General features: G+C 44.3%; 4 protein-coding genes across 6 annotated transcripts; 2 read left to right on the top strand and 2 right to left on the bottom strand.

Moving 5' to 3' along the window:
• Positions 1–33,326: 33,326 nt before the first annotated feature.
• Positions 33,327–38,680, bottom strand: LOC310775779 (uncharacterized protein). Its single transcript, XM_083635913.1, has 6 exons — positions 38,617–38,680; positions 36,931–37,046; positions 36,679–36,823; positions 36,181–36,280; positions 34,925–35,053; positions 33,327–33,773 (listed from the first exon to the last, which is right to left on the bottom strand). Exons 4-6 carry the CDS (start codon positions 36,268–36,270, stop codon positions 33,435–33,437), a joined length of 558 nt encoding a protein of 185 aa, XP_083492039.1. The 5' UTR covers positions 36,271–36,280; positions 36,679–36,823; positions 36,931–37,046; positions 38,617–38,680; the 3' UTR covers positions 33,327–33,434.
• A 14,305-nt stretch (positions 38,681–52,985) lies between these two features.
• LOC310778718 (C-X-C chemokine receptor type 3-like) lies at positions 52,986–58,612 on the bottom strand. The gene is given in 4 exon segments (XM_083639186.1): positions 52,986–53,490; positions 53,492–54,079; positions 55,528–55,914; positions 58,568–58,612. Coding segments are annotated over 4 exon segments (1,128 nt in total). The 5' UTR covers positions 58,580–58,612; the 3' UTR covers positions 52,986–53,349.
• A 34,107-nt stretch (positions 58,613–92,719) lies between these two features.
• gbp (glycogen synthase kinase binding protein) lies at positions 92,720–95,068 on the top strand. The gene has a single exon (XM_083640681.1). The coding sequence runs from the start codon at positions 92,788–92,790 to the stop codon at positions 93,259–93,261; it is 474 nt and encodes a 157-aa protein (XP_083496807.1). The 5' UTR covers positions 92,720–92,787; the 3' UTR covers positions 93,262–95,068.
• Positions 95,069–121,959: 26,891 nt separating this feature from the next.
• On the top strand, positions 121,960–250,888 carry nagpa (N-acetylglucosamine-1-phosphodiester alpha-N-acetylglucosaminidase). Of its 3 annotated transcripts, XM_083636438.1 has the most exons (12): positions 121,960–122,115; positions 129,403–129,608; positions 135,534–135,801; positions 170,639–170,778; positions 185,278–185,386; positions 190,998–191,126; positions 214,345–214,547; positions 224,023–224,070; positions 226,818–226,946; positions 236,217–236,348; positions 244,527–244,605; positions 249,131–250,888. In XM_083636438.1, the coding sequence occupies exons 1-12, from the start codon at positions 122,033–122,035 to the stop codon at positions 249,387–249,389; spliced, it is 1,785 nt and encodes a 594-aa protein (XP_083492564.1). In that variant the 5' UTR covers positions 121,960–122,032; the 3' UTR covers positions 249,390–250,888. The 3 variants fall into 3 exon arrangements, with proteins under 3 accessions (XP_083492564.1, XP_083492565.1, XP_083492566.1); XM_083636439.1 differs by lacking the exon at positions 224,023–224,070; XM_083636440.1 differs by lacking the exon at positions 129,403–129,608 and having other exon boundaries at positions 121,981–122,115.
• The last annotated feature ends 37,470 nt before the right edge of the window (positions 250,889–288,358 follow it).

Raw genomic sequence — 288,358 nt, 5'->3', positions numbered from 1 at the left:
TGAGCCTTGGACTTGAGTCGCACTTAAGTCACACACACACAGTGACTTGAGACTTGACTTGAGACTTGTCCTCAAAGACTTGAGACTTGACTTGGACTTGAAGGTTTGGGACTTGTGAACAATCTTTATTTTTTATTTTTATTTTTTTGGTGCATTAACATTGAGGAAACATCTACTAATGATAATGTCAGTTAATCAATGCTGATACTGTGTATGTTAATAAAGGAGTGAGGATAATACAGTACATGCTTTGAATTCCTTAGTTTTAGCGACGCAGTGTTCTAAGCAGACCGGATGGCATGCAGCAGATGATGGCATGCTCATCCATAAGAGACTTGAGACTTGACTTGGACTCGTGAACAAAGACTTGAGACCTGACTTGGACTTCCCCCTCAAAGACTTGAGACTTGACTTGGACTTGAGCTCAAAGACTTGAGACTTGGACTTGTAAAAAATGACTTGTGAGCATCTCTGGTCTGCAGTCTTTTTTTCAGTGTCGTGGTGGTGCTGGTGTACCAGGAGCAGCAGGCATAATCGAAATTACATTGTACCAGGGCTCCTGCTAGAATTTTCAACGCTTATTTATAAATGTAGAAATTCTAGGAATTTAACTCTCTGATTTACCTTGGAAACTACTTTTTGAGCCATGCTAATGTGCTGTCTAGAACACAGCCCAAGTACCTCCTCCTTGGCTCAGACCTCCACGTCACCCACCATTACCCTGAACCCTGGGTCGGACGTTGGAGCCAAAGACGATGGCTTCGGTTTTCCCTAAATGAAGGGATAGTCTGTTGTCAACTAACCAGGAGCTGATCTTTAGGAGCTCCTGGCTGAGGGTTCTCTCATCCTCTCCCTTGTCTTGATGAGAGACCAGGAGAGCAGCATCGTCAGCAAAAAGAAACAAATTGCAGTCACAAGCTGACTTCATGTCATTAACATAATAAAAATAAAAGAGGCCCCAAAATACTTCCCTGAGGGACCCCACATGTTGCTGGAGTGAAGCGGACATAGAGCCATAGAGGTGAACAATGGGCAGACAGGGGCTTATACCCTGCTTGTCGACCTAAAGGTGCAATGCCTAAAGGGGGCGTGTCAGTGGTTGGTAGCACCATGTATGAAAAACGCTTCATTCTAACGCTGTCGCGTGGGGATATCTCCAGTAAAGTGAAGCGTAAAAAAGGGCGGAGCTAATTGAATATGAACATTTGTGTTTTTGAGTCAGATGGGAAATGCAAACAAGAGATTGGTGATAATCTCTATTTTTCCAAAATCATATATAGTCTTGGGATTCGTCATGTAGGGGTATAGATAGTGTTGGCGGACGCCCTTTTTCTCATGCATCTTTGTGTTCCGACTTTTGGGGGGGGGGGGTTTCTTTTGGGGAGGGGGAGGTGTAAATTGGGGTGGGGGGTTAATTTAGGGTTATATTTGTGAAGGTATTTTGGTAATATTCGTTTGGTATTCTGTTTGGCAGTGTCGATAGTTCTTCCTGTTTGTTTTGTGTGGTGATGTTTTGCCATCGCACTTCCACATTGGGGTTTCCTTATCTTGTTGGAGTCTTTGGTAACATGCTGTCATTCCTAGGCTCAGCAGCAGGTTGGGATTGGTTCATTGAGTAAAGTGATTCTACGGGGCTGCACTCTCGTACGGTTCTGCTCATTCAACAACCTACGCGTTTAATTTGGTTTATATTTGGTTTTGGGGTTGGTTTCTGTTAAGTTATGGTATTTTGTATCATTTGTTCTTGGTATGGTAAATGTCAATTCTCACTGTGCTAAAGAAAATAAGATGTAACAAATCTTTTAAATAACAAATTCAACTATTTTTGTAATTTATCTTGATTTCTGTGTGAACTTCCTTCCTTGTTACTTCCTAAACCCTAGACTTGGGTCGTACCAAATGCTATGAAATCGTATCATTGTATTGGAATCATAAGAGTTGTTATAAAATGAGGAAAATCTCCCGAAGTGAAGGAATTTCTCAGTTCTCACTTTATAGAAATTTTGGGGTTGGGGTTAGGATTGGGCTCAGGGTTGGAATAGGGTCTGGGTGAGGCTAGTGTAATGCACTAAAGTGGTTAGGGTTGAGAGGCTATCGTTTGGATGAATCATGTCTTATCCACATGTAAAGGAGCTGAAGAGGATAATTGTGTGTGTGAGTGAGAGAGCATTTAGAAAACATTACTCTATGTACACACCTGTTTGACTATGTCTGTGATATGATTACATATCTTCGCATATATGGCTGTGACTTTTGTGTGTGTGTGTGTGTGTGTGTGTGTGTGTGTCTATGTATGTGTGCCGTGCGGTTCACTGACATGCCACACATACTGTACATTCTCCTGCAGCTACCATGTCCAGCCACATCCCATGACTCTGCAGGCAGTGACACGCACGCACGCACGCACGCACGCACGCACGCACGCACGCACGCACGCACGTTCAGTTTCATCATCAGACCTTGTCAGATCTTCCTGCTGCTTATCACATGGGGCAAAATACATTAGTCTGCACATGAGCTCATTGACGATTGTGTATTTTTACGCATCATGAAACTCACTCATCAAAGCAGCCCCATCCTGGCAAGATCCCTTTTTAATCATTCCCCCTCTTGTTTTCTCCACAATTGTACTTAATTCCCCCCGCTGTTCCGGTCATTGCTCCACCCCCTCTGCTGTCCTGGGACGAGCACATGCACATGCTTAGTTTATTTTGGATCAGAAATACAAATACGTTACAGGATTACAATAATAGTACAGTCGCCTAGTACCATTTAAAATTGTACATGATGTAAATGGAAGCAAAAATGATCCAAGGATAGCCCTGTAAACTAGATAAAAGTTGAAAACTAAAAGCCTACTCATGCTTCCTCCGATACATGTGCAGTCGCCAGCCGCTTCATTTTCACCTGACAGTGAGGAGTTTCACCGGCAGGACTTATGGGCCCACTTATGGGCTATTCCTCCCAATTCCCCTCCCCAAGGATTTTGAGGATTTTTCAAAACTATGGAACATCCATGGAAAAATTTAGTGGATGAACAGTTTAAATGTGGAGAGCTTCTATTCAATAATCCAAACAGGCGGGCAGCTGGTGTCAGGCAGTCAGCCATGTCCTACCAGCATTCCTAGAAGGAAGAGGAGCGCAGACGGACTGAAATAGCACCAGAGCAAGGTCCACTCACTGTGTGGACGGGGGCCCAATCGATGGCTGCCGGTCAGTCTGTAAACAGGGCGAGGTATTTGTCTGTATAACGGCTTACAGAGCAGCTGGAGTTAAATATTATAAAGCCAGGCTTACAGAGCAGCTGGAGTTAAATATTATGAAGTCAGGCTTACTGAGCAGCTGGAGTTAAATATGATTAAGTCAGGCTTACTGAGCAGCTGGAGTTAAATATTATGAAGTCAGGCTTAGAGAGTAGCTGGAGTTAAATATTATAAAGCAAGGCTTACAGAGCAGCTGGAGTTAAATATTATGAAGTCAGGCTTAGAGAGTAGCTGGAGGTAAATATTATAAAGCCAGGCTTACTGAGCAGCTGGAGTTAAATATGATTAAGTCAGGCTTACTGAGCAGCTGGAGTTAAATATTATAAAGCCAGGCTTACTGAGCAGCTGGAGTTAAATATTATAAAGCCAGGCTTACTGAGCAGCTGGTGTTAAATATTATGAAGTCAGGCTTACTGAGCAGCTGGAGTTAAATATTATGGAGTCAGACTTGAGCAGCTGGAGTTAAATATTATAAAGCCAGGCTTACTGAGCAGCTGGAGTTAAATATTATAAAGCCAGGCTTACTGAGCAGCTGGAGTTAAATATTATGAGGTCAGGCTTACTGAGCAGCTGGAGTTAAATATTATGAAGTCAGGCTTACTGAGCAGCTGGAGTTAAATATTATGAAGTCAGACTTGAGCAGCTGGAGTTATACAGTATGTTATAGCCAGGCTTACTGAGCAGCTGGAGTTAAATATTATGAAGTCAGACTTGAGCAGCTGGAGTTAAATATTATGAAGTCAGGCTTGAGCAGCTGGAGTTAAATATTATGAAGTCAGACTTGAGCAGCTGGAGTTAAATATTATGAAGTCAGACTTGAGCAGCTGGAGTTATACAGTATGTTATAGCCAGGCTTACTGAGCAGCTGGAGTTAAATATTATGAAGTCAGACTTGAGCAGCTGGAGTTAAATATTATGAAGTCAGGCTTGAGCAGCTGGAGTTAAATATTATGAAGTCAGACTTGAGCAGCTGGAGTTATACAGTATGTTATAGCCAGGCTTACTGAGCAGCTGGAGTTAAATATTATGAAGTCAGGCTTGAGCAGCTGGAGTTATACAGTATGTTATAGCCAGGCTTACTGAGCAGCTGGAGTTAAATATTATGAAGTCAGGCTTACTGAGCAGCTGGAGTTAAATATGAAGTCAGGCTTGAGCAGCTGGAGTTAAATGTTATAACCAGGCTTACTGAGCAGCTGGAGTTAAATATTATATTCAGGCTTACTGAGCAGCTGTAGTTAAATATTATAGTCAGGCTTACTGAGTGGCTGGAGTTAAATATTATGAGGTTAGGCTTACTGAGCAGCTGCAGTTAAATATTATGAATTCAGGCTTACTGAGCAACTGTAGTTAAATATTATAGTCAGGCTTACTGAGTGGCTGGAGTTAAATATTATGAGGTTAGGCTTACTGAGCAGCTGCAGTTAAATATTATGAATTCAGGCTTACTGAGCAGCTGGAGTTAAATAGCCTCTGAGGCTATTTAACTCTCACTGCTCAGTAATAATAGTAAGAATACCATAAGGTTTATTTTCAGATGTGGAGGATAGTCCGATTTAAGCTCAAATCCATGGCCACCATTTCCCAGAGTCTAATGTTCAAATGTGGTTGTAACAATTGTGCACTTTTTCAAAGATGCACCTTCATGATGCGTTAGGCTTTTTTTGGCTAGGTAGGTTTGGAGAGGGGGTATAGCCATTTCAGTGGTCTGTACAGACCATTGGTCTGTACCACTAGGGGGGCTAAAGCGAATGGTCCGGACCAGTTGGTGTGGTCCGTCACTGTACCACGGACCACTGGTGTGTGGTCGGTCAGGTGGTCAGTGTGGTCTGTCACGTGGTCCGTCAGTGTTCCTTCTCATTTTAATGCATGGTCAGTCAGCACAGACGCTCTGACCATGGTCCGGACCACTTAGTGTGTGGTCGGTCAGGTGGTCAGTGTGGTCTGTCACGTGGTCCGTCAGTGTTCCTTCTCCTCTTAATGCATCAGTCAGCGTATAGACGCTCTGACCATGGTCCGGACCACTTAGTGTGTGGTCGTTCAGCTGGTCAGTGTGGTCTGTCACGTGGTCCGTCAGTGTTCCTTCTCGTCAAAATGCATCAGTCAGTGTACAGACGCTCTGACCATGGTCCGGACCACTTAGTGTGTGGTCGGTCAGGTGGTCAGTGTGGTCCGTCAGTGTTCATTCTCCTCGCATCGTCAGTCAGCGTACAGACGCTCTGACCATGGTCCGGACCATTTAGTGTGTGGTCGGTCAGGTGGTCAGTCACGTAGGCTACGTGGTCCGTCAGTGTTTCTTCTCCTCTTAATGCATCACAGTCAGCGTACAGACGCACTGACCATGGTCCGGACCATTTAGTGTGTGGTCGGTCAGGTGGTCAGTGTGGTCTGTCACGTGGTCCGTCAGTGTTCCTTCTCGTCAAAATGCATCAGTCAGCGTACAGACGCTCTGACCATGGTCCGGACCATTTAGTGTGTGGTCGGTCAGGTGGTCAGTCACGTAGGCTACGTGGTCCGTCAGTGTTCCTTCTCCTCTTAATGCATCGCAGTCAGCATACAGACGCACTGACCATGGTCACGACCACTTCAGTGTGTGGTCGGTCATGTGGTCTGTCACATACGTGGTCCGTCAGTGTTCCTTCTCGTCAAAATGCATCAGTCAGTGTACAGACGCTCTGACCATGGTCCGGACCACTTAGTGTGTGGTCGGTCAGGTGGTCAGTGTGGTCCGTCAGTGTTCATTCTCCTCGCATCGTCAGTCAGCGTACAGACGCTCTGACCATGGTCCGGACCACTTCAGTGTGTGGTCAGTCATGTGATCTGTCACATACGTGGTCCGTCAGTGTTCCTCCTCGTCTTATGATCAGTGCTTGTGTTGCCCTCGGCTGCACCATGGGAAAATGATGCACATAAAGGAGACATGGGAAAATTCCAGTGAAGAGAATAAAAGAATTAACAGGAATAAGTCTGTGTGATTACATGGATGTGCCACAACAAAGCCAACAAAATACAATGTAAGTTAATCTAGGGCACCCTGAACGAACGACAGGAGGAAAGAGCTAGAACTTAGACACATTAATTTTTAGATATGCATGGGAGATAAATAATTTTGAATAGAGTTTTTTAAATTGATTTAACACATTTCCTCAGTCAGCTCAGCCATGAAGACAAACTCATTCTGCCAGGCCGCTCAGCTCAGTTGGAAAATAATGCCATGACAGCTTTGTAGAAACCTCGCATCGCAGTCAGCGTACAGACGCACCGACCATGGTCCGGACCCCGTGTGTGGTCGGTCAGGTGGTCAGGACCCACGGCAGCTCAGAACAGCCCCCATCCCCCTGAACACTAAATCACAACTAGACAATACTGGCCTACACCTAGTTTTAACATAATACTCGATCATTTATATTTATTGCTGTCATCAATAATTACTGCGATCATGCCTTTTCATCGCTGGAGCCTTGCTTGTCGAATCAGCTCCCAGGAACAATTAGGGCCTCGCACCCTCACAGGTGAGGGAGGGTATGCCACACCAAATGGTTCATTAAAGTGTTCCAAAGTATAGGATGTTGTAGACAGACTGTTCTTCACAAGATACAACACACCTCTAAACAGTCGGTGTCAAGTAGCTCTGAGATGCTAACTCCTCTTGCACACCTAGAAAGTGATGTGTTTTGTTCCCAGCTGTTTCACAGCAGTTTCTTTGGAGAAGAAGAATTGCATAGCCTAGAACTGAGTAACCTAGTTGGCATGAGCAGCGATAGCCACCATGGAAGAACAGACAAAGGAAATATTAACAAAAGAAAATGAAACGTCATCGACAGAAAAAAAAACATGGAAAAGATGCAGAGCAAAATCATCACAGCAATGGCTGAGCACCAAAGGTGCAACCAAATTGAGTGAGGAATCGGATCTTGCAGACATCTATTGAAATAATGTGTAGCAAATAAAAGACAATAATAAAGAACAATATTGTGCTTGTTATTGAGCGGAAGATGAAATGATGCCCTTAGCAATAACTTATTGGCAAGAGGAAATTATTGCTCCCTGTGGCTCTATTTCACCAGAGGAAACCGATTGTAGGAGAAAACAAGCACAGATCCCATAAGTTACAGGCCCACGCTCTGTGTGCTTCACCCAGAGGGCATTCTGACGATGTGCATCACTTCACTGACTGACTGACTCACATGAATTTGGCTCGTGTTGCCCTCGGCTGCACCATGGGAAAATGATGCACATAAAGGAGACATGGGAAAATTCCAGTGAAGAGAATAAAAGAATTAACAGGAATAAGTCTGTGTGATTACATGGATGCAAGAATTCCCCTGTGCCACAACAAAGCCAACAAAATACCATGTAAGTTAATCTAGGGCACCCTGAACGAACGACAGGAGGAAAGAGCTAGAACTTAGACACATTATTTTTTAGATATGCATGGGAGATAAATAATTTTGAATAGAGTTTTTTAAATTGATTTAACACATTTCCTCAGTCAGCTCAGCCATGAAGACAAACTCATTCTGCCAGGCCGCTCAGCTCAGTTGAAAAATAATGCCATGACAGCTTTGTAGAAACCTCGCATCGCAGTCAGCGTACAGACGCACTGACCATGGTCACGACCACTTCAGTGTGTGGTCCGTCATGTGGTCTGTCACATACGTGGTCCGTCAGTGTTCCTCCTCGTCTTATGATCAGTGTACAGACGCACCGACCATGGTCCGGACCCCGTGTGTGGTCGGTCAGGTGGTCAGGTCAGTGTGGTCTGTCACGTACGTTACGTGGTCCTCCGCCTTGTGTGGTCAGTGTTCCCTCTATAGCTTATCTTCCTGCAGTGCTCTTTAGTAACTGCCCAACAATGATGGTCATTGACATGCATTAAGACGAGAAGGAACACGGACCACGTAGGCTACGTGACAGACCACAGGCACACATGACCGACCACACATCAAGGCAAGTGGTCGTGACCATGGTCACGACCACTGTACACTGACTGACGATGCCTTAAGATGACAAGGAACACGGACGGACCACGTAGCCTACGTGACAGACCACACTGACCAGCTGACCGACCACACACTAAATCGACCGGACCATGGTCAGAGCGTCTGTACGCTGACTGATGCATTTTGACGAGAAGGAACACTGACGGACCACGTGACAGACCACACTGACCACCTGACCGACCACACACTAAGTGGTCCGGACCATGGTCTGAGCGTCTGTACGCTGACTGATGCATTTTGATGAGAAGGAACACTGACGGACCACGTGACAGACCACACTGACCACCTGATCGACCACACAGTAAGTGGTCCGGACCATGGTCAGAGCGTCTGTACGCTGACTGATGCATTTTGATGAGAAGGAACACTGACGGACCACGTGACAGACCACACTGACCAGCTGACCGACCACACACTAAGTGGTCCGGACCATGGTCAGAGTGTCTGTGCTGACTGACCATGCATTAAAATGAGAAGGAACACTGACGGACCACGTGACAGACCACACTGACCACCTGACCGACCACACACCAGTGGTCCGTGGTACAGTGACGGACCACACCAACTGGTCCGGACCATTCGCTTTAGCGCCCCCTAGTGGTACAGACCAATGGTCTGTACAGACCACTGAAATGAGATACATCTAATTGCAGCGCTGGACGGCCAGCTGGCTACGCCCCTTGACACAGTCTGGCTACGCCTCTTGACACGGTCTGGCTACGCCCCTTGACACGGTCTGGAAGTTACGCAAATACGCACGCGCTAAACTGAAGACGAACCAAGAACCTTTGGAAATAACAGATAACATCTACGGTAAAATATGTATAATACTTGTTTTTCTCTTGCAGTCTATTTTGAAATGCCACCAAATATATATAAACATTAAGTCACGTCTGCCTGTCGGTGGCTAATGTTAATTCTACTAACGGTGTTGTTTGTGTCATTCAGTGTCAAGTCAAGTCAAGTCAAGTTTATTTATATAGCCCTAATTCACAAGCATGTCTCAGAGGGCTTCACAGAAAGTATGTCTAGCTGATTCTAGCTAACACACAGTAACAAGAATATACAGAATAAAGATAACATTTGAACATTTGAAGAAAGCAGGAGAGTGGAGGAGGGAGGGAGAGGGAGGAGGGAGGAGAGGGGGGAGGTGGGGAGAAAATAGGAAATGTGGAGGAGGAGAGAACAGAGGAGGAGAGATGAGGGTGCAGGGGAGGGAGAGCCAGGGTAGGGGTAGGGTCTAGGGTTGGGGGAGGGGAGGGAGTAGGATACGGGCCCGGATTAGGGCGAGGGTGGGGAGAAATGGGAAGTGTGGAGGAGGAGAGAACAGAGAAGGAGAGGGTGCAGGGGAGGGAGAGCAGGGGGAATGTGAGAGGGAGGAGAGGGCAGAGAGGAGGAGAGAACAGAGAAGGAGAGGTGGGAGGGCTCAGGGGAAGGAGAGCAGCGGGAATGTGAGAGAGGGGAGAGGACAGAGAGGAGGAGAGAACAGAGAAGGAGAGGTGGAAGGGTACAGGGGAGGTAGAGTAGAGGTAGGGTCTAGGGTGGAGGGAGGGAGTAGGATACGGGCCCGGATTAGGGCGAGGGTGGGGAGAAAATGGGAAATGTGGAGGAGGAGAGAACAGAGAAGGAGAGGTGGGAGGGTGCAGGGGAAGGAGAGCAGGGGGAATGTGAGAGAGGGGGGAGGACAGAGAGTAGAGGTAGGGTCTAGGGTGGAGGGAGGGAGTAGGATACGGGCCCGGATTAGGGCGAGGGTGGGGAGAAAATGGGAAGTGTGGAGGAGGAGAGAACAGAGAAGGAGAGGTGGGAGGGTGCAGGGGAAGGAGAGCAGGGGGAATGTGAGAGAGGGGGGAGGACAGAGAGGCAGAGAAGGAGAGGTGGGAGGGTGCAGGGGAAGGAGAGCAGGGGGAATGTGAGAGAAGGGAGAGCAGGAAGTGGCAGGGATTCAGGAAAATAGGGGAGAAGAGGAGAAGGAGCAGAGGGGGGGAGAATGAGGAGAGAGCAGGAGAAGGGAGGGGGGGGCGGTGGGATGTGGGGGAGGAAAGAGCATGGAAAGAGAGGAGAACAAGAAGGGGGAAGAAGGGAAGAAGCGGGGGAAGGGGGAAAGAGAGGGGGGGGGAGAAGATCAGACAACTGACTACTCTAAGCATTAACCAGAGCTAACTGGGACATAGTATCTAGCTAATCTACAGCCTAATCTGGCCTATCCTACCCTGCTCTAGTCTGATTTTAGCCTGAACACTAACAGGTCAGCCTTAGGCTGTAGCTAATCTATCGCCTACCTAAGCTGTTCTAAACCAACCGGCAGCCCTCGACCAGTGATGAAGAGCACCGATGCCCCCCGACCCGGCCCCCGCCCACATAAGGCGTGGGAGGGAAGGCCAGGCCGGGACACAGCGGCACCCCCTCACCCCCAGTGAATGCAAGAAAACCTGTCCACCATATGGTGGCAATCCACACATGGATCGCCACATGGATTGCCCCAGTGACTTGGCTGAGGAGGAACCTTGTGAGGTCGTTGTGCTAGGGGCCAATTGCTGCGGCCCGGGCGGACCCAGCCCCCACGCGACCCGCCCCCCCAGCCCCCAGCCACCAGCATAGTGACTGAGGGCGTGAGAGCAGGCCACGCGGGGGACGGGCCCACCCAGGCCACAGCAGCGGACCCCCATCTGGGGACTCCCCTCCGAGACAGGCCGAGAGATGCCGGGCTAAAACATGCACAGAGTTTCCGATAATGAAACTCTGTGAATGGTTTATTATGGAAATAAAATGTACAAGAGAACAGAAAATTGAAAATGTAAAAAAAGAGTCCAACAGAAGGGATATAAAAATGTAATTTTTAAATTATCCTAAGATCAGGGAAGGGAGTTGAAAATCTAAAAAGTAGAGTCCAAAAAGAAATAGAAAATGCAGTCTTTAAGTGTTCGTAGGTTTAGAGAATACTAGTTAATTAGCTAGGTGAAAAAAGGGGTAACAAGATTGGGAGTTCCATGAGGATGATCTGAGGAATCCATGAGTCCGCGTTGGTGACATGGATTAAGAGGAGGGGAGGGGAGGATAGGAGTCGGAGGTGATGATTAAGAGGAGGGGAGGATAGGAGTTGGAGGTGATGATGAGGCGGCGGGGGGGGGGGCTGGGGGGGCGCCCCCCCCTTCCCTTAGGCAAGCAGGTGACCAGGATGATGAGGATAGGGGTCGGTGATGGTGATGAGCCCGGGGTGTCAGACAGTAGAAGGAGTAGTGGGTAGATGGCCTAGAGTGACGACAGGTGGCTAGGGCGATGACGGCCGGACCTAGGGCTGCAGCGGTGGGGTGTACGTCAGGCCAATGAAGGACACCTGAGGGGGAGAGAGAGAAGAGAGCGGGGGAATCTGCGCAGAGGTGGAACTAACTCTATAGACAACAATAAAATTAGGTCAAATCAAAATTTATTAGGATTATTTAGGATGACTAATATTATACTGCTAATTCAGGTCTAGGTAGTCTAGGTCTAAGTTTATACTGATACTGCTGGCTTGAGATAGCCCGCTCAGCAGTTCAGGACTAAGTTTATTCACCAGCTATTTGATTTTATATCTGAGCTACTGGGTCGGCTGATGCCGTATTATTAAATTAGGTCAAGTCTAAGTTTATACTGATACTGCTGGCTTGAGATAGCCCGCTCAGCAGTTCAGGACTAAGTTTATTCATCAGCTATTTGATTTTATATCCGAGCTACTGGATCGGCTGATGCCATATTATTAAATTAGGTCAAGTCTAAGTTTATATTGATACTGCTGGCTTGTGATAGCCCGCTCAGCAGTTCAGGACTAAGTTTATTCACCAGCTATTTGAATTTATATCTGAGCTATTGGATCGGCTGATGCCATATTATTAAATTAAATTAGGTCAAGTCTAAGTTTATACTGATACTGCTGGCTTGAGATAGCCCGCTCAGCAGTTCAGGACTAAGTTTATTCACCAGCTATTTGATTTTATATCTGAGCTACTGGATCGGCTGATGCCATATTATTAAATTAGGTCCAGTCTAAATTTATACTGATACTGCTGGCTTGAGATAGCCCGCTCAGCAGTTCAGGACTAAGTTTATTCACCAACTATTTGATTTTCTATCTAGGCTACTGGGTCGACTGATGCCATATTATTTAAATTAGGTCAAGTCTAAGTTTATACTGATATTGCTGGCTTGAGACAGCCCGCTCAGCAATTCAGGATTGTATGTACTCAAGAGCTAATAAATATTTCTAGAGAATGACATCATCAAACATAACCATCAAGCACAACCAAATGATTGGGAGAATAAATGAGTTTTGAGTCTAGTTTTGAAGATTTCAATGGAGCCAGCTTCCCTAACTGACAGAGGAAGCTGGTTCCAGAGATGTGGAGCACGGTAAGAAAATGCTCTGCTACCTGCTGATTTTTTCTTAATTTTAGGGACGGTAAGATAATTACCGTCCTGTGAGCGGAGAGTACGCGTGGGAACATAAGGAATGATTAGCTCAGATAAGTACGGAGGTGCGAGCCCGTGCAAAGATTTATAGGTTAACAGAAGCACCTTAAAGTCTGATCTGGCCTGAATTGGGAGCCAGTGGAGGGAGATTAAGACCGGAGTTATATGATCAAACTTCTTAGTTCTAGTTAGAATTCTAGCAGCGGCGTTTTGCACGAGTTGTAATTTATTTGTGCTACAAAGTGGAAGGCCAGAGAATAAGACATTACAGTAATCGAGTCTAGATGAAACAAAGGCGTGTATTAAGGTTTCGGCATCCGTTGCATTTAGCAAGGGACGGATCTTTGAGATATTGCGAAGATGAAAGAAAGCTATTTTAGTGATGTCCTTAATGTGAGCATCGAATGACAGAGTAGGATCAAAGGTAACACCTAGGTTTTTCACCTTTGAGTTTGGAGTAATTACGCAGTTCTCAATGTTCAGACTAAGATCAGTGAGAAATGGAAGTTGGGTTTTTGGGCCAACAACTAGTAGTTCAGTTTTGTTGGCGTTTAGTCGTAAGAAATTATTTGACATCCAATCTGTAACAGCGATTAAGCAGGATTCAAGATTAGCGAGTTTAGAGCGATCGTCTGGTCTAATTGGTATATAAATTTGGGTATCGTCGGCATAACAGTGGAAGTTAATGCCATATCTACGGAAAATTTCGCCACGAGGCAGTAAGTAAACTCCAAAGAGTAAGGGACCCAGGACTGATCCCTGCGGTACACCAAACTTCACTGAGGAGAATGTGGACATAATATTTTTATATGAGACACAGTGTGTCCTATCAGACAAATATGACTTTAGCCAGGATAGGGCAGTGCCCCGGATACCTACGTAGTTAGATAAGCGGTCTAGGAGGATCTTATGATCGATTGTATCGAAGGCTGCGCTTAAGTCTAATAAAATGAGAAGAGAGGAGAAATTAGAGTCGGACGCGAGGAGAAGGTCATTGGTTACTTTTGTAAGAGCAGTTTCAGTACTATGGAGTGATCTAAAACCAGATTGAAAGGGATCGAGAAGTTTATTATGCGAGAGGTAGTCAGTTAATTGTGTCGAGACTACTTTTTCAAGAACTTTAGAGAGGAAGGGGAGATTTGAGATTGGCCTGAAGTTGTTAAGAACCTCAGAATCAAGGTTTGGCTTTTTAAGTAGAGGTTTGATTACAGCAGATTTGAAGGAGGCAGGGACAATGCCAGAGGAGAGGGAGCTATTGATAATGTTAAGTAAGGGGGGGCCTAGTATTGGAAGGAGTTCCTTAATCAACTTTGCAGGGAGAGGGTCGAATAAACAGGTTGTGGATTTAGATGAAAGTACAATTTTTGAAAGTGCATTTAGGGAGATAGTCTCAAAATTCGAGAGTATAGTACTCTCGTCTAAGGTTCTAAGGACAGGGCTAGGAGAGGGGTTAGCACCCTTTGTGAGTAATAGAGAGTTGCTAATTTCATCTCTAATACAGATAATTTTACGGTTAAAGAAGTCAAGGAAGTCATTAGCTGTAAATGGAGAGTTTGTATTGGGGGATGGTTTGCGAGTAAGATTTGCGACCGTGTCAAATAAAAATTTAGGATTATTTTTATTAGTGTTAATAAGATCTGATAGGTAGGAGGCTCTTGCAGCGGAGAGCATACATTTGTATTTTAATAGGCTATCACTCCAAGCTAGTCGATAGACTTCAAGCTTGGATGATCGCCATTTACGTTCTAGTTTTCTGCATATTAGTTTTTGTGCGCGTGTATCGTCAGTATACCAAGGCGAGGGTTTTTTAGGGCGACGGATTTTAGTATTAGCTAGTAGCTACGTTAGCTAAGCACTAACGTGAGTTAAGGGTTAGGGATGTTGTTTGGTGTAATGCAATTGTTATAGTAATCTCAATGAAATCTTCCGTGGACCTTCCACATATTTTCTGTAGCTGTTGAGGTAAATCCAGTATAAAGAGGTATGTGTAATATGTAGTAATACATTATATTATAAATCCTGTATCGTAGCGTATGTGTTGTAATATGTTTAAGTAGTTGTCACATTAAGATGAAATCCATGTTTACAAGTGAGTCCTAGCTAAGACGGTCAGATAGCAGCATCAAAACACATGACATCAAGTCACAACAACACTGTATATTTTAGAAATACTTTATTAGATGATCACTTTTAGATGACTACATTATGTTAACCATCTACAGACTATCAGTAGACCATCAGTAACTAACAGATGTAAGATTCTGTATGCCGTTCTGTTGACAGTCACTGCCTTAGCTTTTTACTGTGCAACACTTTAAAATTAATCTTGTTATTGTTTGAAAGGCATGGTCAGAGGTTTGCCTTCTGGACTGATGAGGCCAGATGTTTGCTCCAAGGAACACTTCTGCCAGTCTACAGAGTTCCATGACAGCAAGGCATCACAGACGAAGTCCCAGACCACCTGCAGGTTGAAATTGACCGCACTTCAGATGAGAAAACACTGGTGGACTTCATTCTGCAGTCACAGGGAGCTAAGCAGCATTTGGTGGTATGTTGAGAATCTTCTCACTTTTCTCATCATTACAGACTAACTCACAGAAAAGATTTGTTAGGAATATCATCAAAAGATGTATCATTTAGCAATGCGGCTCATTTATGTATTTGTATCTTGCATGGATGGAATGCAATTCCATCCATGCAATCCATGTTAATTTTTAAATTAACCATTTAAATTAACTGTTTTCTTTTGGTAGGCCATCATATACGGCCTGGCTGAGCTGCGGAATGTGTCCTTGCTGGAGGCTGGGGAGGTTTTCCTTCGTGGTCAGGATATTCATCACAGGTAAGAGTAGAGAATGTATTTATTTTTCCTGTTTCTTTTACACAAATCGCAAAAAGTCTATCTACTATTTACTTGCTTGTATTAGTTAATAATACCTTAAAGGGATAGTTCACATTTTTAAGGTGTAGCCCTATTTGCTACTAAGCAATGACGATGTTGATTGGAAAGGCTCTTCCTCATAGTAGCTCTGGAAGGTTGGGCAAGAACCCATGCAAGGTCAATGAGGTCACGCTCCCGTATGTACAAGCTGAGGCTTTCTCAAATGTAATTCACAGTGCACACAAAGTCAATTTGAGTGAGCTTCAGTCAGCTTGTAGTACATACGGGAGTGTGACCCCATTGACCTATTCTTTTTTTGTCCAACTTTCCAGAGCTACTGAGGAACAGGATTGTTTATGCTGAGAAAGAATTCAATCAACATCATCATTCGGAAGTACAAAATAGGGCTTGACTTTGAGAAATGTGGACTATCCTTGTAGTTAAGAATAGTCAAGTTAATTAATATGCCTTTTTTGTGTTACCCACATTTATCTTAGCCCAGCAGTGACTGTCTGTGATTATGTCCGTTTACTATTTCAGTGAAGTGGAGGAATTTGACAGAAAGATTGCCAAGGACTCGAAAGAAGGGAGACTATTCAATTGGTAGGTAGTTATGTACTTCACATTCTGGCGGTTGAATATTGAAGGGTCAGGAGATGTCAAATGTCAATAGCATGTTACTTACAGTTCGTTTTCTTGCCTTTCTCTCTCTCTCCCCCTCTCTCAGGGGCATTGAGACCTTTACGGAGAGACGGAGGAATCTGCTCCTGCACAGGATGGCTCTGACGGACAACCACCAATGACTGCAGTCCAGGGCCGTGCAGAGACATGCAGTACCACAATAGTGTAACGCAGTGGTTCTCAACTGGTCTAGGCTCACGACCCACATTTTTCATAGTCATTAAGTCGTGACCATCACCCTGAGGGTGGAGCTGTGGCCTTGTGTCAAGAATGAAGGTAATATTGTAAAACTGTTTGAAACCTATTGGCTACATTTGAAATGACAGGAATTACATTTTCGACACACACAAAAAATGTGTAAAGAATATACTGATAATATTTTGATTTGTTTAACAGGAACAGGAACCAACTACAATTGTATTTTGTTTGCATAAGCTGCATAATTTTACGGTCTTAAATACAAAAGTTCAAAAAGCTCTATAGCCTTAAATAGCCTATTGCTTCTGCATTGTTGTGTTAAGAGTTTGTACTAAATTGTGACCCATGTTGAACCTGTCTGCTGACTTGAGTTCTGCTGTAAAAAAATAAATATCAGTTATCTGTCGTTGCAAATGATGATAATGTGTTTGCTGTCATTGTCAACCACTATTAGGCCTATCTGTCTTAAGGCTCTTTCATACACAGATCGCGCAAAAATTGCCGTTTAGGAGTCCCGTAAAGCCAGCCGCCTCGCCACAGAAATTGCTTTCACACAGAGCCAAGCAGCACGGCCACATTACCGTGCTGCGTGTACTTTCAGGTGAAATCCCCTGATCCCGGATTGAAAGGCGAGCGGAGGGATTCCCTGCTCCTCCTAGCCCAAATTAATATTTTCATAGGTTAGTGTAGCCTAGGCTACTGTATGATGAACGAATTCATTCAACAAGACTTCCCTCCTAGTCCGTTGAGCAGGGAGGATAGGTGCACTCGCATGGTGGGCGGGCAGATCGATATGGTGTCCTACTAAAATTGGAACGATACACGACCGCCCGCATATCAAACAGCTGCAGTCTGCATAACGTTCGTCGGGGGGAATAGTATAGGCTATAAATGCACATGACTACTTACCGTTAGTAGTTTTTGTAAGGGAATGCACAGAGCTGATTTTGAGAGGGAATAACCTCAGACCAACTCGCCACAGACAGCTATAGCCCTCTTTCACTGTCGGAGACTGTGAAACGCTGTGGGCGGTTCCAGCGGCAGGGGGCGCGAGGTAAATGGACCAATCAGACACGGAAATAGAGCAAGACAGCCTATCAAGATGCAGCGTCAAAGCGGCTTTCACAGGAGGCAAGCCGCCGAGCGTTTCATGATGTGCACGTACCGCAAGGCCAAAATTCGGGGTGTGCACGGCCAGGCGAAAATCGTCCGCACAAGAGCCTAGGGGAGTGTATGCTGATTTGACGTCACTTTTCCGCATGGAGCTATTTTCGCTCTGTAACTCTGTCAGGGGGGCGTGATTTCTAACCCCACATAGGATAAGCAATAACCACGCCCTGTGGCGCTGGGATTGGCCAGGAGCATTGAAGCTTGGGACTAAAGCACCTGGGGTTTTTCATCTTTTAAAATAAAGATGTTTAAAAAACTATTGCTTGTTACATTTTCAGTGCTGTACCTTTTCTCTGGGTAAGAATTGAGCTTGAAATTAACGATACATTATGAGCTATGAACGTGAACACAACACCGTTTATATTATTGCATGTTTTTGTAGATTGTGTACATTGTGTAGATTACAATTATTATGCTTATTATTATTATTACTATGCTAAGGAAGGTAGGTGACCATAATTCATTTCAATGTCCGCTCTCAATATCGCTGTCTGTTCTCAAGAGCTATTCAGTTGGTTCATGAAATCGCTGGGCTGCGTGCCCTCCAGTATTGCTCCTGGCCAATCCCGGCGCCACAGGGAGTGGTTATTGCTTATCCTATGTGGGGTTAGAAATCATGCGTCAGGGGGAGGCTGCAGAGTGAAGAGTGAAATTTGAGCCGTGAGAGAAAGGGAGAGGGGAGAGGGGAAAGGGGAGGGCGCGGGGCCGAGCCGGGAGCACGCTCACACACACACGGACACGCGGTCCTCGCCGATGCGGGAAGCATACAAATTACAGCTTCAGGGGAGAGGGAGAGGACCCGTCCTATAATCCAGTGGGGGCTCTGGGGCAGGTGGGGGGTGACGATGCCTCATCGTTCACCGAGAGGATGAGATATTCTCCCGGGAGTGAGTTTCCTCATTGCAGCCGATCGACCCTTCTCACAGCCACCATTTTGTGTCTAAAAGGCAGGAAGTTTCACAGGTGCACCAAAACCTTAATTAGGGTGTCCAACTTCCAGTCCATTTAGGTGTTCCAGTGCTGGGGCCCTAATTAGTGAGTTGGTTGCACCTGCGTTTCCCCTGCCTTTTAGACACAAAATGGCAGCTGTGAAAAGGGCTAATTGCAGCTGGGCCGGCTTCATCAATGGAGCCCCAGCTCCTCCTTTCTGGAGCTAAAACCCCTCCCCTCTGGAGCTCCAGGGGCGGCCATACTGCATTGAGCGCCCCGGGGCAATGCAATGCTGGACAACATTGGTTCACAGGCAGGGCCGGCCCTATCCATCTGGGGGCCCAAGCAGGATATAGATTAGGGGCCCCCTCCCAGGGGGCGGGGGATTTGGGGGGGGCAAAACAAACAAACGTGACGATGATGAGGGCCATTTTGTGTTGAAAAGGCAGGGTAAACAGTTGTAAGCAATTTAGCAAAAAGAAAAAGGGGGAAAAAAACTACACCTGATTTGCGTGAAGGCCAAAAATGGTCACTTGCTTGCCCAGAAAGGACTCTCCTAAGTGACCAAAAATGGTCAACGAGAGGGTCTAACGCAGGGGCACTCAATTAAAATTCTAAGAGGTCCAGATAGAGAAAATGTCCTCAAGCGAAGGTCCGGAACATTGAGCTTGCATTATGATTCAGTGGCATTGAACTTAGGCTACTTCAATAATTGCAGTAGCCTAATGGTACAATGTCTGTATGTAGTCAACGACTGACTGTTAAATCAAAACAAACATCAACAATGTTTATTTAGTTTTCTGATTTAACTGGATTAATTATAAATAACTAGCCTACACTAATAATAAATACATGTTCTTTTCTCATTTCAAGTAAAATAATGGCTGCATTTAGAAATAACACAACAGAGTGCTTTGGAATGTGCATCTTAAAATAAAGTGCTTTAATTTTAGAAAAATAAGTTCCCCCTTTTCTTTCTTTTCTCTTGATAGAAGTGAGCTCCCACTCTGTCTGTCTGATTGTCTGTCTGTCTGTCTGTCTGTCTGTCTGATTGTCTGTCTGTCTGTCTGTCTGCCTGTATGTCTGTCTGTCTTTCTATCTATCTATTGGTTGCTCGCAATGCAAACTTCGCATGTCGTTAGGCAGTGAATGTGTGTGTGCCCTCAGTCTGGATTTGAGTGTGTGTGTGTTTGCTCATGTGTGGCGCTTCCATATAGACAGCTGGTCAGGATCGCATCACACTTCACGAGACAGACTGGTTTTGAACTGCTCGTCAGACCAATGAATGAACATGAGTCTGCCTGCTCTGGATTAAAACTTAAGCTTTGTTTTCGCGGTCTACTCATTTCTTTTGAGCACGCGATGTGAAAGTACTTCTATCTCTCGCATTTCTCCGAATCTCGCCTCTCCTCCGTCCGTCCGTGTGTCAACTCTCCCGCAGCAGCAGCTGCAGCAGGCAGAATCGATTCGCTTGTTGATTGGCTGAGTAGCATCACGTGTGATGATTTACAATGCATGCATTGGTCTGTGAGCTTCCTGACAGATAAACCAGTAGTACCGTAAAGGCTAGAAAAGCATGTGCCGGCTAAAATAGAAACGCTCCGTGAAAATGTAACTATTCAATGATTTGTAGGTTATAGGGCTCGGTCCGGGTAGGACGGCGTCTGGGTCCGGATGCGGACCGGAGTCCGGACTTTGAGGATCGCTGGTCTAACGCAATTGAGGTGTCGTTTTTTTTTTTTATTGACACTGCGTCAAAAATAAAAGAGGAACAAACACAATGTTGGTGCCAAACTTTTACATATACCCTTGAGTGTTAATCCCACCCAAAAACTTTGGGTGGGAATTGTATTTTGTGGGAAATTGTGTAAAGCTGAAACAAATAGAAAGCATTTTTTTTAATAATCAAAACAAACTGGCTTATAAAGGGTTAAAATTCTGAAAATGAATAAACATTTGGGTATGTATGATGTCATCTGAGGGTATAAGGTTTGGCAAACACAAAAAAAAACAAAGAAAATGCACCAATCTGTTCTTAACATATTGAGTGACCAAAAATGGTCACTCAATTAACTATCGCAATAATGTTCTAGTATTAATTCATGCTTCATGATTAATACCATAAGGTTTATTGTCATGTGGAGGGAAGTCAGATTTGACCTCAAATCCAAGGTGGCTGCCATTCCCATGCCATGCTTCCCACGCCATGCCATTCCCACGCCCATTCAGGCGTCAATAATGAATGATTCTGGAGTGAGACCGGCCCTCTAACCAATCAACGTTGGTCCACGTGGGTCTGGGCCGGCCGTCAGCGGCCCATTCAGGCGTCAATCATGAATGACTCTGGTCTCTGGAGTGAGACCGGCCCTCTAACCAATCAACGTTGGTCCACGACGTGCAATTGGGCCAGCCCATTGCAACTGTCTGTCACTTCAATCACAGTGTTTGAAAAGTAGCGCTGCATCATGGCACCACGTCCACCTAAACGGCCAGGTGGAGCCGAAAAGATTTGGTTGCAAAAGAAGAGACGCCTGAAAGAAGATGCTGCCAAATGTTTTAAAATCACTGACTTCACATCGACGTCGTCGTCTGCGTCTCACTCGTTTGAGGTAAGTGTGGCAGCTATTTGAATTTGACCAAGCGATAGGATTCTGGCTTGTAGCCTTGACGCGGTACACGCCAAACTCTATTAGAAAATGTGGCAATTTAACACACTGCCTTCCTTGATATCGGCAATCGCACCTACCTGGTAGAAAACTACCTAAAGGCCTTCACAAATTGGTAGAGCCTGGTGGTAAATTTGGCGTACATATGATCGACCAAGCACTACTTAATTTCAACAAAATGACAACTTTTAGGATTGGTGCACACTGCTAAGTAATCGATGAGTGAGCTAGCTAACGTAACGTTATTCATGGTGGTAGCCAGGTGGGTTAAACGGCAACAACGACGTTATGATTTTCACGTTTTTATAACGTTTAGATTAATATCTAAACTGTGCTTATTAGAGTAACTTATAAACAATATTTCATTTCCAATTACTTGCTTGCTTGCTCCATCAAACACAGGCATATAATGAGTTGAGTTGTAACAGACTATGGGGAAAGATAGCCTACATCAGACATACATAATGGGAAATGTTTGTGTGGCTATATTATGTCCAAAGTAATGGGCAAACTATGGCCCGCGGGGCGGACGCGGCCCGTGGGCGCCACCTGTGTGGCCCGCGATGGAATTGCATTTTTTTTTTTTTTTTTTTTTTTTTTTTACACACAGTGCACCTGAACGCAACATGCAAGATACCCACTGAATAAGTGTCCAAATGTTCATGTCATTCTGGCCAATACTCCACTTCTGTTATAGCATTTCAGTCTGGAATATGGAATATCTTTCAATAATCTTTATGACTAAAAGGCTACATTGAATTAGAAATTTAAATAATTTACTCATTGGTTTTGGATTTATTTAGCTTCAAGACTGCATTTTTGTTCGTGTGACCCTCAACACAGGCTTTGATCATCCCAGGCCACTTACTGATACTTATGCTTAAATTAACCCACTCATATTCTGATTTATTTCAAGAAAAACATTTTGGCTAGTGGAAATTCTAATTGGCTGGTAACTTTAAAATCTAGCAGCCATATTGGCAGGTGGTCAAAAAAGTGAATTTTAAGCCCTGAAAGCAGGTGGTGACATAGGAGTGAATGAGAAAAGGATGAAATATTGGTGGTTAAGACTGAATAATGACATCACAACTGTTCATTTAAAATGAGTTATTCCTCTAAACGTGGCTTCAAATGCACCAAATTTTTCACGCTGGCGCCGTTCGGCCCTCAGCAAAACCTGGTAGCGAGGACATTTTTTGTGGCCCTCTCTATCATCAAAGTTACCCATCCATGGGTTACGGCATGACAATATTTGTTCGGCCCCCGGCAACAATCTGGGTTTCTCATGTGGCCCCCCATGAAAAATAATTGCCCACCCCTGATCTACTCTCTATATTTTTTGGTTTTGATTATCTAAGTTTTAGTTAAGTTTAGTTTTAGAGTTTCACCTATAACAATACTGATTCCTAGTGGTAGGGATGCCAACATGACAACAATCAATACACTTGTATTTGCGTTTAAAAAAAAATCAGTGTTGTTATGTTTAGTACTGTACTTATGTCTATTTAAACTAAGTAAACGTTGAGTTCTCACTGGGCACGTTTATTCAATGCTGCAACATCATTACACCTAAAACCCCTAGACCGGGTCATAACATGTGGCTTTATAAGTAAATCCCCAACCCATGCGAGTGCGAGCGAAGCGAGCGCGAGCTCGAAAAATTGGGCCGATTCAAAATTGTGGGCCTGTTTGGGTCACATGGCAGGTAGCTTTTTTGGTCCCAGTCCAGCCCTGTTTATAACACGTGCACTTCTTCGAAAAAGCATGACCAGAGAGGCGCTGTTGAGCGCTGTGACGGCTAGGAGCTCTAAACCGGAAAAAATAATATCACCAGCACAGACTTCGGATGAAAAGAGGCATTTATGAGCAGCGTCGAGCTTTCTAACCCCGTCTATGTAAGTCTATGTAAGGATACGGGACTCTTGTAGGGTAGACGATATACCTGGAAGAGTCATAGCGGGGCTAAGGGCACCTTAGACTCCCACCAAGAAACACTTTCAGATTTGTGAAACTTTTATCCTATCTGTGAAAATGGAAAAATCTAATATTTCATTGTTTTTGCCCCATCTAGACCACATAAAACCAGGTCCAGTTCAAGACCATTACACTTAGACCTTTCAAATGTGGGCTAGATTACCAAGGGGACCCTAGACTAGTCTCACCAAGAAACACTTTCAGATTTGTGAAACATTTATCATGTCATGAGCACATTTGAACATTATACCAGGGAAGAATGCCGGCGATCTTGGAATTTTGTTCAAATCTGCCTTTCCTCCACATCTGAAAATAAACCTTATGGTATTCAATCACTATGTGAGAAATGTTATGTTTCTTTCAAAAAGTGCACAATTCTTGTATTAATGAGAGCTTATGTACTATTATGCTTGTGTATTTCTTTGAGTTTCACCTTCACCACCTATCCCATAACCGGTCGTTGGCTATCTGTTGGCTTAAAATCACTGCACGCCTTGAAGCCAAAGGATTAAGTTAAAAATCTTGCTGTTATTATTAATTCCGATCTCAACTTTAACTCCCACATTTAGTCTATCAGAAAATCAACTTTTTATCATCTTAAAAATAACTCCAGCTCATTCAGAATGCTGCTGCTAGAGTTCTAACAAAGACTAAGAAAGATGATCATATTACTCCAGTTCTTAGGTCCTTACACTGGTTGCCAGTGTGTCATAGAATAGATTTTAAAATACTGTTACTAGTCTACAAATCACTTAACAGCCTAGGCCCAAAATACATAGCTGAATTGCTCCCACTACGAACCATCTAGACCTCTCAGGTCAGCAGGGTCCGGCTTACTAACTGTCCCTAGGATCAAATCAAATCATGGCAGTTGATGTGTTGATGTAGCCACTCATGATATACATGAATAAAACTGCAGTATAAAGATAAACATCGTATCCAGGCCTGGGTTTTGCGAAAGGAGGTAAAAAATTACAATTACAAGAAAACAAAGCCATTTGGTAGAAAGGTCTTTCTTCTTTACATAGCCATGATTTCGGGTGATTTAATATAGAAAAATGTATTTATTCTACCTGTAAGGAAGCTTATGTGCTTGCCTTGGGTGAAGTGTGAAAGGTGCTGGATCTTAGGTAAGGGCTCACGGGCAGTGATCGGTTAGAACCACAGAGATGTCTTTTCAGGCTATCTTTATTGAATATCAGGCAGAAGCAGTATACATATACAGAAAGCGAAGCAGGACCAAGAATACATATCATAACAGAACAACACCTTGTTATATACCCCCCCCACATTTGGTGTATGACATCATTGGTGATGTCACAACGTCCGAGGAGGTATGACATCATCGGTGACCTCATAAAGTCCCGTCTGCCATCACAGTCAGCCTAGACCGTCTGACATCGCTGATGACCTCACAGGTGAACTCTGACATCATCATTGATGATGTCACGGCAGTGTCATCATCATTACGTCGTTGGCGCGTTGGTTCGTGGGCATCAATTGCCCCAAGAACAGGCCTGATGGTGGGCCATTACAGACCGTTTTCTACAGCCTCCCTCAGATTCCTGTGGGGAATCTGTATTCTTCCAGAAATGGCAGAAATGGCCCTCCAGTCCCACCTGGTATTGGCAGGGCTCGGGTGATTAGTCTGGCAGTGAGGGGGGCTGTGGTCTGCTTGGCCACCGGCCGGGTGTAGGTACGGGTCTACACGTTGTTGTCCAGTCCAGGGGAAAATTTGGGGACTGTCCCCATTGGCCAAAATGTGTGCAGGAGCTGGGGGTCTACCCAGCAACTGCTGTAGTGAGCTGTAATGGCCTCTGGTGGCTTGAGTTTCCAGTTGAGGAAACTCAGCAGCGTAGGGTCAGCGAGGGAGTGAGGGCCCTCAGGTGGCTTGAGTTTCCAGTTGAGGAAACTCAGCGGCGTAAGGTCGGCGAGGAAGCAGTTTGTCTGCCCTCGTTGGAGGGAAGCCTCGGCCTTACTATAGTCCTCGGCCCTTAGTGCCTCGTTGGCCGCCCCGTGGAACGCCAGTGTGGGATCCTCGATGAGGGCACTGAAGGTCGTACACTCCTCCGGCATGGGGGGAGCCGACCTGAGGCCACCGTAACTTGGCTTCCTCAACTCCTCGCTATGATCCGAGGCCGTGGGGAGCTGGGGCGTCTCCACTGGGCTGAGAAGAAGGAAGGGGGGTCCGCAACCCCAACGGCTGGTGGTGAGTGCGGGAAGGGGCCTTCCCCGCGTAATGTCGACCAGAACAGCTACCTGCGGTTGCGGTAGCTCGTCCTCCCACTCTTCCCAGGCCTGCAGCAGTGTCTCGGGTAGGACTGGGTCATCCCAGCCCGGTCTCCTTTTCCATAGGTGCTGTATGAGCAGGACAAGATGGATCCTCCCGAACTGATGGAGGGGCGGATTCCGCGGGCGGAATTTCTGCTGCAGGGCCGTGATGGGGTAAGTTTGCTCGCCTAGACCAAGGTTCGGTTCCGTAAAGGCTCTCTTGGTGCGATAGGTCTGGTCTGGGCAAATTGCTGGCAAGACGATGAGGGAGACGGCCGCCCTGTGAAGCATCTGGGGCTCCTGCCTCACCATCCGCAAAGGCGTGTCCTCTGGCTGGCCGGTAAGGGCCAGCTGCTGTGCTGCTGAGTGTAGGAGCACGGTCCACTCTGAGCCATCGTCCATTATGGCGTATGTGTCCAGCCTCCCGTCCCCATGTTGGGTCACCACTTTGCAGACTTTACGGAGGGCATGACGGTTTCCCCATGGAGGTTTCCCAGTGTAGTACGCCCCCCCCCTGTTCCCTCTGGGGCAGCAGGGTGGCTTGATCCGTCTGGGGGAGCCGGGTGGCCTCTTCCTTCTGGGGGAACGGGCTGGGGGCCCGTTCTTGGCTTCCTCTGCTCTGACTTCTTGGCATCCCTAGGGGCCTTGGCGGGAGTTGTCTCCATGAGCTCGGGCAGGGCCAGGAGGTGAATTCCGGGAATAGGTAATCGTGATGGCTGGTCCCGCCCTCTGGGGGTGGTCCCAGCTGTCGTGTCCGGCTATCTTGTGGGAATGATTGATGCCGGCCGGCTGACTGTGCCCCGTGCTGTTGGTCCCAACATTCGCCATGCCTACCTGAGTGTGGGGTATCCCAGTGGCGAGCTCGGCCGCCCCGTTGCATTCTATTGCCTGCTCAGGGTCGGCGACCTTTGTCGGCGGATGTGTCCTGGGTGCGGGTGTTGGTGGCATTGGAACAGGGGGTTCCATAGTTTGGGTCGTTGGCTCTGGAGCCGCCGTGCTGACCTGACCCTGGTCGTGGGAGGTGCGAGGCACGGGTGAAATGTTGAGCTGGGGTGCGGCCACCGGTGAAGTGGGTGGCGCCCTCCGGGGTGCTGTCCCTGAAGCCGGTACCTACGCCTGCCTCTGGTCTTGGGAGGCGAGAGGCACAGGTGGAACTGCCGGGTCCCCGGCAAGCAGACGGGCGCGAGGCCGGGCCGCTACGTGCTTCTGCTCGACTTGCAGCCGGGCACGAACCCGGGCCTTGTCCAGCTCCAGCTCAGCTTGCCACAGGCGTCGGCTTCTATCCAGGCGGCGGGTGATCCGCTCTCTAGCTTGGAGGGCCTCTGCCTGGATCTGCTGGGCTTCCTCTTGGGCCTGTTCTTGGGCCCTGGTTCGCTCGGTCAGCCGGTTGTACTCATCAGCTTCCTGGCGGAATTTCTGGTAAGCTGCCGCTCGGGCTGAGGAGGAGGAGTGGGCGGAGGCGTATGAACGTATGGTTGACCATGAGCTGGCGCTAGAGTGTCGCGATGCGCTATGGTGACTGCGGAGACCAGACGACCGGCTAGCGCTATGATGGTGAGAGTGATGATGATACATAGGCGTCTCTGTCGTCATAGGTCAAACCTCCATGACCTGACCTGTCCAGACTTGACTGGTGGCCAACTTGATGGGACCTACCAGTGCGTTGGAATTCCTCGAAGTATTCAATGATGTCCCGGTTGGTGTCCCTTTGGCGCGCAATCTTATGGTCAAACTCAGCCCTTGTCTGGGCTAAATCGGCCCTTGCCTGGGCTACCTGAGCAGGGAGTCGGTTTTCCTGGTGGCTGCGGGTGAGCTCGTGCCCCGGTCGGATCGTCTGGGAGTGTAGGGGCACTGGCCTCTGACTACTACTCGTGGTGTATCCAGATGTTTCGGACTGCTGGGGAAGGAATTGCTCCTCTGGTCGGTGGGGTGCCGTGGCCAGAGCGAGCTCACCTGACTCCTGTTCCATCTCTGAGCGTCGCAAGTCCTCGGATCCGGCTCGAAGGACCAGTTTGTAAGGAAGCTTATGTGCTTGCCTTGGGTGAAGTGTGAAGGGTGCTGGATCTTAGGTAAGGGCTCACGGGCAGTGATCGGTTAGAACCACAGAGATGTCTTTTCAGGCTATCTTTATTGAATATCAGGCAGAAGCAGTATACATCGTATACAGAAAGGGAAGCAGGACCAATACATATCATAACAGAACAACACCTTGTTATATACCCCCCCACATTTGGTGTATGACATCGTTGGTGATGTCACAACGTCCGGGGAGGTATGACATCATCGGTGACCTCATAAAGTCCCGTCTGCCATCAGTCAGCCTAGACCGTCTGACATCGCTGATGACCTCACAGGTGAACTCTGACATCATCATTGATGATGTCATGGCGGTGTCATCATCATTACGTCGTTGGCGCGTTGGTTCGTGGGCATCAATTGCCCCAAGAACAGGCCTGATGGTGGGCCATTACAGACCGTTTTCTACACTACCAATTGAGCAAATATGATCTGATTTTATGCAAACCCAATGATGTCTCAAGTGTGATGCTTTTAAATGTCTATTTTACCCTCTTCTTCTATTCTTTTATTTTTTTGTGCCGAATTTGTAAATACAGGAAGATCAATAAGCTTTCACGTTAACGGTTCTCTTACCAGTACTGGAGAAACTAAGAAAATAGATTTGCTATTTATAAGGACATAATCTTGCACATTTTATCTCACCAACTCCGTAAGGCATGCCTATGATGTGTTTTTTTGTGATTTCCCTCTCTCTCAGACGAGAGTAGACACAGCAGCTGCTGCTGCCAGCGAGGAGCCTGAGAGGAGAGGAGGGCCTGGCCGTGGCAGCACACACGCTGAAGGGATTAGGGAAGGCAGGCAGGCAGACACATGCAGCAGAGCCGAGAGACCGCAGCACGTTAAGAGAAATGGCAGAAAGAACGAAGCGATCAAATGTCTGGTTGTACTTCATTCGAGTTGATGCTGGCAATTCACGTTGTCACAAGTGCAATTGCTCGCTGGTAAATGTGGAAACAAGCAATTTGTCTAAACACTTACGGAGAAATGCACAAACGGAGAAATGCACAGTTTTCAACAAGCTAGCTCGCACTCCATCATCTGTCAATAATGCCCCGGTGCGGGTTACCCCGTCCACCTCATCAGGTAACTATGTGAACATGGTAATGATTAAGACAAGAGTAGTAAACATTCCGCAGCTGTTTGGGTGTGTCAATCATCATAAAAAGTTGTCCTTCAGAAATGTTACTTCCAGAGCAGGGGGGATATTTAATTGTTGTGTATGTGGCCTAACTACACAACTAGACATTAATCAAAAGACTTGAGAAGGGCTCTCAGTTTAACGATGTTTTAATGGTCGATACTCAGGGTGAACAGGCAGAGAGAGATCCATCCGCACCTCATTGCGCATACAACAGGATGTTACTACACAACATAAAGTAGTCCCTATTATGTAGGCTAGACACTACACTCCTCCCTCCTTATTTTAACAGTGCATCAACCTCCTTTTTTTTCTTTTTTTTTAACATAGAACACCTCACAGTTTTCCTTAGTGAGTCAACAAATTATCACATTAACACATTCACTGCCATGGACGAGTTAACTCGTCAAAAAAAAACTACGGTTGACTGCCGTCGACGAGTTAACTCGTCAAAAAAAATAAAAAATGTTTTGACCGTGGGACGTTGATCAAAGCCCCCTACATCTCCTATAAAAATATGGGAGCCACCGAACGTGTACAACCCATTCCACCGACCCACTAAGTGGCGACAGTGCTCTCCAGACTAGAGAAAGCCGAGCAAAAACAGCAGGAAAAAGCGTGAGGAAACCATTCTCATGGCGAAAACGCTTTCGCGCTGGGAACTGGCGCACAACGGTGGGGGATTCCAAAAATAGACTCTGGGTGCAACACACTTTGAAACACATAGCAGAAAGCCCAGAATCGCACGCAGCTTCATCAAAGCTCACAACCGAAACCCCAGAAACGAACGAGCCTGATCCAGACTCGCCCGACGAGCGGCCGCCAGGCAGCACAGACAGGCAGCAGAGACTCGCCTGTGACACACGCTGCAGAGCCACACCCACGGAGGGAGGAGTTTGAAGGAGAGGGGGGTGGGGGTGCTGTTATATTGGAGGAAATTACTGTTCAGAACTATTGTTTAGATGTCTGATGTCTCACTGATGCCAAAAATAAATGGTTAAAGTGACTGTTCTGCCTGTTCTATCGAATTTCACAAAAAGGCATTTATCTCAGCTTTCCTTCTCAGACGCTGAAACCATGCTGTATTCAACTGCTAATGCCTACATAACAGAACATGATAAAAACTAACTCTTTTAGACAGAGAAAGCACACATTCTATTATTTCTTTTGAGATATTTTGTGTTCACAAAGTCCTAGCAGAAAATAATCCTCGGCTCTTGAAAGATGAGCCAGAATCCTCAAAAAAAGCCTTGGCAGAAGCTACCTACTGTATTGGATAAACTGTTGGCAGTGAATGTGTTAACAAGGCCCCTTTTTTTTTTTTTTTTTTTAGTTTAGTTTAAGGCCCGTTTAGATGTCAAGTCTCTGGGGAGGTTTCCTTTCCCTCACCGGATAACGTCTGTCCTGAAACATTTGCTTTGGGGAACGAGTCTCTACATGTACATCAAGTGGGTCGTCAACATTGATGACAGGCACATCTGTAGATGAGACTGGTGTGGCCACACCAGGAGTGCTTGGTTCTGCGTCAGGCGAGTCCGGGCAGGGTGCCGTCGGTGCGGTCATGCTTTTCACCTGAGCATCCAGGATTTGGTCCACATGACGTCTCCACACATTTTCTCCCACCTCCACCCTATACATCAGCGGCCCGTCTATGGTGGAGATTGTACCTGGCTGCCACTTGTCAGTCCGGTAATCCCGTGCAAGAACTGACTGTCCGAGACTGAAGCTCCGTGTTGACTTGCCATTCACGTGTTTGAACTGTCTGTTCTCCACATCACGTCGCACATCTGGTTTGAGAAGATCCATGTGGGACCTCAGGTTCCTGTTTAGAAACATCATTGCTGGAGTTTGATTAGTGGTTGCATGTACTGCATTACGATAGGCAAGGAGGAAGTTGTCTATCTTGTGTTGTATTGGTCGTTTTTCATCGTCCATTGCTTTAATGGCCTTCTTGAATGTCTGCACAAATCTTTCCGCCAAGCCATTTGTGGATGGATGTTAGGGGGCAGATGTAAAGTGCTTAATTCCATTGCTCTTCACAAAAAAAATTAAAACTCTTCCGAGACAAATTGTCGTCCATTATCTGTGCAGATTTGTTCTGGTATGCCATTCCTGGCAAACATGGTCTTCAGGACTGTAATGGTCTTTTCAGATGTAGTCGTTTTCATCTTGATGACCTCCGGCCATTTGGAGTGTGCATCGACGGCGATTAGAAACATTGCGTCCATGAATGGTCCCGCAAAGTCAATGTGCACTCGTTGCCATGGAGATGAGGGCCACTCCCATGGATGAAGCGGGGCTTGCGGTGGTGCATTCTGGATCCTTTGACATCCAGAGCAGGTTTTGGTCAAGTCCTCAATCTGTTTATCGATTCCAGGCCACCACATATAAGCACGTGCCAGACTTTTCATCTTCACAGTACCCAGGTGCCCTTTGTGCAGTTCTTCCAGCACTCATGGTGCGTAGCTTGGGAGGAATCACTACTCGTGAACCACACATTAGTGTTCCCCGACACACTGACAGCTGCTCCCTCCTTGCTGAGAAAGCTGGAAACAGCCTGTCACCATATGCAGGCCATCCCTTTATCGTGAGATCATACACTTTTGACAACATGGGGTCATTGCGTGTTTCTCTTTCAATGAGGCTGTTTGTCACTGGTAGTTGTTCAACTATTGCTGCGTGAAACACCTCTGCTGAATCCATCTTTGTTGTTATCTCTGCAGTCGGCAGTGGTAAGCGTGACAAACCATCTGCGTTGTGTAGAGAGAATTTAGATGTTGTTATACTCCTCCTAGCCATAGGGGGGCGCTAAGTGCATAAAGCTACTCTTTGTTGTGGAACTTCAGAAGAAGTCCATAAAAGGAAGTGGCTAACAGGAAGAAGAGGTCATTCCCCAGGAGCAGACAGAGAGAGGGGGGTGAACCACAGTGCTGTGAGACTTTGTATTTGTAAATAAACCTTTTGTAATACTTTTACCTTCTAGTTGCATTGGTTTTCTAAACTTAGAGTTATAGTCCTCACGACAGTTTGGTGTCCGAAACCCGGTTCGAGGAGGGATACTTAGAGATTTTCGTAGCTGGCGAGATGTCTTTTTCTTGTGGAAGTGCACACGCAGGATGGACACCGCAGCAAAGCAGCAGAATTCAACAGAAGGCGAGTATTGTTTTGATTGTGTTTACAGAAGCAAAGTCTATCAAAACTAGTTTGTAAATATATAAAATATTCCTTAAGATGAGAGATTTTGTACAGGACTGTACACAGTAAAATTTGCAGTGTTAAATCAACACTTAAAGAGTTATTTTTAACACTGGCTCGGATAACATATGGTCCCACACCACAGGGTGTTAAAGTTACTCTTGACATAGTGTTGATATTTCAGAGTTAATTCAACTCTAGAAAGAGTCCAAATTTAACACTGCATCACCCTGCACAACACTGAACAGTGTTAATAAAATATTACACTATGAGGTAATTAACACCCATAGTGTTACTTTTAGTTCACTCCGAGAGTTAATCTTAATTTAACTCTCCATCAATGTTAGAAGTGGTTAACACTGAGTGTTAATTTAAAGCTTACTCTCACCAGTGTGAATACAAATTAACTCTTATTGTATTTACTCCTTGTGGGAGTTATTCCAAGTGTTGATTTTTAATTAACTCCTGTCAGTGTATATCTAAATCTACTACTATACTTTAAAATTTGCATGTAATGTGAAAAAACAAACAAACACAATTCATTATGTCAATGTCTTCATTTATTGAAAAGCAAAAGTAGAAGATACCAACTTATCATCTGTCTGAATCAAATAACAAAGGCATATTGCGCAATAAGCACCAAGACTGTATGGCATTCATTTCCAAATCATTACTTCCATCCAACAACTTTACTCTTGGTGGACGGTTTGGCTGCTGGTTGTAAACAGTCAAAAGCATGTATTCTACCAGCCAGTTGTTCAGCATTTAGGAAGTTGCCCTGAATGTACTGCAGAAAAAGTTTCAGCTCAAACGGAGGGACCCCCTCTAAAACAGCATGCATTATGTCTACAGAAAAACTGTTGGCTGTGTGGAATTACTAAAGTGAATTTAACAGACAAGTGTGTTTCACACAATATACATAGTGTAGGATCTGTTTGCATAGTTTGACAGTGCTGTGTGTGCATATCGATAGTTCTTAGTACAACTTCCGGATCATCTTCAAACAATGCTTCTCAAGGAGACAGAAACGACAGCAACATCGAGCCCCAAATGACTCCACAAAGCCAAACAGACCATGCAAACCTATATTTTCCACAGTGACCTGAATAATAGTAGCACAAATCATGTGTTTAAACATGGGAATTTGAAGTCCCGCTCTTGAGCGAGTACTTTCAAATCATTAACAAGTGGCCTTAAGTATCAAATTAAACCATAACACTCTATGTCCTGTGCATGGAATAGAGCACACAAATGAATATTCGTCTTTGACAACAGTCCAGATGTTATGGCTGTCTCATCTACATTAGCAGTCACCACCTCTCCTAGATCATCTAGGTCTACACTGCTTAAATTAACATCAGTGTCAATCTGTTGGTCAACAGTCTGTATGTTTGGTGTTTAAATGTTTCCTAAAACCAGAAAAAGTACCAAACAGTCACACGGCCGCATCCAGTCTGAACACATTGAAGGCAAAGATTTCTTCCATCCAAATAACCATGAACTAACCGGAAATGCCTAACAAGCGCATTTGAACTAGTTAACTCAGCATGACAAACAGAACACTTCATTCCTAAGCAGCCTTGCCCGGACTTCAGCAACACGGGAACTCTGCTTGACTTCGCAAACATCAACATTGTACACTGTGGTCTGGATGAATGTGAACATGTTGTGGAGCATGGTGTTGTCTGTTGTGCCAAAGACAAAATGTGCCTCAAACAGTTCATCCACAGCAGCAAGGGAAGAGGTTGACCTGTAAGGTGTGTCATTCTTGTCAAGGATGATGAAGAACTGGCGGATTGCATTCTTCTGAGGTCCAACAGCCAGGAGATAGGGTTGAGCACTAGTGATGGCATCAAGATGCTCTTGGATGTTTGTTCCGGTCTGAGAAGACAAACAACACAAACAGACGATTAGAATTACATGGTTGTAATATCAGTGTTATGCCGTGGAGTGCCGTCTCTCACCAGGGACAGCGCGCCCCTTAACCAGCAGACCTTGCTGTCACTGCTCCTTGGCCAGGGCTGTGGACTGGCCTGACTGGCTCCCAGGTTGAAAGCTGTAACAGAAGCTCACGCTTCAGCCTGGGAGGCAGCAGAGCGTAGCCAGCTTTCTGGGTCCCACCACGACGGGGACGGACTGTCTACAGTGCAGCTGCGGTCAGAGAGAGAGACATGTATGGCGATTTGTCTGGGATGCATGTTGTGGCGAGCCGATTGCATATTCCTTTGCATCTTCATTAAGTTTGCATGTTATTAGCGCAGAGCCCAGACATTAAATGGAAAAAAACAAAATGCTGATTTATTTTGAACCTGATCTCACACATACCTGAAAACTGTAAACAGTTTAGCAGCCATTCATTTTCTTGGACAGTTATTGAGTTGATTTGAGTTAAAGTTGCTGCTTGTGTTGTCATTTGTGCATGAATGAAATCACTGGCATCAACTTTGACCTCAAATCAACTAAATAACTGTAAAAGTAAATGAAAGCCTGCAAAATGGTTTACGTTTTTCAGATGTGTGAGACCATGTGCAAAATAAATCAGCATTGTCTTTCGTTTAAGTTCTCCTTTCCTATAAGAACCATCCTAACATAATGTCCACGTGATCTCACATCTTGTTTCGCTCTAGGTATAGTCACATATAGGATACACAGAGATTTCCTAAAATTCCAATGCAACTCAGGGTCTCTGCTGGCCAAACAGTATGGTTTCTGGAAGCAATGAGCATTAACAATAGTAAGGGTAAACACAGCCATAAGTGTAGTTAAGGCTGAAATGGACTCAATAACAATTAACCAACAAGAGTGTGCACCAGGGGAGTTTCTCAGTGGAAAATACATTTTCGCCGTTCGACTTGATTTGGTAACGCTGATTGGCTGAAGGAGTTGTCTGTCAAGGCAAGTACTCCCTCCCACTGAAATCACTGAGTGGCTGGAAGTCCAGACTGATACGTAAGCGAAACAGAATTTGAGGTCACGTGATCAGGATGTTTTTTTTTTTACCAGGCTATCATAAATTAGGGAAAAGTACAAACCTTCTTGAAGAGCACAAGATGTTTCTCTGCTTGGGATGCCGACACCTTTCCTGGTCTCTTCTGACCCTGGGCAGTGGGTGGAATCATCAGGTGTAACAGCAGTAAAACTGATGAGGTCACTGTCCCAACCTGTAACAACACAAGTTTGAAACACTTGAATTAATTTCTGTGGCCCTTCAACAAAATTCAGTGCATGTGCAATGTCAGCAGCATTTTTACAAAATACAGAAGATGTAGCAGTTCTATATCATCACAAGAAGGTCTTCCACTATTTTTTTATACAATATCTCAATCCAGCTTTAACACATTCACTGCCAACAGTTTTTTTTTTACTGTAGGTAGCTTCTGCCAAGGAGTTTTTTGAGGATTCTCGCTCATCTTTCAAGAGCCGAGGATTATTTTCTGCTAGGAGTTTGTGAACACAAAATATCTCAAAAGAACTAATAGAATGTGTGCTTTCTCTGTCTAAAAGAGTTAGTTTGTAGAGTTAGTAGTTATGTAGGCATTAGCAGTTGAATACAGCATGGTTTCAGCGTCTGAAAAGGAAAGCTCAGATAATTGCATTTTTGTGAAATTCGATAGAACAGGCAGAACAGTCACTTTAACCATTTATTTTTTTTATCCGCCATCCGAAAAAAAAATCATCGCACACAGAAAACCTTGCACACTGGTCCGATGCCTTTTATTATTATGTTCGTTGTTCTATTAGCAATACGAAAAAATAGTCCTCTCCTGTATCCACGTTACAATGTGACTGACAGATAGCAGCAGCAGCTGATCTGCAGCAGGCAGCAGTGACATGGACTGCAGCTGGTCAGGGAAGAGGGGCCAGTGAGGTGAAGCGAGCCGCTCAGACTGGAGTGGACTCCAGCTGAGCGGGACTCTGCAACGTACCCTGCCCCTCCGTGTGTGACAAACTAAAATTTCCACAATGAGGAGGACATGCTGGCGTGTGTTTCCTTTTGGCTGCTTGGGGTGCGCACACGTCACGTGAATGCGTGCATCGTGCAGCTGCAGGTAATTAACCAAACAAAAAAAGGGGAAAGCCGAACGGCGCACAGTATGTGGACTGACCGGCGCCGGTCACCGGTCGAGGCCGATTAGCTGAAAATCGGCCATTTCCGGTCACGTGCTGATTGATCGGTGCATCCCTATTTTCAGTTACTTGGATTAGACCAACTTTTTAGAAGAAACTCAGTAAATTATCTCGTCACCGTTTCGTTCCATACATGTTTCTACTATTATTACAGTGTTACCTCCAAATGCTGTTTGTCTGTCTTTAGTCCTGCATCTCTGAATCGTTTTAATCCTCCAAGCAAGGTACCCAACGCCACTCTCGCCATCATAGAAATGCTCCTTGGAGGGTGAAAGGACAACACAGACACTTCATTAAAGAGACAGCTCACCCTTAAATCCAAAATACATATTTTTCATGAAATCTGTAGTGCTATTTATGCATTGTTTTGTGTTAGATGTATGAGTTTGGGAGATATTGGCCGTAGAGATGTCTGCCTTCTCTCCAATGCAAGAACTGGATGGTACTCGGCTTGTGGTGTTCAAAGCACCAAAAAATAAACAAAACCTCTTGTGTGTCTTTCCAGAAATCATGACCCCAAGATAATCCACAGTCCTCATTGTGAGCAGTTTCATGAGTATCCGGGTCATGATTTCTGGAAAGAGATATTGCTGCTAAAACAATGGTGCAATTTTTACTGGGGTCCGTCCGTACAAAACAAGCATGTTTGTCAACTTACTTGCTTGGCTTCTGTATCCAGCCTCTGGCGTTTTCTGGAAGGGCTCTCTGAAAGGTTGACTATCCGGGAGTCCAACGAATCAAGGGGTGATCGCTGGGACGCTCAGGAGAGGCTACCCTGGAGACAGATTATACCGTGGAGACAGCTAACCATGATTGGAGAAAAAAACATTATGTACAGTTCCTTCATAAACCCACCCCTTATCTAATGAACATAAGCTTCACATGACAAATAACTGCAAAAGAAACAAACCTGTTTCATATTTGATGTTTAGCACCCCAGTTGATATTCATCATCCAACTCAGTCCCCGAAGTGTGGAAAACTTTGACACCCTCTGTTACAGCTGGGACACCAAACTTTGCAAATGCTGAAAACAGGCACAAAAGCTTGTGTAAACAGAAAGGTCATTGATATATCTAATGAGTCCACATTAGTCTACTAACTAATATTCAATGAAACTGGAATTACCGTAAAAGGCTCAAACAAACACTATAAGAGAAATAAAATTACTGCATTTTAAGTAATGCATGCAGCCAAAAACCTCATCGCCAAGTTTCACTTTAAGCAACATGCTCCCTGCAGAGAGGAATGTGATCAGCACAACATTCCTCATGTTAAAAACTGCATTAATTTGCAATATAACAAGCTCATACATTTCAACAGAACAGCCCTGGTCAACTTTTAGGTGACTTATGTTCATTTTATTAGAGAATAAGGTTGTTTAAAGCCACCAAACAGCTGACAAAGTATCAGCTATTTTGCAGAAATGACCAGTAAGGTTGAATTCTACTTCATGTTTAACCATGCAATCTTGCTGAAGGTGCCACATCATGTTTCTCTACCTGCGTTGACAATGCTTGTGATTCCATCAGACTTTTCACAGCACGATTCAGAAGCTAAAATAGTGTAACGTCCTCTTGGGAGCTGCGTGTTTACGTCTCAAAGCATCGTGGATGACTGAACACCACTCGTTCTGGCTCTGATTGTGACCAGCCTGCTAACGTTAGCGTTGATCAGTGTCAAGCTACATGGAGTTAACTACAGACACAGTCAGATTTGCCCCGAGCAATTTTCAAAGTAAGGCACCAATTTAAGTGGACTCCCCGACGAATCTGATAGTTTATCACATCAGTAACGTTACATCAGCGTCATGACGGTGAATATAAAGCAGCAATATCACACAGCCTGTCGCAGCCTCGCTGGCCTGAATGTATAGATTACCCCAGCAGTGCATACGAGACTCCAGTCCTCCGTCGAGGCAAACAACAAGCGCCCAGCAGCCGCGGAACGCCAACAGGTGCTTCTTATTCACCTAATCACAGACTCTTCTCCGGCTGGATCAGCCCACCCGCTACGTCAGTGACCACACTAGTGGTGTATCCCTACGTCACCCCACTAGGCTACAATATAGACACGAAAATAAATATAGGCAGGCTGCCTTGGATGCAAAATCATTTTAATCCTTGAAATAATGTGATTGCTGACTCATAACGTTGAGGAAACATGTAGAATACGACTCAGCAATTTTCAAAGTAAAAGACTACTGCTGCTAGCGCTAGTCAGCCAGGTAGCCTAATGCTAGGCCGGGGTGGAAAAAAAAGGTCCATTTTGCACCCTATAACATTACTGGACTCAGTGGACGTTACATAAATAATACAATAACTCAGCCAACAACATTTACATTAGGTTACCTCTTGCTGATATTGTCCAGTTTGATGTTAGTGTTAAGGTTAGCTGACGCTAATTAGCTAACACTAGCGTTAGCTTGCTGCCCGCGCACATTTAAGCTGCACAACTCATACTAGTTAGTTAGCCCGTTGAAATTCGGAATTTTAAGATACAAAACCAACTGAAGTATGGTGAGCAACAACATTAAGTTATTCTAACATGCTGCTTCTGTTGAAATGACAAATAATGTGTTTAGGGAATGAACTTACCGAGGTCTTCCTGGGCTTTTGCGTGGAAGAAAATGGCGGTCCTGCAATGTGGAGAGTAGCAGAAGGTGGGCAGGGCTTCCCAGTGTAATTAAAAGCTGACTATGGAAATGTACTCCAACACTAGGCGGTATTTTACTCCACTGTTGTTAAAATAACTCCCAAAGTGTCTAACAATTTTGACACAGCACTTTTAACACTAGGGATTTTGCTGTGTAGGCCGGAACAAAGGGCCAGTTTGCAGAGAGGGGGGGAGGTGAAAGGTGTGAAGGCCTCTCCTGTCTGTGTGAAAGGTGTGAAGGCCTTGTGTGAAGGCTCTCTGTGACCAGGCCTGGGTTTCGTAAATCAGAAACATTTGGGAAAACAAGTTAATTTAAAGTCTACGTTGTGTTCAAAAGTCAAATCTCTCAGCTTAATGTGTTTGGTTAAGTTTGTATTTTGTTAAATGTTGCTATGTTTTATAGGAAGGTGGTTTGGAAAAGTTAGACTGTATCTCTCTAGCAGCATGGCTGACAAAAGCGGAACTGTAGTCAGGCCGGTAGAGGCAGAGAGAGATAGGCTGTTGGGTTATAGGTTTTTCAGAGAACAATTTGTGTGTTATTGTTTTGTGTAATGTTGTGGTTTGTGGTTTGTGTGTTTAAATCGTCACTTGAGGAATTGATCAAAGTTTAGTGGTAACAACAGGGCAGATAGCTGTATGGAAGTGTGTGTGTGTGAGAGAGAGCCTAGAGAACAAAAGGGACTCCCCACAGAGACAGAGAGAGGGGGGGGTTGAAAGAGTTGAATGATGAACTTTTGGCTCACTACACCAAAGATAATTGTAATATTTTCTAAAAGCGTAATTAAATGTAATTTGATTTTGTTTAGGTTCTACTTTTTAATTCAATGTTTGGGTTAACTATTTCCAGTTAACTTGGTTGGGTTGTGTGGTTAGCTGTGAGCGAATGGAGAGTGGAGCAGAACAGGACTATTGTTCTCAATGTTCACATGTGGCTGCTATTGTTATGCCTGTAGGGGGTGATGGGACCTGAGGGCAGTTCCCTAGTTCAGATGATTTGGGAGTGAAATGGTTGGCTGCTTTTGTGTTGTGATTCAGAAGACACCACTACGTTAGTAAGCATTTATAATGCAATGTCGACATAAAATCATTAGATGATAAATTAAAATCATTAGATGATAAATTAAATGCATTTAGAATGTAAGGCGCGTCAGATAAATTCCAGTTAGACTGATGGAAAAATAAAACCTCACTAGGTGAGGCGTTTAGAACGTACCGTTAGACGAGACCATTAGATGGGCGGGTTTTTATCAAAAGCAGAATTGTTCACTGTGTGCGAATGAGGCCTTAGAGGCTGGTACTGTTTATGCTCTAGTTAAAGACCTGAGACATTAGATGTTAGTAGAAAACCATTAGATGGAAATTAAAATAGTTTAGAACTAAACAGATTTAGAATCTATAGTAACTAGGTTACCTAACTAGACAGATTTATAATCTGCACGGATTTAGAATCGGACGTAACTAGGTTACTTATAACTCATAATTAATAATTAAAAAGCCGGCGGTGGAAGTTGATGAGTCACTTATCACAGGTGGAGAAAAGAGCCAAGTCATTGTTCCATATATGAAATGCAGTCATTGTGGGGTCCTGTGTGGGGATAGCTTGCATTTTTGGTTGAGTAGCTGTTTCTGTGTGAGTGAGTTGGGAAGAAAAGCACAATAGCTATGGAGTTAACATAAGGGGAAAATGTCTTAATTATTGAGTGTGTAATTCTGTTTGGCGCTGTGTCTATATACTGTACATGTAATGGATGAAGGCCTATGTGAGTGTGAGAAGTCAGTTATAATGCATATCTGATAAATTTATAGTAAATAGTAACTTACATCATGGTGGTTGTTAAATGGGGAGACAGTCATTTTATCTAGGAGAAGTGTCAATGTGAGAAGTAATTAGCATTGGGGTAAAAGTAGGCCACTGCAAGACAGAGTAGCTTAGAACATGAAACCAAAAGTAAAGTGAGCTTTAAAAGTGGGACTTGATAGGAAGGAAGCGGTATTAAGTAGGATAAATGATAATAGCCCAACTTACTAAATATAATAGGAAAAATAAGAATGAAATGGCAGAGAGAAAGAGTTCAGAGAGCCATTAAAATAACAAAGGAGAAGCCAGAGGGCGGAATTCAAGGTGGTAAGAACAAACAATTTACATTCTATTCATTGAGAAGCCTTGTAGTGTCAGGAGTGAACAAATCTACTATTTAGTTTAAATCAACATATAGAAGAGAAAATATTTCTAATTTAGGAAAGATGTGTTCTGATGGAAATTGATAAAGCAATGGCATGTCTGACATTAACCTGAATTTTGTTTTTCGGTTTAAGCAGCAGGTCCTTGTGTTATGAGGAGAAGAGGAAGGTACAATAAAAGAAATATTAGAAGTCATGTCGGATGAATGTCATAATGGGCACGAGATGAATGCAGTGATTGGAAGTGAATCCCACTTACAAACATATGAAATGGGTTCTTATTAAATAATATCTGTGTATGGAATCTCTATTTGCAGAATGAAGAGAGTGAAACTCTAGATATAGATCTGTAGAAGTTTCAGAAGGGGGGATTTATAGGATTTATAGAAGGTATGATTTATTTCATTGTGATTTGTTGCAAGAAAATATTGTTGCAGATTGGAGAGACTTGAAGAGACTGGTGATACAGGGAAGTGAATGGTCAGAGGGAGGTATTCTGACTTAAGACTGCTGACTGGACTTGTTGGTTGACTTGACCGAAATGAGCTCATGTAAATATGTACAATAATTATGAAAATGTTTGTTGGGTGAGGCAAACTTTAAATTCAAGTGTGTTTGGGGGCATGTGGTGATGACAAACTAATCACTAACTAATTAACATACTAATCATGTAATTACTGGGCCTATTGAATTGTGCATGAGAAAATAGTTGTGTTGTGGGAAACCTTTATATTTGAAACAGATTGACATGGAAGAGACGGAGATCAAGCGGGATCAGGTTTCAGCGGCTGATTGACTAAATGGATGGGGATTTGGCAATATGTGAACATTTGGTTAAAATAGCGATAGATGGAATATATCTGAAATGTAGAAATTGATATGGAGGTACTGGGAAAAGTAATAAACTATTAGCATAGTATTTGGTTAATGCATGAATCCAAATTCAATTGTAATACGGAAATTAAATTGAGATATTGCCAACTCTCCCATACCAAAGTCCATATGAATCAGGCAAGTTGATTTAATAAGTTGATTACAAAGTGACACAATTGTATAATGTTTCTTGTTGCATAAATATTCATTTATTTGGAAATGAAGTTTGAATGTTAGTGTTTTATTTGAATGAGAAAATGTGTTATCTAAAATGGCGTATCAGTGTACAGGGTGATTTTATAGCCCATATGATGTTGGAGCAAGGCATTTTCAGAATGGGATTTAATTTAAAAGACAAATGATGTGGAACTTAAGGATAGATCATAGAAGTCAATCAGATTGTAAATGAACATTGATATTTGGTTTGTTTGCATTGCAGAAATGCGGACTAAGATGGCGGAATGACATCTTTAGAGTGCTATTGAAGAAATGGAGGAAGAAGACCTGTGGAGAAGAATGGAAGATTAAGCAGGTGTATCGCTATTTACTACTAAAAGTACATTTAGCCTTTTCAACCAAAAGATCCTTAGGCGGGAAAGATAAAAGGCAAAAGTATGATATAAATGATCAGTGTGGGAGCAGCTTTGAATGACGCACTAGTATGATTTATTGTGGACAAGATAGACTTCAAATTGAAAGTTGTGTCGGGGCCTACGGCTATAACGCGACATCCATATATTGGACATTAGACCCTTGGGGTTACTTTTGATATCACTCAGAATAGTGGACTGTGGGCTACAATGGCTGAGAGCTTGACGGTTGTTTAGCCTAACTCATACTAAATAACTATAGTGGTTCTGCATTCCCTGGGAGGTTCTGATGGTACAATGATTCATCCTACAAGTTAAGTTATCCAAATTAAATAGTCAATACAATTTAGAGTTCATCCCAAAGTAATTTGAATATAACCAGAGTTCTTGAAATCCCCTGAATATATCCTTTGTGTTAATAGCTAAAATAAATAATTGTCTATCTGGAAGTATGTGGCATTGATGATTTTTACATGTAAGGGGTTATATAGAGTGAAAAATATTAAAACATATTGCTATAGAATAGAATACCACACTCAGATTATATGTCATTCACAGAGAGGAGACGGTGAACGAAGAGGGAAGATCGGAAGACCGGAGCAGAGGGGATGACAACGACTTGGAACATGGATTCAAGACTCCAGGAATGTCAAAATATGATTAGGAATATGAATGAATGAGTATCGACAGGATGTGAGGGTTTAAGATGGATGAGTGTGTGAACGAATGTGAGTGTGCAAGATGGAGGCGAGATACTGGAAGCCATCAAGAGGACACTTCACTAGCATCTGACCTGGGGAGGAGCCAATGGGAAAGCCATGATGACATCATTTGAATAGTGTCTGAATTTAATATCTGTTATAAATAAATGATAGAGCAAACTTGTATGGATGGAGCCAATGGAGACGACAAGATGACATCAATCACGTCAAATATTTGAACTGCTAATGAAATTATGTTGTATTGTATGTACTTTGTATATAATGTTGAAAAGTGAAGTGTATGATTGTAGTGCAATGTTTCATATGTTATAAGTCATGTATAGTGTCTAAGCTTAGCAATGATAGCATGCTATAGTTGTAATGAGATCCAACAACTTTAAACTGGTAGATTAGGCCAATCTATCAGAAGTATATTATGTAAATAACTTGGATTAGTAAGGAGTCCATCATTACATGGAGTGATATAGCAGCAAGGCACATTTCAAATACAGGCTTTATTAAGTGATGTCCCAAAAGCAAAGAGAGGGGGTCGCAGAGGACTTCTCTAGACTGTACACAGACAGAGTTTATAATCTGCATGTATTTGAAATATTTATAAGCCACTACATTCTAAAGAGGAGTACACAGTTGGATTCGGAATATGGCAAAGTAAAGTGTACTTCTTTTAACAAGAATGTATATATCAGCATGGTATGAGGAATACAACTAAGAGTAAGTTGAAATGCAATATAACAACTTCTAAATAAAATAGTTTTACTATTAATAAGTAAAAAGAGGAGGGAAACTGTAGAGAGAATTTAGATGTTGTTATACCCCTCCTAGCCATAGGGGAGCGCTAAGTGCATAAAGCTACTCTTTGTTGTGGAACTTCAGAAGAAGTCCATAAAAGGAAGTGGCTAACAGGAAGAAGAGGTCATTCCCCAGGAGCAGACAGAGAGAGGGGGGTGAACCACAGTGCTGTGAGACTTTGTATTTGTAAATAAACCTTTTGTAATACTTTTACCTTCTAGTTGCATTGGTTTTCTAAACTTAGAGTTATAGTCCTCACGACAGTTGCCATGCTGCTTGGTCCCCTTGTGTTCAATGACATACATGTGACCTCCTAAGAAGAGAGACCACCGCTGCAGCCTTTGTGCTGACATCACTGGAACACCTTTTCTTGGGTTGAAGATTGACACAAGAGGCTGGTGGTCAGTTAACAATGTGAATTTTTGACCATATAGATAGTGATTGAATTTCTTGACCCCCCACACGAGGCTTAGGGCCTCTCTGTCAATCTGTGCATAGTTGCGTTCAGCTGGAGCCAGTGTTCGTGAGGCAAAAGCTATTGGTCTTTCTGAGCCATCTGGAAATTTGTGTGATAACACCGCTCCAATTCCATGGGGTGAGGCATCTCATGCCAATCGGATCGGTAAAGATGGGTCAAAGTGTGTGAGCACTTCTTCTGAAGTTATGAGCCTTTTACTTTCTTGAAATGTTGTCTCGCAGCTCTCCGTCCACTCCCATTCTGTCCCTGTCCTTTGCAGCTCATGTAGTGGGTGAAGGACTGTTGACAGGTTAGGCAAGAACTTGTGGTAATAGTTCACCAATCCAAGATATGCCTTCAACTGAGGCACATTTTCAGGTGGTGGTGCCTTAAGCACTGCGTCTATCTTGTCTTGAGACATGTGTAAGCCATCTTTGTTGATCACATGTCCACAGTATGAGATTTCGTTTTTTTTTTTTTTTTTATAACTCAAAGTTTATTCATTTTTTCTTTCAAACAGACATATAAACAAAAACAAAACGGGTGTCACAGTACATAAAACATATTACACAGTCTTAACAATAATCAAACCAAGTGGAAAAATACAGGGGAGAGAGGGTCGGTGGGCATATTTTGTTAAAACTTCAGGGGGGAGAGAAACCATCCACATTCCTCATTCCGATACATATAATAACCACTTTGTCCATCTTGCGATGTACAGGTCATATTTCAATCTCAACAGAAAGGTCAGTCTCTCCATTTCATGAATTTCTTTAATGATTTCAAGCCAGTTGTCTGCTGTGGGAGAGTCGGTCTGCAACCATCTGCGAGTAATCGCTTTCTTTGCAGCCACAGTTACAATTTTAAGAAGGTATTTATCATTTCCTGATATTTCTTCTGGTATATCACCCATATACAGTGATTTACATGTTAGTGTGACTTGCCATCCAAGAATTTGGTTAGTGGTTTCCCAGACACTCTCCCAAAACGGCTTTAACTTTGGGCAACCCCAAAAGATGTGGAAATGGTTTGCCTCATCAGACCCACAGTTTCTCCAGCATGTCTGGCTTACTGGTGACATATATGGTTTCATTTTAGGTGTAATAAAAAACCTTACAAGGTTCTTCCAACTAAATTCACGCCACTGCAAGGAGCAGGAAGTAGAAAAGACTGTTTCACACATATTCTCCCATTCACGTTCAGTTATTGTATCGTTTAGTTCTTTTTCCCATCTTTTTTTTATATAATTTGTAGTATTTCCCCTCCCCATTAGAATTCCCTGGTACAATTTTGAGACTATTGATTTAGAATTATTTTTGTATGCCGTTACCATTAATTGTATTAGACCACTAGGTTCCCGAGTTATTTCCCCAATCTTAATTTCTTTTAATAAATAGTGTCGTGCCTGTAAGTATCCAAAAAAATCGTCCTTCTCCAAGTCATACTTTTTACTTAGTGTTTGAAAGCTCTCTAATGTATCCCCATCCATTATATTACAATAGGCAGTAATACCTCTATCAGCACAGGATTTAAATCTGGAACTCATGCAGTTTGCAGGGCCGTAACCAGGGTTCCGAAATAGGGGAGATCCAGCAAGGGGAGGCGGAAAAAAATTTGAGTTTTCCCCCCCCCCTTTTTTAGCCATATTTAGAGTAATATATAATTTTAAATCAACATTAGGATTATACTGTTGTGATGTCATTATTCAGTATATTCTCTTTCATGTCACCACCTGCTCAGCTCTCCTGTCAACATAATTGTAACTAACAAACACAAACTGTTTTAGCCAAATTCATATCAAAATGACACCTACAAACACAGGTACACAACCCAAGCCGTACACAACACACAAAGTCATCATCGATAATAAAAAAAACATACAGAGGGACATTTATTTATTCCTGATAGGAACGATTGAAAAATAAAATAAAATATATTATGTTGTTTTTAACTTTACACCACCTCTTTTTGTTACTTATTGGGTCATGAAACTGAAACCATGCATATAGCCACCTGCATACCTGACTTCGGGAGCTTGGCAATTGGCATCATGCATGATTACAATGAGATGCACCCACTTTAAACCTGAATAAAGTAATAAAACCACTAGTAAACCAGTAGGCGGCGCCTGGCCTGCTGTTCAGTGAGTGGCCTGGCCTGGCCTGGCCTGCAAAAAAAAAAAAAAAAAAAATTTTTTTTTTTTTTTTTTTTTTTGCAGGCTGAAATATTAGGGGAGGTCCGGACCTCCCCGTCCTCATAGCTAGTTACGGCCATGGCAGTTTGGCTTAAAATCTGTGTCATATGCAATCCATCTGAGTTGTTTCATCTGTGACTTCAATTTCAGTTGTTTTATGACATCAAACCAAGTACACAAAGTAAACAATGTAAAGGGACTCAGGTCATCCTGATGAGATAATGTGAGCTTATGGTCTCCAATCATTGCTTGTTTGGAATCCCCCTGCATTCAGTCTCAATCTCTTTCCATCTTGCCACATACTTATCATCACACCAAAGAGCTATGTTTTTTAATTGGGCAGAGTGGTAATAATCTTTAAGGTTAGGTAGAGACATACCGCCTCCGTCTTTCCTAATGATCAATGTTTTGTATTTAACCCTTGGTTTTTTTCCATTCCAAACAAAACGTGAAATCTGCTTGTCCCACTCCTGAAATTGGATATTTGGGACTTTAACAGGCAGTGACATAAATAAATAGAGCAGTCTAGGAAGAGCAGTTATTTTAACAGTTTCAATTCGCGAACTAAAACTTAGTATAGACAATGACCAATTATTGAGATCTTCTTTAATCTTCTTACTTACTACATCATAGTTCTTTTTATACAGATCACCAGGACAATATGTCAACCATACCCCTAGATATTTGATTGCTTTTCGTGACCAGTCAATGGGGAGTCTTAGTTTGATTTCAGTTGTTGGGTCATAATTAAACGTTAATAGTTGTGTTTTTTTAATATTGAGTTTATACCCCGAGTATGTGCCATATGTATCAAGGAGGTCCAACAGGCCAGAGAGACAGGTCTCTGGGTTATTTATATACAATAGTATATCGTCAGCGTACAACGCTATCTTATGTTCTCTACTATTGACCACAATTCCTTGTATATTACAGTCCTCCCTAATAGCTTGTGCCAACGGTTCAATATAAAGAGCGAAGAGAGTCGGTGAAAGAGGACAACCTTGACGGGTAGACCTTTCCAGTCTTATGCGGTCAGTAAGACGACCATTTACCTTGATTCTTGCTGTAGGGGCAGAGTATAAGGCCCTAATGCTATTAATTGATCTTTCATCAAAGCCGAGATTTCGTTTTTAAAGAACTCACATTTCTGTTGGTTAGCTCTGAGCCCATATTCTCGCAACCTGGTGAGCACTTGTTCAAGGTTAGAAAGATGTTCGTTGTCATCTTTGCCAGTGACAATGATGTCATCGAGGTAACACTGAGGCCCTGGAATCCCCTGCAGGACCTGGTCCATTGCTCTTTGCCAGATTGCAGGAGCTGACGCTATTCCAAACACCAACCTGTTGTACTGGTAAAGTCCTTGGTGTGTATTTATCGTCAGGTATTTCTTGGATGCTTCATCCATTTCCATTTGGAGATAAGCCTGAGCCAGATCGATTTTTGTGAAGTGTTCCCCTCCTGACAGGGAAGCAAAGATGTCCTCAATGCGAGGTAGAGGGTACTGTACTGTGTGGAGAACTGGGTTGACAGTCACTTTAAAGTCTCCACATATGGGCACCTTGTTGGGTTTTCCTGCTTTTGTGCTAGTGGTTTTCTTCATCACTGGGACGATGGGTGTGGCCCATTCACTCCAATCCACCTTTGACAGGACCCCCATCTGCTCCAGATTTTTCAGTTCTGCTTCTACTATGGGACGAATTGCATAAGACACTGGCCTGGCTTTGTGAAATTTTGGACGTGCATCTTTTTCAAGTATAATATTTGCCTTTATGCCCTTAAGTGTTCCTATTCCTTTCATGAACACTTCCTCAGCACTAGCAAGTATTTTTGACAGTCTCTCAGGTCTGGCCTCGCCGTCCTCCTTTGTTGACACAAACAGCTTCTTGATGGTGTGCCAATCCAAGTGGATTTTTCTGAGCCACTCACGCCCCAGCAACGGTGGTCCTCCATTTTTCAGCACATAGCGGTTCAATTGCTTTGTTTCGTCTTTGTAAGTCACCGTCACCTTAATTTTACCTTTGGGACGCACTCTCTGTCCTGTGGAGGTCCTCAGTAGTACCGTAAATTCCGGACTATAAGCCGCGGCTTTTTTCCCGTTTTTTGGCCTTTTTTGGCCCTTGCGGCTTATATAACGGTGCGGCTTATCTATGGATTAGAAAAAAAAAAAAAAAAAAAAAATCTTTTTTAGCACTCTTTCTAACTATAAATCCACTTCTGTTTTAATTTCCTCTCTTGCCCTCTTTTAACAACATAACATAACATAACATAACACAACACAGGTGGTGTTGTGTTATGTTGTTTTGTTGAAATGTTAATAAATGGGAGCTTCCTCAAACAGCCATCTCTTTCCCGACAATCCCCTCTGTGCATGAACCCTTACATATGGTAATTAAACATAAAAAAAAAAAAAAAAAAAAAAAAAAAACCATTAAAACACCCGCGGCTTATAGTCCGGTGCGGCTTATATATGTAAAAAACAGTCAACTTTGCAGGTGCGGCTTATACTCCGGTGCGGCTTATAGTCCGGAATTTACGGTAGTTTAGTTCTTTTCAGAGGTATGTGTGAAAACAGTTGTTTGTAGTCATGTGCAGAGATCACTGTTAAGGCTGAGCCTGTGTCCAGCTCCATTTGTAGTCTTATGCCTGCCACTTGTGGAGTGATCCATATTGCTCTGCGATCATCTGTCTCTTTTACACTGTGCAGTTGCAGACAAGACAATTCACTTTTGTCCGAGTCCTCATCATCATCCTCATCAGAACTGCTTTCTTTCATTTTGTGTACACTGCTGTATTTTCCTTTCGGTTGTTTCTTGTTTTTCTGTATTTTGTCCTTTTTCTGTTTGTCTGTATCTTTTTCACCTTTCTGTTGCTTACCGGCTCTGCACACTCTTCCAATGTGGCCCTGTTTGCCACAGTTTCTGCATTCTTTGTCTTTAAACCAACAGTCATCAGGGTGATGTGACATACCACAACGGTAACATTTCTTTCCTTCATCTCTTTTCAGTGACATTTTATTTGTAGCATATTCCAGAGATTTGTGTTGGATCTCTGAAGCACCCGTGCTGCTGTTTCTGTTGATATTGCAATGTTCAGAGCCTTTTCGAATGTCAGGTCTTTTTCACAAAGGAGCTTCCTCTGTGTGGTTTCACAGTGCATGCCACACACTAGCCTGTCCCTCAAGGCGTCAGACAGACCAGCTCTAAATCAGTAGCGTAGCCAGACTCGGCTCATTGGGTGTGCCACAGAAAGCCAGGGTGTGCCAGGGGGCGGACCATTTGGTGGCGGCCGCCAGGCCGCCGCCAAAAAAAAAATTGGTCTTTTCAAACCAGATTTAGAGGAATATTTGTGTGTTGTTTGCTCCTTTTCGCACTCATTATTAGCAGGTAGAAGCAGTCAATTAAATTGTATTTTTTGGCAACATGTAAAACCACTTTGTTTAGTATCTCAAAAAAGTCTCACCTACTTTTTCCAATGAGTGTTCTAGTCGGGAAAGAACGCAAATTTGGTTGGCATGTTCGTCTACTGCAGAGAGATCTGTCTGGCCACAAACCTCCGGTGTGTTGTTGGCTGCGTTCCCCGCTGTTAACGTCATTGTTTCGGCTGCATCATCTTCTTCATCATCATCGTCTGTCTGTTCTCCACTGTACACCACCAATACAGGTGCGGGAACGGGTGCACTTACAATCCGCACTTGTTGAGGGGGAGGGTGACGACGAGTCATCTTCTTCCTCGTCGTTTCTTGCCTTTGCCGAAAAAGCTTAAAAGCGAGCTTTGTTTCATGTCTTCCTGATTTGGCGCTGCTGCTGCTGCTACAGCTGTGCGTGCATTTGTTTACTTTACGTGGACGACAGCTTAACTAGTTTCCCATGATGCTCCGGGGCACATAGGGCAGCGGACAGTTGGACACAGTGCATGACAGCGTTGACATGTGTTTTGCAGACAAAACAAAACACTTTTTTTACCCCATTTTTTTGGGTGCGCCAGTGGCCTGTCTGGGTGGCATTTGCACACCCTAGCGCACCCATGGCTACGCGCATGCTCTAAATTGGCAATGCTCTGACAATTTGCGCAATTCAGCACAATATTCAGAGATGCTTTCATCTTTGCTCTGATTCCGTTTGTGAAATTTAAATCTTTCAGCAATCACTAGTGGTCTGGGGTGTAGATGATGTTGGAGAGTGTCTACTATTTGCTTGAAAGTCTTGCTGGCTTTTCAGGGGTTAATAAACACCGTAGCAGTCCGTATGTTTTTGCTCCCATAACACTCAGCAAGACACTGGCTTTCTTCTCATCCCCAACATCATTAGCAACACAATACAACTCCACTCTTTCAATGTAAGTTGCCCAGTCTTCAATACCACCATCAAATGCTGTAATGGCCCCGATCATCGCCATCTTTGTTATGTTAATTTAGTCCCGTTTCTCTTTGTTTTGACTTGACTCACTTAGCATCTGCTGTTCCAAGTCTCCCAGGACAAAAAAAAACACAGCGATCAGAATCTCTCGACGTAGGTCCTTAATTCTCGTCGCCAATTGTTGTGTATGTGGCCTAAGGAGAGAGCAGGGAAGGAGAAGTGTAGTCCTGCAGGCAGGGCGGACGTATCTCTGTAACCGTAACTCGTAGAGACTCAAGGATGGCAGCGTTGGATTCGGGGCGGAAAAATACCCATCCAGCCAGGGTGTTTTCTCTTAAAAATAACAAAAAGTACCGATAAGAGTACCATTAAAGCAGAGGTTCTCAAATGTTTTTCAGCCAAGGACCCCTTACAAGATAGAAAATATCCCGGGGACCCCCTCGTTCTGATTAGTGATTTTGGGCTAAGCTTAATTGTTTCCACGGCGCGTTCCTGACTTTTAAATTGATAGGTTTGTTAGATTAGAATGTAATCCATGAACCATTTTTGATTTAAAGTATAACATATTTTCGTTGAACTATGAAGCTTTTGCACACAAAAAATAAAGTTTTTATTTTTATTTTCCTGTAAACTTTTCGCGGACCCCCTGGCAAAGTGCCACGGACCCCTGGTATATAGTATATTCTAATAACAAGAGTATATCAATGTGTCATACCCAATTTATGCAATTCCAAATAGTTTAGGGACCCCAGTATGCAAAAATATTTAAATATAATAGGGGGGGGGGGGGGGGGGGCTGTTATAGCCTGTTTGACGAGTGTACTCGGTGCGACAGATCTTCTGTGGGCATCCGAATGAAACCAAAGGTATTTGGGTGAGTAAAACATCATATTTTAAGCTGGAAATGAGGACCGTGGTGTAAAAAACCGAAATTCTCCTTTAACAACGTTAACTGACGTTATCCTGGAATGCGACTTTAACGAGCCAGTTACATTTCTTTGCATTCTTAGACATTACCGTTTGCTTTATTTTGTATGTTACATACAATTGGCCAAGTTAGTAGTTAGTTTATGGGCTATAGACGGTTTTCACCAGAGCGCAAACCCCACAGCACTTCCTTTTTCTCAGCATTCCGCAAACTGCAGAAATATTCACTCGACATCGTTACTTTTGTTTTCGTTGCTCAGCTGTATAGACGGTTTTCACGGAATGGTCAGTCCTGCACTTGAATGTTTTTTTTTCTTTTATGTCCATAGCAAACACTGCAACAGGAAGTGAGCGGGGGTTCAATTTAGAATGTTTTTGTTGTCAAGTTAAAACCGTCTATAGAAATTCTGCCAGATTACAGACACTAGATGCCATTTTCTCCTTCATTTGGAGGAGAAAATTATCCTGAAATAAAGATTGATTGACAGCTGCCATGTCGTGATCGTGATATGATTGGTTGAAATGGGGTAGAAATTGTATAGTACTATGTGACGTTAGCAAACTGTAGATTACTGTTATGAATGAAATCTTGAAAAATGAACTTTTGGTGTGAAAAAGTGTGAAAAACTAAAGCAATTTTATTTTTGTGAATACCCAGGTATTTTAACTAAAATGGGGAAAAAAATCATTTTTGGGTTCAGCTCGACTTTAAAGTCTCGTGATTGGATGGGCCTAGGCAAGAAGTTGGTGGGCCTAGGCCCAGCCAGGCCCAGCCATAGCTACGCCCCTGGCCACAACATTCAACCATTGTCTATTTCATATCCATCTGGTTGCTTTTATATCGTTTTAGCTAAATGTGCAGGGAAAATTGAAATTCTGAGCAAGTCAATGTGTCTTTCCTATTTGATATAACCAATAAAGATATATATTGTGAGTCAAAATTAAATTGCCTCAGTGTCCATACAAAAGTCCATAAACAAAGCTTAAAACTGTTTATTGAATCTCCTTGGTTTACACAAATACAAATATGCTAATGCTATACTGTACATGCTGCGTACTATAATATAACTAATGCTATACATGCTGCATATATATATATATATATATATATATATATATATATATATATATATATATATATATATATATATATATATATATAATATGTAATTATGCATAATGTAATTATTTCAAAAGATTAACTTGTATGTTACTGTGTAAAATATTTTATACAGTCTATGGTAAAATAGCATCATATCAATTACTCATTGCAATATGTACACCTGATATTGCTCGACAAACTAACAATTTCACCACAAGGGAAACCTTGTTTGTAGCCAGAGAAACAACACAGGCCTTGTGTTTATGCTCATTTTCAGCTAGACAGGAGCAATGCATACCCAATATAAACATGACAGAAAGCCTAGCCTGTGAGGACAGGATAAACAGCAAATATAACAAATTAATTATACAGTGAAAACATGACAGAGGCCTAGCCAGGTTGGTGTGTCTGTCTCCCCGCCCCCCAATTTGCTGCAAGAGTTGGTCAGATATTTGTGTACCTGCTCGTCGATCTTTCTCTCTCTATCAGATAGCAATGGAGTTGGCGGTGTCTGCAGACTCAGACCAAGTGGAGCTTCTCCTGGACTGGAATCGGACACCCATCTTCTCCTTGCACCCGAGAGACCTCAGGATTTCCATGAACTGACGGCGGAACTTCACGCGGCACGCCCACGAAAGCGTAAAGCACAGGATTGAGGCTGCAGTGGAGGTAACCCAGAGAGGAGGTGACTACCATGGCTTTGTCCAGATGCGTTCTGGTCGCACAGGCCTGACTGGTGGCGTTGGAGTGAAGCGTGTCCACCATGAGGGTGATGTTGTACGGCGTCCAGCAGACGAAGAAGACCACCACCAGGGCCAGGATCACCCTGACGGCCCTCTGCTTCGGGAGGCCCTGAGAGCCGCGGAGCAGACGGAGCAGGATGCAGGAGTAGCAGTAGAGCAGGACGACTGAAGGCAGGACAAAGCCCACGATGTGGTACAGCAGGCGCGATGCCAGCCGCCACTCAGATACCGACTGAGAGAAGAGCAGGTAGTTGTGAGCGCACTCCGTTTTGCCTCGTCTCTCGTCCCGCACAGCCTCCAGGAAGACCCAGTCGGGGATGGTGAGGAGCAGGGAGAAGAGCCAGACCGACAGGCAGCTGACGTGGACCAACCACGGCTTCCTGCGAGAGTACATCTGGGCAGCGTGGACGATGGACAGGTAGCGGTCAAGACTGATGCAGGCCAACAGGAAGATCCCACAGTAGAAGTTGATCTGGCGGGCACAAAGATATCAGCGCAGAGAGGTGAAATTTGATTGTATAATTATCGAAAGCATTGTAGATGGTAACATCAGAAGCAGGGCCGGCGCCAGGATGAAATGACTGAGGGGGCGGTTATAACTGGGGAGGGGGCTGATTTTTTTTTTTTTTTAATATGATATTTTTATATCGTTTGCCTGATGAAGACCCCTGTGAGGGTCGAAAGCTTGCTGTAGCTGTTTAAATTAAATATATTGGAGCTGCTCCAGTGTGCGGGTATTTTTCTATTTTTTCTATATTGTGACTCTGTACCCAGCACCTGGCCTAACAAAAGGTTGGATGTGCACACAAACCTTCTATTGAACTGTATTTTTATATCGTAAAACATAGGTTATATACCCGCTATGCCAATTTCTGGACTTTTTAACCATAATAACCTCTGAAAAGCGCAATAACAACACAAGAAAGACTACTATTCAAAATCAAATAAAACATTTATTTCACAGCAGCAGATTAAGGCATTAATAGAGCTGAGCTTTGCGTGAAATGCGGGACCTGTCTGGAGCACTCTGAACATATATGTCTATATGCAGTGATGGGCAAGCTACTTGGAAAATGTAGTAAGCTAAGCTATCAGTTACTCTCGATTAAATATAGCTAAACTACATTGAAGCTATCCCCAGAGAAATGTAGCAAGCTAAGCTACGAGCAACATGGCAAAAGCAGCTTGCTACATCAAAGCTAGCCTACTTTTTTTTCTCACATTGAATCAACTTCATGTCAAAGAACAACTTTCCACCAAACAAATAGGCACTTGTTGTCCATCATAATGGAACTGGAAGTGCTTTATTGGCTACACAGGCACACTTGACATGCAATGTCTCCTCCTGTTTAATCCAAACCCCAGCAGAAATCTACACTGCGTGCTTTGCTCATGGATTTTCTCTGGCAAGTAGCTTGTAGCTTTTGCGGGAAGCTACAAGCTACTTGGGTCTATAAATACCTTAGCTACTGAAAAAGCTACTTGGTTCAAAAGTAGTGAAGCTACCACCAAGCTACTGAGAAATGTAGTTAAGCTATGTAGCTTCGCTACTTGTAGCAAGCTACTGCCCAACACTGTCTATATGAAAAGTCATAGAATAAACAATTGCTGCAAAAATCGACAAAAAAATAAACAAAATAATAGCCAGTCAGTGCCAGGTTCATTAAATTAAAGAAATAAAGTGATCAGATGCGTTGTCTCCATCTTTCTGCTCATGGCATGCTGTGTGCTTGGGTGCAGCTGATTTCTCTCTCTCTCTCTCTCTCTCTTTTTTTTAAGTGAGGGGGCAGAAAATTGAACTGAGGGGGCAAAGCCCCCCATCGCCCCCTCGTGGCGCCGGGCCCGTATTCAGAAGTTTAACAAGCCTTGCTTGGGTCCGTTTTTGTGCCTCTTTCCTGCTGTACGCCAGCAGGTTCTTACCGTGAACATGGCTCCGGTGATCTTGCAGAGGGGCGTCCCGAAGCTCCAGCCGTCAGCCTGAGCGGCCTGTGCAGCCCAGAAGGGCAGTGTGCACAGCAGCAGGCAATCCGCCACGCCCAGGTGGAGGATGAAGGTATCTGTCACACTCCAGGTCCGCCTCCTCTGAGCCAGAACGCCCAGGAGCAGCCCGTTTCCCAGAACACCCACGACCAGTGCCACGGAGTAGAGAACCGGGATGAACACTGCCTCAAACTGCATGCCCTCATTCAGGTCGCAGTCTCCATCAGTTTCAGTTTCATATTCATATGAATCACCAGTGTAGTTATAAAGGTCAGCCAAATCTATAAAGAAGTCTGGGTCGTCTTCTATTGAAATCTTCATAGAACCCTGAATATGATACAAACAACCAAGAAAATCAAAGCTGCACATTTTCTTTGAGCATATATACACACACACACACACACACACACACACACACACACACACACACACACACACACACACGTCTCTCTGTGTGTGTGTATATATATATATATATATATATACATTTCAGTCAGGACCACTTTAGTCAAAAACACAACACCACTTAGATCAATGAGTTATGCATGAGGGTGCCCTGTTTGAGTTGAGCCAATTGAATGCATCAGCTAAGCAGTCAGCTGATGTGGGCTGGGTTTGAGATCAGCTCCTAATCAGCTGTGGGCTGGGTTTAAACTGGGCTTGACATCCGTGGCCTGCCTGAACTACCGCTGTGCTCAATATATATATATACACACACACACACACACACACACACACACACACACACACACACACACACACACACACACACACACTAACACACACACACATATATACACACACACACACACACACACACACACACACACACACACACACACATATATACACACACACACACACACATATATACACACACACACACACACACACACAGGCAAATATATTAATTATTTATAATTTGCACAAGAGATTATATTGATTGATTGATTGATTGATTGATTGATTGATTGATTGATTGATTGATTGATTGATTTTCTTTATTTACGTGTCATGCTTCGAATGAAGCCCAGCCCACATGGGCTTACAGGACACTTTTACTGTTCATCATTTAAACAAACAATGATCAAAACATAAAACCAACAGAAACACCCAAAATACATACAGTGAAGTTGTACAGCATGAAACCCACAGCCTGAACCTACTTAAAGAGCTGTGATTGCCTTCTATTCCAGGCCCTAGAAATAAAGTTAGCAGTCTTAAATACCTCAGTCTTAAACAACCACTCCAACTTCTGACCATCATCTGCCCAGAAGAGCTCAGGTCTTTGCTTTTGCATTTCATCAAATAAGGAAATCCTAAATCATCATATAAAGTACAATAAAACATGAAATGAAACTAGTTTTCAACATCTTTTAGATCACAGACACATTGCATATCCTGTTCTCTTCTGGTATAGCTGTGAACCGCCCTACTTCAATGACAAGAGGCAGGATACCAATTCTCAGCTGAGCACATAAAGACCTCTGGTCCGTCTGGGCTTACAAGACACAAATCATTCAAGTTCAACAATACAAACAAATCAACAAACAAGCTACAAAAAGCTCAAACATAAACAAGACAAGACAGAGTTGTATATTCAGATGAACAACTTCTCCATTCTGAGTTTCCAACCACTCCCAATAAACCTGGCCAAACTGAAGACTTGAATAGCCATTCCAACTTAGCATCATCTCCTGACCAAAATAGTTCAGGTTTCTTATTTTGCATTAAAGACTCAACACTGCTGAAAATCAAAATATATATTGGAAATTAGCTGTGTTCTTGAGGAATCCAGGTCAAAGTCCTGACATTTACTGTAAATCTGAGTTATTCCTGATCTCTTCTCACATACCCTGAAATAGAGACAATCTTGGTTCCTCATATAGCGTACAATGAAACAAAAAATGAAATTAATCTCCCACAACACCCAATTCACATACAGTACAAAGTCTCTACTCCTCAGCAATAGAATTGAACCTGCCAACCTCAATAGCCAAAGGGAGCGTACCCGTTCTCAACTGGGCACATAAAGATCTTCTGGATCTATCCAGGGGTAAAGTAACATAGGGTTCTGGAGTAAACATATTTTTAATTTGAACATATGTTCTGAGTTTTGGTTTGAGCCAACATATTAACGTTACATATAAATACATATAGATATGGTAACGTGCAGTATAGTACACACACATACACACACACGCGCACATGCACACACACACACACACACACACACACACAGAAGTCCACATACAGTGGACTCCTCTTATAGTGATCACCTTTGAACGGGTCAAATTGATCACTATAAGCAGGGGATCATTATAATAGATTTTTTTATTTTTCTTTATTTCTCATGCAGATTACCATCTAATTGATCACTATTAAAAACAGCATGTGTAGGAATGATTCGGGACCAAGCTTTTTGATCAATATAAGCAGTCGATCACTATGACCGTGATCACTATAAGCAGATTCCACTTTGTATATATACATATAGATATCTATGACTATGAATATGTATGTAACATAAAGAAAAGAAGTCGCACACTCAAAATCTCCTCTGCTGTGTTTTAATGGTTACACCAACATGTTTCGGCGAAAGTGCCTTCGCCAGGGTGCAGTGAACATATGAATATGGATGACTAAACTAGCCGAGAAGGGGTAGGAATTAAATGACTGTATACTTCTTCCTACTCCTTTTCGAACAAGTAATGTTTAATTTCTGTTTTTTTTTTATGAGAAATTTGTTTATTAAGACATGTTGTATAGGTTTTTTGTTTATTTTATTTTATTCTTGTTTTGATCTTTTTTCTATCTATCAACCAATCAATCAATCAATCAATCAATCAAACAAACCAAATCAATTAAACCAAATCAATTGAAATCTAATCAGAATTTATTTAATTCTGATATACAGTATAATCCTCGTAGTGATGGATGATATACATCAGATGCACAACATCCTAAATGAATCACTCACCAAATGCGCCATTGCCTTCTCAATTGTGACTTTCTACAGTCTATAAGAGACGAGCTGTAGCTTGCCATCCGGTGCGCTGTAGATATATAGAGAGCCATACTTCCTACTTCCTGTGTTAGCAGACGATAATTTATTACCAGTGCTCACCAACTCTGCCACCGCCGTACTGGCTGTCGCCTCACAGCTAGAAGGTCCTGAGATCGATTCTCGCCTGGGACGCTGTGGGCGCTGGAGTTGTGACCCCCCCATATCTTCAGTGCCTACTGCCCAGGTGGGATATCTCGTCGAAAGGGCCTTTCTGTGTGGAGTTTGCATGTTCTCCCTGTGCCCCCAAGGGGGTTCTTCCGTACATAACCCCCCACTAAAAACATGCAGAAGATCGTCATCCGACCAGTGACGACAACATCTGAAGTTGGTCCCCGGGCGCTGGAAAGAAAAAGCGACCACTGCTCCTGGCCTGCCCCCTGGAGGAAAGGACAAGCCTGTTAGGATGATGTCATCATTCCTACTATGATGTCATAGATAACTGATGATGTCACAGACGGCGATGATGTCATGATTCATAAGTGTCTTAAATCATGCCTCTCTGATGGTCTCACTGATGATGTCATAACACAAGGTGATGTCATATTCGGCACCTATAAAGGTTTGCTCTGCAAGTCCTCTGCAGTTGTTCATAGACTAACCTCACGACAACCTTCTGCACAGTTTCCACCTTCGAACCTTGCAGACTCAGCTTTCAAGTGCTACAGCGTTCCTAGTTATCGAGACTTCAGTTACCAAGTGTGTCTTGGACATTAAGTATCTGCACCTAAATCCACATGTCTCACAGCAACCCTAACAGTATGAACAACTCAGAAATGGATTTAGCGGATAGAGAGCGCTCGTTCCAAACTCCGTGGCCCGGGTCGCCGGGCCAATTCAGGTGACCCGCCAGGCCGATCAACGACTGTGCAAAGGGACAAGGTCCTTCGGGCTCTGCTTGACAGCTACAAGGAAACACAACTGGCGCTAGCGCACTACACAGACATGCTTCGGGACCTGCAGGACAGCCAGAGGGAAGCAGCTTCCAGGGCCAATGATCGGCTCGCCCTCCTGATTAGCCGGCTAGATCGTCTCGACGGACTAAACCCCCCTGGGGGTGTCATTCCGCAGTCTTCCGCTCCTCCTGCCCCAGCTCCTGAGCAGGTTGTCACCCCAGAGCAAGGGCAGCCACATTTGAGTTCCAGCAGCCATCTGTACCATGATCAGACCGGCAGGGTTCGCATCACACCAGAGGAGAGGCAGCGCCGTTTGGACACCCGGAGCTGCCTGTACTGTGGTCGAGCCGGGCATAACCTCTCCTCCTGCTTCCGGCGTTCAGTAAGTGGGCCCACCACTCGCCGGCCCGTGAGACTCTCAGCGGGGCAAGGCTCTAAGAGTGCAGCCCCGAAGCCCATACGGGTGGGCAGCGTTCACGTGACCCAGGAGTGGCAGTGTGTCTCCAAGAGGGTTAAGGAGTTGGAGAGGACTGTCGATCATCTCGTCACTGCCTACTGCCTGCAGGTCAGCCCCGTCCCCCCGCAGGGGCCCTCCCAGTCTGCTGGCCTTGAGGCTCAACCTGTGGGTGTCCTACCTGAACTCCAGGTCGGGAGGGTAGGCCTTTCCCTCGCCGAGTCTGAACCCGGATCTCAGCAGCAGTCTGTTCGCAGGCCTAAGGGTCGGCAGCCAGTTCCAGTTCTTGACCCATGCGTGGGTTCCCGTCTGGCGCTGGGAGGTCCCCGTAGTGTCGCCAGCCTTCGGTCAGGAGCAGCTACCAAGAAAGGGCGCAGGTTCCATCGGCAGCCTAGCTCTGAGCAGCTTGGCTATCAACAATCTCCGTTGGCTGAGCCTTTGGGAACAGCAGCATTGGTTGAAGCTCAGCCTTTAGATTATGCGGAGCCTTCTGATGCTCCGCTCTCTGAGCTTGCGGCGCCCCCTTTGGCTCCGTCTTCCGTTAAAGGCTGTGGAGCCCAGCCTTCAACTGCCACTTTGGCCTCCAGCACTACAGGTCCCACAACCTCAGTGTCCGTTCCCGACACTCCACCAGAGGTCGCACCCACAGACGCAGAGCCAGAGGAGAGGCACCCGTCAACTGCTGACCCAGCTTCAGCCCCTATCGGAACCTGTGAAGGCTCAACAAACACTAAGTTAGTCGATGAAGAAATTTCAGCTGTGGTTTCCTCACAAAGTTCCACAGGTGAGAACCCTCTGAGCTTCTTAAGAAACCAGGCTCAGTTCCACACGATGAGACAGATGATCCAACAGAACTCAGCGCTGCTCCCTGCCCTGCTGCAGGAGATCGGCAGGCAGGACCCTGGGCTCCTGCAAGAGATTAGTAACCACCAGGAGCAGTTCATCCAGATGCTGAATGAGCCCCCTTTGGCTCCGTCTTCCAAGTTTGGATCGTACGCTGTGTACCCGACTCCTGAGTCTCCACCAGAGTCTGCAGCATTTCTGTTCTCCAGATGTCATCTTTGATGGTCTCATTGGACGCCAGGTGGCATCCGTAGAGGGGAGGGTACTGTTAGGATGATGTCATCATTCCTACTATGATGTCATAGATCACTGATGATGTCACAGACGGCGATGATGTCATGATTCACAAGTGTCTTAAATCATGCCTCTCTGATGGTCTCACTGATGATGTCATAACACAAGGTGATGTCATATTCGGGACCTATAAAGGTTTGCTCTGCAAGTCCTCTGCAGTTGTTCATAGACTAACCTCACGACAACCTTCTGCACAGTTTCCACCTTCAAACCTTGCAGACTCAGCTTTCAAGTGCTACAGCGTTCCTAGTTATCGAGACTTCAGTTACCAAGTGTGTCTTGGACAGTAAGTATCCGCACCTAAATCCACATGTCTCACAGCAACCCTAACAAAGCCTGGATGGGTCAAATGCAGAGGACAAATTTCACCGGCCACCGTCAGCATGAGTGTGTGTTGTGGCCGCATGCATGTGTTGAAGTGTTCGTGTGACAATAAAAGACGGGCTTGTCCGTCTGAAATCGTGTTTTTTTTTACACCCCCGCCCCTGCAGCCCTGGATCCGGTCGTCATCGTCCGTACTGGCTCTCCCCCCCTCTTCTCTCTCTCCTCAGGTGTCCTTCATTGGCCTGACGTACACCCCCGCCACCACAGCCCTCGATCCGGTCGTCATCGTCCCAGCCACCTGTCGTCACTCTGGGCCATCTACCCACTACTCCTTCGCCTGCCTGACACCCTTCCCCGGCCTCATCATCACCACCGACCCCCAGCCTCATCATCCTGGTTACCTGTCGTCACTCTCAGAGATGGGCGAAAATATATCATAAAGTATTTTGATACAAATTACAAATACTTGCTCAAAAAATGTATCACAATACAAATACAAAATACTCGTCTGAAAAATGTATTTGAGATACAAATACGTATTTTGTATTTTGAAAATACATAAAAATACATTTTATAAAAACTGATAAAGAGCTGCAACAATTAGTCAATCCATCAATTAATTGCCAAATATTACATTAACTCATTCATGGCCAGTTTAGGACTGCCAATATTTAGCACAGGCCAAAGATTTTCATAATTGTTGGTCATCTTTCAAGACCCACAGTAAATTATCTATTAGCACCAAAGTGATTTGCAATACCTCAAAATGAAGATGTACGTCTCTGGGTTCACCAGGGGGAAAAAAGTATGCTTTTAGCATGTTCTGTACTCTACTTATAGCCATTTATATACACCCTGTTTTCACCCAAAAGGTCTCCCTGAGAAGATAAATTGCAGAAAATGGCATTTTTCTAAATCACACAATCTCAGGCAGAACTCACTCTCAATTCTTTTATTTTGAACTCTATTGACATCAGACATGTAAATATTATTCGTTATGACACAAATGAAAAATATATATATATATATATATATATATATACATGATGTGCTTTTTTTTTACATTCAACAATACAGTTTACTCAGTGTGAGTGAGTGTGATCATAGAATAGAATGCAGAGATCAGTGTAGTCTCTCTCACACACACTCACACACACACACACACACACACACACACACACACTCCTTACCGCGAGATCATCCGGGTCCTGTCGCATTGGAGTCAGTCCAGTCTTCCTCGCCCCCGACAGGAAAGTGGCCGTGCTGCTTCGCTCTGTGTGAAAGCCATTTCTGTGGCGAGGCTGCAGCTGTTCTCCTCCTGCTCACACAGTTGTGACTCCGTCTCGTCTCTTTCGGGCTGGGACACAGGAACGGGGTCGAGGTACCAGGATCGATCATGTTGGTCACGGGTTTGACTACCGCGGTTTCGATGTCCGCTGCCCTGCAACAAGCCGATCAGCTCGTGCAGCGCGCCGAGGGGTGTTTCAATGGCGTTTCTCCTCTGCAACAAGGAAGCGCGTTTCTCTGTTCTCTGTTTTTGCTCCTGCTCATTTCAAAACAACAGCTGCGGTATGTGTTTGATAACGTGTTGTCGGCTTGCCTTTGTGGCTAGGGACCTGAAAACATGTCACAGGCTGGGGAAGTGTTTGAACTACGCGCTGTACTAATAAAAACAAAAACACGTCAAACACGTCTTTGGCGTGGATGGCTATTTCTGATAACACGTCAAAGACGTCTTTGGCGGTGAATGAGTTAATTGCCTATTTTGATCATCTGTTCATCATTTTGAGCCATTTCTGTAAGGAAAATGTTCTAATTCTCTGGTTCCAGCTTATCAAATGTGAAATTTTCTGGTTTCCTTAGATGGTAAATCATGTTTTAGTCCTCTGTGACAATATTCTCCTTTGTGTACTAGGGTTGGCACCATGGACGATGGCATCGACTATCATCGATGGGCCGACCCCCATCGACCTCTGACACTTCTACATCGGACCATCGTGATTATCTGTTCGAATTAAAAATTTGGCAGATTTAATAATAAAAAAGGCTAACTCCACTCAACCGCGACACACGGGGGACGCACAGGCGGCATTAAACAAGCGGCAAAGCGTACCTTATCTCCAGTTCAGAGAAGTGGTAAAGCGGAGAGGAAGATAAGATAAGCAGAAGTCGGTTGTGTTGTGAAAATGTTAAGAAAGAAGAAACTTCACGTTCTTTCCTGTTTGCAACCCAATGTGAGTAATGTTGTCTTCAACTGTGAATTCAACTCGTCTGTTATGGTAAATGGCCTGCATTTATATAGCGCTTTTATCCAAAGCGCTTTACAATCAGTAGATAGTCTACATTCACCCATTCATACACCAATGGCGGCAGGCTGCCACGCAGGGTGCCTACACACCATCGGGAGCAAGGAGGGTTAAGTGTCTTGCCCAAGGACACAAAGACAGCAGCTGGGAGGGAGCGGGGATCGAACCGCCAACCCTTGCGTCATTGGCTGACCCGCTCTACCTCCTGAGCTAAAGCCGCCCGTCTGTTTCCAGGAACTCGCTCCATTACATACTGTGTAGGCTGCCTGCTGCTGTGTTTCTATCTCTCCTTAACGTAACCTAATGTTAGGTTCAAAACTGAGCCCACACAAATCTAACGTTAGCCGCCAGTAATTCTGCCCCTTTTCTGCCAGCTAGTTAAATTAAACACACACACACGTTGTTGGTCACGATCTGTAACGTTAACGTTTGATTGTTTTGCGCCTTTCAATATTGCTGGTAGTGATAGCCTACTGTTTGAATTGCCTGGCTGTGTGCTGTAGTAGTAGCCTATCCAAGCCCGCTGGTCTCTCATGACATGTAGAGCTCAGCTGTCCTGTTGTAAACGTGAACGTATTGCAGTGGCGCAGCCAAACGGCACCACATGGACTTCATAAATCATTAATTAACCCCACCTCCCGTCAACGACGATGCCAACGTCCATCGCGATGTTTCACTGTGGAACCATCGCGATGGTTATTTAGGTGACATCGCACAACCCTATTGTGAAAACGACCGACCTACATTCAAGTGTCGATAACTAGAAAGGAAGAAGGCAGAAACAAACTTTTTTCCCTTGAAAGTAGAGACTTTGTTCTGTCTTTTGGGATATTCGATGTTTACATAGTCATAGAAGAAATATTCTGTGGGTCTCGGAAAATCAGTGAAAAAGGTCAGAAACCTTGGTGGGGAATGAGTTAATAATCATCCAGTTATTCAGTGATGCCAATGTACCAAAGAATTGTATAGAATGAAACTCTTGGACCCAGTGGTGTAGTGGAGGGTAGACGCAGCTAGACGGAGTCTACTCACTTATTTTTCAGATGGTTTTGCGTCTACCCACTTCTAGTGTAGGACCTTTTTGAGAACATGTTTGAGCAATATAGAGAAGAATGAGTTCTAAAACCCGGAAATGCGGTAGCATGGGTTCCAGTTTCGTCATTAGGCCTGGGCTTTCGGGTCCACGGATAGCCCCGGATCTTTTATGAAAAGCCCCGGATCTCAAATATGGGCTATATTGGTGATTAGAAATGCATGCAACATACAACCTTTATTTTGAAAATACTGTTAGGTCTAGAGGAAGTCACTCATCTCCAGAGACCACCAGCGAGCCTAGCCTGGGTAAACCCAGCCGCCACGTGACCTGCTCTCAGACCTGCTCTCAGTCACTACCTTGTGACTGTAAGCAGGGTAAGCCTGAGAGCAGGTCACTGGGGGCTGGGTTTACCCAGGCTACAGCGAGCCAAGGTAGATGAAGTCTCTTTTTATGCCTCCGCCGGCAATAGCTAGGCCGGAGGCATTATGGATCCGGGTTGTCCGTCCGTACGTACATGTATGTACGTACGTCCGTACGTCCGTCCGATGTTTGTTAACGCGATATCTGAGGAACGCCTTGATGGAATTTCATCAAATTTGCCTCAAACATTGACTTAGACTCAAGGATGATCTGATTAGATTTTGGTGGTCAAAGGTCAAAGGTCAAAGGCCAAGGTCACTGTGACCTCTCGAACGCCATTTTCAAGCTTGTTAGCGCAACATCTCAGAAATGCCTTGACGGAGTTTCATCAAATTTGCCTCAAACATTAATTTGGACTCAAGGATGAACTGATTCGATTTTCGTGTTCAAAGGTCAAGGTCACTGTGACCTCACGAATGCCATTCCCAAGTTCGTTAAAGCGATATCTCAAGAACGGCTTGATGGAATTTCTGCCAATTTGGCTCAAACGTCGACTTGGTCGCAAGGATGAAAGGATTACATTTTGGTGATCAAAGGTCAAGGTCACTGTGACCTCTCCAATGCCATTTTCAAGCTTGTTAACGCCATATCTCACGAATGCCTTGACGGAATTTCAGCAAATTTGCCTCAAACATTAACACATTCACTGCCAGCCGTTTTTTTTTTTAACTGTAGGTAGCTTCTGCCAACGGGTTTTTTTGAGGATTCTGGCTCATCTTTCAACAGCCGAGGATTATTTTCTGCTAAGATTTTGTGAACACAAAATATCTCAAAAGAACTAATAGAATGTGTGCTTTCTCTGTCTAAAAGAGTTAGTTTGTAGAGTTAGTAGTTATGTAGGCATTAGCACTTGAATACAGCATGGTTTCAGCGTCTGAAAATTTAAGCTGAGAAAAATGCCTTTTTGTGAAATTCAATAGAACAGTCACTTTAACCATTCATTTTTGGCATCAGTAAGATGTCAGACATCTAAACAATAGTTTTGAACAGTAATTTCCTCCATAACAGCAGGAAACCCCCCTCTCCTTAAAAACTCCTCCCTCCGTGTGTGTTCTCCTCCTGCCTCCCTGGCTCTGCAGCGGGCGTGTCACAAGCGAGTTGCTGCTGCTGCTGTGCCTGTCTGCTGGCGGCCGCTCTTTGGGCGAGTCTGGATGGGCTCGCTCGTTTCTTGGGGTTTCGGTTGAGAGCTTTGATGAAGCTTTTGCGATTCTGGTCTTATTTATGCTGCGTGTTTCAAAGTGTGTTCCACCCGTAATCTATTATGCAAATTTGCAATCCCCCACCGCCAGCTGCCTGCGCGAAAGCGAAAGCGTTTTCGCCAATCCATTTTCATGAGAATGGCTTCCTCACGCGGCTGTTTTTGCTTGGCTTTCTCTCGTCTGGAGAGCACTGTCGCCACTTAGTGGGTCGGTAAAATAGATTATACACATTCAATACCTCCCATATTTTAATATGAGATGTAAAAGGGGTTGATCGACGTCCCACCGTCAAAAAAAAAAAAAAAAATTTAAGACGAGATATCTCGTCAACGGCAGTCAACCGGTTTTTTTTTTAAGACGAGATATCTCGTCAACGGCAGTGAACGTGTTAACTTGGCATCAAGGATGAACTGATTACATTTTGGTGGTCAAACCTCAAGGTCACTGTAACCTCCCGAACGCCATTCCCAAGTTGGTTAACGCAATATCTCAAGAACGGCTTGATAGAATTTCTTCTGATTTGGCTCAAACATCAACTTGGACGCAAGGATGAACTGATTCCATTTTGGTTATCAAAGGTCAAGGTCACTGTGACCTCACACACCCAATTTCCAAGCTCTGTAACGCAACATCACAGGAGCGCCTTGACGGAATTTCTTCCAATTTGCCTCAAATGGCGATTTGGACTCAATAATGGACTAATGGCGGAGGCATAAGTCTGCGTTGCCGTCGTTCTAGTCTATAGTGACTAAGGTGTTAAACACCATGATCATTGAGTTGGTTGAAAAATTAAGTCTTTATTTTAAGTTATATTTTGTAAATTAACTTCTTCATTAGTCAACCAGAGTTTACTATGGAAGTGAATGGGGGCAACATCATGTGCCCTGCATCTATGTATTGGGTACCTGTGATCATCATAGTAGGGGGATACTGAGCTGAGGTGTACTAGTGCTAAGCTATTTGTTAATGGGTCTGTTGATATTTAAATGCACACTAGCATAATGCTAAGTGGCCAGCCATTTAGGTAATGTGTTAAATGGTAGCCTATATGTTTAGAATAGCCACTGATATGCCTGTTGCAGTGTTGCTTGCTATGTGTGAAGAAGGTTATAGCTTTATTTATGGTTGCCATACAGTTTATGAAGTTAATTCTTTTAACTTATTTGGTACCTCATTAGCCTCAAGTCACTCTTAGATTATTGTTTTTTTTATTTTGTGTGGTGGAGAAGCAACTGTGAGAAGAACCTGTATCTGCTAAGAAGTACACACACACACACACACACACACACACACACACACACACACACACACACACACACACACACACACACACACACACACACACACACACACACACACAGAGAGAGAGAGAGAGAGAGAGAGAGAAGAAGAGGAAGAGTGAATCTGACAAATTGATTAAGCTAATAAAAGTGTTTTTTTCCCAACAGGTCCCTCAGTATTTAATTATAATTTAGATGAGTTTGTGTGTAGTGTATAGTTTGTGTTGTGTTTGTAGGCATCATTTTGCCCTGAAATTTGCTCGCCGGCTCCACGGCATGTCAGGGCCCCTGGGCTAAGCCCCCAATGTCTTCAGACCCTAGAAACACCCCTCATCTCAATACTTAGAGGTTGTGTCCAGCAAGATAAACTGCACAAATGAACTTTTATGATTTTTGAAGCGATTTCTGACGATCGCATTTAGGCTTCAAAAAGAAATGTTCCATTTCTGAGTTAGAGACCAAGGACAGACTGGTGATTACCATGCCAAGCCCTCGTCTAAATTTACCCTTTTGTCATGAAAAGGATGTCTGAATTCAATATTTTTTACCATGATGCCGTTTATCAGCACAGAGCCGAGGTCAAAACAGGTGAATTCAAGTAAAATTCAACTTCTCTATAGCTGCTATCAGACTACATCAGTTTACAGTCTGAGGAAATAATTTATACAAGCCATCCGACCACTACAGCTCATTCAGAACGCTGCAGCCCGTCTGGTGTTCAACCAACCTAAAGACACTGGTACTGGCCTATACATGGCAGTGCACCTGACAGCTCCTCTGTATCTGCAATCTATGGTCAGGTACCAAACCTCGCATTGCTCCCTCTGCTGCTCCACCCGTCCAGATCGCCTCGCCCCTCCACCGGCTCAAAAGTCACTCATTCTGATTGCGACTCTTCTCGTCCCTGGCGCCACAATGGTCTTGTGAGAGAATGTCCAAAACTCATCTCTCCATTTTTATGCAGATGACACGGTTATTTATTGTTGTGCATCAACCATCAAGAAGGCATTAGAGTATCTGAAAAATGCTTTGCAAAAAACACTGTGCAAGCTCAGCTTTTACAATTTAAGCTTGTCTTGAATGCTGAAGAAACAAACTTATTGTCTTTTATAACTCTAAGGAGATAGAGTTAAATCAGAGTGTTGTTACTACTCAAGCTCAACAAATTGAGGCAGTCTCCACCTACAAATACTTGGGTTTTTTAATTGATGACCGCCTCATATACAGCATCTGGTGAAAAAGTTGAAATTGAAGTTAGATTTTTATTTTAGGAACAAATCATGTTTCTCTCTTGATCTCAGACGGAGACTGGTTGAAGCAACATTTCTGCCTGTTCTTGATGATGGTGATGTGTTGTACATGAATGCCTCAGCTCATTGTCTTCATATGTTGGATACTGTGTATCATGGTGCTTTGAGGTTCATTACAAACTGTAGAGCCCTCACTCATCAATGTATATTGTATATTGTCCTCCTGTATATTGTATTCCAATGTCTATTGGCCTGCTCTGTCGACACGCCGGCTTAGTCACTGGTATGTTTTGATCTATAAGGCCATTCTAGGTGGACTCCCTGAGTATGTATCTGTCTTTCTGTCCCAAAAGCACTGTACTTATGGGTTACAGTCTCAGGACACTTTGCTCATGACTGTCCCTAAAGCTCGGACTGAGTTGGGCAAGAAGGCCTTTATGTTTTCTGCACCATCTGCTTGCCTGTAGAATGGACTTAAACTACAGGACCTAGTTACTCTCAATGAATTTAAAGGCATTGTAAAGTCCATGGAATCTGAGTCTATTAACAATTGTAAAAGTTATTAATTGATAATTTGTTTGCTTTTCCCCCTACACCCTTATTGTTGTAGGGTGTAGGGGGTTGTATTGTTGTTGTATAATTTTATAATTTGTTGTATAATTTTGTAACTGTAACTGACTTGAAACTGACCTGTCTTGGCCAGGTCTCCCTCGGAAAAGAGATTTCAATCTCAAGGGACTTCCTGGTTAAATAAAGGTTAAATAAAATAAAAAAATAAAAATTGTATTGCACTCTTGAGCTCGATTGTTGTCTTGTTGTAAGTTTTACTGTTTGTTGTGTACTGTGGCCATTCTTGGCCAGGTCTCTCTTGTAAAAGAGATTTGAATCTCAATGGGACAAGCCTGGTTAAATAAAACAAATAAATAAATGGTGGAATGAGCTCCCCCCTTCAGTCAGAACGCCCCAATCGCTGCCCATCTTTCGGCGCAGTCTAAAAGCTCACCTTTTCAGGCTCCACCTGGGCCCTTCTTGAACTAACATCTTTTCATTTAGAAAAACGACTGTTACTTATTCTTTCTCAAACTACTTACTAATGTTACATGCTACTTATTGCTTCTCAAACTACTTTCTACAAAGTGTTACTCTAGTCCATCAAAATGTCTTAGCTGTCATTGATTATGTTGCATAGTTGTGTTCTGTACTGTTGACGAAATGTGATATTGGACAAAAGGGTCTGCTAAATGACATCATGTAATGTAATAAAAATTAGGCCTGTCAGCTCTTTATTGACTATTAATAACATGGGGTGCCAGTTAGCCAACATTATTGTGATGTAATATAAATCCTCATGCCTTAGCTATGAATTTCCAGTCATCTTGTTTGCATACAGACATGTCATAACCACAAATGCGCTGTGGGACTGGACAGTATTCAGTATCTTGAGCATTAGACAATTAGGATCAGTGCACAGTGGCACAGTGACGCTGTTGCCTCACAGCAAGAAGGTCCTGGGTTCGATTCCCGCCTGGGACGCTGTGGGCGCTGAGGGTGTGTCCCCATCCCCATGTCCTCAGTGCCTACTGCCCAGGTGGGCTCTTCAAAAAGGGCCTTTCTGTGTGGAGTTTGCATGTTCTTCCCGTGCTCCCCTGGGATTTCCTCCAGATAGGAACCCCCCGCTAAAAACATGAAAAAAAAAAAAAAAATCAGTATAATACATGCATATTGATTTGCCTTAATAGGCAATACGGCCGAGTGGGAGTGGCTGCCAACACAAATTCCCAGTCAGCAATGTCATGCACAACAGGCCCTGCCCTCTGTACATGCATGCACACACGCACACACACACACACACACACGCACGCGCACACACACACACACACACACACACACACACACACACACCATGTGACTCAAACCACTGTTATGTAACTCCAGACAGCGTCCTTAGTTGATACAGCCCTCAGTATGTTTAGAGAACAGTAAAGTGAGGTAAAGCAATCAGGTCACCGCGCCCCCGAGGAGTTTTACAGGCTGTCATCCACTAATCTGTGTTTATCAATCCCACATGGAGGGGGAAGTGTCCACACAGCAATGTTCTCTGGCATAGGAAGCGTATGATTGGGGCTTTATGTTCTGCAATGCCAGACGTATGTATACCGCTAGAGATGAGAAGTAATATATATAATGTATATTCAAGTTTATTCATTTAGGAAGTAACTAAGTACAAAATACTTTACTGGATTTAAGTAGGATTTTCAGGTACTTTACTGTCAATGTGTATTCATTTTTCTGACAACTTTTACTCTCTATGTTTTAACACAAATATCTGTTCTTTCCAAAAGGGCCTTTCTGTGTGGAGTTTGCATGTTCTTCCCGTGCCTCCCGGGGGTTTCCTTCATATAGGAACCCCTTCACCAAAACATGCAATATCCTGGTTGCTAATGTGGTTCCTCCTCTGGTCATTAAGGGCGCCTGTTCGGAGGGAGGGGAACTGGTTGGAATAGCGTCAACCTCCCACGTGCTATGTCCTACCGGTGAAGCTTCCCCTGTCAGGTGAAAAGAAGCAGCTGGCTAACTGCCCATGTCTCGGAGGAAGCATGGAGCCAGTTTGGGCTCTCCCCAGATCGGCAGAGGGTGGAGTAGCAACCAGGATAAATACAATAAAATTAGCACTAATGGGGGATAAAAATGGGATAAAAGAATCTGGGGGGGGGGGGGGGATTATAATATATCTGTACTTTCTACTACTTATTTTGTTTTCTTTTTGCACATTAAAAAAAGAAACAGACAAAACGAAAACAACAAAACAATGTGCAGGTAGAGACATGAAACCACATCTGGGCTTATGCTTGGTCTCTACCTCAGAAGACCAGGGGTCCACCCGCTATGCCGACCACCCGCAGTGCCGACAGCCCAACACATTTCTCACACTGAAGTGCAAAATTGAAAACACAATCATAGAAATGGAACACACCATATGAATGACAATGACTCTGGAGAATGAGCCATTTCTCCTTTTGTAAAATGTCTCAGTCTAGGCCTACTTTTTTCATAGTCAAACATAAAACAGCACACAAATATGCAGCAAAAAAAGATTTATTTCGGTACACACAGGTTTACAGTACAGTACTGTAAACCGGCCTGCTCAACTCCCCCCCACCCACAAAACTGAATTACTGTAGGCATCACGCCTCCGGTTCTTGTCTGGCCTCATCCACATCACAGTGGTCAGCCAGGATCCTAGTTTGTATTTGTCGGAGTGTGATAGCGTTGTTTTCACAAACCATATTTACAATTTCCGTCTCCTGTTCGGCTGTGAAAGTGTGTGTTCTTCCTCCACGGTGTGGTTCTCTTTCAGTCCTGCAAAATACAAATACTGTGAGCACACTGTATTCTATTGATATGCAGTATTACAGTACACAAGGCAAATACATCTCACCTGTTCTCCTTCCTGAAGGTTCTAATGATGGCAGCAACTGTGAAGTGGCTGAGATTTGGTTGGACCCTCTGGCCAGCCTCCCTCTTGCTCAACAGTTTAGAGATTTGAATATTTGTGTGTTGTAGGTTGATGCTTTGTTATTTTACTTTAGAAGTGTGTGCAACAACTGAACATTGTGTGTAGTGTTTTGACAATAAGGTTCAGATTCAGATTCAGATTCAGATTCATTTATTTAAAGAATGGGACTTTACACATTAATGAACAGTACAGCCGTACAGTAAATATGCCAGGTTGTAGCCCAAGGGCTAGTTTCCACCTGTAGTCCCATGGCAGGTTGATGTAGTCATGAAGGTGAAAGAAAAATTAATAATACAACAAAGATTAAAAGTACAGAAAGTTAGTAAAACCAAAAATGATTAAAACACATAGTTAATAGTACCAGAAAAAAATTAATAGTATAAAAGGTGATGTGTAATTGACATCAGAGTGTAAAGAAGGAAAGTCAGAGTCTAATGCAGATAAGGGAGTGTGGAGTAGTGCCAAATTGGGTCGAGCGATTGGTACATGAAGTGAAGGTTGTGCAAATTGTGCCGAATTTTCGCTTTTTGTGTGTTAACTGTTTGTGAAAAACTGTAACAATAGGATTAGACTGTTGTGTGATGTCATTATTCAGTCTTACTCTTAACCATCAATATTTGTTCCTTTTCTCACTCACTTGCGATATATGCCATGGTATTTTACATCTGATAAAATACAACAATTAAATTTGACAAATGAGACAAAATTGCTGAACTTAAATAAACATTTATTTAACTCTGCACTTATTTATCTCTGCACTTAGAAATCAAAAACTAACAAAAAAATGAATGAAAAATAAATAGTTTTATGGCTCTTAAAGCAGCTACGAGCAAGATTTTCGATTGTTATTAAACAGTATAATTACAATATTGATGCATCACATCTTACCTATAATAGTAGCTGAGACCAAAGCCGTGTGAATCGGAGATTGCTCTCTTAAGTCTGTGTCTGTCTAAACTCGCGTCAACAGGGGGCTCTCTCTCTCTCTCTCCTTACCGCCGGACCGGATAAACCCGGAAGTGAAACGCAGCTGCCTGCCTTACCCCGTTCGCGCTGCCTAGCAACATACCATAAACAAGTAGAACGCCATGCATACTCTCGCGAACATCTCTCGTTATATTCTAACAGGTTTTTTGGAAGTTATTTTGTGGTTATGGCCGAAGTGGCTGCTGCAAACCGTTTCATTTCACTTCCTGATCTGCCCTGGCCACAGAGAGACTAACACTGGCCGATTCACTCGGGGTTCAAGCGAGACTACTCTGCGTTGGTCTCGTCTACTATTAGAGGTAAGATGTGATGCATTGATATTAAATTTAGACTGTTTAATAACAATCGAAAATCTTGCTCGTAGCTGCTTTAAAGCAGCTGGTCGCAGCCTGTCTAGTGAACGCCTGTGTCCACCAGAGGCGTCCCCGAAGCAGCTCTCCGCTCTGCTCCACTAAACAAATCGGCCAACAAATCAAGCAGCACAGAGCAGATCGAACTGGGCAGGGAAAACCTTTCTACATCCTTCATAAATGCCACACGTAACACCTGAGTCTGTGCCCCACCTGGGCCACCCAAGTCAAAATAATGGCTTGGACACGACACTGTTTTAGAGAGGTTTTAGAAAGTGAATTAGAGGGAACAGTCATTCAGTTTAGAAAGTGAATGAGAGGGAACAGTCATTCAGTGTAGAAAGTGAATGAGAGGTAACAGTTATTCAGTTTAGAAAGTGAATGAGAGGTAACAGTTATTCAGTTTAGAAAGTGAATGAGAGGTAACAGTTATTCAGTTTAGAAAGTGAATGAGAGGGAACAGTCATTCAGTGTAGAAAGTGAATGAGAGGTAACAGTTATTCAGTTTAGAAAGTGAATGAGAGGTAACAGTTATTCAGTTTAGAAAGTGAATGAGAGGTAACAGTTATTCAGTTTAGAAAGTGAATGAGAGGTAACAGTTATTCAGTTTAGAAAGTGAATGAGAGGTAACAGTTATTCAGTTTAGAAAGTGAATGAGAGGTAACAGTTATTCAGTTTAGAAAGTGAATGAGAGGTAACAGTTATTCAGTTTAGAAAGTGAATGAGAGGTAACAGTTATTCAGTGTAGTAAGAGAATGAGAGGGAACAGTCATTCGTTTTAGAAAGTGAATGAGAGGTAACAGTTATTCAGTTTAGAAAGTGAATGAGAGGTAACAGTCATTCAGTGTAGAAAGTGAATGAGAGGTAACAGTTATTCAGTTTAGAAAGTGAATGAGAGGAAACAGTCATTCAGTGTAGAAAGTGAATGAGAGGTAACAGTTATTCAGTTTAGAAAGTGAATGAGAGGAAACAGTCATTCAGTTTAGAAAGTGAATGAGAGGTAACAGTTATTCAGTTTAGAAAGTGAATGAGAGGTAACAGTCATTCAGTGTAGAAAGTGAATGAGAGGTAACAGTTATTCAGTTTAGAAAGTGAATGAGAGGAAACAGTCAGTCAGTTTAGAAAGCGAACAAGAGCTAACAGTTATTCAGTTTAGAAAGTGAATGAGAGGTAACAGTCATTCAGTCTAGAAAGTGAATGAGAGGTAACAGTTATTCAGTTTGGAAAGTGAATGAGAGTAAACAGTCATTCAGTTTAGAAAGTGAATGAGAGGTAACAGTTATTCAGTTTAGAAAGTGAATGAGAGGTAACAGTCATTCAGTGTAGAAAGTGAATGAGAGGTAACAGTCATTCAGTTTAGAAAGTGAATGAGAGGAAACAGTCAGTCAGTTTAGAAAGCGAACAAGAGGTAACAGTTATTCAGTTTAGAAAGTGAACTAGAGGAACAGTCATTCAGTTTAGAAAGTGAATGAGAGGTAACAGTCATTCAGTTTAGAAAGTGAATGAGAGGTAACAGTTATTCAGTTTAGAAAGTGAATGAGAGGTAACAGTCATTCAGTGTAGAAAGTGAATGAGAGGTAACAGTCATTCAGTTTAGAAAGTGAATGAGAGGTAACAGTTATTCAGTGTAGAAAGTGAATGAGAGGTAACAGTCATTCAGTTTAGAAAGTGAATGAGAGGTAACAGTTATTCAGTTTAGAAAGTGAATGAGAGGAAACAGTCATTCAGTTTAGAAAGTGAATGAGAGGTAACAGTTATTCAGTTTAGAAAGTGAATGAGAGGAAACAGTCAGTCAGTTTAGAAAGTGAATGAGAGGTAACAGTAATTCAGTGTAGAAAGTGAATGAGAGGTAACAGTCAGTCAGTTTAGAAAGTGAATGAGAGGTAACAGTCATTCAGTGTAGAAAGTGAATGAGAGGTAACAGTTATTCAATTTAGAAAGTGAATGAGAGGTAACAGTCATTCAGTTTAGAAAGTGAACAAGAGGTAACAGTTATTCAGTTTAGAAAGTGAATGAGAGGTAACAGTCATTCAGTGTAGAAAGTGAATGAGAGGTAACAGTTATTCAGTTTAGAAAGTGAATGAGAGGAAACAGTCAGTCAGTTTAGAAAGCGAACAAGAGGTAACAGTTATTCAGTTTAGAAAGTGAACTAGAGGGAACAGTCATTCAGTTTAGAAAGTGAATGAGAGGTAACAGTCATTCAGTTTAGAAAGTGAATGAGAGGTAACAGTTATTCAGTTTAGAAAGTGAATGAGAGGAAACAGTCAGTCAGTTAAGAAAGCGAACAAGAGGTAACAGTTATTCAGTTTAGAAAGTGAACTAGAGGGAACAGTCATTCAGTTTAGAAAGTGAATGAGAGGTAACAGTCATTCAGTTTAGAAAGTGAATGAGAGGTAACAGTTATTCAGTTTAGAAAGTGAATGAGAGGTAACAGTCATTCAGTGTAGAAAGTGAATGAGAGGGAACAGTCATTCAGTGTAGAAAGTGAATGAGAGGTAACAGTTATTCAGTTTAGAAAGTGAATGACAGGTAACAGTTATTCAATTTAGAAAGTGAATGAGAGGTAACAGTCATTCAGTGTAGAAAGTGAATGAGAGGTAACAGTCATTCAGTTTAGAAAGTGAATGAGAGGTAACAGTTATTCAGTGTAGAAAGTGAATGAGAGGTAACAGTCATTCATTTTAGAAAGTGAATGAGAGGTAACAGTTATTCAATTTAGAAAGTGAATGAGAGGTAACAGTCATTCAGTGTAGAAAGTGAATGAGAGGTAACAGTCATTCAGTTTAGAAAGTGAATGAGAGGTAACAGTTATTCAGTTTAGAAAGTGAATGAGAGGAAACAGTCAATTCAGTTTAGAAAGTGAACAAGAGCTAACAGTTATTCAGTTTAGAAAGTGAATGAGAGGTAACAGTCATTCAGTGTGGAAAGTGAATGAGAGGTAACAGTTATTCAGTTTAGAAAGTGAATGAGAGGAAACAGTCAATTCAGTTTAGAAAGGGAACAAGAGCTAACAGTTATTCAGTTTAGAAAGTGAATGAGAGGTAACAGTCATTCAGTTTAGAAAGTGAATGAGAGGTAACAGTTATTCAGTTTAGAAAGCGAACAAGAGGTAAGTTATTCAGTTTAGAAAGTGAATGAGAGGTAACAGTTATTCAGTTTAGAAAGTGAATGAGAGGTAACAGTCATTCAGTGTAGAAAGTGAATGAGAGGGAACAGTCATTCAGTGTAGAAAGTGAATGAGAGGTAACAGTTATTCAGTTTAGAAAGTGAATGAGAGGTAACAGTCATTCAGTTTAGTAAGTGAATGAGAGGTAACAGTCATTCACTTTAGAAAGTGAATGAGAGGTAACAGTTATTCAGTTTAGAAAGTGAATGAGAGGAAACAGTTATTCAATTTAGAAAGTGAATGAGAGGCAACAGTCATTCAGTTTAGAAAGTGAATGAGAGGTAACAGTCATTCAGTTTAGAAAGTGAATGAGAGGTAACAGTTATTCAGTTTAGAAAGTGAATGAGAGGAAACAGTCAATTCAGTTTAGAAAGTGAATGAGAGGAAACAGTTATTCAATTTAGAAAGTGAATGAGAGGTAACAGTTATTCAATTTAGAAAGTGAATGAGAGGTAACAGTCATTCAGTGTAGAAAGTGAATGAGAGGTAACAGTTATTCAGTTTAGAAAGTGAATGAGAGGAAACAGTCATTCAGTTTAGAAAGTGAATGAGAGGTAACAGTTATTCAGTTTAGAAAGTGAATGAGAGGTAACAGTCATTCAGTGTAGAAAGTGAATGAGAGGTAACAGTTATTCAGTTTAGAAAGTGAATGAGAGGAAACAGTCAGTCAGTTTAGAAAGCGAACAAGAGCTAACAGTTATTCAGTTTAGAAAGTGAATGAGAGGTAACAGTCATTCAGTGTAGAAAGTGAATGAGAGGTAACAGTTATTCAGTTTGGAAAGTGAATGAGAGGAAACAGTCATTCAGTTTAGAAAGTGAATGAGAGGTAACAGTTATTCAGTTTAGAAAGTGAATGAGAGGTAACAGTCATTCAGTGTAGAAAGTGAATGAGAGGTAACAGTCATTCAGTTTAGAAAGTGAATGAGAGGTAACAGTTATTCAGTTTAGAAAGTGAATGAGAGGAAACAGTCAATTCAGTTTAGAAAGTGAATGAGAGGTAACAGTTATTCAATTTAGAAAGTGAATGAGAGGTAACAGTCATTCAGTGTAGAAAGTGAATGAGAGGTAACAGTTATTCAGTTTAGAAAGTGAATGAGAGGAAACAGTCATTCAGTTTAGAAAGTGAATGAGAGGTAACAGTTATTCAAGTGAATGAGAGGTAACAGTCATTCAGCGTAGAAAGTGAATGAGAGGTAACAGTTATTCAGTTTAGAAAGTGAATGAGAGGAAACAGTCAGTCAGTTTAGAAAGCGAACAAGAGCTAACAGTTATTCAGTTTAGAAAGTGAATGAGAGGTAACAGTCATTCAGTGTAGAAAGTGAATGAGAGGTAACAGTTATTCAGTTTGGAAAGTGAATGAGAGGAAACAGTCATTCAGTTTAGAAAGTGAATGAGAGGTAACAGTTATTCAGTTTAGAAAGTGAATGAGAGGTAACAGTCATTCAGTGTAGAAAGTGAATGAGAGGTAACAGTCATTCAGTTTAGAAAGTGAATGAGAGGAAACAGTCAGTCAGTTTAGAAAGCGAACAAGAGGTAACAGTTATTCAGTTTAGAAAGTGAACTAGAGGAACAGTCATTCAGTTTAGAAAGTGAATGAGAGGTAACAGTCATTCAGTTTAGAAAGTGAATGAGAGGTAACAGTTATTCAGTTTAGAAAGTGAATGAGAGGTAACAGTCATTCAGTGTAGAAAGTGAATGAGAGGTAACAGTCATTCAGTTTAGAAAGTGAATGAGAGGTAACAGTTATTCAGTGTAGAAAGTGAATGAGAGGTAACAGTCATTCAGTTTAGAAAGTGAATGAGAGGTAACAGTTATTCAGTTTAGAAAGTGAATGAGAGGAAACAGTCATTCAGTTTAGAAAGTGAATGAGAGGTAACAGTTATTCAGTTTAGAAAGTGAATGAGAGGAAACAGTCAGTCAGTTTAGAAAGTGAATGAGAGGTAACAGTAATTCAGTGTAGAAAGTGAATGAGAGGTAACAGTCAGTCAGTTTAGAAAGTGAATGAGAGGTAACAGTCATTCAGTGTAGAAAGTGAATGAGAGGTAACAGTTATTCAATTTAGAAAGTGAATGAGAGGTAACAGTCATTCAGTTTAGAAAGTGAACAAGAGGTAACAGTTATTCAGTTTAGAAAGTGAATGAGAGGTAACAGTCATTCAGTGTAGAAAGTGAATGAGAGGTAACAGTTATTCAATTTAGAAAGTGAATGAGAGGAAACAGTCAGTCAGTTTAGAAAGCGAACAAGAGGTAACAGTTATTCAGTTTAGAAAGTGAACTAGAGGGAACAGTCATTCAGTTTAGAAAGTGAATGAGAGGTAACAGTCATTCAGTTTAGAAAGTGAATGAGAGGTAACAGTTATTCAGTTTAGAAAGTGAATGAGAGGAAACAGTCAGTCAGTTAAGAAAGCGAACAAGAGGTAACAGTTATTCAGTTTAGAAAGTGAACTAGAGGGAACAGTCATTCAGTTTAGAAAGTGAATGAGAGGTAACAGTCATTCAGTGTAGAAAGTGAATGAGAGGGAACAGTCATTCAGTGTAGAAAGTGAATGAGAGGTAACAGTTATTCAGTTTAGAAAGTGAATGAGAGGTAACAGTTATTCAATTTAGAAAGTGAATGAGAGGTAACAGTCATTCAGTGTAGAAAGTGAATGAGAGGTAACAGTCATTCAGTTTAGAAAGTGAATGAGAGGTAACAGTTATTCAGTGTAGAAAGTGAATGAGAGGTAACAGTCATTCAGTTTAGAAAGTGAATGAGAGGTAACAGTTATTCAATTTAGAAAGTGAATGAGAGGTAACAGTCATTCAGTGTAGAAAGTGAATGAGGTAACAGTCATTCAGTTTAGAAAGTGAATGAGAGGTAACAGTTATTCAGTTTAGAAAGTGAATGAGAGGAAACAGTCAATTCAGTTTAGAAAGTGAACAAGAGCTAACAGTTATTCAGTTTAGAAAGTGAATGAGAGGTAACAGTCATTCAGTGTAGAAAGTGAATGAGAGGTAACAGTTATTCAGTTTAGAAAGTGAATGAGAGGAAACAGTCAATTCAGTTTAGAAAGGGAACAAGAGCTAACAGTTATTCAGTTTAGAAAGTGAATGAGAGGTAACAGTCATTCAGTTTAGAAAGTGAATGAGAGGTAACAGTTATTCAGTTTAGAAAGTGAATGAGAGGTAACAGTCATTCAGTTTAGAAAGTGAATGAGAGGTAACAGTTATTCAGTTTAGAAAGTGAATGAGAGGAAACAGTCAGTCAGTTTAGAAAGCGAACAAGAGGTAAGTTATTCAGTTTAGAAAGTGAATGAGAGGTAAGAGTTATTCAGTTTAGAAAGTGAATGAGAGGTAACAGTCATTCAGTGTAGAAAGTGAATGAGAGGGAACAGTCATTCAGTGTAGAAAGTGAATGAGAGGTAACAGTTATTCAGTTTAGAAAGTGAATGAGAGGTAACAGTCATTCAGTTTAGAAAGTGAATGAGAGGTAACAGTCATTCACTTTAGAAAGTGAATGAGAGGTAACAGTTATTCAGTTTAGAAAGTGAATGAGAGGAAACAGTTATTCAATTTAGAAAGTGAATGAGAGGTAACAGTCATTCAGTTTAGAAAGTGAATGAGAGGTAACAGTCATTCAGTTTAGAAAGTGAATGAGAGGTAACAGTTATTCAGTTTAGAAAGTGAATGAGAGGAAACAGTCAATTCAGTTTAGAAAGTGAACAAGAGCTAACAGTTATTCAGTTTAGAAAGTGAATGAGAGGAAACAGTCAGTCAGTTTAGAAAGTGAATGAGAGGTAACAGTCATTCAGTGTAGAAAGTGAATGAGAGCTAACAGTCAGTCAGTTTAGAAAGTGAATGAGAGGTAACAGTCATTCAGTGTAGAAAGTGAATGAGAGGTAACAGTTAATCAATTTAGAAAGTGAATGAGAGGTAACAGTCATTCAGTTTAGAAAGTGAACAAGAGGTAACAGTCTGTCAGGAGACAGGTGGGTACTTGTATTGTTTGTCTCTCTCTCCCTGTGTCTCTCCTTCCTTGTGTGTTGTGGGCAGAGTGAACCTGGTACCTGGGTGCGGCTGCACGGCTGGGGGTGATCTTCCAATCAACCTGCTCACCTACATACTGTATACACCCTGGGCTGTCAGAGGATCATCGCCAGATTATTCTATCTACTTACCTGGTAGTTGTCCGTGCTGCTCCGGTGTCTCTCCTCGTCTCCTGTTTTACGGTACATTCCTCTGGTGTCTCTGGAAACTACTTTTTGACTCATGTTTTTTTCTCTGTGCCCAGGACTCGTGTTTTGCCGTGTGCATCCAGCTGTCTGCTGTGTCCAGGATTCCACTCAGACTTACCTGCCGCTCTGCTCTCTTCGTCGCCCGCCCTGGCCTCCGTCCATCCGGCTCCTCCGATCCTTGGTTCAATAAATATTTTTGTTACACCTTTTAAGAACTGCCTCTGTGTCTGCTTTGGGGTCCATTCAAACAAACGTTACGTTGTGACACAGTCATTCAGTTTAGAAAGTGAATGAGAGGGAACAGTCATTCAGTTTAGAAAGTGAATGAGAGGGAACAGTCATTCAGTTTAGAAAGTGAACGAGAGGGAACAGAACAGTCATTCAGTTCATGTTTGTTGAATAAACATGAGTTGTGTTCATGGACATTCGTTTTGGTTGTGTTGTGGTGCAACTCAGGCGTGCAGGCGCTCAACAATGTAACAAATAAATCCATTGACTCGCTTCCTGTCGAATGCAACCTCCTCACATTCCACTGGAGGAGGGAGAGAGAGAGATAGAGAACACGTGTGTGTGTGTGTGTGTGTGTGTGTGTGTGTGTGTGTGTGTGTGTGTGTGTGTGTGTGTGTGTGTGTGTGTGTGTGTGTGTGTGTGTGTGTGTGTGTGTGTGTGTGTGTGTTGGGGGGGCTGGGTGTAAACGTAGCGTCATCTCTCTCTGAATGGAGGGAACAAACTCTGTGAACTCAGCCGGCTGGCGTACCGCCAACTCCGATCAAAGTTGACGTCCCGGCTGAAAGGCGCATTGGCAACGTGTTCCCAGTTGTTCTTTTCTGGCTGCAAAAATAAGGTTATAATAACAGAAACAATCATGTTTATAGAAGGAAATGCATAGAGAATGGCAGCTAATAAAGTTAAATGATAATACAAATATTTTTTCCCCCACATGCTAATTCTCCATATCATAGCATAGACCTATTTAGGGCATCCTGTAGCACTAAACGCAGATGTGTAACCGAGTTGAATCAGCGCGGATTCCTCGTGAGTCCCGAGTGGTAGCGAGTGGATTGGTTAAACTCACTCCCCAGGTATAAAGGCATGTTAACCAGCTCGGTGTTGCGGTTAACATGCTGGACTCCCAAGCCGAGGGTCGGCAGTTCGAATCCACCCCTGGACAAGCCCTTAACATGGGTTGCTGCAAGTACCACCTACACAACGCCGTTACAGATGCCCCCCCCCCCCCACACACACACAGACACAATTTGTATTTTCTCGTATTTTATATCAGAATACAATCTTACTTCCTCCTGGCAAAGGCATATTTCAAATGGTTACTTCATGGTGTATCAGTAGGTGTACATACAAATTCCAACCAATAATAGTATCACAAAGCTTTATAAAGAGTTTTGAATGATGTCTCTGCTGAGGCGTCCTAAGGTGAGAATGTGTACATGGTGTCCTGGGTCATATACTGTACATTAAAAAACACAGCCAGTACATTCCAGTCCAACGAAAGGCTGTGCTCTGGCTGTCTGCCCCCACACAGACAGTGGAGCTGGTGTGTATTACTGATTGCCAGCATTGAATCAACAGAAGACGTTTATGTAACCTGCATTGTAGTCCCCCCGCAGCTAGAGATCCAACCGGTTACCTCCGGCATTGTCTCGCAGTGCACAACTCTTGAAAAGTGGTTAAGGACCGCCCCCTAAGACCAAAGCCAAATGCATGACAGGGATATGAATTGACCAACGGACTTCCATTATTTGCGTGACGCAACTCGTCGGCAGCACATTTTGAACGATGCACCGTGCCACGTGCAGGCACAGAGCCAGACCATGCAATGGATCCAACAGATACTGTAACGCTGCTGTAACACAACATGGTGTTAAACACCGTCAGGGCTGAACGCGCCCCGAGGGCTGCTTCTCTGTAGCTGAACCTGACCTCTGAACTTTGACCTCAATAGTATTTCCCTACAAGGAAGAACAGAGGAACACAAGATTATCATTATCAAATATTATTACTGTATCCCCTGTGGTTTAGCTGATGTCCTCGTCTGTATATCTCTCTCTCTCGCTCTATCACTCACACACACACGCACACACACAAACACAAACACACACACACACACACACACATACATACACACACACACACACACACACACACACACACACACACACACACAACACACACACACACACACACACACACACACACACACACACAACGGACTGAGTCACACACTACACACGATCCCAACAGGGTCGGTAGGCTACAGGGAAGTGTGAGAAAGCAGCTGCCGTTGCAGACAAACAGGAATTGTTTACCAAATCCAGAACGGAGGAATGAGGAAGTTGGTGACCCAATTTCCATGCTGCTCACTTCTCATCAAACACACAGAATTTCAACGGTGGAAGTACTGTGTGTGTGTGTGTGTGTGTGTGTGTGTGTGTGTGTGTGTGTGTGTGTGTGTGTGTGTGTGTGTCTGTGGACTGTGACTCAACTGCTCCAACCGCCCTGTTGAGCAGTTGAATGCAGATATCCTTATTTACAGGAATGCGGTATAAGTTGTTGCCGTTTCCGTTTCTAAGAATTACCTCATGAACTTCCGCCACACAGCATAAGTGTAACATGATATGGGCAGAGGTGGGTAGTATTCAAGTAAATTTACTCAGTTACATGTAGGCCTACTATGCGTTACTTTTTTTACTCTTATGGCCCATTTCCACCGCTGGTATCAACACGGCCCCGCCCAGCTCGTCTCGTTTTTTTGTCTCATTCCACCGATCAAAAACGTGGACAGCCCGGGTTGAGTCGTGCTGCTTTTGGTCATTTACACTGTAGGTCATTTAGAGGCACCAGTATTTCATCAACAGTTTAAAAGTTCTGTGTATGGATTTAATTTTAACGTTATATGTTATAGCCTACTTCGGTTATGGGCGGAGGGCAGATATGCGGTCGCTATGACGACCAGGTGTGGGCGGGGGCAGATCGAGCAGCGTTGGAAACAAAACATCCATCGGGTCGAAACAAACAGAGCTGTGCAGGGCTGTAAAATGTGGTGGAAATGAGCCATTACTCAAGTAATTATTTTTAAAAGTACTTTTTACTTCTACTTGAGTACAGCCAGTGTTAGCAATCAGGTGCTGGTCGGTCGCAGGAGCATCTTAGGCGAAGCTCAAAATTAACCACCGTTGGTCGCCCCTAATAAAGTCACAGTAAAAGCAGATTTATGCTTACACAAAGTCGCCAGCGGCGACTGCGCTGAGAGGTGCGCCGCAGCTGGCCGGCCTATCGGCGCAGCTCGGCGGAGGGGGACGTGCAGCTCCTCGAAAATGTGACTCCGCGGCGTCGACACAGAGGTGACGTGACCAGCACGAGAGCTGTGATTGGCCGTTGCCTTGGGCCGCGCACGTATCCGCTGACGTACTTGTTGTGAGGAATGAGGAAACGCCATTTCCTCATTTCACAGTTCTTGTCCCTCATCTAGCAAAGCCTTCTGCAGGCTCACCGGAATGAGTTTTGAAATGGAAGGACAATAAAATGTCCGCCCACCGACATGATTGCAAGTTCTTGGTAAACAACACTATAGCGTCATTATGTGATGGACATGAGTGCGCCACAAGGCACCTAGTGTTTTGCAGGTGTACTGCAGCCAACGCGCCGAGTTACGTTCAAGTATGTACAGTCTCTGACCCCCTTCTCACCAAACGCGATAAACTCGCATGCACTCGCAGTCGCCCTGTCAAGCCTTGCCCCACTGCTGCAGCTTGGTTGGCTGCCTTGCTGTATTTCCGTCTTCAATTGGTCCATTTTGGTTTTGGTCCCTCCTCTCGTCTTGTCGCTTGCGATGTCCTGACGCCAGGTATCCCAGCATGCTTTGCAAGCTGGTGAGCGACAGACGGCAGCGAGGGAAGGAGGGGCATTTCGAAATCAACCAATTGAAGACGGAAATACAGCAAGGCAGCCAACCACGCTGTAGCAGCGGGGCAGGGCTGACTGGGTGAGTGCGAGTACATGCGAGTTTATCGCGTTTGGTGTGTAGGGCCACTGTCACTGTTGCCGCTAGTCGGCGGCAAGGCTCCAAATCGAGGTTGCGCAGAACCCTGCAAGCAGCTTTAAGTCATGTCAGTGTGCTGTGGTTAATTTTGATCTATTATTAAAGGATGGCTTTTCCGTGGTGAATATGAAGTGTAAAATGTTAAATGTAACGCACCTATGGAGTTGGAATCCGTTTAAAAAAATTAATCGGTGGTTCCTAGCCAGAGAAATCAAAGAAAATCCACTCTGTGGGGTGGGGTGGGGGGGAGGGGTGGTTGCGGGAGGCAGAAATCCTCCACTTCCCACAATGCACTGGGCTTGTGGTTTTCTAATAAGTCCACGCCCAGTCCGCAGGCCCTGGGGGCGCTTGGCTAAAACATCCCACATGGAAAGAATCTATATGTACCCTATATGTTTTAATATAGGGCCACATATAGTTTTCCCATATATGGTGCATACATAAAATTGGCCGTTTTCCTATATTATATGTACATATATGTACCTATATGTATAGGTACATATATGTACATATAATATAGGAAATCGGCCAATTTTATGTATGCACCATATATGGGAAACCTATATGTACATATATGTACCTATATGTATGATAAAAAAAAAAAAATAGCAGCGCACACGGGATTCGAACCCCATTCTCCAAGGTTGAAGCCGTGCGCTCTAGTGCTGAGCTATACATTTTCTTATACTAACCAGAGAGCCGGGCACATTATATACTCTCTCGCACACAACGTAGACCACGATTGTCAGCGATCGGGAAGTTATTTTATGTGATGCGTACGATCGTAACAGACTAAAATGATGTTGTGTGTGTGTGTGCATCTATAGTCTGTAGGCTGTACGGCTTCAGAGGTTAACTTCATTTAACACCAGAGACTCAGGAGGTAGGCCTACACAGAGCCTCGTATAGTCTGTTACAATAACATAGTGTGCCCAGAGCACCTCGTTCCGCACTTGGTGCAGACCGGTGCAGACTTGCTTTGGTCTAGTCAGTCACAGCTAGTAAGTACTTGCGCATGCTCGTTGCTGCAGGAACTGAATTCATTATTTTATAGTATTGCGCTAAACTATTAACCATAGTTGTGTCCTGGAAGCTTTTTGCTGGCACCACATAGCCTATAGTCCCATATTTATGATATTTCATGTGACATAAAATGCGTTGAAATGTAGTTTTCGTGTAGATCAGATTTCAACTCTCAGTTACACAATAAAAGACAATAAAATGCCAATTCACACACTATCAATATTGTCTCTATTCCAAACTACAACAAATGTTTTAACAATATGATGAACCAAATTGTGTTTTTTTACACGTTTACGTTGTAACCGCATTTTAGCCGGTTGAAAAGAGGGTGAAATTAGGTCTTAGACGTTCAAACCCAATATCACCCAGATTTAAACTAAAAATCAACGTTGAAAAAAAGTTTTGTGCTCGCTGGGTATATATGGATTATGACACAGTGTATACAAACAGATTTGTAAATGACCTATATAGGAGGCATATACCTTGTATTGTGTACATATATGGCTTATATGTGGATATAAAGAAGTGAGACCTATATGACCTGTATTATGAACATATAGGGCCTTTATGTGTATATAACGAAGCTATATAGGAGACATATATGCCCTGTATGTGCACATATAGTACCTATATGTGGATATAAAGAAGCTATAGGAGACCTATATGCCCGGTATATGCACTTATATGCACCTGAATCTGGCCTATATGCAACCTATATGCGGCATAAATGTGGCCTATATGCGCATATATGCACCTAAATCTGGCCTATATGCAACCTATATGCGGCATATATATGGCCTATATGCTCCTATATGCGCATATATGCACCTAAATCTGGCCTATATGCAACCTATATGCGGCATATGGCCTATATGCTCCTATATGCGCATATATGCACCTAAATCTGGCCTATATGCAACCTATATGCGGCATATGGCCTATATGCTCCTATATGCGCATATATGCACCTAAATCTGGCCTATATGCAACCTATATGCGGCATATATATGGCCTATATGCTCATATATGCTGCATATAGGTTGCATATAGGTTGCATATAGTTGCATATATGTTCATATAGATTCTTTCCATGTGGGATTATTCGCGCAATCTTGCTATTACTCAACTTTACTTCGTTTGTTCATCAAACGATAATGGCAAGGGTTAAATGTGTAGTTAGCGCGTGCATGGCGAAGAAGAGGAGAGAAGCAGAGGAAACGGGCAAAGCATTTATTTCGCATTGTTTCCCAAAAGATTGAGCGCTACGGCTAGCCTAGGTAGCTAGCATTAGCATAGGGCTCCATTAGCTGGGACCTGGGAGTTTGCAGTAGTCATTTCAAAGAGGACTGTCAACGTTCTTTTCTAGCCAGGGAGACAGCTCAGAGTCGGAAAAGACTGAGGGAAGACGGCTTGCAATAAAAATCTACAGCTCTGTGTAGATAGCTGCAATGTACATATTTTAATCATTTTTATTTAGTTTTAAAATGCTTGATTTTACCTGTCTTGTTGTCTTCTCACCATCATCGCTGGCCAGCCTCCCCTCGCTACCACATTCACTTTCCAGGACTTGGCATATCATTAATTTCAATTTGTGAATTATAAAGTTATATATATATAGATATATCTTTTTTTACATCACTTACCACAGCAAGTCAAGGATTTGAAATCATTCAAATATGTTTTCATTCAGATGTGAATTCAATCAATAAGTAACACAATGACAGAATGTGGCTATTTTGGTCATGGGTTTCATACACGTTCTGTAATAAAACATCTAAAGCAAAAATCTTATCAGATGGGGTGCTCTCGGACATAATCTTATCAAATGAGGGTCAGTGGTCTAATTTGGCACCGTTTAGGGGTCCTTGACATGAAAATCTTGAGAACCACTGTCTTAGAAAATGCAGTAGGATTTCCTCAAGACGGCTACTATAATCCCGGTCCCTAAAAGCAATACCATCACAAGTCTCAATGACTACAGGCCCATCGCACTTACACCTGTGGTGGCTAAATGTTTTGAGAGACTGATGTTAGCCCACATCAAGGACTGCCTCGCCCCTGCCTTTGACCCCCATCAATCTGCATACAGGGAAAAGAGATCCACAGAAGATGCCATCTCCTTAGCTCTCCACACTGCTCTGAGACACTCTCCTTAGCTCTCCACACTGCTCTGAGACACTCTCCTTAGCTCTCCACACTGCTCTGAGCCACTCTCCTTGGCTCTCCACACTGCTCTGAGACACTCTCCTTAGCTCTCCACACTGCTCTGAGCCACTCTCCTTGGCTCTCCACACTGCTCTGAGCCACTCTCCTTAGCTCTCCACACTGCTCTGAGCCACTCTCCTTGGCTCTCCACACTGCTCTGAGCCACTCTCCTTAGCTCTCCACACTGCTCTGAGCCACTCTCCTTAGCTCTCCACACTGCTCTGAGCCACTCTCCATAGCTCTCCACACTGCTCTGAGCCACTCTCCTTAGCTCTCCACACTGCTCTGAGCCACTCTCCATAGCTCTCCACACTGCTCTGAGCCACTCTCCTTAGCTCTCCACACTGCTCTGAGCCACTCTCCATAGCTCTCCACACTGCTCTGAGCCACTCTCCATAGCTCTCCACACTGCTCTGAGCCACTCTCCTTAGCTCTCCACACTGCTCTGAGCCACTCTCCTTAGCTCTCCACACTGCTCTGAGCCACTCTCCTTAGCTCTCCACACTGCTCTGAGCCACTCTCCTTAGCTCTCCACACTGCTCTGAGCCACTCTCCTTAGCTCTCCACACTGCTCTGAGCCACTTGGAACATCCAGGGTCCTCCATCAGGATGCTCTTTGTCGACTACAGCTCGGCATTCAACACCATGCTTTCCTTCCTGACATCCTAGTGGACAAGCTGGTTGTCCTGGACTTCCCCTCATCCACCTGTGCCTGGATCAAAGACTTCCTCACAAACTGCCCACAATCTGTTAAAATCGGGACACACAGCTCCTCCACCCTGACGCTCAGCACTGGCTCCCCACAGGGCCGCGTGGCGAGCCCGCTCCTGTATGGCATCTACACCCATGACTGCACTCCCACCCACCCCACCAACACCATCATCAAATTCGCGGATGACACCACCCTGGTGGTGTTTCGGTGGAGGACATGTGTGCCGCGGCCTCATGGTCCTCTCATCACACTTTTGTTAGGTACTACAGTCTCGACGTGTCCGGTTCGCAATTCGCGCACGCGGTGCTGTCGGTGGCAAGAAAGTAGTATCGTTGCCACTCTAATATGTCAGACGGTCAGGCATGAACGTTGCCATATGGCCGTGGGTTCACTGGTGCCTTTCGGGTCGCCCTGTGGGGTGCTCCCGGCAGCAAGGTCGGTTGAATTAAGGCACTAGTGAGAGCTTGAGTTCGAAATGAAGTAAAACATTAGGGTTGTGCTACAACCCAGGTTTTACGAGTGAGAACGAGAGCTCTCACTACCCAGCCTTGCTGCGTCGATGCGTCACGGGGTGCGTCGGATCTCAGCTGGCTGGAAGAAATGAGTGGCGGACCCTGGGGCTTACAGGACGTGACGTAGTCACGTGGGTGAGGTGGGTGGCCATGTCAGCCCCAGGGGGGCACCACGCCACCTAAGGGTGGGTGGTCAGGTTTTAATGAAAAGTAATTTTGGAGCAAAATGACAGTCTTCCATAGGGCTGCTATGCAGCATACAACTCTCATATTTAAAATTAAACAATCGAGAACAGAGGTGCCCAAATTCTTCCCTATTAAGCGCCAAAAGTAATTGCATGGATGGGCCGTGGGCTAAAAATAAATGTTGAGTCTGTGGCTCGAATGCAAACTAAATTAGGGTACTCCTTGGTATGAAAAAGGTTGAGAATGACTGTATTACTAGATATGGCTTTTTTCTACATAGTTTTCCTACCTTATTCATACACTTTCTAATGCCCTCTTTATTTGGCTTTGACCAAAACATTGAATTTGACAAATGAAGCCTGCGTTAGTTCATTCAAGACATGATGTCATAGGCTACGCCCCAGCTGTACCAGCTGACAGCCTCTGTTTGGTTCACCGTTTAACCAATTCTCCAATCACAGTCATTCTCACAACAAGGCGGTCCGTTTAAATATGGCAGCCTCTCACTCACTAATCTGTTCCCCACCTTGCTGATCGTTGTGGCTGCTGGCAACACTTTGCCACCTCCACCCCAGCCTCCACCTTTTAGATCAAATACTATCATGTATTGTAGCTCTGGAGTCTGCATGGCTCAAAAAATGAACATGTTTCCATGTCTTGCTTTTAGGCTCCCTCTTTTACTTTCTATGGTTTAAATGTATCTGGAATATTTTATTCCCTTGGGGTATTCTGCTTGCTCTCCCTGCTCGGCGTAGCATGCTTGCTGAGCCGAGTTCAGGGAGAATTAATTAAATTTAATTAAATATTAAATTAAATATTAAATTAATTCTAAGAGCGGAGCCTTCAACGCCAAACATAATTGTATGCATTGTATTCATAATACAATAAATGGTTAATTCTATGACTTGAGTGTTCTTGAATGAAATGTATTGGAGGTTAGGATTACAGTTTTCATGTAGTTTAATCCCCCCCCCCCCCCCCCCCCCCCCATAGGCTCCTGTCTTTTCATATTATTTCAGTTTACTATAGGCTAATATTTGTTCATGCTTTTTAGTTTGAGTTCCAGTCTGACTTAACGTAGAGTGTTTTTTTTTAAACCATGTTCAACTTTAGTATCTTGTTTCTACTTCAATCTATTGTATTGTTCTATTTTGAATGGTTGTATGTGTGGTTTTGTTTTTAGGCCATTTGCATTTGTGAATGTAATATTTTCCATATAGGGAGGTTCTATAAAAAGGTTTTACAAATATCATTCATACTGTAAAAAATAGTTGAAACAGCCATCAATATTTTATATAATAATATCTAACCCAAATCATTTTTAGGCAATCATAAAATAAGTGACACCTGGTCTCAGTTTCATTATTGCAAAACACTTTCCATCAATCAACTGCAGTGACCTCTGGACCCAGTTGCACAAAGCACCTTAGGTTAAGATTTCCCTTAGAGTCAGAGTTAAGGTGTCCATAAAATAGAATCCGCTGCACAAAACACCCTTAAATGTTGTGCTTATGTTTTCCTTAAAATGCTTAACCTTATGGAGAAGATTTAAGGGTGTTTTGTGAAGCCGATTCTATTTTATGGACACCTTAACTAACTCTGACTCTAAGGGAAATCTTAACCTAAGGTACTTTGTGCATTGGGTTTTACTGTTTAATACTGCCGTTTGAATACATAGGAAGCTCAGCCAGGCCTTGTGATTGGCTCGACACCACGTGGCTGTGATAGTAGCTCCTTATTTGGTGATGAGGGCTAGGAGCATGCAGCATGTTTAGTGCGGGCTTCTGAGAAACAGAAATGTACACCGTGTTCCCACAGACAGCCCCCCTCCTCCCGAGCTATTGTCACTCTATAGATGCTGCTGCCGCTATTTTGAAGCCTACATGGGTGGCTCCATGCCTCAACATATTTATAGTAAGCTATATGCAGTTATGTGTTCATACATTGGGATATGTTGATATTACAAAGTAGCCTATAAATTAGGCTACAAATATATCAACCCGAGGTACCCCAATCACTATAAGATCCCAACAATTATGTATTAAACTGTAGATAAAATTGTATTGCACTTTATTGTATAGTGATCAAATGGGTTCATCAGTATCATATAACCTGGTCCTTGACTGCATTGGCAACACGTTTTGTTCATGCCTATAAAGCTCTTTGAATTGAATTGTACAGTATTTTGGAGTAGAGCAGAGATAGATAGGCGACTGCTGAACATGTCATTGGACAGATATTGAACAAAGCAGGATGGCGAGATTGTTTTGATGTGATTGTGAATAAGATTTGATAGTATCAGATTCGTGTTCTTTGACATGAGGTGAACCAACTGTCAGTAACAGATTCAACGTGATTTGTCAAACTGTGCATTGTTTATTTTGCCTGGATCGACAGACAGGCAGACAGTTACATGAGTTATTATGTAATGTTCATTTGGACGGAGCAGCCCAAATCACAGCGATTGCTTCAACAAAATACCCCCCCCCCCCGACACACGCGCACACACACACACGCGCGCGCGCGCACGCACGCACGCACACACACACACACACACACACACACACACACACACACACACACACACACACACACACACCACACACACAGGCGTCAAAATGCATAAACTAATTAACGATATAGCCTACTAGTTGATTGTATAAAGTAAAATAAAAAGTAATCGTGTTTATTTATTGTGTATATCACGTAGATGTTTTGTTTTATGAAATCGCGGCTCCCCCCTGCTCCAGTGGACATGGTACGGTCTGCTACACGTCACCCATTGTTTACAAATGAACTGGGCTTGTTGCTTACTGAGCAGCGTGGTGAGAGCAAGGAGCGGCCAGCCACACCGGGGCGACCACTCATTCAAACCCGCAGCAAGAACCTGAGAGGCTCGAATCAGGATGCCTTGTCGGAAGGAGAACTACATCTTCCTGGAGCAGTCCGTCACCGTCGACTCCAAAGAGGTGGACGCGCTGGTCACGAAGATCGGCGAGGCGCTGCAGCTCCACAACAATAGCCTGCTCGGCGGCGGCGAGGGCGGTGGTAAAGCGACCAGCGGCAGCGCGGGAGCCGCAGCGGCGCGGCAGAGCTGCTGTATGCGGCTACGGAGCCAGCGGGGACAGCGCGGCGGCAGCAGAGCCAGCCCCTATCCCCACATCCCCGCTAGAGCTCACAGCAGCAGCGAGGAGTGGAACCACATTAAGCCCTGGAGCAAGCAGAGGAGAAGCCGCGCGGAGGAGGACGACCCGCACAGGCTGCTCCAGGAGCTGATTCTGTCCGGGAATCTGATCAAGGAGGCGGTGAGGAGGCTGCAGTTTTCCGCCCCAGACTGTGGAGATTTCCCCAAGGCGACCACAGACAATGTACCGTGCTGATAGCCGTGTCACGTTATGGACACATCAAAACGTGACCCTCCTAGATAACATTTTTGGACACACGAAAACTGGGACAATTTACGCAAAAACTTCTAGATGCTTAACAATTAAACATCACACGATTTGGTTGCTATGTTTCCAAACTGTTTCTATGTTGGCAAGCAGTTGAGTGAGCTACTGTAGCACACCCGGCTAACATTAGTCAGCCATGTTTGTTTGGGCACACACAAGATGTGACAATGTGCAAAAATGCCTAAGTTACAGACAAAGCGGGGACTCAAATTAAAACGTCACCCCCGGCCTAGCCGAGATATCATTTTTGGACACACAAAACAGACAATTTACGCAAAAGATTTCTTAGAATAACAAGTAAACGTCACAGGACTGTATGTTTTCTAAATGCATCCATAACGTTGGCCACCCGGGTAGGCAGCCATGTTGTTTATGTTTGAACGTCTCCTTGTGGGGTCAAACGTTCAGGGATGTAGTGGAGGAGGGGGAAGCCAGACAGACTCGCATTTTCATTCACCTTTCTGAGTCCAATGTCAAGCCCCTGTGATGTGAATGGAGAGCATAGTAAGTGTGGTCCGTGTGTGTAATTATGTGAAGGTGGTGTCTATAATGGGGAAGCATGTGGAAATGCTTTTCTTAACCAGAATTGTTTTTTTTGTGGTTGTTGGGAGTTAATGATCTGTGACAGGTCAGTCATAGCTTACACTTTTTTTTAACCACTACATCCCTGTATTTTTTATCATGTTATTGATTAGGGATTAGTCGTGGCTTAAGTGTAAACTAGCCATTCCCTGCTTTGGCAGACCATTGTGTGTGTGTGTGTGTGGGGGGGGGGGGGCTTAGTGGTCTATTTTGACTTTGTTTACAATCTGTATTGCTGGATGTTTCAGAGGAACTTGCATTTCATGTCAGGTTGAATGTGTTCACCTCACACGGTCATGTGTTGGCAGGTTTCAGCACTGCATCGCCTCATGCCACTGGTAGAGCCGCAACGATTAGTTGATGGGCAGAAAATTAATATTGACTATTTTTTTATAACGATTAGACAAATTTTAAAGAAACAAATTATCTCGTTCCAGCATCTTAAATATGAATATGTTCTGGTTTTCATGGGGGGGGGATTTTTTTTCTTTTTCCCCATAGTTATTTTTTGTTCTCGCTTGAACCAAATGTTTTGTGGTCACTCAAGATTCTCTGGATCACATGTTGGCTTGGTTCCAAAACTCGTTATATTTGGATTTATCGAAATGTCTGGAGAAAATGGACGCGGAACTTTCGGGGCAAATTACATCACGAAAAGTCAAGTGCCTGTTGAGCTCTATTAATCGGAGTCTATAAATTAATTGACAATAAAACTAATCGTTAGTTGTAGCTCTTAGTCACCAGGTAGCCCAACCTCTGCCAGGTAACATGAGCCATTGTGGTGGTGTTCTGAAGTGAAAACCTGCACATTCTTGGCCTTAAGTGGAGTCCAACTTCCTCACAAGCCAACACACCAAAACTCTGGCAATGGCAGCTTGGCCAGTTTCTTCTTCTACGATCTGGGGAACATACAACTGTCTTACCTTGTGGTGGGGGCATCAAAACTGACTGATGTGTAATGTGGGAAAGGTCGGCCATCGCACAACTCTGTGGTGCTTCACCTGTTTGAATTCCAACAGGGAATTCTGTCCATTTTGTTTATTTTCTCTCTGTGTAAAGAAAATCACCATGACTGCTTCGTAACGAAGTCTTTTATAATGTGCCTGAGTTTTCAGGACTTTTTTTTGTGTCTTAATAAAACACTTATTGGTTTTTCAAATCTCTCTCTGTACTTTTACTGGTGGCGTATATGAGACATGACACAGGTTATATTACTGTACTCTAGCCTTTAAAGGCTGATATGGTTGAAATCAATATAAGGATTTTTCCTTATCAATATCACGATAAGGTTCATGTATGCAAAAGTCATAAATAATTATCAAAATAATCTAATTATTGTTGGTCATTGAACCGAACTGAAATATTGAAATAATATTCCTTCCTCATTTTATGGGAGTTTAAAAGTAAAAATGGCCATGTCATAATAAATTCAGACAGCAGAAATGTGTCACGATATCAAAATATCTTCATATTATATTATTCCACTGAAATACGATAATATTGAATGATCGCTTTAGCCTTACTATAAAGCAGATACCTCCAACCTTTTTAGACACAAACGTCTCTCCTCTGCAGGAAATGTGTGTTTTGCAGTATAGCTGGATGGTTTGTGTCTGCTAACTTGAAGTGTGGCCTTGAAGGACACATGGCCATTATCATGCTATAAATACTCTCATGCAGTGGCTCACAGCAGGCCAGCAGACATGACAGCAGCAGGGCAGCAAAACATGTTTTGCTCCAGTGGTCTGGGTCTGTGGCTGTGTGGATCTGTGGCTCCCTCTGCTGGCTCACAGCAGCAGGGACGCCAGTCAATAGACTACTTGCACAACTCCACTACTTCCTGAAATGAGTAGGGCATCTTGGTTTCCTGTCCTACACTATTGGATGAACTGATTAATGTCAGGTGTGCCTGATCACTGTTGTTGTGACTGCAGCAGTCAGGCACACCTGACATTAATCAGTTCATCCAATAGACCAAATCACCGTGACGTCACCATGTAAACAAATTTACTTCCGGGTACCACTTGGGGAAGGCGGCAGGTTTAAATGTGCGTGTTGTCAAATAAATGCTGTCAAACCCTCTCGTTGTTTTCGGCCGACTACTTTCAATTTAAATGGTTAAACGGTTGGTAAACATGCTTGTCCGACGTATCTAGCCTTTCTTCTGTGTTTGTTTTATGTAGTGTTAGCTAGCTAATAACGTTTGTTTGTCTGTCAAACTCGCTGTTTTTTTGCAGACTCATTAACGTTACAGACAGAGCTACCGACGCCACGTTAATTTAATTTAGCGTCAAGTCTACTCTGGTCTGGTCCAACAGGTAAATAAGCTAGTCTGGTCTCCACTAACGTTAGTGAAAGTGTTGTTATGAATGATATTAAACAACAACACAACACGGACGAACCATTTTTGTCTTCTTTGTCTGTTTTTGTCTTCAACACGTCAGTTTGTGCCATTCACCGCCATTATAATGTGTGGACCCAGGGGTACCCGGAAGTAAATGTAAACATCCCGCTGATTTGGTCTATAGTGTAGGACAGGAAACCAAGATGCCCTACTCATTTCAGGAAGTAGTGGAGTTGTGCAAGTAGTCAATTGACCTTTTCCACAGCAGTCATTTTGTGTCTAAAATGCAGGGCAAACACAGGTGCAACCAAAGCATTAATGAGGGTTTCCAAATTCCAATCCACTAAGGTGTTCCAGTGTCGGGGCTTTCATTAATGTTTTGGTTGCACCTGTGTTTACCCTGCCATTTAGACACAATGGATGCTGAGAAAAAGACCCATGGGTGACTGAGCTGAGCTGACAGGCCGGTTGCTTGGGCCTTTCCTTTGATGGGGGGGGGGGGGGGGGGGGGGGCCTGGGCTTGGGCGCATAAAATACCCCCTACCCCCCCTCACAGTGCACATACTACACAATTAAGCATTCCAGACATCTCGGATCTTTGGATTTTCTGACCTACTAGAAAAAGTGCACTGGAACGCCACTCAAAGTCGGAGCTCTAACTAGAAAATTCAGGAGGGGGGATGGATCTACCCCGAATAGGCGGGGAATCAGTTGTCTGACGTCACACAACAATGGACGCAACCATGGCTAACGTTAGGCTATGCTAGGCTAGGCCAGTGAATTAAATATTTAGATACGTTTCCAAAGTATGAAGTGCCATAGCAGGGCTTAAAATTCAGCACGGGATTGCGAGAATTGCGCATATTTTTGTCAATTCCCGCAGATTTGTAATTTATAATGCGAGAGAAGTCGCGCAATTGTTTGCGCGCCGATGTCTATTATGTTAAGCCGACGGTCGCCTCCCCACTCGGCAAGCAGCAAACCAATATCCTCGCATTCAAAGAACTTCATACTCCCAGAGCTGGCGTAATCCATATAAAAAACCTATGAAGGTTTTTTTACCCGAAATGAAACGTCCAGGTTTTGTGTCGGTTGGTGGCTCCATAAACAGCCGGTTAATGTTATGGTGGCTAACGTTGCGCTATTTCAATTATTAAATTATGGGAGCTTAACCGGTGTGCGGACATTCATTCTCTCCTACTGAATATCATGCCTTTTGCCCTGCACCTGGATGAAGGTGGGATGTGCACAGGCCTACTTTTGAAAGGCTAACGGGAGCTAACATTAAATTGCAGGGTAAGTCAGTCAGGGTAGTCCCTCTATAAACCATAATATCTGTATCCTTTCACTTTTGATTGAAAAATGCTTCCACTCAGTTAAAGAAAACATGTAATATTTTATGCAATACATAATAACATCAGTCAACATCACATAATGTCTTTTCTTTAATCAGGTGGGAACATTTTCAATAAAGTGGAACGACACATAATGGTTTATAGTGGGACAGACTTCCCATGCCTGCCCATTCACTTCAATAGAACTCTCCCCAATGCAAAATTTGAACAGCTTTGCCAGTAACATGACAGTAAGAAAGGCAGATGTAACCAAATCTAACTGACATCACTATTGTGAACACAAAACGAACACTTCTGATATAATATGATGTGAGTGTTTTAGTAGTGTATCACTCGTACAAAAAATAAAGGCTTTGATAGAATCGAAAGCCTATGACTGCTTAGTCTGCAGATAAAACACAATGACAAGAGCCATAGTAATTTAGACTCAGGTGTGCATAAACTACAGGTGAACTTCCTTTTTTAAATACAAAAATGTAAAATTATTATCGCTTATTGGACAGGAGAAGCAGATATTTGTCAGTTATAGTATCGGCTGAAAAATTCCCCCCCAAAGTCTATTCACCTTATTCTTTGCCCATACAAGGACGCTTATGACGTCATTTTGTAATCGTCTTTCCGTTTGAGACACGGAAGTAGATTACGCCTACCATAGTCATTTTTAGACTTGCCAAAAAGCTGTTTTCAAGCAAAAAACAGTTATAAAGTTTTAATATTTTTTTGGATGAGAACATTCCAAATATGTGACCAGTTTATCAGAATAACGCCTATTTGGAAATATTTAACGAGCAGCGAGGACTGGGAGCGCGCTGGCTGTGCTGGCCGGTCAGACTAGCTATCTGTTAAACCCTACTGTACGCTACTGTGAGAAAACACTGTCGACATGCTTTTGTAACTAACGTTAAATGCCGACCGGGTACAGCCATCGGCTCCTCGCAGCAGTAACGCTATGAACATGTAACTGAAGTTGGCCGCAGTGTAGCTTCTGAATGTTGCCAAACTTCATAGTGACGTTTTGTTTTGAAATTGGCCGCCAACTAGCGCTGAACCGGAAGAACAAATACAATTGCATCTAACTCGGAAGAGAGAAAAAGTGGGCGTGGTGAATAAGGTAAATAGATCCCCCCCAAAATCTATAAATCCCCCCTATCTGAAGAACAGAAGGGGGGAATTCCCCCCCAGTTTGCAAAGTGAATTTTAAGCCCTGCCGTAAAAAAAAAAAGTATAATGGAATCTGTTACCATATGCGTCATTGTCGCTCCTCATTTTCGGTAAAATATCAGCAGGGGTTGTAGCCATTTCAGTGGTCTGTACCACTAGGGGGCGCTAAAGCGAATGGTCCGGACCAGTTGGTGTGGTCCGTCACTGTACCACGGACCACTGGTGTGTGGTCGGTCAGGTGGTCAGTGTGGTCTGTCACGTGGTCCGTCAGTGTTCCTTCTCATTTTAATGCATGGTCAGTCAGCACAGACGCTCTGACCATGGTCCGGACCACTTAGTGTGTGGTCTGTCACGTGGTCCGTCAGTGTTCCTTCTCGTCACAATGCATCAGTCAGCGTACAGGTGCTCTGACCATGGTCCGGACCACTTAGTGTGTGGTCGGTCACCTGGTCAGTGTGGTCTGTCATGTAGGCTACGTGGTCTGTCAGTGTTCCTTCTTGTCACAATGCATCAGTCAGCCTACAGACGCTCTGACCATGGTCCGGACCACTTAGTGTGTGGTCGGTCAGGTGGTCAGTGTTGTCTGTCACGTGGTCCGTCAGTGTTCCTTCTCGTCAAAATGCATCAGTCAGCGTACAGACGCTCAGACCATGGTCCGGACCACTTAGTGTGTGGTCGGTCAGGTGGTCAGTGTGGTCTGTCACGTGGTCCGTCAGTGTTCCTTCTCGTCAAAATGCATCAGTCAGCGTACAGACGCTCAGACCATGGTCCGGACCACTTAGTGTGTGGTCGGTCAGCTGGTCAGTGTGGTCTGTCACGTAGCTACGTGGTCCGTCCGTGTTCCTTGTCATCTTAAGGCATCGTCAGTCAGTGTACAGCATCGTCAGTCAGTGTACAGTGGTCGTGACCACAACCACTTGCCTTGATGTGTGGTCGGTCATGTGAGCCTGTGGTCTGTCACGTAGCCTACGTGGTCCGTGTTCCTTCTCGTCTTAATGCATGTCAATGACCATCATTGTTGGGCAGTTACTAACGTTACTAAGTAACGTTACTAAATTAATAATATCAATATAATAATAATAATGTTGTAATGTTTACTATTCTATTGACATATAATTGTCTAAATAAACAGATATAAGTTTGACTGGTATGATGGCCTCAATGTAAACATACTGTAGCGTTGATCACACAACACGCTAGAGGCTTCTCTCTTTTACCGCTTTTTATTGAACTAAAAACACAACAACAGCAACACGATTTACAGCCCTACTTCCCACTCAACAACAGCAGAGAAAACCCACAACCACAAGACAAACAGGAAGTCCCACTTTAGAGTGCAGCCGTCGCTACACTGCCCCCATCAGTCCCACTTTGAGAGTGCAGCCCGTCGCTACAATACACTGGATATTACAAATGTAACCGAGCGTTGTGGGTTCTTTATATATTGTTTATGGTGAAGAAATAATGAGTCAGAGACCGCTTGTTGTTGGGAGCTGCTGCCACTCATTTACTTGGTCAGGGGCGAGAGAGATACAGAGAGTGAACCAACTGTCCACTTCCTCTTCCGGACTTCACAATAAGAGTACACAATAACATACAGAACAGTCTGTTACAATAATAATAATAAATATAGCCGCAAGCGGCGATGCGGGGTCCAAGCTTCCGGTGACTTGGGGGGTGTATGTCAGATGATATAGACACTGATTTGCACATTTAGTCAGAGTTGGTATGTGCACAAGTGCACAAAGTTTGGTTGAGATTTGGTGACCTGACCGGGTTCAAGCAGTAGTAGCAGTAGTAATAGTAGTGTTAGTGTATATGTGTGTAAGTGTGTATATGTGTGTGTGTATATATGTGTGTGTATATGTGTGAGTATATGTGTGTGTGTGTGTGTGTGTGTGTGTGTGTGTGTGTGTGTATGTGTATATGTGTGTGTGTGTGTGTGTGTGTGTGTGTGTGTGTGTGTGTGTGTGTGTGTGGCGTGTGTGTGTGTGTGTATAGGTGTATATGTGTGTGCATGTGTGTGTGTGTGTGTGTGTGTGTGCATGTGTGCATGTGTGCGTGTGTGTGTGTGTGTGTGTGCGCGATGTTATGTAGAGGAAGGATGACATCATAGATGACATCATAGATGACATCATAGATGACGTCATCAGTGATGTCACAAGACTGTCATCGGTGATGACATAGTGTCAAAGTTTAAACATTTATCATTTCAAGACGGTTTCACGTATCCAAATTCTTTGTAAGTCTTTAGATCAGGGAAGTCCAGAGATGACACAGAAAAAGTTTGGGCTCATTCGGGCAAATGGCCTAGGACGAGTTTGTTTATCAAAAGTTTAAACATTTATCATTTCAAGACGGTTTCACGTATCAAAATTCTTTCTAAGTTTTTAAATCAGGGAAGTCCAGAGATGACACACAAAAAGTTTGGGCTCATTCGGGCAAATGGCCTAGGACGAGTTCATTTTTTTTTTTTTTTAGAAAGTACAAGATGGCGGAAAATCTAGCAGACTTAAATGGGCGTGGTCTATATGGATAGATGCGCATTGATCCAGGGAATCCAGCAGATGTGGAATTTTGATTCTACGCCTCACGGTTCAACAGTTATGGGCCAATACGTGAAATGGTCTGTTATAGCGCCACCATCTGGTCAATATGGGTAATTTTTTGTCTCTGAGTAGTGGGGCACATTTCCAACCTATGTGCAAAGTCTGGCTACTGTACCCCTTACCGTTTTTGACGTGCATACTGTTTTAGCGGAGAATAATAATAAACGGAACAGATACAATAGGGATCCACGCACTTCGTGCTTGGACCCCTAATAATAATAATAATAATAATAATAATAATAATAATAATAATAATAATAATAATAATAATAAAGGTAATAATAATAATAATAATAATAATAATAAATAAAAATAGTGAATCATCAAATATAATTATATAGATTAGGCTATATGACCGCTGTGATATGACAATATTAAGCTTTGATGTTTGATTATTTAAGCTACATACAGAACTCGTTTGGACTTTTAAACTTCTGTAGGCTGCGTGCCAATTTTCTCTCTCTCTCTCTCTCTCTCTCTCTCTCTCTCTCTCTCTCTCTCTCTCTCTCTCTCTCCCTCTCTCTCAGATGCTGCTAAATGGGTTGCCTCGAATCCTCGAAATGATTGTGGAGCCCAGCAAAATTAAAATAAAGATGTGTTGTTCAAAGATGTTTGATGATGCCTTTTTTAATCAATTTTCATATTCTTGCTTCTTCATTTTCATATTATTTGTCCTTTGCATAATTCTTATTCGCCTTTACTTTACCATTAGACAACTGTTTTACTTAAAGCACAAGCAGAATTGTGCCACACTGTATACAGGTTAATTAAGTAGGCTACTAACTTTAAATAATGAAATAATGAAATAAATAATTTGCTATATGTCAATTGGGGTGAAGAAGCTCAACAGGATGTTCCTGTGGCAGAACCCTGGGCAGAACATTACAATGAAACATCCCAGGGATTAAAGTTCTCAGTCGCTATGACAGATTTCTGTCAAATCGAGTCACATAATATGTGAAAAGTACAATAATTAAAGGCCTTATGTACATTTTATTTCAATTTGTCTATTGCATTGAGTTTGAATGAAAGCTTTTATTTTGAAAAAATGTTTGACTGTATAAGAAACAACATATTAAAGGAGAATTTCGGTTTTTTTGAACCTGGAGCCATTTCCTGGCATTAATTATGAATTGGCCACTCACCTAGCGATGTCTGCAGCGTTTCTGGGCGTCCTAGCGTTGTTTTGAGATCAATATCGTCCAAGTCAGTGTAAAATGGAGTTGATTTGGGGCCAAGTGGTAGCCTGTATTTCCTGCATCTAAATAGCTATTTTTCTTCCCGTTTTCGCCACATATCGCCATAATCAGATCCGTCAACATCCAGCCGAGTGTTATTTCACCCCAGGCTGTTTCCTGGACTGCACACGGATCAAATTACCTCAAACGTGATCTAGGTCACCAAGTCTCGTGAAGTCCCGCGATACTTTCCTGTCGACTGGCCAAATACAGGCAGGACGCTTTGCGGTCGTGGTTTTAGCGTAACCTATGTGGGGTTTGGCGTAACCTATGTGGGATTCGAAATAACGAAGGTTATGCCAAACCCCACATAGGTTACGCCAAACCCCACATAGGTTACGCTAAAACCACGACCGCAAAGCGTCCTGCCTGTATTTGGCCAGTCGACAGGAAAGTATCGCGGGACTTCACGAGACTTGGTGACCTAGATCACGTTTGAGGTAATTTGATCCGTGTGCAGTCCAGGAAACAGCCTGGGGTGAAATAACACTCGGCTGGATGTTGACGGATCTGATTATGGCGATATGTGGCGAAAACGGGAAGAAAAATAGCTATTTAGATGCAGGAAATACAGGCTACCACTTGGCCCCAAATCAACTCCATTTTACACTGACTTGGACGATATTGATCTCAAAACAACGCTAGGACGCCCAGAAACGCTGCAGACATCGCTAGGTGAGTGGCCAATTCATAATTAATGCCAGGAAATGGCTCCAGGTTCAAAAAAACCGAAATTCTCCTTTAATTGGGATTTATTATAGCCACTAATTTGCATATGTCTGTTGGAACTTATAACACACTGATTCAACCTGGAACAAAATTCATGCATCATTCGGAATCCAAATCGCTTTAATTGCCACAATATGCAAGATAAGTTAAGTTAAGTTAAGTTAAGTTATCCTTTATTTATCCCCTTGGGGAAATTCATCCTCTGCATTTGACCCATCCTCTACTAGGAACCTTCCTAGAACTAGGAGCAGTGGGCAGCCACTGTGCAGCGCCCGGGGACCAACTCCAGTTCTTTTGCCAGTACCTTGGTCAGGGGCACTGACAGGAGTATTAACCCTAACATACATGTCTTTCTTGATGATTTGTGTCCGTATGCACCATGTAGGCCATGTCAACATTCAGAGACACAGTAGGAAAGACAAACAACATTGCAAGTGGAGTCCAATATATACACAAGTGGAGGAGTGTTTATTAGGCATAAATTCAGAGTTAAATGGGCTGGTAATTTTTATGAATTTACAGTGAGTTAAATCAGCATTAAAATAAGTATGAGTTACAGTCTAAGCAGTGCACAATGTAGTTGGCAAGAGCAATCCAGTTCTGGTAAGACGAGCACCCACAATACCTGGGTGTGTGGGAACTTTTTAGAGTGACATGAGTGTTTTACATGAAAACCTGTGGGAAGCGACTGCATGTCAGAGGAAAAGCGGACACTTTAAAAAGCCTGAAATGGTTAAAATAGACCTGGAAATATTCTGTGATATAGATGTTTTTTTAAAACCTCAATGGAAGACCATCTGCTTGTTGGTTAGACTGGTGTTCACCCTGCCTTGAGACACAATGGCTGCTGTGAAAAGGGTCTATTGTGTTAACAGTGACCATTGACAGACCACACACTGAGCATATACCACACACGTGTTATTCAATATTTTTTGGTGCAAGCAGAACACTAATGAGGGTTTCCAACTTCCATGATTGGAATTTGGAAAGCCTCATTAGTGTTTTGCTTGCACCTGTGTTTACCCTGCCTTTTCGACCCAAAATGGCCCCCGTGAGAAGGGTCTATAAAGCCTGTTTGGATTGACTTGACTGGTGCCATTCCATTAGCACCCCTAGTCAAAGGCGTTGGAAGCACGGTGCGGTGGGCGCTGCAGCACCCCCTGGTGGCAAGAGATGTAAAAAAAATTTTTTTTTTACAGTGCACCTGAACGCAACATGCAAAATACCCGCTGAATAAGTGTCCAAATGTTCATGTAATTCTGGCCAATACTCCACTTCTGTTATAACATTTCAGTCTGGAAGATATAATCTTTATGACTACCTTAAAAGGCTAAATGAATAGCTTAGAAAATGAATAGCACCGGGGGCCCATGGTACTATTAATCCGGCCCTGGATATAGGAGGAATAGCAGGAAGGCTATCACTGTCCCTGAGTCCTGAGGGTAAATTGAGTAATGCTGCAGAGAAGAGGAGAAGACACTGAATAATGACATCACAACAGTATAATCCTAATGTTAATTTAAAATTTAATATTCCTCTAAATATGGCTAAAAGTCCAAAAAGGGTGGGAGAGAGAATGAGGATTCCAACACAGCAGTGGGAGCAAGTGGTGACATGGAGGTGAGTGAGAAAAGGTGACTGAATAATGACACAACAGTCTAATCTTAATATTAATATTCCTCTAATCTGGCGACAAAGTGGCCAATTTTTTTTTGCCGCCGACCTTCGGTCGCCGCCAAATTTTCCGGCGCCCTCTGGGCGCCGGCAGCCGTCCCCCCCAATGTTGAATCGGTGGCAGCACCCCCTACCTAAAAGTACTTCCAACGCCCCTGCCCCTAGTGGTAGAAACCAATGGCCCGTGGTACACTTGACAGACCACGCTGAAGCTTTAGCGCCCCTAGTGGTAGAAACCAGTGGTCCGACGTACAGACCATGGTCTGTGGTACGACGGTACGACAGACCACACTAACAACACGGGGAATATCCGCGCTTCAGAGCACTATGCCAAAACGGTGCCTCTCAAAAAGGAATGAGTAACATAACATGAAAAAAGCAATTTGAGCATGTTGAGCAATTTAATATATGGGTGCAAATAGGCCAACGTTTAGACACAGAGTAGCCTATCTTCCTCAGAGTCAAACAGAGACGTGGCATAGATGACAGATTTAAATAGTAGCCTATTGCTCCTAGTGGGCTATTTAAACCTGCCATGATGTGCCATCTATGCCACGTCTGACTGAGGAAGACAATGACGAAACCACAATAAGTGGTCGGGACCGTGGCTGGTGTAAAGAGCACTGCAGGAAGATATAAGCTATAGAGGGAACACTGACCACACAAGGCGGAGGACCACGTAACGTAAGTGACAGACCACACTGACCTGACCACCTGACCGACCACACACGGGGTCCGGACCATGGTCGGTGCGTCTGTACACTGATCATAAGACGAGGAGGAACACTGATGGACCACGTATGTGACAGACCACATGACCGACCACACACTGAAGTGGTCGTTGTCATATACGGTAGTATTAATACACTGACGTTAGTCTAGTGTGCGTGCGCTGTACGTTGTTATTACGGCAATCTGCCTCTACCACAGGACGTGACGTTTCCCTGTATATATCCTGTATGTGGTTACTACTGCAAGCCTGAAAATAAACAAGCTCGAAGCTAAGCTAAAGAGAAGCATCCTTTTGCATACTTTACATGGTGTCAGAAGCGGGATACAGCGAGAAGTCATGGCAAAATTCAACCCGCCGATGAACTTTGCATTCGACAAGCCGAGCGAGTGGCCGGAATGGCGGCAGCGTTTTGTGCGGTACAGGACCGCCACAAAGTTGAACAAAGACGATGGCGCCGTTCAAGTAAGCTGCCTTATTTACGCTATGGGAAGTGAAGCGGAAAACATTTTCAAGTCGTTTGAGTACTTTGTGCCACGAAGAAATGTGATTCACGAGCGTGCGTGTTTCCATCTGCGCGTGCAGCGACCGGGAGAGAAAGCAGAGACTTTCATAAGGGCTTTGTACGAGTTGTCAGAGCATTGTGAATTCGGCAGGAGCAGAGATGAGAACATCCGTGACCGGATCGTTGTTGGCATACTCGACAAGGAGCTCTCCCGAAAATTGCAACTGATGAAGGACCTGACGCTGGCGCTGACCATAGAGACGGTCAGGCAGTCTGAAGAGGTTACTACGCAGATCAGCATGCAAGGTGAAGCAACGGGGGCAGTGCATGAAGTCACTCAACAGCGCAGCAAGTACACCAGCCGCCCTGGCTTCACGCCAAAAGGGGAAAATAAACAGGGACAATGTGGACAGTGTGGAAAAGTGAGGCATAACAAAGATGAAAATTGCCCAGCTAGAAGATCCACATGTAACACATGTAATAAAATTGGACACTGGGGTATAGTGTGCAGGAGCAGGAAAACAGTGAGGGAGGTCGTCACAGAGCCAATGGAGGAGGAGGACGAGCAGCAGCAGTCCTACTTCCTTGGGGCAGTGAATAAAGCAGATGGGACAGCGGAGCAATGGGCTGTCGAGATGCTGGTGGGCTCCACACCCGTCGAGTTCAAGATCGACACCGGGGCCGATGTAAGCATCATCTGCGAGCAGACATACCACTCACTCACTCCTTACAGACCACTGGAGCCTGCACACATCCCTCTGGACAGCCCAGGTGGCGAGCTACAGTGCCTAGGACGGATCCAGAGCACTGTCACCTACAAAGGCAAGTCCCACCCACTCACAGCATATGTCATCCGCGGGCGCTCTGTAAACAACCTACTGAGCAGGCCGATGTCCGTGAAGATGAATCTAGTGAAGAGAGTGGAGGAAACAGTGTGGAAAGGAGCACACACACAGGCATATGGCGAGCACGGGACATTAAAGACAGAGCCTGTGAGAATACAGCTCAAAGATAATGCTCAGCCATATGCTGTCTATGCAGCACGACGTGTACCCCTCCCCATGCTGCTAAAGGTAAAGGAAGAGCTCCAGAGGATGGAAAGAAACGGTGTCATTGAGAAGGTGACGCAGCCCACCGAGTGGTGCGCACCAATGGTGCCGGTTTTAAAGAAAGCCACCGGGAAAGCCCGCATCTGTGTGGACTTCAAAAGGCTGAATGAGGCTGTCGAGAGGGAACGGTTCATTCTGCCAACGACTGACGAGATCACGGCAAAGCTCAGTGGGGCCACTGTCTTTTCCTCACTGGATGCAGCCAGTGGGTTCTTCCAAATACCATTACACCCAGATAGCTGTAAACTCACCACCTTCATCACCCCATTCGGCAGGTTCAACTTTAAGCGGCTGCCATTTGGCATAACAAGCGCACCCGAAATCTTTCAGAGGAAGATGATGGAGACTCTGCAGGAGTTGGAGGGTGTTGAGGTGTTTATGGACGACATACTGGTGTATGGTGCCACGGAGGAGGAGCATGACAGCCGCCTGGAGAAGGTGATGCAACGCATAGAGACCGCTGGTCTCAAGCTGAACCGTGAAAAGTGCAACATTAAGCGGAGTGAGTTACGGTTCCTCGGGCACCTCATTGACCAGTCTGGGGTCCGGCCGGACCCAGACAAAGTGGAAGCTATACAGCAGCTCTCACCACCTGAAGACGTGCATGAGTTGAAGAGGATACTGGGGATGGTGACCTATCTCGGAAAGTACGTTCCCAACCTCTCAACTATAGAAGAGCCGCTGCATGAGCTGTTGAAACTGAAGAACACATGGACGTGGAGTCATGCACAACAAACAGCTTTTGAGCAGATCAAAGAGCTGCTAACAACTGCACCAGTCCTCGCTTATTACGACGTGACCAAGCCCACTGCTGTGTCGGCCGACGCAAGCAGTTATGGATTGGGGGGCGTGCTGCTTCAACTTCACGGTGAGATGTGGAAGCCGGTGGCGTACTGCTCCAGACGCCTGACTGAAGCAGAAAATCGCTATGCCCAAATTGAGAAGGAGGGGCTGGCTGGTGTTTGGGCGTGCGAGAAATTTGATAGATATCTCATTGGACTGGAGCAGTTTAAGCTGATAACTGACCACAAGCCACTTGTGCCGCTCATTAACAACCGCAGCCTGGACAATGTTCCCATACGCTGTCAGCGCCTTCTCATGAGGCTCATGAGATTCAATGCAGTAGCAGAGTATGCTCCTGGGAAAACTCTGCTGGTTGCAGACACGCTGTCACGCAGTCCTCTGGCACACAGCGCGTACAAAGTGAGTGACACAGAGAGCGACGTGGCCAGCGTCGTGGGGGGAATCCCTGCATCTACAAGCAAGATGGAGGAGATCAGAGCGGCGACAGCGGCCGACACCGAACTGCTATCTGTCTTGCAGCTCATTCAGAAAGGATGGCCTGAACACTCACAGACGGTGCCTAGAGATGCGAGGGAGTATTTCCAAGTCAGATCTGAGCTGTCAGAGTACAACGGCCTCGTCCTAAGAGGAGGCAGGATTGTGGTGCCGAGGGCTATGAGAGTCCAGATTCTTCAGAGGATTCACGAAGGGCATCAGAGCCTTGTTAAATGCAGGGAGAGAGCGTATTCATCCGTGTGGTGGCCCGGACTCACTGCAGAGATAAACAGGCTCGTGATGTCATGCCAAGTGTGCTGTGAACTGAAAAGAACACAACAGATGGAACCTCTCATTTCCACACCTCTCCCAGAGCGGCCCTGGAAGAGAGTCGCCATGGACCTCTGTGAGCTAAATCATCACAACTACCTGGTAATATCTGACTATTACTCAAGGTATTTAGAAATACTGCACCTTTCCTCCACAACGAGTGCACACGTGATCCAGAAGCTTAAAGCTGTCTTTGCCAGGTTCGGCATCCCAGACGAAGTGGTGAGCGATAACGGGCCTCAGTTTTCAAGCGCGGAATTCAGAGAGCTCGCCAAGCAGCTTGACGTCAAACACTGCACATCTAGCCCTCACCACCCACAAGGGAATGGCCACGCTGAAAGAGCCGTACAGACGGCGAAGAAAATTCTTAAGCAGGAGGATCCAGTGATGGCTCTGATGAGCTACAGATCCACACCCTGCTCCACAACAGGCTTCAGCCCAGCCGAGCTGTTGATGGGGAGAAAAATCCGCACCACACTCCCAACCCTGGAGAAGAATCTCCTGCCAAAGTGGCCCAGCAGAACGGCGGTGAAAGAAAAGGACAGGAGGGAGAAGACAAAACAGGCTCACTACTTCAACAGCCGCCTTGGAGCCAGGCCCCTGCCTGCCCTGCGACCAGGAGATGTCGTGTTCTCCAAGCTGGACCATGAAAAGTCGTGGTCCCTGCCAGCGGTGATCTCAAGAGAGAGCACCACCCCGAGATCCTTCATCATCAGGACACCGCACGGAGCGCAGCTGAGACAGAATCGCCGCCACCTCCAACCCATCCCAGCAGCGCCGGATGAGAACACAGGGACAGACACCCACTCTGACACAGTTCCCCCAGCCCCGTTAGAGACTGTTAAGTCAGTCAGAGCGCAGCTACGCCCACAACCCCTCCGCCCACAACCCCTCCGCCCAGTCAGACTGTGACCAGATCTGGACGGGTGTCCGTGCCAGTCAACAGGCTGGACCTGTAGACACTGCGGTGTCACACCCATGGCCTTTGGGAGTGGGAGGGTAAAGAGAAAAAAATGGGTACACACACACACTTCACACACAAAAAAAAAAAAAAAGTGTGAGAATAGGAATGTGTGTTGTTGACATAAATGTTGCATTGCCCATAATGTTGCTGACATTGAAGCGAATTGATGTTCACAAGTAATGGTGTTAAACTGTGAAAGTTATATAGCTGCACTTTGGTTTTGATTAAAAGAAGAGACGAATGCTAAAAGTAAAATGTCAATGTTATAATTTTGAGTTAGCCTATGTGTCGTTGAGTTCCTTGCAGGTTATTGAATAACACTCAGAAAAGGAGGGAGATGTCATATACGGTAGTATTAATACACTGACGTTAGTCTAGTGTGCGTGTGCTGTACGTTGTTATTACGGCAATCTGCCTCTACCAGAGGACGTGACGTTTCCCTGTATATATCCTGTATGTGGTTACTACTGCAAGCCTGAAAATAAACATGCTCGAAGCTAAGCTAAAGAGAAGCATCCTTTTGCATACTTTACAGTCGTGACCATGGTCAGTGCGTCTGTACGCTGACTGCAATGCGAGGTTTCTACAAAGCTGTCATGGCATTATTTTCCAACTGAGCTGAGCGGCCTGGCAGAATGAGTTTGTCTTCATGGCTGAGCTGACTGAGGAAATGTGTTAAATCAATTTAAAAAACTCTATTCAAAATTATTTATCTCCCATGCATATCTAAAAAATAATGTGTCTAAGTTCTAGCTCTTTCCTCCTGTCGTTCGTTCAGGGTGCCCTAGATTAACTTACATGGTATTTTGTTGGCTTTGTTGTGGCACAGGGGAATTCTTGCATCCATGTAATCACACAGACTTATTCCTGTTAATTCTTTTATTCTCTTCACTGGAATTTTCCCATGTCTCCTTTATGTGCATCATTTTCCCATGGTGCAGCCGAGGGCAACACGAGCCAAACTCATGTGAGTCAGTCAGTCAGTGAGGTGATGCACATCGTCAGAATGCCCTCTGGGTGAAGCACACAGAGCGTGGGCCTGTAACTTATGGGATCTGTGCTTGTTTTCTCCTACAATCGGTTTCCTCTGGTGAAATAGAGCCACAGGGAGCAATAATTTCCTCTTGCCAATAAGTTATTGCTAAGGGCATCATTTCATCTTCCGCTCAATAACAAGCACAATATTGTTCTTTATTATTGTCTTTTATTTGCTACACATTATTTCAATAGATGTCTGCAAGATCCGATTCCTCACTCAATTTGGTTGCACCTTTGGTGCTCAGCCATTGCTGTGATGATTTTGCTCTGCATCTTTTCCATGTTTTTTTTCTGTCGATGACGTTTCATTTTCTTTTGTTAATATTTCCTTTGTCTGTTCTTCCATGGTGGCTATCGCTGCTCATGCCAACTAGGTTACTCAGTTCTAGGCTACGCAATTCTTCTTCTCCAAAGAAACTGCTGTGAAACAGCTGGGAACAAAACACATCACTTTCTAGGTGTGCAAGAGGAGTTAGCATCTCAGAGCTACTTGACACCGACTGTTTAGAGGTGTGTTGTATCTTGTGAAGAACAGTCTGTCTACAACATCCTATACTTTGGAACACTTTAATGAACCATTTGGTGTGGCATACCCTCCCTCACCTGTGAGGGTGCGAGGCCCTAATTGTTCCTGGGAGCTGATTCGACAAGCAAGGCTCCAGCGATGAAAAGGCATGATCGCAGTAATTATTGATGACAGCAATAAATATAAATGATCGGGTATTATGTTAAAAATAGGCCAGTATTGTCTAGTTGTGATTTAGTGTTCAGGGGGATGGGGGCTGTTCTGAGCTGCCGTGGGTCCTGACCACCTGACCGACCACAGACGGGGTCCGGACCATGGTCAGTGCGTCTGTACACTGATCATAAGACGAGGAGGAACACTGATGGACCACGTATGTGACAGACCACATGACTGACCACACACTGAAGTGGTCGTGACCATGGTCAGTGCGTCTGTACGCTGACTGCGATGCATTAAGAGGAGAAGGAACACTGACGGACCACGTAGCCTACGTGACTGAGCACCTGACCGACCACACACAATGGTCCAGACCATGGTCAGAGCGTCTGTACGCTGACTGACGATGTGAGGAGAATGAACACTGACGGACCACACTGACCACCTGACGGACCACACACTAAGTGGTCCAGACCATGGTCAGAGCGTCTGTACACTGACTGATGCATTTTGACGAGAAGGAACACTGACGGACCACGTGACAGACCACACTGACCAGCTGACCGACCACACACTAAGTGGTCCGGACCATGGTCAGAGCGTCTGTACGCTGACTGATGCATTAAGAGGAGAAGGAACACTGACGGACCACGTGACAGACCACACTGACCACCTGACCGACCACACACTAAGTGGTCCGGACCATGGTCAGAGCGTCTGTGCTGACTGACCATGCATTAAAATGAGAAGGAACACTGACGGACCACGTGACAGACCACACTGAGCACCTGACCGACCACACACCAGTGGTCCGTGGTACAGTGACGGACCACACCAACTGGTCCGGACCATTCGCTTTAGCGCCCCCTAGTGGTACAGACCAATGGTCTGTACAGACCACTGAAATGGCTACAACCCCCTCTCTAAAATATGCAAGGAGGCTGCACTGCTCGCTGTTAAAGGGATATGGTGTGGCCAGGGATTTTGGGCCCCATGAAAGGATACCATATCGGGTCCACCGGAAAATCTTGGCCATTTGAAGCCCGATTTGGAGGAATATCTCATTTTAAATTAATATTCAGATTAGACTATTGTAATGTAATTATTTGCCCTTTCTCACTCACCTCCATATCATCTATACCAGCTCTCCTTGCCCTGTTGAATCATCATGCTCTCTGTTTCTCTCTCCCTCTTTGCTCTGAATACCCCAGAGTGAACAAATAAATACTATCAGTAAACTAATGACTTAGAAAGAATATTGATACACATATGCAGTCCAACAGGAGTCTGTTATTATAGACTGTTGTAGGCCAGGGACAACTGATTTAGTATGAATGGCTTGCAAAAAAAATAAAATCCCTGCATTGATTAAATATTGTTTAGAAGAAATGTAAGCACTCAGAAATGTCTGTGAAGTAACAGCCTATTTCACTATGGACTAACAGCTTAATTTCCAGTAGGATATACAAAAGTTGAATAACATTCACTAGAACAGTTCTATGGTTAGGACAAGACAAGAGTATCACTATAAACTCTCAGACCCTGTAAGTCCACTGAGTAGGAAATTATTATGTAGGACTAGTATAGTATAGCCATCACAGGAAAAAATAAAAAATAAAAGGCTTCTTGGAGATTTGGACAATATCACAGCATCATGTTCGATTTAACATACATTATCTTTATGTAAAAGGGGTCTCTTGCGCGTCAGCCCTTCCGCAGTGGGAGGTTGGTGCTCTCAGAACAGGACGGTATAATAAAGAAAGGAAGATCCTGGAGCACTCGATTCACTGGAAAGTGGTTTTAATAAGGTGCAGTGACTAACGTTTTGACGCACAGCGTCTTCATCAGAGTCAAACAATGATGGCACCAAAACAAGTGGTTTAAAAAGCCTCCCACTACACCCGACAGTCTGTCATTGGCTAATAGGGGTGGGAGGTGTATCACTCAATGAACCAATACATAGGCAGCACTCAAACAGGGGAAGGCACAAGAAATAACAGCCAACCCACAGCAAGCACAGTCGTTCTTGCGTATCAACCCACGCAAGGCGGCCGGCCCGGACGGCATCCCCGGGCGTGTCCTCAAGGCCTACGCCCACCAGCTGGCAGGCGTATTCACAGACATTTTCAACCAGTCCCTCTCCCTCCGACAAGTTCCCTCCTGCTTCAAAGCAGTGACAATCATCCCCATTCCCAAGCAGCAGAAAGTGACCAGCCTCAATGACAATTTGCATACCGCCCCAACAGGAGCACAGCGGATGCAGTAGCACACGTGCTCCACACCGCCCTCTCCCACCTGGAGGGGAAGGACACCTATGTGAGAATGCTGTTCTTGGACTACAGCTCAGCATTCCATACCATAGTACCCTCCAGGCTGGAGACAGATCGCCGCCTGGTGGTGAGAGTGGGCAACCTCACCTCCTCCCCACTGACCATCAGCATAGGAGCGCCCCAGGGGTGCGTCTCCAGCCCCTTCTGGTACGACCTCTACACCCACGACTGCGTGGCGACTCAATCTTCGAACACCATCGTGAAGTTTGCAGACGACACAGCAGTCGTGGGGCTGATCTCCAGGAGCGACGAGACGGCCTACAGAGAGGAGGTGGGGGCCCTGGAACAATGGTGCCAGGACAACCACCTCTCTCTGAACGTCTCCAAGACCAAGGAGATCATTGTAGACTACAGGGGGGGGGGGGGCGCACACCCCCCAATCACCATCAACGGGCACAGTGGTGGAAAGGGTGGACAGCTTCAAGTACCTGGGAGTCAACATCCACCAGGACCTGACATGGGCCGGTCACACCGCCACTGTTGTCAAAAAGGCCCAACAGCGACTACACGAACTCAGGCGCCTGAAGAAATTTGGGCTAAGGCCAGAAATCCTTAGGGACTTCTACAGAGGCACCATTGAAAGCCTGCTGACTGGCTGCTTCACCACCTGGTACGGGAACTGTACCACCATGGACCGCAGGGCGCTAAGAAGAGTGAGACACGCGGCCCAGCACGTAACAGGATGTGAGCTGCCAGAACTGCAGGAACTGTATAACCAGCGGTGCCTCAGGAGGTCCCTGAAGAGCATCAAAGACACAAACCATCCCCACAACAGCCTGTTCTCCCTGTTACCCTCAGGGAGGGGATACAGGGTCCCAAAAGCACGCACAAATCGAGGGACAGTTTCTTCCCACAGGCCACGAGACTCCTTAACACGTTCACTGCCATTGACGAGATATCTCGGCTTACAAAATCCAACGGTTGACTGCCAATGACGAGATATCTCGGCTTAAAAAAAAAAAAAAAAATTTGACGGTGGGACGTGGATCAACGCCCCCCACGTCTCCTATAAAAATATTGGAGCCACCGAACGTGTACAACCCATTCCACCGACCCACTAAGTGGCAACAGTGCTCTCCATTCTAGAAAAAGCCCAGCCAAAACTGCAGGGGAACGCGCAATGAAACCATTCTCATACAGTAAAATGGATTGGCGAAAACGCTTTCGCTTTCGCGCTGATTGCTGGCGGTGGGGGATTGCAAATTTGCATAATAGATTATGGGTGCAACACACTTTGAAACACGCAGCATAAATAAGACCAGAATCTCAAAAGAAACCCCGTTTCTTGGGGTTTCTCAACCGAAACCCCAAGAAACGAGCGAGCCCATCCAGACTTGCCCAGCAGCCGCCAGCAGACAGGAGCAGCAGCAGCAGCAACTCGCTTGTGACACGCCCGCTGCAGCCAAGAAGAACACACACGGAGGGAGGAGTTTGAAGTAGAGGGGTGTTTCCTGCTGTTATGGAGGAAATTACTGTTCAAAACTATTGTTTAGATGTCTGACGTCTTACTGATGCCAAAAATGAATGGTTAAAGTGACTGTTCTATCGAATTTCACAAAAAGCTATTTATCTCAGCTTAAATTTTCAGACGCTGAAACCATGCTGTATTCAAGTGCTAATGCCTACATAACTACTAACTCTACAAACTAACTCTTTTAGACAGAGAAAGCACACATTCTATTAGTTCTTTTGAGATATTTTGTGTTCACAAAATCTTAGCAGAAAAGAATCCTCGGGTCTTGAAAGATGAGCCAGAATCCTCAAAAAAACCCTCTGGCAGAAGCTACCTACAGTAAAAAAAAAATGGCTGGCAGTGAATGTGTTAACATACACAAATAGTGTAGTAGCTGTACTGTACCGCACTGTAGATGCTACCATTATGTATGTCTAATGTTTAATTGTATGTTTAATTAGGTATATGCTATTTGCACCTGTACGTCAAATACATCGAATTTAAAATGTTTAAGCACGTCTAAAGTATGCACATGACATGTGCACCTATGTGCAGTGAATATGCCACTGTCTCTGACTTGTCGTATCACTCTACTGCCTTTTTGCTTGTTGTGTCTCTTGTTGTTTTTGCACTCATATGCCCTGTTATATTTGTACTATGTTGTAAACGGAGTCCACAGCACAAGAATTTCACACATGATACTTGTACCACAGAGTGACAATAAAAATCTTGAATCTTGAAGCAAGAAGATAAGCAATATATAATAAGAAACACAATAAAATAACATCAGCAGATTCCTCCTAATTAGCAAGGTACAAGTTACAGAAAACATGAGAGGTGACTCTTCTCGTCCCTGGCACCTCAATGGTAGCCTGGGTAAACCCAGCCTCCACGTGACCTCTATGTGCTATCAGTCACAAGAGTCTGGAGGCTGGGCTATAGAGAGCCGCAGGGATTACGTATTTTTGGAGTCAGAACACGGAAGTCCCGGACTTCCTGGTTCTTCACTGTTTCTGTCTATGGGATTTTTGAATGGGTTTTTGCCGCGATGCTTCTAATAATCTCTCTGGGCAACGCTGGCTTAATGAAATGCGAACCAGAGTTCAGCCGGATAATCTTCACACATGAGGACCACTTTCATGAGTTTTGTAGCGTAAATGCGAGCCCTAGAAGTAAAAAGCTTGAGCTAAGCTAATCCAGAACTACACACTGTCGCATAGGCTTCCACGTCACGTCAGCGCTCAACCTGGACTGTTGTTGGATGTGTGCACTGATTACTCCGGGCTGAACGGGCTGAACCAGGTGAGGGAAAGAGAATTTCCGTGTTCGTCCTTTGAAGTGGTGACGTTATTGACGTATATATCCCCATCGACTCAACAGTGTAGTCTCATTTAGCCGTTTGCTAGCTATCCGCCCTTTTAACGGCACGTAAAAGCTTCAAAACTCATAAAAGTGGTCCTCGTGTGTGAAGATGATATTACTAAACACTGGATCGCATTTGATTAAGCCAGCGTTGCCCAGAGAGATTATTAGAAGCATCGCGCCAAAAACCCATTCAAAACTGCCATAGGCGAAAACAGTGAAGAACCAGGACTGTTAGCATCGATGATTTCCGGACTCATTCCTGCGGCTCTCTATTCAGAGCGATTTCTGGCGGACAGGGAGGGGCGGGTGTACCTCCCTTGATAGACCACTCCATCAGCCAACCAGCTTAGCACACAGAGCACATGCGCAGTGCAACAGATTTTCCATCACTCTGCGCCCTTTATTTTGAGCAAAGGAGCTAACATTAGACATTCAGTACTGCTAGCACGCGATGGCTAATGTGAATGATTTTTGCAGGTTTTGTAAGAAAAACCTTTGTTTTAAAGGCAAGTTAGGCAGCTGCAAACCACTCGAGAAGGGAGTTTTTCTACGCCTGGAGCAGGTTGGTGTGAAAGTGCACCAACAGGACAGCAAATCATGTCGGATTTGTTATTGAGTCAGTGACCTTGAACTTTGACCTTTGACCACCAAAATCAAATCAGTACATCCTTGACTCCAAGTGGACGTTTGAGGCAAATTTGAATAAAGTCTGTCAAGGCATTCCTGAGATATCCCGTTAACGAGCTAGAAAATGGCTTTCCTGAGGTCACAGTGACCTTGAACTTTGACCTTTGACAACCAAAATCTACATGGTACATGGTACAAGTTTGTGTTGATAGCAGGGACAATGGGATATTCTATTCCAAAGGATATGGTACAGTAAGAACATGGTAATTCCATGAAAAACAAACAAGGCTTCCTTTTACATTAGTACAGTTTAGCTTAGTAAGCTTACTTACTGGGTAACTTGTGAGGTTTTACTTGATAACGTTTTGGAATGGTACAAGTTATTGTATAGTATAATTACTGGGTAAATACCAGGTTAATATCTGGTAAATACCTGGTTATTACCGGGTAAATACCTGGCCATTTTCGGGTAAATACCTGGTAAATATCTGAGTTATTACCTAACATAGTCACATTTACACTAATTCATAGGTAATAGTGGAGGTTTATAATCTATAATGTATAATTACTGAGTAAATACCAGGTATTTACCGGGTAATTGCCAGGTAAATACCCAGTAAATACCTGGTAGTTACCAGGTAAATACCTGGTAATTACCGGACTGTAAAAGAAAGGGCTACCGAAAAAGATTCTGAAAAAGGCTGGACTGTCTCCCAGCACACACCATGGCTATAGTATAACTTGCCAGCTGTTACAGTATTGAAATTCTTATTAGGGGTCTGAGTGTAAAGTTCAGTTGACTAATGTTTATGCGTTCCATTCTGTATGCTCTGACTTTAGTGATGTCAGACTCAATCTTGTCTAAACTCCTAATCTTCAAAGAAACCTCAGTTTGTGTGAAGAGGTTGTTGCAGTGGGACACTTTGGACAGCAGGTGGTGGTGTTGAGCCCGGCTGGTCTTCTAATGCAGTGATTCTCAAACCTTTTCATATCAACCACCCTAACAGTCTACCAGTGATGGGCAAGCTACTTGGAAAATGTAGTAAGCTAAGCTATCAGTTACTCTCGATTAAATATAGCTAAACTACATTGAAGCTATCCTAGAAATGTAGCAAGCTAAGCTACGAGCAACATGGCAAAAGCAGCTTGCTACATCAAAGCTACTTTTTCTCTCACATTGAATCAACTGCCTGTCAAAGAACAACTTTCCACCAAACAAATAGGCAGGCAAAAAAAAATCTCATTTTGATTGTTTATTATATTATAAAACACACTGAAACTCTCACTGGCACAATATTCAAAAACAGACAATAAAACCTGAACGTCTTCTTCATCACTGCCAGTGGCTCCCTCTGGCTCTGCCATCTTTCAAAGTCCGTTGCTGATGTGACTTCGCCAGCACATGACATATTTTACCCTACCCTTCATTGCCTAAACCCAACCCAATCAGAGGCAGAGTAGTGCCAGGTCTTGCTGCAAGAGAGGCAAGGATGCTAAAAAGCAAGGATGAGACAACAACACTTGTTGTCTGTCATAATGGAACTGGAAGTGCTTTATTGGCTACACAGGCACACTTGACATATGCAATGTCTCCTCCTGTTTAATCCAAACCTCAGCAGAAATCTCCACTGCATGCTTTGCTCATGGATTTTCTCTGGCGAGTAGCTTGTAGCTTTTGTGGGAAGCTACAAGCTACTTGGGTCTATAAATAGCTTAGCTACTGAAAAAGCTACTTGGTTCAAAAGTAGTGAAGCTACCACCAACCTACTGAGCTCCCCCGCCTATAAATGAATTCATCCACAGAAACAGAACTAGTGGACTTGGCACCAGGTCTGACACTAGAGGTGACTGTAAGGTCCAGCGCAGACTGACCACGTTTGGGCAGAACGTCCTCTCAGTTAAAGGCAGCCAAACGTGGAACAGTCTGCCAGTCCCCATAAGGGAAAGCCCCACACTTGCCACTTTTAAGGGTTCACTGAATGAATGGCTGAAAACCCACCAGTCTTGTGGCCACAGGTAATAAGGTCAACTTCTGAACTTTTCTTTTTAAATGTATTTTTCTGTAGATGTTATACTGTTGTGTTTTTTGAGTGTATTACTGTTGCTTGTGTTTTGCTGTTTTGCACATGTATACTTGATTTACGGGTGTAAAGCTCTTTGATGCCTATGTTTTGCTATTTTATATATTCTGTTTTCATGTTTTTGTGTCTTATGTTTCGGGGACAACGGATGGAAACTAGCCTCGCGCTAAATCCGGCGATTTTTACACTTTTATTATGTTCCAGATGTTTTTATCTGTTCCATGGTTAATGTGTTCATCAATTTTGCATTGTCCCGTCTAAATAAAAAAAGAAAAAAAAAAAGAAAAAAAGAAAGAAAAGAAATGTAGTTAAGGTATGTAGCTTCGCTACTGCCCCACACTGCAGTCTACATTAGAGCCACGGACCCGATGACATTTTGTCTCTCGCATCAAAATCTGAGAAAACATTTTATTGTTGGGGGGTGAGTGTAGTGTCTAACGGGGTGGCCAGCGGGTAGTGCTGTGCAGCAATAAACCTCACTCTCAAAGACCTCAAGAAACGCTCTAGCGGCAGATGGTAGAGCCCATGGGTTTTGGCCTCCTTGCTAGAGGTTGCGAGTTTGATTCCCAGCTTCGGGGACTACACAACGCGGGTTACACTTAGTCACGGTTGCATAGGAAACAAATAGATCACAAATAATGCAGAAAAATCACCCATACTGTCTGCACTACACATCAAAAGAACAATGTAGCCTACAGCATTTTGGTAAAGTAGCTTCGTGGAATGTCTTTTTTCCAGCAATATATGGCAATATTGATCTTAGATAAAATAATTTAAGATAAACATCTGTAATTTTGAAATAATATTCCCTAAATTGTTTCAGATCATATTTTGAGACACTATTCACAATTTTATAATTTAGAACATAACTATCACAATAATTCAATTGATGTGATATGATTCTATTGAAAGAAAATAGTAATTTTATGTCAAGCATCAGTATATAAATGGGAGCTAGGGCTCTGACTGGCTGTTTCTCTGTCCCACTGTGATGTCATAAATCCCACTGTGACATCATCAGTGATGTCATAAATCCCACTGTGACATCATCAGGAATGTCATAAATCCCACTGTGACATCATCAGTGATGACATAAATCCCACTGTGACATCATCAGTGATGACATAAATCCCACTGTGACATCATCAGTGGTGTCATAAATCCCACTGATGACACAATTGATTGAACTTGAACTTGAACTTGAACTAGAACTTGAACTACATGGTTACATTCATGTGTGTGACTTCATGTGTGCCTCGAAGTCCTGTTTATAAGCAAAACTTTTACTACAGATTGAGCAACAAAATCGCTTCTCTCCTGTGTGGCGTCTCATATGCTGTCTCAAGTTTCCTTGTTGACCAAAACCTTTATCACAGAATGAGCAACTAAATGGCTTCTCTCCTGTGTGGACTCTCATGTGTATCTTCAAGTGTGCTTTATTATTAAAAAACCTTTTACCGCAGACTGAACAATTGAATAGTTTCTCCAGTGGCTCCTGTAACCCTGGTGCCCTGGCTAAAATTCCCCAAAACTTCCTTCAAATCATGGCCACCTAATCATCCCACGCCATCAATCAGCAACAACTGGGACAGCACGGGGAATTGGCCACGTACAATTGGGGAGAAAATGGGAGGGGAAAAAGGAGGGGGGACTGACGAAACAGTTACAAAAGCAGATAAAAGCCAGTATAAACTATTATAATAGATAAAAGCCCCATATAAATGATTACACACGTGCGTGTGTTCTATTTTGAAGGTATAACTGGAAGTTAGATGTTTCGAAAGTGGTGATTAAGGGACTAATCAAAAAGAGGTGGCAGAATGAATGGAATAAAGAAAGTAAAGGAAGGTATCTTTAAAAAAATAAACCATTAGTTGTGAGTGGAGAGTCTGGAGGTCGAAATAGGAAAGAGGAAATAGTTAGGACAAGAGTAAGGAATGGTCATACTGCTTTAAACAGTTCCCTATTTTTGATTGGGAAACATACTAATGGGAGATGTTAGTATTGTGGAGAGGAAGAGACAGTGGATCATGTGTTATTATATTGTCAGAAGTATGTGTCAGAAAGAGATGTGTTAAAGAACGCACTCAGAGAGATTGGACAGGATAGGAACATATTAGTAATAGTCTAAGCAAATCTTCATGGGATAAGTGTTGGATGCTCCTTCTGGAGTATTTAATATCAACACGATTAATAAATCGAATTTGAAGAAGTTATTATAGTTATTTGGTTCTTTATTGTTTAATTATGATTAGTGTGTTTGTTTGATAGGAATTGCACTCCAGATCAGTAGGTGGCGGTAATGCACCCGAAAGTTGTTTGCCAACCGCCATTAAACGCAAAAGAAGAAGAAGAAGAAGAAGAAGAAGAAGAAGAAGAAGTTAGATGTTTCGTTCTTTTAGCTTAGCTCGATAGTGCGACGTTAGCTTGATGAGTGGGAAACAGCGGGGGAAAGGGGAGTGTGGCAGGCAGGTCCACACTTTTGATCTGCGCATGCTGTAATCATTCTCCTCATATGGCAAAAGTCTCAGAGAAATGTCAGTTAGTGTGGCTACTGCTGTGCCTCTGGGTTTGGCTGTCAGACACCAAAAACACAAGGTAAGCTCGCTTTAACAAAATTATATTTTCGTTTGGTTAGCCGTTAGCGAGAGACAAACTTTGCTAGCAAGACCATTTTTCAACTTACCAGGCAGTCCTTTTCGTGCCGAACAGGGTTTTACGCTAGCTTGATAATACATGGAAAATAAAATGGTCATATTTGAGTAGTAGCTAGGCTGGCACTTCATGCTAAACTAATGTAAGATTCATAAGGTAAATAAGTGAATTAATCAATAAATTGACTCATACGTCAATTAATTCACAAGACATTAAGTTAATTACAATATTTGAGTTCATTTAGTAAAAGGAATATTTTATGTAATATGTTGTTATATTGAGCTTAAATAGCGCTACATGTTTATGTTACACTGCTGAATCGACCTATCTGTGGTTAACTCGTATTTACTTGAGTAGAAGTGCTTCTTCGTGGTTAGTCAGAACCAGAGTCGTATAGATAGAAGAGTCCCGACATCTCCATTCACTCCAATGGACCATTTTTTCCCCCCCAGGAAGTAAGGTCCTGGAACTCGTGAGTAAAAAAAGCAGCACTGTCGAGTTGCAGCAAAATAGACACTTTGTGTTGTACTTTGAAAGGGTTTTTCATCCCTTGAATCAAATTGTACATTATCAGCTTTATTTTAGCATGCCTAAGTAGCGCGAGACCCATTCCTGGCTGTTCATTGGCTAATGAGTCGCATTTTGGTCCTCCGCTGACGCCACTCTCTCTCTAGAGCAGTGGTTCCCAACCTTTTGTGTCTTATGTACCCGGGCCGTTGAGCTGTTTTTCCATGACAATAGTACCCCTCACTCATGCGTGTTGATGATTAGATACAAGTAAATCTTTACAAAATATATGTTTCACTGAATTGCCGGTGTTTGGGCTTTTTAGTTGTTGTTTTTTGCCATTATCAGTAGCAGAACAGTGTAGCAGTTGACACTTGCCAGCAGAACTAGTTGCGGCACACACATCACATTTTAACAATGGGCTTATGAAATGACTTGGAATATATATATATATTTATTTATCATTTAGGAGGTCAATTGTATTCCCCAATCATTCCAAGTACCCCCTGCAAGCTGCTCAAGTACCCTTAGGGGTACACGTACCCCTGGTTGGGAATCACTGCTCTAGAGGACACTAGTCAGAACGAGGAAGTGTGTTGTGTTAAAGCTGTGAAGAGTGTGGAGTCAAGTAATGTGCTGCCGAGCAGAATTATCCGTCTCCGTCTGGCTGTTTATTCTTATTTAAGAGTGATCTATTCAACCACCTATCGAACCCCCACATTACACTAACTGATTACACCTAACTTGCCAACTGTTAAAGTATTCGAATTCGTATCAGGGGTCACTCTGGATTGCAAAAAGTTCAGTTGACTAACGTTATCTCTTCCACACAGACGATTCACTCCCCTCATCTGACTGACCTCACGTAGAAAAATCTATTTAAGCCTTTTAAAACCCGTTACAGCATCAGCATTCAGTTCTTGATTTAATCTGTCCTGTGGCAAATTCCTGATAACAGTCACTGTTACTGGCACAGTTAGCTTTCAATTTTGTATGCTCTGACTTCGTGATATCAGACTCAGTCTTCACTAGTTTGACATTATATTTGACATAGTCTCCAAAGAAACCTGCCAGTTTCAGTGAAGAGGTCGCTGCAGTGAGACTCTTCGGCCAGCTGGTGGAGGTGTTGAGGCGGGCTGGTCTTAATTGCATGGTAGTTCGAGATTTTTTTATTTTTTATTTTTTAGCACACATTAAAACATACAGAACTACTGAAAGTTAGCAAGTTAAACAACAACAACAAAAATGCAAAGTAGAGGCAAGAGACCCGCCATGGCCTATACGAGGCCTCTACTTGTGAATAACAACATTTTCTATATAAGATAATTTATTTCAAGAGTGATTTCCTTTGTGGGGTATCTCAGGTGTGGAAGTTTATTCTTGTTTATTATTAATAAACAATAATAAACAAAGAATCCATGAACAACTGACACACTAATTCATAAAATGTACCAATCCCAAAAATGTGCCAACTGATTCAGAACGGACTGACTTTTGTACATCAGGTGCCAAAAAAAGTGTTAAAACTAAAAACTTGCAGCAGAAAGTGTTTCAGGAGAGTGTTGGGTGAGTGAGCGACTGAGCTTAGCAACATGTCAAACATAAAATCTGCAGACAACTAACAAATGACAACAACTGTGAGCAAAAACAATCAAAAATCACATAAAAGTATTTCTGTTGTCTGTTTTCAGTGGATTCTTGCCATGCTGTCATGTTACAGTGTTCCTGAGATTGCATAATAGTTGTATAAACCTGACCCTTGTGGTGACCCCGGCCTCCAGAAGCAGCCAGAGCTGAGTGTTAAATGGTTTCTGTCAGACCGAGTGCCAGTAGGCTACAAGTAAACATCCTCCCACACTTTATTTATGATTTTCTTTCAGCATACATTATCAACAACAACGCGAGAGTCAACGTATTCCCATTATGTAAGAAAAGATAAATAAATACATGAAAAAAGATACAACAACAATACGTACACTTAAACTAAAATGTCTTATTTTTGAACAGTTGAAGCAGACTCCAGGTTGTGCAGGATGTGTGTGCAACCTTCAGTATGGGATCCGTTGGCATCGACTGACTTCACCTGTAGTGTATTGAACAATAATATGTTGTTGGTTAAATTCACTTAGACATTGATTGGTTGTTATCTAATCATTTGATGACGTCACGTCCAAGTCAAACATCAGATCTACAGTATAGAAAATTGATCTCTAAAGATCAATGGGTCACATCATGGATTTTCTTCCGTTATATAGTGAATGGTGAAACTAATTTCTATCATCTCTCCTGGTATAAATGGTGTGACAGTAATTTGTTTTCATATTCTTTGAGCTCCTGCCTCCTGGTGTGCTGGAGGCAAAGAAAAAGCAGGTAAAGTTGATATAAAGTGGTTTAATCTGAAACTGCGGCTCTGCTGTGTGGAGAACACATTCCTTCATCTGACGCAATTTGACCATAAGTGACCTGCCGTGTGAGTGTGCGTGCGTGTGTTTGGAAGTCAACACAGCAAGTCCGACCTTGTTCAGGATTTATTTATGGCCTCACTCAACTGTTGAAAACATATTTTGCTTGTCTTGAATTCCCTTCAGTGGATTTGAGTCAGGTTTTTAATGCTGTTTGAGAGGAATGGGTCTTCTTTAGGGGTGCACCGATCGATCAGCAAGCAATCTGTATCGGCCGATTTTGACCTCAAATATGCGATCGGCTGATTGCCGATATTTTTTTATATTATTATTATTATTATTATTATTATTATTATTATTATTATTATTATTATAAAAAAAAAGCCCCATCACTAATCAGGCTTTCCAACGATATAAAATACAATGGCAATTGGTATTATTAAAGGGGAGAAATAATCGACCTAAAATAAAGTTTCCAAACTTTCTTTGAGGAGTTATGATGATCGGTTGGGCAGATATTTCCCATAGGCGATCGGCAATCGGTGATCGGTGGCAAAAAACGTGATCAGTGCACCCCTAGTCTTCTTTTATTTATTTTTATCCTTTCTTACTCGTTCATTGTCACTTTGGTTGAACCTGTGACATTTAAGTCTGTTTGCCACTTTTCCACAATAACATCTGTCTACAGTTGAATCTACAATAGAAGTAATAAGGAGTGAAGTCAAGTGACTTGTGTGAATACTATATACAATTCCGAAATACGTTTTCTTTCCATAACATCTTTCATGTAAAACTGCAGCCCAAATGTGTTTCACATAAATAATACATAAAACCATGAGTGAGTTAAGCATAAATACTTGACAAACAGTAAAATAGTTGATGCAAAATATAAATAAAATAATAAAACAGAAAAAAGGGTATGCATAAAAATAACTTGTTCTTAAAAATACCAAAAGAGGTTGCCGTCATTATGAGATCTGAGATTGTGAGATATTATACTATTTGATTTGGATTCACACACACACACACACACACAGACACGCGCGCGCGCACACACACACACACACACACACACACACACACACACACACACACACACACACACACACACACACACACACACACACACACACACACAAGCTTGTGGATCAGTACTTAAAGGGGCCATATTATGCATTTCTTAATTTTGTATCATATATATGTTGTTACAATCTTGGATGGTCATATTAAACATGGGCTAAGCTTCAAATAAATAGGTGAAGGTGTTTTAATGTTACCCCCATGGACCCCCCCTCCCCCCCATGAAGTCTCGTAGACGAGAGGACATGGATTTGTGCGTGAGCATAGTTCTAGTGACGTCAGGTAAGACTTGTTACCATGGTGATGCCAACTTTGCCAAACCTAGCCCGGGCCCACGGCGCGCGCGCCCTGCCCCTCCCTTCCCTGTTCTGACATTCCAGTAGACTGCCGCGACAATGTAATCACAAGGGATTTCTGCATTCTGGCCTCATTTCAATCTAGTATTAAACATACTATTGGTTCATGTTGGAATAAAAACACTGCTTGTATCGATAAATATGCACCATTACTACTAAAAAATGAAAACATAATTTTGAAAAAGACCGAAATAACAACTTAAATCGAGCTCTGTTTAGAGGGGGGAAATCAGCGTCAGGCTGCCTGGAGGAAAACGGCACACCAAAAAAATCGCCACTCCTTGCCTTTGAGAGTAAATCTCAAAGGCTGTGAGGATGCTGTGTTTGCTGCAGCCAAACACAGCATCCCCTCCCTCTCCCTCTCCCTCTCTGCACGATTGTGATTTGCAGTGGTTCTCAATGTGGGGTCCGGGTCCTCTGTCTGGGCAGAGGTTTGCAAACACAAACTTTCACTCCCTGCCCGCCTGGAGTATTTCGGAGGGTGGGGGTTCTTAAAGGAACAGGACCTAAAACAGAGCGTTTCAGACAGAGGGTGAACTGAAGGGGGCAGTGAGAGCCAGTACAAGATAAACAATTCGTTTTTTAAACTATGAATGATGCAATAAGTTACTCTACTGGAGGCCAACAATAAAATAATAATACATTATATTAGCAAAATATTGGCCCTTTAATGGCTGAAATGGTTGAAAATGGCAAGGACCAAGACCCCTCCCAGAATGTTGACAGTATTGCATCTTTCAAAAATATAATGTGGGCAGAAATAGCTTCAAAATTGGTGTTTAGTTACTCATAACGTAGTTCACGTTGGAGTACCTTCAGGAGCCTTTTGAAGCCTGCATTTTTCACAATGGAATACGGGCGTATATCCTTGCATACGAAAGTTGCTATAGCCTCGGTTATTTTTAGGGCACATGGAGAGTTGGCTGGTAATTCTAATGAATCCTTCAGTTGATTTTGTTTCAGTCCGGACAAATTGTCTTCAGATAGCAGGAGATCTGGCTCGCTGATGTCTCATCAGGTCACAGGTGGTTTCAGATATTTGTTGTATTCCTTCACACACGGACCCGGTCTGCTGATCTTGCAAATCGCTTTACTTTTGTCAAGCTCGTTTTTGTCTTTGAATCCGAAATTGTTCCAGACATATCTGCCTTTGGTTTTGCCTGCGTCCGCCATCTTGCAGGTTTCACTTCACCGAGAGAGATCGCTTTGCGCATGCACGAAGAATGAGAGGCAGAGGCTGGTGGTGCGTTCACGGGTGAAAAAAAGAAAGAAAAAAAAAGCGATCTCTGGACATATGAATTGATATCAAAGGATTAAAGTCAAAATCGGAGAATCAACTTTTTAAATCTAGCCCTATAGAGACACTGCGTAACGCGTCATCATTCAGAAACCATGCCCAAGACGGGGGAAAACAGAAAGCCCCCCTCCAATCCTGGCGTTCTCCTATGTCACGTGCATGGTTGCGTGTTGCACAAAAGATCGTATATACGGAAGATGAACACTCCAACTTACTTCCTTGACAGCTAGATCCACATGTTTCTTCTCGCCAATTAACAATGGCTTCCTTGTTTTGCTCAGGAGTACAAAAAAACTTTAACTGGCGATTTTTTTACATTTGTTGTCTGCGCAGCCCACCACACAACAGCTTTTAGCTATGTTTAATTCAAGGAAAATGACGCTGGTGTGTGGAAATGAACGGAGCCTTTCCCCCATGATGGGCGTGGCCTATTTCATGCAGTGTCTCTATTTGTGAACCTGTTTGTCTGGACTTGTCTGTACCCGTAGTCTCTCTGGACGATGACCTGTTTGTCTGGACTTGCCTTCTCTCTGTAGAGTTTCTTTGGACGATGACCTGTTTGCCTTGACTTGTCTTCTCTCTGTAGAGTCTCCCTGGACGATGACCTGTTTGCCTTGACTTGTCTTCTCTCTGTAGAGTCTCTCTGGACGATGACCTGTTTGTCTGGACTTGTCTTCTCTCTGTAGAGTCTCTCTGGACGATGACCTGTTTGCCTTAACTTGTCTTCTCTCTGTAGAGTCTCTCTGGACGATGACCTGTTTGTCTCGAGCTGTCTTCTCTCTGTAGAGTCTCTGTTTGTCTGGACCTGTCTTCTCTCTGTAGAGTCTCTGTTTGTCTGGACCTGTCTTCTCTCTGTAGAGTCTCTCTGGACGATGACCTGTTTGTCTGGACCTGTCTTCTCTCTGTAGAGTCTCTCTGGACGATGACCTGTTTGCCTTGACTTGTCTTCTCTCTGTAGAGTCTTTCTGGATGATGACCTGTTTGCCTTGACCTGTCTTCTCTCTGTAGAGTCTCTGTTTGTCTGGACCTGTCTTCTCTCTGTAGAGTCTCTCTGGACGATGACCTGTTTGTCTGGACCTGTCTTCTCTCTGTAGAGTCTCTCTGGACGATGACCTGTTTGCCTTGACTTGTCTTCTCTCTGTAGAGTCTTTCTGGGCGATGACCTGTTTGCCTTGACCTGTCTTCTCTCTGTAGAGTCTCTGTTTGTCTGGACCTGTCTTCTCTCTGTAGAGTCTCTCTGGACGATGACCTGTTTGTCTCGACCTGTCTTCTCTCTGTAGAGTCTCTCTGGACGATGACCTGTTTGTCTCGACCTGTCTTCTCTCTGTAGAGTCTCTGTTTGTCTGGACCTGTCTTCTCTCTGTAGAGTCTCTCTGGACGATGACCTGTTTGTCTCGACCTGTCTTCTCTCTGTAGAGTCTCTGTTTGTCTGGACCTGTCTTCTCTCTGTAGAGTCTCTCTGGACGATGACCTGTTTGTCTCGACCTGTCTTCTCTCTGTAGAGTCTCTGTTTGTCTGGACCTGTCTTCTCTCTGTAGAGTCTCTCTGGACGATGACCTGTTTGTCTCGACCTGTCTTCTCTCTGTAGAGTCTCTCTGGACGATGACCTGCTGCTGCCGTATGCGAGCGGCCATGGCCCCTCCCACTCCCACCGCCACATCAGGGAGTGCCAGCCCGTCGTCCACGGCAACGTCACCTACGAGACGTGGCCTTCCAGTCAGCACGCTGGGCTGCCGGTGGCCGAGTCCTCCGTCTTCGTGTCGGACATCCCGGGAAGCTCTAGATGGGTCTACGGTTAGTGAACTACACCAAAGCTCTAGATGAGTCTACGGTTAGTGAAGTAAGCTCCTTACACATCAAGAGCGATGCGAATATACGGCATGAAATTGCGATGCGAGTTTTGACCCACCTGTCAATCACAGCCACAGATGTGTACACGTTGGAAGCGAATTTCAGAAAAAATCGACCGTGGTTCGAAAAAATAAACACCGCAATAACGCTCAGCGAAACTTCACCGTTGGTATGCACGTTGCATTGACTGATATCGGTTCAGAAAATATTATTGACGTGCGAATTAATCGCACGAAAAAAACCGCTCCCGATGTGTAAGGACCTGTACACCAAAGCAGAGCTTCACACATCTGATACCTACTATTGAAATTGGATGGGATCCTGACAGGTTTGATGTATTGATAGTTGATACAGGTTGTTTGGTCGACCTCACATCCATTTACACAAATTGCCTTAAAGGGATACACCACTTTTTTTTTAAGTTGAGCTCATTTGCCACATCCCCCCCACATAGCCAAGGTACCCCCTGCCTTTACCGGCATTGTCCAAGCAGTATACAGTGAGATACAGTCGTGAAGTTAGTAATTATTGCCATAGAATGGAGGCCAATGGTATCGCTGTTAAAAATCTGCCAAAACACACATCTCACGACGCCAAAATACATGTTGTGCTTTGGGGACTCACCACAGGATGAAATATCAATCCAAAATGCACATAGCAGTGTTTTTAGAAGGAAAATAGACAGCCGGCATGCTCCACATCTACACCACCAGTCCATCCCGGGTTCGTTCTCTCCCCTCGGCCGCCCGGCTGTTCGGCTGCCTCAGCCTCTCGTCTTGCCCGCTCTGCTTCTAAAGCCTGTAGTTCTTCCTCAGTATATTCTGGTTCAAATAGATAAGGTTCGGGGTCTTGGTTTGTCCAGTAGTAATCGTCATCATCCTCTCTCACGAAGTCCGCCATGATCAGTAGTTATCGTAGTTGTCCTTTGTTTTGGTTAGATTGGTTTCCATGGTGCTTGAGGCGCTGTGTGAGAGCTGTGTGAGATCAGTGCACCCGGCGGCCATGTTTGGAAAGTAGTGCCGGCTGTCTATTTTCCTTCTAAAAACACTGCTATGTGCATTTTGGATTGATATTTCATCGTGTGGTGTGTCCCCAAAGCACAACATGTATTTCAGCGCCGTGAGATGTGTGTTTTAGCAAATTCTTTACAGCGATACCATTGGCCTCCATTCTATGGTGATAATTGCTAACTTCACAACTGTATCTCACTGTATACTGCTTGGACAATGCCGGTAAAGGCAGGGGGTATCTTGGCTATGTGGGGGGGATGTGGCAAATGAGCTAAACTTAAAAAAAAGTGGTGTATCCCTTTAAAAATGTACATAAACAAGTGTCGCCCACCGCTTTGAGAATCAACTGACATTAAAGGAACACTCCGCCCATTTTCAACCAGCTTTGTATCATTACAAAATCAGTAGTATATCAGAAAACTGTAAACCGTTTTGCAGACATTCATTTAGTTTGACAGTCACTGAGAGTTTATTTAAGTTGTGGACCAGTGACATGCACAAATTGACATAACACAACATTGCAAAAAGTGATTCAGCTGCTTCAGTGATTGGATTTCCCCATAGGGATCATTGAAGAATAGTAATAATAGTAATAGTATTTAAAAGGAAATCCACACACTAAAAGTATATATATTGATTAGGGATGCACCGATTGCCATTTTCTTGGCCGATTCTGATTTCCGATTTTTGAATAGTCTGACTTGCCGATACCGATTTTTGCCGATTCCGATTTTTCTTTCTAAAAACAACAATTGACAGCTTACACAAACGTTTTTGTAACTTTGTTTGAAAATTAAGATTCATAGAACAATTCTTACATCTAATGGGGATCCAAATAATCTTATCTTATCTTATCATTTGCATGAAGTAGGACCATCTCACTCAAACACATCTCAAAATAAAAGTGTTCCAGGTTAGGCTACTGGACAGAGCTTTTTTGTGCAAATACAATGAATACAAAAATTAAATTAAATCCAATAGCCTATATCCCACAGCTATCATGCATTTACTTTTCCAAAAGAAAACAGGTGCAACAGAACATCAAAATGATTCATGGACAAGGAGTTTATAGACCGGCTCCAGACCAGTCCTCTTGAGTAGAGGGGAAATGAGTTTATGAGTTACAGTAACGATCTTCAGTCTGAATATCAGGCGGAGTTTACACACAGTCCGAAGTTTGGTATGCGTATTTTTATCTGCCATCCGAAAAAATATCGTCACGCACAGAAATCCTTGCACACTTGTGAGTCCGATGCATTTTTATTATTATGTCCGTCGTTCTATTTGCAATACGAAACAAATAGTCTCTCCTGTATCTACGTTACAACATGACTGACAGGCTGAGGCACCAGCGCTGATGTGGAATCGAAAAGGCAGGTCGGGGAATGGTTATGCTGGACACAATGCTCGCGTTCACCTCGCCAAGTCGGCTGTGCACTGTGGCCGGGTGCAGCAGCACTGCTTCCCGGGTAGAGAGAGCAGAGAGAGGGGGGCCAGTGAGGTGAAGCGAGCCGCTCAGACTGGACTCCAGCCGAGCGGGACTCGGCCGCATCTCTGTCTCCACGGCTTATTTTCGACTTGCATGTGTGACAAACTGCGAGATTTGTCTACTTCACTGACGGTGAAAAAAATCCACAACGAGGAAGGTATGCTGGCGTGTGTGGTGTGGTGGCTGGGTGCCTGTCTCGGTGCTTTGGGGTGTGCGCACGTCATGTGAAAATCGGCTCACAGAATCGGCTACTTAGAGTGACCGGCGCAGATCACCGATCGAGGCCGATCACGTGAAAATCGGCCATTTCCGGTCACGTGCCGATCGATCGGTGCATCCCTAATATTGATTGATTGATTTTACACGTTTCAAATAAAAAATATGGATCTTCAACTCATCCCATCACTGAAGTGTGGCACAGCACCCACTAGGGGCAGTATTTACAAATCAAAACATATTCACATCTAGAACAACCAAACAGCACAGGCTTACATAAGCAAAGAAGAGATTTTTCTGTTAGTTACACCATTCTATAGGATTACTTTGACCATAGATATGCTGTTCATTTTTCAACCACATGCACTGTATGAAAAGCTATACAAATGGAAGTGACATCAACATAATCAGAACAGAATCCTGTATAATACCTTTGAGGTCGAGCAAAATCCTGAGAATAAACCAAGAAACCACAAGCAAAGGGTTGGGGTCAGTAAAGGCCAATTTCTGCTTCATCCCTCGACAATTTTGAAACTGTCTCAGGACAGATATGACGTCAGAGAAGAGACAGAAAAAAGTCTCCCCCTACACTTTTCTTTGCTGTCGCCTACCTGGAGAATGTTGTAATGTCGCAGACAGCGTCATATTTTGTCGTGCACTGTGATTGGCTAGAGGGAGAGTTCCGTCAGTGTAGCGGTCTCTGAAAGCCAACCTGCCCGGTCCAAGATTCAAGATTTTTTTTTTAATTGTCACTCCGTAGTACAAGTATCACGTGTGAAATTCTTGTGCTGTGGACTCCGTTTACAACATAGTACAAAATAACAGGGCATATGGGTGCAGGAAAACAAGAGACACAACAAGCAATAAGGCAGTAGAGTGATAAGACAAGTCAAAGACAGTGGCATATAGGGCTGGGCGATATGAACAAAATCTCATATCCCGATATACGTCATTTCATATCCCGATACCGATATATATCACGATATAGCATATTTTCTGTAAATTAAATTCTATTTATAGTTTATATAAAGTGACCACATGGCCATTTATTTATGTAGCAGTTAAACCAGTTAAAATGTTGTCAAACCTCACAAAGGATACATGCATTCAGAATACAGATAAGCATGGCTATTCTTTACAACACAAATAATAATAATTAGTTGCAGGGCAGTAGAATGAAACACAAACTGAACCACACACCACCAGTTCGATTTTCAAAGAGGACACTAGCATTCACTAGCATTTGCTATTGATGTGTTTGATTTAAGCACTAATCTGGAACTCCCTGTTCCTGAGGAGGGGGCGGGACTCGGGAGGGGCCGCTGTTACCATGGAGATGACTGAAACCTTTTGGCGAAGTATGAATTAAAAACGGCGTGCGGGTCTTTTATTTCTGTCGAGAGACACTTATCAAAAATGTTGAGCGTCCTACCATAAATTAACCTTTAGGTTCTGAAAAATCTAAATGTTTCTCTTGTAAATCTCTTTTTGTTACCTTTTTTCTTTCTTGAATTGCCTATTTGAAATGGATGCACCAGAGAAGCCTTAGCCCCCGTTCACACAGGACGCCCAAGCAATGCTCAACCTAAGCTCTACCTACGCTGAACCCACAAGTTTCATTTAGGCGTCCTTGTTAACGGGCGAAGCCGTTCACCCCACCCGCGCGCGTGCCACGCTCACGCCTTGCTCAAGCGATCGTTCAGGATTCACGCCTGTTCCGAGCGTGACGCGTGCTGAAGCCGAGCATTGATCTGACAAGCCAGGCATGAAGTCAATGGGAGTTGTGGGCGGGTTCAAGGTGCCGAGTAGGCGCTGAGAGGAAAAGAGAAGGCTTCTTGTGTGAACGGCTCAGCGTGAGCCTGCCTCAAGCTTCAGTTCTGCTTACGTTAGGCGTCCTGTGTGAACAAGGGCTTACATCAGGTGTGCATGTGTGTGTTAAATAAATCACATACAATTGTACTCTAAGGATTTTTAGTTCTGCCTACGTTGTTCCTACTTTGTGCTTGTCTACAAACTGTATGATAGTGCTGTCATCGTAGGTGAACGGAAAAAATGCAAAGTGAACTTGCTTGATTAATACTATTGGCTCATTTCCACCACATATAACAGCACAGTACAGCTCTACTCGACCTGGTCTTACTCGTCTCTACTTGATATAGACTCTGTTTCCATAGCAAGTTTACTCGCCTCCGCCCACACCTGGTCGTCATAGCAACCGCATATCTGCTCTCCGCCCATAGCCGAAGTAGGCTATAAGATATAACGTTAAAATTAAATCCATACAGAGAACTTTTAAACTGTTTATGAAATACTGGTGCCTCTAAATGACCTACAGTGTACATGGGCAAATGTGACAATCGGCCAGGAGAATGGATATCACTTTGTTGTTAGTCAAACTCACTTGCATGCGGTGCGCGGTGGTCGGGGGTTGCGCTACAGGGAGAAGTGAAGCCTCTACCCCGGCGGCCTCTCACCAGGCAGGACCGTGGCTTCAATAAACCCCCGCCTGCGGCCTAGCGGAGCCGATGCTGCACACAACTACAAGGGCTTCCTGAGGAGCAGACTTTTTCTCTCTCAAAACAATTGAAAACCACCGCCATGTTAAAGCTGAGTAAGGAGATCGATTTTATTTCACCAGATCCGAAGGCAGCAACACAAAAGACTGATGGAAATAACATAACAGAAGAGAAGGTAAGCCCCACTAAACTGGTATGCAGCATTGACAGTCAGTAGATAGAGTAAACACGATTCTGCCTGACCAATCAGTCGTCTGCAGTGTTTTCACGTCACCGTATGGTACTGGGTTCACAGCGCTGGAACCTCAACAAAGCAGGGACCAAAACTAGCACGACTCAACCCCGACTCAACCCGGGCTGTCCACGTTTTTGATCGGTGGAATGAGACAAAAAAGCGAGACGAGCTGGGTGGGGCCGCGCTGATACCAGCGGTGGAAATGGGCCATATGTGGACGGCCACATATAGTATATTTTGAGAGACAAGCCGAGGGCCACATAAAACCGAGCTGCAGGCCGCAATTGGCCCGCGGGCCAGACTTTGGAGATGCCTGCTTTATATCATGTACATTTTCTTAATACACAGCATGTGGACTTTCGCATTAAAGTCTCATTCCCTCTCCTTGCCGCATGTCCCCAGGTCACATGACGGTGGTCCACGACCCTGTGAACACGCTGTCTGTGTTGGAGCCGGGCGGGCCGGGCGGCTGTGGGATGAACCAGCGGGCGCTGGTGGAGGAGACGGCAGAGAGTGCGGGGTGTCTGTATGCCCAGAACGCCGGCTTCTTCAGCACCAAGACAGGCCAGTGTCTGGGCAATGTGGTCAGCCAAGGCAGGCTGGTCAGGGACAGCGGGGGCGTGCAGAACGCCCAGTTTGGCATCAGGAGGGACGGCACCCTGGTGTTTGGGTAAGACTAGATTCAATTTTCAATTCAAACTTTATTCAAGACACACACAGGGGGGTCCATAGTGAAGAACACATAAAACATATAAAAACAAGACAAAAACAAAACAATAAATCAACAGGGCATATACAAACAAGGCAGGACTTTCAGCCTTATCTCTGCACATACAGGCTAGAGCGCCAGTGTCTCCATAGCTTAGATGACAGCCTAACAGAGCTCTTGGCAGTGAAGACCCCACTTGTTTGTGTTAAACCATTTGTTAAAAGTAAGTCATCCTCTCCTCCGTTCCTCCTCTCTCTGGCTCTGTCTCGTGTGTGTGTATCGCGGCATACCGGTCTTATTACAAGGTATGAAGTGGTCAAATGTCCGCGATGACGGGGGCGCGATTATACCGGAAAACAACTTTCACACATGAAGGCATTACACCGCTTTCTGGTCATTTCCCGGTATAAAGCGCATGTGTGAAAACGGCTCTGTTGTCTGTATGGGCCGCAGCACGCTGGTTTCTCTGTGGGGGGCCTGGTGGTGGCTTTTTGGGCAGTGTGTGGCCTGTGGGCCGGTGGTTTCCGGGGTCCCCAGAAAGAAATTGTGATGATTTAGTTAGGATATAGTCTTATGTGAATAACATTTTGGGTGAAGCAATATTTAGCTATTTTTCAAGAAAAGTGGGAGCAGTGTAAGCTAGTGTAGAAGTTAAGCTAATAAAAACCATAACAGCACATATAATTGACAAAAAACTCTAAATAAATATACAGTATTTACTCTAATGAGAAAAGGAACAATTATTGATGGTTAAAACTGAATACTGAATAATGACATCACAACAGTCTAATCCTAAATTAAAATGAGATATTCCTCTAAATCTGGCTTCAAACGGCATATATATATATATATATATATATATATATATAAATAATATACATATTTGGAAAACAATAAAACACAAAAAAATGGTAGGCAGATGTGCTTGGTTGTGGTGGCTTTTGGTGTTTTGTGGTAAAAGTGGCTCTCCTATTGACTTTGACCTGCCAGTGCGGCTCTCATCGAAAGAAATAGTGAGGATCACTGCTCTGTTATTAAATATGCACTTCGTTTTATTAAGAGACAGGAAAATACAATGCAGGCCGATGCACTTGCTAAAAAATTACAAAATAATAGTGCCACTGATTTCTGGAAAGAAATCAGAACTATTAATAACTGTAAAACATCGTTACCGTCAAGTGTCGATGATGCAAGTGGCCCAGAGGACATATGCAATCTGTGGCAGAAAAGGTTCTATGAATTATTTAATTGTATCCCAAGTAAGCCCTTCCAAGTTGGCACAGTCGATAAAGATGAGGAGGTGGCTATCACCCCACAAGAAATACTTGAAGCTGTCCTGAAACTAGACAACAATAAGGCCTGTGGGTTGGATAACATTGCTGCTGAACACTTGAAAAATGCCAACAGGAAACTGCATATTTTACTTGCTATTTGTTTTACTGGGTTTTTGGTTCATGGTTCACTACCAAAATCCATTTTATCTGTTATTTTAGTGCCTGTCATTAAGGACAAGGTGGGTAAGCTGAATAGCTCTGAGAACTACAGGCCGATAGCTATAGCCAGCATTTTATCAAAAGTACTGGAAAGAGTTCTCCTCAGTAGGCTGGAGCAGTATTTACTGACAGCTGACAATCAGTTTGGTTTTAAACAGAAACATGGCACCGACATGTGTATCTTTGCACTCAAGGAGATATTGGACAAATACTCAAGTCAAAACACCACTGTATTTACTTGTTTTATCGATGCCTCCAAAGCTTTTGACAGAGTCAGTCACTGTAAACTTTTTAACAAATTATGTCTGCGAGGGGCTCCCAGATATTTGATAAGGATTCTGGTTTACTGGTATGCACACCAGACTATGCTGGTTAAATGGGGTAATTCTATCTCCGCCCCATTCCATGTAACCAATGGGGTAAGACAAGGCAGCATTTTATCTCCTTTCCTTTTTAATGTTTTTATGGATGATTTATCTGTACAATTGAATGCCTGTAAAACAGGGTGTATCATTGGTGACTGTATCATCAACCACCTCATGTTTGCAGATGATTTGGTGGTCCTATGTCCTAGTAGTGCTGGTCTCCAGCAGTTACTAAGAGTGTGCTCACAGTATGGAATTGATTTTGATATCAAGTACAACGCAAAAAAGAGCATAACTCTGATCGTGAGAAGTAAGGAAGACAGTAAGCTGGTATTTCCTGACTTCTATCTGTCTGGTATGACACTGAAAGAGTGCAAGGAGACCAAATATCTAGGTCATTTTATAACAAATGACCTATCTGATGACAGAGATGTTTTTAGACAGCGCCGTAAACTGTATGCCCAAGCCAACATGCTTGTTCGCAAATTCAATTTCTGCTCAGTACCAGTGAAAATCTCACTTTTTATAAAGCGTACTGCACTCCGCTATACACGGCCCACCTGTGGCGACACTACAAAAAGGGCAGTCTGCAAAAAGTGACAGTGGCCTATAACGACTGCATGAGGCTACTGCTCAAAGCCCCAAGATGCTGTAGTGCCAGTCAAATGTTTGTAGAAATAAATGTACCCACTTGCCCTGCTGTATTACGAAACCTGATGTATAGATTTATATACAGGTTAACAGACTCTGTGAACAGCATCATTGTATCACTCTCTAATGCAGCGGTTTCCGGTTTGAAGGTATACCCCGGTTTGAAAAAGTCACGGTATCAAAACCACTAAGATTTGTCGTCATACCTTCTCCACGGTATCAGCTGTTTCCCCAAAACAACGTGCCGGTTGCTTGCAGAGAGCAGCTTACGCGGCCCCTCCCACTTGCTGCATGCCTACCAAGACGCACAGTAGTGAGGAGCTGTCCCTGACTGTGTTTACAACCGTGTGTGTGATAAAGCAGGAGAACGCAAGGACCCCCCTGAACCTTCCCCCCCCATTTAAAAAGACGACGTCGGCTGTATGGGAATATTTCGGCTATTGTAAAATCACAGATGGCCATAGCCTCAACGCGAGACTCATCAGAATGAGTCTCGCGTTGAGGCTAGGATGGCCAGGGCTTAGATCTGCGTGAGCACGACCCGTCGTTATTTCTCAAATTCAAGGTACATTAAAAAGTTGTCTTGCTTCAACATACATTGCATTGTATTGTAGGAGTAGCTAACGAACGTCAGATAAATACTAGGCTAATGTTACCTACTGAGGCAGCTAACATGGCTAATTAGCTAGCTAACACCAGCTATCTTTCTCCACTAACTAACGTTAATGACACGTTAGTTGACTGAGCGAACGTCGCTGTACAGCAGGTCGTTATCAAAACGTATTGCACTGAAGAGAAGTAACATTAGATAATGACGAAAGACTCCTCCAACCTGTCAGTGGAAAATTATGCACAAACTTTGTGTGTGTGTGTGAGTGAGAGAGAGAGAGAGAGACAGAAACAGGGACAGAGGCAGAGGCTGTGTGTGTGAGGAAACAATCATTATTTGTGTCCAGTGTTCACTAGGGCTGGGACGGATCACGGATAATCCGTGACCCGTACGGATCAGCCCCCACGGTTCGGCACACGGTTCGGAACGACGTGGTCCGCGGACCCCCCCCCCCCCCCCCCCCCGTTTCATTTAACGTTTAACGTTAGTGTATGAGAATGCCTGCAGCGCAGCCAGACACAGACAGGCATCATCATGGCAAGCACAAGTGAGCTTCCTCATCCCTTCGCTGTAAAGTCTCTCTGAAGGCTGTGGCTAGTGGCTACTAAAGACAGCAAACTTATTTCAACACCTCTGAAAAAGCACAGGAATGCGAGCAGCATGTTGCGCGCTGCACAAGATAGCGAGAGCCACAACACGCACACACACACACACACACACACACACGCGCACACACGTTTCACGAACACATTATCACCGGACGGTGAAATGTTGCCTTGGACACATAACAACAAAACAACACGTGCGGCCACCGAGTAGGGATGGGCATCGAATTTCGAATTTTCGAATAATCGTTGTTATTATCAAGGTCGACTTTTATTATTGAAATTCGAAATTCGAAAAAAAAAAAAAAAAAAAAAAAAAAATTTTTTTTTTTTTTGAGTGAAATGTTGCATTGTCTCCCCTGATTCTAAGTATAGTCAAATCGCTATAAGCATTTTAAGCAAGGTTTATGGAAAAATGAATGGCGGATGAAATCCCATGAAGAGGGAGAGGGGGTGACTTTGGCACCCCTTTGGCACTCAGACCTGAGCCTACTAAATATTTAATGAACCACAACCACTCATGATTGTCAAAACTGTTTTTTATTTTCGAAAATGTCAATGTAAAAAAAATTAAAAATGTAAAAAAAAAAAAAAAAAATTTTTTTTTTTTTTTTTACATTTTTTTTTTTTTTTTCGAAATTCGAATTAAATTCGAATTTGGCCAGCGAATTTCGAATAGTGTTTTTGCTAGAAATGCCCATCCCTACCACCGAGTAGCTTAAAGGAGAACTTACCTCCAAAACACTTTTTTTCAGCTTTTAACCAATATATATGACTTTGGGGGTGATGTGTGAAGAATTCTGGTCAGAATTTCCACATTTGACACCAAACTGTTGCCATTTTACCATTTGTATCATTTTTCAGCAGAATAACTGGCATAAGCGCCCTCTAAGGGTCGAACACTGCTTTTTTTTTTTTTCTCAAATGAATGGGAGATTAGGGGCACACTGACGTCACAGTGCCCCCAAAGACTATGGGATTTCAAGATAATTACTCCCCTACCCCCCCTGTACCCTTTCGGCTCCTCAGAACTCCAAGCCTATATTCCTATTGAAGTTTGCTCTTAAAATACTGAACCAAACGTCGTCAAAGTTGGCACATGTCTTAATTATAGTTAGTTTCCCGCTGAATGTGTCACTATCTTACCTGGATAAGCTCGAATGATGATGTTTATATTATCAGTCCGAGTGGGAAGCACTGTCTCCAGCCCAGGCAGGCGGGAGCGGGCGGGAGAGAGTCGTACTGTAAACCTCATGCACTAGCGCCAAGCTCCGGCGGCGCGCGCAGCAGAAGCTGGGCTCTCTCGGTGTCTCTGTGTGTGTGTGTTTTGCTGTGCGGATTGGGTTTGACCGTTTGATCAAGCAAGTAGCTCCTGTGCTCTTAAAATACTGAACACCACGTTGTCATATTTGACATATGTCTTCATTGTAGACAGTTTATCGCTGAATGTGTCATTACATTATAAATATCTTACCTGGATAAGCTCTAATTATGTTGTTTATATTATCAGTCCGACTTGGAAGCACTTTCTCTCGACCAGTCAAACGGGAGAGTCTGCACTCTCATGCACCCGCGGGAGCGCGCACAGCAGACAGACTGTGAATGGGCGGAGGAGGAGGAGGAGAGATCCGACAGGCTACTCAGCTACTGTGCCCGTCTGTGAAAAGCGTCCTGTCCAGTCGCACCTTCGCAAAAAGATGCGGGATTCCCTCAATCGCACAAAGAAAAATCGCACACCAGCTATTTCTGTCTGTGTTTGTTTGTTGCTCCGTGAGGTTACAGAGCGCCCCATGCATGGAGGAGCCAGGCTGTTTCGCCAGCCAGGGCGCAGCCTGCAACTGCGCTGAGAGGAAAACTTTTGCACAACTTTTAACAAGAATCACGAAAAGCCCCAAAACGCAAATTAAAAACAGATTTCATTGCACGGTTTATCGCTAGTTGTACGAGGGAATGACGTGGAGAAATCTCGCATTGTGTTACCCCAGAGCGGGGGGTTTCTCCTATTGTGCGGTGATGCTGTAATGAGCCCATGTCACTTTGCTCTCGTAACGTAGTTTTGACACCTGCCATAGAGATACATGCAGAAAAATAATTAAATTTCTAGTTCGCCACTGAATTACCAAATTGATATAACTTTCAACCATTTTCAGATTTTCTGTTTCCATACAGACCAACAGCATTGGCTAGTTGTTGATATTTATAAAGATATTGCCCCTCTCAAATAAATTATTTTTGAGGCAGTAGGCAAACTGTAATGGCGTCGATTTCCGAAAAAGAATCTTGACTTGAACACAGCCAAAGAGTCCAGTATAGACAAGAGCATATGTAATTTCTTGGTTTTTTCCATAGGTATTTTCAAATCACTGTTCTAATACATATCTAGGGGGTAAGTCCTCCTTTAACGTAGCATCAACGTTATGTTTCCAGACTCACCCGGTCTGGTCTGTACCCGTGTCATGTGACTACGTTAGCAAGCAACAGGCAGGAAGTTAGGCGCAGTGCCACCTAAAACAGGAAGTTGGGTTGTTTTGCCTTCAGAGTAAAAGCATAAATTGTGTCATGAGAAAAACATATTTTTTGAGCTGTGCAGGGCAACAAATGGTTAGAGAAGTATAATAGTATTAAAAATTCTAATCGAAAATCTAATTTTGAGAGAAAAAACCTGATGTAGCCTATTTTTTTTTTTTTGCTGATCCGAAAAATCCGTGATCCGTGGCTCAAAATCCGTCACGCGATCCGATCCGTGGGTTTTCTGATCCGTCCCAGCCCTAGTGTTCACCCATTACAAAAGAGAAGTTGGTATTTGATATTATTATGTTTTAGTTTCACATCAAATTACACGTTTACATTTATAAGTAAGAATAGTACTATATTACCTAAGCACACACATACTTGCCAGTTAACTGTCATTACAGTTGGAGGTTACATTAACATTCATTCTCAGTCCACAATTCAGCAAACTGTTAAAAATAAAATACATTTTGTTCATTGGCATTTTTTATGCCACATTTGACAACACATAAAGGTGCGCAATACCGCGATACCGTGGTATTTTTGTCCAAGGTTATCATACCGTCAAAAACTCATACCGTTGCATCCCTAGTCTTCACAGTCCATGTGGAAGACGCGTGTTGAGACGCATGATAGTTGAAACACGGGGGGGGATCGATCTCTCAAAACACGGAGCAATTTAAAGTATCCGGACTCCGGAGAAAGCCTAAGCGAGAAATGCCGTTTCCCACTGCCTGCCTGCAGACAGCAGCATTCATTTGTATTGGATCGCGTTCGCGTCGCCATGTATCCCAAGCATATGTCTCTGTAGTCTGCACGGAGCGTCATCAGAGGAGAAATGTCTTGTTTTCCACGGCCTGGCACTCAAAGAGCAGCATCGCACAATTCACATCGTACTTTGTCGCCTTTCTGGACGAAATAGTCCCACAGCGGGCTGTTTTAAACATGCTTCCACATGTTCCTTTCTGTTTCTCCTCCTGTCCCATTCACTCGTCTCAAAGCAGAGAGGAGCAGAGGGGGGCGGGGGTGTGTGGAGTACATGCTGCATGGAGCTCGGTGTCCCCCACCCCGCCCCCCAAAATACAGCTTCTTTCACGGCTATTTTTACATGTGATCCCTCAGGTGTGAAGGGAAATTCCGGGAAATAGCCGTTATTGATTTACAGGCAATGTTCCTGTACGCATGTGTGAAAACGGCTCAGGTGTGCGCAGTTATGCGAGAGAGAGAGAGAGAGAGAGAGAGAGAGAGAGAGAGAGAGAGAGAGAGAGAGAGAGAGAGAGAGAGAGAGAGAGAGAGAGAGAGAGAGAGAGAGAGAGAGAGAAACTATCTCTAACTGAGCATTCACGTGAAAACACCCCGAGCCATTCACAGCCAGTCAGCAAAAGACCCGACGAACAAATCAATCAAAAACACTCGATTCCATTTCCAACACACATCTTCATTGCACTGCATGGAGGGAATAGCTACGCCAAACTCAATTTAAAATTGCGGCACTTTAAAGCCGCCCTGAAGGCCGTCCTGCAACAGCAAAGCAGCATGAAACAATAATTATAAAGCGCTGCTGACCTAACATAACCTGTCCTCAATTGACTGACTTACTTGAACATCCGTCTATGTCACCGTGCAGCCCCCAGCCATAACCTCGCGTCACCGTGCAGGCCCCAGCCATAACCTTGCGTCACCGTGCAGGCCCCAGCCATAACCTCATGTCACCGTGCAGGCCCCAGCCATAACCTCATGTCACCGTGCAGGCCCCAGCCATAACCTCATGTCACCGTGCAGCCCCCAGCCATAACCTCATGTCACCGTGCAGGCCCCAGCCATAACCTCATGTCACCGTGCAGCCCCCAGCCATAACCTCATGTCACCGTGCAGGCCCCAGCCATAACCTCATGTCACCGTGCAGCCCCCAGCCATAACCTCATGTCACCGTGCAGCCCCCAGCCATAACCTCATGTCACCGTGCAGCCCCCAGCCATAACCTCATGTCACCGTGCAGCCCCCAGCCATAACCTCATGTCACCGTGCAGCCCCCAGCCATAACCTCATGTCACCGTGCAGCCCCCAGCCATAACCTTGTGTCACCGTGCAGCCCCCAGCCATAACCTCATGTCACCGTGTAGCCCCCAGCCATAACCTCATGTCACCGTGCGGGCCCCAGCCATAACCTCATGTCACCGTGCGGGCCCCAGCCATAACCTCATGTCACCGTGCGGCCCCCAGCCATAACCTCATGTCACCGTGCAGCCCCCAGCCATAACCTCATGTCACCGTGCAGCCCCCAGCCATAACCTCATGTCACCGTGCAGCCCCCAGCCATAACCTCATGTCACCGTGCAGCCCCCAGCCATAACCTCATGTCACCGTGCAGCCCCCAGCCATAACCTCATGTCACCGTGCAGCCCCCAGCCATAACCTCATGTCACCGTGCAGCCCCCAGCCATAACCTCATGTCACCGTGCAGCCCCCAGCCATAACCTCATGTCATCGTGCAGCCCCCAGCCATAACCTCATGTCACCGTGCAGCCCCCAGCCATAACCTCATGTCACCGTGCAGCCCCCAGCCATAACCTCATGTCACCGTGCAGCCCCCAGCCATAACCTCATGTCACCGTGCAGCCCCCAGCCATAACCTCATGTCACCGTGCAGCCCCCAGCCATAACCTCATGTCACCGTGCAGCCCCCAGCCATAACCTCATGTCACCGTGCAGTAGTGTTGTCACGGTACTCGGTACTTCGGTACTTGGACGGTACTACATTGCTACGGTACTGAACGGGACCTGTTTTTCATGGTACCGAGGGTACCGAATTTACTATTTAGTTTGCCACCATGGCTTGGCTTCATGGACCCAGCCGCCAGCTAACGTTAGCCTGTCTGCCTGATCAACATACATACATATACTGCGCATACGCGTGATTTCTAACCCCACATAGGATAAGCAATAACCACGCCCTGTGGCGCCTGGATTGGCCAGGAGCAACACTGGAGGGCACGCACAGGCAGCGAAGATAATGGCTAAAAAACAGCTACAGCAGGAGCGGCTGCTCCTGTCCTATTCCAACAACTCAACTTGTTGAGAAGAAGAATGCAAAGAGTCGCATTTGGAAATATCAGTCCCCAAAGTCCCATCTGCAAAAAGTGTGAAAGGGAGTTCCAAACCAAACAGGATAACACATCCAATCTCGCCAAGCAGCTGAAAGACAGGCACCCAGACCTGTTCAAATGATTCAAGGTGGGTTACTTCTTTCAAACGGTGTAAAATAACATGTTTAACAACATATCAAACAGACCTTATCCTGTCACATTTGTTTTTGAGATAGCTGGCAATGCATTGTGTAACCAAAAAACGTTTGCGCTAACGTAACGTGTTTTGTAATGGAATCATTATGGGACCCGGCTAATACCTGGTACAGCGTTAGCTAGCATAGTGTAACACGTGTGCAATGCAATGTTTGTAATGGAAACATTATGGGACACGGCTAATAGCCGAACTTAGCCATAGTTCAACATGGCATCAAAATAAATACAAGCTTCTTTCGGGTGAAACATGTCCGTGAATTAAAACTAGCTACATAAAATTGCTTGCACTCTACATGTGTGTATGTGCAGTTCTCTTTATCATCTCTTTATTTTAGTAAATCTCACTGACGTTACTTTCCATTTAACAGTATGCGAGAGATGAAGATGAAGAGGAAGGCACAAGTCGCGGAGCCCAAAAGACCACCCAGCAGACAATTCCTGATGTTTTTGAAAAGCAGAGGAAATATGACAAGAACTCACATGAAGCAAGAAAGTGTGATAGGGCATTGGCAGAATTCCTATGCATCGATCAAATACCAATATACACCGTTGAGAAAAAAAAGGATTCCAGCAATTCTGTGAAATAAATTAAATTATAATATTTAATATAATAATACAATTAAATACTTGAGGGCTTCATGTGTTGCACTGTCTGTACTCACTGCCATACATAGTTGAATGTAAGAAGTAAGCAGAAGCACATTGTTTTGTTTTAAAGTTGAAGCCTACATGCCATTTGTTCATTGGAAATGGTTGCATACTTTAATAAAGGAGAATATGTTCAAGAAATATCAGTCTGTTTTTTTTACCGTGGTACCGAAATTGGTACCGAGTACCGTGGAAATTCACTAGTACCGGTACCGACTACTGAATTATTGGTACCGTGACAACACTACCGTGCAGCCCCCAGCCATAACCTCATGTCACCGTGCAGCCCCCAGCCATAACCTCATGTCACCGTGCAGGCCCCAGCCATAACCTCATGTCACCGTGCAGCCCCCAGCCATAACCTCATGTCACCGTGCAGCCCCCAGCCATAACCTCATGTCACCGTGCAGCCCCCAGCCATAACCTCATGTCACCGTGCAGCCCCCAGCCATAACCTCATGTCACCGTGCAGCCCCCAGCCATAACCTCATGTCACCGTGCAGCCCCCAGCCATAACCTCATGTCACCGTGCAGCCCCCAGCCATAACCTCATGTCACCGTGCAGCCCCCAGCCATAACCTCATGTCACAGTGCAGCCCCCAGCCATAACCTCATGTCACCGTGCAGCCCCCAGCCATAACCTCATGTCACCGTGCAGCCCCCAGCCATAACCTCATGTCACCGTGCAGGCCCCAGCCATAACCTCATGTCACCGTGCAGCCCCCAGCCATAACCTCATGTCACCGTGCAGCCCCCAGCCATAACCTCATGTCACCGTGCAGGCCCCAGCCATAACCTCATGTCACCGTGCAGCCCCCAGCCATAACCTCATGTCACCGTGCAGCCCCCAGCCATAACCTCATGTCACCGTGCAGGCCCCAGCCATAACCTCATGTCACCATGCAGGCCCCAGCCATAACCTCATGTCACCGTGCAGCCCCCAGCCATAACCTCATGTCACCGTGCAGCCCCCAGCCATAACCTCATGTCACCGTGCAGCCCCCAGCCATAACCTCATGTCACCGTGCAGCCCCCAGCCATAACCTCATGTCACCGTGCAGCCCCCAGCCATAACCTCATGTCACCGTGCAGCCCCCAGCCATAACCTCATGTCACCGTGCAGCCCCCAGCCATAACCTCATGTCACCGTGCAGCCCCCAGCCATAACCTCATGTCACCGTGCAGCCCCCAGCCATAACCTCATGTCACCGTGCAGCCCCCAGCCATAACCTTATGTCACCGTGCAGGCCCCAGCCATAACCTCATGTCACCGTGCAGCCCCCAGCCATAACCTCATGTCACCGTGCAGCCCCCAGCCATAACCTCATGTCACCGTGCAGCCCCCAGCCATAACCTCATGTCACCGTGCAGCCCCCAGCCATAACCTCATGTCACCGTGCAGCCCCCAGCCATAACCTCATGTCACAGCCTTTCTTTTAATACATCCAACGTCAAGCCCTGTGCCAGCGCCTGTGAATATCTGCGTCGTGTTGTGCCAAAAAGTGATTTGCTGCAGCTCCAAATCCGTTCATGTTATGTTTGTTAATGCAACTAGCTAACTTACTGCACATAAAAAAAAACGAATGGGAAAATGTCATGTGCTCTCTATCTACCTATCTGTCATCACAGTGCCAGTCAGGGGTCAATTCCACTTCCTTATTAGGTTCATGCTGGCGCGACAAATGCCTCAAGCTGAAACATTGACTTTCCACATGTGGAGCTTTGTTGTCACTATGTCACTATGTCACTCAGTGCACGTTGTACATCGGTATGTTCGGTATGTCTGGAATTCGTCCACAGAGAAATGTTTCGTGGTCTCTGGAGTCCAAAATAAAGTGAGATTAAAATGCGTAAATCTTTTTAAACGCGTTATTTTTTCTGTAATTAATTAATCGAAATTAACGCGTTAAAGTCCCAGCCCTAATATATATATTGTGAACCACTGGTCTAGAAGAAGTTTTGCCCATGGTGTAGTGTAATCGTTTTCAAACTTTTTGCAACTGAGGCACACCAAAGGGCAAGACAAAATCTCAATGCACACCTACTGTATATATCCGTGCAAAATAGCCTCATTAACACGTGTTATCACTCTAAACACTTTATTTACTAATGCCAAATCAAATTTGGCAAGCAACTGTTATTACTCAAGAAATATTAACAAAATAATTCAGGAATTAAGTTGAAACTTTATAAAATTACTACATCAAAGCAGCAACACACCCACTTTTGTATAGTTTTAGGCTATATTTGCAATAATAATGTATGCTTGTCACAAAATCCCAAGTCACACTTGCACTTACCTCAATGCGCACCAGTGTGCCTAGGCACACCATTTGGCACACCACTGGTCTAGTGTTTAAAAAAAGCAAACGTAAATCGTAATATCGAATCACAATACTTAAGAATCGCAATACATATCGAATCTGCACCAAAGTATCATGATAGTATGGAATCGGGAGATAAGCATATGGTCCCAGCCCTAAATTCAGCAGGGTTGCATTGTCTTTGAACAGTCAGGTGCGCTGTATACTTCATGTTGTATCAACACAAACCCCTATCACTCCTCTGTCTGCTTCCCTGCTCCTCTATCACTCTCTGTCTGCTTCCCTGCTCCTCTTATCACTCCTCTGTCTGCTTCCCTGCTCCTCTTATCACTCCTCTGTCTGCTTCCCTGCTCCTCTATCACTCCTCTGTCTGCTTCCCTGCTCCTCTATCACTCCTCTGTCTGCTTCCCTGCTCCTCTATCACTCCTCTGTCTGCTTCCTGCTCCTCTATCACTCTCTGTCTGCTTCCCTGCTCCTCTATCACTCTCTGTCTGCTTCCCTGCTCCTCTATCACTCCTCTGTCTGCTTCCCTGCTCCTCTATCACTCCTCTGTCTGCTTCCCTGCTCCTCTATCACTCTCTGTCTGCTTCCCTGCTCCTCTATCACTCTATGTCTGCTTCCCTGCTCCTCTATCACTCCTCTGTCTGCTTCCCTGCTCCTCTATCACTCCTCTGTCTGCTTCCCTGCTCCTCTATCACTCCTCTGTCTGCTTGCCTGCTCCTCTATCACTCTCTGTCTGCTTCCCTGCTCCTCTATCACTCTCTGTCTGCTTCCCTGCTCCTCTATCACTCCTCTGTCTGCTTCCCTGCCCCTCTATCACTCCTCTGTCTGCTTCCCTGCTCCTCTATCACTCCTCTGTCTGCTTCCCTGCTCCTCTCTCACTCCTCTGTCTGCTTCCCTGCTCCTCTCTCACTCCTCTGTCTGCTTCCCTGCTCCTCTATCACCCCTCTGTCTGCTTCCCTGCTCCTCTATCACTCCTCTGTCTGCTTCCCTGCTCCTCTATCACTCTCTGTCTGCTTCCTGCTCCTCTATCACTCCTCTGTCTGCTTCCTGCTCCTCTATCACTCCTCTGTCTGCTTCCCTGCTCCTCTATCACTCCTCTGTCTGCTTCCCTGCTCCTCTATCACTCCTCTGTCTGCTTCCCTGCTCCTCTATCACTCCTCTGTCTGCTTCCCTGCTCCTCTATCACTCCTCTGTCTGCTTCCCTGCTCCTCTATCACTCCTCTGTCTGCTTCCCTGCTCCTCTATCACTCCTCTGTCTGCTTCCCTGCTCCTCTATCACTCCTCTGTCTGCTTCCCTGCTCCTCTATCACTCCTCTGTCTGCTTCCCTGCTCCTCTATCACTCCTCTGTCTGCTTCCCTGCTCCTCTATCACTCCTCTGTCTGCTTCCCTGCTCCTCTATCACTCCTCTGTCTGCTTCCTGCTCCTCTATCACTCCTCTGTCTGCTTCCTGCTCCTCTATCACCCCTCTGTCTGCTTCCTGCTCCTCTTATCACTCCTCTGTCTGCTTCCTGCTCCTCTATCACTCCTCTGTCTGCTTCCCTGCTCCTCTATCACTCCTCTGTCTGCTTCCCTGCTCCTCTATCACTCCTCTGTCTGCTTCCTGCTCCTCTATCACTCCTCTGTCTGCTTCCTGCTCCTCTATCACTCCTCTGTCTGCTTCCTGCTCCTCTATCACTCCTCTGTCTGCTTCCTGCTCCTCTATCACCCCTCTGTCTGCTTCCCTGCTCCTCTATCACTCCTCTGTCTGCTTCCCTGCTCCTCTATCACTCCTCTGTCTGCTTCCCTGCTCCTCTATCACTCCTCTGTCTGCTTCCCTGCTCCTCTATCACTCCTCTGTCTGCTTCCCTGCTCCTGAACTTTCTGTTGTGTCAACTTTCTTCATGCTTCACTCTGGTTCCCCTGCCTGGCCTGACTCCTCGCACTGGAAAATGTTTTCCCATAGACTGCAGTACACTGCCAAGTGCCAACAGACTAACTTCTTGTTGGTGTGCACCAGTAAAAAATAATAATAAAAATGCTCTTTTTATTTATTTATAGAAAATTAAAACTTGCCCTGTTCTTTGCATCTGTGGAGTCAGTGTTTGTCTATGGCTCTGAAACATGGACCTTGAGTCAACAGAAGGAGCACAGACTAAACAGATGCCACACACGGATGCTTAAACATGCCCTCAACATCCTGGCAAGATCCTGGCACCCATATCACAACCGTAGATCTTTATTAAAGAGCTACCTAAGCTCAATGAGAAGATTTTCATCTCTGAAATACAGTCATCCGCCAATAACCCCAAAAAACTATTCTCTACATTCTCCTCTCTCCTCAACCCCCCCCCCCCTCCTCCTCCCTCCTCCCTCTCTGCAGATGACTTTTCTACATTTTTCACAATAAAGATTGACAACATACGCTCTTCCTTCCCCCCTCCACCCTCCAATATCAGTTCTCCTGTTTCCCACCCTGAGTATCTGCCATCCATTTCTAAACTCCCTTCCTTCTCTACCCTTTCCTCTGAAGAAGTCCTCAAACTGGTTCATTCTAACCCTGCTACCTCCTGCCCTCTTGATCCCATCCCCTCCTCTCTTCTCCAGTCCATCTCTTCCGATTTATCCCCCTTTCTCACATCCCTCATCAACTCCTCCCTGTCCACAGGCATCATGCCACATTCTTTAAAAACCGCTAGAGTGAAGCCCCTACTCAAAAAACCCTCTCTTGACCCCACTGACATTAATAATTACCGTCCTATCTCCCTCTTATCATTCATTTCCAAAACCCTTGAAAGAGCAGTCTCAGATCAACTTTCCCTCCACTTATCACAAAACAACCTATTTGATCCCCTCCAATCCGGTTTCCGATCTGCCCACTCCACCGAAACTGCTCTCCTTTCCGTCACTGAGGCCCTACACACTGCTAGGGCCTCATCCCTCTCTTCCGTCCTCATTTTACTAGATCTATCTGCTGCATTCGACACAGTCAATCACCAAATTCTTCTTTCCATTCTCTCTGATTTAGGCATTTCTGGTTCTGCACTTTCCTGGTTTTCATCATATCTTTCCAACCGCTCCTACCAGGTATTATGGCGAGGAGGTCTCTCAAAACCCTGCACTCTCACCACTGGTGTCCCCCAGGGCTCAGTCCTGGGCCCCCGACTGTTCCTGCTTTATATCAGATCTCTCGGCCATATCATCTCATCACACGGTTTTTCATATCACTGTTATGCCGACGACACACAGGTCTACCTCTCCTTCCCCCCCTCTGACACCCAAATCATGACTCGCATCTCCGCATGTCTCAAAGACATTAGTAAATGGATGTCCACTCACCACCTGAAATTGAACCTAAGCAAGACCGAGTTGCTCTTCCTCCCTGGAAAAGACTGCCCACTGACTGACCTCTTCATCTCAATAGACAACACCATTGTAATACCCTCCAAAACTGTCAAAAACCTGGGTGTGATCATAGACAACCAGCTCTCCTTCTCCGCCTACATTTCTGCAACAGCACGCTCCTGTAGATTCTCCCTATATAACATCCGCAAAATCCGTCCATTCCTCACAAGAGAAGCAACACAACTCCTGGTCCAGTCACTTATCACATCGAAACTTGACTACTGCAATGCCCTTCTAGCTGGCTTACCTACCTCTGCTATTCAACCACTCCAGCTTATCCAGAATGCTGCAGCTCGTCTGGTGTTCAATCAACCCAAATTTTCCCACGTCACCCCCCTCTTCCATGACCTCCATTGGCTTCCCATTTCCTCACGTATTAAATTCAAAACACTTACTCTAGCCTATAGAGCAGTACACCAGACAGCCCCTCCGTACCTACAATCTATGGTCAGATTCCAGCCCTCACACCGCTCCCTCCGCCCCTCCACTAGTGCTGGACGCCTCGCCCCTCCACCATTACATGTACTCAACAATCGCTCATCCCGTTCGAGACTTTTTTCATCCCTGGCGCCGAAATGGTGGAACGAACTCCCTCCCTTGGTCAGGACAGCCGAAACTTTTCCCATCTTTCGAAAAAGACTAAAAACTCACCTTTTCGGTATTCCTTCATGAACTGACCTTTGCTTTGATCCTGTCACTGCCTTGTTTTACTGTTTATATTGTTCTGTATTCTTGTTGGTTGTAAATAACTTGTTGTACGTCGCTTTGGATAAAGGCGTCTGCCAAATGAAATAAAGTAAAGTAAAGTAAAGATAAAGTACGACTCAGGCGGCTGAAGCTTGCTGGTCACTGCTATAGACATCTGGAGCTAGCAGCATAGAAGCTGGTACTGTGGGAGTCGACACACGGAACCAAAAGAAGAAGAAGACAACAACTAACACATGTCAACAATTTACGGCGAGATACCGGACTGACTGCAGGAGAAATTTGAATGTGTTTGCCAGCGAGGGAAGCATGGAGATCCACCATTCCCCGAGGAACCCACTCGACCTTATGATGAAATCCCCATACAGAAATCCGATTGCCTTTTCCCCTTCCCCCCACAGCAGCACAGGGACTGCTGGGGTAAGCCTACAAAAATACGTCGTCCCTGTGGTACTCTATAGCAGAGGTTCTCAAATGTTTTTTGAGCGAAGGACCCCTTAGAAAATATACCGGGGACCCCCTCATTCTGATTTGTGATTTTGGGCTAAGCTTAATTGTTTCCACGGGTAACGTGCTTGACTTTTTTCCTGAAAACCTTTCTCGGACCCCCTGGCAAAGTGCCACGGACCCCTGTGGGACCCCCATTTGAGAACCACTGCTATAGTTCTACCTCAGGTGAAGGATTACATGCTCCTCTCTGGGTTGAGAAAATTATACAAATCTTGAGTTTATGAAACTTTTTCAAAACCAAGTAGATAAACTCAAAAATGCATGGCTGACATGGTAAAGAGAAACATCCACCCCCCCCCCCCCCCCCGGCATCGCCACCACTCGCTTTATGTCCAGGAATACCGGTAGTACTCACCCAAGAAAAACTGCACATACACACATTAACACTGTCACTGACACACATGTACACCCTCCTCCATATACTCAGATAGCATAATCACAATAGTAAGTTGTGAAAAACAGTACACAGACAAGTACATGCATGCATGCACACACACACACACACACACACACAGACACACATAGTCAAGGACACTACAGTACTTGTGTAACACCTGTGCATATTCCCCACTACCCACCCCACACACATACACACGCACTCACACACAATTTAATTTGTTTGATACCTGAGGTCAGGAATATCAGGAATTTGACAACGTGCAGTGGTTGTTTGTTCTAAACTCATGTGGGCCAAACAGCCAGTGTGTGACACTTAAATATAAATACATATTATTTGCAATATAACTCTCACACACATCACACCACAAAACAAAGCGCTTACAGCTGTTGAACTGTTTGCCTTGAGCCTGACGGGCAAGCTGATGCAGTCCTACCTTGGAATTTAAACAGAGAATATTGCTGCTGTCAGGTGAAAACCTTGTATCACCAAAACGTCAACTTGTCCAAGATGACAAAATGGTGCCAGTTGTCTCAGGTGAATGACATAAGATTCAAGATTAAAATTCCCATTTGGGCATTCATTTCAAATTCACACATGCCGTGGGATGAGATTTTGTTGCACATATCCATGTTTCTCTGATGGGAAGTGGGAAAAGTGCAGCTTGTTGCTGTTGCTCCTGATTAGAAAAAAATATCTGAGTCACGTTAGGGAAAACACTTTCAGCTGCATTGTGAACGGATCCTTCATCTCCTTGAACAAGACACTTAACTTTCTCAGTCATTATAAATCACACCCTTGTACCCCCCTTATATTTTTTGCCTGTTGCACTTCATAGGGTCCAGCAGCTGGATATAGAGAGCCGCAGGGATGACGTATTTTTGTAGTCAGAACGCGGAAGTCCCGGACTTCCTGGTTCTTCACTGTTTCTGTCTATGGGATTTTTGAATGGGTTTTTGCTGCAATGCTTCAAATACGGTCTCTGGGCAACGCAAGATTAATCAAACGCGAACCAGAGTTCCGTCGGATAATCTTCACACATGAGGACCACTTTCATGAGTTTTGTAGCGTAAATGCGAGCCCTAGAAGTAAAAAGCTCGAGCTAAGCTAATCCAGAACTACACACTGTCGCATAGGCTTCCACGTCACGTCAGCACTCAACCTGGACTTTTGTTGATGTGTGCACTGATTACCCCGGGCTGAATGGGGCTGAACCAGGTGAGGGAAAGAGAATTTCCGTGTTCGTCCTTTGAAGTGGTGACGTTATAGAGAGCCCCAGGAACGATTCCACTGTTTTCGCCTATGGGAGTTTTGAATGGGTTTTTGGCGCGATGCTTCTAATAATCTCTCTGGGCAACGCTGGCTTAATCAAACGCAAACCAGTGTTTAGTAACATCATCTTCACACATGAAGACCACTTTTATGAGTTTTGAAGCTTTTATGTGCCGTTAACACATTCAGTGCCAAGGACGTCTGTGGACGTCCTAAAAAAAAGTAACGAGGAGTGCCAAGGACGTCTGTGGACGTCCTAAAATCATAATTCATATTATTCCATAATTCTGCTGTTTAAGGTCGTACCTAGCCAGTGAGCATGAATCCCTTCAAGGGATCACACGGCGCCACCTTAAACATCGTCACAGGAGCTGCTCCACCCACCTCAGATCCTTTACTTTGTACAGGAGACAGCGGAGAAAGTGGAAACCGATGCATGCTTTCTGCCAGCGCCGTATATATTGCTCTGCCTACAGCGGAGAGTGGGCTCGGCTGCATCCGCGCTCACAACTGAGCTCTATGCTTCTATCTATCTCCACACGATTTCCTAGAAAGGCAGCATCCGAAGCCGAACGGCCATGCCTTTTCGTTCAGTCGCGTTTGCCCATCAAGGAAATGATGCGCGCTGGGATCTGTCCGGGGCAAAAACGAGAAAACAAACTGTGCGTGTGGGAGGAGCCCGCAGCTCAGAGGTGGAGAGGGGAGAGGGGGGAGGGAGGGGGGAGAGGGGGGAGGGAGGGGGGGGGGGGGGGGGGGGAGAGGTGTGTGTGTCACACAGGCTTCACAGAAACCACACCACACGCCACCACATCAGAAAACACCAGCCAGAGTCAGTGAATGTGGTCGAAATTAGAGTGCAAAAGGTATTCATAAAAGGGCCTATAACTTGGAAAGTAAAAAAAAACGACAGAAAACCATTGAAAGTGCACTTTTTTGAGAGGCTGTAATTTCATAATGGAACTGTCTAGAAACAAAATTTCTTCTTTGGAAGAAGCAGGAGTGTTCAATCTTTCATTAAAGTCCAGCCCCGTTAATATAGCCATAATAGAAAAAATTCTATAGCTGTTTTCAACTGAATGGAAGTGAATCTGGCACAGGCTCCAGACAATTTTACTGAAGCGCTGTGGCACTGAATGTGTTAAAAGGGTGGCTAGCTAGCAAACGGCTAAATGAGACTACAATGTCGACGCGGATATTATACGTCATCACGAGTGAACGTGGAAATTCTTCTCTCGCGTCTTCAATCACAATCAATGCGTGGACGCCTATGCGACACTGTGTGTAGTTCTGGATTAGCTTAGCACGAGCTTTTTACCTCTAGGGCTCGCATTTATGCTTCAAAACTCATGAAAGTGGTCCTCATGTGTGAAGATTATCCCGCTGAACCTTGGTTCGTGTTTGATTAAACTTGCGTTGCCCACAGACATTATTTGAAGCATCGCGCCAAAAACCCATTCAAAAATCCCATAGACAGAAACAGTGAAGAACCAGAAAGTTCGGGACTTACGCATTCAGCCTACAAAAATACGTCATCCCTGGGGCTCTCTATTGACGTATATATCCCCATCGACTCAATAGTGTAGTCTCATTTAGCCGTTTGCTAGCTAGCCACCCTTTTAACGGCATGTAAAAGCTTCAAAACTCGTAAAAGTGGTCCTCGTGTGTGAAGATGATATTACTAAACACTGGTTCGTGTTTGATTAAGCCAGCGTTGCCCAGAGAGATTATTAGAAGCATCGCGCCAACAACCCATTCAAAACTCCCATAGGCGAAAACAGTGAAGAACCAGGACTGTTAGCATCGATGATTTCCGGACTCGTTTCTGCGGCTCTCTATTGATATTGATACTTATTTTTTATATTCATAATACAAATTATTACGATTTTTTATTGATTCTTATCCATTGGTAACTTCATCCCTCATATCAACATTTCATGCTTACTCAGAATCAGGACGCATACATTAAGAATGATAAAAATAAAGGAATTCTAAAATAAGTAACTCGAGGGCTGTCAAAGCCAGCAGAGGTCAATACAATAGATAAGTAAAATAGATAGCAGCGACAATACATACATAAAAAAAGTGCATACTTAAGAACCACGAGGAAACAAAATGCATACCTCAAAAAAAGTGTGTACTTTATGACCATGAGGAAACAAAGGCTGGTCGGCCAGCATAAACAAATAGCAGCAATACATAGTGTGATAGAGCCATGCCCATGACCGTATCGACTACTGTAACGCCCTTCTGGCAGGCTTCCCCGCATGTACTTTCAAACCCCTCTAGTTCATCCAAAATGCGGCAGCTCGAATTGTTTTCAACCAACGCAAAAGAGCACATATCACACCCCTGCTCATTTCCCTCCACTGGCTCCCCGTGGCTCCCCGCATCAAATTTAAAGCCTTGTCACTCGCCTTCAAAACTGCAACAAATGAAAACCGCTAATGAAAGACTCCTGGCACTACCTCCACCAACTAGTCCTATGTCACGGAGAGGTCTGTTCTCCTCTGTGGTCCCCCGGTGGTGGAACGACCTGCCACACTCCATCCGTTCCGCAGAATCGTTCTCCATCATCAAAAAGACACTCAAGACCCATCTCTTTTATGTACACTTTCAAATTGATGGTTAACTCATTGAGTGCCAATGACGTCTAAAGACGTCAATTCAAATAGTAACGTAGAGTGTCAATGACGTCTAAAGACGTCAATTGCGTTTTTTGACGGTGGGACGTGGATCAAAGCCTGATGCATCTCCTGTAAAAATATGGTGGATGTTGAAGGTGTATAAGCTATTTTACGGACCCATTAGGTGGCGACAGTGCTCTCCAGATTAGGGAAAGGTGAGGAAAAACAGCAGAAGAAGCCCCGTGATGAAACGGAAACCGATGCATGCTGGAGCCAGAGCCGTATAGATTGCTCTGGCTGGAGCTAACGTTAGCTGCGAACAGCAGCCAATCCGCTCCCACAACTGAGCCCCTCTGTCTCTGCTGCATAGTTTCTCCACACGATTAGCCGCCAGAAAAGCAGCACCCGACACCGAAAAGCCAAACCATTCTCAGCAGTCCGGTTTGGCTTTTCGGTGTCGCGCTGGGAGCCGGCGCACAAAAACGGCGGAGCGCTCCGAAAATAGACGCTGGGTGCGTGTTAGGCTGTGTGTTAGTGTGGGGATGAGTTTCTCCCAGCTCCGCCGGCATGCAGGCTGTGTGTTAGTGTGGGGGTGAGTTTCTCCCAGCTCCAGCATGCAAGCTGTGTGTTAGTGTGGGGATGAGTTTATCCCAGCTCCATGCAGAGATTCGTCGCCTGACGCAGGTAGCAGAGATTCGAGCAGAGCCACCAGAGACACTCCCACGGAGGAGGAGTTTGCAGTTGAGGGGGGTGGGGCACGCAGGGCACCACACAACTACACCACGTCACTACATCAGAAAATATTAGCTTCAGAGTCAGTGATGTGCTTGAAATGCTTCATTTCACAAAAGGCTCATTATCTCAGCTTCTAGTTTGAAACGTCTGTTTTTGGTGAAATCAACCTATTTCTACTGCTGAGAACTAAAGAACGGAAAATGATATCAATAAACTTTTTTTTGCTGATGATACAAGAGAGTCTCATCGTTCTTTGGGCGTGTTCGGTGTTTACATAGTAATATCACACAATATTCTGTGGGTCTTGAGAAATCACTGAAAACGCTCTGAAAGGGCTGGCACTGGGAGCATCCGTTTTCCAGAAATGGCTGGCACTCAATGAGTTAAGAAGGATGTGAATGGAAGTAATATTAGTTATGGTTGAATATTCTCTGCCGATCTCATCGAACAGAGCTTTGGGCAGCTGAGAGGAAATGGAGAAAAACTCAGAACCCCAGGGATCTCTCTGCTTACCACCTGATCCACTCTAACTTTACATCTGCTGTCTCAACGGCAAAAACCTCCTTCTTCATTTCTGAAATCCAGTCCTCTGCCTCCAACCCCAGCAAACTATTTTCCACATTTTCCTCTCTCCTCAACCCTCCCTCACCTCCCCCACCATCCTCCCTCTCTGCTGATGATTTTGTAACCTTCTTTGCTAAGAAGGTAGATGACATCAGCTCTTCCTTCCCCCCTCCAGTCAATAGCTGCAATACTCCCGACTCCAACTCTCTGACCCCTGCTACAGGACTTACCTCCTTCTCTCCCCTCTCCCCCGACGAGGTCCTTAAGCTTGTCATGTCAAACCGTGCCACCTCCTGCCCCCTTGATCCTACCCCTTCCTCTCTTCTCCTATCCATCTCCACTGATATATCTCCCTTCCTCACTACCCTTATCAACTCCTCTCTATCCTCTGGTCTTGTGCCAGCTCCTCTAAAGACTGCTAGAGTCAAGCCACTGCTTAAGAAACCCTCCCTTGACCCTACTGCCATCCAGAACTACCGTCCTGTCTCTCTTCTCTCATTCATTTCCAAAACCCTTGAACGGGCTGCTTCCGAACAACTTTCTCTCTATCTCTCCCAGAATGACCTACTGGATCCTCTACAATCTGGCTTCAAGGCTTCTCACTCTACTGGCAATCCATATTGGTGGAAAGGTTGGTGGAAAGGTTTTCTTGCGTTCACTGGGGGTGTGGGGACGCCGCTGTGTCCCAGCCCGGCCTTCTCTCCCACGCCTTATGTGGGGGGGGGGCCGGGGCGGGGGGCATCGGTGCTCTTGGTCGAGGGCTGGTCGAGGGCTGCCGGTTGGTTTAGAACAGTTTAGGTAGGCGATAGATTAGCTGCAGCCTAAGGCTGACCTGTTATAGTGTTCAGGCAAAGATCAGACTAGAGCAGAGTAGGATAAGCCAGATTAGGCTGTAGATTAGCTAGATACTATGTCCCAGTTAGCTCTGGTTAATGCTTAGAGTAGTCAGTTGTCTGATCTCCCCCCCCCCCCCCCCCCCCGCCTCCTCTCTTTCCATGCTCTTCCCTCCCCCGCCGCCTCTTCCCACGTTCCCCCTGCTCTCCCTCCCCTGCACCCTCCCACCTCTCCTTCTCTGTTCTCTCCTCCTCTCTGTCCTCTCCCCTCTCTCACATTCCCCCTGCACTCCTTCCCCTGCACCCTCCCACCTCTCCTTCTCTGCTCTCTCCTCCTCTCTGTCCTCTCTGGGGGGGGGGGAGGAGGGGGCGGAGAGGTCTGTTCCCTCCCCCGCCTCCTCCTCCCGCGTTCCCCCTGCTCTCCCTCCCCTGCACCCTCCCACCTCTCCTTCTCTGTTCTCTCCTCCTCTCCCCCTGCACTCCTTCCCCTGCACCCTCCCACCTCTCCTTCTCTGTTCTCTCCTCCTCTCTGTCCTCTCTGGGGGGGGGGGGGGGGGGGGGGGGGATGTCTGTTCCCTCCCCCGCCTCCTCCTCTCGCGTTCCCCCTGCTCTCCCTCCCCTGAACCCTCCCACCTCTCCTTCTCTGTTCTCTCCTCCTCTCTGTCCTCTCCCCTCTCTCACATTCCCCCTGCACTCCCTCCCCTGCACCCTCCCACCTCTCCTTCTCTGCTCTCTCCTCCTCCGCATTCCCCCCTGCGTCTCTCCTTCTCTGTTACCTCCTCCTCCGCGTCTCCCGTTTTCTCCCCGCCTCCTCCCTCCCTCACACTCCCCCTGCTTCTCTACCCTGGCTCTCCCTCCCCTGCACCCCCATCTCTCCTTCTCTCCTCCTCCACATTTCCTATTTTCTCCCCACCTCCCCCCTCTCCTCCGTCTATATTGCTCATTCTCTCCCCACCTCCTCCCTCCCCCTGCTCTCTTCTCCCCCACACCTCCCCTCCCTTCCCCTCTCCTGCTCTCTCCTCTTGCTCCTTCCCCACCTCCTATACCCTCCAACATCTCCCATTCCCTCCCCACCCCATCACTCTCTCACATTCCCCCTGCTATTCTCCCTTCTCCTGCGCTCTCCTCTGCTCTCCCCTCATTCCTATATTTTCTATATTATCAATTGTTCAAATGTTATCTTTATTCTGTATATTCTTGTTACTGTTGTGTCAGCTAGAATTAGCTAGACATACTTTCTGTGAAGCCCTCTGAGACATGCTTGTGAATTAGGGCTATATAAATAAACTTGACTTGAAACTTGACTACTGAGACGGCTCTCCTTTCAGTCACTGAGGCCCTACACACTGCTAAGGCCTCATCCCTCTCCTCTGTCCTTGTCCTTATTGACTTGTCTTCAGCTTTTGATACAGTGAATCACCAGATTATTCTCTCTACTCTCTCTGATCTAGGCATCTCAGGATCTGCACTCTCCTGGTTTGCCTCCTATCTCTCTAACCGCTCATACCAGGTTCAATGGCGAGGATCCCTATCCAGATCCTGTACTCTTAGCACAGGTGTGCCCCAGGGCTCAGTCCTGGGCCCCTTGCTATTCCTTCTCTATATCAGATCTCTGGGCCATGTGATCTCATCTCATGGCTTCTCTTACCACTGCTAGGCTGACGACACTCAGCTCTACCTCTCTTTCCCCCCTCAGACACCCAAATCGAGGCACGTATCGCTGTATGCCTCAAAGACATTGGTGCTTGGATGTCTGCCCACCATCTCAAGCTGAATCTTGGGAAAACAGAGCTACTCTTCTAACCTGACGCTGCCAGATGGACGGTATAGCTCCACATAGGTTTCACTAAACCAGTCGATCTGGGAATGAAGTCACCAGACCCGCTGACGGAGGCGGGGACTTTTTCCAAGCTACTTGGCAGGTGATTGGATGACCCATCTGTCTATCACCGCTGGTGGGTGGGTGTTAACTTCAACCAATCAGATCGCCGAAGGTGCCTGTGGATGATCTCCGTGGTATTCATTGATTGAGTCCTCACGGTCGTAAAGTCACCTTCAAAGCATTTAGTTAGATTATAACGAACTAGTTGTGTGGCTTAGCCTTCCCAAATGTTGAGGGTCGTTTTTTAGAATTTAATACATAGAATTGGGAACGTTACATTCAATTTCATTCAGACTGCCTGTCACTTCCGCGGCGGCAGCCATGTTGACGAGTGAAAAGAACTACAAAGACCATGTACCCACTACTTGCCCAGACGAGCCAGAGCCCGCCTACGGCCGCCGCTGATTCGTCGGGCCGGCATGGCTCGACCAATCATCTTAACTGCCTGTGCGGGTCCAGACCGTCACAGAGAACCAAATGAAATGTGAGTTCACGTGATGGGCGGTTTACCAGGCTACTACTCTTCCTCCCCGGGAAAGACTGTCCCCTCACTGAGGGGGACAGTCCTGCAGGTTCTCCCTGTACGACATCCGCAAAATCCGTCTGTTTCTCACAAGGGAAGCGACACAACTCCTGGTCCAGGCACTTGTCATCTCTCGCCTGGACTACTGCAATGCCTGCTGTAGCCATCCGACCGCTTCAGCTCATTCAGAACGCTGCAGCCCGTCTGGTATTCAACCAACCCAAATTTTCTCATGTCACTCCCCTCTTCCGGGACCTTCACTGGCTTCCCATCTTGGCACGCATTCAATTCAAAACCCTAGTTCTGGCCTACAGGGCAGTACACCAGACAGCCCCTCGGTACTTACAATCTATGGTTATGCTCCAAATCTCTCACCGTTCCCTTCGCTCCTCCACCAGTGCAGGACGCCTCGCCCCTCCTTCACTACGGGGGCTCAAAAGTCGCTCATCCCGTTCACGACTCTTCTTGTCCCTGGCACCTCAATGGTGGAATGAGCTTCCACCTTCGTAAAGTAAGTGCATTATCTCCTTTCGGCAGCATTTAAGGCCTTGATGAAAACCGGCACGAAGGAGAACTTATGCCTGTTTTTTGTGGCCAAGGGGACATTTAAACAAAGGCCGGATGGGAGCATCATGTACTCTGAGCTGAGAGGATGTGTGTCGTCCATACGAATGGACATAGTCTTCTTAAGCACCTGCTTGCTAAAGATGTGATCCAGCCTACTAAAATTTACACCGGCTATTTTTGAAGCCACTCTCACAATCCTCCCGAGGGAGTTCTTGTCCTTAATGCAAAGGTTTCCATACCAGCAAATGATGGAAAAGGAGATTACAGACTCAATAAAGGCAGTTTCATTAGAGTCTTATCGACCTGAAATTTGGCAGGCTTCCTTAGGCAAAAGAGCCGCTGCTGACCTTTTTTGCATAGCATTTCACGGTTTAAATCAAATCGTCTAAAATCAACACAGATCTCTTTTGTTTTAGAGACATTAAGTTGGAGGAAGGCTTCTTCTCACCAAGCTAGAAAATCATTAAGAACTTGGCCATGGCCAACGTCATCGTCGCCAAGCAAGCTGACAATGACAGAATCATCAGCGTACTTGTTTAGTTAGTTACTTGTTAGTTGTTTGTATATAAAATGTATAAGAAAGCAGACAAAACACAACCCTGAGGTGAGCCGGTAGAAGATGTTAGTAGGCTGGACAGTATTCCATTAACTCTTACTTGTCGGGATCTGTTTGTAAGAAAGTCAAGAATCCAGCCCACAAGACCTGCATCTAAACAAAAGCGCCTTACAAGTTTTTCAGCCAGAATGTGAGGCTGGATTGTGTTGAACGCTGATGAGAAATTGACAAAGAGCAGCCTGGCGTGATTCTTACTACCTTCTAAGTGTTTGCAGAGAAGGTTAAGTAAGGTAGTTGTAGCATCTTGCACGTCTCTCTTGGTTCTGTAGGCAAACTGAAAAGGGTCTAGCAAGTGCTCAGTTTTTGCTAGGAGCTCTGCTTTAACTAGCTTTTCATTACCAGAGAGGTTAAGGCAACAGGCCAGAAGTCATTTTGCGAATTGGGGCTGTTTGTCTTTGCAACTGGCACCACTATGGACTGCTTCCATAGAGATGGCACCCTCTGCTGGGAGAGAGACAAATTAAAAATAAATTTAAAAATGGGGCCAAGCTGGTCAGCACAGACTTTTAATAGGCGAACCATATTAACCATATTAGTATATTAGTATTAGTAACCATATTAGTAGGGTCATCTGTGGCACTTCCGTGACCGTGGAGAGCGAAGGTCCGTTTCTCAATGGATTTGTCATCTAGGAGGGTTAATAAACAAATTTAGCCGGGGTGTATTTTTAAAAAATGCGAGGAAAATATTTGAGAGACCAAAATCCAAAATGGCTGCTGTGGAAATGAACTTTTTAATGCTTTGACCTACAATGATGCACAATACATGGTTTCAGAGCTTATTCTGGTCAAGGAATACATCTTTGGTGTTTATATAATGATTTGACCTATTTTTGACCTTCAAATCCAAGATGGCTGCCAATTTTGAGGCTGTTTTTTCAAAATCGTCATAGAGCCTTCATATTAGGCTTGAATGACAGGTCTTCTCATGATGAGTTGAATAATATACAGTATAAGTACACAGAAGTAATCTCTGAGGTCAATAAAGTCAATGTTTGTGTGTAAACAACAGTTGCTGATTTGCGGTTTCCCATTAAATAGGGTAGGCTACTGAGAATATGGTGTCCAGTTCATCCCATCACATTTTCATAATGAACCAAAAACAACTTTGCACTATAGCCTAACATAAAATAGTATTCTGTATGCAAAGCTAGCAAGGTTAGTTGCTTGAGCTGAATTTAAAGGTCAACTCAAAACAAACAATGAAATTAACTTTGAAATTAAAACTGAATCCTAGGCTACTAAATTTCATCAGCACACAGTAAAGGAAACTTGTCTTTGAACTCAGCTGACTGTCTAGTCCTAATCCCTGTTGTGCAATGTCCCTTTTCAGTGAAGTTTTAGTTTTTGTTAAGAGTATGGACTTTTAATCTTGACCTTGTTGGTAGGCAACGGCCCTTTTTCAGTCAAGCATTTTCAGATTAGCTCAGTCAGTCTGTGAAGCAGTCAGTGTCAGCACTTGCGCGAGCTCGCTTTTTCGCCCCCCCCCCCCCGAATTTTTTATCCCATTTTTATCCCCCATTAGTGCTAACGTAATTTCTTTATCCTGGTTGCTACTCCACCCTCTGCCGATCTGGGGAGAGCCAAAACTGGCTCCATGCTTCCTCCGAGACATGGGCAGTTAGCCAGCCGCTTCTTTTCACCTGACAGGGGAAGCTTCACCGGTAGGACATAGCACGTGGGAGGTTCACACTATTCCAACCAGTTCCCCTCCCTCTGAACAGGCGCCCTTAACGACCAGAGGAGGAACCACATTAGCAACCAGGATATTGCATGTTTTTGGTGAAGGGGGTTCCTATATGAAGGCACGGGGAGAACATGCAAACTCCACACAGAAAGGCCCTTTTGACGACCCCACCCGGGCGGTGGGCACTCGAGGACATGCGGACGGGCACGCATTCCTTCAGCGTTCACATCGTCCCAGGTGGGAATCGAACCCACGACTTTCGAGCTGTGAGGCGATAGTGCTTACCACTACACCACCGTACCTCCTTTTATATCCTCAAACAAAGTGTCTTAAAGTGTGTAATGTTAACATTAGTTAGAGAAAAAGCGAGCTCGCGCAAGTGCTGACACTGACTGCTTCACAGACTGACTGAGCTAATCTGAAAATGCTTGACTGAAAAAGGGCCGTTGCCTACCAACAAGGTCAAGATTAAAAGTCCATACTCTTAACAAAAACTAAAACTTCACTGAAAAGGGACATTGCACAACAGGGATTAGGACTAGACAGTCAGCTGAGTTCAAAGACAAGTTTCCTTTACTGTGTGCTGATGAAATTTAGTAGCCTAGGATTCAGTTTTAATTTCAAAGTTAATTTCATTGTTTGTTTTGAGTTGACCTTTAAATTCAGCTCAAGCAACTAACCTTGCTAGCTTTGCATACAGAATATTATTTTATGTTAGGCTATAGTGCAAAATTGTTTTTGGTTCATTATGAAAATGTGATGGGATGAACTGGACACCATATTCTCAGTAGCCTACCCTATTTAATGGGAAACCGCAAATCAGCAACTGTTGTTTACACACAAACATTGACTTTAATGACCTCAGAGATTACTTCTGTGTACTTATACTGTATATTATTCAACTCATCATGAGAAGACCTGTCATTCAAGCCTAATATGAAGGCTCTATGACGATTTTGAAAAAACTGCCTTTTAGAGCTTAAAATTGGCAGCCATCTTGGATTTGAAGGTAAAAAATAAGTCAAATCATTATATAAACACCAAATATGTATTCCTTGACCAGAATAAGCCCTGAAACCATGTATTGTGCATCATTGTAGGTCAAACCATTAAAAAGTTCATTTCCACGGCAGACATTTTGGATTTTGGTCTCTCAAATATTTTCCCCGCCTTTTTTAAAAATACACCCCGGCTAAATTTGTTTATTAATCCTCCTAGATGACAAATCCATTGAGAAACGGACCTTCGCTCTCCACGGTCACGGAAGTGCCACAGATGACCCTACTATATTGCTGTTACAGTCAGAACAGAACCATATTGCTGTTACAGTCAGAACCATATTGCTGTTACAGTCAGAACAGAACCATATTGCTGTTAGTCAGAACCATATTGCTGTTACAGTCAGAACAGAACCATATTGCTGTTAGTCAGAACAGAACCATATTGCTGTTACAGTCAGAACCATATTGCTGTTAGTCAGAACAGAACCATATTGCTGTTACAGTCAGAACAGAACCATATTGCTGTTAGTCAGAACAGAACCATATTGCTGTTACAGTCAGAACCATATTGCTGTTAGTCAGAACAGAACCATATTGCTGTTACAGTCAGAACCATATTGCTGTTAGTCAGAACAGAACCATATTGCTGTTAGTCAGAACATAACCATATTGCTGTCAGTCTTAAAACACTTGCCTTTCTAAGACCGTGGTTCGCGTCCCAGCGTATTCAAAGTTGCATTAGTTGCTGGCTGCATTAAATTACTGTTAGTCAGAACCACATTGCTGTTACAGTCAGAACAGAACCATATTGCTGTTACAGCCCGTTCACACCATACGCCGAAGCAACGCTTGACCTACACTGAACCTACAAATTTCATTTTGGCGTCCTTGTTAACACATTCACTGCCAACAGTTTATCCAATACAGTAGGTAGCTTCTGCCAAGGGTTTTTTTGAGGATTCTGGCTCATCTTTCAAGAGCCGAGGATTATTTTCTGCTAGGACTTTGTGAACACAAAATATCTCAAAAGAACTAATAGAATGTGTGCTTTCTCTGTCTAAAAGAGTTAGTTTTTATCATGTTCTGTTATGTAGGCATTAGCAGTTGAATACAGCATGGTTTCAGCGTCTGAGAAGGAAAGCTGAGATAAATGCCTTTTTGTGAAATTCGATAGAACAGGCAGAACAGTCACTTTAACCAATTATTTTTGGCATCAGTGAGACATCAGACATCTAAACAATAGTTCTGAACAGTAATTTCCTCTAATATAACAGCACCCCCACCCCCCTCTCCTTCAAACTCCTCCCTCCGTGGGTGTGTCTCTGGTGGCTCTGCAGCGTGTGTCACAGGCGAGTCTCTGCTGCCTGTCTGTGCTGCCTGGCGGCCGCTCGTCGGGCAAATCTGGATCAGGGCTCGTTCGTTTCTGGGGTTTCGGTTGTGAGCTTTGATGAAGCTGCTTGCGATTCTGGGCTTTCTGCTGCGTGTTTCAAAGTGTGTTGCACCCAGAGTCTATTTTTGGAATCCCCCACCGTTGTGCGCCAGCTCCCAGCGCAAAAGCGTTTTCGCCATGAGAATGGTTTCCTCACGCTTTTTCCTGCTGTTTTTGCTCAGCTTTCTCTAGTCTGGAGAGCACTGTCGCCACTTAGTGGGTCGGTGGAATGGGTTGTACACGTTCGGTGGCTCCCATATTTTTATAGGAGATGTAGGGGGCTTTGATCAACGTCCCACCGCCAAAACATTTTTTTTTTGACGAGTTAACTCGTCGACGGCAGTCAACCGTTTTTTTTTTTGGACTAGTTAACACATCCACGGCAGTGAACGTGTTAACAGGCGAAGCCGTTCACACCAGCCGCGCGTGAGCCTTGCTCAAGGCATGCTCAAGCGATCGTCCAGGATTCAGTCCTATTTTCCAAGCGTGACGCGTGAAGCTGCCAGGCATGAAGTCAATGGGAGTTGTGGGCCGGTTCAAGGCTCGCCGGGCGAGGCGCTGAGGAAAAGAGAAGGCCGGTGTGACCGGTTAAGCGTCAGCTCAGGTTGAGCCTGCCTCACGCCTCAGTTCTGCTTATGTTAAGCGCCAGGTGTGAACAAAGGCTTATAGTCAGAACCATATTGCTGTCACAGTCTTAAAACACTTGCCTTTCTAAGACCGTGGTTCGCGTCCCAGCGTATTCAAAGTAATTTCAACTGTAACCCAAAGCATAACCCCAATGAAGGATAAATCTTACATCTTCATTAAGCTGACCTAACTGCATAGTATTTTATTTACTCAAAATATAAGGTGACTAAAAATGGCAACCATATTTTCAGGTTCGGCAAACAAAAGCTGATACCCGGTTGTCAGCTTGGCAGCCACATTTAAAAGTTAAGTGTTGAGCCCTGCTAGTTGCTGTGTACAAGTCTGTGACGCCAGGAAACTAATTAAACTAAACAAGTTTTTCCTCACGGTTCATACTGGCTGGTAGATTCCATAATTCACCACTATTTTACCAGATTTATAGTTTTTGGAAGAAAAACCTCTGAACAATGAGTGGTTAATCTGCTGAAGTATCTGCTAGAGAAGGTGAGTTAAGGTAAGGAAACCAGGTTATAAATAAGCAGAGCGGTCAGTGGGTCCGGTCAGCATTGTTGTGTAAGTGCAGGTGTGGCACTGTGCCAACTGGGTCAGGGTTAGACAACTGGAGCTGTCAACAACAGAGCGGGCATCTGCACGTGAGGCATGAACGTGCAAAGCATAGGATCTTTATCTTCATTGTTTATTTGACAGGGACAATGTACAATAAATATACTGCACCAGAAATGGCTAGTAGCTAATTTGCTGGATTGCAGGATGAGCAGTGGGATAAATGTAATGGTGTAAAAAATAGAGACTTGAACTTTGAACTGACTGCACAAACATATTGTTGTTTTATTGGAAGTTGCAGGGTGTTTTTTTCAGAGGCTGATTACGCTGACTGGTGCAGTCACATGTAATCTGGACACACAGTTTGCCTTTCTTCATTTGACCACAGACAGTCACTTCCCAAGCTCACTCCACACTCTCACTCTTCTCTCTTTTTCTGTCACTACCCGTCGTCATCGGAATGCAAATTGGGGGCGTGCACAAGTGCATGCCTGTTATAATTGTACTGGACATGCTTGGGGTAGGCGTGCCACATGCCAAACCAGGCGTTTTGGAGCCAAAATGTGGGGACAGATGGCATTCTCCTATCGTCAGATGGGCAGAATTGCTTTGCACTATGAGCTTTGAAAAGCACCTCTTATGCGCTAAATTACCCCGCTGCGCTTGAGCGCACCATAATCTCTGTGCAGTGCAGAGTAATTCCTTTTGGATATGTCATTACGCACGGACGTGCCACGCCAGGACATCACAGATGTTTTTAACAAGTATATGATGTGATGGTGTCCTTATGAAATAGGGATAATATATTTAAGCAATATATCACGAGAGCAAGTGTGTTGTGGTGAATATATCCCCCTGATCAGTTGTTATCCCACGAGGCCGCAGGCCGAGTGGGATAACAACTGAGCAGGGGGATATATTCCACAACACACGCTGCTCGAGTGCTATATTGCTTTTATAAAAGGGTTCCAAGTATAATAATATAATAATAATAACACTATAAGTCCGACTGGCATGGTATTCTGAGAGTCAGTTGAAACACTACTGTAAGGGGGGACCTCTAGCAAGAAGATAGACCTGCGGGTGATTTGATTGGATCGTTCTGGAGACTGAAGTCGACATTGGCCAATCCTGGCGCTTGCTGCGAACCTGAGAGCTTTTTGCAAAGTCCGACACCAGAGCTGTACCAAGTAACGTTACGTCTTATTTAGAGATGCGGGGTTAAGAGTGAGGGCGCGCGAGAGAGGGGTTAAGACATTAGCCCGCGTCTATTCTTGTACAAAACATCATTTTCTGCGAAGTATTAGTAAAGTTATAAGCGAAGATCGATTCACAAGGATCTGAAAGGTGTCTCCGCCATTTTGTTTTCAAAGCCTTTTAGTAAGAGAGTTGCGCCATCATGCGTCCATAATGACTCATTGTACAAAGACTTGAAGCATTCTCAGGGCTTGCCCGACACCAACTAACGTTACGGGGTTAAATGCGGGGTTAAATGCGGAGTTAACAGCCTTTCTTTTGCAAAGAAGACATTAGCCCGCATCTATTCTTGTACAAAACATCATTTTCTGCGAAGTATTAGTAAAGTTATAAGCGAAGATCGATTCACAAGGATCTGACAGCTGTCTCCGCCATTTTTTTTCTTCTACGTTGTCATTTGAGGTAAGCCTTATTATTACTCTCTTAGTAAGAGAGTTGCCATGGCAACCAATAACCCATGGCCATTGGTTATTGAACTCGGTTACTGGAATTATACAATGGCTGTGAACCAATCAGATTGCTTGATTTGAGAGAGCCATTTTATAAACAGTCAATAGAGATAGGCCTATATCCAAATTACGCATGGGGAGAATTACAGCATATATGCCTCACCCAAACTGTATTACAGGGACTGCAAGACAGGAATCTGATTGGTTTGATTGATGTAATGCCTAGGCATTGTCAGGCCACACCTGTGAATAATTCTGGTGGTTAACACCACCCAAATCCCGTTTGCGCCGTGCATAAATGATTTGGCACGCCTCTAATCTGCGCTTGCACCCGTTGCTGTGATGAGTTACGCTCATCCGCGAGTATTGCATCCCCACCATATTTTGGGGCTGCTTTAACTTAAAAACAGGGAGGTCACGTCTACCCAAACAATTACATAATTTTTAAACGGTTAAGTTTCTGTATAAATCATTACAATATGCTCCCGTGAGGTGGGAATGCGGCGGGGTGCAAAACTTGGCATAACACCTGGACACTTGTGCATGGCGGACTGCTATCGTCCTGCAGAGACGATAGTGTGTGGCAGGTGCAAACAGGTGTCAAAGCGCAAAAAGCGGATAGCGCCTGTACCAAGATAGAGCCCCTTGTGTCTGTGCCCCCAGGTATCTGTCAGAGGAGGATGTTCTGGAGCAGTCCAACCCGTTTGTCCAGCTGATCAGCGGGGTGGTCTGGCTGCTGAGGAACGGAGAGATCTACATCAACCAGAGTCTGCAGGCCGAGTGTGACCAGACACAGGAGACAGGTAGGCTCAGGCTGTGTCACCAGGGACAACTGAGACAGAGGGGTACGGGCAGTGAGTGTGTTTACATGTCCATTGATACACTGATCACAGTCCAGTACAAGAAACATGTACAGTATTGTATGTGTTGTGTACTGTATCATTTGATGTGTCGGACCCCAGTAAGAATAGCTGTAGCGTTTGCTGCAGCTAATGGGGATCCTAATAAACTAAACGGTTCAATTCCCTGATGATTCCAGTGGTCATGCAAACAGCAGAGTGTGATTTCCTTAATTGGATTGAGGCTGTTATCACATTATGAGAAACCCGAATAACACAGACAACGAGATGTTGAGCTGCGACCAGCAGTTCTATAGATCAGGGGTTCCCAACCTTTTTTGTGCCAAGGACGCGTTATTTGGAAACCCACATAGGTTAAGCCAAAACCACGCCCTGTGCCCGCCTACGCAGCAGTCAATCGCCGGGATTGGCCAGGAGCAAGTCTTTTGTCTTCTTTTGACAGCTCGAATCTCCCACACCACAAACACTGCACGGCACGCAGCCCAGCGATTTCATGAACCAACTGAATTGCTCTTGATAGCGGACATTGAAAATAAATGACTGTAATATATTAACGCTAATGAAAACGTAACACAAGCTTTTAACACGTTCACTGCCAATGACGTGTTGATACGTCAAAAAAAATCCAACGGTTGACTGCCAATGACGTGTTGATACGTCAAAAAAAAAAAAAAAAATTTGACGGTGGGACGTTGATCTAACCCTTTTACATCTCTTATATAAATATTGAAGCCACCGAACGTGTACAACCCATTCCACCGACCCACTAATAGGTGAATCAATCTATGAAAAAAAAGCACTTAACCCCAAAAAAATTGAAACAAAAGGTTTCTCAATGGATTCTGGTAGTATTGGGTCTCCTAAATAACATACTAAAAGTCTACCAAAATCTACCTCCCAGAAAGCCGCCGTTTCCAAGATGGCGGCCCAGATGGCAGCGAGGAGCTTAAAATGGCTATATCTCAAATTCAGAAAATGATGCAAAGGATTTTTCAACTGATTCTGTTACCCCTGGACATGCTTATGAACATACTAAAAATCCAGGAAAATACACTTAACAGAAAGGCTTAATTTTCAAGATGGCATCCAAAATGGTGTCCGACCAAGCTTAAAATGACTATATATCGCAATAGAAATGAATTATACGAATAATTTTTCACTTGATTCTGGTACCTCTAGTCATGCTTATGAACATAGTAAAAAACTAGGAAAGTACACCTTCCGGAAAGGCTTCATTTTCAAGATAGTGTCCAAAAAGGCGATCGGGGAGCTTAGAATGGCTATATCTCAAATAGAAAAAAATGTTACAAAGGATTGTTTTAACTTCTGGTACCTCTATACATTAAGAACAAGCAAACAATCTAGATAAATATATCTGCTAGAAATGTGTCATTTTCATCAGGGCCATCCATTAACTCATTGAGTGCCAGCCACTTTTGGAGAACGGACGCTCCCAGTGCCAGAGTTTCAGAGCGTTTTCAGTGATTTCTCGAGGCCCACACCGAAGGTAAACACCGAACATGCACAAAGAACGATGAGACTCTCTTCTATCATCTGCAAAAAAAAGTTTATTGATACCATTTTCCGTTCTTTAGTTATGAGCCGGAGAAGATAGGCTGTTTTGAGCAAAAAGACAGGTTTCAAATTATAAGCTGAGATATTCAGCCTTTTGTGAAATGAAGCATTTCAAGCACATTCACTGACTCTAGCTAATATTTTCTGATGTAGTGACGTGGTGTAGTTGTGTGGTGCCTGCGTGCCCCACCCCCCTCTCCCCCCCTCAGCTGCAAACTCCTCCCCACACTAACACACAGCCTACACGCACCCAGTCTATTTTCGGAGCGCTTCGTTTTTGTGCGCCGGGCGGCTCCCAGCGCGACAAGGAAATGGCAAACCGGACTGCAGGGAAAGGTTTGGCCCTTCGGCGTCGGGTGCTGCCTTTCTGGCGGGTAATCGTGTGGAGAAACTATATGCAGACAGACAGACAGAGGCAGAGGAGCTCAGTTGTGTGCGTGGATTGACTGCGGTTCGCAGACAACGTCAGCTGCAGACAGAGCAATCTATATGGCTCTGGCTGCAGCATGCATCGGTTTCTCTTTGATCACGGCTTTTTCCTCCTGTTTTCCGGACCTTTCTGTAATCTGGAGAGCACTGTCGCCACCTAATGAGTCCGTAAAATAGGTTATACACCTTCAATAGCTCCCATATTTGTACAGGAGATGCCTGAGGCTTTGATCCACGTCCCACCGTCAAAAAACGCAATTGACGAACATACTCGTCCTTGGCACTCTACGTTACTAAACGAAATGACGAACATACTCGTCCATGGCACTCAATGAGTTAAAGACAACACACATCAAAGAAGAGGAAACAATATTCATCCCATTGTCAACTTCACTGCTGAGACAGAGTTATCAGGTAAGAAAGAGGAGTTCCTGTCAAGAGATCTGAATAAACAGAGACTGATCAAAAGGATAAGTGATGAACTGAAAGAACGGAATTGCACTGTGGTCAATTCACTTGGAGATGCTGATGTAGACATAGTAAGGGCCGCAGTGGGATCATCTCTTCTTCACACCACTACGCTGATTGGAGAAGATACTGATCTCCTCGTCTTACTCCTTTACTATGCACAGAGAGATAGTAAGGGCCTTTATTTCAGATCAGACAAGTCGAAAGCTGATGGCAGTTTTAAAGTGTATGCCATAAACCATTTGAAAGAAGTACTCGGATATGAAGTGTGTTCTCAGTTGATGTTCATCCACGCTGTGACTGGCTGTGACACAACTTCTCGGATCTTCGGAGTTGGCAAAAAGACTGCGTTCCAGAAACTTGTAAAAGGTGATCCTGTCATTCGGGCTTGTGCCAATGCATTCACTGTACCAAACCAGACAACAGATGTGATCGATGACCTTGGGTGCCAAGCAATGGCTGTCCTCTTTGGTGGGAAGTGCACAGATTCGCTTGCGACAATGCGATATAACATTTTCAGCAAGAAGGTTGTCTCAGCTTCATCAACTGTAACGCCTGAACGTCTACCACCAACTGAATCGGCTACCATATTTCACTGTCGTAGAGCATACTACCAAGTCATGGTCTGGATGGGAACAGATGATGGTATGGATGCCCTAGACTGGGGGTGGAACCTGCAGGACAATAGATTTGTCCGACTCATGTCAACAATGAATGTTGCTCCAGACAGCCTCTTGAAGGTCATTCATTGTAACTGTACCACTGCCTGCAAGACACTCCGCTGCTCATGCAGGAAACATGGACTACCTTGTACAACTGTCTGTGGACCATGTCAACTTCAGGAATGTGACAATCCACATAACAAGTTTCACCCAGTGGATCTTGAAGATGATGATGAATAAAGACCACAATAAGTGTGCAATTTATTGTGTTCAACACCAAAACCAGCTTTTTAGGTTGAATAGTAACCATTTTTAAGATATATGCCAATGTAAGCTACTGGCAGCCATTTTGAAAATGACACATTTCTAGCAGATATATTTATCTAGATTGTTTGCTTGTTCTTAATGTATAGAGGTACCAGAAGTTAAAACAATCATTTGTAACATTTTTTTCTATTTGAGATATAGCCATTCTAAGCTCCCCGATCGCCTTTTTGGACACTATCTTGAAAATGAAGCCTTTTTGGAAGGTGCATTTTCCTAGTTCTTTAGTATGTTCCTAGGTATGTCTAGGGGTACCAGAATCAAGTGACAAAATTATTTGTATAATTCATTTCTATTGAGATATATAGCCATTTTAAGCTTGGTCGGACACCATTTTGGATGCCATCTTGAAAATTAAGCCTTTCTGTTAGGTGTATTTTCCTGGATTTTTAGTATGTTCGTAAGCATGTCCAGGGGTAACAGAATCAGTTGAAAAATCCTTTGCATCATTTTCTGAATTTGAGATATAGCCATTTTAAGCTCCTCGCCGCCATCTGGGCCGCCATCTTGGAAACGGCGGCTTTCTGGGAGGTAGATTTTGGTAGACTTTTAGTATGTTATTTAGGAGACCCAGTACTACTAGAATCCATTGAGAAACCTTTTGTTTCAATTTTTTTGGGGTTAAACCATATATTGACTCACCTATAAGTGGTGACAGTGCTCTCCAGACTAGAAAAAGCAGAGCCAAAACTGCAGGGGAACGCGCGATGAAACCATTCTCATACTGTAAAATGGATTGGCGAAAACGCTTTCGCTTTCGCGCTGATTGCTGGCGGTGGGGGATTGCAAATTTGCATAATAGATTATGGGTGCAACACACTTTGAAACACGCAGCATAAATAAGACCAGAATCGCAAAAGAAACCCCGTTTCTTGGGGTTTCTCAACCGAAACCCCAAGAAACGAGCGAGCCCATCCTCGCCCAGCGGCCGCCAGCAGACAGGAGCAGCAGCAGCAGCAGCAGCAGAAACGAGCTTGTGACACGCCCGCTGCAGCCAAGAAGAACACACACGGAGGGAGGAGTTTGAAGTAGAGGGGGGTTTCCTGCTGTTATGGAGGAAATTACTGTTCAAAACTATTGTTTAGATGTCTGACGTCTTACTGATGCCAAAAATGAATGGTTAAAGTGACTGTTCTATCGAATTTCACAAAAAGCTATTTATCTCAGCTTAAATTTTCAGACGCTGAAACCATGCTGTATTCAAGTGCTAATGCCTACATAACTACTAACTCTACAAACTAACTCTTTTAGACAGAGAAAGCACACATTCTATTACCGTAGTTCTTTTGAGATATTTTGTGTTCACAAAATCTTAGCAGAAAAGAATCCTCGGGTCTTGAAAGATGAGCCAGAATCCTCAAAAAAACCCTCTGGCAGAAGCTACCTACAGTAAAAAAAAATGGCTGGCAGTGAATGTGTTAACATACAATCGATTTTTAAACATATTTATTTCAAAACATCATTGTAAAATTCAGGGCTTTAGCCAAAGCTTCAATAACAGAGCTCAGCTGACAGTTTAACTTGCAAATGGAAAAAAATTGGCACAGCTATTCATATATACATATATATTTACTTGCCAGGTGGCGACAAAGGGTAAATAACAGCCTTTTGTGTTGTACTATATGTAGCCTATACAGTATTTATGTTTTTGTTTTAACTACAAACAGAAATAAACGTCAACTTGAAACTATGTTTCAACTACCACACACAGCCTATAATATTATAGCCTATGTTTATAAAAAAAAAAAAAAAAATTGGACCGGCTCGCGACCCGGTACCAAATGCGTTGCGGCCCGGTACCGGTCACCGGTCCGCGGCCCGGTGGTTGGGGACCACTGCTATAGATCACTCTGTGGGTTTGAGCTGCGACCAGGAGCTCTATAAATCACTCTGTGGGTCAGCAGCTCTATAGATCACTCTGAGTCAGCAGCTCTATAGATCACCCTGTGGGTCAGCAGCTGTATAGATCACTCTGTGGGTCAGCAGCTGTATAGATCACTCTGTGGGTCAGCAGCTGTATAGATCACTCTGTGGGTCAGCAGCTCTATAGATCACTCTGTGGGTCAGCAGCTGTATAGATCACTCTGTGGGTCAGCAGCTCTATAAATCACTCTGTGGGTCAGCAGCTCTATAGATCACTCTGTGGGTCAGCAGCTGTATAGATCACTCTGTGGGTCAGCAGCTCTATAGATCACTCTGTGGGTCAGCAGCTGTATAGATCACCCTGTGGGTCAGCAGCTGTATAGATCACTCTGTGAGTCAGCAGCTGTATAGATCACCCTGTGAGTCAGCAGCTCTATAGATCACCCTGTGGGTCAGCAGCTGTATAGATCACTCTGTGGGTCAGCAGCTCTATAGATCACTCTGTGGGTCAGCAGCTCTATAGATCACTCTGTGGGTCAGCAGCTCTATAGATCACTCTGTGGGTCAGCAGCTGTATAGATCACTCTGTGGGTCAGCAGCTCTATAGATCACTCTGTGAGTCAGCAGCTCTATAGATCACTCTGTGAGTCAGCAGCTCTATAGATCACCCTGTGAGTCAGCAGCTCTATAGATCACCCTGTGGGTCAGCAGCTCTATATATCACTCTGTGATCAATCTGTGGGTCAGCAGCTCTATAGATCACCCTGTGAGTCAGCAGCTCTATAGATCACTCTGTGAGTCAGCAGCTCTATAGATCACTCTGTGAGTCAGCAGCTCTATAGATCACCCTGTGGGTCAGCAGCTCTATAGATCACTCTGTGAGTCAGCAGCTCTATAGATCACTCTGTGATCAATCTGTGGGTCAGCAGCTCTATAGATCACCCTGTGAGTCAGCAGCTCTATAGATCACCCTGTGGGTCAGCAGCTCTATAGATCACTCTGTGGGTCAGCAGCTGTATAGATCACTCTGTGAGTCAGCAGCTGCATAGATCACTCTGTGGGTCAGCAGCTCTATAGATCACTCTGTGAGTCAGCAGCTGTATATATCACTCTGTGAGTCAGCAGCTCTATAGATCACTCTGTGGGTCAGCAGCTGTATAGATCACTCTGTGGGTCAGCAGCTGTATATATCACTCTGTGGGTCAGCAGCTCTATAGATCACTCTGTGGGTCAGCAGCTGTATAGATCACTCTGTGGGTCGACCAGCAGCTCTATAGATCACTCTATAGTGATCTAGACTCTATAGTAATCTCTATAGATCACTCTATAGTGATCTATAGATCACTCTGTGGGTCAGTCGCTCCACAAAAAGTTCACCACCCTTTGGCGGGCATAGTTTTCACCCTAGGAGGCTGGAATTTGGCATGGTGGTCAAGCGTTTCTGTGTTCATGCCTGCCAATTGACTAGAAGGAGGCGGGGGGCGAATTAGCCCATCCTGCATTTCGGAAATTTGCATTATGTGGTCTTTTTTGGGGGGGAATTTGCGCTTATTATCCAATATTTTGCATTATTCGGTTCATTGTTAGTTAACAATAAATAATGTTATTAGGAATAAATGTGCCTCCTGCGTAAACTGTGCAGCTGAATAGACGTTGGTCATATGGTGGTACTGTACATGGAGAGCCAACACATTTCTCAGGTGGTACTTGGTGTAAAAAGGTTGAGAACCACTTTATTATTTTGACAGTGTTTTCTATTAGATTTGGACATTTGCACATTCCAGGTTCACAGTTCTGTGAGAAACACACAAGATGTTACTTAAGAGTTTAATCTTATAATGGTGAAGCAGATTCATTATTGAGTTTCAGGCACTTAAAGTCCCTGGAAACCAGAAATATTTTATTATTATTTAGCATTTTGAGTTCATCACATCACAGGAACCTATGTTAATAAGCCACCGGCCAAATTTGAACGATGATGAACGTCGCAAAGTATATAAATTTAGGTTTGACAGTCATGGCAAAAGTCATGAGAATCAATTACATTTTAGAGTGTATTTTCTCCCGCGGACTGTGTGGGCGTGTCCGTCTGCAGCAGGTATTTTCCTCTCGCTCTCTCTCGGAGGAGACCTCTCTCTCCGTTAACGGAGAGCGAGAGAGAGAGAAGGAAAGAGAGATGGACTGTGTGTGTGTGTGTGTGTTCGCGCGTTGCTCGGCGAACACACTCGCCGCTGTGCGGCGAGTGCACAGCGCTACTGTGTGTGTGTGTGTGCGCGTGTGCGTGCATGCGTGTGTGTGATTCGATTAAATCTTATGACGTGATAAGCTCCTGCATTCTAGCACCGTGCGCTCCGCTCTCTTCAATGAGGAAATGGAAATCCAGACCTTGTAGAAAAGTGGCGATTTTAAGGCTTTGGGTTGAAAGTAATGTATCATAATTTCTGAGGCACACAATTACTAACATAAGACCCTAAATAACATAGTTTTTGTGGATTTTGGTTTCCAGGGACTTTAAGGTATAAATATGGGTCAAAAGTTACATATTAACTGAACATATACAGTAGTATACTTTTAGTACTTTAGTGTACTTTTCCATTGCTTCCTGAACACAAGAAAAGCACAGTGCAACCTGAAGCGAACCACGCCTAGCTGTTAGTGAATTGTACGATGCATGCATCTGCAAATCCCCAGAGTGGTTCAGATCCGGTTGTGGATGGGAACGGGTGTGTCATTTTTGTAAGCTTTATTTACTGTATGCAGCAAAGTCAACTGAGGTCATTCTCTCTTCCAGTACCGTGTTCCACTTATTCACACCTGTGTCCAGTTCAACTGCAGTTCAGCCACAGTCCTGCCACCTGCTGCTGGAAATAAAAACACAACTACCAGATCTGATGTAGTAGATACTAGGACTGGGCTATAGTTCCATGTTATGGTTTAGAAAACAGATAGTTCAGTTCAGTTACCGGTATTTGTATAGCCCCTTATCACACAAGCATGTCTCAAAGGGCTTTACATGGCATCATCACAGTTATTGTGTATCATATATCTACATACAACATAGGTTTACATACATCAACTACACATTTTTACTAGATTACCGTAAAACGGCCAATAAGAGCCCGGGCGCTTATTATGCTAAATCAACTTGGACCCCGGGCGGTAAAAGGAAGACAGGCGGCAATTAGAGTGAGGCGGTTATTTTCATTTTGACATAATTGAGCCAGGCGATTATTATTTTTTTAACAGAAATGCCTGCTCAGCAAAAACGGAAAGTATCAAATTGCTCATTTAAACCAGTGAGATAGTACTTAGTATACACAAGAGGGTAGGTACAGGCAGTTTTGAACATGCCTAGTATTGTACAACGGACTGGAATGAACGAAAACAACTGAGTGAAAGCCTTCATCTTCATCGTCATCATCATCATCATCCAACGTTACGGTATCAGTTCATTGCTCTCCTCGTCTCCCTCTGCCAAACAGCCATACCATATTTTAAACAAGTAACATTAGCCTACCGCTCACACATTCAGTTGTTTGTGTTTCATTGGAAAGAAACTCTCCCAGCAAAGCAATGTAGAAGGCACGCTAACGTAGCTACCAAGCTAACCAACCAGCACTGCAGTAGACAAAACAAGCAGACTTACCAAATACCGGTAGGTAGACGCCAAGTTTCCAATACATGTCCAGTATAATGGGTATAATCCATACTGCATTTATGACTTCCTCTCCTCACCCAGTTCACTTCCTTTACCTCACTTCTTTCCCTAGCTTTACAACAGCTTTTTTTTCTTTTGTGCTGGACAAATAAATTGGACCAAAGCTGTTTCTTGACACTTATTATATTTCTGCATCCTGACCGATGCCCCATGGTGACAAGTTTGTTTGTTTGTTTATTTGGATCCACCATTAGATACAGCAAATATGCAGTAGCTATTCTTCCTGGGGTCCTCATACCATACTTTTAAACAATTTTTTCATCTTAAACACAATACAGACAATACAACTTCCATAACATTCATACATACATACATACAGTAGCTCTATTATTTACTTCTTAGTTGAAGAAAACTTAATAAATAAATAAATAAAAACAATACAGAAAGAAAAGTGGAGAGACAAAAACATAACTCTCCTTACCTTTGGGATCATAAGATAGTTCAATTCACCAGTGAGAAGCACTTAATTGTTTTCAGAGTATCCCATATGTAAACAGATACATCTTTAATTTTTTGTTAAAGCAACTTCTGTTACTATTTGATACTAAAAAGCTTGGTAATGAATTCCATGCCACCATTGCTCTGTAGTGAACCGTTCCTTTTATTACATTTGTTCTGCATGGAGGCAGCCTAAATCCACCCTCTGATGCTGCCGAGTACATAGTGCTGATGTTCATCTGAAAAGAATGTTAGTTTATTATAGAGTACTTCTGGGATTTTATGTAAAATAATATTTTTAATGAAAGACACAAGTGAGTAATTTAACTTACTTTTGACATTTAACCAGGCGAGTTGATTATGCATTGCCGTGCCACCTGTTCTATATGGACAATTCAGAGCTATACGAGCTGCTTTGTTTTGGGCTACTTGTAGCTTGTTCAAATTACTTTGTGTTGTATTGGACCAGATGACTGCACCGTAATCTAGATGTGACAGAACTAGCGCCTGAGTTAATTGTTTGATCAGGTATCTGGGCATACATTTTTTACAGTGTCTTACTACTGCCATGCCTCTGCCCATTTTTTTCACCTTATGATCAATGTAGCTGTTCCACGACATTCTGTTATCAATAATTAATCCCAATAACTTCACCTCTGTCTTTTGTTCTATATGTTTATCTCCTATAATTAAGTTCAAAGCTGGTGCATATTTCAGCTTGTATTTTGACCCAAAACCCAAAACCATTGATTTAGTTTTCTCAATATTAAGAGCTAGTCTATTTCCTGTTACCCATTCCTTAATTAACTTTAATTCTTTATTTAACACCTCCTCCAGCTCTTCTACTGTGTTTGCTGAAGCATATACTGTGGAATCGTCAGCATACATAACCATGGTGGCAGAATTCAAAACCAACGGCAAGTCATTTGTGAAAATAGAAAATAAAAGTGGCCCAAGACAGCTTCCTTGCGGCACCCCAATATCCACAGCTCTCATCTCAGAGTAACTACCATTCAAATAAACATTAGGGTTGTGCTACAACCCAGGTTTTACGAGTGAGAACGAGAGCTCTCACTAGTGCCTACAACGCTGCGTACGCAGCCCTATGGAAGACTGTCATTTTGCTCCAAAATTACTTTTCATTAAAACCGACCACCCACCCGTAGGTGGCGTGGTGCCCCCCTGGGGCTGACACGGATCCACGTGACTACGTCACGTCCTGTCAGCCCAGGGATAACCACTCTACATTTCTTCCAGCCAGCTGAGATCCGACGCACCCCGTGACGCATCGACGCAGCAAGGCTGGGTAGTGAGAGCTCTCGTTCTCACTCGTAAAACCTGGGTTGTAGCACAACCCTAACGTTTTACTTCGTTTCGAACTCAAGCTCTCACTAGTGCCTTAATTCAACCGACCTTGCTGCCGGGAGCACCCCACAGGGCGACCCGAAAGGCACCAGTGAACCACGGCCATATGGCAACGTTTATGCCTGACCGTCTGACATATTAGAGTGGAAACGATACTACTTTCTTGCCACCGACAGCACCGCGTGTGCGAACTGCGAACCGGACACGTCGAGACTGTAGTACCTAACAAAAGTGTGATGAGAGGACCATGAGGTCGCGGCACACATGTCCTCCCCTGAACACCGCGCAACAACGCAGAGGATGTCGCAACACCCCGCGTAGAATGCGCCTTGATACCCTCCGGGGGTATCTTACCCATGGCAGAGTATGCCAAAGCGATCGCCTCCACTATCCAGTGTGATAAGCGATCCTTGGAAAGGAGGCCACCCTGGGCCTTCTGCCAAAGCAGACCAACAACTGGTTTGGAGTGCGTAATGAACGCGTCCTGGCCACATAGGCCGAGAGCACCCTTACTGGGCACAGCATGTGCAAGCGTCACTCCTCACCCGAACTGAACGGCAGGGGACAGAATGCTGATAAGTCTATGACCATAGACCTAAAGCTGACATTAATATTCTTAGGTTGGTAAGCCGGGTTAGGTCGCAACGTAACCCTGCGCCCATCATTCCCAAAACCATACAGGCCTGTTGCACTGAGAGGGCAATCAGGTCACCAACTCTCTTTCCTGACGACAAGGCCAGCAGCAGCGCAGTCTTTAAAGACAGAACCTTTAAATCGGCGGAGTCCAAGGGCTCAAACGGATGACCCGTTAGCCCGTCCAGCACCGTAACCAGGTCCGATTTGGGAAAAAACGCACCGCGACGGCGGGCGCAGTTTACGCGCCCCCTTCATGAAGCGCGAGACCAAAGGGTACGCCCCCACGGGGCTCCCTTCAATTCCCATGTGGCAAGCAGAAATCGCGGCTACGTACACCTTAAACGACTGCGGGGACTGACCCGCGTCAAGCAGGCTCTGAAGGAAACAGAGAACTGGTCGCACACTGCAGTTCACTGGATCCACGCCCTTGCTGCATAGTGCATACCACATTATCAGGCAAGCCCTGGGCTAGCAACTGGTCCCGTTCAGGAGCCAGACTGCTAGCTTCCACCTGCCTGGGGAGGGGTGGAACACCTCCCCCTCCGCCTGGGATAGGAGATCGGCCCGTACCGGCAACGCCCAGGGCGGATCTTGCGCCAGGGAGACCAGGTCCGCAAACCATGTCTGCCTGGGCCTGGGTCCGTTTTATGGACACTTCAAATAATAATTACAGCGAATAATCCTTGCAAAATGTTTGTTTTGAGAGCACATAGGCTACCTCATTTGAAGCGTTTCTTTACTAGAGCAGCAGGTGCACTGCAGACTGCTTCAGACTCGCTGATTGTGTGTACGTGTGAGAGAGTTCACGTCTTAAGGCTGGGTTCACACCAGCGACCCAAGCCTTGCCTATGCCTTGCCTTTACCCACGCTTTTAAATAGGCGTCCGTTTTAGTCAACGAGGCTGTGTACACCGGCCGCCTGAGCGTGAACCCTGCGTGTACCCACGCCTTGCCTGTGCCTTGCCGATTTTATCGTTTAGGCGTGAGTTCTATTTTCAAGCCGACAAGGCGCGTGTAGGCAGGCTTCTTCTGTCAAGCCATGAAAGAAAAACGCGACAATATCCGTGGGAAATGGCAAAGTCAACTGAATTTCAAAATAAAATGGAGTTACTACAACAGTGTTGAGCAGAGAGAGAGAGAGAGATTGACGGGTGGCTATCACGTGGGGCTTTCTCCCTGTCTGCAAACAAATCTTCATGAGAGAGAATAGCGACCGAAGAAGCAAGATGGACAATGTTGTTGTGCCAGCACATATTCTTGCAAGATCACCTCTCTAAAATGTCCGACTATAGTCAGACCTGGTTATACATATCCAGCATCAATAGAACATTAAATACCGGTATATCAGATTTATTTTACCTATGATAATTCGGGACCACACATGAAAAAATACAGTCGGGAGAGAGGAGAGGCGCTTGTGACTCGGCTCCAGGTTCAGCGTGCAAAGGCGTGCGGTGTGATCGCAAAAGCGTGTAATAGGTTCACGCCCAGCTCAAGGTCTGCAGGCGTAGGCGTGGGTTGAGGCAAGGCGTAGGTTCTCTGTGTGAACTAAGCGTAATAAAGGGTTACTCTGCGTGTTTCACTGCTGTAACTAAATGATATTATAATGTTGCTTTGTCACGTTCTGAGCCTGCCCCGCCCGCACCCGCAATATTTTCATAATTTGCCAACCCAAGACCGCCTGCGGGGCGGGCCAGCCCGCGGGACCCGGCGGGTTCTGGGTGACCCGCACATCACTACTGTACACATTGGTTCCCAAACGGCCCCGCCTGGTGGTCCGCCAGAGAATTGCATTTTATTTTTATTTTTTTATTTATTTTTTACAAACAGTTTTTACATAATACACATCAACCCTGAAGAGTAGCCGGATTGGGCCAATTTTCGGAAATATCGCGATATTTGGGAAATATCACAATTTTGAACATTTACTTTCAGAGGCTGCAGCAGGCTCAGTAAAGCCAGAGTGAAGTTTCTGGTATCATATGAAACTAGAAGACCTAATGAATGGATTTGTACCAACCATGTCCTGCTAGTTTTTCAGGAAGGAAGGCAGCTAAATAACAAAAAAAACATTTTGGCGAGGGGGGAAAAAACATTTTCAAACTTTTTCCACAGCCTAATGTTGGTGTGTGTGTGTGTGTGTGTGTGTGTGTGTGTGTGTGTGCGTGCGCGTTTTGAACCAGCTAGTAGTAGCCTTATCTTGTCATTTAGCCTTTCTGCTGCAATTGCATGGTTAAATCAGCCAATTTCATTTTATGGGGGGGGGGCGGTGTTGGAATAGCGCAGTGGAAGTGGTCCCTGTGAAATGTGGTTTGGTACGTAGTGGTACTTGGACAGAACAGTTGGGAACACCTGCTCTAATACATACCTGTGAGTGACCGCATTACTGCACCAAACAGCATCTGTGTTGCTGTGTCTGTAATGTTGTAATGTAACATTCTGCTTATGTCACGGCTGAAGGAGTACATGGCTTGCCAGAAGAACAATTATTTGTTATCGATATTGCTTCTTTTTTTTGTAGCGTGTGTTCATTTTCTGAAACAGATCTCACAATTACAAAAGACAAATCACAAGCAGTACAAGAGAGAAATCACAAGCAGTATAATAAGAAATCACAAGACAGCACCAGATGAGGAAACTGATATTATACTGTACGTAGTAACCGTTTTATAAAAGACCCGTGAGGCTGTGGTTTACAGTGATTTTACTTGGGGCTTATTGCCTTATTATAATCTCTTAATGGAATCATATGGTGATAAGGATTTTGAGATACCTAACCTGACACAATTCTGCTGTCTGAAGTAAAGATGGAGAGTTCTTTTTAAAGGAGTATAATTTGCTTTTTGCATTTCCACGTCAAACACACATACCCGTTTGAGACTGATTTATTTAGTTGATTGAACAAGCCTTGTGTGGATCTTTTACTGAACTTTGAACTCAAAATGTCTTTCTTCTTCTCTGACAGGAAAGTTCCGCCATTTTGTGGACGTGGTGTCGGGCCGGACGGCGGTGGGCCACGACTCTGAGGGGAAAGTCATCCTGTTCCACATCGATGGACAGACCAATCAGAGGGGGTGAGTCATCCTGTTCTACATGGACGGACAGACCAATCAGAGGGGGTGAGTCATCCTGTTCTACATGGACGGACAGACCAATCAGAGGGGGTGAGAGACCCTCAGAGACCAGACTTGTCAGAGTTTAGGCATTTAGCTCAGTGGTCGACACATTAGGGTCACGGACCCCATTTGATGATATATTTTCTCTCTGACCCAAATCTGAGAATAGGTTATATTGTTAGATATGATTTTGTCCAGAATTCCACGACTATCTTTGTTGTAGGTAGAGAGATAACAGTGAAATTATCATTGAAATAGTCATTCTTCTGCTTTCTCTATTGTGTTCATTTCTTGTAAATTAAATGGTGGTGAAGTGTAACAAGTCATCAATCTTCTCGGGACACCCCTGAAGGACCTCTGGTGGTCCTCAGACCCCACGTTGAGGCCCACTGACTTAACTAAATGCTCTTATCCAGAACAACTGACTGTGAGAGAGCAGGCAGACAGTCAGAGTCTTGCTCATGGGCTCTTGGATAGGCTGTTGAGGTAGCGAGCACACTCAAAAATAGATGAAAAACTCACTCGGGTGCAGGGCAAGCGAAGAGTCCAGAAGTAGGAGAAATGTCAGAGGCCTTCCTCAGCGTTGTTGGTTACACCAATAATCAAATGATAATAATGCCGTCATGTGAGTAATGCGCAGCCATGTAAATACACACTGATTATGTTCATATGATTGTGCTCATAGTTAGAGGAGCCATAATCATGTGAAGTATTTGCATTATAAAGGCATGTTTACACTAGGGTTGGGCGATAGGTCAAAATTTTCCAACCGGCCACCGTCAGCCCATCAATCGGCGATTGATGATATATTCGCACATGCGCATGTAAAAACAAAACAAACAAAAAACACGCACCTTTTGCAAGGTTTTTGGAGCTTATTCCTCCATGGTTTGCAGGTGTGTGTGTATTTGTGCTTTTATAACACTAGACATTAGGGCTGCCCCCTCCAGGTCGATTGGTCGATTGTTTTGGTCGACGTGCTCTTGGTCAACGAGATTCACGTTGGTCGAACAATCGCTGGTGTTAATAATTTCATAGGAGAAATTCAATTTCATAAAAATAAAAGCGATCCGGAACGAAGTAGCGTGCCGCGTAAGCAAGTTGCAACACGGACCTTTTCTAGAAGCACACAGGGAGTGATCCAGGCTAGAGAGAGACAACCACAGTTAGCAGAAAGGAGAGCAACCAGCAGAGCGATGGAATTAACAATTAAATGGCTGGCTCAGCTATCAGCGCAAACAATGGACACGTTTCAGCCTTCAGCACGCAGCCACCATCAGCTGTTAACAGCTGTTAACGAGCGCAGTACCTTATGAGATGAGACTGAGTCATCAGTGAGACTGGACGTCCAGCCGCTTTCACTCACAGTTCACAGTTAATACATACAGTACACTCCAACTCCAGTAATGTTAGACAGGCTGTTATAACATGTTACTGGAATAAATCGCAAAAGCTATAGCTGTTCTTTCTACCAACTAATTAACCATGCCACATGTGCTAACGTTACATAACCATCGCACAGGCTTTCTCTGAACTGAGCAGGTGGCCAGGTGTTGCATGGCACGCTGATCAGTCTGTCCATTCCGGTAACGTTACAATGCTGCAAATAGCTTTTATTTATAATTATCAGCTATCGGGTATAGTGCATTCAGTAGTCAGTACAGATTATTATTTATTTTTTTATTTTTTATTTTTTTTAGACCCCGATTGGTCGGAGCTGTGGTGGATTTCTGTTCGGCCAGGATAATCTTTGGTCGAGGGCAGCCCTACTAGACATCTTGCGCGCTACGTGCGCTCGATTCCTAGGCTCGCCCGCTGTGTGGGCTTGCTGGCTCAGCCGCTGCATGGCCTTGCCCGCCCTGCGGCTTGCTGAGCTGGCCCTGCAGCTCGCATACGCAGCTCGGCTGCTGTGTGGCCTCGCCTGCTCTATTGGCGTGCGCAGGTGTGTGTGTGTTGCTCACAAAATGTTATTGCCCTTAAGTTTACATGCATGTGTGTGTGTGTGCCTGTGCCCACCCCTTAAGTTTACATCAGTGCCTATGACATCATCATTGATGATGTAAGATGATATTAGGCTCTTATGACATCACTGATGACACCATCAGTCTTATGACATCACTGATGACGTCATCAGTGATGATGTCACAATGCCTCCTAGATAGATAGATAACCGCTGTCAGAAAAAAACATTTAATCGCTGCATTTCACCGTTTTGCGCCGCTTGATCTCCTCATTCACTCCTCACCCTCGTTCGACCACACAAACACGCTCTGTCTGTCTCGCATTGGGGAGGGGCCGTGTGCAGTGTGCCTGCAAACAGCAAGCTGGACTCTGGAAGCCTTATAATCACATACAGCTTTTGAACCTATGATTTAGGAATTGACATGCTTGCTTTTCTGCACCAATCGATTGGACATTAACCAAAGATGGCTTAAGACACATGGCTCAGCTGATGCACGGAGCAGGACATCTTTTATTAAAAAAACTGAAACAATCTGGTGTTCGCTCGCTTGTTCGCATCAACACATCCAGTTAAGAATTAGGGATGGGCATTTCTAGCAAAAACACTATTCGAAATTCGCTGGCCAAATTCGAATTTAATTCGAAATTCGAAAAAAAAAAAAAAAAAGTAAAAAAAAAAAAAAATGTAAAATTTTTCTTTTTTTTTTTTCTTTTTTTTTGTGTGTGAGTGAAATGTTGCATTGTCTCCCCTGATTGTAAGTATAGTCGAATCGCTTGGTTTGAGCAAGTAAAACAAGTTTTATAAGCATTTTAAGCAAGGTTTATGGAAAAATTAATGGCGGATGAAATCCCATGAAGAGGGAGAGGTTGCTTATAAAAATTGTTTTACTTGCTCAAACCAAGCGATTCGACTATACTTAGAATCAGGGGAGACAATGCAACATTTCACTCACAAAAAAAAGAAAAAAAAAATTCAATAAACGAATTTCGAATTTCAATAATAAAAGTCGACCTTGATAATAACAACGATTATTCGAAAATTCGAAATTCGATGCCCATCCCTATTAAGAATCTGTGTAATAGAGGTCTGCAACCCAAACCCCAAGCCACCTAACACTTAAGGCCATCTGGTATTGGCAGGGTCGGGCTTGGCTTTTAAATATGTACCGTAACTTGTTTATGTGCTTACTTCTGTGGTTCTGAGCTGTGCTGGAGTGGACACACAGTCACACACACACACACACACACACACAAGCCACTTCTTAACACTTTGAGTGCCACGGCCCTTGGGCAAAAGGTGCTGTACTGTGCCACATAGGCCGCAATGCATTTTAAAACAGTCATATAATTTCTTTAATAATTACTATGTAAACACTGAACACGCACAAATAACGATGAGACTCTCTTCTATCACCTGCAAAAAAAAGTTTATTGATCCCATTTTCCGTTCTTTAGTTATGAGCCGGAGAAGATAGCTTGATTTGACCAAAAACAGCCACTTTTTTTCTATAACCTGAGATATTCAGCCTTTTGTGAAAGGAAGCATTTCAAGCACATCATTGACTCATTGCTAATATTTTCTGATGTAATGACACCTCAAAAATAATTTCCTTCAATAAAAGAGTGAAAACAAAGGAATTTTGTTTGGCCAAATACTATTTTTTAGCTGCAACCAGCAGCGCTGGCCCCTGCGTGCGCTGCTGGTTGCAGCTTCTTGCTGTTCTTGATTTACTGCTGGTGGGCATCAGATATTCTAGCTTGCGTTTCCTAATCCTGTCCTGCTGTCTGGGTGTTGTATGCTGCTCTGCGTGCTCTGCGTGCCCCCCCCCCCCCCCCCCCCCCCCCCCCTCAACTGCACACTCCTCCTTCTGGGAGTGTCTCTGGGGCTTTCTGCTGCCTGCGTTTGCTCTGCACTGACAAGTCCGCTACATCCAGCTTTTTTACAACCGCGTGTATTTGTCACCAGCTCCCATGCTTCCAGTTGAGAATAATAACGACTCCACGGCTGATCATGCGAATGGGCTGTGCAGCGGACACGGAGGTGCCCAATTGTGAGAGCAGATTGGCTGCTGCAGGGGCACAGCTAACGTTATGCTTCAATGAAGCAGCTGCATACGGACGGATGCGATGCGATTTCCTTTTCCCCAACGACTTCTTCTGTGTGTTTTACTCCACTTTCTCTCATCTGAAGTGCGCTGTCGCCACCTATGGGTTCTGTAAAATAGGTTAGACACATTCAATAGCTCTCATATTGTAAGAGGCGATGTAAGAGGCATAGATCGACACCCCCCCGTCAAAAAAACAATTTCGAGTTATTGACGCCATTTGGCGTCGCTGGCAGCCTACGGTAAATTTCTAATGACGCCATATGGCGTCGCTGGCACTCAATGCAGTGGAATCCGTATTATAACCTGCTCCTAGCCGGTTGGCCTGCATGTTAAACAACAATTAGCCGGCCTACGCGCACTCCCGCGAGTCCGTATCATATTCATCTCGGTCGCCGGTGTAGGATCCGGATTAGCGCAAAAGCAGCTGCTGTTTAACTCTGGCAGCTCATGATCCTGATCATGTAGGCTAGCTGTTATGTGGGCGGGTGGTGGCACTTCACGTTCACGTAGTTTATTAATTAATGAATCGTTCGGGCAATCGCTTATATCAAACAAGCAAACTCACGGTTTCCTCAAGTGCTGCAAAAACGGCTTGAATTGTTTGGTAGAGGGATCCCAACGCGCTTCAGCTATGCAGGCAGGCAGGTCCGGTGCATCAGGAAGGACGCTTACTGCTGCGCTGCTTGCTTGCTCCCATGTCAGAAAAAGCCTAACTTTAGAAATACATTGAAAACTAGTCAGATATGACTTGAATGCCACTTGTAAAATAAATCACCCACAGTGATTGACGACGGTCCGACCACTATTTTGACTGGGCGGCTTTATGTAGCCTAACAAAGGCGGAAGCGCTCATTTTTGGCACATTGCCACCCCTCGTGGTCGGAATGGACTCCGTTAAAACGGCATGTTTTTTAATGTAGTTTGGTTGGACTCACACGACAACTATTTGCCTTGTAGGGAATAACGTGCATGCTCCCGCACCCCCTCCCCCCGCCCACTGGCAGAGAGAATACTGACCATTTCCAGCTGTTTCTAAACAAAGACCCCTCATGTTTAAAAAGGTAAAACCGTAAAATATCCTGCTCTGGCTAGCCAGAGATGATCCAGACTTCATGTTTAAAAGCCACTACACACACACACACCCCAAGTCCCCCGGCCCCTCCCCGCTGGCTGCTGCTGCTCTCTCTATCTCTCCTCTCGTTTTCAACTTCAACAACAGTTCCTATTCGCGCATGCTTTGAATTGCGCTTCACAGGTTATTTAGTTATAAGTTATATAAGTCTTTAGATCCCCCTAGACTAGGGGGATCTAAAGTCTATTTCTTGAAAAAAATAGTTTTTTTCATTTTTCATTTTCATTCCACTAGGGCCTAGTGGAAAACTGAAACAGGCCGTCCCTAGCGACAGGAAGTGTCACATGTGGTTTGGGTGGGAATCTGCTGCCTGCCTGTTTTTCATCCACTTCTCCATGTTTATATTTGGCTGTGTTGTTTTGAACAGTATGAATCTTTGGGAGGTGGCAGAGTTCCTGAAGAAGTATGGAGTGGTCAACGCTATCAATCTGGACGGAGGCGGGTCTTCCACCTATGTGAGGAACGGCTCATTGGCCAGCTACCCCTCTGACCACTGGTGAGCCAATTAAACTCAGATAAAGGGATTCTGATTCCATCACAGCCTGGTTAAAACCATCCGGATCTGTGAACTCACATTCTGTTTCATTCTGCGGTGTCTGGACTCCAAGCTGTGCACAGTTATTTCATTGTGTCGAAGTACTTGCCTTGACAGACAACTCTTTCAGCCAATCAGTGTCGCCAAATCCAGTCCTTCAGCAAATCAGCGTTGGATCCAGTCAAAGTTGATACATTGCGTTGATCCATACAAGTTGATTTTGTATGTTCTCGTATTAACCAGCGACTGCACTTTCTGAGAAGGCTTAGGGTCCATGGAGTGGACAAAAACATCATGTTGTTGTTCTACAGGGCAGCCATTGAAACCATTATCCGCTATGGCATCACCACAAGGTTTGTTAACCTGTCCGTTAAACTCAAATCACAACTTCAAAACCTAATTAACTCATTGAGTGCCAATGACGTCTAAAGACGTCAATTCAAATAGTAACGTAGAGTGCCAATGACGTCTAAAGACGTCAATTGCGTTTTTTGACGGTGGGACATGGATCAAAGCCTGATGCATCTCCTGTAAAAATATGGGGGATGTTGAAGGTGTATAAGCTATTTTACGGACCCATTAGGTGGCGACAGTGCTCTCCAGATTAGAGAAAGGTGAGGAAAAAAACAGAGAAGAAGCCGTGGGCAGTGGGCACACGGAAACCGATGCATGCTGTAACGTTAGCTGTGCCTGTGAACAGCAGCCAATCTGCTCCCACAATTGAGCCTTTCTGTCTGTTGCGATAGCCCCTCCACATGATTAGTTGCCAGAAAAGGAGCACCCGACACGAGCGTCTTTCTGAAAAGATAAATTATTCTCAGCTGGAAGCGCTGGGAGCCGGCGACAAAAACGGCGGAGTGCTGTGAAAATAGGCTGGGTGCAGCGCACTTTGAAACGTGCAGTGGAAAATTCAGAGCAGAGAGCCACCAGAGACACTCCCACGGAGGAGGGGTTTGCAGTTGAGGGGGGTGGGGCACGCAGGGCACCATTCAACACCGACCCAGACAGCAGGCTCGATGGACAGATTGGCAAACACAAGCTAGAATATCTGATGCCCACCAGCAGTAAATCAAGACCAGCAAGAAGGCCAGCGCTGCTGGTTGCAGCTAAAAAATATTATTTTGCCATCAAAATTCCTTTGTTTTCGCTGTTTTATTGAAGGAAATTATTTTTGAGGTGTCACTACATCAGAAAATATTAGCTTCAGAGTCAGTGATGTGCTTGAAATGCTTCATTTCACAAAAGGCTCATTATCTCAGCTTCTAGTTTGAAACGTCTGTTTTTGCTGAAACCAACCTATCTTCTACTGCTGATAACTAAAGAACGGAAAATGATATCAATAAACTTTTTTTTGCTGATGATACAAGATAGTCTCATCGTTCTTTGGGCGTGTTCGGTGTTTACATAGTAATATCACACAATATTCTGTGGGCCTCGAGAAATCACTGAAAATGCTCTGAAAGGGCTGGCACTGGGAGCATCCGTTTTCCAAAAGTGGCTGGCACTCAATGAGTTAAGAGGGCTGGTAAAATTATTGGTATGCAGCCCCCATCCTCTCTGCAAGAGATTTTCGAGGAGACAGCGAGGAAGCAGGGCCTTAAAATCACCTGCGACCCAAATCACATCCTCCACACAGAGTATGAGCTGCTGCCATCAGGCAGAAGGTATTACCAAACTGTAAACTGAACAGGTATACATTTTATTTTGTTCCATTGTCAATCAAACTACTCAACAGTAAGAGATAATGCATTGCAGAGCATCTGTATGGTGCACAACACCATTTTCATATTCTCTAGGGCAGCGGTGCAATATTAACTTTTTTCATTTCAACTATTTGGGTGAAGGGTAATGTTTCTTTGTAAAGGGCTGGTGCAATATCACATAATCTTGGTCTATGTTTCTTTTTTGATGTATAAGGATAGTGACATTGAATGTTAAATGTTAAATCACTTGGTACAATCCACTACCCCTCTCTTCCGCCTCCGTTTCACACACCAGGCCTAAATGAAGAATTCTCAAGTGTTAATTAGCACCAACTGCACCACTGTAGTGAGACAGACTACCGGTACAATGAATAAAATGTCACAAGCAAACACCAACTCAACAGTATAATTCTATAGGGCATGGGTGTCCCCATGACAGTCCCAATCGATTCCTTATTTCTTCTACTTTCATATGGTATAAAGATTACCACTCACGCTTTAAAAACGAGCTCGCAGTCAGCGATGGATTTACGGGCCAAATTCAGTTTAAAAATGTGTGAATTTAAGGTTGTGGTTTTTATTAGGAGAAATGACAGCATGAAACATAAATACTAGGGATGCACGATAATTATCGGACCGATAAATTATCGGCCGATATGGCCATTTTGCGTTATTCTTTATTATTCCGATAATGGCCTTTTTCCGATAAATTATCATCCGATAATAATCATGCTTTATTTTGAAGCGGAGCCTTTGTTGTCGCACACGTGACATCACAGCTGCGACGCAAACATGGCTGCTCCCAGTGTGTTGCTGTTTTTCAGTTTCAGAATGATCAGAAAGCTACTGTAATTTGCAATCCATGTCCCACACAGGTTCCGAGAGGAGGGGAAACCTCTAAGCTGGCATTACGTTAAACCAAAGCTGGCGATGATGCAGCGGATATGTTTGTTGTTTTTGTTAGCGAGTTTTGTTAGCATAGCTCGTTGCGCGGCCTACCCTGCAAGCTCGTCCACTTGGCAGACAAACTGTGACATTTACAGTCTGTGGCTTGTGATCGAACAGTCCCGCAAAAGCACTTAATACACAGAGCTGGCGTAAACTTATAGAAACTAATGGAAACCCCTTTACCCGAAATGAAACATCCAGGGATTGTGTATTAACTCCAAAAAACCACTCGCTAACGTTAAGCTAACCGCGCTAGTTAGCGTTAGCTGCTAGACAGAGCCATCTAACAGAACCAATAATGAAAACAAAGGTGCAGTCGCGCACATTAGGCTACATAAAAAGCATCAGTCAGTCAACATCACATAGTGTCTTTTCTTTAATCTGGTGGCAGCATTTTTCAGTAAAAAGTGAAACGACACAGATGGTTTATAGTGCCTGCCCCATTCATTGGGCCCAGGCTACAATTCACTGAGAAATGGAACCAATGCAAAATTTGAACAGATCAGTAACATGACAATAAGAGTCTAAATAAGTCTAAATTACTATGCCTTTTGTCATTGTGTTTTATCTGCAGACTAAGCAGCTTGGCTTTCCGTTCTATAAAAGCCTTTATTTTTGTATCGACTATAATTGAGTGATACACTTTATTAAAACAATCATATTATATCAGAGGTTTTCTTTGTTTTGCGTTCACAGTGATGTCAGTTAGATTTGGTTAGGTCAGAGCTATGCTCACTACATCCCTACATCTACCCTAACCCTTTTTTAACCCCAGGTGTGCATAAAATACAGGTTAAAAACAAAAAACAAAAATTATATATCTATTTTTATTATAATAATTATCGGTATCTGTTATCGGCAGGAGAAGTAGATATTTATCGGTTATCGTATCGGTTGAAAAAATCCATATCGTGCATCCCTAATAAATACGAAAAAAATAGCGCTGCTCGGTGAACCATTTCCACGCCAAATTTAATAGAAGGCCCGGATAACTTGAAATTAATTGACTTACTTGCATATCTATGCCGTCTGTAGTGTAACCGCATGCAGCCGAGACGTTGCAAAAAAGGGACCCTTCTCACCCTGCCAATTATCTTTTTAATTTTCTTCCTTCTTTTAAAAGGTTGAGAAGTATGAAAAGCAGAACAGCTAGGTTTTGTAACAGCACCTACCCCGAGGCTGTCCGTGCTCTCAACTCTTAATGTGCTGCAGGCTCTATTCAAGTCTGACACAGACAGATATTCTGTGTGACAGCACTTAATTTTAACGTATATTATCTTAACTTACCACAGCTGGTCGTGGTTCTGTAACCTCCCTGTGGGAGTGTTGTTTTACTTTGGTAAAATTGTATTTTGTACTTTATGCATTTTGTCACTTTTATCTCTTCTTTTGTCGGAATGTGTGCATCGTATGTGAGGGGAATTGTATGTCTTCATGTTTTGTTGTGTTCTGTGATTGAGCTCACTAAACCAAATTCCTATCAACGATGTTGAATGGCAATAAAGTATTGAAACTTGAAACTTGAAACAAATATCCCAGTTTTATGATGTTGCAAATATCCCAGTATCCTGCCGTACCGCAGCCCGCAACTCGAAACTCATTTTGGCTCGTAATCCAATGCAACGACTGTCTGGCTTGTGAACACTTACTGCTTGATAAAAAGTAAATAAAAATAAGGGGGAAATATAATATGCTGCTACTGTCGTCAGTGTCGTGTAAATCATTCCTGTCAGGTCATCACAGCAAAGTGGATTTCACTTCCTAGTAGGATAGTGAACTTGATTCAGCGTTGAGAGACTCATTCATCAGTGGACGATACAATGTCAATCTTAACAATCTATCCAATCAACAACCAATTAGGTTGAATAAATTCATTGTTTGGTATTGATTGGTGAGGGCGGGTTATGCTCCAGCTAAATATGATTAGTTGAAAAACACATAATTTCACTGTTCCTTGTCAAATGCATGTGTTTTCAACCAATAATATTTTGCATGAGATAAATTACCATGGGAATCAAACGCCCTAGGGGAGGATTTTTTTCTCCTCTACCCCCCGAGGGCATGACCAGGGCATGACAGACTGGCACAGACTCTGTCTGCATGCCGCTCCATCATACTTTTCTCATATGCAACCAAAATTACTTCACACTCTCTAATGTGGGAGTCTTTAAAAGCCTATCTCAGAGGTCCAATTATTTCATACTCGGACTAAACCCCAAAACACTTTTTTCAGCTTTTAACCAATATATATGACTTTGGAGGTGGTGTGTGAAGAATTCTGGTCAAAATTTCCACATTTGAGACCAAACTGTTACTATTGGACCATTTGTATCATTTTCAGCTGCATAAGTGAATGGGTTGAATATTGCTTTTTTGCCCTCAAATGAATGGGAGATTTGATACATCGTGACGTCACGATGAACCAAAGACTATGGGATTTCAAGATAGTTACTCCCCTAATCCCCCTGTACCCTTTCCCGGCTCCTCACAACTCCAAGCCTATTTCCATGATGTCACAAGCATTTTCCTACCAATATGGCGCTACAATACACACAGCTCATTGGCTGTTTGTGTCACTTGACCTGTTAATCACCTGTTAATTGATTACAATCACCTGTAAAAGGAAGGAAATGGCATTGTGTTGCTGTAAATCATTCCCAACATTTTTCATACTAAGGAGCCCTAATTTAGTTCACATTGGGGCAATGGACCCCCATATGATGAGATTTGGTCTCTCAGATGCAAATCTGATTTTTTTTTTTTTTTTTTATGTAGACTAGATATGATTTTGTCCAGAATTCCATTAGGTTGAGAGATAACAGAGAATCCTAGAATCCTCTCAAGGACCACTGGTGGTCACCGGACCCCACATTGAGAACCACTCAACCACTTTGATTGTGCAGAGAGAAGAGAGAGAGGAGGACTCTTCTGTGCCCCTTTTTCACAAAAGCAGCCTACAGCCTAAAATGTATTTTCCTGGTTCACTTTTGACGGGAAGGAGAAGGCATGGTGAAGTGACACTCACCTCCGACTTATAGGCTACTCAGCTGCACTGACGCTGTGCCCCTGTCTGTGAAAAGCGGCTTGTCCAGTCGTATGCAGCGGTTCGCGCAAACAGATGCAGGATTCCCGCAATCCTGTACCCAATTTCAGACACTGATTGTGCAGAAAAGAATTTGCAGAAAAATCGCACACCAGTGATTTTTGTTTGTGTTTGTTTGTTGTTGTTTTGTGAGGGCTACAGAGCACCCCAAGCAGGAGGCTGTTTCGCCTGTGAGCAGCTGGGGTCTGAGGAGGAGGGAGGGGGAGAATGTTCTGCGCCCCGCTGCAGCTCTGCGCTCGAGAGGAAAAGCAGAGATGCACTACACCTTTTGACAAGAATCACGAAAAAGGGAGAAACGAAATGGCAAAAAACATGGCGGTGTATATGACAAGTTGGACAAGGGAATAACGTAGAGAAATCTCCCATTGTGATTACATGAGTTACATGTGTTGAGAGCGGGGGGTTTGTCCTGACTGTTGTGCTGTGCTGCGATAACGAGGCTTGCGTCACCAGGCTCTTTTAAAGGAGAATTTTGTTTTTTTTTAACCTGGACCCCTCTCCTCACATTAATTATGATCTGACGACTCACCCAGCGATCTCCGCAGCGTTTCTGGCCGTCCTAGCGTTGTTTTGAGATCAATAGCGTCCAAGCCAGTCCTAAAATGGAGCTAAAAGGGGGCCAAGTGACAGCCTGTCTTTCCTGCATCTAAATAGCCAGTTTTATTCCCGTTTTCGCCACATATCGTCATAATCTCATCCCGCAACAACCACCAGACTGATATTTCCTCCCGGGCTGTTCCCTGGAGTCTCCCAGGGATCAAATTACCTCATTCGTGATCTCGGTCACCAAGTCTCGTCAAGTCCCGCGATACTTTCCTGCCGGCTGGCCAGTGTATCGTTCCAATTTTAGTATAGCCTACTAAATTGGAACGATACAGAGAAGACTGGCGTGCGGTCGTGTATCGTGCATACACATACTGTACATGGGAGATTTTGTAGCTCTCATAACTTTGTCTTGTGATGTTTTGGGGAAACTGCGGGGAAACTGTCATGGCGTCGATTTCCGGAAAAAAAATTCTGGCTTGAGCACAGCCAAAGACTATAGTGAGACAAGAGGAGACGTTCATTTCTTGGTTTTCCATAGGTTTTTTCAAATCAAGCAGCATGCCGTTCTGCCAGAAATCTGGGCGGTTTAGTCCTGCTTTAACCAAAATACATAAAGCCAAAAAAAGTAGACTTACGGATACCATTCTTAATTTAGACCACCAGTATTCTATTAATCCCACCCCTGAATTATACAAAGAACGCATGAGTTTGCAGGCTGAATTTGATCTTCTTTCAACCAGACAGGCAGAACACCTGCTTCTACAATCGCATGGTAATTACTATGAGTATGTAGTAGTAGTTAATTACTATGAGTCTGGTGAAAAGGCTGGCCACCTGCTTGCACATCAATTGAAGCGGCAAGCCGCCTCTCGATTGATCTCTCAGATTAAAGACTGTTTTGATAACTTATTGTCTGACACTGTGGGCATTAATGCTACTTTTTCTACTTTTTACTCCACTTTATATAAATCTGAATTCCCTGCAGATAACACCCACGGTTGATTCCACTATTGATTTTTTCAGTCTTTAAATAAGTTGATTTCTACTTTTATCTGGTCTGGTAAACATCCGAGAATTAGTAGTTCTGCTCTACAGGAATGCAAATTGGCTGGTGGCCTTGCGCTTCCAAACTTCTTATACTACTATTGGGCAGCTAATTCTCATAAGTTATTATTTTGGTTCCATTCAGCTAACACGCCCTGGTGCTGGATTGAGGCCAAATCATGCACTTCATCTACATCTCTTTCTGCCCTTTTATGTTCCTCCTATCCAATTTCTCTCTCATCAGTATATAAATGGGAGCTGGGGCTCTGTCTATTTAGGCTCTTTCACACACAGATCGCGCAAAATTGCAGTTCAGGAGTCCCGCAAAGCCAGCCGCCTCGCCACAGAAATTGCTTTCACACAGAGCCAAGCAGCACCGCCACATTCTCGTCCTGCGGTGTGCTTTCTGGTGAAAGCCACCACTCCCGGATTGAAAGGCGAGCGGAGGGATTTCCAGCTCCTCCTAGCCCAAATTAATATTTTCATAGGTTAGTGTAGTCCTACTGTATGATGAACGAATTCATTCAACAACCAAGACTTCCCTCCTTCTGCTAGTCCGCTGAGCAGGGAGGATAGGTGCACTCGCATGGTGGGCGGACTCGGCTTAATATCAAAACGGGCTCCGCCGTGGAGTGCATCTGCCGACTTTCTGGCAGCGAAGTGTTGCATGAATTGCATTCAAGGAAAGCCAACTTTATTTATACAACACATCATAGAAGTAAATTCACTGACTAAGCATATCGATATGGTGTCACCTTGTGTAATTCATTCAACAACCAAACATCGCTGATGTATGCCAGCCAACGAGGTGCAGCTGTGCAGGTGCAGAAAACACGAAAGTGTTGTCCACATGCAGCATGGTAACCAGGCTTTCAATATTCATCTGATCGACTTTATGGATGCATCATGCACCATCATGTAGCCTATTAGGTACAAGGCTAATTCTTATCTTTTGGTTCCATTTTAGTTTAAAGCAAATTATTCTCATTAAGTAGCCTAATTAGCGTCCGTACTCCGTTCTGAAAGACGACGCGCGCATATCAAACAGCTGCAGTCTGCATAACGTTCGTTGGGGGAATAGTATAGGCTATAAATGCACATGACTACTTAACGTTAGTAGTTTTTGTAGGGAATGCACAAGTGGCTAGCTAGACAGATTGCAGTTCTGGAGCTGGTTTCCAGAGGGAATATCGTCAGACCAACTCGCCACAGAGAGCTATAGTCCTCTGAAGCGTATTATTATATCCGTTAATTTTACCTAGGCTAATAATGTCAACATCGTTTGAGCATAAAGCCTATTGATGTTTACCCCTATCAAGCCTAACCTACTACAGGCACGGAGCATTCCTCCTGGCGCATGATTGTATAGGCTACTTTTTTTACTTTCACTGTCTTTGTTGCTGCATGAGGTGATTTCCCCTGTAATCTTTTTATGAAGCATTCGCAGAATTTCGCACTGTTCCGGCTTGCTGCTCCGACGCTTTCAAGTGGAGGCGGTTTGCCTGCTAAACCGGCGCTGTGACAAGGTCTGCTCCCGGGACAAAAGGCGTACAAGAATTACCCACCAACGCGCGTTCATGACTTTCACATCGGAGGCGCGGATCCTATTTTCCGTGCATTTTTCGGCTTTCAAGGCCGGTGTGAAAGAGCCTAGTGTTTCTCTGTCCCACTGTGATTGTCCCACTGTGATGTCATAAATCCCACTGTGACATCATCAGTGATGTCATAAATCCCACTGATGACATCATCAGTGATGTCATAAATCTAACATCAGTGATGCTGGTCTCATTGACCACACAGCAGCCGAGTTGCGGGCAAGGCCGCTGCGAATGTGAGCTGCAGGGCCAGCTTGGCGAGCTGCAGGCGAGCCCGCATAGGCAAGCCTAGGAATTGAGCACGCGTAACGCGCGAGATCCCTAGTTACACAAAAAAAACAGTTGTCCTGTCCTCTTTTAAAATGTGGTATCAATTCCCATGTCATTTCAATTTCTCTTCTGCCTCAACTTTAGGTCCTCTAACCTCTAACCATCCATTTCCCGCTTCTTTAGACTCTCCCTTTTCTTTATGGAAATCCAAAGGAATCACCTCCTTTTGTGATTTATATCAGGATAACATATTTCCTAATTTTCTATCCCTTTCAAATAAATTTGACTTGCCACGTTCACATCTCTTCACATATTTTCAGATATGTCACTGTGTAACCTCTCAGTTCCGCTCTTTCCCTTCTTTACCAACTCTACTCCCTTGGGAGGAATTACTTAATCTTTCACTCGATCAGAGATCACTTATATCTCAGATTTACTCCTCCATTATGTCATTTAATAACAAATATGTTATGAAAGCTAAATCAGCCTGGGAGGAGGAAATAGGTATTGAGTTCTCTGATGATTGGTGGGCTGGAGCAGTTGATAGGGTTAGTTCTACAACATCATGTGCTCGGCTGGGTCTCATACAATTCAAGGTGCTGCACAGGCTCCATTATTCTAAAGCCAGACTGTCAGAAATCTATCCCAATGTAGATAACAGATGTGACAGATGTAGCCATGCCCCTGCCAACCTTAGTCATATGTTCTATTTCTGTCCCAATTTATGTTAATTTTGGGACATATTCTTTAAAACCCTATCCAACATCTTAGGAATCGAGCTGCAGCCGTGTCCCCTGATTGCTATTTTTGGCGTTCCTGGTATTACTTTAAATTTGCGCACCAAACACCTAGACATAATCGCCTTTTCCTCCATCCTCGCACAAAGGAGAATCTTACTATCTTGGAAATCACCTAGTCCCCCATCAGCAGCTTCATGGTTAGATAACATGATGAGTTTCCTTAAACTAGAAAAAATAGTGTTCTCACTAAAAGGAGCTGTTGTAAAATGCATTGATAGATGGGAACCCTTTCTTTCATGTAAAGAGCCTCCAGAGGCTTCCAGCCGAGCAGCAGGTGTAACTCACCTTCCTTTTTTGTTTTGTTTTTTGATTATGGTTTATTTTTTTTTATTTTTCTTATCACCTCCCCCCCCATTTAATTCCTGTATGTATGTGTGTGTCTCACGTGTGTGTGTGTGTGTCGATGGTCTCACGTAAATAGATCAATAAAATGTTTTTGAATTATCCCTAGGCTGAAAACTCATTAAAACTATGCAAATCGAAGTGGTTTCTGACAAAAGTAATGTTAGCATTAGTGAGAGGGTCTGTGCCCCCGACATGGTGGCTCCTGGGAGTGGGAAGCGAGTCAGTACACAGTCCAGCCGGCAGGAAAGTCTCGCGGGACTTGACGAGAGTTGGTGAAACTCACCCCGAATGAGGAAATGAGATCCCTGTGAAGACTAGTGGAAATAGCCCGGGGGTGAATAGCAGTCTGATGTTTCTTTAGGGATCATATAATGACGATATGGGTAGAATACGGGAAGAAAACTGTCTATTTACATGGAGTAACAGCACGCTGCCATGTGGCCCCGACGGAGCGCATTCAAGGACTGGCTTGGAGTACTATTTAGATCACAACGCCTACGACGTTCCAAATCGCTGCGGAGAACACTGGGTGTATGGAGAGCCGGGACTGCCGTAACAACAAATAAATGAATAAATGTATAAATGAGCAGATAAATACATATATATGTATCATAAATATATGTAGAAATAAATGTAGATGACATAAATGTATATATATGTGTATTTTCCTATTTCTGTACATTTTATATATTTATTTAATGATTTATTTGTGTATTTATACATTTATACATTTATTTATACATTTATACATTTATTTATACATTTATACATTTATTTATACATTTATACATTTATACATTTATTTATACATTTATACATTTATTTATACATTTATACATTTATTTATACATTTATACATTTATTTATGGCATTTATTTATGTGTGTTTTATTTTATTTATGTCTGTTTTATTTACCTCCCATTTATTTATGTGCCTTGTATTTAGTGATGTCTCCTTTGTATTTAGTGATGCGTCCTTGCTTCCTTTCCTTTTCTGTGCAACTGCAAATGCAAATTAGGGGGGCGGCCCGTGCATTTATGCCCCACTCAATGCAGATTAGGGGGCTGGCCGTCATGGGCTCAAGTCTTTGCCTATTGGCTCGAATGCACATTGTCCTATCTGCTCCAAACTTGTCATGCATGATAAGTGTCCATGCCTGAAGATATCTGCACATCAATATCCATGGTATTTACACTCATAGCGCCACCTACTGGCAACAGGAAATGACATGTTTTACACTTACATGAACTGCTCAGAGTGGGTTGAACACATCCACCTCGGATGTGGTCAGAAAATCCTTTACCACCCAATGCAGCTTCATTGTGATGATTATGAGTGCTCATTGACTGGCGTGGGCGTGGCGCCATGGCGAAGGTTGATGTTTCGCCGTCACACAGGAAGTTGGAGTAACTTCATTGTAGATTGTCCAATCTGCTCCAAACTTGTCATGCATGATAACTGTACATGCCTGAACACATCTAGATGTCAATATCCATTTATAGTCATAGCGCCCCCTACTGGCAACACAGAAAGTGCTTTGTAACTTGGCCCTACATGCTCACACGTGCACCAAACTTCACATGTTTGATGAGCATTCCAGACTTCACACATGTACATGCCAATATAGCATTATAGGCAGAGCGCCCCCTACTGGCAACACATAAAGTTGATTGTAACTCAACTGAACGTTGTCCTATCTGCTCCAAACTTGTCGTGCATGATAAGTGTCCATGCCTGAAGATATCTGCAGATCAATATTCAGTGATAGTTACAGCGCCACCTACTGGCAAAAGGAAATGACAAGTTTTACACGTACATGAACTGCTCATAGTGGGTTGACCACATCCACCTCAGATGTGGTCAGAAAAGCCTCAAGCTCTCGATTAACCTTCATTGTGAGGATTATGAGTAAGACATTGATATGTCAATATCCATTTATAGTCATAGCGCCCCCTACTGCCAACACATAGATCGTTTTGAAACTCGGCAGTACATGGTCCCCCGTGCACCAACATACACATGTTTGATGACCATCCCAGCCTGAAGACATCTGGATGACCATTTGGAGTGATAGGCAGAGCGCCCCCTTCTGGCCACCAGGGAGTTGGAGTAACTCCATTGTAGATTGTCCAATCTGCTCCAAACTTGTCATGCATGATGAGTGTACATACCTGAAGACATCTAGATGTCAACATCCATTTATAGTCATAGCGCCCCCTACTGCCAACACAGACAGTGGTTTGTAACTCGGCCCTATATGCTCACACGCGCACCAAACGTCACATGTTTGATGAGCATCCCAGCCTGAAGACATCTATAGGACCATTTGGAGTTAGAGGCAGCGCGCCCCCTACTGGCCACACAGGAAGTTGGAGTAACTCCATTGTAGATTGTCCAATCTGCTCCAAACTTGTCATGCATGATCAGTGTACATACCTGAAGACATCTAGATGTCAACATCCATTTATAGTCATAGCGCCCCCTACTGCCAACACAGACAGTGGTTTTTGTAACTCGGTCCTATATGCTCACACGCGCACCAAACGTCACGTTTGATGAGCATCCCAGCCTGAAGACATCTATAGGACCATTTGGAGTTAGAGGCAGAGCGCCCCCTACTCGCCGCACAGGAAGTTAGAGTAACTCCATTGTAGATTGTCCAATCTGCTCCAAACTTGTCATGCATGATCAGTGTCCATGCCTCAAGCCATCTATATGTCAATATCCATTTATAGTCATAGCGCCCCCTACTGGCAACAAAGAAAGTGGTTTGTAACTTGGCCCTACATGCTCACACGTGCACCAAACATCACATGTTTTATGAGCATCCCAGCCTGAAGACATCTAGATGACCATTTGGAGTTATAGGCAGAGCGCCCCCTACTGGCCACACAGGAAGTTGGAGTAACTTTATTGTAGATTGTCCAATCTGCTCCAAACGTGTCATGCATGATAAGTGTCCATGCCTGTACACATCTATATGTCAATATCCATTCATAGTCATAGCGCCCCCTACTGGCAACACAGAAAGTGGTTTGTAACTCGCTCCTACATGCTCACATGCGCACCAAACTTCACATGTTTGATGACCATCCCAGCCTGAATACATCTAGATGACAATTTGGAGTGATAGGCACAGCGCCCCCTACTGGCCACACAGAAAGCGGTTTGTAACTCGGCCGTACGTGGTCACACCCGCAACAAACTTCACATGTTTGATGACCATCCCAGACTTCACACATGTACACGCCAATATAGCATTATAGGCAGAGCGCCCCCTATTGGCAACAGGAAATTACATCTTTTACACTTACATGAACTGCTCATTGTCCCAGCCTGAAGACATCTATATGTCAATATCCATTTATAGTCATAGCGCCCCCTACTGCCAACACAGAAAGTGGTTTGTAACTCGGCCCTACACAGTCCCACGCGCAACAAAATTCACATGTTTGATGACCATCCCAGCCTGAAAACATCTACATGACAATTTGGAGTGATAGGCAGAGCGCCCCCTAGTTGCCAGTAGGGGGCGCTATGACTCTAAATGGATATTGACATATAGATGTCTTCAGGCTGGGACACGTATGAAGCACGTGCAGTTTGGCAGAGATTGGACAATCTCCAATGGAGTTATTCCAACTTCCTGTGTGACGGCAAAACATCAACGTTCGCCATGCCCAAGCTGCATTGGGTGGTAAAGGATTTTCTGACCACATCCGAGGTGGATGTCTTCAACCCACTCTGAGCAGTTCATGTAAGTGTAAAACATGTAATTTCCTGTTGCCAGTAGGTGGCGCTATCACTGTAAATGGTTATTGACATATAGATGTCTTCAGGCATGGACAGTTATGCATGACAAGTTTGGAGCAGATAGGACAATGTGCATTCGAGTGACAGCGACTTCGTGTGTCATGGCGAGACATCGATCTTCGCCGCGTAGCTACACCCACGCCGTCCATGGTAAATGCAAACTTTTAATAACTATTCATCATTGGGGTCTCTTCTATCTGCTGTGCAAGTTTGAGGGTGATCTGATGAACCCCGTAGGAGGAGTTCGTTAAAGTCTGACCCCTGGAAATGGGTGAAATGTCTGAAATATTGCACAGTAAATTCAAAATGGCTGACTTCCGGTTGGGTGTGGATCCTGGCACCAAGAGACTTTTCCATCAGTCTGGCCATGATACATGTGCCCTGCAATTTTCATAGCTGTAGGTGAAACTTAGTGCGAGGGCTATTCCGTTTATAGGAGGCACTATGGAGGCATTTAGCCACGCCCCTGGCCAAAAACCTTGAAATCTGAAAATTTTCGCCACTTGTGACGGATGTGCAAAGTTTGGCCACTTTTTGTGCATGTTTAGACCCTCAAAAATGCACGCAAAGTGTAAGTATAATAACAAATATAGCCGCAAGCGGCGATGCGGGGTCCAAGCTTCCGGTGACTTGGGGGGTATATGTCAGATAGTGCACATTTATTCAGACTTGGTATATGCACAAGTAAACAAAGTTTGGTTGAGATCCGGTGACCTGACGGTTTCCAAGCAGTACTAGTAGTAGTAGTAGTAGCAGTAGTAGTAATAGTGTTGGTAGTAGTGGGAGTGGTAGCAGTAGTAGCAGCAGAAGTACTAAGAATAGTAAATGGTAAATGGTAAATGGACTGCATTTATATAGCGCTTTTATCCAAAGCGCTTTACAATGTGCCTACATTCACCCATTCACACACCGAAGGCGGCCAGCTGCCACGCAGGGTGCTGGCACAGCCATCGGGAGCAATTTGGGGTTCAGTGTCTTGCCCAAGGACACTTCGACGTGCGGACTGGAGGAGCCGGGGAACGAACCACCAACCTTCTAATTAGTGGACAACCCACTCTACCTCCTGAGCCACAGCCGCCACTAGTAGCCAATAGTAGTAGTAGTAGTAGCAGCAGCAGCAGTAGTAGTGGTGGTTGGCTGTTATAGCGCCACCATCTGGTAGATTGGTGTAATTTTTTCCTCTGAGTAGTGGGTGATGTCTTGAAACTTGAAGTAATACTTGGATAAAAAGCAGTTTTTGTGTACAATATCCCTTTAAGTATCTGGACAGAAAGTGGTATTTGGGTAGAACATACTGTCAATACGACAAGTACTTCTCTGGCTCTGCAGATACATATAATATGGTCTACAAAGTTAAATACAACAGTCTGGATAGCTCACTTGGTAAAGCACGTGACTTATGCTAACTAAAGACCATTGCCGCTCAAAGTTCAAACCCCACGTGGGATGAAAAACTTTCAACTTCAGACAGGTAAGTCAGTAACAGTAATTAAAACCCCACATGCTGCCTCCTTATTTTGCGGTGTTTCATGAACTTTTTCAATATCTTGGAAATGTTAGCTGGAGATTGCGTGGCTGTGTTCAAGAACGTGTTTTGCAACAGGAGAGGTTAGTTCTTGTCTCATGATGGAGCTTTTGTGTTCTAAAATCAGAATTTTCAGTTGTCATTGTGTCTTTCCCACACACACATCAAACCATAGGGCGTAGTGGCGTCCACTACAGAAGGTTGATGGGGTTTATCCCTGAAATTGCTTTTGATGACTATAGCCAGCACCCTGCATTGCAGCTTGTCATGCAGTCCATTTACCATTAAGGACATGTCTGTATTACACACATAATCCACCACTTTACATTAAAAGTCTGCCCTGAATGGAGGTGTTTGAACTAATTGGTGTGGGTTGTGCTGTTACAATGGAAGTAAAGTAAAGGTAAAGTCCCACTGATTGTCACACAATGTGTGAAATTTGTTCTCCGCATTTGACCCATCCCCTGGGGGAGCGGTAGCGTGCGCCACGCTCGGGAATCATATGGTGATCTAACACCCCAAATTCCAACCCTTTGATGCTGAGTGCTAAGCAGGGAGGCAAATGGGTCTCATTTTTATAGTCTTTGCTATGACTCGGCCGGGGATCGAACTCACAACCTCCCAGTCTCAGGGCGGACATTCAGACCACAAGGCAACTGAGCTGGACACATGAGTGACAAGGATAATTCAGATTTAATTCTCTTTTTGGACCTTTCACATCTGAAGACACAATAATGTATTGGAATGTTTTTCCTTTCATATATCTGAAAGAAGGCTCCCAGCAAACACAATTACATCATGATGATGTTCTGATATCATCTTTCAGTGACGTCCAGGACTAGGCCAAATCACAGGCGATTTGGGGATCATTTAGACATCTACACAGGAATGTCAAGAGGACGTCGAAATATGACGTTACCATAAATAGGCATATTCAGTTATTCTGCTATGTACACAGTGTGTATTCAGCAGCGTTATACATAATTATATCCAGATTAACCTTTATTCTACATTTTCAAAAAATAAAACAGTTACCTGGCCGTGGTTTGAACCCAGGACCTCCAGCTTTGGTGTCTGCTACTTTACCCCTACACCATCCTTCCACAGCAATGACAAGGCACGGATATAACCTTATTATGGCATAAACTTGTTTTTATTCAAACGTGGGTGTCAAGTCTTTGTGGATCGGGCATTACTGTGTGACATCTAAACCAACTATGTATTATGCTACAGCAGATGCAGAACCCCAAAACACATTAACCCCACCCAAAATGCTACATTCCAACTTCCAGTAGTAGTAGTAGTAGTAGTAGTAGTAATAGTAGCAGAAGTAGTAATAGTAGTAGTAGTAGTGTTGGTAGTAGTGGGAGTGGTAGCAGTAGTAGCAGCAGTAGTTGTAATTGACCGGTTAATGAGTTGTGGGCAATTTAGTGTTGGCGTGTGTTTCATTAAAAGTTTCGAGATTTATCATTTCAAAACGGTTTCACGTATCCAAAATCCTTTACTAACCTTAGGTCGGGGTAGTCCATAGATGACCCAGAAAAAGTTTTGTGTGATTTGGCCAAACATTCTAGGAGGAGCTCGCAAAAGTAGGTTTTTGATCAAATTCAAAATGGCGGAAAATCTACCACACAGAAATGGGCGTGGCCTAGTGGGTTAGATACATGATGCTCCAGGGAAACCAGTAGATGTGGAATTTTGATTCTACAGCTCGCAGTTCAGAAGTTATGGACCGACAAATGTGAAATTGGCTGTTATAGCGCCACCATCTGGTGGATTGGTGTAATTTTTTTACTCTGAGTAGTGGGTGATGTCATGAACCTGTGTGGAAAGTTTGGGTGATGGGGGGTGTATGGTTTCTGAGATCCACACACTTTTAGGGCAGGAAAAGAACAAAAGTAAATACACAAAAGTTTAAACATTTATAATTTCAAAACGGTTTCACGTATCCAAAATCCTTTAATAACTTTGGGTCGGGGTAGTCCATAGATGACCCAGAATAATTCCTATGTGATTTGGCCAAACGGTCTAGGAGGAGTTCGCAAAAGTAGGTTTTTGATAAAATTCAAAATGGCGGAAAATCTAGGCACACGCAAATGGGCGTGGCCTATATGGATAGATGCGTATTGATCCAGGGAATCCAGCAGATGTGGAATTTTGATTCTACGCCTCACGGTTCAGCAGTTATGGGTCAATACGCAAAAGGGTCTGTTATAGCGCCACCATCTGGCCAATATGGCTAATTTTTTGTCTCTGAGTAGTGGGGCACATTTCCAACCTATGTGCAAAGTCTGGCTACTGTACCCCTTACGGTTTTTGCCGTGCATACTGTTTTAGCGGAGAATAAAAAGAATAATAATAAACGGAACAGATACAATAGGGATCCACGCACTTCGTGCTTGGACCCCTAATAAATATAGCCGCAAGCGGCGATGCGGGGTCCAAGCATCCGGTGACATGGGGGATATATGAGACATAATAAACACAAAATAAGGCACATTTATTCAGAGTTGGTATGTGCACAAGTAAACAAAATTTGGTTGAGATCCGGTGACCTGACAGTTTCCAAGCAGTAGTAGTAGTAGCCTAGTAGTAGCAGTAGTAGGAATAGTAGTAATAGTAGTGTTGGTAGTAGTGGGACTGGTAGCAGTAGTAGCAGCAGTAGTTGTAATTGACCGGTTAATGAGTTGTGGGCAATTTAGTGTCGGGTGTGTTTCATTAAAAGTTTAGAGATTTATCATTTCAAAACTGTGTGATTTGGCCAAACGGTCTAGGAGGAGTTAGCAAAAGTAGGGTTTTGATCAAATTCAAAATGGTGGAAAATCTAGGCAGACGCAAATGGGCGCGGCCTACATAGATAGATGCATATTGATCCAAGGAATCCCTGAGAAGTGATTTGATTTGAAAGAAATTTTGAGTATAGGACACACGGTTCAGAAGATATGGAACATAACGCGAAATGGTCTGTTATAGCGCCACCATCTGGCCGGTATGGGTAATTTTTTGTTTCTGAGTAGTGAGGCACATTTCCAATCTATGTGCCCAGTCTGGCTATGCTGAGCATTACAGTTTCTGCTGTACATACAGTTTTACCGGAGAAGAATAAAAAAATAAAAAAATAAATTCATGTAAGTGTAAAAGATGTAATTTCCTGTTGCCAATAGGGGGCGCTCTGCCTATAATGCTATATTGGCGTGTACATGTGTGAAGTCTGGGATGGTCATCAAACATGTGAAGTTTGTTGCGGGTGTGACCACGTACGGCCGAGTTACAAACCGCTTTCTGTGTGGCCAGTAGGGGGCGCTGTGCCTATCACTCCAAATTGTCATCTAGATGTATTCAGGCTGGGATGGTCATCAAACATGTGAAGTTTGGTGCGCATGTGAGCATGTAGGAGCGAGTTACAAACCACTTTCTGTGTTGCCAGTAGGGGGCGCTATGACTATGAATGGATATTGACATATAGATGTGTACAGGCATGGACACTTATCATGCATGACACGTTTGGAGCAGATTGGACAATCTACAATAAAGTTACTCCAACTTCCTGTGTGGCCAGTAGGGGGCGCTCTGCCTATAACTCCAAATGGTCATCTAGATGTCTTCAGGCTGGGATGCTCATAAAACATGTGATGTTTGGTGCACGTGTGAGCATGTAGGGCCAAGTTACAAACCACTTTCTTTGTTGCCAGTAGGGGGCGCTATGACTATAAATGGATATTGACATATAGATGGCTTGAGGCATGGACACTGATCATGCATGACAAGTTTGGAGCAGATTGGACAATCTACAATGGAGTTACTCTAACTTCCTGTGCGGCGAGTAGGGGGCGCTCTGCCTCTAACTCCAAATGGTCCTATAGATGTCTTCAGGCTGGGATGCTCATCAAACGTGACGTTTGGTGCGCGTGTGAGCATATAGGACCGAGTTACAAAAACCACTGTCTGTGTTGGCAGTAGGGGGCGCTATGACTATAAATGGATGTTGACATCTAGATGTCTTCAGGTATGTACACTGATCATGCATGACAAGTTTGGAGCAGATTGGACAATCTACAATGGAGTTACTCCAACTTCCTGTGTGGCCAGTAGGGGGCGCGCTGCCTCTAACTCCAAATGGTCCTATAGATGTCTTCAGGCTGGGATGCTCATCAAACATGTGACGTTTGGTGCGCGTGTGAGCATATAGGGCCGAGTTACAAACCACTGTCTGTGTTGGCAGTAGGGGGCGCTATGACTATAAATGGATGTTGACATCTAGATGTCTTCAGGTATGTACACTCATCATGCATGACAAGTTTGGAGCAGATTGGACAATCTACAATGGAGTTACTCCAACTCCCTGTGTGGCCAGAAGGGGGCGCTCTGCCTATCACTCCAAATGGTCATCCAGATGTCTTCAGGCTGGGATGGTCATCAAACATGTGTATGTTGGTGCACGGGGGACCATGTACTGCCGAGTTTCAAAACGATCTATGTGTTGGCAGTAGGGGGCGCTATGACTATAAATGGATATTGACATATCAATGTCTTACTCATAATCCTCACAATGAAGGTTAATCGAGAGCTTGAGGCTTTTCTGACCACATCTGAGGTGGATGTGGTCAACCCACTATGAGCAGTTCATGTACGTGTAAAACTTGTCATTTCCTTTTGCCAGTAGGTGGCGCTGTAACTATCACTGAATATTGATCTGCAGATATCTTCAGGCATGGACACTTATCATGCACGACAAGTTTGGAGCGGATAGGACAACGTTCAGTTGAGTTACAATCAACTTTATGTGTTGCCAGTAGGGGGCGCTCTGCCTATAATGCTATATTGGCATGTACATGTGTGAAGTCTGGAATGCTCATCAAACATGTGAAGTTCGTTGCGGGTGTGACCATGTACGGCCGAGTTACAAACCGCTTTCTGTGTGGCCAGTAGGGGGCGCTCTGCCTCTAACTCCAAATGGTCATCTAGATGTCTTCAGGCTGGGATGCTCATCAAACATGTGAAGTTTGGTGCACGTGTGAGCATGTAGGGCCAAGTTACAAAGCACTTTCTGTGTTGCCAGTAGGGGGCGCTATGACTATAAATGGATATTGACATCTAGATGTGTTCAGGCATGTACAGTTATCATGCATGACAAGTTTGGAGCAGATTGGACAATCTACAATGAAGTTACTCCAACTTCCTGTGTGACGGCGAAACATCAACCTTCGCCATGGCGCCACGCCCACGCCAGTCAATGAGCACTCATAATCATCACAATGAAGCTGCATTGGGTGGTAAAGGATTTTCTGACCACATCCGAGGTGGATGTGTTCAACCCACTCTGAGCAGTTCATGTAAGTGTAAAACATGTCATTTCCTGTTGCCAGTAGGTGGCGCTATGAGTGTAAATACCATGGATATTGATGTGCAGATATCTTCAGGCATGGACACTTATCATGCATGACAAGTTTGGAGCAGATAGGACAATGTGCATTCGAGCCAATAGGCAAAGACTTGAGCCCATGACGGCCAGCCCCCTAATCTGCATTGAGTGGGGCATAAATGCACGGGCCGCCCCCCTAATTTGCATTTGCAGTTGCACAGAAAAGGAAAGGAAGCAAGGACGCATCACTAAATACAAAGGAGACATCACTAAATACAAGGCACATAAATAAATGGGAGGTAAATAAAACAGACATAAATAAAATAAAACACACATAAATAAATGCCATAAATAAATGTATAAATGTATAAATAAATGTATAAATGTATAAATAAATGTATAAATGTATAAATAAATGTATAAATAAATGTATAAATGTATAAATAAATGTATAAATGTATAAATACACAAATAAATCATTAAATAAATATATAAAACGTACAAAAATAGGAAAATACACATATATATACATTTATGTCATCTACATTTATTTCTACATATATTTATGATACATATATATGTATTTATCTGCTCATTTATACATTTATTCATTTATTTGTTGTTACGGCAGTCCCGGCTCTCCATATGGGTGAGTCGTCAGATAATAATTAATGTGAGGAGAGGGCTCCAGGTTAAAAAAAAAACCGAAATTCTCCTTTAACAGGCGAAGCTGTTGACACCACCCACGCGCGTGCCACGCTGACGCCGTGCCGAAGCCACGCTCACGCCACACCGAAGCGATCACTCAGGCCTGACGCCGAATTCCCAAGCGTGACGCTGAAGCCGTGAGTAAGGCATGAAGTCAATTGAGAGTTGTGGGCGGGTTCAAGGCGCGAGAGTAGGCGCTGAGAGGAAGAGAGAAGGCGTCTTGTGTTAACAACAAGGCGTACGTACAGCTTGTGCCTGCTTCAAGCTTCAGTTCTGCTTACGTTCAGTGTCCTGTGTGAATGTAGGCTCCCGGTCTGAAGTCATTACATGAACAAGCAGAATATTGCTATTATGATGATATCATGATATACATTTTTGATGATATGATATTGAATTTTAACGATATGTTGATAACGATATGATATGGCACACGGTTAACGTAACAGAATGCGAGTTCATGTAATGGATCTGGATGGTTTTAACCAGGCTATTTCCATAACAGATTTTGGCTGAAGTCATTAGTTGGTTAGTTAGTTACAGTAGTTAGTGTATACACCACCATTCAACATTCTGCACCTACCTGACTGTATGTTCTATGTTTTTCATTCCCATTTGGATCTAAAGGCTTCTGCTTATAATACTGTAGATGCTTGAAATGAGTTTCTTAGACACCTTTCCATCAATGCAAAGGGCGGCTGCTTTAGGGAATCTAACGTCTAAGTTAGTTTTGATGTTTTATTGGTCACTGCATCATTCCATTTGTATTGTATTTCATTGTTTTGATGTCGTTACTGTTATTCTAAAATGTGGACAATAGTAAAAAAATAAATATTTGCACGCTTTTGACTGATCGCGTTGGTTAGTTTCCACCCACAACAGTGTCCTTCCATTAGTTGGGTGATTGGTTTGTTAGTTTGTTTGTCTGTCTGCCACATATATAAATATATATAAATATTTCAGATTTTAACCAAACCGTAGACCCACTGGCTAGAGGGTTGTTTTGAAGCCTGCAGATTGTGTTTATGGTCGCCGCCATGTTGAAATTTTTGGAAAAAGAAATTTTTGGAGCTGGAACAGCCAAGTAGCAGCCAGAGAGGAAGAGAGACACAGACACACTGCCAGTGATTATGTGACGACACATGGAATTAATTTTGGCAAAAATGTGACGAATCGTCAAGGTCTCAGTTAGCGGACGGGACACTCTTCTGTGTTGCTGCCCTGCTGTGATTTATACTGAGAAGCTAGACCTAATGCAGCTATAAAGTGATGAATGTCCTTCCACCCCTCTCTCCTCTCTGCTCTCCTCTTCTCTCTCCTCGCTGCTCTCCCCTCCTCTCCTCTCTCTTCCTCTCATATCCCCTACTCCTTGTTCATCTCCTCTCTTCTCCTTGTCTCCTGCCCCCTCCTCTCCTCTCAGTCCCTCAGACAGTAGGTGGCGCTGTGCCCGGAGCGTCTCCACCATCCTGTGCGTGCACCAGCGGGGCTGCCAGCTGGCAGACTGCAGTGGGAACGGGGAGTGTGTGGATGGACACTGTCTCTGCCTGGAGGGCTGGCAGGGTGCTGCCTGTGACACCCTGCTGTGCCAGTCAGCCTGCGGCACCCATGGAGTCTGTACTGCCAGTGAGTGTTGAGCTGGAGTACCAGGACTCAGGTGTTTGGCTATGAAGAGGGATTGTGTCAAGGAAGGGATCAGACAATAACTGGTGTTAATATATCACCGCAAAAAAGAAAAGGTTATGACGGCACCAGTGTTTATAAACGAAAAAAAGAGGCTCGCAACACAAGTTTTAGATAGCTCCCGTGGCGGACATTTATTCCAACAAACAGTTTCGGCTCAATTCGGGCCTTCGTCAGTGTCAAGTGAAAGGTACATTTACAGAGGAAGTGCTTAAATAGCATTTTCGTGGGTCTTTGTCTCCGCCTAGTGGTGTGGAGGCAGACCCAGGTACAATCTTCAAAACAGTTTCACAAAACATAAATCACATTCTAAGGGAAAGGAAAATGGTAGCAGAACCTATCTGAATGGATATACAATAGCTCTACACAGCAATCACTGCACACTAATATGCACAACATATTTTAGAATATATTTTTTTGAACATATTGAACATATTTTTTAGACATATTTTTAGACATTTTTTATAGAAATGGACGCTGTCAATCAGCTCGGCCCTCTAAGTATCTCACAGAGAATATTCATCTATACAGTCTTGTATCAAAAGGAAATAAAAGGCAAAAAACAACTGGAAACTGAGTACAGCACAGAGGTCTCACAAGTAAGGTCTGACATCAAAGTCCTCATTGAGTCCAATAGGTGCCATGGTGCCCAAAAAGTCAATCCACCATAATTCTCTCTTTAGAAGGAGATTGTCCATGTTCCCCCCGCGCCTAGGGGCCGTAACATGTTCAATGCCCACATATCTGAGTTGGGAGACATTGTGGTGTGCTTGCGTGAAATGAATGGCTACTGAGCTTTTTACATCACAGTTTCTGATTGTACTGCGGCACCAGTGTTTATGACCGTGATCACTGTGATAACCATTGTTGGGCAAGTTACTCTCAAAATGTAATATACTCAGGCCCGCCGCACCCCATTACGCAGAGTACGCAGACTGCGTAGGGCATCATGTGACTGAGGGCACCAAAAAAAATATATATATATTTTTTTTTGGTGCCCTCAGTCAGGCCACTCACTGAACAGCAGGCCAGGCGCTGCCTACTGATTTTATTACTTTATTCAGGGTTAAAGTGGGTGCATCTCATTGTAAAATTGGAGTCGGCCCAAATTGGGCTTCAAACGGCCCAAATCTGGCTTCAACCGGCCCAAATCTGGCTTCAACTGGCCCAAATCTGGCTTCAAACGGCCCAAATCGGGCTTCAAATGGCCCAAATCTGGCTTCAAACAGCCCAAATCTGGCTTCAAATGGCCCAAATTGGGCTTCAAACAGCCCAAAAAATTTGCCGCCGCCCTTCGGACGCCGGCACACACGTCAGCCCGTATTGGCCTGGCCTGCTTGGTATCTAATGCCTGGCCTGAATTATGATCCTAGTCCGCCCCTGCTTGCATGTACAGTTTAACAATCGCTTGTTTGCTGACATGTACAGTAATTCTAACAATTGTTTGTTTGCCACATGTAATGTAATGTGAGATACACTAGTATCGTTCATAATTAATGATTTTGCAGTCTTTCGTTTGACAGTTATTGAAAGTTTTGCGGGGGGGGGGGGGGGCACCACAAAACAATTACGCTTAGGGCACCCAAATGGCCAGCAGCGGCCCTGAATATACTACATATTACTAGTTACTTTCATTTTAAAGTAATAAGTTACTTTACAAAATGACTGTCTGTGTAGAGTAACTCGTTACTTATTACACTACTTTTGCATTACTTTCACCAAAATAATAGCAGTAGCAGAATGACAACACTGACCCAACACTGGTGATAACCCAGATAGACACATACACCAGGGGGTCCCCAGTCAAATTCATGAATTGTTAAACTTCAGCATTATTTCATTTACAAGAGGGTAACACAGTTAGAGAATGTAGAAGATGACTGTTTTTGGTTCAATAATTTTTATTCCACAAATGGAACAGAAAAAATACAAGACATCAGCAAACATACACAAAAACAACAACAACAACAGGGCGGTACCCTAGCCTTGAGAACCAGAGTATTTATAAGATATGTATTCCCATTCAGAGAGCAGTTAAATTAGAAAGATTAACCTTCATATCAACTAATTTATCATGTACGATATCGCCCGTCGGACATATAAACAAATAAAAATAAAAATAAAATAAAAATATCACCCAAAAACCATATGCACATGCATTTCTCATTCAGGGATACAAATATAATTATCAACTGTCTGACAGTATTCTCCTTACTGGGCTCCATTTTTTAACAAAACTGTGTTTCTGTAAACGTAAACAATGTGTAATCTCTTCCATTACATACAAATCCCAGATTTTTTGTAGCCATATCCCCTGTGTAGGAGGTTCTGGGTTTATCCATCGCATGGTGATGCATTTAATGGCAGCGGCCAACAGTATCTGAAGAAGGTAAATATGTGATCGTCCAACAATACATTCTGGTATCACCCCTAGTAATGCTACCATGGGTTCCCTGGGTATGTCATTTTCATAAACTTCATTCCATGTTGTGAACACCTCATCCCAGTAGGCAGTGGCGTGCCTGACCAAGTTGGTGCCCTAGGCAAGATTTTTGCTGGTGCCCCCCCTCTCCCCCCTCCCCCAAAGAAAATATAATAAAAATTATATCGCAGCTAATCCAGCACTGCAGTGCAGGCTCAGAATCGCCCTTCCCCAGTGGCGCTGGAAGTACTTTTAGGTAGGGGGTGCTGTAAGGAAGGGTCTCTCGGTGCTGCCCGCGAGGGCAGCGCTGAAGAAAGTTTTACGTTTTTTGGACTTTGATCCATATTTAGAAGAATATTTAATTTTAAATTAACATTAGGATTATACTGTTGTGATGTCATTATTCAGTATCTTCTCCTTTTCTCACTCACTTTCATGTAAGCACCTGCTCTCCCTTTAGTCGTTTTACACTACAACAGACAGAAACACAGGCATAAACACTGAACTTATTATTATTATTATTATTATGGAAAACCAGATTATGATGAAAATCAAACACTTTTGAAGAGAGAGCGTATGAAATAAGATTAGAGCTGGGAAGCACAAACTGTTTTTTAATGCATCTTGTTGGTGGTATAAACACAAGACAGCCAAATCCAACAATTTTGAAAATCCATTTCTTGCCACCAGGGGGTGCTGCAGCACCCTCAGCACCCACCTTCCAGCTCCCTTCCCCCACTCTGGGAAAAAGCTCCGAGCAGGTAGAAGGGGGCGCGGCCGCGCAGTGGGTGGGGTGGTATGGATTAGGGACCATGGTGAAAGTGCTACAGCCCGGGCAGCCAGAAAGCCAGAATTAGAAAAATGATTTCACTATTATTTAAAGACTTAAGACGTTGTTCTTCTTATTTTTGTCTACTATTGTAAAATAATAGTAGGCCTATTATCATGAAAAAGTATTTGTAAAAAAAAAAAAAAAAAAATGTTTTACCCTCTCTGGCGCCCCTAACGGCTCAAGCACCCTTAGCATTTGCCTAGTTCGCCTAATGGACGGCACGCCACTGCCAGTAGGACTCGAGCTTTGGACAAGACCAGAATGTATGGACATAGTTAGCTGATATTTCCCCACAGCTTCTCCAGCATGCACCTGTCGCATTTGCATTCATTTTTTGTATTATATGTGGTGTTCTAAAATAACGTACAATAAGTTTCCACCTGAACTTTCTCCATATGTTTGAACTGGTGACCATATGGGCCTCTGAACAAATTTCACTCCAAGTTTCTGTGGAAATTGGTTCTTGTAGTTGTAGTTCATTTTCCCATTTTATTTACAGAGTTTGTCTGTTCCATTGTTAAAAACGACGTGTACATGCTGGATATGGGTTTGTCCACTGAGTTATTAATTTGGAGACTGATCAACAGCCTTTCAATTGCCCTAGGGGATTTGATCTTTTCGAGAGTTTCGTGGCTATATAGGAAGTGTCTTATTTGTAAAAACCTAAAATAGTCTGTCTGTGGGAGTTTGAATTCTTCCTTTAATTGCTCAAAATACTTCAGATTTAGCCTCAGATAGTCAAAAAACTGGTGCAGGTAACTTAGCCCTAATCTTGACCAGTTCTTAAACCCTGCATCCAGATGGGAGGGTCTAAAGTCTTTTACAGACCCAATAGAGTACTGATATGGAGAGGGATAGGCCGTATGTTTTCTGTACACCTTTCCATATTTGCATTGTAACTTTAGTCCACCTGTTCATTCTACAATCTTTCAGGGATGCTCCCATAAAAGGTAGATCTGCTAACCCATATTGACATGTGGATTTCTCCATATTTAACCACTGAGTATCTACGTCATTTTTTATCCATACAGTTATTGGCTTCAATTGAGCTGCCCAAAAATTCAATTGCAAGTTTGGGAGTGCCAAGCCTCCATCCCCCTTCGGAAGTTGCAGTGTTTTATATCTCACCCTCGGTCGCTTCCCCTGCCGGATGAAACGGGACACAAGACGGTCTAACGTGCTAAATTAACTTTTAGGTATTTGGACAGGCAGCATTTGGAAAGGATATAACAGTCTTGGGAGCACATTCATACGAATGATCTCCACTCTAGCCAGAATGGAAAGGGGCAATGTATGCCACCTGTCTAGATCGTTTCTGATGTCTTTGAACAATTTGTCATAGTTGGCCTGGTATAGCCTATCTAACGAAGGGGGGATGATAATTCCTAAATATTTAATGCCTATCGCCGGCCATTTGAATCCGCTACCGTCTTTAACCACTTGGGAAATCACACCACTTATGTCCATGGCCACTGTCTTGTCCAAATTTACCTTATACCCAGAGTAAAAGCCAAACTGTTTGATACACCCTTTTAAAGCAGGTATCGTTTCAGAAAGATTTGTAAGGTAGAGCAAGACGTCATCAGCATATAAAGACCCCTTATGTTCTTCTCCCTCAACTACAATCCCCTGGATTCTATTATTATCCCTTATCATCTGTGCAAATGGTTCAATACACAAAGAAAATAATAATGGAGAGAGGCTACAGCCCTGCCGTGTCCCCTGTTCTAGGTTGAACGCGTCCGCAGTGTGTCCATTTACTCTCACTGAAGCTTGTGGTTTTGAATACAACATTCTAATCCAATTAATAAAGTTGGCCCCAAAACCCAACCTACTTAGGGTTTGAAATAAAAATTTCCAGGAGATGCCTTTTCTGCGTCTAAAGACAGGACCATAGCCTCCTCTCCACTAGACTGTGCATGTGTGATGGTATTGAAAAGCCTTTGAATATTATTACCCGAGTATCGGCCTGCAATGAACCCAGTTTGATCTGGGTGAACAATGCGAGTGATCATTTTATTCATTCTCTTGGCCAATATAGAAGTAAGGATGCGATGATCTCCATTGAGGAGAGAAATCGGTCTATATGAGCTGCACTGTGTTGGATCCTTCCCTGGCTTTGGTATAACTATAATGGTTGCATCTCTCCATGAAGGGGCAATGATCTCTCTAGCCAGGGAGTACTGGTAGGTGTCCAATAGCAGGGGTGATAGTACTGACTTAAAAGTCTTATAGAATTAATTTGTGTAGCCGTCTGGGCCCGGGCTTTTGTTATTCTTTAAAGTTTTCATCACATCATCGAGTTCCCATTCTGCTATTGGCTTGTCCAATTCGTCTGCCACATTTTTGGGCAGTTCAGTCAAGTTAATGCCCAGAAGTCGGTAAAGGCCTCTGATACGTATATGCTGAGGTTTAGTAAAAAAATGATTTGGCCTTGATGACTTTATTTTTTGGACAGCATTGGCAGCCTGTTGCTTCCTTAATTGAAAAGCTAGAAGTCTGCTTGCCTTAGAGCCATGCTCATAAAAATTTTGTTTAGCAAATCTCAGCTGGCCCTCGATTTTTTTAGAGAGCAATGAATCTAATGATCTGCGTGCTTCCTTTAAAGGAGCTAATAAGATTGCAGTTGGATGAGCTTATACTGCTTTATTTTTTCTTCTAATTCAGCTTTTATTTTTTTATTTTTTGCAGAGGCAAATTAAATTATACGCCCCCTAAGATAGGCTTTAGCGCAGTCCCATAATATAACAGGTGAAGTATCTGGATGTGAAGATGACTGTTTTGATCATAATTAGCCATGGAATTCTGCGCAAAATCATATCTAACAATAACATATTTAGGGGTCCTTGATATGAAAAATGTTGAGAATCATTGGTTTCTGTAAGCTTCTATAATTTTCTTTATTAACTCATTGAGTGCCAATGACGACTATAGTCGTCAATTCAAATAGTAACGTTCAGTGCCAATGACGACTAAAGTCGTCAATTGCGTTTTTTGACGGTGGGACGTGGATTAAAGCCTGATCCATCTCCTGTGAAAGTATGGTGGATGTTGAATGTGTAAAAGCTATTTTACAGACCCATTAGGTGGCGACAGTGCTCTCCAGATTACAGAAAGGCGAGGAAAAAACAGAGAAGAAGTCATGGGGAAACGGAAATCGCATCCGTATGCATCGATATGCATGAAGCATAACGTTAGCTGTGCCTGCAGCAGCCAATCTGCTGCCACAATTGAGCCCCTCTGTGTCCGCTGCGATAGCCCATCCGCATGATTAGTTGTGGAGTTGTTATTATTCTCAACTGGAAGCATGGGAGCCGGTGACAAATACACGCGGAACGCTGTAAAAAAGCTGGATGTAGCGCACTTTTCAGTACAGAGCAAACGCAGCAGAGAGCCACCAGAGACACTCCCACGGAGGTGGGGTTTGCAGTTGAGCGGGGTGGGGCACGCAGGGCAGCATACAACACTGACCCAGACAGCAGGACAGGATTGGCAAACGCAAGCTAGAATATCTGATGCCCACCAGCAGTAAATCAAGACCAGCAAGAAGCTGCAACCAGCAGCGCACGCAGGGGCCAGCGCTGCTGGTTGCAGCTAAAAAATATTATTTTGCCAAACAAAATTCCTTTGTTTTCACTGTTTTATTGAAGGAAATTATTTTTGAGGTGTGACTACATCAGAAAATATTAGCTTCAGAGTCAGTCATGTGCTTGAAATGCTTCATTTCACAAAAGGCTAATTATCTCAGCTTCTAATTTGAAACGTCTCTTTTTGCTGAAATCAACCTATCTTCTCCGGCTCATAACTAAAGAACGGAAAATGATATCAATAAACTTTTTTTTGCTGATGATAGAAGAGAGTCTCATCGTTCTTTGGGCGTGTTCGGTGTTTACATAGTAATATCACACAATATTCTGTGGGCCTCGAGAAATCACTGAAAACGCTCTGAAACTCTGGCACTGGGAGCGTCCGTTCTCCAAAAGTGGCTGGCACTCAATGAGTTAAAGGATGGCTTTCCCGTGGGGAATATGAATATATATTAAATCTCACGCCCCTAAGGTTTTCGAATCCGTTGAAATTTTTGAAATTGGTTGTTTACAGCCAGAGATATCAACCAGAATCCACTCTGTGTGGGGGGGGGGGGGGCTGGTGGGGGGGAGGGGCGGGTGCGGGGAGCCGAAATCCTACAGTTCCCACAATGCACTGGGCTCGCGTGGCCTTAGATTCCACGCCCACCCCTCAGTCATTTGGCTGATATCAAACTCCAGTAGGTGGCGGTAATGCACATATATGTTTGCCAACCGCCATAAAACTCAAAGAAGAAGAAGAAGGCTTCGACATAAAAACATTATGAGAAGAAGAAAAAATCAAATTGCCTCCAAATTGCACCAAATTTAAACCGAAGTATATATGTCGGGAGATGTCTTCATAAAAAAATTTTCATGCATTTTAAGGCATTTTCCAAGGAGTTACGCGCATCTGATGTTGTAACTATTTCATGTAAAAATGTGTAAAAACGGGTACATTGCTCAGCGTTGATTTCGTTACTTCAACGCACCTACTACTAGATGTAAAATTTGACGAGCTTTCCAATGCCGCCAGTCCCGTGTCTGAACGTGCTTCCGTTCCCGAGATATGGTCTCTTTGCAAGGAGCTATGGGAAGCTAATATTAGCTACCGTAGGCTAGGCGGTCGAAAAATATGGCTGCCTTTTGTTTTTCTTCAAGACCTCTGAAGGGGCGTGGAGGACCTCTAGAGGCGGGACCATGGCCCACAGGCCCACAAGTAGTGTAGTTCATAGGTGCTCGACTTCCGCAAGGCTGGACTTGTCGCCCCGACGCGTTTTGCGTCAGAGCGTCATGGAAATAATGTGAGAGATGGTTGATAGCTCTGGCTGTAAACAACCAATTTCAAAAATTTCAACGGATTCGAAAACCTTAGGCGCGTGAGATTTAATATATATTCATATTCCCCACGGGAAAGCCATCCTTTAAGAAACTTTAAAAAAATGTTTTGTGATTGATACATTATGATAATTCATTTTTAAGTAGCTATTTCAAGCATATCACAGTACTTTTGTTGTCATCTTTTTAGTAACTATCAAGATAATGTATTGGGGTTCGTTACTCAAAAAAGTAATATATTACACTATATTATAATATTATACTTTACTTAATTACTCCTTGGGGGCAAGTAATTAGTTACAAAACTCATTACATTAATTTTGCGTTACTCCTAAACATCGGATGCATTGTCAGTTAACAATATTAAACCTTACGCTACATATGCCCACATAGCACAAGTCCCTATCCTAATAAGGAGGACATACACAAGATCTTTGTTTCTGAAAGATGGAGACAACTCCAACTTTGGAGGACTCCACACAAGACGCTAGGATTTATTATTCACACCAGGTGCACATCAGGTGCTCCGCCATCAACACATCACAACACTTCCATAGCCAGCCTTCAAAATAAAAGCTATCTAGAAAATAACGTGAATCACAGCCTTCACCATAGAAATAGCTTACACTGGCAAATGTCCTCTGACAATGCAACAAGCCTGTTTATCTCTGCTTTTCACTTTACCTGCTGCTACACAGGTCGACTCAGCGTGCGTCCCTTTAGCTGCTAGCTTTGTGTCATTAGCAGCATGTTGCCTTCCAGTGCTTGGAAAGATTTCATGTCCAGCGGTGGATAAATTGCTTCTGGCCTGGGCAAAGTTTCCACTTTACCATCACATTCCTGTTCTTTCATGTAACAAATTCAAAGTATGTGCATAATCCACCCGTCAAAAGTTGTAGACTGCTTCCCCATGCTGTCACTCTGTTTACAGTGATATCGACCATTACGGACACTGTAGTTTCAGGAAGTTAACCCTAAAATGGATCGGCTGGAGGGACGAACCAAACGTCACTCCTCATGCCTAAAACCTACCCAAGAGTGAATGAAACGCGTGTGATGTTTTCACCATAATTCTGCCGATTCAGACACGATCCTGCTGAAAATGTAAGAACTTATGTAACGCAATTAACGACTTCAGTGTTTGATTAGTAACTCTAATGTAATTACTGGATTTAGGAACCGTAATGCCTTGCACTACTTGTTTAGACAAATGTATGTCAGCACATTTAGAAAACGTCTCTCTGTCCGTCTTTGCTACAGATGGTTGTGTCTGTGACCCTGGATGGAGAGGGGAGAACTGCACCCAAGGTAATCATCTGGACACACACACACATTATGTCTGTCTGTCTGTCTCTCTCCAGTTTGAAACAGTCTATATCATTTGTTGCAGAAGGTCTTTGCGGAACACGTTGAGGGGTTATAACCGTAGTTCTTACAGGTCAAAGTTCACAGACTCTGAACCCGTTCTGAAGTGGAAGATAAAAACCTTCTTGCCCTCATTCACCACTGTAACCCTTTAATGCAGGGGTGGCCAAACTACGGCCCGCGGGCCAACTGCGGCCCGCTGCCCGTTTTTAAGTGGCCCGCCATGAATTTAGAAGAAGAAAAAAAAAAAAAAAAAAAAATTGCTAAAAACGTTTTTCCGTTTTTCTATTTCAAAGTTTAAAACGGAAAACGAAAACGAAAACGGGGGAAAAAACGGAAAAACAAAAACATTAAGAAAAAGAAACTGAAAAACAAAAACAAAAAAACGGATTCCCCCCATTTCGTTTTTTCAATTTAAAACCATTGAAAATGGGTTATACTTGGGCACCCTGACATGGTCTATTTATTAAAAAAAAAAAAAAAAAATGAATTAATGTTTAATACTAATGTTATGTTAAATTATCTCTGTCTTAACCTGTTGGCACAGGAAAAGAAAATTTGATAACATACAGAAATACCCATTGTAATAGGTGAGCGCATCAATAAACTATGTGTCATATATTTATTTAGGTAGACATTCAATTTTGATGGCACAAGGGTTTTCTGGTCCAATTTTTTTGCCGCGAAAACTGCCGCGCTTAATATTGTTTGGCCCGCGACTCCTTCTATTTTTCTGTATGCGGCCCACAACCAAAAAAGTTTGGCCACCCCTGCTTTAATGCCATTCCAGCTCTGACAATACACATGTTGTCTGAATAGACAACACAAAGCATTACTGAGTCACATTTCTCCCAGAATGATCTGTGACTGTGACGTATTTTAGAAAGCCAGCTGAAATCACCAAAATGTTCCAGTTTGACTCCCCATTACCATGCAGTGCAGTGTCATGAACATCAACGACACAATTTATGAATTGTCATACCTAAACAAATGTGAGATATATTGATATTGGAAGATGTTCTTAAAGTCAAAATGAAATGACTTTTCCAGGTGATGTGATTCCTTATCATGCCATATTCCCATTGAAACAGGGTAGAGAGGAAAGGGGGCATGTCTGGGAGGAAGGACTGGAGTTGACTGACTGAATGCGAGGGGCGATGCAGGCGAGTGCTCTGTGCCTCAGAGCAGAGCGAGACAGCAGTTCACCGCAAAATGTATTTTACCAGACAAATCTGAAACCTACCGGTCCTGTTTCATAACAAACACAATATAATGTAAATACAGCCCTGTGCACCGCGTGCTCGCTGGCTGGCTCACTGCACACAGAGCAGAGGACCCGGCAGTTGGATCCCTCCATCACACAGCCTCCTCCTCCCCAAGGGAGAGAGTGCTGGCTGCCCGCCTTGAAGCTGCGATGAGCTGCGGTAAATAACCATATTCCTGGAATGCGAGTTAACGAGCCAGCTACATGTCCTTTGCATTCGACATTAAATTAAGAAATTACCATTCATTTTATGTTGTATGTTACATACTTAGGGTTGCCTAAGTATATTAAAGGTATATTATGCAACTATTTCATTAAAAAAAACATAATTTATACAAAGGTTTTACCTCAAAACAATCACTTCTGGCCCATATAAAATAGTGTGGCAGTGTGTTTATGTTGAGAGACGCTGCGCCCTGTGTATTTTCGTGATGGTACATTGTTTTGCTGTGTTCTGTGTTTATGTGGTCGAGCGATGTAGTGTTTACAGTATGTGGAGAGAGCACCGGTAAACCGTTCAAACGCAGGGATAAAACATTCTTTTCTGATAGTTTCACAGGGGTTATGCTATAAAAACACAAATAAACACACACATACCTTCAAACCATCGAGGGATGAGCGCCAAACAGCAAAAAAAAAAGATCTGGAAGGAGCTCTATTTCCTGGTTTTAGTCCGCGTCAATCTGGGACAGCCCTACCGTTTTTCCCAGCTTCCTGTACAGCGCGCCTCTCCTGCCAACGTCGTCATTTTCTGTGTCCGTGTTCCACTGTTTACAGTCTAAATAGCAACTTGCACCGCGACTTTCCAGTAATCTTCCACTGTTGTTGTAAGACGAGTTGACGTCTTCGATGCAGTTTCAACATTATTAGTTAATAGCCAAAATGGACGCAGAAAAGGAAGTCAAGTCAAGTCAAGTTTATTTGTATAGCACATTTCATACACAGATGCAGTTCAAAGTGCTTCACATAAAATGGATGACATAAGAAAATAAAAAAAGAGGATAAAATAACATAACAGCTTTGTCTTTATACTGTAGTTTGGACGCCAAGCATACCCTCTACTGGTACCTTGCGTCTTCTGTTGCCCATACATGCCACAGCATTGGGTTTGCAAGTGACAGAAAAGCCACCGTCACTTCCTTTTCCATGTCCATTTCGGCTATTTGCTAATAAGGTTAACGCATAAACACACTGCATAGAAGACGTCAACTCGTCTTACAACAACAAATGTTGTTGTACCATCACGTTGGGTATCCTGAGCGATTAGTGGAAAACCCGCTCTACCTTCTGAGCCACAGCTGCCCTTTAGTTCTGTATGAGAAGACTCATTTGCCCACACTTTGTCCACATAAACACACTGGAGATTGAGTTTTGCATGTGAAAACAGAACATTAATTATAACGTTGATCTCCTTCCTCCCTTGCAGAGTGCATGCCTGGTTTCTATGGTGACAGCTGTAATCAGATGTGCGGCTGTGTTAACGGAGGATGGTGTGAACCCGTCCACGGACACTGCTCCTGCCTCCCCGGCTTCCACGGAAACTCCTGCCAACAAGGTAGAGCCACATGATGATCAAAATGAGGGCTATCCAGTCAACATTAACGTTAGCAGCACATCGTTGCAAAGCCAAAACATTGGTCCATGTGTCTGACTGTGATGACGTGAGTGACGCCATTTATTGTCCCATAGACATTTCGTAAAATGCTTATAAAAATACTTTTACTTGGTCAAACCAAACGGTTCAGATATATTTAGAAACAGGAGAGACCGCATAACATTTCACTCGGACCAAAACGTAAAAAAACTGCGGATTTAAAGAAAATATTTTTTCTATGTTTTTTTGTTTTGGTCCGAGTGAAATGGTCTATGGTCTCTCCCGATTCTAAATATATCTGAACCGTTTGGTTTGAACAAGTAAAACTATTTGTTATAAGCATTTTACGAAATGTCTATGAGAAAATAAATGGCGGATGAAAATCTCTGGTACAGTGCTGAAGCAGGAAGTAGGCGGTCACTTTGCCTCTCTATGCAGCTTAGCCTCCAGGCTCCAGGGATTTAAAGTGACAGTGAAAAAGGGTGACGGTCAGAAATTGATGCTCAAAAATTTACAGTCAAAAAGTACTCGGCTCAAAATTGTTTAATGAGTGGCTAATTAGCCGGCAGCCGGCGCTTATGGAAAACTATGTATGTGTGTGTGTGTGTGTATATATATATATATATATATATATATATATATATATATATATATATATACATACATACATACATACATACATACACACACACGTGTGTGAGATTATTATCATTGAACTTTTTTTTTTTTTTTTTTTTTTTTACAATTTTCAGAACAAAAAAAGGCTCAGACAAAACAGAACAAAACTAAACTAAAAAATATATATATCAACATTTCAATGTTACAGCATTGTGCTATCAGCCACATCAAGTGCTTATTGTGCTTGTAAAGATGTGCACGGAATCCCATGCAAGGGGTCCATGAAAAGTCAGCTGGGAAAGTCACTTGTTGCTTTCAACCTCATCTAAGTAGGCCAGAAATGGGTCCCAAATAGCAGAGAATTTCACAAGAGAATAGACCCTTTTCACGGGGGCCATTTTGTGTCAAAAAGGCAGGGTAAACACAGGTGCAAGCAAAACACTAATGAGGGTTTCCAACTTCCATGATTGGAATTTGGAAACCCTCATTAGTGTGTTGCTTGCACCTGTGTTTACCCTGCCGCCTCGGCACAAAATGGCCCCCGTGAAATGGGTCTACTGGTCCTCAGGAACCGGAGTCTCTCCATACGTATAACTGAAAACATGTCCGTCAGCCACAGCTTAAAAGAAGGTGGAGAGGAAGACTTCCACTCCTTCAGAATGAGTCTCTTGGCGACAGTCATCCCCTGTGTCAGAGACTGCTGCACAGCTGCACTGAGGAGCAGAGAAGACTCCGAGCAGCCGAAGATAGCGAGTTCCGCCACCGGTCGAAGGGTTATTCTATAGGCCTTAGAGTACCAATCAAATATTTTGGCCCAAAATCCAGACAGTTATGGGCAAAACCAAAAAGCATGGGATAGTGTACCCTCTGACACCTGACACCTATCACATAGTGGTGAGACAGAAGGGTAGATATTGTGCAACCTGGACTTGGAATAATGAAGACGATGAGTAACCTTAAATTGGATCAGCTGGTGTCTGCTGTTAATTGAGCAGAGTGGAACCACAGACAAACTCCTGTCCCATATAACCTCAGACAAGTCAACACCAAGTTCCTCCTGCCACGCCTCCTTAATCCTCTCAGTGGGGGCTCTGACACGGTCATCAAACAGACACACAAATCTAGAGATAAGATGCCTGGAGTGAGGGGGGATTGACAAAACATAAACAAAAAGCATGTTTATTTGGGATAACTTCAAAATCACAAATCTTGGATCGAACATAGTTTCTGACTTGTAGATATCTGAACCAGTGCGAGTTGGGCAAGTCAAATTTACCCCTCAAAAGATCAAATGATGCAAAATGACCATCCATGTATAGGTCTCTGATGGAGACTAGATCATCATTGACCATTTATTGACCACTAAATTATATCAATCATTTCATCTACATTGCATTTCGCTTTTTAGAGTATGTAGTGTAGTGTAGTGTGTAGACTGAGTGTTTTAGAGTTCATTACGGGTTTGAAAGACCCAGACTCTTGTTAACATTCAAGGTGAGAGGCTTGGCAGGACCTGGTTGGTTGAAAGGCAGCCAGGGATTCTTGGATCCTATCATCAACGGATCTGTGGATCCCACAGCGTAGAGTCCCTCTCCACCTGTGGCAATCAGGCTTTCCCTCTCGCAATCTTGCAGGCACACTAGCAAGAGTGTGATGGAGGCCCCTCTGTCCCATAACCCGCTGGTCTGAAGCCCGCCTTGGATTCCTGTTCCATTCATCCTGGTTGTCCTCTTCCCCAATCCTGGATATCGAAGCCATGACTTTGGAGGTATGACATCACCGCTGATGTCATAACTCCTGTCACAGCCTCAATGATGTCACAGATTGCATTGTGATGTCATCGACGTCTAGCTGACTATGACATCGTTGGTCGGACGTCACATAATGTCTGATGTCACTGCTGGCATATTGTGATGTCATCTTCGCGGTGATGATGTCATCACATGATGTATCATCCAGGGATAGTTTCCAGGCACCTAGATTTTACTTAATTTACTGTACACTAGGGCTGGCACGGATCAGAAAACCCACGGATCGGATCGCGTGACGGATTTTGAGCCACGGATCACGGATTTTTCGGATCAGCAAAAAATATATATATAGGCTATATCAGATTTTTTCTCTCAAAATTAGATTTTCCATTAGATTTTTTAATACTATTATACTTCTCTAACCATTTGTTGCCCTTCACAGCTCAAAAAATATTTTTTTCTCATGACACAATTTATGCTTTTACTCTGAAGGCAGAACAACCCAACTTCCTGTTTTAGGTGGCACTGCACCTAACTTCCTGGCTGTTGCTTGCCAACGTAGTCACTTGACACGGGTACAGACCAGACCGGGTGAGTCTGGAAACATAATGATGCTACGTTAAGCTACTCGGTGGCCCCACGTGTTGTTTTCCGCGGACCATTGACGTTCCGAACCGCGTTCCGAACCGTTGGGGCTGACCCGTACGGGTCACGGATTATCCGTGATCCGTGCCAGCCCTACTGTACACACTGTGTGAAGACAACATAGAGCAGCTAAACAGAAACTGACCCCAAGGTGTTACGAGCCAATCTGCACACAAAGTAGGGGTCGACCGATTATCGGTTTGGCCGATTATTATGGCCGATATTCAACATTTTGCCGATTATCTGTATCGGCATTTTCATTGGCTGTTTGCCGATATAATAATTTAATAAAAAAATGCGCTAATTTGCAGCTGCTGCGGCTGGAAGGAGCCTCTCCTACAGTACTGTAGTTCCCTCTGTGTGATCTGGAGCAATGTCCCTCCCACAGCGCTATCTGATTGGTTACACATCGAGCAATAGCCTATCAGAGAGCTGCTCAGATGAAATCTGACACCTCAGTGCTCCAGCCTGCACAGAGGCAGGCCGTGGCCGTCTGAGCTGTGCTGCCTCTGTGGAGCGGACTTGACTAGTTGGCTGTTGCGACTGTGTGACAGTCACAGTGTTAAGGTAAAGCTGCAGATATTGCCATGCCGAAGTTGTACTAAAGTTAATATACATAATAATTACCTACGCTGACATTTCAAAAACACCACGATCTTATGAGCGATTCGTATGAAGCGCAGCCTCGCACAGTGCAAAGTGTGTGGAGATAGGTCTGTCTATAAGTGAGAGAGATGAAGCAGTATCATTGAAAATGCGCGCATGCACTTTGTTGCAGTGATAACGATAAGATAACAGAGATTATTTGTGTACTGATAGCATATATCTTTGAGTAACGTTGGTGCCTGCTGTGCAAGTGCAACTCAAACTTATCACCGTCCACCGCTGTTGAAGAGGGCAAAATAGCCTAGTAACCTCACAAAGCAGTGTATGGGGCACTAGTTTTTAATTCCATAGTAGCGTGCGTGTCCACGGTGTAGCGTCGCTCTTTTTGAATCAAATGGCCATGGTTGTTGTCAGTAGCGAAGCTGTTTTATTGATCCAGTCGCGCTGCTTGTCCGAAAAATACATTGGCAGGCAGGCATGTCTGGGCAAGCAGAGCGGCTCTCTCTGACTCTCTCTCTGCTTGGAACAAGGAACCGAATAAACTAGGACGAGACATTTCGTCAGCGGACTCTAGAATGAAACAAGGAACCGAATAAACGAGGATGAGACATTACATCAGCGGATGCACGGATGAACGTGTTTGTTTCAGTATTCTCCTTTGAGAGCCTGGGGGTGAGGTTAGTGTCAGGTGTAAGCGGAGGGAAACCCTCTATTATTTTGTTACTGTAGTGAGTCGGTGTTAGTTTGTTAAAAGTATAAGTCCACAGCTTTATCTTGATAATGTGCCCAAGTCTCCACTAGATTGAACAAACACACACACACACACACACACACACACACACACACATACACTTTGATTCATATCAATATTAATAGAGTGAATATTTTCAAATAATATTGTAGTTGGATAAACTGAAGAAAATGAATTTCAACAACGGGTCGTGTTATTCTAAATTTTGACACCAAGATTTAAATTTTTACTGCAAACATATATCGGTTCCAAAATATCGGTTATCGGTGTCTTTCATTGCCGATAATCGATATCGATATCGGCCCTGAAAAACCCATATCGGTCGATCCCTAACACAAAGCCTGTAGTCTGTCGATTTAGCATCCAGGAGATGCTAAGTCAAGACCAAGAATAATCCTCCTGAATTCATTCTGCAAATGACTGTGGCTTACCCTGCCCTGTATGCTGTCTGCTCACTCTCCCATCTTTACCCATGTCCTCAGCACTGAAATCTACTCGCTTCAGTGTTTTTCTCCTTAAAGGGGAATTCCACCAATAATATACAGTTCGTTTTTTTACTCTTCTACTTTGTTTTTGGGCCAGCGTTAGCACCGCCCCGTAGAGCCTATTATGTCCAGTCGTATTTGCGTGCCGATCTGCGTGCCGATCTGGTCATCTGCACGCCAATCCGAGGAAGCCTTTGAGCCTTTGGGTGGCACGCTGTGGTATAGCCAAGGAAATGCAGGAAACATGACTCCTTCCAGAGCAGTTGGCAAACTGTTTCCACTTTCCAGCTTGACTTTACTCACCAGTTTGACGTTTTCTCGTCCAAAATAATCCAGGTTGTAACGTACCAACACCGCCTGGCATCCAGCGCATCACGGCTAATGTTTTTCAGGCCAAAATGGCGCCAGCGCTGCTTCTAAAACTACACTAATACCGCAGAGTGCCTTGTGCCACCGAAGAAAGACAAGCAGTCGGGAATCTGGGGGGAAGCGGGGCGGGGAGACGTTTACTAAAGAGAATGTTTTCTAATACATAATTACCTCAATCACCTACAGACTTTTCAGACAGATTTGATTGCATGGTGATGTTTTCTTTTTTGTGTTTGTGAGAGCCACATTTTCTAGTATTCAATATTTTATTTTATTTTTTACATCCTAAAATAACATTTTACATCAGTAATGTAGCTACAACACTGATCAGATCCAATTGTATATAGGCTATCTATAAAGCTATCTATATATAGATGATATATTTAAGCAATATAGCATGAGAGCTAGTGTGTTGTGGCATATATCCCGCTGATCAGTTGTTATCCCACGAGGCCGCAGGCCGAGTGGGATAACAACTGATCAGCGGGATATATTTGCCACAACACACGCTGCTCGAGTGCTATATTGCTTTTATAAAACGGTTTCCAAGTATGATAATATAAATATAATAATAATACTATAAGTCCGACTGGCATGGTATTCTGATAGAGTCAGTTGAAACACTACTGTAAGGCGGGACCTCTAGCAAGAAGATAGACGTGCGGGTGATTTGATTGGATCGTTCTGGAGACTGAAGATAGATAGATAGATATTTTTATTTCTGTGTCATGCACCATATTCAAGGTGCCCAGCCCGTCTGGGCTTACAAGACACAAATCATTCAAGTTCAACAATACAAACAAATCAACAAACAAGCTACAAAATGCTCAAACATAAACAAGACAGAGTTATATATTCAGATGAACAGCTTCTCCATTCTGAGTTTCCAAGCCCTCCCAATAAACCTGGCCAAACTGAAGACTTCATCTCTGAACAACCATTCCAACTTCGCATCATCTCCTGACCAAAATAGTTCCGGTTTCTTATTTTGCATTAACTGAAATAGAGATAATCTTGGTTCCTCATATAGCGTACAATGAAACAAAAAATGAAATTCATCTTCCACAACACCTAATTCACATACAGTACAAAGTCTCTCCTCCTCAGCAATAGAATTGAACCTGCCAACCTCAATAGCCAAAGGGAGGGTACCCGTTCTCAACTGGGCACATAAAGATCTTCTGGATCTATCCAGGGGTAAAGTAACATAGGGTTCTGGAGTGAACATATTTTTAATTTGAACATATGTTCTAAGTTTTGGTTTGAGCCAGATGTCATTGGCCCATTTTTCTTTATAATCAAGAAATAGCCTATGTTTAATATAGCGAACACTACAGCGTAAACTGTTTCTGAAAATAAATTGCTGATCAGCTTCCCTGAACACATCATTAATATCATTACACCATGGATACTTATGTGCTTTATCCCAGTTAAACACTTGTTTTGCAACTCTACTCTCTGGCATATTAGATAGACGGTTCCACAATCTCAACATTTCACCTTTTTGTTTGATCAAACAAGGCTCCCAACCCATATCCCCTTGAAAAGCCAAGTTGACATTGGCCAATCCTGGCGCTTGCTGAGAAGCTGAGAGCTTTCTGGAAACCCCGACAGGCAGCTCGAGCGCAGCGCTGCATTCTCAGCGCTTGCTGAGAAGCTGAGTGCTTTCTGCAAAGCCCGACACCAACTAACGTTACGGGGTTAAATGCGGGGTTAACAGCCTTTTTTTTTGCAAAGAAGACATTAGCCCGCATCTATTCTTGTACAAAACATAATTTTCTGCAAAGTATTAAAGGTCCCATTCCGTGCAAAAGCTGTTTTTACTTGTAAATGCATATTGTGGCGATCGCCCAAAATGCTAATCATTTATGAATGACGTTTCCAGCATCATTGCTGTCACACACACCACACACGCACCCATTGGTGTTATCAGCCAGTAAAATTACGCTACGCTGACTTACCCAAGTCCAGCCCATTACGTTGCCACGTCCCTTTATCATGCCTGGAAAACAATATGGAGTCAGATGCCTTTGACGAGGAGCCGGGAGCGGTCGCAGGAGCTGAACCCCGTCTGCACTGTTGGGCTTCGTTGGCCGAACCAGGCGGTGTGCTAGGTTAAATCCGTGTGGCCAGGTGTCATCTCATCTAACACCAGCGGACCCGAATCTTCAGAGACTCTCCCAAGTATACTCCTCTTCTATTGCAAACGTGAGTCAGCCAAAATGGCACGCTGATCCTTTTTGACTAATTTATTTGACTGGTTGCTTCATTTTGTGGTGTTTGTATTTTGTCTTCAAACTGCTGGCTTAGTATTTCCGTGTTTGTTCATGCAGGGAGCCGGGAAATCCCGAAGTGGACTCCGTTTCATGTGGACTGGGATTCCAATGAAAACGGTGTCTGGGAAAGCCCGGCTTGGATTTATGCGCTTGTTTAATGAACATGGAACTTGGAACGGACTGAACTGAACTGTTGATCACATGAGGGTTTTTTTTCTAATACACTTATTGCATTTGAGCTGCCTGGTGTTGTGTGAATTATTTGTCTTGTGTCTCATGCTGGTTTAATGATTAATTAAGGGTTCATGTTTTATTTAATACATGTTTCCTTTGTGGGGTTGTGACTAGACTTAACAACATACAGTACAAGACTGGTCAAACCGCTACACTGCTGTCAGCCCTCCCTGTAATGAGTGGTCACACGCTCAGAACTGCCACAGTTGGATTTGTCCCTATCCAGCGTCCCTCTGCAGTCTCCTCCAAGCCACACCCCCAAACGCTTCGTTTGCCCAGAGGGGAATCTGGGGGAATCGGGACGTCACTAGCTTCCTCCTGCATACTGCGCGGGTCTCTCTCACACAAGCTACCTGCACCATTTAGTCTATAGCCACAAAATTAACACTTCTAGCTGGAGCGACGCCAACTGTACGTGATCCAGCAACTGCAGAGGTGCATTCGGTAAGTCTAGGCATTTTGAGATGTCCTCTTTAGCTTAGTACCGTTTAGTTAACGATAACTCGCAACCTAGCGTGCTGGTCCACAGACGCTAATCTGATTGGCCGCTGGGAGCCTGGGGCGGGCTCTCCCTCAGCGGCCAATGGGAACTGTTAGTTCTGAATATATTATAGAAACAGGCCGTTCTTGGGAAGCGACAAGATGAGGAAGTGACAACTCCGTCAGAACAAACGGGCTTGCTATATTTTCGACAGATTAATCCAGAATCATGTTTTATGGACCAGAGACACACGTTTTTAAGAGGTTACAGCTGCACGAATTGGGACCTTTAATAAAGTTATAAGCGAAGATCGATTCACAAGGATCTGACAGCTGTCTCCGCCATTTGTTTGTTTTTGAGGTAACCAAAGGCTTTTAGTAAGAGAGTTGCCATGGCAACCAATAACCCATGGCCATGGGTTATTGGAGTGGGTTATTGGATTTATACAATGGCTGTGAACCAATCAGATTGCTTGATTTGAGAGAGCCGTTTTATAATATAGATTATAAGATATCAAATTCTATAATATAGCCTAATACAATTAAGAGAATATATGATAATATCATATCATATCATATCATATATAGTGTTTAGGTGATTGATTAAAAGACACAAAAACATTGGGCTAAACAGGGGTAAATAGCCTATTTGTATTTTGGGTTAAAAAATATCTTAAAATCAAACACGTAGGCTATTTGATTTTAAGGTGTAGCCTACTACACCAACACACAACATCATCCTGCAATGAAATATGTTTGACAAGTATCCTTCATACTTTTGCCACTAACATTAATAATGCCGCTGCCTGCTACAGCGAACAGGCTCATCAGCGCTTTTCCGCGCTGGCCCTATGCTAGGTTTCCACCTAGCCTTGTTTCTTTATGCTTAAGCAAAGTAATATGTGAATAACTCTCTCTCTCCCTATCTCTCTCCCCATCTGTCCTTTCTCTCTCACCCTCTCTCTTCCCTCTCTCTCTCCCTTCATCTGTCCTCTCTCTCTCTCCCTCTCTCTCAGTGTGTCCTCTGGGGTTCTATGGTCGATCCTGTGCTGAGGAGTGTCTGTGTGACGGTCAGTGTCCATGTGACCCGGTGACAGGAAACTGCAGCGTCTCGTTCCAGGGAGAGGCCAACTCTACCTTACACAGAGGTATACAGAGCATGAAGAGAATACTTGAGACTTGACTTGATGCATGAAGAGAAGACTTGAGACTTGACTTGATGCATGAAGAGAAGACTTGAGACTTGACTTGCTGCATGAAGAGAAGACTTGAGACTTGACTTGATGCATGAAGAGAAGACTTGAGTCTTGACTTCCTGGATGAAGAGAAGACTTGAGTCTTGACTTGATGCATGAAGAGAAGACTTGAGACTTGACTTGCTGCATGAAGAGAAGACTTGAGACTTGACTTGATGCATGAAGAGAAGACTTGAGTCTTGACTTCCTGGATGAAGAGAAGACTTGAGTCTTGACTTGCTGGATGAAGAGAAGACTTGAGACTTGACTTGATGCATGAAGAGAAGACTTGAGACTTGACTTGATGCATGAAGAGAAGACTTGAGACTTGACTTGCTGCATGAAGAGAAGACTTGAGACTTGACTTGATGCATGAAGAGAAGACTTGAGTCTTGACTTCCTGGATGAAGAGAAGACTTGAGTCTTGACTTGCTGGATGAAGAGAAGACTTGAGACTTGACTTGATGCATGAAGAGAAGACTTGAGACTTGACTTGATGCATGAAGAGAAGACTTGAGTCTTGACTTGCTGGATGAAGAGAAGACTTGAGTCTTGACTTGCTGGATGAAGAGAAGACTTGAGACTTGACTTGATGCATGAAGAGAAGACTTGAGACTTGACTTGATGCATGAAGAGAAGACTTGAGACTTGACTTGATGCATGAAGACAAGACTTGAGACTTGACGTGATGCGTGAAGAGAAGACTTGAGACTTGACTTGATGCATGAAGAGAAGACTTGAGACTTGACTTGATGCATGAAGTGAAGACTTGAGACTTGACTTGATGCATGAAGAGAAGACTTGAGACTTGACTTGATGCATGAAGAGAAGACTTGAGACTTGACTTGATGCATGAAGTGAAGACTTGAGACTTGACTTGATGCATGAAGAGAAGACTTGAGACTTGACTTGATGCATGAAGAGAACACTTGAGTCTTGACTTGATGCATGAAGAGAAGACTTGATACTTGACTTGATGCATGAAGAGAAGACTTGAGTCTTGACTTGATGCATGAAGAGAAGACTTGAGACTTGACTTGATGCATGAAGAGAAGACTTGAGACTTGACGTGATGCGTGAAGAGAAGACTTGAGACTTGACTTGAAGCACGAAGAGAAGACTTGAGTCTTGACTTGATGCATGAAGTGAAGACTTGAGACTTGACTTGATGCATGAAGAGAAGACTTGAGTCTTGACTTGATGCATGAAGAGAAGACTTGAGACTTGACTTGATGCATGAAGAGAAGACTTGAGTCTTGACTTGATGCATGAAGAGAAGACTTGAGACTTGACTTGATGCATGAAGAGAAGACTTGAGACTTGACGTGATGCGTGAAGAGAAGACTTGAGACTTGACTTGCGCGCCACGTGCGTTATGTGTGTGTGTGTCCATTTCACCCTCCTCTATGTCTATGGTGACTAGGGGCCCTATCTTCGCAAAAGTGGTAATTTAGCATTTGCACTCATTTAACGCCGCGCGCAATGCAAATTGGGGCGTTCACAAGCGCTTGCCAGTTATAATTGTACTGGACATAGGCGTGCCACATGCCAAACCAGCCGTTTCAGCGCAAAAACGTGGGGATAGATGGCATTATCCTATCATCAGCAGCGGGCAATTACTTTGCGCTAAGAGCTTTTAAAAGCACCTCTTACGCGCTAAATACCCCGTTGCGCTTGAGCGCACCATAATCTCCGTGCTGTGCAGCGCAGTGTAGAGTAAAATTCCTTTTGGATATGTCATCACGTAAAAAGAGAGAAGGTCTGCACACTGATCGAGCTCCCAATTACCTTTTATTTAGCCATCCAGCAAGACAGAGTGACGTTTCGAGCACACACGCTTTTCCTCAGACATGAAGACAGAGAAAGGACGCCATGTTTAAATACCCGTGGCCAGGATCCCGGAAGAAGTTACATTTAGAAAATACAATTTGACAATATAACAACATGTTTACACAAACATCGACTCCCCTCTGACATCTGACTTCCTCTCTCTCCTCGACTGTTTTCACCTCACTCAGCACATCAACTTCCCCACCCACACCAAAGGCCACATTCTCGATCTAGTCTGCTCTTCCTCTCTACCCATCTCCAACCCTCACCCTCTCTTTTTCCCTCTCTCTGACCACCACTGCATCCTCTTCTCTGCTCCGCTGCCCCTACCCCGCTGCCCCAACAAACGCACCATCTCCTTCCGTAACATCAAATCCATCAACCTACCCACTCTCTCCCAGACTATATCCTCTGCCCTCCCCCCCCTGACTCCGCCCCCTCCTCCCCTGACGACTATGCCGCCCTCCTCAATTCTGCACTCACCGACTCCCTTGACTCCCTGGCCCCCCTGAAAACCTCCACAGTCTCATTCACCTCCTCCTCCCCCTGGTTCACTTCCCAACTCCGCACGATGAAACAGCCCGGCCGGCAACTGGAAAGACTTCACAAGAAAACCCACCTCACTGTCCACGCCGAACTCTTCAAACAGCACCTCTCCTCCTACCGTGATGCACTCCTAGCTGCCAAATCTGCCTACTTCTCCACCCTCATCAACAGCACCAACAGGAACCCCCGCACTCTCTTCTCCACTGTCAAAAACAAGTGGAGGGCACGGTGGACGTGGGGGCACGGTGGCTCAGTGGTAGAGCTGTCGCCTCGCAGTCAGAAGGTCCTGAGTTCGATTCTCACCTGGGACACTTTGGGCGCTGTGGTTGTGTTCCCCCCCATATCTTCAGTGCCTACTGCCCAGGTGGGGTATCTCGTCGTAAGGGCCTTTCTGTCTGTGTGGAGTTTGCATGTTCTCCCCGTGCTCCCCCAGGGGGGTTCCTCCCCCCCCCCCCATTAAAAACATGCAGAAGATCAGATCGTCATCGTCACCCGACCAGTGACGACAACATCCGAAGTCGGTCCCCGGGCGCTGTACGAGAAAAAGCGACCACTGCTCCTGGCCTGCCCCCCGGAGGAAAGGACAAAGCCAGGATGGGTTAAATGCAGAGGACAAATTTCACCGGCCACCGTCAGCATGTGTGTGTTGTGGCCCTCCGTGCATGTGTTGATTGTAATCGTGTGACAATAAAGACGGGCTTGTCCGTCTGAAATCGTGTTTAAAAAGCTCCTCCAACCCCCGGACAATAACACTCTCTCCTCCCCTGAACTCTGCAACTCATTTATCCACGCCTTCAACAGCAAAATCTCCAAAATCCACTCCTCCCTGACTGCCTCCATCGCCAACCCCTCTGCCCCTCCCCCCCCCACTATCATCTTCCCTCCCCCTGACCTCCCCCCTCCCTCACTGCCTTCTCCCCTGTTGACTCCTCCCTCATCACCGACATTATCACCGCCTCAAAGTCTTCCACCTGCTCCCTCAACCCCCTGACCAAGGCCTGCCTCCCCGCCCTCATCCCCCACCTCACTGCCCTTTTCATATTGTCCCTCATTGGTTCCCCCTTGAGGTCTCGCCCACTTTGCAGGCTCAGATATATATATATATATATATATACACACACATATATATACACATATATATATATATATATACACTGTGTATATGTGTATGTACATATATACACATATATATATATACACTGTGTGTATATATATATATTTGTATGTATGTGTCACATATATATGCGTCATATACATATATATATTAGGGCTGTCAAATGATTAATTCTTTTAATCGCGATTAATCTTGCAATTAACTATAGTTAATCATATATAAACATATATATGTTGTTAATCTTGGATGGTCATATCAAACATGGGCTAAGCTTCAAATAAATAGGTGAAAGTGTTTTAATGTTACCCCCATGAACCCCCCTCCCCCCATGAACTCTCGTAGACGAGAGCACATGGATTTGTGTGAGATCATAGTTCTAGTGACATCATTGTTTCCATGGTCATGCCTAGCCCGGGCCGGCAGCGCGCGCGTGCCCCCTAGCCTTCACCCTGCCCCTCTCTTCCCTGTTCTGTGCTCCAGTAACCTAACCCCGCGTCACCACTCACCAGGCTCTCTCCAGCCTGGCTGTCTGGGACTAACACAACAGTAGTCTCATGGAACAACAAACAAGGAGACGACATGGAAGTGAGCCAGGATGTAGGACTGAAGTGGTAAGTTCTGAAAATATGTGTCTCATTCCAGCATCGGTCCAATGTGCTGCTAGGAAGCGCTAACGTTACTTACCGGCTGGGTAACGTTAGCACTTGCTATTATGTTAGCCTAGCAGCACAGCTGCCTTATAGACATATGAACAACCGATGAATGACGAAAGGCACACATTTTCAGAACTTGTAACATTAGTCCAACTTGCTGACTTCTCCAAGTCCTCATTTTGGTTTGGTCCGTGTAGCCTTTGCTAGGAGAGGCACACTTATTCACAAGCATTTGGGAAGTTAGCTAACTAGCTACATTAGCTAGTGTGAAGCTCCCCGGGCAGGGTGTAACGTTATGGCGGCCGCGGTAATAGAATCCCAGTAGTCCCCAATAGGTTTAACCCTACTGTAGGTTTGCCGTACCACGACGCTAGTTAACTTCTTACCGAGATAGATCACCATAGCAACTTATGCTCTACGGCTAACCTGCTTTGTAGCAGGTTAAGTTCAGAGGATAAGATCAAAACCCATGAAAGACCCACCTGCTTACCAATCAGCTCTCTGGAAACAGCGAGTCACCATTCATATGGTCACCATATGAAAAATACATTGCATTCAAAAGAAAAGAAAAAGAAAAAAATTTGCTCCTGTTGAATTAATCGAGGACTGATTAGCCTTGCACTTGTTGCAGGCTACATTTAAATTAAGCCCTACTTACCACTTTGGAATATGTTTTTATATACCGGTATTCATTTTTGTGCTCTCAAGTAGATACGTTGTTTGACCCCGCCGATCGTGAGTGGAGAAATATCATTAACCGGCATAAAAAGGTTAGGCTACATAAACGTCTCCAAAGCGCACGGTGCCATGTGCGCAATGGAGCTGAAGCTGATGTTGGGTTGGACATGGTCATACATGTCAGAATAGCCTACTACTATCTAAGCAATTTAATATGGGATCGCCTGCACACAGATGATTTATATCTAGGCTACTCCTGCATTTTGCAGCTGCAACTGTGTTGCTTTTGGCCTGTATGATGTGATTGAACTTATTATTAAATTATTATTTTCAGCATAGTCCTTGTATGAAATATGGAGATATGCGACTCTGCTGCCAATAGCCTATATGTGACCACAAAATAGGCTATTTTTTATAAATAAAATCTATGCCCGCACGTACCGTGTCGATTCAGTTCAGCAGCCTTTTTAAATTTTATTATCATTATTTTTTTATTGATAACCTATTAGCCTATAGGAATTATTTCATCAGTGCGACCAAACACATCATGAGATCATTATTATTCATTGAGCCTAAATGGCCCAAAAACGCCTATGGATTTTGGAAATAGACGTGCAGGTTATATTGAGTTTATTGAGAGGGTGAATTGAGCTGCTGAAACTGCTCTTCAAAAAAATTACTGATGTGAATAAAAGTGGTAACTTTAGACAGTCATTCCGGAACGGACTAATAATATCCAACGCAGATTTTGATTCTGACATACAGTAGTAAAGCGTCACGATTTGCGCTTTGAATGAATGAGGAAATAGGCGTGTCTGGCGCTGTAGAAGCTGGAGGAGTCCATATTGCATTGTGATAAATAGCCACTTTACTACATTGTATATAGCACAGTCACCACATTGTCACTGTAAAAAGAGTATTTTTACAAAGTATTTTTTACAAAGTATTCTTGCGTGTACTTGTACTTGTGTACTCTGTGTACTTGAGAGCAAAGCTAACCGGAGCCCAATTCCTTGTATGTGTTTGCATACTTGGCCAATAAAGCTGATTCTGATTCTGATTGGCAGTTGTTAAAAACCACGCCTATTTTTCGGGCACGAGCTCCTGTGCACGGGTATTTTCATGTGCGCGAGCGCTCAGCTTGATTAGAAAAACCTGGTTCCACTTAACGAGTGGCAAACTACATTCATGGTATTGAGTTAGCAGATGGCAATGATCTGGTTTAGCCAAACCAGATCAAGGGACAGATCCTGGATGTTCTTATACAACATTCGTGGTACAGCCCTCAGGCCCGATTTTAGCCTGCTACATTAGGGTGGGCTGGTAGGGGGCAACTTTGGCAGTAGGTTGCCAGAGGTTGTGGGTTCGGGGATGGGGATTAAGTTGCATTATATTCTAATGAGTTAAGTGTAATGGGTACACCAAATTGTTCCAGTAGGAGTCAGCCACCTACTTGTGACAGGTTGACAGATATGGGAAGATGTCATTATAATGTTTATGTTTACTATGGGGGACCAACAACTTATTTTATTTACCTTATTGCATTGAAAGATAATTTGATAATTTTACTAGTTTCAAATATTTGGGTTTTCAGGATGATATATCTTGTGGCAGAACATCAATTATGGTTTATTTGGTAAAATTGGAACTGTATTCCTTCTGGTTTTCTTCGTTGTTCATGATTTTGTGGAAAACATTCACTACTATAGAGTCTATAGTGAATGCTGCTATTAACTTGTGTTTACTTTTGCTACTAAACCAACATCAGGACATCCAAGCAAGTTCTGACAGAGAGCAATGCCATTGGACTGCATTGGACAAACATATTTGCATATTTCCCCCAGCATGCATTGTTCCTTCCAAACTTTTGAGAAGAAAGTAAGCACCTTAAATAAGTGGTGGGTGGAAATAATCATTAGCCCAGTCATAGTTAAACATGCAGTTTTGGAACATTCAATAAAGACAAATTAAAAATAGACTATGACTCGACAGCCTAAGTGATACACACATGTTATGAGAGTGGTATATATACCCCTCACAGTAATATCCATGTTAGTGTAGAATGGTTAGTTCCTTGCTCTGCTCTCCCCTAAGAGTGCAATCATGTCCAACCCTGTATCACCCTGTATCGTGCTGTGAATCTGTGTTTTCCAAGTATGGGTGCTCGAAGGGACAAAATCAAGTATGGGTGCTCGAAGGGACAAAATCAAGTATGGGTGCTCGAAGGGACAAAATAGCGGCATGCGATTAAACCATTGACATATGGACCAACGGAGCTCATTGACTTTGACACAGCAAAATGAAGCTCACTTCCGGATATTGTTTGATTTCGTTTGATTGGTTGAATGAATTAATGCTACACGGAAGTACGAGGAGAGGGGGCGGCTGCCCCTAGCGGCTGCCGGGGGAGTTTCCGAATTTGCCCTGTCTCGCTACTTACTTTACATTGCAGTAAAACGGCACTGACTGACCAAATTGATTTAACTTTTAACCATTTCGAGTAACAGTGTTTCCATGCGGACCCCCAGCGTTGGTTAGTTGTTTATAACGTGACTATATTTATAACGTTATAACGTACTCCGGTTTCTGGCCTGAATCCAATGGTCTGAATAGTCTGAATACAGAGAACCTTTAAGGCTTTATCTAACGGTATAGATAACGTTAAATGGTCCGCCATGTTATGGACGTTAGATGTATGGTATCTATATAGTTACGTGTGTCTACTAACATTATTAAAATATTATAAAGTAACGCCATTTTCTGATAATTTGCTCAACTATTACTTGCTACCTGATGCCTTGCGGCACATTGCTGCCTCTACCGGTCGGAAGTATTACTGTTCTTATTATCCGATGTTTGTCGTCAATTTTCCTCGAAATGGGGCTATAATTTGGAAAACGGAGCGCATTAGAGCATGAAAAAGACTTTAAATTGTTTTTTCAGACCATAAACTCATTTGGAAAGTGTTTATTTAAGACATAGACCGAGAGAGAAGTTGGCTCGTTTCCCATAGAGTTGAATGGATGTTCCCGGGGGGTGCTACACAAACTGCGACCCCCACTGGCCATTTGAAAGAATGCAATTTCCGCATAGGCGTCAAAAATAGGCAGGCTGAATTGGGCACGGGATTAAACGTGTTAGACTGTGTTGCGCAGTTGATTTCACTATTGTTCACGAAATGTACGATTGTAAGTCGCTTTGGCTAAAAGCATCTGCTAAATTACATAATGTAATGATGATAATAGAACTCTTCTGATCTTCTCTCCACAGCTGGACACTGTCTGGCCAGCCAGATGTTTACAGCATGGAGAGAGGAGGAGACTCACAGAGCAGATCCTCATCTAACAGAGTAAGTGTCAAAGGTCAAGTCAAGTGACCTCCACCGTCCAGCTCTCATGTCTGCTCTTTAAACAGTCTCACACTAAATGTTCACATTTTACAGGCATTTAGCAGAACTTCAGAACAGAAAGTAAAGCTGTGTGTAGCTTTGGTTTGGTCAAAGACGATGGGATTTCATGCAAGACGGCCCAACTTCAACTCACTTGATTTTATCATGTGGGTCTTGCGCATGGTTTTCCACAGACACGGCCACTTGGGAGACCTTTGGCAGGTCTGAGTCATGTGACAATTTAGGAGACTTGCTGGAGACAATTTAGGAGACTTTGGCCAGCGCACGCAGTGGCGCAGGCCCTATAACAGGGTTTGTCTACCCAATTTGCAAGCCGATTTAGTCCCACTCAGAAACCATAAGACCTGCCGCTACCAAACTTAGTAGGTAGGTTCACAGAGTCACCTTTTACTATGGGCGGAAAAACTAGATTTTCCGCCATTTATAATTTTGTCCAAAAGCATTTTTTTGCTATTTCTCCTTCAAACTTTGTCAAATCTTCACCAAACCACATCTGTCCTGCACAAAACCTGTTTTGCTGTTTTTTGAAAGACCTCACCATTGTGATATAATCGACTTGCAAGTGTTGTGGGTGGGGCCTATTTCACAGAAATCGCTATTTCGCCTTCTAATTTTGTCCAAACTTCACCAAACCACAGCACACAGCATGTGGACTGTGCCGCTCAAAACTTATTTCGTGGTTTTTTGAAAGCTACTAGCTAGATACTGCTAACTGGGAGAGATGTAATTAGAACAATAGAAGTTGAAAAGGCACCATGAGGCTATACAGAGGGGTGGGGTCCTTTTAATGCGACAAATACACATCTTTTAGAATTCACAATAAATACACGCGTGCGCACACACACACATACACACACACACACACATACACACACACATGAATGTATTATAATTAAATGTTTTATTAAATGCAACTACATAATTAAATAATTATTTTCTAGCGCTTTCTTACCACACTGATTTTCCATTATATCCTTCATACTTTTGCCACCGACAGCCCTCCACTTTAACAATGTCGCTGCCTGCTGCTACAACCAACAGGCTCGTCAACACTTTTCTGCGCTGGCCATATGCTATGTTTCGACCTAGCCTTATTTTATGTATTGGCAGAATCTGGCTTGTCAAGGTCCTGTCCCCCAACTTTTTGCACCTATTTCTGGATCCTGAGTTTGATGCTAAGTGGAAGGCTATTCCACAGTAATGGTTATCTGCAAGCCCAGGTAGTCAGGGGCAGTATATTTATGATGTTATACATGTGGTTGAGCTGCAGCTGTTCCACTCTGAGCTGCACTGGCAGTAAACTTGAGGAACCCCACACGAACACGGGGAGAACATGCAAACTGCACACAGAAAGGACCTGGGACGACGGACCAAGGTTTGAACCCGGGACCGTCTTGCTGTGAGACAGTAGTGCTAGCCACTGTGCCATCCTATCTTGTTCCTTACGGCCAAAACACACAGGATGCGGAATCTGACCATCCACACTGCCCGCGCCGTACGCTGTGCGCTCTGCTGCGCTTCTGTTCGGCGTCCTATTTTTTCCGCGAGCCATGAGAGAATCTGTCAAGCTGAACAGAGCAGATCATACCAGACAGGAAGTCAAGGCATAGAGAATCCGGCCAATTGTCAAATAAAAACAAATTTCAAAATAAGACTGATTAATGATGGTGTTGTTTGTCCTGTGTGTATATATACACACATATATGTGTACATATATATATATATATATATATATATATATATATATATATATATATATATATATATATATATATATCGTCGCTGTCGCGGCAGGACCTCAAATCTCCAAAACACCAACTTTTCAGGAAGTTAAAAAAACCTGTTTGCTCTTAAAATACTGGACCAAATGTTGTCAAAGTTGGCACGTCTTAGTTATAGTTAGTTTCCCGCTGAATGTGTCATTACTTTATTAATATCTTACCTGGATAAGCTCAAATGATGTTGTTTATATTATCAGTCCGACTTGGAAGCACTCTCTCCCGGCCAGTCAGGCGCTGATGGCCGCCTCCCCTCTGGTATGCACATGCACGAGCCGCAAGCTCCGGGCCACGGGGGCGCGTGCAGCCGTGCAGCAGGCTCCATTAGGGCTGTCACCGTTAACACGTTAATCGCGATGCGATTAAGGGCCGACCATAACGCGTTTTTTTTTAATCGCGTTAATCGCATGCCGCTATTTTGTCCCTTCGTCGCACCCGTACTTGTAGTCAAGCCGTTCGGTTTCCTGTCTCCTGCTTGTGCAGGCATGGAAGAGAACAACAGCAATACGCTTCTAAATGGCTCGTTTTACTTTAAAAAACTCCCCAAATGGCACAGTGGACAAGTCGAGAGCTGTAGTTTGCACCTTGTGTAAAACGGAATTAAAATATCACCGAAGTACATCGAGTTTGAGGCGGGCGATCACCTAAAAGTAGCTAGCGGCCAGCTAGCAGCTAGCTAGCAGCCAGCTAGCTAGCGCGAGACTCATCACTCATTCTTCCTTCAGAGTCTCGGATGCGCGGGTCCTCTAACCACTGGGAGGTCGGCTCCAATGGCTTCACGCGATATACACGTTATCAATACACAGTTTCCAATACCGAGCCATTATTCACATGGAAGTTTTTAGCTCAGACACAGCCTTCTTCGGCTGTGTCATTTTGGGTTTCGACTGCTCCACAGCGGAAGTATCGGTTCTAGATATAAGTATGTTTATTTGCATTCATTTGATTCCCAATCACGACACACTGGTAAGAATGATTAATATCTAATTAAAAATGCTTTGAAATGCAAAATAATGGCATTTTACACATGCGATACAAAGATGCATTTAATCGCGATTAACTATAGTTAATCGCAAGATTAATTGCGATTAATAAAATTAATCGTTTGACAGCCCTAATATATATATACAGTATATATATATGTGTGATATATTATATATATATATATATATATATATATATATATATATATATGTGTGTGTGTGTGTGGGTGTGTATATATATATTTATGAAAAGAAATGTCAGGCACGCGCGCGCACACACCCACACAAAGAGAGAGAGGGAAAAGAGGTGGCAATACGAGTTGGGGGTTTGAGTCAATTCACACATCAATTCAGAAAGAGAGAGAGGTGGGAGTGACGTTGCTAAAAATGAGGTAGATATGGGAAAACAAAAGATGAAGACGAGCAGACATCCCTGATGTCTGTCCTCTGCAACAACAACAACAACAAAACAAGCACTCAGGACAAGCACTCTCAGGACCTGCGTTTGGCAGCCAGCTCCTTCACATGTAATGGATGCATTCATTAGCCTCCTTACCTTTCACGTGCAAGTTAGTCGTTGCTGTGGTTTCTGCCAAGCGCTTTGTGAAGAGGCTCTCCGGCCACAGATGGAGGGAAGTACTCCACCCCCCCCCCCCCCCCCTTTTTTTTTTTTGCTTCTCTCTTCACTTCATCTTTTTTCACAGTTTTGTTTATTGAACATTTCAGGGCATACATGTAACGCTAATTCAATTTATACGTTTCAGTGCCCATTGCGGGGAACAGGTAAATATACAGTACACAGGAAAATACCTCAGATAGATAGACAGACAGACAGATAGTAATAAAATACAGAGATGGTGAAATAAAAGAATTAAGGAAAAAAACGAATAAAAAAAAATTATACCGTTTACCACCTCGTCTTTCTTAACCCGTTATTTATTTCATCAGGCATGTGGGGTAGCAGCATGTTTATTTACAGCAGCGAGGGAGTAGCCTGGGTAAACCCAGCCTCCATGTGACCTGCTCTCAGACCTGCTCTCAGTCACTGAGAGCATGTGACCTGCTCTCAGTCACTGAGAGCATGTGACCTGCTCTCAGACCTGCTGAGAGCAGGTCACGTGGAGGCTGGGTTTACCCAGGCTAGTGAGGGAGAGTGAGGGCCTTTCATTCAGAGGCTCATTCCGGGGAGCTGCTGGGCTAGGCTGGTGCCTCGGACACTTTGTGGCTCTGTGCTTTGCTCACAGGCTCTGACATAGCGTGATCCTTCCATCCTTCCACGTGCTGTGTCCTGCCGGTGAAACACCTCGCTTTCAGGTGAAAAGAAGCAGCTGACGACTACACTTGTATGGGGGGGGAAGCCTTTTGCTAGTCTACAACTCTCCCCAGATTGACAGAGGGGGTGGAGCAACGACCAGGACAGCAGGAGCAATTGGCCAAGTACAATTGGCAATAGAAATTCGAAAGAACTTGAAATTAAAAAAAATCATCGATACATTAGAGTCCTATAAAAAGAAAATAATAATTTGGATGGAGAGTTTGTGAAACTGTGATGGTCAAGAGTCTCATTAGTGATTCCTACAGTAGAATAACATGGGGCTGATATCACCATTCATGTTCCTGACACAACATACATACAGTATGGTCACCTTTTGTATCATCCATTCTAAAGTCATTAAACACTTCCAAACCCGGCCCTCTCTGCAGGCGGACCTGGCTGCTCCTTACCGTCACCCTGGCCTTTCTGCTGGGGGTCAGTGTGGTCACTCACGTGGTGCGGGCGTGTCGCGGCCCGCGGGCGGGGGCCGAGCGCTGCGGCTACTCCTACGTCCCGCTGAGCGACATCAACGACATCACCAAGCACACCGGAGAGGGAGCTCAGAGGTCACGACGCAGCGGGACAGAAGGGGGTTTTGAACGGGACGACTCGGACTCTCAGGACGAGATCTTATCTCCAACTCGCTGATGGAGGGGGGAGGAACTCAATTCTTATATTCTGATCTTATCGAATTTTGATTGTTGAAAATCAAAATTGCTGAAATAGGAAGAAAAAGAAGGAGATACGATAGTTTTTGTTACACTTTACACTGTGCTGTCTCAGGCTGGGTGTCAAAACTTTCCCAGTAAAACAAACCATACCTGCATTCTTTTTGTACATAGATCTAGAAAAAAAAACAATTTCTATGGTTTTGCTCACAGCAAGCGTTCTTCGATTTAAGGCAGTGGTAGATCTCAGGGTGCTTACCGGTAGATCCCCAAATGATTTGGGGATGAGTGTAACTTTGTAGTGTCAATGTCTCACAGTCAACCAGTCAGTCTGTGCGTCTTTATTTTGTTGTTTGTCACATAGGATACTGCCTGTCAAAACGCTCAGGGAAACCACCTGACGTCCTTGGTGGAGATACTTGTTTTCATAAGAAGCCTTTGGCAGCTAGTCGGCCATCATTTTGTTTACAGCCAAGGTCTTTGAGTCTCCTGATGGAAGGAAATCCTTTTAAGGTGAGACATGGCAGGTGAATAGGATAAAGAAAGGCCATTTTCTCTTTCTCATACTCTTAGCGAGAAATCTCCGCTTCAGGAGCACTTATATACACCAAACTTTCCAGTTGTATTCCTATCTATATTCTGAAGGCTTTTACAGGGGGGTGTATATATAGATATAGAATCTATTCAGTGGTACTCAACCTTTTCCCTACTCAAGAGCCACATTGACCCTCAAAAAATCTTTGCAAGAGCCACAATCCAAAAAAGTCCCTTTCCTCCAATTATTTATTCTTAGATTTTTATTTATTTATTTATTTTAAAGCAACTACGACAACATTTTCGCTTGTTATGAAACACTCAAAATGTAATAGTGATGCCTCACATCTTACCTAGAACAGCAGATGAGACCAAAGCCCAGTGAATCGGCGAGTGCTCTCTTGTGGATTATAGAGTCTCTCTCCGGGACAGAAAGACGCAGAAGTTAAACGAAGCGGTTTACGTAACCATTTCGCTCTGCCTAGCAACAGACCCTAAACAAGAAAGCTTTCCTCGCTACTTCCAGGGGCTTTCTACTCTTGCGAACATCTCTCGTTATATTCTAAAAAAAAAAAATTGTGGTTATGCTGCCGTAAACCATTTCGTTTCACTTCCGCGTCTTTCCGTCCCGGAGAGAGACTCTATAAAAAATTAGAGCATTCGCCAATTCACTCGGCTTTGCCCTCATCTGCTGTTATAGGTAAGATGTGAGGCATCACTATTAACACGTTCACTGCCAATGACGAGTTGATACGTCAAAAAAAATCCAACGGTTGACTGCCAATGACGAGTTGATACGTCAAAAAAAATAAAATAAGAATTTTGACGGTGGGACGTGGATCAACGCCCCCCACGTCTCCTATAAAAATATTGGAGCCACCGAACGTGTACAACCCATTCCACCGACCCACTAAGTGGCGACAGTGCTCTCCAGACTAGAAAAAGCCGAGCCAAAACTGCAGGGGAACGCGCGAGGAAACCATTATCATACTGTAAAATGGATTGGCGAAAACGCTTTCGCTTTCGCGCATTATCGCGCTGGGAGCTGGCGGTGGGGGATTGCAAATTTGCATAATAGATTATGCATGCAACACACTTTGAAACACCGGCAGAAAGCCCACAATCGCACGCAGCTTCATTGCAGCTGAGCTCACAACCGAAACGACTCATGCAGACTCGCCCAAAGAGCAGCCGCCAGCAGCCAGGCAGCACAGACAGGCAGAGCCTCGCTTGTGACAAACGCTGCAAAGCCACCAGAGACACACCCACGGAGGGAGGAGTTTGAAGGAGAGGGGGGTTTCCTGCTGCTATGGAGGAAATTACTGTTCAAAACTATTGTTTAGATGTCTGACGTCTTACGCCAAAAATAAATGGTTAAAGTGACTGTTCTATCGAATTTCACAAAAAGCCATTTATCTCAGAATAAATTTTCAGACGCTGAAACCATGCTGTATTCTACTGCTAATGCCTACATAACTACTAATTCTACAAACTAACTCTTTTAGACAGAGAAAGCACACATTCTATTAGTTCTTTTGAGATCATTTGTGTTCACAAAATCTTAGCAGAAAAGAATCCTCGGCTCTTGAAAGATGAGCCAGAATCCTCAAAAAAAAAACTTGGCAGAACCTACCTACAGTATTGAAAAAACGGCTGGCAGTGAATGTGTTAAATTTAGACTGTTTCATAACAAGCGAAAATGTTGCTCGTAGTTGCTTTAAGTAGGACTTAAAAGAGCCATAACTAACCATAAAGGAGCCGCATGTGGCTCTAGAGCCTCGGGTTGAGTATAGATAGATAGATAGATAGATAGATAGATATTATATAACATATAACATTTGATTCCTAAAAACATGTAAAAAAAAAAATGTTTTTTTGTGACTGTTGATGGTATTTTCTGATTTATGGAGTGATAAAAAGAGATATCCAAAATTCCCTCTCTAAAAACCTTTGGCTCTAATATGTTAACAAAATTAAACAAGAATTTTGAACCTGGCTTTATCCAATGTTCTGTTTTCTGTTCTGGAAATTATGCAAATTCATGCATATTTAAGTAGATAATGCCTCATTTTCATATTTAAACAACATTTCAGAAAACTTGTAATACAAAAAGTATTGTCTTCATGTAAGTGATCAACTGGGGAAGTTTCATGGTGATATATTTCAGTTAAAACCTTTACGCCATTCACCGGCCATGTCTCGAACACAAACAAGAGCAGAGGCGTCCGAGCTTTGTCTGTGACCTTGATGTTCTCATTCTAGCTCGAACCATACCACACGGGCAGGAGGTTCTCTGCTTGTTGCCATGTAAACGGATGAGGGACGAACTTTGACCCCTAACCTCGAGAATAAACCAAAACCTTTATATCAGATGATTTGATGTAAACATGCAGGTTTTTACGTGCTGTTTTCTGATTATGCACTGAGCTTCATGTTATTATCTGAATGTAAAATGACTGTAGACTATTCACTTTAATCTGGGTGGAGGGGCGTTTTCAGCCATATTAAAGAAGTTAAAGAAGTAGGCTACATTATCTTTTTCTTCATGATTCCTTCATCTCAGGACACAAATATTAGTTGGACACATTACAGTTTAAAGAGTGGTGCAGTTTTTTTTGTTTACAGTGTGGGCTCAAGATTCTTATGAAAATACACCCAAAAGACAAAAACTAAATTTTAAAATGCCCCCAGGGTAGAAATATGGAGAAGAAGGTGGCATTATAATGCACATGCAAAAAAAAACAAAAAACATCTGGGCAGCCCCTGTGGCAGCTACTGTACTTACTGTAATAATAATACAGTCAATGTGTACAGCAGAAAACTTTCCAAAACACCAGACGTACGATAATTATCGTATTTGTACGATAATTTACCTCCAAGAACGATTATTTTGACCCTCTAGTACGATAATTCAACACTGCCCAGAATGCATTTTGGCACTGAAGGAACAGGAGAAAAATCAGCAACGTCATTTTTCCCCCAAGGCAACAGTTTAGTTGTGGCTCTATAAAGGTGAATATCTATGGTTAATATGGCACTTTATGAAGTTTTAGTAGACAAACGTAACTAGTAGACCTCAATATGCAATCAGTTTAGCAAAATAAGGCCTAATTTGGAAATATAGTTTTGGAGGACCACAGACCGCGCACCCAACCGGCCATCTCAGCTGACGGAACCTGACTCCAGGCTGTTCTCAGGCGGATAACAGACACTCTGAGTACGGGGGTAATGATCCGAGCGAGCGTTACATGTATTATGTTCGATTTGTGGGTTTTCAGGGGCACGTGCCAGCTGCTTTACAAAAACCAGTCTATATGGAGCTATGTGTGTGGGGGGGGGGGGAAACAAGAGAATCCTAATTGATAGCCTACATTAAAGTCCCACATATTAATGCAAAGTGGTCTCTAACCTGCACCATGCTCTTTAAATTAGAATCGGCAGAAAGTTTCCACTTGTTTACGTAGTCAAGAAATCTTCCTTCTGTGCAATTTGTAAAGATCTCCAGCTGATAAATGGCAGCACATCTCTAGCCTTTCATCTGTATCTTAAAATGACTCAATCATATCCCACTTATGGGAGTAAAGCCTTGAATCCTCATTTGCCTACAGAGCTTAAGGATAAGAGTAGTGTTTTTAATGCATTGCTTACTGTCAACAAATCGTACGAAAATATCAAAATCAGTCATCAACCCTGAAGTCATTGTCTCCAATAAGCAAAATAAAAGAAAGGGAAATACTAGGGCTGGGTATCGGCAAGGACCTCACGATACATGGGTCACGATACGATTGTATCATGATACATAGTGTCACAGGTCGTTAATGTGATTGTCAGATACCCCTGTTTAATATGGTCATGTGAGTTATGACGTAGCCAAGGTTGTCATCTAGGAAGTGGGAGTAGACTTGAGTAGGCTATATGACGTGGCATTTCAGCTGCGCGCACTCGCTCTGCTAGGGTGATGAAGGAAGCCACGTATTCTCTCTTATCGCTCCTGTTCTCCAGTTTTTCTTAATCCCTTTGTTTTCACGTATGGGTGTGAGTGTGTGTGAGATACTTTTTGTCCAGCATCAAAGCAAATACACGGAAGCTGGTCCACTCCTAACTAGCCTCCACACCCCAGCTTGAGCTGTCCAAGTGAGCTATCTGCACCGCCCGACCTGCTGTTTGGGCCCGAGCGGCATGCTAGGTGAGTCCACTCCCTATTTTGATAACTTTCTAAGTGACAACCTTTTGCTTAGTTATTCTGTTGTGGTTTGTAGCGGGTCCTGTTCGTCTAGACACGAGCCTAACTCCTTTTCGTGAACCGAACCCGTTACAATAGCGATACAATACATATTGCGATATAGTGCAATAGTCGACATAATTTACTGAAAATTAAATTTGCTGTGTACCACCCAGGTAGTGTAATAATATATACATCACTTTATATTGATAAGTGGACAAATGGAGTCAAAGCTACTGAGTGTTGAGTGTGTTACTGAACGCACTGAAATAAAAAGTATTTTTATTGTGTCACTGAACACACGGCTGTGCAAAAAAATCAATATGGCGATATATCACGATATTTTTCTGAAATATCGATTGTGGGAAAAAGTATTGCGATATTGCCGTATCAATTTTATTGCACAGCCCTAGGAAATACAGCTCACAAAGATAGTTTTCGTTTTAAAAATGGCTAAACCATGAAAAGTCAGGCTGTTATTACCAAATCAAATTCAAATGGGAACAAACTCTTCATTACGCCGGGGACTATTTTCTGTGCTACAGAACTACTTTCCTGAGGTGGGTAGAGGTGTTTACAGTCGGCTTCTGAAGATGTTTGAGGAAAGAGACGTCTGGCCCGGTACATGGTGATGATGAAATATGCTGCTCTGTGAGTTCTATGGCAGCTGGGACATGGCTGCATTCATTGCTGGTTTTGGGATTCTCATAGGATTTGTTGACTGTAGGAAATGCATTAAAAAACAGCAGCCTTATCCTTTAAACAGGTTACAGAGGTTTCAGTACAGGTAAAGGAAACATTCCCTAAACTTGTGTCGTGCCAAAATATTTTCTTTTAACTGCTTTAAAGGGACAGTTTGGATTTATTTGATGTGGGGTTGTATGATGTACTTGCCAACAGTCAAGTTCCTTTTAGATTGGCCAAAAAAGCCACTAATATCCACAAACTGCTGTCTTTTTCTTCGGTCGAAAGGTACCAAGCCGATCAGTTTAGAGCGACCCGGGTGTTTAACACATCAGCTGTGAGTGCCATATAAATGTTGGGGGTGTTCCAAAGCATTTGTCTTCTCCTCTCAATTTAATGTATTTGCCCCCCTTATCTGGCACATACCACTGAATGAATATGCCAACCAAAAAAAGAATGGTGAATAAACATGCATCACAGCACTCTTTCTAGGTTGAGACGAGCGATTTTCGGACAGGCATCAACATTAACTGCACGGGCGTCAAGTCGGCCAGAATGTAAAAGTACATCATCTGCTACATCAGGGATACTCAACTTGCTTTGCCCAGGGGCCACTTTTGTGAAATGATAGGAGGCAAGGGGCCAGTTAATAAACAAACAATATACATTTTTCTGTAGCGGATTGTAGGTTTTTGGTGTGTCAGCCGGGGTTTAGTCTGACAATGTTGTGCACACCGGATAGTTAGTTAAGTTAGTTAAGTACATACATAAGTGCCTGGGTAGCGAGCAGACGTCGGTATTTGACAATTTAGCTGGAGCTCAGTCAAACTTTATTTCATGTTAGTTCTTATTGTGAATTAGATTCTAATTCACAATGAAAACTAACGTGAAATTATTAGAAAATGGTCGGGGGGGTGGGGGCACTCTGCACCCTGTCGCGGGCCGCATCTGGCCCCCGGGCCGCAAGTTGAGTATCACTGCGCTACATCATTATTGTAATTGTGGTGGAAACCGGGACAATTTGGCAGTGTGTGTTGAAAACCGGGACCTTATGTGTCCCGAGAGCTATCTGGTGACTGTCGGGACTCAGGACATTCCTCCTGGAATCTGGACTGTCCCGGTCAAACCAGAATATCTGGTCACCCTACATTAATATTAATTTTGAGTAATGCTTTACAGCCACAGTTTCACCCCATATGTTATCTTAACATCACAAGTATTTTAATGCAAGGTTTGCTGCTTCGTTCCTTGAGATACATTTTTCTCCTCCATCATCAATAGGTTATTTACTTTTGTTTAAACTAGGCATCTCGCGCTACACCTGCTCGATATCTAGGCTCACCCACTGCGGGGGCTCACCCGCTGCGGGGGCTCACTCGCTCGGCCGCTGTGTGGCCTCGCTTGCTCTATTGGCATGCACAGCGCACATTTGCTCAACTTTGCATCATGATGACACCACTCACTGATGACATCACAGTGATGTCACAATGTATATGACATCATCAGTGATGTCACAATGCCTGCCTATGACATCATCAGTGATGTCATAAGATGATTTTGCGCTTATGACATCGCTGATGATGTCACAATGCCTATGACATCATCAGTGGGACAAACATTGAAACAGAGGACAGAGATTGCCCACTTTCCCCTTTTATATAGATAGATAGATAGATGACATTATTTTGAAAGTTTTTAACCAGAAGTTTATATTTTGTTTTGGCTGGGCGCTGTGAGCAAACTGCTCAGGGAGGAGGGAGGGAGAAGAGAGCTCGCTGCTGTGGAGAAACTGAACGGGTTGACCATGTGATCTAAAAGTTTAAAAGCCGATCGATCACCCCCTGCTGCTTTCCTGGGTAACAATTTTTTTTAATAAATGGTACTTTTGATGTAAAAAAAAAAAATCAATCAGTGTAGTGTACTTTGCTGTGACCCTGCTTGTGACCCTGTTCACACTCTACTCTCTACTTGCCTGACGTAACTGGTCTCCACTCTCCATTTCTCCAAACTAGGACCACGCCGGGTGTATTCTAGTGAGGTCTCCAGACCATATTTCAAGCTGAAGGCCACTCATGCATAATCCGATCATCCCCTGACGACAGTCAAGTCCTAGCATAACGTGGTCAGTCAAAGTCCCAGTATGACGTCTGCTATGACGTCAAATATGACGTCAGTTAATCCTCATATATATAGCAAGGGTTCTACGTCACCTCTCTCTCTCTGGCCGATCATAGCAGCAGCAGCTTCACGGCAGTCCATCTCCCTCGAAGCCGTCCGAAGCGTTGTTTTGCACCAGATCCGCAGACCGAATCAGCACCCACAAGCCTTCTCTACCCGTGGATATTCCCATTCCTGGCATGTCGAGTTCCGAGCCAGAGCAGCCCATGGACTGTGACGGCAGCTTAGACATCGGTCCCCTGTCCCGGACCGGCCACGGAGCGTACTTGCCTTCCGAGGTGTCTGACGAAGACGTTGGCGAAGCGACCGGACCACAGGCTGCCAGCATAGCCCCGACGAGAAGGCCCAGCGCGCGTTCCCGTGGCACGGGGCGCGCCACTGCGACGGCCCGTGTAACAGAAGACGAAGCGCCGCGCCGTGGACGCCCAAGAACGCGTGCGAGCGTGCCGGAGGGAGAGGCCGCTCGGCGCGGACGTGCGAGAGGCCGCGGGCGAAGACCAGTAGAGGCAGCTGCCCCGAGAGCCGGGAGCCGCCTGGGAAATGCAGGCCGCGGGGCCGCCGCGAGACGCCACGTACTTCCTGGTCGCACTGACCTCCAGGCCGCCGCCCCGGAAGCGGAAGCGGCCCCATTCGTAGCTCCGCCGAGCCGACGGGTCGTCAAGAGCCATTCTGCTGTCCCTGCTAGATGCTAGCAGATCTGTAGAAGCTCGTCTGAGGGCCCTGGAAACCCCCCCCCCCATTCCCCCCACGTTAGCCTCAGCCCAGCCGGCTCAACAGCCGATCCCGCCCCCGCCCGCGCAGCAAGCCGACGTGCTCCCCACCACCACCCAACCCGCCCGGACGAATACCCTGGCATCCGCCACGCCCCCGGAGCACACCAAGCCCTCCCGGCTGGACCGGCTGCTGGACGGGGGATAGAGTCGGAGAAAGTCAGGGTAGTTGCGCCAAGGCAGCCAAGTAGGCCAAGCCGGGAAGCGCCAAGCTAAACTTTAATGTACCAAGATCGAAGGCCCGACCGAGTTGGGAGCGCCAGGCGCAAATAGCTGTAAGTCGCTAAAAAGGTCGAAGGCCGGAAAAGTACAATCGCGAAGCGCCAAGGCGGCCAGGTAGGCCAGGCTGGGAAGCGCTATCGTGAGGTGCCCGACCGAGTTGGGAGCGCCAGCCGCAAATAGCTGTAAGTCGCTAAAAAGGTCGAAGGCAGGAAAAGCACGTACCAAGGCCCGACCGAGTTGGGAGCGCCAGCCGCAAATAGCTGTAAGTCGCTAAAAAGGTCGAAGGCCGGAAAAGTACAATCGCGAAGCGCCAAGGCGGCCAGGTAGGCCAAGCTGGGAAGCGCTGTCGCGAGGTGCCCGACCGAGTTGGGAGGGCCAGCCGCAAATAGCTGTAAGTCGCTAAAAAGGTCGAAGGCAGGAAAAGCATGTACCAAGAACGAAGGCCCGACCGAGTTGGGAGCGCCAGCCGCAAATAGCTGTAAGTCGCTAAAAAGGTCGAAGGCCGGAAAAGTACAATCGCGAAGCGCCAAGGCGGCCAGGTAGGCCAAGCTGGGAAGCGCTATCGCGAGGTGCCCGACCGAGTTGGGAGCGCCAGCCGCAAATAGCTGTAAGTCGCTAAAAAGGTCGAAGGGAAAAGTACAATCAACTACCGGCGCCTGCAGATCTCAATTAACCTCCGGTAATCAGATCTTCCTTTTGGGGGATCTCCTAGCCCATGCAGGTGCCCTCCTCTTGCCTCAAGAGCAGCGCCACTGGCCAATGGAGTCAAGCGCCAAAGTAATTGCCATGCACGCCGATTGCTAAATAAAGTTTGTCTAATCCTACCAACTGGCCTCTCATGATTGAACTGCATTTAGTACACTTGACTGTTGGCAAGTACAACCCCACATCAGAAAATCACAACTATAACTAATAACTTTCACTGAAGCTTTCTGCAACCTTACCTCCAGTGTTCATAATGTTTTTGTCTCTCACTTTGTTCTAGTTTGCCCATGTGTTCCACAGCAAACCATTAGACATTAGTTAGTGGTTGTGTGTTGGAGATATCTTGACGTGTTTGCACTTACCTCACTTCCCAGACGGAGTTGAGGAAATGTGGGGCCTTCCTTTGCACTTTCATCCAGTCTGAAGTTCACCAGAGCTTCACTTATGTGACTGGATGACTGAGTGTTTAAAGGGTAGTTCACAAGGTGTTGGCTAGTTGGAAGTGTAGCAGTATGGGTTATTTGTTTACGTACACTTGCGTTGCCACCAATGGGATGCTTTTCGTCCCAGTTTACACAGCCACCATTCAATCTCACATGACTTGGAATTCAATCCTTTGATCACGTTTTTGTCATGTTTGTTTGGCCCTGTTTCCTGCAGTTGGGTCTTTGGTGTTTTGGTCTCTGTATCGGTGCGATGAGCAAAATAACAGCAATGTTAATATCAGTTATCGGTATCGGCCAAAATTTTCATATTGAGAGGAAACAATGTGGTATATATAAGATTCATGGGCTTTTCCAAACATTTGTAAATAAAGAAAGACAGTGTTTACATGTTTTTCAGTATGTACAAAATTGGGTTATCATAGAAACTTGTTTTTATGCAGATCATATTGACATCTGTAAATATTGCTTATCGGCCATAACAGCAATATTAGTTATCGATATTGGTGCATCCCTACTGATGCGCCGATATGCTGCAGATACATATATTTTTTACATGTGTTTTTAGCTTGAAATTCCCACCTTGCTGTGTCCACCTCTTTGTCAGTTGAGTGCTCCACCTCTTTGTCAGTTGATGGTGGTTGTTTGTGTGTGCGGTGATGTAGTCTCTCTCCTCAGAGACACACGGGTCAGTCAAGGTTTTGCCCTCTGGTCTGGAGGTTAACCCAGCCGTGACCTTTGACCTCAGCCACGCACTGGGAACCCAACCCAGTGACAGCTAGATGTGAAACAAATCTCTGTTCTCACTTTACTCAGCTGAATTTCCCTCTTTGACCGTTTCAGTGACATTTTCTGTTATTTTAATGTTCGGTGAGTGAGACTACGGATGGCTGATGTGCTGCAACAACGATTCATTGTTGTTGTTTTTTTCCAATATTTTATTTTAAAAATTGTATAGAACACAAACAAAACAGACACAAGAAAACAAAAACATACAAACATAATGAACATTCAACATTACAGTGGTGTAACGTGCTGATGTGCTTGTAAGCGATGTACTTGGGATCTCACGCAAGAGGGTCTATTCACCTTATTTCTAGCTGCCATGATGCCTTATGTGAAATATGGGAGCGTCTTCTGCTTGTAATCCTCACATTACTTTGCTGACACGGAGCCCGTCTGCATCTGTAAACAATGTTTCAAAGCTACAGGCGAAGGGAGCCAATCACGTCCAGCTTGGCCAAACATCTCGCTGATAAATATCCAGAGTTGTTCAAAGAGCAACAGGTTAGCGGATGTGATAGATAACATTATTACATTCCCTCAAATAAGTCGTCAAACGAGTGTTATTTCTTTGTGAGAAGCAACTTATTTTCACTGAGTTTGATGAGGTAATGCACTGAGCACGAACGCCGCAGGCAGACCCTCGGCCAAGTAGGCTACATTAACCACCTGCAACAATCAGTCACATTCTAGACCGGACCTTGCACCTGTAATCATTTTACAGCGCAGCATTAAAAAATAAGGTGGATAGGAAACCAGCCGGGCGAGTCACCCGTCACCCCTAACCTCATCGAGGTAGGCTAAAAACGGGTCCGATATAATGAGACATTTTCTAAGTGAGTTGGTTCTCAGGAACCTGAGTCTCTCCATCCATATAACAGAGATCATGTCAACCACAATTGGGAAGAGGCGGACTTCCATTCCTTAAGAATTAGTTTTTTGGTAACAGTCCACAGTGTCACAGATTGTTGCACAGCTGTAGTGCAGTTTAGAGAGGACTCAGAGCAGTCGAAGATGGCGAGTTCTGCTTCCAGCTGAAGGGTTATTTCGTAGGCCTTAGAGCAGTGGTTCTCAAATGGGGGTCCGCGGACCCCCAGGGGTCCGTGGCACTTTGCCAGGGGGTCCGCGAAAAGTTTTCAAGTAATTTTTTTTTTTTTTTTTTTTTTTATAAAATGCTACATGTTAATTATTCCTTCTCAAACTACTTCCTACATGGTGCTAGTCTATCAAAATATATTGGCTGTCATTGATTGTGTTGCATAGTGGTTTTCTGTACTGTTGACAAATTGTGATATTGTAAGTCGCTTTGGACAAAACAAGTGTCTGCTAAATGACGTAATGTAAATGTAATGTAATAAAAAAAATATATATATATTTTTTTTTTTGCAAAATCTTCATAGTTCAACGAAAATAGTTTATGCTTTAAATCTAAAATGGTTCATGGATTACATTCTAATAACAAACCTATCAAAATAAAAGTCAAGCACGTTACCGTGGAAACAATTAAGCTTAGCCCCAAATCACAAATCAGAATGAGGGGGTCCCCTGTATATTTTCTATCTTGTAAGGGGTCCTTGGCTGAAAAACATTTGAGAACCTCTGCCTTAGAGTACCAGTCAAATATTTTGGCCCATAATCCCGCCAGTGAAGGGCAGAACTAGAAGGCATGACACAGAGTGCTCTCCGATACCTGACATCTATCACACAGTGGAGAGACAGAGGGGTAAATCTTGTGCAACTTTTGCTTAGAATAGTGAAGACGATGGGTGACTTTAAATAGGATCAGCTGGTGTCTACTATTAACTGAGCAGAGCTGTACCGCAGACAGACTCCTGTCCCATAGAATATCAGATAACTCAATGCCAAGTTCCCCCTGCCATACTTCTCTAATCCTCTCAGTAGAGGCTGTGCTCCAGTTGTCAAACAAACATACAAAGCTAGAAATTAGATGCTTGGAGTAAGGAGGGCCTGTGAGTGTTTCAAAGGTATTAACTTCATTGTTGATTAATCTGTTGCTTTTTCCTTTTTCTTTTCTTTTTTTCAATTAATCGAGTAGTTGTTTGGTCTATAAAATGTTTGAGAAATGGCTGCAAATGTCGATCAGTGTTTCCTGAAGCCCAAGATGATGTCCTCAAATGTCTTGTTTTGTCCACAACCAAAAGATATTCAATTTCCTGTCATAGAGGAGTAAAGAAACCAGAAAATATTCAGATTTAAAGGTACTATCCGTAGGTTTTGGCGGAAAATAAACGTTCACAAAGTGTCTTCAATTACCAATGCGTGAATGCGCCGTTCCGCAACTTAAAAAATGAGCCCAGCCGTGTCTCTCTGCGTTCACCCATTGCAAAGATAATTGCAGGATTTTCTGCTGGGTCACTGGTCAAATTTTCCGGGCAAATTTGGTGGATGAGACGTTCTGCGCGTTCACGAGCCTGCCCGTTGTCCTGGTTCCGGCCGGAAATATTACCAACGAAGAAGGAGGCTAACAAGCAGTGATGTTACGTTCGTCGCTAGCTGTCAGCAAAGGACAAACAACACAGACTCCAGCAAAAAGTCCACATACAAAATATATACAGTATATATATTTATCTAGTGAAGCCCGTCTGGCCAGACAGCAGCAATGTGACTGACATCGGGGGGAAACTAGAGTCGGGGCTGTGTTTTGGGTTCATGGAGGGACCTTGTAGCTGCTGTAATGTTGTGTTGGCCGAGTGAGACTGCCTAATATTATAACGTTAGCTGATGCTATACTAACTAATAGATTTAGGCCATGTTTAGACGACAACCGTCGCGTTGCGTCCTCACCTTTTATTTTGCATTTACACACAGCTGGTGTGATAACGATTTGCGTGCAGACTGTCAGGCTGACTAGTCTGGGCACCTTTCACTCCGCTTTTTGTCATGGGGCGTAAAGCACGGAACCAGAATGAACACCGGAAGGCAGTGCGCCAAAAAACGTCTTTGTTGCCGTTAGCTTGACGTCTCTTTCCTCGATTGTCTGATTCAAAGCTTCTGTATTGGCTTAAAAGATGTGAGATTGTGAATCCGCAATGTTTCTAAAATAACTTCTTCAAAAACTTCGTTCGGTACGTCCATCTTTTGTTTTGTTGTTTGCCGTTCTGATACTTGTGTCAAATTGTCAAGTTAACGTAAAAGTTGACGAGCTAGAAACGCTGCCCTTCCTGTCTAGGGCGGGCTCTAGGCCGGAACCAGGTAGGGTGACAAAATCAATTGTGAACGGAAGCCAGGCTCTTTCTCGCCGAGAAGAGCCTGGTGACGCGAGGTTACAGGCTGACTGAAGCAGCAAAAGTGTCAAGTGAGCCAGAATAACATTGAAACTTCTGGTTAAAACCTTCACAATAATGGTAATTAAATAAACTAATAGTCTTATTGATGCATGTCGCAACGTTTTTTGTGTGTGATCCGAAATACACAGAAGACATATAGAACACAGACAACTAAAAGTCAATTTTAACACGCAGTGAGTCGACGACCCTGATTTTTATTTACCCAGTTATAAAATACGGCTTTTATTCTGAAGGTAAAAACGCCTAGCTTCCCCTATTCTGTCTGTTTCTAACGGGCTTGATTTAGCTTTGTGATTCAAGTTTTTAAATGCATTTTCCACGTGTCTGAAACAGAAGTCACAAATGGTAGCCTAATAAACTGCTCCAGATTATGCTCCAGATTGGATTACCGAATAAAAACCCAGTAAAGCAACATAAAAAAGACCTGAGCACAATTGGGACTTCACTTGAGGAAATGCATCGCAGACAGTGAGTTGTTAATTATTCAATGCGGGAGACAGTGATTAATAGGCTATGTGCAACGTTAGTAGCAGGCACTTAACGCAGATTGTGTTTTTAGCAAATCGTTATCACGTTTGTTGAATGTCAATGCGACTCATTATGCCTGTGCCATAAGGCTGTATTGGGCTAGTTCAATGTTCCTATTGCCTACCATTGTCTAACATGGCGAAGGGGGTGTGTCATCACCTGAATTGCGTTTCTCCACTTTATATGGCGACAGTAAGGGGCAGCGTTTTCAAGAATTCCACTCTGGGACCTGTTTTCAGATTTTGGCGTTTTCACCCCCCAATAACGCTGTCACCGTGTAAAAGGAAGGCACTAACGCTAAAAAGGTTTGCCGTTTTATGCAGGGAGCGTCGCCGTGTAAACAGGGCCTCAGTTTTACATTTATAGAAATTGCCACCCAGCCCCACTAATAACGTTACCGTCTTGTGTTGATAATGAATGCAACAGTCGTAAATATGCCTAACTATGCTTATGGAAGCAGTGTGACTGTTCAGTTTGGTTCCGTCCAGCTCACATCAATGCCAGGCATTAGACGGCCCCGGGAGAGCAGGCTCTGACTGCAGTTAGCTACAGTGAGACTGCACCACATTATTATAACGTTAGCTTGATGCTGCTAATCGCGACTAACTAATATTGATTTGCAGATTTACATTATAGAAATCAGCACCCAGCTCAACTAATAACGTTACCGTTAACTAACGTTACGTTAGTCATAAATATGCCTAACGTTACTGTTATGCTTATGGAACATTGTTTGACTGTTCAGTTTGGTCAACTGCAGGCATTAGACTGTACCGTATAATACAGTGTGTAAGGAAGTTGTTGTTGAGTTTAGCTGGATCCTAGGTAAGAGCTCGCTACGGGTGATCGGTCAGCATAGTAGAACATCGCTTTTATACCCCACACATTCGAGGTATGACATCATTGATGACCTCACAAGGTCAAGTCTGACATCACACAGTCAAGAGACAGCCTAGACCGTCTGACATCACCGATGACCTAACAGGGGGAACCCTGACATCACCGATGACCTCACAGGGGGAACTCTGACATCATCGTTGGGTCGCGGGCGCGTCTCCGGTTCGAACAGGCCTGGGGCCGGTTGCACCAACTGGTCTTACACTGGTCTTAAGCTAAGTTGGTCGTAACTTTACGACCTACAGCTACGCCGGTTGCACCAAGACGACTTAAGCCTTATTTTCACTAAGACCAGGCGTAACTCCTACGCCTCGTCAGGAGGAGGCGTAGAGCCTGCCTGTAACAGAGATCTCCGCGGAGACCTTTTTGACCGTCATCGTCGTAACATCGCCAGTTCGCCGTCTTTGAAAGCACGACGTTAGATTATAACTAACTACTTGTGTGGCTTAGCCTTCCCAAATGTTGGCGTTAATTCTTTTAGAATTTAATACATAGAATTGGGAACGTTACATTCAATTTCATTCAGACTCCCTGACACTAATCGCCGCCGCCATTTTCCCCCGGGGCTTCCACAGGAGGAGGGGGGTGGGAGGAGGGAGGGTGTAGTGACGCACATACAGTAGTGGGTGACGGCGCGAGGCACATGTGGGCCAATCAGAGGGCATTCCCCGACAATTCACATGAACGCGCATTGCTATGACCAGCGTAGTTAAGACCAGAGTAAGCCGTGTTGGTGCAACAGGCGTAAGTCCATGGTCTTAACTAAGACCGACGTAGGAGTTACGACCAGGCATAGTTAAGACCAGTTGGTGCAACCGGCCCCTGATCTCAGGGCCTTTTGGAGCCTTTTCTACACAATGGAAGCAGGGTAGTTGCTGGCTCACACTAACGTGAATATCCTCATCCATTTCCCCGCAGCCAATGCAAGCCAAAACACGACCAAACATGCCACAATAACGTCCGATAATTCATCCAGAATCCTTCCTGGGCATCTCGAGGCTGATCTGACCGATAAATTGTCCAGGTTGCAGTTTTCAAGTGACTTTTATGAGTTAACGTTACAAAGCAATCAACACTCTGCTGTTGCCAGGAAGCTGCTTGTGCGCGTGCGAGTATGGTGCCCGCGCACCAGCTCGTTCACACGCTGCCTGCAGTTACTCTGCCACCGGTGTCAGTAATAGTTAAAACTTGGGGACACCCCGGCATTCCGAAATGTCGGCACTCCGAAATACCGGCATTCCGACAAAATTGTCGGAATGGAGATCTGTCTCGCCATTGCGAAAGAACCCTAACCCGGGGGCCCGGCTGGAGCTAACCTCTCCCAGCCCCCATGTCTAAACCTAACCTCTCCCACCCCCCATGCCTAAACCTAACCTCCTGCAGACACTAACCCTAAACCTAACCTCTCCCACCCCCCACGCCTAAACCTAACCTCGCCCAGAACCTAACCTCTCCCACCCCTGTAGGCTAAATAACTCAAGATGCTATGTCGGAATGGCGGACCTAATATCTTTCGCAATGGTGAAACCATTTTTGGAGATAAAAAGGGCCGCCTCTCCGAAAGCATAGAAGTCAATGATCTGAATGCCGACACTTCGGAATGGCGAGAGGACCCCATAAAACTTACAGATAGGACCTTTAATTTTGATCTTTTTATTTTGGTTAGTTGTTGATTTCAACGTCTTTTATTCATGTAAAGTTTCCCTACATGTTGTTTTATGTGTTCTTATTTTAATCGTATCTTGGTATTTTAAATAGTCTGCAAACCAAATTTCCCTCAGGACAATAAAGTTGAAGTAAACCTTTCCATGTTGTTGATGTTGATGCTTTTGTTCAGTAGAGATGAAGCAGTCTTTCTGCCTGCGTGTAACAAGCTCCACAGACAGCTCTCTGCCTGCGTGTAACGAGCTCCACAGACAGCTCTCTGCCTGTGTGTAACGAGCTCCACAGACAGCTCTCTGCCTGCGTGTAACGAGCTCCACAGACAGCTCTCTGCCTGCGTGTAACGAGCTCCACAGACAGCTCTCTGCCTGCGTGTGGTGAGCTCCACAGACAGCTCTCTGCCTGCGTGTAACGAGCTCCACAGACAGCTCTCTGCCTGTGTGTAACGAGCTCCACAGACAGCTCTCTGCCTGCGTGTAACGAGCTCCACAGACAGCTCTCTGCCTGCGTGTGATGAGCTCCACAGACAGCTCTCTGCCTGCGTGTGGTGAGCTCCACAGGCAGCTCTCTGCATGTGGTGAGCTCCACAGGCAGCTCTCTGCATGTGGTGAGCTCCACAGGCAGCTCTCTGCATGTGGTGAGCTCCACAGGCAGCTCTCTGCATGTGGTGAGCTCCACAGACAGCTCTCTGCCTGCGTGTGATGAGCTCCACATACCGCTCTCTGCCTGCGTGTGATGAGCTCCACATACAGCTCTTTGCCTGCGTGTGATGAGCTCCACAGACAGCTCTCTGCCTGCGTGCAACAAGCTCCACAGACAGCCCTCTGCCTGTATGTAATGAGCTCCACAGACAGCTCTCTGCCTGCATGTAACAAGCTCCACAGACAGCTCTCTGCCTGCGTGTGACTGAGCTCCACAGACAGCTCTCTGTCTGTGTAACAAGCTCCACAGACAGCTCTCTGCCTGTGTAACAAGCTCCACAGACAGCTCTCTGCCTGTGTGTAACAAGCTCCACAGACAGCTATCTGCCCGCGTGTAACAAGCTCCACAGACAGCTCTCTGGCTGTGTGTAACAAGCTCCACAGACAGCTCTGTTTAACAAGCTCCACAGACAGCTCTGTTTAACAAGCTCCACAGACAGCTATCTGCCCGCGTGTAACAAGCTCCACAGACAGCTCTGTTTAACAACCTCCACAGACGGCTCTCTGCCTGCATGTAACAAGCTCCACAGACAGCTCTCTGCCTGTGTGTAACAAGCTCTACAGACAGCTATCTGCCCACGTGTAACAAGCTCCACAGACAGCTCTCTGCCTGCATGTAACAAGCTCCACAGACAGCTCTCTGCCTGTGTAACAAGCTCCACAGACAGCTCTCTGCCTGTGTGTAACAAGCTCTACAGACAGCTACCTGGCTGTGTGTAACAAGCTCCACAAACAGCTGTTTAACGAGCTCCACAGACAGCTCTCTGCCTGTGTGTAATGAGCTCCACAGACAGCTCTTTGCCTGTGTGTAACGAGCTCCACAGACAGCCCTCTGCCTGCGTGTAATGAGCTCCACCGACCGCTCTTTGCCTGTGTGTAACGAGCTCCACAGACAGCCCTCTGCCTGCGTGTAATGAGCTCCACAGACAGCTCTACCTGCGTGTAACAAGCTCCACAGACAGCTCTCTGCCTGCGTGTAATGAGCTCCACCGACCGCTCTTTGCCTGTGTGTAACGAGCTCCACAGACAGCCCTCTGCCTGCGTGTAATGAGCTCCACAGACAGCTCTACCTGCGTGTAACAAGCTCCACAGACAGCTCTCTGCCTGCGTGTAATGAGCTCCACCGACCGCTCTTTGCCTGTGTGTAACGAGCTCCACAGACAGCCCTCTGCCTGCGTGTAATGAGCTCCACAGATAGCTCTATCTGTGTGTAACAAGTTCCACAGATGGCTCTCTGCCTGCATGTAACAAACTCCACAGGCAGCTCTCTGCCTGTGTGTTACTGAGCTCCACAGACAGCTCTCTGCCTGCGTGTGACGAACTCCACAGACAGCTCTCTGCAGGGCCGCTGGAAGTCACTTTAAGCAGGGGGTGCTGGGAGGAAGGGGCTCTCGGTTGGGCCCTGACGTTTATTTTGACATTTTTACCACAACCCTGTGGTATATATCACTCTCTTAGATTCTGGGTACAGTGTAGGGAAACCCTGTGGTATATATCACTCTCTTAGATTCTGGGTACAGTGTAGGGAAACCCTGTGGTATATATCACTCTCAGAAGCCATTTCTTAACATGCATTGGAATCCGTATTATAACTTGCTCCTAGCCGGTTGGCCTGCATGTTAAACAACAATTAGCCGGCCTACGCGCACTCCCGCGAGTCCGTATCTTATTCACCTCGCTCGCCGGTGTAAGATCCGGATTAGCGCAAAAGGAGGTGCAGTTAAACAGTGGCAGGTCATTATCCGCAGTTTATCACTAGTTTTTCCGCCCCTGTTGAGTGTTGGTGAAAAAGAAAAATATAGCAGACGTTTTCGTTAGTGTAGAGCACCGTTTAAAAGCCACACAAGCAGCATCAGTCCCGCCGGCCAGCGCTGGACCCGCTGTGAGGAAACACACAGGAGGAAACTGAAATGTCAAAACAGACATCCCTTGCTAGGCCAGTCCTTTTTTTAATCGAGATCATGCAACGACAAATAGCCTACTTCAGGCAAGCAAGACGGCAGGAAAGAACCAGAAGCGTGCCTGCCGCCGTCAAAAGCGAAAGCGACCCGACGTAGGCTGTCAATTTAGCGGAGGTAAAAAGCCTTTTTACCTACTCGGGCGAATCAATCAATCAATCAATCAATCAATGGCTTGGTTCATATGATGAGGAGCTTAATCAAAATGCTTACCACAAATAAAGCCACATGGGAGCCGAGAACCAGTGCAGGAGAGCTGCTGCACAGGTGCCAGGTGAGTGGGAGAGATTAAGGTGCCTACGTAGCCTATTGCTGGGGATTCAAGTTGTGCGCTGTCGCACTTATTACTTTTAGCCAACGCTACGTTGTTATTTCATCAAGGCAATGTCCAGAAGATATGGGTTCATGAGTTTCTGCAAATGCAGATAGATAGGCTACAGTAGGAGCATGCATGCATGTTGTCTGTTTCAATAACGAAAGCGTCCTTTACTGAGAACGACGTGCCGACCAATTAAATATTCTTGCTGCGAAATCGGCCTCTTAATGACAACACTGGAATAAATAAGATTGACTACGACTATAGAGGCTATAAAGAATGGACTATAGAGAAATAAATGGATTCAAAACGTTTATTTAGGAAACATAGTGGCCGGTAAATATTCGATAGGACCGGAATTTTGGAACATTACCGGCTGCACTGGCCATCTGGGAAAATGTCTAGCGGAATCCCTGGTTTGGTTACAAATTCGCTAAAGCTTTTTCCTATCACATTTCTTGTTTTCGATACATGCTACCACGCCACAACTGCTTATGGATGAGCATCATCTGCTGCATGCCATCGAGAACCGTTGGTCGGATTGACTTCAAACTTTGGGAGTGTGCCCTATTGTGCAGTGCAGTGCCCTGTCTTTGTGCAATTTGGCATAGCGTCACCTACTGGCAACACAAAAAGCGCTTTATCTCATCCATTCATCTGATCGACTTCAAACTTCAAACTCGGGGAGTGCGCTTAGGGGGACTCAACGGAGTGCAGGGAGCTGAATTCCATGCAATTTGGCACAGCGCCACCTACTGGCAACACAAAAAGCGGTTTATCTCGATAGCCATTCATCTGATCAACTTCAAACTTGGTAAGTGTGCTGCTGGGAACCTGACAGAGCAGTGCAGAATTGTGTGCAATTCAACACAGCGCCACCTACTGGCAACACAAAAAGTGGTTTATCTTGAGAACCGTTCATCCGATTGACTTCAAACTTGGCGAGTGCGCTGCTCGGACCCCGATGGAGTGCGGTGCCGCATTTCATGCAATTTGGACTTATTCCAGGACTGTCTGTATGTCTGTCATTCGGGTATCTTGAGAACCGTTTGTCGGATCGACTTCAAACGCTTAGGGGGATCTGACAGAGTGCAGTGTGTGTGCGGGGGGAATCGCCCACGGGGTGGTGCATGGGGGAACGGGCACTGCACTAGTATTCTAAATTAAAGAAACTGTGTGCTGTTAATTATTGTTCATTGTTTGGGGTGTGGTGACTGCAAATGAAATGAACCTGTGTGAACAACAAACAAATGAGGTAATGAGTGAGGTGAGAGTAAATTGAAATAATATTACCATGTGTGGCCTGTGGCCATCACACACTCCCCCCCTTCAGGAGGGGTAGTGTGTAGAGGTAGTCAGCTGTGAGGTTGTCCTTGCCTGGGATGTACTGAACATTGAAGCGGAATGGTTGCAGTGCCAGGTACCACCGGGTGATCCTCCCATTGGTGTCCTTCATCCTCTCCATCCACTGAAGCGCTTTGTGATCCGTCTCCAGGGTGAATTCCCTGCCCAGGCGGTAGTACCGGAAAGAGTCCAGGGCCCACTTTATAGCCAGCGCTTCCTTCTCCACTGTCGAATACCGAACCTCCCTGGGGAACAGTTTTCGGCTGATGTAGGCAACTGGATGCCGTTCGCCTGGCGGTCCCTGGAGAAGCACAGCCCCCAGTCCCCTGTCGGAAGCATCTGTTTGCAAAACAAAGTGTTCTTCAAAACATGGACTGTACAGAACTGGATTATTACTTAACGATTGCTGAATGTCCTGAAAGGCTGCCACTGCCTCATCTATCCACTGGACCCGATTAGGACACCGGGATCCAGTTCGGTCTGTGAGTAGAGCTGCCCTGGTGGAGAATTGTGGTATAAAGCCGTGATAGCAGCCCGCCATGCCCAGAAATGAGCGGAGTTGCTTCCTTGTTTGTGGCAAAGGACAGAACTCTATGGCCTGGATCTTTGTGACCTGCATCCGTATCACCCCCTTCCCGATGACATAGCCCAGGTACTCGGTCTCTGCAGCAGCAAAGACGCACTTTGATGAGTTAATGGTCAGCCCGGCAGAGCGGAGATGATCCAGGACAGCACGCAGATGTTCCAGGTGCTCCTCCCATGTGGTACTGTAAATGACAATGTCATCCAGATATGCAGCAGCAAAACCAGAGAAATCACAAAATACCTGGTCCATGAGCCTCTGGAAGGTCGCTGGAGCCCCATGCAACCCAAATGGCAAGACTGTGAACTGGAAGAGACCCCATGGTTTCCTGAAGGCTGTCAGCTCCCGGGCCTTCTTAGCGAGCAGAACCTGGCAGTAACCCTTGCACAGATCTATGGTGGGCAAGTATTTTGCCTTTCCCAGCCGTTCAAGAAGGTCATCAATTCTTGTGTTGGTGTTGGATAGGAATCAAACTGAGAAATTGAATTCAGGTAACTGAAGTCAATACAGAACCTCAAGCTGCCATCCTTCTTTGGCACCAGGACCACTGGGTTACACCACTCACTTTTGGAGGCCTCGACGATGTTCAGGGACAGCATCAGGTCAACCTCCTTCCTCAGTGAGGCCAACAGATGCTCAGGGATCCTGTAACTGAGTCGTCTCACAGAAGCACTTTTTTTAAGAACAATGTCATCTTCAACAATATTGATTCTCCTGAAACACTTCTGAATTACAGAGTGATCTCACCTGAAGCTGTTTGTCTTCCGACAGGTGACTGAGTTCAAGGTCCACCTGAGCACCAGCAGGCGGTAAGTATTGCTCGTCCACTTCGTCTTCCTCTGGCAGACTTCTGATAAGCATCACTGTTGCTTCCCTTCCAGGTCGCTGCACCCACTCCTTCAGCAGATTTATATGCAGTACCCTCCTGGCACGTGACTGCCCTGGGGTTGATACCTGGTATGTGGTCGGCGCAAGTTTCTTCATGACCTCAAATGGTCCCTGCCATTTCGCCAGCAGCTTGTTGTTGTCACTAGGGAGGAACACCAGCACCTTTTGTCCAGGGTCAAAGGACCTCTGCCGGGTTGCCTTATTGTACCAGGACTTCTGCTGTTGCTGGGCCCCCGCCATGTGTGATTGGGCCAGCTCACTCATTTTCTCCAAGCGCTCTCTCATCTGGACAACATAGGAAATAATGTTAATAGACCCCACCTTCCCCTTGTTTCCCTCCCAAATCTCTCTCAGTAATGAAAGAGGACCTCGCACTTCATGACCATACAAAAGTTCAAATGGAGAGAAACCAGTGGAGGCTTGGGGTACTTCTCTGTATGCAAAGAGGAGATATGGCAGCCACTGGTCCCAGTCTGTACCACTGCTATTCACAAACTTCTTAAGCATCTGCTTCAGGGTCTGGTTAAAGCGCTCCGTCAGTCCATCAGTTTGAGGATGATACGGTGTGGTCCTCAGTCTCCTAATACCAAGTAACTGGTACACCTGTTTCAACAGAGTTGACATGAAGTTAGTTCCTTGATCAGTCAATATTTCACAGGGGAAGCCCACTCTGGAAAAGTACTGCACCAAACAGAAAGCGACTAGTTTTGCTTTTATGGATTTCAATGGAAAAACCTCTGGGTACTTTGTAGCATAATCAGTTATAACCAGTATAACGGTTCCCCGCCTTGCTCCTCTCAACAGGGCCAACAATATCCATCCCAAGGCGCTCAAATGGGGTGCCAATGATCGGTAATGGTAACGGTAACGATAATGGTAACGGTAACGATTATATGAGAAAGTGGGTTGGCCCGCTCTGTCGACTCGAAGGGAGCAACACTGTCTCTTATTCATTTATAAAGCCCTGATAGGGAAGCTTCCTTCCTACCTGTCATCGCTCATCAGTCTGAGTAATACATGTTATAGAACACGTTCACAATCGCACATCAGATTGTTTGTTCCACGTGTAAGGACAGACCTAGGAAGGACTGCTTTCTCTTTTTATGCCCCTGACAGATGGAACAAGCTCCAGAACATTTTAAAACTTGACCAATTTATTTCCTTTAATTCTTTTAGACTACTCCTTGAGGGTACCCTACAGAATGTATGCTCTTGTTTTACTTGATGTATCCCTCTGCTTTGTTTGTAACTGTCTGTCTGGTAACATGTTCACTGTAAATGTTTTACTGTAACAGGGCTCCCTTGAAAATGAGAGCTTGCTCTCAAGGGATTTTTCGCTGTATAAACAAAGGTGAAAAAAAAAGGGTGGAGTGGAGCTCTGGAGGGAATTTTAGCAGATGTAATCTGGCACTGAGGGCAACTTCTGCAGAATTCAGCAACATCTTTGTGCCCCAAGTATGTTGTGTCTAGCTGCTTGGGGGACCAGTAGCTGCAGCACTGACCCCTGCTGGCGATAGAGTGTGCCGTTTTGCACAATATACTCATCTCTGCTGATGTCCAGCCCAGCTCCAGGTGCCTTCTCCTCTGCCCTCTGAAAAAGAGACACTAAAGATGGATCAGTTTTCTGCAGCTCAATGATATTAGATGGTATTTGGAACCCTAAAGGCAACTCTGACTCAGTGTTGGCTGATGGTGTCACAACTGTGTATTGGAACTTCTCCTGCCTTCTGCGAGTTTTCCGAGACTTCCCGGGTGTGGTCTCCAACTCCTCGTTGTAAAAAGGCAGAGCACTGAGAGTCACAGAGTGTTTGTTTGATTCTTTTGCCCGTGCTCTAGTAACGGCAACATTGCATGTTCTGCTTTGGTCTGACTCCACATTGGCTATTCGGCTCTGGTTTGACTCCAACAAGTCAAAAAGTACTGGAAGGTCACGTCCTAGCACAGCCGCATAAGGCAGATTATCAGCAACCACAATATTAAAGAGGTAGGTTTGGCCCTCCACTTTTATGTACATGTCAGCTGTTGAGTAGGGCTTCTTATCCCCATGTACACAACACATGGGGGTGGTGTCTCTGGTGCGGATAATGTTGGGTGGTACAAACATTCTGTGTACAAGAGTCCGATCACTCCCAGAATCAAGTAGGGCCTTGAGCATTGTTCCATTTACCTCAATGGATGCCATTCTACTAGACTGGTCCGGTTCAACATGAGGGCGTGGCACATAGCACATTTGTGTTATCTCAGCTGAATTTTTAGGGCACATGGGTTTTATATGGCCTTCTAGTCCACAGAGATAACAAATTGGCTTTTTTCTTGGGTTTTAATGGCATATTAGTTGCTTGGTTCTCCCACATGGGAGGCTTACCCCCACCGGTTGCTGGCCTCTCATGATACTGTGAGGCTGGTCTGCGGCTGTCCTTTGTTCTCCATGAAGAGTTATAGCCCCATGGTTGGGCCTTGTTCCGGGCAGCCACAAACACATCAGCTAGCTTAGCCGCCTCCATTGCTGAACGTGGATCGTGTTCTCGGATCCAGACCTGAAGCTCAGGGGACAGCATTCTCAAATATTGTTCCAATATGATAATTTCACCAATTTCCTGAACAATTTGACCTTTTGGCTGCATCCACTTCCCATAAAGCTCCTTGAGCCTTACATACAACTCCTTGGGGCTCTCCTCCGGGTAAATCTCCAGGGAGCGGAATCTTAGCCTGTAGGTCTCAGGGTTAATGTCATATTTAGAAAGGATTGCAGCTTTTACCTTCTCATAGTCCTGGGAATCATCAATGTCCATATGCACATAAGCACCTCTAACCTTGCCAGTTAGCAATGGTATTAAGTGAAAAACCCAGTCAACTTTCTTCCACCGGCATGCTATAGCCATGCGCTCAAATGCAACAAGAAAATGTTCAGGAAGAGGGCTCAGCTTGGGCCTGAGAATGGTCTGTGGTGGGTGGTAAAGCCTCAAAATCTAATACATTAGAGTCTGATGACAGAGGAGTGAGTGGAGATGTTCGGGCCTTTACTTCTAACTGCAAAAGCTGAAACTGATGTTGAAGTGTTTTAAACTGTGTTTCCTGTTTTTCAGTTAGCTCCTTCTGTCTTTCCTCACGGGCCTCCTGCTGCCCCATATGAGCCCGGAAAATGCTCATCAGGTCCGACAGTGTTGGCTCCTTACCTTCACCCTCAGTGCATTCTACCACTCCAGCAGCTCCATTTTCCTCCTCTTCACCACCGGCTTGTTCCTCCTGTCCGGTCTGTAGGCTTGCAGGGCCTCCTTGTCTTGTCCCAGTCTTTCCACCACGCTTCATTATTTATCATATATATATATACACATTTATTTTTTTGTTAGGGGAAGCGGCAAAAAGAGAAAAAAGAAAAATTCAAAAAATGTTCAAGAGAAAAAATAAATCCTGTGTCCTCCACTGGATGATCCTACCACTGCCACCAACTGTGAGAGACAAAGCTGCAAAGCAACCGAGGACACAGGTGTTTTCCATTAAATCAGGGTTTTTTATTTACCTAAAGGAATGAAAGTTTTACAAACCAAAAATATAATGCCTAGGTCTAATAAAAGAGGTCAACAAAACAGAACTATAATGAAATAGAGCAAGCTAACAGGTATTAACTTTACAAACTGACCTGCTACAATGAAACATGGGGAGACATACTGTATATAGTGTAATAAACCAGCCCGGAAAGGGTTCTGATGGAGACCAAGCAACACAAAAATCAGGAGTATGGAAAAATAGATAGCTTTATTTCTACAGGCTTTGAGCAACACAGTAAAACACAGAGGTGATCACAGGTGAGTATCAAAATAAGCTTGCAATGGTCCCTGGGGTCTATTGTAAGGCAAAACCACTACACACATGAAGATGAAATCACTGCAAACTGGGCCACAACAGGCCAATGATTATGCACACACGACACACGTGAGAAACTCCAAAGGCACGGTTTAAAGCGTGCAATAGATGCAGTAGCTACACAGCAATTAGGCTACTTCCACAAAGAGGGCTACCCCAAAACGCCCGGGTTATGCACAGCAAACAGAGAATGACACCCCTCAGAACAATTGGCCGCCTACTAACACCCCCCGGATCATCTGTGGCTATATGAACCAATAAACCAAAAAACAAACAAACATAAACAAGATGATAAAGCTTAAAACTTAACTCGCCCGTCGGCGAGACCCCCCCTCCCCAGGGGATAAACTGCTGGTCGGCGGTGCTGGCAGCGTACGGCGGCGGGCCGGACGCTGTGGTCTTAGGCTGGAGAGCGGGTGGTGACCGAAATCGGCTGCACGGACTCCCCGGCCCTATATCTGCTGAGAGGGAGGCAGCTGTCCTCCTCTCATGTGGGCGCGGGACACACAAACACAGAACTCTCCAGCAACCCTGAATCACTGGCAGGCTCTGCTCTTTAATTCAGAGCCTCACCCCCCCCCCCCCCCCCCCCCCCACGACTGGAGGCAATCACCCCAATCAGTAGTTGCACATAACCCCCCCCCCCACACACACACACACACACACACACACACAGGTTTACCACAATAGTGACTGGGGCAAACCAAATGAAACACGGGGTAAACAAAATGGACGCCAACTACAACTAAACACAAGGCAAACTAACTAAACCCAAATCCCCCTAACTTGGCAGCACATTGGTTTGGGCTGATGAGCTGGCTCCAGTACTTAATAGTCCTCAGCCACGCCTTTTGCCACACCAGGAAACCTCCAGACAGCCACGGTAACTCAAAGAAAGAAACAATGATTAATATACCAGAAAATGTCTTAAGTGACCTGACCTGTTCTTTATATAAAACAATGTCAAGCATATAGCAAATAAACATATTCTAAATTAAAGAAACTGCGTGCTGTTAATTATTGTTAATTGTTTGGGGTGTGGTGACTGCAAATGAAATGAACCTGTGTGAACAACAAACTAATGAGGTAATGAGTGAGGTGAGAGTAAATTGAGATAATATTACCATGTGTGGCCTGTGGCCATCCATCACAGTACTTATATTTCCTACGCACTGCATTTGTTGACACAGACGGACATAGATGCAGACATAGACATAGATCCTGCACAGTTACTGGGAGAGGCCGCCGCAGACTTTGGTCGCGCCGCCATCTTGCCAAGTACAAGGTCTTCAAGGTGAGCCAACACTTTATTTTTTTCCCTCTCTCCCTCCTTTCTCTCTTTATCTCTCCCCCTCCCTCTCTCTCTCTCTCCCCTCCCTCTCTCTCTCTATTTTTTCCGTTCATCTATGATGACAGTAGCCTACTATCATACAGTTTGTAGACAAGCACCAAGTAGGAACAACGCATGTTTTCAGATGGTGAACAAACAATTTTTTTTTCTTTTTTCTTTTTTTAAACCCATATGATACGAGAAGCAGGCTGTGACTCTCTCCTCGCCTGCCTGCCAGAGGTTATTTTCACGGAGAGAGGAAGTGGGCGGAGCCAGCTGGATGACCTCACCACTATTATTAACCGCCTTTATGAGGTCAGGCTGTGTGGAGGTGGGCCGGACCAATCCAGGCCAGGAGGTGAGTGACGGCACAGGCGGGCCAATGGCTTGCTGCCTCGCCACGGTTAGCACCGCCTCCCACTCAGCTGATGCAACTCAGCAGGAGGATGTCACTCTCCTCTCTCCACACACTCAGAGGGTTTTAAACTGAGAGAAGAAACAACTAGCGTCCGGGTATCCAATTCCAGACAGCTATGACCAAAAATAATCACTATCATGTACCAATATATTTCATCATGTACTATTTTCGCTGAAGTTCATCCTACACCTGTATTTTTTAAAGTAGAATATTGTTTTTACCTTAACTTGGAAGTGATTTTCTTCCAGTCCCTGAAATGGATGATAGCTCACCTATTTTTCAGATTAAAAATATGCATCCAATTCCGGACACTTACTTTCGTCCGTGTTGTTATATTCATATACTCCATGTTAATGCTTCATTAACCCTTCCTGTACCTTTACAATGTTATAGATACTTGTAAGAAGTGCAGGCTATACTCAAAGCTCTTGTTTTTCCATTTATCAGCCAATACCAATTATCTACAAAAAGTACCATAAATCCTCTAATAGTGGCCTCTATTCCATTAAAGGCCTCTACTCTAATAATGGCCGGAGGCACGGTCTGCACGGACAAATAAAGGCCTGCCTCCAATACAGGCCTCTCTGAATTGTTTTGTTGCCACAGGGCGTATTTTCACTGTGAGGTCACTGTGAAGCTGAATCTGGTTCTTATTGACTGTGCTGAAAACTGGCCAGTCTGGCATTTGTTTTGTTTTTATGTGACATTGGGCACATTTACCGGGTATGTTATATTTTGCTAATACCTGTGGTATTCCAGTTTACTGATCTGATCGTTATTAACTCATTGAGTGCCAGCCACATTTGGAAGACGGATGCTCCCAGTGCCAGCCCTTTCAGAGCGTTTTCAGTGATCTCTCGAGGCCCACAGAATATTGTGTGATATTACTATGTAAACACCGAACACGCACAAAGAACGATGAGACTCTATTGTATCATCAGCAAAAAAAAGTTTATTGATATCATTTTCCGTTCTTTAGTTATCAGCCGGAGAAGATAGGTTGATTTCACCAAAAACAGACGTTTCAGACTAGAAGCTGAGATAATGAGCCTTATGTGAAATGAAGCATTTCAAGCAAATCACTGACTCTGAAGCTAATATTTTCTAACCTGAAACATCTGAACAGTAATTTCCTTCAATAAAACAGCACCCCCACCCCCCTCAACTGCAAACTCCTCCTCCTGGGAGTGTCTCTGGTGGCTCTGCTCGCTCTGCTGCGTGTGTCAGGCGACGAATCTCTGCATGGAGCTGGGATAAACTCATCCCCACCAACACACAGCTTGCATGCCAGAGCTGGGAGAAACTCACCCCCACACCAACACACAGCCTGCATGCCAGCGGAGCTTGGAGAAACTCATCCCCACACTAACACACAGCCTAACACGCACCCAGCGTCTATTTTCGGAGCGCTCCGTTTTTGTGCGCCGGCTCCCAGCGCGACACCGAAAAGCCAAACCGGACTGCTGAGAATGGTTTGGCCCTTCGGCGTCAGGTGCTGCTTTTCTGGCGGCTAAATGTGGAGAAACTATGCAGCAGAGACAGAGGGGCTCAGTTGTGGGAGCGGATTGACTGCTGTTCGCAGCTAACGTTAGCTCCAGCCAGAGCAATCTATACGGCTCTGGCTCCAGCATCGGTTTCCGTTTCATCACGGGGCTTCTTCTGCTGTTTTTCCTCACCTTTCTCTAATCTGGAGAGCACTGTCGCCACCTAATGGGTCCGTAAAATAGCTTCTACACATTTGACATCCCCCATACTTTCACAGGAGATGCATCAGGCTTTGATCCACGTCCCACCGTCAAAAAATGCAACTGACGACAATCGTCGTCATTGGCACTCTACGTTACTGTTTGAATTGACGACGATTGTCGTCATTGGCACTCAATGAGTTAAGACAACTTACCAAGTTAATTTATTTGCTTTGTGTTTGGTTTTCTGCAATATTTTACAATAAAAGTCAGGAAATTAAAGGAGTATGTCCATGAGAGTTTAATATTAAGAAATAAAGGCCTCTACTCTAATATAGGCCTGGCTCCATCAAAGGCCCGGGGCTCTCTGTGGCTCAGTAAATAAAGGCCCCGGTCACTATTAGAGGATTTACGGTAACTAAGTTAATGTTTTATAATGCTTAACTCATTCCCTGCCATTAAGAGCTGTTTTACAAGCCAAAGACCAGCTCGTTAAGCAGTTATCAATGTGGGGAAAAATCATAGAGTGTAAGAACATCAAGGCAGCATCGTCCGTCAGGAAATTTCTGATTTGTTTGAAGTTCGCCAGATTGTATTTGACTGAGTTGGTCACTTTCTTGTGTTTCTGAAAGGTGAGGTTTGAGTCCAGGGTGACTCCGAGATATTTGAACTCGTTTACTAGAGCGAGTTCCTCACCATTCAGGAACACACCTGAGTGAGTGACAGTTTTGTTTTTGTTTTTTTGTGAACATCATACAGACCGTTTTTTTTTGTATTCAAGAGGAGACGGGAATCTTTGAGCCATTCCTGGACGTGGACCATCGCTGCCGTGAGGGCTTGTGCAGCATCCGCGGCGTTTGCTGCAGGCGTAAAGAGAACGGCGTCGTCCGCATATAACTGTGCATGGACATTTTTGCATACATCAAAAAAATCATTAATATATAAAGAGAATAAGATCGGGCCGAGAATGGATCCTTGGGGGACCCCTACTGGACAGTCTATGTATGGTGATTTGACTCCATTGATCACCACGCACTGCTTTCTGTTGGAGAGATATGATTTAATCCAATCGAGTGCCTGGGCCGAGGAATTAAAATGGGCCAGCTTGGTCAGCAGTCCACTCAAGATTCAAGATTCAAGATTTTTATTGTCACTCCATGGTACAAGTATCACGTGTGAAATTCTTGTGCTGAGGACTCCGTTTACAACATAGTACAAATGTGACAGGGCATATGAGTGCAAAAACAACAAGAGACACAACAAGCAATAAGGCAGTTAGCACGGTGGTCGACTGTATCAAAAGCGCTCTTGAGATCGAGGAACAGAGCACCGACACAGCCATTCTTGTCCAGGAGGCATTTAGTTCTTTCAATTAACATGCCTATAGCCGATTCTGTGGAGTGGTGGGCACGGAAACCGAATTGCAGGGTGCAGGGCTGTGAGGCCACTGTTGAGATGTTCTATCAATTGTTTAACCACCCATTTTTCTATGATTTTTGAGATAGCTGGGAGAATATTGATCGGTCTGTAATTATTAATGTCGGATTTACTTCCGGATTAAAAAATTGGGGTAACCATGCCCACCTTCCACGCGGCCCGGGACAACAGAGTGTTTTATAGATAGGTTTATCAGGTGTGTAATAGGGCAAATCAGAGAGTCCATATGTTCTTTCAGAAAGTTGGTATCCAGGCCATAGATGTCTTTCGCATAAGATTTATTCAAGGAGCAGATGATTTTAGCTACTTCTGTTTCTGATATTTCATTTATGGTCAGGGTAGACTGCACCAACGATGGTGTTATTTATATTACAAGATGGTTGAGTACCAACGATGGTACTAGATAAGGGAGAACCGTTGGTGGTAGACATGGTTGAGTGTGGAGTAGCGAAAGGTCGTGATATCTCTAGGACAGAGTTTATTAAAAAAATATTAAATTCTGCTGCTAGGGTAACCGGCAGGGGCGGACTGGGATCATAATTCAGGCCGGTCATTAGATACCAAGCAGGTCAGGCTGATACGGGCCAACGCGCATGTTGGCGCACGAAAAATTGGGGCCGTTTGAAGCCAGATTTTGGTCGTTTGAAGCCAGATTTGGGAGATTTTTTTTATTTTATTTTTTTTTGCAGGCCAGGCCAGGCCACCGGGCATTTGCCCGACGTGCCCGATTATGCAGTCCGCGCCTGGTAACCGGGTTATTTACTAGTTGATCCTTGATCCTTATTTCCAGGTCTTTATTTAACAAATTTACCACGAGAGGAAGGGGGTTGTGGCCACATTTACCACTGGTACAGGGTTGTGGCACGAGGCGAAGCCGAGTGCTATAAACCCTGTACCAGTGGTAAATGTGGCCACAACCCCCGACCTCGAGTGGTAAATTTGTTTTCTACAACAGCTACCAAATAATATAAAAAATACACAATTGTAACATCCAATTCATTTATTTACAATCATTACTGGTTTCAGAATACATTTATCCTTCCGCCACAGAATATAGTTCCATACACAAGATCAATGATTGCACTAAACATTTAGTTGCCTTTGAGCCAAAAAACAACTAACCTATTCCTTAACGGGATTCACAGTTATTGATACATTGCCTGTAAAAGTACAGTTATTTAAACAGTTATCTAAAGCAGCCCGTTTTGGTGGTGGTGTGTTGATATCTGGTGACGGCAGAGGGCGTTTGTTTGTTTGACAGTCCCAGGTTCGGGGTCCGGGCGCTAGTCCGACCTCCCGCTAGTCCGACCTCCCGCTAGTCCGAACTCGTGACAACTCAAGCTCAGCCAGTTCTCTCTCCCCAATTTCACCATGTCGTTCTTTGTTCACTTCACCTTCATCTTCATCTAACCACTGCTCAAAACTCAATCCACCCAGTAAATCAAACGTTACTACGAAATCGGACATTTCCTTGTTAGAGATCGACCATTTCCTTGTTAGAGATTTGCAGACTGACAGGCTAACAGTGGGCGGAGTCAGCACAGGGAGCGGAGTCAGCATCAGGGAGCGGTGTGATACTGCGGTTGGAGCCGAACTGTAGATTGTTGGCCTATTTACCACTGTTGCTAGCCAATCAGAATCCAGTATTCACTCATGCTGTTGTAGAATTTCTCGTTTAGTTTGGCGGCCAGAGAGTTTATTGATTTCTTGCCAGACTTTTTTTGTGTTACCTTTTGTGTTACCTTGTGTTACCTTTAATTTAGGTACTGCAGCAGCAAGCTGCCTACCGTGGGTGTGTGGTCAAAAACTGTATGCTCTTCTGGGCGAAACACCTGATCAGAGCAAAGGGGTTGGTCCTTACTTATAGAAGAGCGGTAATTGGCTCCTACAGTGCTGATTGTGTTAAATTAGTTTGTGTTTTTTTAAGTGTGTCCCAAAAATGGCTCTGCTGTAATGGATAACATGATCTTTTGGAAATGGTCTTTTCTTTCTTTTCCAGATTCTGTCTCTCTCTCCCTCTCTCTGGACAGGTATCACATTTCACACATCATAAAAGCATCTACCACAAACACTGCATTTTTCGTGTGTGTGTGTGTGTGTGTGTGTGTGTGTACACAAACACTGCATTTTTCTTTTAGGTGTGTGTGTGTGTGTGTGTGTGTGTGTGTGTGTGTGTGTGTGTAGACACAAACACTGCATTTTTCTTTTAGGTGTTCTCGTGTGGGGGGGGGGGACCGGCGGTCATTGACTTGGCAGCTAAAAAACAGAAGTGGATTGTGTAAAGGAGGCTGCAGCACGGTGCCCAGCCCTCTGTCCATATCACCGTCTGTCCTCTGTACTCTCTGTTTGTGTCCAGTGAGTCAGTGTGTATGGTCCTCTGTACTTTGTGAGTCAGTTGTATGGTCAAATCTGGTTATCTCTATTTCTGCAAGGCAAACTCCTGTTTTCCTTTATTATACTCGGGGTTCCCACGGGTTATTGAAATCCTTTAAAGTTTTTGAATTTGAGAAAACAGTCATGGGTCAATGAAAGTGCTTGAATTTATTTTATATTTTGTGCAAGAATAGAAAATTAAGTTATAAAAAAAAAAAAAAACGTAACATTGGTAAATAGACTTCTGTGAGCTTCTGTAAAGCCTGCTAGTTCTCATAAAAATTCTCAGTGTTGTAACAGTCATTATCCTTGATAATTAACTATGTCATGTTGGGTCCTTGAATATGAGGGAATTGGGCCAGAAAAGTCCTTGAAATTGATACAAAAAATCAATCAGATTCTTGCCCGGTTCTACGGTGGTGCAAGAGCATGCATTGCACCCTCAGTTTAATATTTGCACCCTCAGCTGAAATTTGAATAATAGGTGTCCGCTGCCGATATTACTGCCTTTCAGAAGTTGTAGCGGATTCATTTTTAAAGCTAGAGTAAAGATACTGATATCATATTAAACTAGGAGACCTAAGACATCAATTGGCAACCATATCATACTATTTTGTCAGGAAGGAGGCGAAATAACATTCCAAATTTTGGTTTAGTTTTGGTGAGGGAAAAACTGGCATGGCCATTTTTAAAGGAGTCCCTTGACCTCTCAGCTCAAGATATCTGAATGAGAATGGCTACTATGGGTACCCATGAGTCTCTCCTTTATATATATATATATATGTGTGTGTGTGTGTGTGTGTGTGTGTGTGTGTGTGTGTGTGTGTGTGTGTGTGTGTGTGTGTGTGTGTGTGTGTGTGTGTGTGTGTGTGTGTGTGTGTGTGTGTGTGTGTGTTTGTTATTTTCTCCTCTTCTATTTCTGCATATGGGCCCATAAACAGTCTTGGAATTCCATAGATTGGGTATGACTGGGAACCTGACACTGTAGTGGATTCAATCAGCCCAATTGTATTAATTTGATGTTAGTCCCATTTCATTGTAGTGAGACAATTTTTTAACTTGGCCTCATCTGTTCCTCAAAGGTGGTTCTCAAAACGAGGTCTGGGGATCCCCAGAGGTCCTTGAAGGGCTTCCAGGGGGTCCCCAGCAAAAAGGGGAATATTTTGTCATTGCTGTTGCCAGCCTGCACTGTCGCTACTAGTGTACGCCCCACTAAATTCAGATGCACCCTAAAGTCATTTTGTTCTTGAACCGGTGTATGGGTCTATGCAGGGGTTTTTCAAAGTGGGAGGCAGGCCTCCCCAGGGAGGCTCCAAACAGTTTCAGGGGAGGCTCAGTGAGTGGACGTGAAAGAATATTGCATTCGCTTTCACATTAGTTATCAAAGGGAGATCACATAGAATAGCTTAAATGTGTGTGATTTGATTCAAGAGATAGTTCAGAGATACATTTGAGGGACTTTTACTGTTTTCCCACATTCCTTTACATTCTTTATGTATTTGGTGTCATCTGAAGTATGTCAAATAGCAATCAGGCTATCTCTGTTAGGGGATGGAGGGGTTTGTCTGAGCTGAGGGGAGGCCCGCAGTCTCACACTTTGAAAACACATGGTCTAATGTGACACTACAGACCTACATGAATCATGACACATATAGATTAGATGACAGCACAGGGTGAGTGACCCGCTGTCAGTCTGCTGAGGACCCAGCTGTTGTGCAACCACACTGTCAACATGAGCCAGCCCATTATGTAAGAATCAGCCCTGTGTGTGTGTGTGTGTGTGTGTGTGGGGGGGGGGGGGGAGGGTGTTTTGTTGTCACGCTTGAATGTGATACGTCATGATGATCGCCTATTATGTTGGCAAACAGGACATTTTGTCGAGGACACACGCAGTGCTGCAATCAGTGTTGGGCAAGTCACTTTCAAAATGTAACTCTTCTCCCTTTGCTCTCTTCCCCTCCCTCTCTTCTCTTCTGCTTGTTTTTTATATGCTAATAAGTTCTTCAATTCTGTTTATTGATAGTGCTTAGCCAGATTTAGCTAAACACGTTCTCGTAAAGTCCTCTGAGACATGCTTGCAAATTTGGGCTATACAAATAAACTTGAAACTTGACTTGTACCACCTGAAAGCTGAATTGACAAGTTGAAGTAAATGGTATTGTCATGTTGTATTTGTCACCTGAAAGCTGCATTGGGCGTTTTAACCTTTATTTAGACAGGGGGAGTCTCACTGAGAGTAGTGTAATATTATTACTAGTTACTTTCATTTGAAAGTAATACGTTACTTTACCATATTACTATCTGTGTAGAGTAACTTGTTACTTATTACACTACTTTTGTATTACTTTTACCAAAACAACAGCAGCAGCAGAATGACATCGCCGCCCCAGAACCATCCCGAAAAATAATTTCAACCTCCTTGAATTCAGTGTAAACAATCCAAAGTTCTAAATGTTATTCTTTTCCTTTGTTATTGTCATCTATAGTGGTTATTTCAAGATTCAAGATCTTTATTGTCACTCCGTAGTACAAGTATCACGTGTGAAATTCTTGTGCTGTAGACTCCGTTACAACATTGTGCAAAATAAGGGCATATAGGTGCAGGAAAACAAGATAAAGAACAAGCAATAAGGCAGTAAAGCAAAAAAAACAAGACAAAAACAGTGACATAGTCACTGGACGTAGGTGCAAATAGCATAGACATAATTAAACATAATTAAACATGCTGTTTGCACGTAGGTGCAAATAGCATAGACATAATTAAACAATAAAAAAAACTGGATTGTTGGGAGTTTATTTGTGTTTGTTAAGGAGTCTCGTGGCCTGCGGGTAGAAACTGTCCCTCAAGCGATTTGTGCGTGCTTTTGTATCGCCTCCCTGAGGGTAACGGGGAGAACAGGCTGTTGTGGGGGTGGTTTGTGTCCTTGATGATCTTCAGGGACCTCCTGAGGCACCACTGGTTGTACAGTTCCTGCAGTTTTGGCAGCTCACATCCTGTTACGTGCTGGGCCGCGCGCCTCACTCTTCTTAGCGCCCTGCGGTCAGTGATGGGCAAGCTACTTGGAAAATGTAGTAAGCTAAGCTATCAGTTACTCTCGATTAAATATAGCTAAACTACATTGAAGCTATCCCCAGAGAAATGTAGCAAGCTAAGCTACGAGCAACATGGCAAAAGCAGCTTGCTACATCAAAGCTACTTTTTTTCTCACATTGAATCAACTTCATGTCAAAGAACAACTTTCCACCAAACAAATAGGCAGACACAAAAAATCTAATTTTGATTGTTTATTATATTATAAAACACACTGAAACTCTCACTGGCACAATATTCAAAAACAGACAATAAAACCTGAACTTTATCACTGCCAGTGGCTCCCTCTGGCTCTGCCATCTTTCAAAGTTCGTTGCTGATGTGACTTCGTCAGCACATGACATATTTTGCCCTACCCTTAACCAATCGTCAGTCTTCATTGCCTAAACCCAACCCAATCAGAGGCAGAGTATAGTGCCGGGTCTTGCTGCAAGAGAGGCAAGGATGCTAAAAAACAAGGATGAGACAACAACACTTGTTGTCCGTCATAATGGAACTGAAAGTGCTTTATTGGCTACACAGGCACACTTGACATGTCTCCTCCTGTTTAATCCAAACCGCAGCAGAAATCTCCTGGCGAGTAGCTTGTAGCTTTTGGGGGAAGCTACAAGCTACTTGGGTCTATAAATAGCTTAGCTACTGAAAAAGCTACTTGGTTCAAAAGTAGTGAAGCTACCACCAAGCTACTGAGAAATGTAGTTAAGCTATGTAGCTTCGCTACTTGTAGCAAGCTACTGCCCAACACTGCCTGCGGTCCATGGTGGTACAGTTCCCGTACCAGGTGGTGAAGCAGCCAGTCAGCAGGCTTTCAATGGTGCCTCTGTAGAAGTCCCTGAGGATTTTTGGCCTTAGCCCAAATGTCTTCAGACGCCCTAGTCCGTGTAGTCGCTGTTGGGCCTTTTTGACAACAGTGGCAGTGTGGCTGGTCCATGTCAGGTCCTGGTGGATGTTGACTCCCAGGTACTTGAAGCTGTCCACCCTTTCCACCACTGTGCCGTGGATGGTGATTGGGGGCTGTGCCCGCCCCCCTTCCTGTAGTCTACAATGATCTCCTTGGTCTTGGAGACGTTTAGAGAGAGGTGGTTGTCCTGGCACCATTGTCCCAGGACCTCCACCTCCTCTCTGTAGGCCGTCTCGTCGCTCCTGGAGATCAGCCCCACGACTGCTGTGTCGTCTGCAAACTTCACGATGGTGTTTGAGGTTTGAGTCACCACGCAGTCGTGGGTGTAGAGGTCGTACCAGAAAGGGCTGGAGACGTACCCCTGGGGCGCTCCTATGCTGATGGTCAGTGGGGAGGAGGTGAGGTTGCCCACTCTCACCACCTGGCGGGGGTCTGTCAGAAAGTCCACGATCCAGTCACACATTGCTGTGTTTAGTCCCAGATCCTTGAGCTTGCTTACCAGCCTGGAGGGTACTATGGTATGGAATGCTGAGCTGTAGTCCACAAACAGCATTCTTACATAGGTGTCCTTCCCCTCCAGGTGTGAGAGGGCGGTGTGAAGTACGTGTGCTACTGCATCCGCTGTGCTCCTGTTGGGGCGGTATGGAAATTGTAGCGGGTCGTGGTCCGGGGGGAGTGTGGGGTGGATCTGTGATGTGACCAGCTTTTCGAAGAACTTGCTGGCTATGGGCGTGACGGCTATTGGGTGCCAGTCGTTGAGGCTGGTCACTTTCTGCTGTTTGGGAATGGGGATGATTGTTGATTGTTGCTGTTTTGAAGCAGGAGGAAACTTGCCGGAGGGAGAGGGACTGGTTGAAAATGTCTGTGAATACGCCTGCCAGCTGGTGGGCGCAGGCCTTGAGCACACGCCCAGGGATGCCGCCCGGGCCGCTTGCACGGATTGATACGCAAGAACGAACGCCGCACTTCATCCTCAGTGATGTTGAGAGGGCGGTCCGGATCTGTGTGTGGGGGGGGGGGGGGGTTGTGGTTGTGGGTGGGGAGGGTGTGTGTGTGGGGGGGGGGGTTGGTGGTTAGGTGGGAGTGGGCGGGAGGTGGGGGTGGATAGGGAGGAGGGCACTGGG

The sequence above is a fragment of the Poromitra crassiceps genome (genome assembly GCF_964638095.1).
Source record: "Poromitra crassiceps genome assembly, chromosome: 1".
NCBI classification, from domain to species: Eukaryota; Metazoa; Chordata; class Actinopteri; order Beryciformes; family Melamphaidae; genus Poromitra; species Poromitra crassiceps.
This window is presented reverse-complemented; position numbering and strand designations above follow the sequence as displayed.

What these genes read in the sequence shown, in the direction of transcription:
- LOC310775779 (XM_083635913.1), bottom strand. Translation starts at nt 36,270, where the DNA reads ATGATGGCGAGAGTGGCGTTGGGTACCTTGCTTGGAGGATTAAAACGA. An exon ending in CAGACAAACAGCATTTGGAG is followed by an intron (nt 35,054 to 36,180) that starts GTAACACTGTAA and finishes GTGTTGTTACAG; the next exon opens with GTTGGGACAGTGACCTCATC. An exon ending in ATCTTGTGCTCTTCAAGAAG is followed by an intron (nt 33,774 to 34,924) that starts GTTTGTACTTTT and finishes TTGTCTTCTCAG; the next exon opens with ACCGGAACAAACATCCAAGA.
- gbp (XM_083640681.1), top strand. Translation starts at nt 92,788, where the DNA reads ATGCCTTGTCGGAAGGAGAACTACATCTTCCTGGAGCAGTCCGTCACC.
- nagpa (XM_083636438.1), top strand. Translation starts at nt 122,033, where the DNA reads ATGGCAAAAGTCTCAGAGAAATGTCAGTTAGTGTGGCTACTGCTGTGC. An exon ending in AGCTACCCCTCTGACCACTG is followed by an intron (nt 191,127 to 214,344) that starts GTGAGCCAATTA and finishes CTCTCCTCTCAG; the next exon opens with TCCCTCAGACAGTAGGTGGC. An exon ending in AGGGGAGAACTGCACCCAAG is followed by an intron (nt 224,071 to 226,817) that starts GTAATCATCTGG and finishes CCTCCCTTGCAG; the next exon opens with AGTGCATGCCTGGTTTCTAT.